Source organism: Oratosquilla oratoria, chromosome 11 (assembly GCF_046742065.1).
Source record: "Oratosquilla oratoria isolate Oo_2021 chromosome 11, ASM4674206v1, whole genome shotgun sequence".
Classification (NCBI taxonomy): Eukaryota; Metazoa; Arthropoda; class Malacostraca; order Stomatopoda; family Squillidae; genus Oratosquilla; species Oratosquilla oratoria.
The window spans coordinates 28,122,483-28,410,840 of NC_134787.1; the positions used below are offsets into that span (position 1 = coordinate 28,122,483).

General features: G+C 43.7%; 2 protein-coding genes across 2 annotated transcripts; one reads left to right on the top strand and one right to left on the bottom strand.

The window, feature by feature from the left end:
- Window positions 1-4,245: 4,245 nt before the first annotated feature.
- Window positions 4,246-237,611, bottom strand: fs(1)M3 (female sterile (1) M3). The gene is made up of 41 exons (XM_076192535.1): window positions 237,603-237,611; window positions 229,508-229,673; window positions 224,502-224,628; window positions 223,507-223,639; window positions 217,833-217,944; window positions 217,557-217,756; window positions 212,665-212,800; window positions 212,392-212,572; window positions 191,669-191,799; window positions 190,113-190,290; window positions 186,872-187,011; window positions 184,109-184,240; window positions 183,185-183,319; window positions 182,399-182,555; window positions 179,307-179,527; window positions 171,391-171,583; window positions 169,301-169,519; window positions 154,124-154,281; window positions 153,905-154,032; window positions 153,595-153,691; window positions 144,732-144,854; window positions 144,089-144,194; window positions 125,549-125,713; window positions 120,299-120,486; window positions 115,106-115,298; window positions 114,593-114,750; window positions 113,714-113,912; window positions 93,379-93,485; window positions 83,309-83,531; window positions 83,129-83,229; window positions 81,527-81,635; window positions 55,609-55,826; window positions 55,290-55,479; window positions 39,715-39,884; window positions 38,465-38,571; window positions 32,281-32,456; window positions 29,518-29,627; window positions 29,159-29,266; window positions 27,113-27,256; window positions 4,619-4,777; window positions 4,246-4,479 (listed from the first exon to the last, which is right to left on the bottom strand). The coding sequence occupies exons 2-41, from the start codon at window positions 229,643-229,645 to the stop codon at window positions 4,285-4,287; spliced, it is 6,165 nt and encodes a 2,054-aa protein (XP_076048650.1). The 5' UTR covers window positions 229,646-229,673; window positions 237,603-237,611; the 3' UTR covers window positions 4,246-4,284.
- On the top strand, window positions 231,000-233,981 carry LOC143029995 (uncharacterized). Its single transcript, XM_076193205.1, has 4 exons — window positions 231,000-231,313; window positions 231,444-232,694; window positions 232,786-233,075; window positions 233,224-233,981. The coding sequence occupies exons 1-4, from the start codon at window positions 231,000-231,002 to the stop codon at window positions 233,979-233,981; spliced, it is 2,613 nt and encodes an 870-aa protein (XP_076049320.1).
- Window positions 237,612-288,358: the final 50,747 nt, after the last annotated feature.

A 288,358-nucleotide genomic window follows, 5' to 3' on the forward strand; every position in this document is an offset into this window, starting at 1 on the left:
TGAACAAAGACTGTCCAAATTGAATCTACCAACTTTGGAACAAAGAGAAAGAGGAGATTTGCTGACTATCTACAGAATAATGAAAGGAATGGAAGTTTTAGACAGGAACGACTTGTTAGTGTGGGACAACTGTAAAACAAGACATGGGAAAAAAACAAAAAAGGACAGTTATAGAAAAAACTTGAAAAGGAACAGCTTCCCACACAGAGCGATAAATACATGGAACAAATTAGACAACGAAACAGTATGTGCAAACACTATACAAGATTTTAAGATAAAACTTGATGCGATGAGATACAAAGACGAGTCACTACGAGCATATCTCCCTTCCCGTATATTACAACTAGGTAAATATAATCTCCTCTTAGCATCCATTCCCTAATATCTATTTCTCATTAAACTTTTTAATCCACCAAGGCATGTACTCTATTCTCTCAGTCTACAGTCTACCTCCACCTCCACTCCCTTTCCTACCACATTCACACCTAAGTATCTAAAACTATCCACTTCCTCCAGTCGCTCTCCTTTAATACTCATTTCCAGTCTGCTGCCATTTTCTCCCCTTGTATATCTCATCACCTTTTATCCACACTTATCTTCCTTTTTTCTTTCACACATCTTCCCAGACTCTATCACCAACTTCAATCCCTCCTATGATCCTGCTTCACGTGCAGTGTCATCAACAAACAACTGGTTTATCTCCCACTTCTCCATTTTCTTTAACCATCTCCAATCCCTGACCCACTACCCTTGCATTTACCTCTCACACCACCCCATCCATGTATAAATTGAACAGCCAGGGTGACATAACATCCCTGATTAAGTCCCACCTTTACCTCGAACCACTCCATTTCTAATCCTAACACAAGCTCTATTGTAAAAACTCTGGACTACTCTCAACTGTTTTCCTCCTATCCCATATATCTGCAATACCTCCCACAGTGCCTTCCTGTCTACCTTGTCATCAGCCTTTTCCAGATCCATAAAAGCCCAAAAATCATCCTTACCTTTTCCTAAAGTTCTCGCACATCTTACAACAAAAATCTGATCTACACAACCCCTACCTGTCCTAAACCCACAATGTTCCTCACCAATTACTCCCTCTGTTCCTCTCCTAATCCTTTCAATCAAGACCCTCCCATAAGCCTTCCCAACTACACTTAAGTCAATCCCTCTGAAACTGCTACACTCACAATTGTCCCCTTTTCCCTTGTAAAGTGGAACTGTACAGGCACCACACTTGTATTATGTATTCAATGTTCTATGTGTTGTTTGAACTGGGGTGCCTGCCATGATTGTTAGGGTTCACTTTGATGTATTGGGCTCTAGATTCAAATTCTTTTGTTTGGGCGTCTCCTTGGGGCCACATTAGTTCTGCATTGGCCTTTGAATTAACCATACATCCTTATAGTACATTCCTTTGTTATGGAGTTGTTGCTGGTAGATTTCAGGACCAAGAATCTTGGGTAGTCTAAATCAGGGTCCACCTCATCTTTGTATGGGTTTACTTGGTTTGTGGTTATGTAGGCTTGGGAATGCAAAATCTAGCAAGACTGGGGTTATAGTTATTGTTTGTGGTTTTTGGGTCCATTGATAATCTTGACAAGGATGGGTATTAGCCTCTGTTGAAAGGGTAGGCAATTGTTTTGATGTTACCATTGTAGATTGTCCTCTATTTTGAGGGCAGGCCTTTCTGCTTTGCTCACAGATGTTGGAGGGTGGGGTGCTCTTTGCTTAGCTCACAAAAAAGCATAATGGAGGAGACTACAAGAGACCATAAGGCCTATATTAGGCAGTTCCACATCCCTTACCACCTGTCATCCCCATCCATAAATTTAAACAATATTCTCTTAAAAAAAAAACAATTGTTTCAGCACTCGGTACATGGTTACCAAGTCTATTCCATTTGTTAACCACTGTTGGTAAACCAATTCTTGCCTACTGCCTTCTTAAACCTGAACATGTCCAATTCAAATCCATTACTACAAGTCCTGCACTGTTGTTTTAACATTATGACCTGCATCACCCTTGATAAAACCCTTGACCCAATTGAATACATTTATTAGATCACCCTATACTCTTCATCTTTCCAGATAGTTAATGTGCCTAAACCTGTCTTCGTATGGTAAATTATGAAGCTTTGGTATCCTTTTGATCATTCTCCTCTGTACCAATTGTACATGCATACATATACTAAAGGCTTTTTCCACCTTACAAGGCAGGCAAAAAAAAAAAATAAATAAATAAATAAACAGGCATAAAATCCACTCCCACCCATTTCATCCCTCATATACTCCACTCCCATCCACCTCTTCCTTCCCTCTTATCTTGGCACATCCTGGATGATGGGTTATCCCTGCATCTCGCCCACTGCCCTGGGTAAAAAAGTGTTGCAAGACACATCTACAGTAAGGCCGCTTCATTAAATCTGTGACCCCCCCCCCCCCCTTTTTCATCCCTTCATGCAGAAAAGAAAAAAGGATAAAGACGGAGAAATCCCATCAGGCTGTATCAATGTATTTTTTCACATACTGTGGGAAAGCTGTTAAGGGCAGTAAAGATTTTATATGCAAATAGTAGAGCCTGTGTTAGAACTGGAAATAGAGCAAGTGGTTTGATGTCAAGGTGGGGCTGTGACAGGGACATGTAATGTCACCATGGCTGTTCGAAGTGTACATGGATGAGGTGGTACAGGAGATGAATGCAATGGTAAAGGGCAGGGGACTGGAGATGGTTAAAGAAAATGGAGAGAAGTGGGAGGAGGGCCAACTGTTGTTTGCAGATAACACAGCAAGGTAGAGGTTGTTAGTATGCTTTCTATAATTTTTTTTAAACTTGTAGAAAATTCATTTGAATTATGCACAAAGCACTGGAGAAGTGTCATGGCATTTACTATTTTTTTACAAAAATTAAAATGCATCTCAAGTGGGTGGTCCTTATTCAAAGGAACATCGCATAAGACCAGCTTTCTATTTGACATTTACATTTGAAGTTTTTTTTTTTGTATAAAAAGTTAGGAGGGTATATCATATGTTTGTGAACATACTGAACAAAATGCAAAGGCAAGAAATGCGAAGCAACAATTCACCAGTTGTGTATTTACCTAGTTGTAGTTGTATTTTACAGTACGAGAGCTAAGCTCGTAGTGACCTGTTTTTGTATCTCTCCACATCCAGTTTATTCTTAAAATTGTGTATAGTTTTGACATTCACCGTTTCTCCGTTCAGTTTGTTCCAGACATCAATCACTGTGGGAAGCATTTTTTTTTTTTTTTTTTAGGTCTCTTCTGTCTTTAGTTTCTTTTTGTTTCCTCTCGTTTCTCTTCTGTCACACTTTAATAAGTTGTCTCTACCGAGAATTTCCATCCCTTTCATAATTCTGAAAATGGTCAACAAATCGCCTCTTTCTCTTCTGTTCCAGTGCTGACAGATATAATTTCTCCAATCTTTGTTCATACATCAGATTTGACAGTGTAGGTGCCATTTTTGTCGCTGTTCTTTGGATTTTTCCAAATTTTCTTATGTTCTTTGTGCTAGGTGCCTATAGTGTTGCAGCATATTCTAGTTTATGTCTTAGTGTAACAACTATTCTTTTTACCATCTCATCTAAGTAGTCAAAGGCCATTTCATTGCTCAACAAGTTATAAGTCTCTCTGAATAATTTATTGCTCAAGTGTTGCACTATGTATTGCACAAGTGTGATGGAAAGAACAGAGGTAGTGTTGACTAAAGAATACTGGGACAGTTTGGGCACACTGAAAGAATGTATGGAAAAAATACTACTACTAATAATAAGACTGGAGAACAGTTGTGAATAGACAATTGAAATGACAAAGTAATTTCTTCTTGCATGTTATGCACTCTTGACTGGGTAAAGCAGGAGGGTCACCACAATCTAGGGGCTGTCAGTATCTGCTGTGGAGGTACTGTGCCTTGCTGTATTGCTTTTGACCAAAGTAGTGGGCATGGGGCAGGAATGAGCCTTCATTTACAAGGAACCAAAAAGTTACAACAAATGGGTGTTGAGTAGATGTGGGATAGGTGAAGGGCGAATATGTGCCTTGGCTGCCATAGCCACTGGATTAGCCCATGAATTACATAATTTTCATATTGTCTGGGTAAGGTTTAAATTGGGTAGTGTGGAATAAGATGTTCAGGTATTTTATATGGTGATTATTTCCAAGCCAGTTGAAGTTTGGGGCAGCTATCATCAAAGATGCATATTAACTTGTAAATAAAACTAATCTTTGGTAAATATAATTTAATAGAAAATATCTAAAATTTGTTATTGAGCAACACTAGTGTTTAATAAATTCCACATTTCTTTATGAATGGGATTCCCAGATACTCCTTTTGTATGAATCTGGAAACTGATGATGGTAGTGGATGAAGCCACCAACACATACGTGACACCATCGTGCTCTATTACCTTTGCAGTCTGAGGGTTTATAAAATCCAAATCCAGAATCTTGTAGAAACCCTGCAATAAAGAGAAATATCTATAGTATCTAAATCAACAGTTCACTTTCTCAATCCTATTTTGCAATATATTATATGCACCTAACATAGGCAAGTATTTCACAATGACCTATGAGACTAGAATAATCTGTAACTCTTACATTGCCTAGAACTAGCCTGAAGACAGAAATCTTGTCATGGAGACTGGACAATAATAGGAGATAGGTTTCTTGATCAATATTTAAAACTTCCATAAAGTTGATGCCCCAAGCTGCTGTCTGCATTGATGACACAGATGCGCCATCCCAGATGTGTAGTACCTTTTATACAAGGGTGACAAATCTTTAAAATCTGAACACTGATCATGTGTAGAAACTTGAGGAAAAATTATTCAATCATTAAAAGACCCAAACTTTAGGGTTCTGGTTGGAAAACTCCATGACCCTCTCCATCCAGTTTTAGCCGCCTTTAACAACCTGATTAGGAAATCTCAATGAGCATATTCTTTCTTCCCCCTACCACAGGGGACAGAGGCAAAAATGGAAATATATACTCAAAGTGGTACAAGACAGTATTAAGAGAAAGACAGCATAATGGAGGGACTGTCACAGTACAATAAAGGCATAATTTCTGTAATAAGAAATTTCCTCTAACAGATAATATGCTGTGTGGCTCTGGTCCATAGGGGCACCCCAAATAGTCCCTAAAGTATTGACTGCATGCTTCTAAGCAATCTATAGTACACAATAACAAGCAGTCAATACCCCAGTGTATTCATACGGTGATGTAAGGGAGGGGGTAAGGGAGGGGGTAAGGGAGGGGGTAAGGGAGGGGGTAAGGGAGGGGGTAAGGGAGGGGGTAAGGGAGGGGGTAAGGGAGGGGGTAAGGGAGGGGTAAGGGAGGGGTAAGGGAGGGGGTAAGGGAGGGGGTAAGGGAGGGGGTAAGGGAGGGGGTAAGGGAGGGGGTAAGGGAGGGGGTAAGGGAGGGGGTAGGGAGGGGGTAGGGAGGGGGTAGGGAGGGGGTAGGGAGGGGGTAGGGAGGGGGTGGTTAATGGGGAGTGGTTATCTGCGAGATATTTTGATGCAGCCCAAAGGGATTTCTCCCTGTCTTTATTTTTTGCATAAGGGGATGGAGAGTGTGTGTGTGTGTGTGGGGGGGAGTTGCTGATTAAGTGGTTTTACATGAGCCAAGATGAGAGGCAGAAAAGGGTGGTAGATGGGAGTGGGTATGTGCCTTTTGACTTTGATACCTCCCTTGTAAGGGGAAAAAAGCCCTTGGTATATAGATGGATTAAACAGAATTCTGCAGCACTGCTTTTCATATATTCAGCTGTTGCCACAAAGTGGAGTGGCTTAGTGCACGTAACACCCTCATCCTTTTCATTTCCATCACATATACCTTCCACTCCTTTGAGGCAGAGGTTTACTTTACCTGCTATGAACCTATTTCAAGGTCTTGTAGCCCTTTCCATCCTATCCCCTACACAAGGTTGGTTTGTGTTGGTTGGTTTGCATTGGTTTGTGGTGCTGGTTCAGTGGTTGGTTGGTTTGTGGTGCTGGTTCAGTGGTTGGTTGGTTTGTGGTGCTGGTTCAGTGGTTGGTTGGTTGGTTTGTGGTGCTGGTTCAGTGGTTGGTTGGTTGGTTTGTGGTGCTGGTTCAGTGGTTGGTTGGTTGGTTTGTGGTGCTGGTTCAGTGGTTGGTTGGTTGGTTTGTGGTGCTGGTTCAGTGGTTGGTTGGTTGGTTTGTGGTGCTGGTTCAGTGGTTGGTTGGTTGGTTTGTGGTGCTGGTTCAGTGGTTGGTTGGTTGGTTTGTGGTGCTGGTTCAGTGGTTGGTTGGTTGGTTTGTGGTGCTGGTTCAGTGGTTGGTTGGTTGGTTTGTGGTGCTGGTTCAGTGGTTGGTTGGTTGGTTTGTGGTGCTGGTTCAGTGGTTGGTTGGTTGGTTTGTGGTGCTGGTTCAGTGGTTGGTTGGTTGGTTTGTGGTGCTGGTTCAGTGGTTGGTTGGTTGGTTTGTGGTGCTGGTTCAGTGGTTGGTTGGTTGGTTTGTGGTGCTGGTTCAGTGGTTGGTTGGTTGGTTTGTGGTGCTGGTTCAGTGGTTGGTTGGTTGGTTTGTGGTGCTGGTTCAGTGGTTGGTTGGTTGGTTTGTGGTGCTGGTTCAGTGGTTGGTTGGTTGGTTTGTGGTGCTGGTTCAGTGGTTGGTTGGTTGGTTTGTGGTGCTGGTTCAGTGGTTGGTTGGTTGGTTTGTGGTGCTGGTTCAGTGGTTGGTTGGTTGGTTTGTGGTGCTGGTTCAGTGGTTGGTTGGTTGGTTTGTGGTGCTGGTTCAGTGGTTGGTTGGTTGGTTTGTGGTGCTGGTTCAGTGGTTGGTTGGTTGGTTTGTGGTGCTGGTTCAGTGGTTGGTTGGTTGGTTTGTGGTGCTGGTTCAGTGGTTGGTTGGTTGGTTTGTGGTGCTGGTTCAGTGGTTGGTTGGTTGGTTTGTGGTGCTGGTTCAGTGGTTGGTTGGTTGGTTTGTGGTGCTGGTTCAGTGGTTGGTTGGTTGGTTTGTGGTGCTGGTTCAGTGGTTGGTTGGTTGGTTTGTGGTGCTGGTTCAGTGGTTGGTTGGTTGGTTTGTGGTGCTGGTTCAGTGGTTGGTTGGTTGGTTTGTGGTGCTGGTTCAGTGGTTGGTTGGTTGGTTTGTGGTGCTGGTTCAGTGGTTGGTTGGTTGGTTTGTGGTGCTGGTTCAGTGGTTGGTTGGTTGGTTTGTGGTGCTGGTTCAGTGGTTGGTTTGTGGTGCTGGTTCAGTGGTTGGTTGGTTGGTTTGTGGTGCTGGTTCAGTGGTTGGTTGGTTGGTTTGTGGTGCTGGTTCAGTGGTTGGTTGGTTGGTTTGTGGTGCTGGTTCAGTGGTTGGTTGGTTGGTTTGTGGTGCTGGTTCAGTGGTTGGTTGGTTGGTTTGTGGTGCTGGTTCAGTGGTTGGTTGGTTGGTTTGTGGTGCTGGTTCAGTGGTTGGTTGGTTGGTTTGTGGTGCTGGTTCAGTGGTTGGTTGGTTGGTTTGTGGTGCTGGTTCAGTGGTTGGTTGGTTGGTTTGTGGTGCTGGTTCAGTGGTTGGTTGGTTGGTTTGTGGTGCTGGTTCAGTGGTTGGTTGGTTGGTTTGTGGTGCTGGTTCAGTGGTTGGTTGGTTGGTTTGTGGTGCTGGTTCAGTGGTTGGTTGGTTGGTTTGTGGTGCTGGTTCAGTGGTTGGTTGGTTGGTTTGTGGTGCTGGTTCAGTGGTTGGTTGGTTGGTTTGTGGTGCTGGTTCAGTGGTTGGTTGGTTGGTTTGTGGTGCTGGTTCAGTGGTTGGTTGGTTGGTTTGTGGTGCTGGTTCAGTGGTTGGTTGGTTGGTTTGTGGTGCTGGTTCAGTGGTTGGTTGGTTGGTTTGTGGTGCTGGTTCAGTGGTTGGTTGGTTGGTTTGTGGTGCTGGTTCAGTGGTTGGTTGGTTTGTGGTGCTGGTTCAGTGGTTGGTTGGTTTGTGGTGCTGGTTCAGTGGTTGGTTGGTTTGTGGTGCTGGTTCAGTGGTTGGTTGGTTTGTGGTGCTGGTTCAGTGGTTGGTTGGTTTGTGGTGCTGGTTCAGTGGTTGGTTGGTTTGTGGTGCTGGTTCAGTGGTTGGTTGGTTTGTGGTGCTGGTTCAGTGGTTGGTTGGTTGGTTTGTGGTGCTGGTTCAGTGGTTGGTTGGTTGGTTTGTGGTGCTGGTTCAGTGGTTGGTTGGTTGGTTTGTGGTGCTGGTTCAGTGGTTGGTTGGTTGGTTTGTGGTGCTGGTTCAGTGGTTGGTTGGTTGGTTTGTGGTGCTGGTTCAGTGGTTGGTTGGTTGGTTTGTGGTGCTGGTTCAGTGGTTGGTTTGTCGATTCATGGTGCTGGTTCAGTGGTTGGTTTGTCGATTCATGGTGCTGGTTCAGTGGTTGGTTTGTCGATTCATGGTGCTAATTCATTGGTTGGTAGGTTCGTGGTGCCGATTCATTGGTTGGTTGGTTCATGTTTTTTGTTGATCGGTTGGTTGCTTGGTTCATGTTGGCCGACTGGTTGGTTGGTTTATGTTGTTGGCTGGTTCGTGTTGCTGGGTGTTGGTTGGCTGGTTGCTTGGTTCATGTCTTTGGATGGCTGGTTGCTTGGTTCATGTCTTTGGATGGCTGGCTGTTTGGTTCATGTCTTTGGATGGCTGGATGTTTGGTTCATGGCTGGTCATCTGGTTCACTATATTGGTTGGCTTGCTGGCTGTTCATCTGGTTCACTATATTGGTTGGCTTGCTGGCTGGTCATCTGGTTCACTATATTGGTTGGCTTGCTGGCTGGTCATCTGGTTCACTATATTGGTTGGCTTGCTGGCTGGTCATCTGGTTCACTATATTGGTTGGCTTGCTGGCTGGTCATCTGGTTCACTATATTGGTTGGCTTGCTGGCTGGTCATCTGGTTCACTATATTGGTTGGCTTGCTGGCTGGTCATCTGGTTCACTATATTGGTTGGCTTGCTGGCTGGTCATCTGGTTCACTATATTGGTTGGCTTGCTGGCTGGTCATCTGGTTCACAATATTGGTTGGCTTGCTGGCTGGTCATCTGGTTCATGTTGTTGGTTGGCTTGCTGGCTAATCATCTGGTTCATGTTGCTGGTTAGTTGGCTGGCTGGTTGGTTCATGTTGGTTGGCTGGTTGGTTGGTTCGTGTTGTTAGTTGGTTGGTTCGTGTTGTTGGTTGGTTGGCTGGGTGGTTGGTTGGTTCGTGTTGTTGGTTGCCTAGCTGGGTGGTTGGTTGGTTCGTGTTGTTGGTTGCCTAGCTGGCTGGTTGGTTGGTTCGTGTTGTTGGTTGCCTAGCTGGCTGGTTGGTTGGTTCGTGTTGTTGGTTGCCTAGCTGGCTGGTTGGTTGGTTCGTGTTGTTGGTTGCCTAGCTGGCTGGTTGGTTGGTTCGTGTTGTTGGTTGCCTAGCTGGCTGGTTGGTTGGTTCGTGTTGTTGGTTGCCTAGCTGGCTGGTTGGTTGGTTCGTGTTGTTGGTTGCCTAGCTGGCTGGTTGGTTGGTTCGTGTTGTTGGTTGCCTAGCTGGCTGGTTGGTTGGTTCGTGTTGTTGGTTGCCTAGCTGGCTGGTTGGTTCGTGTTGTTGGTTGCCTAGCTGGCTGGTTGGTTCGTGTTGTTGGTTGCCTAGCTGGCTGGTTGGTTCGTGTTGTTGGTTGCCTAGCTGGCTGGTTGGTTCGTGTTGTTGGTTGCCTAGCTGGCTGGTTGGTTCGTGTTGTTGGTTGCCTAGCTGGCTGGTTGGTTCGTGTTGTTGGTTGCCTAGCTGGCTGGTTGGTTCGTGTTGTTGGTTGTCTAGCTGGCTGGTTGGTTCGTGTTGTTGGTTGCCTAGCTGGCTGGTTGGTTCGTGTTGTTGGTTGCCTAGCTGGCTGGTTGGTTCGTGTTGTTGGTTGCCTAGCTGGCTGGTTGGTTCGTGTTGTTGGTTGCCTAGCTGGCTGGTTGGTTCGTGTTGTTGGTTGCCTAGCTGGCTGGTTGGTTCGTGTTGTTGGATGGCTGGCTGGCTGGTTGGTTCGTGTTGTTGGATGGCTGGCTGGCTGGTTGGTTCGTGTTGTTGGATGGCTGGCTGGTTGGTTTGTGTTGTTGGATGGCTGGCTGGTTGGTTTGTGTTGTTGGATGGCTGGCTGGTTGGTTTGTGTTGTTGGATGGCTGGCTGGTTGGTTTGTGTTGTTGGATGGCTGGCTGGTTGGTTTGTGTTGTTGGATGGCTGGCTGGTTGGTTTGTGTTGTTGGATGGCTGGCTGGTTGGTTTGTGTTGTTGGATGGCTGGCTGGTTGGTTTGTGTTGTTGGATGGCTGGCTGGTTGGTTCGTGTTGTTGGATGGCTGGCTGGTTGGTTGGTTCGTGTTGTTGGATGGCTGGCTGGCTGGTTGGTTGGGTGTCTGGTTGGTTCGTGTTGTTGGATGGCTGGCTGGTTGGTTGGGTGTCTGGTTGGTTCGTGTTGTTGGTTGGGTGTCTGGTTGGTTCGTGTTGTTGGTTGGGTGTCTGGTTGGTTCGTGTTGTTGGTTGGGTGTCTGGTTGGTTCGTGTTGTTGGTTGGGTGTCTGGTTGGTTCGTGTTGTTGGTTGGGTGTCTGGTTGGTTCGTGTTGTTGGTTGGGTGTCTGGTTGGTTCGTGTTGTTGGTTGGGTGTCTGGTTGGTTCGTGTTGTTGGTTGGGTGTCTGGTTGGTTCGTGTTGTTGGTTGGGTGTCTGGTTGGTTCGTGTTGTTGGTTGGGTGTCTGGTTGGTTCGTGTTGTTGGTTGGGTGTCTGGTTGGTTGGTTCGTGTTGTTGGTTGGGTGTCTGGTTGGTTCGTGTTGTTGGTTGGGTGTCTGGTTGGTTCGTGTTGTTGGTTGGGTGTCTGGTTGGTTCGTGTTGTTGGTTGGGTGTCTGGTTGGTTCGTGTTGTTGGTTGGGTGTCTGGTTGGTTCGTGTTGTTGGTTGGGTGTCTGGTTGGTTCGTGTTGTTGGTTGGGTGTCTGGTTGGTTCGTGTTGTTGGTTGGGTGTCTGGTTGGTTCGTGTTGTTGGTTGGGTGTCTGGTTGGTTCGTGTTGTTGGTTGGGTGTCTGGTTGGTTCGTGTTGTTGGTTGGGTGTCTGGTTGGTTCGTGTTGTTGGTTGGGTGTCTGGTTGGTTCGTGTTGTTGGTTGGGTGTCTGGTTGGTTCGTGTTGTTGGTTGGGTGTCTGGTTGGTTCGTGTTGTTGGTTGGGTGTCTGGTTGGTTCGTGTTGTTGGTTGGGCGTCTGGTTGGTTCGTGTTGTTGGTTGGGCGTCTGGTTGGTTCGTGTTGTTGGTTGGGGGTCTGGTTGGTTCGTGTTATTGGTTGGGTGTCTGGTTGGTTCGTGTTGTTGGTTGGGTGTCTGGTTGGTTCGTGTTGTTGGTTGGGTGTCTGGTTGGTTCGTGTTGTTGGTTGGGTGTCTGGTTGGTTCGTGTTGTTGGTTGGGTGTCTGGTTGGTTCGTGTTGTTGGTTGGGTGTCTGGTTGGTTCGTGTTGTTGGTTGGGTGTCTGGTTGGTTCGTGTTGTTGGTTGGGTGTCTGGTTGGTTCGTGTTGTTGGTTGGGTGTCTGGTTGGTTCGTGTTGTTGGTTGGGTGTCTGGTTGGTTCGTGTTGTTGGTTGGGTGTCTGGTTGGTTCGTGTTGTTGGTTGGGTGTCTGGTTGGTTCGTGTTGTTGGTTGGGTGGCTGGTTGGTTCGTGTTGTTGGTTGGGTGGCTGGTTGGTTCGTGTTGTTGGTTGGGTGGCTGGTTGGTTCGTGTTGTTGGTTGGGTGGCTGGTTGGTTCGTGTTGTTGGTTGGGTGGCTGGCTGGTTCGTGTTGTTGGTTGGGTGGCTGGCTGGTTCGTGTTGTTGGTTGGGTGGCTGGCTGGTTCGTGTTGTTGGTTGGGTGGCTGGCTGGTTCGTGTTGTTGGTTGGGTGTCTGGCTGGTTCGTGTTGTTGGTTGGGTGGCTGGCTGGTTCGTGTTGTTGGTTGGCTGGCTGGCTGGTTCGTGTTGTTGGTTGGCTGGCTGGCTGGTTCGTGTTGTTGTTGTCATTCCCTAGACTGTCTGTCCGAGCAGTCCCGTCTCCCCAAGGAATGCCATAGTGGAAACTGGGTTTTCCCACAAATCCTTTATAGAGCGTATGTTGTTGTTGTTGTCGTTCCCTAGACTGTCTGTCCGAGCAGTCCCGTCTCCCCAAGGAAGGCCACAGCCGAAACTGGGTTTTCCCACAAATCCTTTATAGAGCGTATGTTGTGTTGTTTGCGTGCATGATTGTGTATAATGCAGTCTTCCATTATGTGTTGTATGGTATGGGGTGAAGTGTTACATCCTGGGCAGCTGTTCACAACACGGTCGTCCAGCCTCTTCTGGTAGCTTAGAAGTGCTGGGTGGAGACTGCATCGCAGTCTGGCCAAGTGGACTCTGTCCTTTCGTGGGAGAGAGGATTCAGAAGGGTGGATATCAGGGGGTCTGGCATGCAGCATTGTGTTGTCTTTCAGTGTGTTAATGGAGCGGTGAGTGATATGATTATGAATATGTTTCCGGAGGCTGGTATTTGGTGGTTGTGGAGGAAGAGAAGAGAGTATCTGTGCGTGATAAAGGTCTTTGGGTGTTGTTTTAATGTTTCTTGGTGTGTGTGGGTGTTCTGCTATGTAGTGTAGCGGGTGTAATGTGTTTGTGGTGGCTGCGGCAAGTGTTTGTGTGCCTCTCATTTCGAGGTGGTGGCTGCGGCAAGTGTTTGTGTGCCTCATTTCGAGGTGGTGGCTGCGGCAAGTGTTTGTGTGCCTCTCATTTTGAGGTGGTCCTTGACTTTGAGGACTTTTGTTTCATGGTGTAAATGGTCTGTAGGTGTTGTATTTGTGCAGCCTGTAATTGTTTTTAGGGCTTTGTTTTGTATGATTTGAAGGGTGTTGTGGTGTGTCTCACTGAGATTAGGAGCCCATGCAGGACTCGCATAATTCAACACTGAGTGTATGCATTGTTTGTATATTGTTATATTAGTTTCTTTGTTTTGTCCAAATGTTGTTCCAGTGATTGACTTAAGTGCGTTAAGTCTGGGTGTGCATTTGTTTTTTATGTTTGTGATGTGTTGTTTGAAAGACATGGATGTATCATATGTTACACCAAGAATTTTCGATGTGTTTGTGTGTGGTATTAGAGTGTTGTTGATGTAGAGATGAGGTATGTATTTGTGTTCTTTTGTCCAGTTGGTGAGAAGTGTTGCTGTAGATTTGGTTGGAGCTATTTTGAGTCTGTTTGTGATGAACCATGTGTTGAGTGTGTCAAGGTATGGCTGGATTATTTCTGCAGCTTTGTCTGTGTTACGATGTGTGCATGTGGTTGTTATGTCGTCTGTGTAGGAAGAGATTTGTATTTCTGAGGTGTCTGGCGTGGGTAAGTCATGCATGTATAGATTAAATAGTGTGGGGGATAGAACAGAGCCCTGTGGTACTCCGTTCTTAATGTTTCTGATGTGCGATGATTGGCCATTATATGACACGTAAGCATTCCTACCTGCCAGATAATTGGCCAACCATCTTTTGGTGTTATTGTGCATGTCTGTGTCATATATTTTATTTGTTAGGTTGTGGCGGGGGATAGCATCAAAAGCTTTACTAATGTCTAATGTTATAAGAAGTGTTCTTTGGTGGGGCCTATCTGAATTGATGCCATCTAAAATTCTTTGTGTGAGGTTTGTCAGAAGTGTGTTTGTGGAGTGTAGTGGCCTAAAACAGTGTTGCGAGTCAGCAAGGGGAATATGTGGTGTGACAATGACTTTAGAGGGGGTGCAGAGAAGTGTGATTGGGAGGTGCGATGTTGGGATTGTTGGGTCTTTGTTCGGTTTTGGAATGGTGATTATTTTACCATGCTTCCAGATGTCGAGTATAGTGTTGTGTGAATAGCTGTAGTTTGCAATGTTTGTGAGTGCATGTATACCTTGTGGTCCAATGTGTTTTAGGTGGATGTTGCTTATGTTATCAGGGCCACAGGCAGATGAGTGCTTGAGACTATGTATTATGAGTTTTGTCTGACTGTCTATGAAGTGTATATAGTCTGAGTCTGTGGGAGAGTCTTTCTTACGTTGAATGGTGCGTCGGTCGTCAGGGTGAGAAGCGAGATGGCTTGTCTGTGCAAAATGATGTACGAGTGCGTTTGCCTGTTGTCTGTTTGAGGGTAGATTATCTGTTGTTGTGATTATTGCTGCGCGAGAGCATGTAGTGTTACTGTTGGATAGTGTTTGTGGGACCACCCCCCAACCCCAAGAGTTGGGGGCCAAACGGCAGCAACTACCCCTGGCCACCGGCTCTACGCAGGTTCGTGTTGTTGGTTGGCTGGCTGGCTGGCTGGTTCGTGTGGTTGGCTGGCTGGCTGGCTGGCTGGTTCGTGTTGTTGGTTGGCTGGCTGGCTGGCTGGTTCGTGTTGTTGGTTGGCTGGCTGGCTGGCTGGTTCGTGTTGTTGGTTGGCTGGCTGGCTGGCTGGCTGGTTCGTGTTGTTGGTTGGCTGGCTGGCTGGCTGGCTGGTTCGTGTTGTTGGTTGGCTGGCTGGCTGGCTGGCTGGTTCGTGTTGTTGGTTGGCTGGCTGGCTGGCTGGTTCGTGTTGTTGGTTGGCTGGCTGGCTGGCTGGTTCGTGTTGTTGGTTGGCTGGCTGGCTGGCTGGTTCGTGTTGTTGGTTGGCTGGCTGGCTGGCTGGTTCGTGTTGTTGGTTGGCTGGCTGGCTGGCTGGTTCGTGTTGTTGGTTGGCTGGCTGGCTGGCTGGTTCGTGTTGTTGGTTGGGTGGCTGGCTGGTTCGTGTTGTTGGTTGGCTGGCTGGCTGGTTCGTGTTGTTGGTTGGCTGGCTGGCTGGTTCGTGTTGTTGGTTGGCTGGCTGGCTGGTTCGTGTTGTTGGTTGGCTGGCTGGTTGGTTCGTGTTGTTGGTTGGCTGGCTGGCTGGCTGGTTCGTGTTGTTGGTTGGCTGGCTGGCTGGCTGGTTCGTGTTGTTGGTTGGCTGGCTGGCTGGCTGGCTGGTTCGTGTTGTTGGTTGGCTGGCTGGCTGGTTCGTGTTGTTGGTTGGCTGGCTGGCTGGTTCGTGTTGTTGGTTGGCTGGCTGGCTGGTTCGTGTTGTTGGTTGGCTGGCTGGCTGGTTCGTGTTGTTGGTTGGCTGGCTGGCTGGTTCGTGTTGTTGGTTGGCTGGCTGGCTGGTTCGTGTTGTTGGTTGGCTGGCTGGCTGGTTCGTGTTGTTGGTTGGCTGGCTGGCTGGTTCGTGTTGTTGGTTGGCTGGCTGGCTGGTTCGTGTTGTTGGTTGGCTGGCTGGCTGGTTCGTGTTGTTGGTTGGCTGGCTGGCTGGTTCGTGTTGTTGGTTGGCTGGCTGGCTGGTTCGTGTTGTTGGTTGGCCGACTGGTTGGTTCGTGTTGTTGGTTGGCTGGCTGGTTGGTTCCTGTGGTTGGTTGGTTGGCTGGCTGGTTGGTTGGTTCATGTGGTTGGTTGGCTGGCTGGTTGGTTCATGTGGTTGGTTGGCTGGCTGGTTGGTTCATGTGGTTGGTTGGCTGGCTGGTTGGTTCATGTGGTTGGTCGGCTGGCTGTTGGTTTGTGTGGTTGGTTGGCTGGCTGGTTGGTTCGTGCTGTTGGTTGGCTGGCTGGTTGGTTCGTGCTGTTGGTTGGCTGGCTGGTTGGTTCGTGCTGTTGGTTGGCTGGCTGGTTGGTTCGTGCTGTTGGTTGGCTGGCTGGTTGGTTCGTGCTGTTGGTTGGCTGGCTGGTTGGTTCGTGCTGTTGGTTGGCTGGCTGGTTGGTTCGTGCTGTTGGTTGGCTGGCTGGTTGGTTTGTGTTGTTGGTTGGCTGGCTGGTTGGTTTGTGTTGTTGGTTGGCTGGCCGACTGTTTCATGTTTTTGATGTTCTAGACTGCCTGGCTGAGCAGTCCAGTCTTGCTGAGGAATGTTATGGCTAGAAAGGGGTTATCCCACAAACCCCTTACAGAGTATATCTTGCATTGTTGACCTTTGTAATTGTATACAATGCAGTCTTCCATAATGTGTTGTATAGTATGGGGTGAAGCATTACATCCTGGACAGCTATCTGCCATGTGGTTGTCCTGTCACAATTTAGAAGGGCTGGAAGGTGGTCGCTGCAGTCTGGCCACGTGGACTGTCCTCTTGGGAGAATGAGGATTCAGAGGGATGGATATTAGAGTTCCAGTGTATAATGGATATTGTTATTTGCAACACTTAGTTTTGGGTCACGTTTCTATGAGAATTGTACAATTTATCATTTAAACTGGGTATTGGTCAGGATTGGAAATTTATTCATTTCAAATGGGTCTGGTGGGGGCAATAGGTCTGATTTAGTATTAGTGTGTATGGTTAGAACTGGGACGAGATTAATTTCAGCTTGTACAATTAGTGTTGAGGCCGATTTGATTGTTGTACACAGAGGAGATCCATCTTTGTTTTTGATAATGGTAATGGTTTGTTGTCTTTTTTTTGTGATGGAGAGTTTACTGGTTATGGTAATGTATGCTATTATACCTTTCATTGCTGCTCTTGGAACTTTTCTTCATAAGGAGTTCAAGTTGATAAAGGCAAGGAAAATCTTGTCTTACAGTCAATCATTCCATTTCCCTGGTCTCGTATGGACTTTAGGTAACCAGCGATGTGCTTCAGACAGGTCCACAAGTTACTCAGGGAAGATAGTGTTGTCTAAGGATTGTTAGTGTTGGGCATCATAGTACAAGGTGTTCTGAACCCTCTCCCTACTACTGAAAATCCCTCCAGGCATTGGCCAACAGAAATATCCCTCTGAAGATCAAAAAAGCACTAGTAGAATGTTCAAATCATACAAATATTAAAACAATACCAAATAAGGTCTGGCCACAGAAAAACTGCTCCTGATGCATCTATCACAAAAAAATACACCTAACTCCTCATCTTACAATGCTCAGCTATAGCTTTAACCAAGGAATAAAATCTTTTGGACCAATCTAATGGTTATTAATGGTTATCTGGGAGTTATGCATTTCCTGCATGGGACACCTTGTGCAATGGATCAAATGACAACTATGACAATAAATAACCTTGCTTCAAACCCATACTTTGGTTAAACATCTTGCTTTTGTTCAATCTGAACTTTCACACCTACGAGTATAATATGAGCTCTCTAATGCCTACATCTATTTCTCCCCTCAATTGAAACATGCTCCCTGTCTACACTATATACCAAGAGGCTTTTCCCCTTATAAGGAAGGTGATTAGCCAAGGCATGCACCTACCTTCACCCCATCCCACTCCCATCTATTTCTCTTTTATCTTAGCTACATGTGGATCAAAGATCATTCCCATCTCCCGCTCACTGCCTGGGTCAGAAGCAATGCATCAAGAAAACTCATCCATTTTATTTACAGTAGCTCTTCCTCCTCATCCTCATGCAAAAATAGTGAAGAGTAGGAGAATCCCTTTAGGCTGCATCAATTCATAGTTCATTCATAACCACTCTCCTCACACCTATCTCTTGCCTTCTCTCTTCTCTGCTCAACAGACATACCCCTTTTATTCTGTCTTCCCTTCAAGTTTGCCCCATTCACCTCTGCCTTCCACACTTTATGCTAGTCTTTCCTCACTAATTTTTTTTCATGTGCCCAAACAGTCCTTGTATTCTTTCAGCCTTATCTGTCAGCTCCCTTTCCATCCTCACTCTCCTTCATGCTCACCATCCACCCTCATAACCCCCACCATACTTCTCAAACATTTAAATTTCTCCTTGCCTCCCTTAAATTCCAGGTTTCTAAAACATACGTCACTTCCTATACACTTGATCATTTGCATATTGAATTCAAGAAACTTCATTATGGTTTTAGCAGATCTAGGACAGTTGTGTCCTGGACACTTGCATACCAGATAATTACACAACTTCTTAATTGCACACATAAGGAATTTGGGATTTGAATTTTAAATACACTGATGTTTAATGGCACAAACATTTGTGTACATACATACATACATATACCAAGGCTTTTTCCCCCTTTCAAGGGAGGTAGCCAAAAAGGGAAAGGCATAAAAACACTCCCACCCATTTCATCCCTAAATACACTCCACACCCCTCCCACCCTCCCTCTCATCTGAGCACCTCCTGGATGACGGGTCATCCCTGCACCTTGCCCACCGCCCTGGGTCAGAAGCAGTGTCGCAAGACACAGCACATCCACAGCAAGGCCGCTTCATTTAATCGGCGACCCCCCCTCTCCGTCCCCCCTTGCATATAAGGAGAAGAAAGGGACGGGAAGTGGGACTAGGCATCCTTCTCCCTGTAGCCCCATGGGGCATATATCCTAAAAACAAAAACATTTGTGTACTTAACTAAATTGTATTTGTGTAAACCAGGTAATATTTAAAAATTAACCAGGAATAAACAAGTCAAAAGTATTTCAATTTTCACATTTCTTTAACCACTTCAGTACGAGTCAAATCCTCCCACACAGCATCAGCTGCCATATATACAATTTATCACACTACTTGCATTATAAGATATAAAATCACTGCTATATTACTTCTCTTTTACTCTGAGTAATAATAAACACAGAAAACATGATCAAACCAGTTCACAGAATCTGGGGGTATCTTGTGTACAACTGCAAAAAAATATATAATCGAGACGTCAACACAGGCATCCTCATATACCCACACGCGTCTCATGACATCCACATAGGTGTTATTGTACCAATGTGGTTAAAATACACTAATAAAGTACGTGTGAACATTGTGACAAATGTGGATAGGAGGTAAAGGGAACACAGGCTGAGGGAAATATTTTTTGTTCCTGACTAGTTCCACCTAAGTGGCTTCTTCATTCCTCTGAAGAAGCCACTCAGGCAGAACTAATCAGGAATAAAAATATTTCCCTCAGCCTGTGTTCCCTTTACCTCCTATCCACTAATAAAGTAACATTACCGAGACATACATGAACAATAATTATTAACATACACATATATACCAAAGGCTTCTTCCCCCTGACACAGGGGGTAGCAAAAAAGGAAAAGGCATAGAAACCACTCCCACCCATTCCATTTCCTATATACAGTAATCCCTCCTGTATCCAGATCAATTGAGCCACGGCTGTGACGGATACGCGGATTTTTTTTTTTTTTTGGCCATTATAATAAAAAAAAAAATAAAAAAACTGTTAGTGCCCAATACACTTATTTCATTGTAAATAAGTGTATAAACACATGTACATTAATGTTTCCATAAAAAAAAACCCCACACACAGTACATACTGTACTCGCCTTGCTCTTTTTGGATCACGTGTTGGACTCGTGATCGATAGCTATTTCCCTCCTGGAAGAGCTGAGCTCGTATGACCGATCTATGGGTAATGCTATGACCAACCAACCAACCAACCAACCAACCCACAAACCCACACACACACACACACACACACACACACACACACACACTTCAACGAACGGACGGCTTAGAAGACGTTCTGAAGAAAATTGAAGTTTTGTGGATCCCAACGCAAAGAGAAGTGCCAATTGTATTTACAGGGTGGGGGGGAAATTGCTCGTGGGGTAGTAGGAAAGTAGGGAAAGAGAAGGGGAGGGATTACTGAGGGAAATGGAAGGAAATGAGGAAGGAGTAGACTTGGCCCAGGCAGACAGGCGAAAGGTAAACAAACGGCCCCCCGACGACGATGAAATGTCTAAAAAAAAATGTAAAGATTAGAAGTATAGACAAGAGCAATACAGTAGAAAGTGATGAGAATATTTTCCAGGGATTTAAAGAGGGTGGGGGGGACACAAACCCCCCCCCGACTGACAAGACTAGAAGAGAAGGTCGATAAGATGATCGAGGACTTGGAGCGTAGGTTCGGTCATGTTAACAACATTCTACAAAGAGTTGAAAAATTGGAAGAACTAGAGAAGGCGAACAAAAACTTAACTGATGAAATAGAAAACCTGAAAAGACAGTTAAAAGAAGTAAAGGTGGAGAATGAGGAATTGAAGAGGAATAGTAAAGAAAACAGAGAGGGATGGAAGTCGATAAAAGAAAACAGTAAAGTTGCATTTACTGATATAATTAAACAGCAAATGAGAGAACAAACTGAAGACTCAGTTATTAAAGTGATGAGACAGAAGGAGAATATAGTAAGAGACTTAGCTGACAAAAAGAAATGTATAATTATATTAGGAATGGAAGAGAAACATAACTCAGATAGAACCTCAAGAACCAATGAGGAAAATGAAAAAGTAAGCAGTTTACTAAAATTAGTTCAGGAAGATGAACCAGAAATTATGAAGGAAATTGAGGAAAAATTCAGGCTCGGAAAGTATAGTACAGATGAGACCAGACCAATTAACCCATTCAACTCCGATGACAAGATGTCTTGTCATTTGGTCAAATTAAACAAAAAATCATAAAACACCAAAATGTTTGATCAAACACCAGAAAAATATGACGTCAGTCCTCGCTTCGTGCGAGGACTGACGTCATATTTTTCTGGTGTTTGATCAAACATTTTGGTGTTATGATTTTTTGTTTAATTTGACCAAATGACAAGACATCTTGTCATCGGAGTTGAATGGGTTAAGATTAAATTCAGGTCACAAACGACGGCAGAGAATATCTTATCCAAAACAGGGAAACTAGCGACAAGTGAACAATATAAAAAGGTATGGATAAAAAGGGAAATGAATAAAGAGGAAAGAGAGGAAGAAAAGCAGAAAAGACTTGAAGCTAAGAAAAAAAATGAGAACAGAACGGAGAAAGATTCTATTGGAGAGTAGTGAATATGAAACTAAGGCAGTTCGACATACAAGATAAAAACAAAAGGGAAACAGAGAACACAATGGAAGTGAGACAAAACTAAGAGTGTCTTACACAAATATAGATGGATTAATAACAGGATTGAATGAGCTGAATGATTATTTGAAAGAAAAAGAACCGGACATAATGGGAATTGTAGAAACAAAATTAAAAGGCCCACTACCACCCAACAGTATAGGACATAAAGCATATAATTATTGGATTAAAAACAGAGAAAAAACAAGGGGGTGGAGTTATGTTCCTGACTAAGAAGGATATAAACGTGAAGGGTGTAATATATGGAAAGAATACAGTAGAGATGATTATGATAGAAGTGGAAGACAGATAATAAGAGCAGAAAATTTGTGATAAATTATGTGCCTCCGAAAACAGCCTCATGGGAGGAGAGTGAACATAAAAGTATGTTAGAGGACACAAAGATAACATTAAATAAAATAATGGAAGATGGAGGAAGAATAGTTATAATGGGCGACTTTAATTGCAAAGAAATCTGCTGGGAAGAAATGACAGTAAAGGGTGGAGACGGCTCATGGGGAAACACTCTACTTGAGATGATTACTGACCATACAATGACACAATGGATACAGGAGAACACCAGGTATAGAAATGAAGAAGAACCATCGAGACTAGACTTAATAATTACATCTGAACCTAGAATAGTGGACAAGATTGAAAATAAAACACCAATAAGTAAAAGTGACCACATATTGATTGAACTGGAACTTAATGAAGAAAAATAAATGAAAAGAAATGAGCAATATAGAAAAGGAAGATTGATGTATGAAAAAACAAACTTTGATAAAATAAGAATTCTTTCAACAAGAAAACTGGGAAGAAATATACAAAAAAGAAACAACAGTGGAAGAGAAATGGAATATTTTGACAAAAAATTACAAAAAAGGAGTGGAAAAGTATGTCCCAAGACAAAAACAAGAAAAAGAATATGTAAAATGCTGGTACAACAAAAGTTGTAGGGAGTTAAAAGACAAAAGAGACAAAGCCTGGACCAGATGGAAAAAAGACAAGACCTGAAAAATGGAAAATATATACCGGTTATAGAAATGAATATGTACAAACGTGCAGAGAGGAAAAGAGAAAATATGAAAAAGATGTCATAGAAAAGTGTAAAGATCAACCGAAACTATTCTACAGATTTGTAAACAATAAACTGAAAAATAGACAAGAGGGAGTTGAATACAATGAGGAAGTAGAAATGGCGGAAATTATGAACAAACATTTTAAATCAGTGTTTACAAGGGAGAACATACAACCTGAAGAGATTGAATGGAAAGAGAAAGTCCCCCCTATGGAAGAAATAGAAGTAACAGAATGAAATATTGAACCACTTGAGTAATCTTGATGTCAGAAAATTGCATGGACCAGATGATATAGCAAACTGGATTCTGAAAGAATGCAAGAATGAACTGGCAGACAAAATACATAGCATACTAAACAGTTCCTTGAAAGAAGGAAAAGTTCCAGAAGATTGGAAAAAAGCAAATATAGTACCTATATATAAAGGAGGAAATAAAGAAGACCCTACCAACTATAGACCAGTCTCTCTAACAAGTACAATAGCAAAAATTTGTGAAAGAATGATCAAAAGTAGATGGGTAAAATATTTAGAAAAAAACAAAGTGTTAAATCCAAGGCAATTTGGATTCAGACAAGGACGATCATGTGTCACCAATTTAATATGTTTCTATTCAAGGCTAATAGATATAATACAAGAAAGAGATGGATGGGCGGACTGTGCATTTCTAGACCTAAAGAAAGCTTTTGACAAAGTGCCACATAAGAAGTTGCTTAAGAAATTAGAAACTGAAGTAGGACTACAGGGAAAACTACTAAATTGGATGGAAGACTTTTTGCAAGAAAGAAAGATGAGAGTAGTGATAAGAAACCAGCACTCAAAATGGGATGAAGTAATAAGCGGTGTTCCGCAAGGAACAGTTCTGGCCCCAATAATGTTTGCTATATATATTAATGATATGGATGAAGGAATTGAAAGCTATACGAGCTTCTTTGCAGATGATGCAAAACTGCTGAAAAGTGAAAACTTAAGATTGTGAATCACTACAGAGATCTAAATATAGTACAGGAATGGAGTAGGAAGTGGGAGATGGAGTTCAATACAAAAAAGTGTAGTATAATGGAATTTGGAAAAAGCAAAAACAGAATAACAGGAGCATTTAAATTGGGAGAAGAAGGAATAAAAAAAGTAGAAAATGAGAAGGACCTGGGAGTCATTGTTATGAATAATATGTCACCTGAGAAACATACAAGATTTTTGGAGAAACTTATAATTTAATAAGAACAATCAAAGTTGCATTTACATACCTGGATGAAGAAATGGTGAAGAAAATCCTAATCACCCTGATAAGACCAAGATTGGAATATGCAGCAACGATATGGTCACCAAGTACAAAAAAATGTTTAAAAAAACTTGAAAGAATACAAAGAGCAATTACAAAACTGGCACCAACACTCTCAAAACTATCATATGAAGAGAGACTAGAAAAGCTTGAACTACAGACACTAGAGCAAAGAAGAGAGGAGATTTGATAGCTATTTACAGAATCATGAAAGGCATAGAAATTACTGACAGAGAGAATCTGATAAAATGGGATGACAGAAATACAAGAGGACACGGAAAGAAAATAAAAAAAGACAGCTATAGAAGAGACTTGAAAAAGAACAGCTTTCCTCACAGAGTAATAAACAGTTGGAACAATTTAGATGAGAAAGTGGTGTGTGCAAAAACAATACACGAATTTAAAAATAGTTTAGATAAAATGAGATATGAAGACGGGACCCCACGAGCATAGCTCCCCTTCCCGTAAAATACAACTAGGTAAATACAACTAGGTAAATACACACACACACAACTCCCCGCCCACGGAAGTCGGAGTAACGACCCGAAGCGCAGCGATACCGAAATAATTTCAGCCCTGGGCAGGATTCGAACCAGGTACTGCTGCACCTCCATACTGGCAGACCAGTATTAACCGCACCACTGAGTGTACAGTACTACATGATTACATCATGGTGTGGACAGTGGTGGTGATGGAGCTGACCGAGGTGTTGCTGGAGGAGAGCAAGTTGGTGGTGGTGGTGAGTCGTCACAAGTTGATGGTGGTGGTGATGACTCGTAACGAGTCGATGGCCCTGGATGTGGCGAGTCCTCACAAGTTGATTTTGGTGGTGGTGATGACGAGTCACGACGAGTCGATGGTGGTGATGACGAGTCACAACGAGTAGATGGTGGTGGTGGTGGTGATGACGAGTCACGACGAGTCGATGGTGGTGATGACGAGTCACGACGAGTCGATGGTGGTGGTGGTGATGACGAGTCACGACGAGTCGATGGTGGTGGTGATGACGAGTCACGACGAGTCGATGGTGGTGGTGATGACAAGTCACGACGAGTCGATGGCCCTGGGCAAGGTGCGTCCTCACGAGATGATAATGTTACCCTGAAGGTGTCCAGCTTGGTCTGCCCCGTCAGCCACTTGCTGTTATCTGATCTGCATTTCTCAAATCATCCATAATGATGAGGTATAGCTGCGCATTTCTTCGTTAGCAGCAGGATGTTCAATAAAATCCAGGAGCATTTCAAGGCTTGCCCGGCCTCAGAAAACTTAGACCTTGCCTCAAGAACAACCTCATCATTATCATCATCACTATCAGAGTGAGGCTCGTACGGGTGCATCACCCCTTCAGTAATTTCTTCTTTGGTTTGCAAGTGCATCCCAGGGTCTCCTTTGTCACACTCAAGCCAGTCTTGCACATCCTCTTCTGTGGCTGCTCCACCTGGGATGGGGCATGGGGGAGGAAGGGGGTGGGACACACAGGCTGTTTGAATCACTCCTGATATGTTCGCCAGATCCCGGTCACCATTCAGATACTGGAGGGAACTCTGGTAGTTACAGAGCATCCGGATAGTGGCAAGTTCCAAATAATGGCGAACAGGATACGGGAGGGATTACTGTATTCCACTCCCCTCCACCCTCCTCCCTCCCTCTTATCTTGGCACCTCCTGGATGACAGGTCATCCCCACATCCTGTCTACTGCCCTGGGTCAGAAGCAGTGTCGCAAGACACAGTAAGTCCACTTCATAAATTGGGCGACCCCACTCTCCGTCCCCTCATGCAGAAAATGAGAAGACGGGGAGAAATCCCTTTGGGCTGTGTCAATTTTTTTCTCGTTCATACTTCCTCATCCCCCATCTCCCACCCACTCCCCCTCATGCATCACAGCATCATCCATACACAAGCATCATCCATACACAACCCTTCTCCATTCACCCCTATCTTCTGTCCTCTCCCATCCTTCCTCCATAGACATTCCTCTCTTTTGTAATGCCATTTTCACTCCATCCATCCATCTCATCCTAGGACACCCCCTCATTCACCCCTTCCACACTTCTTTTACTAATCTTTCTTCACTTTCTTCAAAGCCCTCTGTAAATGGGCACTGTCCTAGCCTCCCAATAGGGGGCAGTTTGTGACGTTAAACCATATCACATCACATCTTCATTCATTCTTTCCGTGTGTCCAAACCATCCCAATACTCTTTCATCAATCCTATCTGCCAACTCCCTTTCCACCCCTGTTCTCCTTATTTCTCACTATCCTAGTAACCCCTATCATACTTCTCAGACATTTCATCTCAAATACATTCAAACTCCTCTCTTATGTTCCATGTTTCTACCACGTACAGTACTGTTGGCACAATCATTCCTTCATATAACCTCCTCTTAGCATCCATTCCCAGATGTCTATTTCTCATTACACTTTTTAATCCACCAAGGCATTTACTCGCTTCTCTCAATCTACATTCTACCTCCACCCCCACTCCTCCCTTTCCTGCCACATTTGGACCCAAGTATCTGAAACTATCCACTTCCTCCAGTCTTTCAGCATTTATGCTCACTTCCAGCCTGCTGTCACTTTCTCCCCTTGTACATCTCATCACCTTACTTTTGCCCACATATATCTTCAGCTTCCTTCTTTCACACACCTTCTCAAACTCTCACTAGCTTCCTCAATCCCTCCTCTGATCCTGCTACAAGCACAGTGTTGTCAGCAAACAACAACTGGTTCACCTCCCACTTTTCTCTGAAGAAAGGAGGTACATTTATGGTGGACTGGCTGGTGAGGTTATTTAATGTTTCAAGAGAGGGTAGAGTGCCGGAGGACTGGAGGAGTGCCTGTATAGTTCCGCTTTACAAGGGAAAGGGGGACAAGTGTGAGTGTAGTAGTTTCAGAGGGATCAGCTTGTCGAGTGTAGTTGGGAAGGCTTATGGATCTTGATTGAGAGGATTAGGAGAGGAACAGAGGGAGTAATTGGTTAGGAACAGTGTGGGTTTAGGACAGGTAGGGGTTGTGTAGATCAGATTTTTGTGGTAAGATATGTGAGAAAGCTATAGGAAAAGGTAAGGATGTTTTTTGGGCTTTTATGGATCTGGAAAAGGCTTACAATTGGGTAGACAGGAAGGCACTGTGGGAGGTACTGCAGATATATGGGATAGGAGGAAAACTGTTAAGAGCAGTCAAGAGTTTTTACGATTGTCGTAGAGCTTGTGTTAGGATCAGAAATGGAGAGAGTGAATGGTTTGAGGTAAAGGTGGGACATTATCAGGGATATGTTATGTCGCCCTGGCTGTTCAATCTTTACATGGATGGGGTGATGTGAGAGGTGAATGCAAGGGTAGTGGGTCAGGGGTTGGAGATGGTTAAAGAAAATAATTATTAACACTTTGGTCAAAAAGTAATTGAAGGTACAGGTAGTAACTGGCATAAATAGTTGGCTCCTATAAACTCCTTTAAAGATATTTGTGAGTGGTACGTGTGAACAGATGCGATTGCGACTGAAAATAGTCAGAAGGGATAGACAAGATCATGTTGGATCCCTCTAGGATTATCCCGATATGAAATAATTTAAAATGTTTGCAGGTAGGTGTGACCAGATGCGAGAGGTGAGATTTTAAAAGAAATTTAATTTAAAAAATATTGGGAGAGAAAAATTCTATAGTTACAATTACAACTTTTTTTCAGTGTTAATCCATTAGTGTATCAGATCTCAATACCTTATTCCTTATTTCTGCAATTAATCAGTTACACAATTGCATTAAAAAATGTGTTTTTTCCTTCATAATATTTCTCAAGCTACAATTATAACCGAATTAAAAATTTTCACATCCTTAGTCCATTGGTGTATTGAATATTGAAATCCTTTATTCCTTATAATTTTTGCAATTAGCCAGTTACACAATTGTCTGTTCACTGGCTTTATCATATTAATCAACCTTGCTTGAATTCACATGCAGCACTGAAATTCATAGTAATACAGTCCAAAAGTACAACAATATTCACATACCTGAGCAACATGTCCACATACATAGCCTGAATATGAACTTTCACATACCTCAAGTTCCTCCACATGTTTATGCAAAGCTGGAGGTTTCTTCATCTGCCCAAAGACTGTGTAAGGTTCCATGTTGATGAAATTACTGGGGACCAAACGTCCACATGTAGCATGGTCTGTCAGAAGTAACCGCGGTTTCTCCAACTATCAATGAAAAGGGGTTCATAGATTACTCATACTTGTAACTAAAGACCCCTTTCCCCCTTATAAAATGGGTGGAATAGTCAAGCCACCTTTCATCCATCTTACATCCATTTGTAATTCCTTCTATCTAGGCTCCCTGTGGATGAAAGATCATCCCCATCTCTCACCCACTGCTTGGGTTAGAAGCAGTGCAGCAAGACTTCTCCACTTTAGGGGTCTGGCTAAAGCTGGTTTACCCCTACTGCTTGATTATGTGGTTACCCTCCCCACTTATCTATCAGAATTTACCAAACATAAGAAATCCCTCTGGGCTTCACTACTATTCTCCACTCACACCTATGAGATCTCTTGCACTCTCCCTTCCCTGGTCAAAAGACATTCCCTTGGTACCCCAAGCCCTCTTCACCCCATCCATCATATTCTCAGCCTTCTCCTAAAGTTCACTCCATGAACTAATGATGGGGATTGATGTTACGGGTACCAACATTATTATTAATCCCCTTTAGTTCATTTTTTGCACATGTTACGTGGCTGTGATAATTTGTAATACTATACCATCTGACTTCGTTAGTCATGGTAATGGTGCTATGGTAAATATGAATGACCTATAAACTATCAAGCTTCTTGAAACATAAATGACTGGCAAATAACCAATATATATTTATTACTATGAATGATGTTTGTTTATAGGTCAATTAAAATGGTAATAACAAGTATGTAGTTTTGCTTAAGCAATGAACATGTAATGTTCACAATCCACAGGGCATCCAGTTTGAAGAACCATGGTTTGAATCCGGTTTGAAGGACCAGCTTATAAGAAATTGGGTTATGCAATCTGTGGAGAACATTATGACTTCTGACAGATTTCACATACCTTTTAATACAATGCTGACGATTTAAGTTAATTTAGGTGACTGGCCCACCGAGTTATTCTGGGGTACTCTCTGAATTTTATATACAACAATCACAGGCATGTAGTTTTAGGCTTTCAATGTGAACATTGTATATAAAATTCACACACAGTACCCCAGAATTAACTCTGGGATGGTCACCTAGATTAACTTACACCATTGGCTTTGTTACTAGGCTAGATAGAGAGAAATGAGGAGAGGAGGAGACCAGGGGTGGAAAAGGAGCTGGGAGATAGGGTTGATGAAAGAATATTAGGATGGTTTGGACACATGGAAAGAATGAGTGAAGAAAGACTAGTAAAAGAGGTATGGAGGGCAGATGTGGAGGGAGTGAACATGAGGGGACGTCCTAGGATGAGGTGGATGGATGGGGTGAAGGGAGCTTTGGGGAGGAGGGGAATGTCTGTTGGGGAATGTCTGTTGAGGAAGGACGGGAGTGGACAGAAGACAGGGGTGAATGGAGAATGGTTGTATATGGATGATGATGTGATTGCATGAGGTGGACTGGGCAGGGGGATGGGGGGTGAGGTAGTGTGCGAGCAAAATTTGACGCAGCCCGAAGGGATTTCTCCCTGTCTTCTCCTTTTGTGCATGGGGGGACGGAGAGGGGGGGGTCGCCGATTTAATGAAGCGGCCTTGCTGTGGATGTGTTGTGTCTTGCGACACTGCTTCTGACCCAGGGCAGTAGACAAGGTGCAGGGATGACCCATCATCCAGGAGGTGCTAAGATGGGAGGGAGGGTGGAGGGGTGTAGAGTGTATTCAGGGATGGAATGGGTGGAAATGATTTTATAACTTTTCCTTTTTGGCTACCTCCCTTGTAAGGGGGAAAAAGCCTTGGTATATGTATGTATGTATGTATGTATGTATTGGCTTTGTATTAAAAAGGATGGGAAATCTGTAGAAAATAATATTCTCCACACAAGCCATAAAATGCATCAACTAAGATATTGGAGTTACAATTCTTCCTTAAATTCACTAGTTTTGCTTACTTTGCGATCATCACGGTTCCAGAGGTAGAGTGTGGAGTTGGCCTTCTCAGCTAACCGTGATCCATAGCTCTGATATACAGTCACCAGCACCCAGCGTTTCTCGCCCACCTGCACATATCCAGAAAATCTGAAGTACAACTTGTCATCTTTAAAGTAAGTAAAATTTACAAAACATATCTGTATTTGTGTGTATAGTGATGTTTGTGCTTCAGTTCTATACTACAAATTTTTAAGTGAACTGTTGGATTGACTGCAATATCACACTAACTTTTTAAAACTGGACAATGCCCGATTTTGGAGAGACATTCTACACAAACAAGTCAGCAATAGAAAAAAAATTGTCCATTACAAAAACTTACTACAGCCATATCTATGTCTGCTACCATATCTTCTTGCTGGAGGGTTTGGTAAGTTCTTGGCTCCACTGATGTATCATTTGATGAACCAACAATATAGATGCAGCTTCTCACTTTTAATTTTGTAGAAAGAAAGGTAACAGCTATCAACATTTATTTTTCACAAAATATGAACAAGGTAATACATGAAAAAGTTAAACATATTTGGCTTTGGTAACCCCTCCTACCAGAGACCTGATGCAATAGATTACCCCTTTAATATTGTATTATGACCTTGTGCATTCCATTTACTTTGAATCACTTGATTCATCAATTTGTTGTCCCAGGTCTCTCTTGTAGGAGACTCTTGGCTCTAGGAGTCAATGGCTGCCAGGCTGGCCACTCGGGTAAGAAGATATTGTTGTCATGGGACAGTGTGAGGCATTGTAGGATGTGTTCAGTGTTTTCTGTGTAGTAGTTGCACATAGCGCAGTTCGATTCTGTGTTGGCAATCTGAGCTGGATAGTGTCCTGAAAGCAAACATGCTTGCATGGTTCTCAATTTTCTTGAAAGGGATTTTTCTGTAGAGCTGATGTCTGGATGGAGTATTTACCTATTTACCTAGTTTTACCTAGTTGTATTTTGCGGGAAGGGGAGCTATGCTCGTGTTGTCCCGCCTTTGTATCTTGCAGTGTCTAGTTTGTTTTTAAACTCATGAATGGTTTTTGCGCATACTATTTCATTGTCCAGTTTGTTCCAAGTGTCCAAAACTCTACGAGGAAAACTGTTTTTCTTCAGTTCTCTTCTATAGCTATGTTTTTTTATTTTCTTTCCATGTCCTCTTGTGTTTCTTTTGTCCCAGTTAAGTAAGTTCTCACTATCGAGTACCTCTGTGCCTTTCATGATTCTGTAGATGGTCAATAGATCACCTCTCTCTCTTCTTTGCTCCAGTGTCGGTAACTCCAGTTTAGCCAATCTCTCTTCGTATGATAGGTTTGCAAGTGCAGGTGCCATTTTTGTAGCTGCTCTTTGGATTCTTTCTATTTTCTTTATATTCTTTTTGGTACTGGGGGACCACAATGTCGCTGCATACTCTAATCTAGGCCTTATCAATGTAACCAATATTTTTTTCATCATGTCTTCGTCCAAGTATGTAAACGCCACTTTTATTGATCTTAGCAAGTTGTAAGTCTCCCCGACAATTTTGTTAATCTGTATATCATAGGACAAGTCGTTCGTGATAATTACTCCCAAATCTTTTTCGGATCCTACTTTCTTTACTTCTTTGGTTCCAATTGTATATTTTCCTGATATTCTGTTTTTGCTTTTTCCAAACTCCATTATGCTACACTTCTTAGTATTAAAGTCCACTTCCCATTTCTGACTCCAGTTCCATACCCTATTTAGGTCTTCTTGCAGTGCTTCACAGTCCTCATCAGTTTCTATTTTCCTTAGCAGTTTGGCGTCATCGGCAAAGAAGCTCATGTAGCAGTTCACGTCCTCATCCATGTCATTCATATAGATAGCAAACATTATTGGTGCCAATTAGGTGGTTTGTCTTCAAGAGCTTGTTTCTAGGTACAAGTGTGTTTCTGTGTGGAATGAGTGGTAAATGATGTGCGAGTAGTAAACTGCTAGACAATGGTTTGAACTCTGCCACAAAAGAGTTGGACCAGGGCATAGTCAATTAAATTGCACATTACAAAGTCCTCTATACTGTACAGGGCACCATCTTAGCCTCCTGAGAGGGGGGAGATTGTTATGTTAAACCAAGACAATCAAATCAATCTGTTAAAGTTCAGTCGTTACCAGGCAAATGCGACAGTCATACATTCTTACCTTACCAAAGCTAGCAGTAGACTATTGCTCACAGCTCAGCAGACTTAGAGCACAGCTGTAACTGTCCAGGCATGCTCTGTGCACATGCACCAGTACCTACACACATGCACACTCATGAACTGGCACCATATACAGGCAAACAGTTCTCCCTCTTATCTTTTAGAAAACCAAACCAAAGTACATACACATATACCAGAAGTTTTTCCCTCTTCTAAGGGAGGTAGCCTAAAAACAAAGGCATAGAAACCACTCCCACCCATTCCACTCCCCTCTACCCTATTCCCTCCCTCTTATCTCGGCACCTGGATGATAGGTCATCCCTGCATCTTGTCCACTGCCCTGGGTCAGAAGCAGTGTCGCAAGACAGTACATCCAGACAAAAACTCAATCTGGGAAGAAATGATAAGTGGAGTCACACAAGGTTCTGTATTGGCTCTGATAATGTTTGCCACATTTATAAATGACATGGATGAAGGTGTGGAATGTTATATGAACTTCTTTGCAGAGGATTCAAAACTCCCACACTCAATTCCCCCATTCACTTCTTATTCTTCAGCTTCCATCTGCCTTATTCACCACTTCAGAACTTTTTACCACTGTTCTTTTTCACTCCCCCCCCACCTCTCACCACATTCTATGCATTATTTGGTTCTCATGCTCCCTTTTTCATTCATTTTATTTGGCATCCCACTGCTTCCCTACCATATATTTCTCTAATTTCATCCATCCTCACTCTTCCTTAACATGGATTAAAATGCATGGCAAACATGTTTAATATAGCAAAATTAATCTTGTGGTAAACAAGAATTCAGAAGCCCACAGTTAGGGACTAAATTGCTTTAGCCTAATCCATCAATGTAAATTAAAACTGTCTCCCATCTTTACATCCAACACCTTACTGTATTATGTAGAAGTTTTAGATTTCTACCTAATTCATCTTAAATTTACCTTTATTGTAATTGACAGAGACTTGACTTAAGATGACAAAATAGGTTATGTCTTCAGTGAAGGAAAGTACATTTGTAGCTGCCCCATTCCATGGCAGTTTGTGGCTAGTAAGTATAGTGTTTTCTTTTGAATAGCTTAGTTTCCTCATTGTTGTCACAGTATGCGTCACATTGCAACTGGAAAAAAAAAATTATATATAAGGGGTAGACATGGGCATGATTATGATTACTAATCAAAAAATCATGGCTGTGATTACGTAATCATAATCAAAAAGCATAAAATTTGTGTAATCATAATCAAATCAATCAAAATTTACTGTGATAAATAAATCTTTTCTTGAAAACACTGGGTTGCATCAGAAAAAAAAATTCTTGCAACAGAGACGTCATTAACGTTTTTCATTACAGTTTCGCATGCTAAACCCATAAAGCATACCCATTTTTTCAGGGAGGTCCTAATTTTTTTGTAATAACTGACACTATATTTATAAGATTCATTGTGCAGAAATGCATCTAAGCCAGGTCTATAAAAGACCTGTGAATATATATGGGTAAGTAAAGGACATTTGAGGTTGACGGTACATTTCATATTATTGAAAAACAAAAACATGATAAATGGGCATAACATACATGCAGGCATGTAGATATCCGATTACAAAAACAGTTTTATTTGAAAGCTGAAGGCAGCTATTCTCCTTGAAAAGCACACTTTCGCGACATTCTCTTGTGTGCCGATTTATCAGCAGATGTTGTCCAGCTTCTTCGAAGAGACCAGCAGTAATCAGCCATCATGGTCACACTCCAATTGCCTTGTTAGCGGCGCTCCATTTCGGATATATCTTGATGGAACCTCTCCCCCTGTTCCTCACTGTACTCACCCACATTAGCAGTTAAGTAGTCAAGGTGGCTATGTAGGAAATGTATTTTGATGCTCATGCGTGTGCCAGCCGCCTCATATGCTTGAAGCATGTTCTCAACCCGTTCCTTGTAGTCATCAGATTTTCTGTTCCCCAAGAACCCTGCCACAACTAACTTAAAACTTTCCCAAGCACTTCTTTCACGAGGTGTTAATGCTTCACTAAATCCGGAATCTGACATAAGCTCACGAATCTGTGGTCCTACAAATATGCCAGCTTGCAGTTTAGCATCACTAACAAGAGGGAATTTATGGGACAGGTATTTAAACCCTTCTCCATCTTTCGGAAGTGATTTCACAAAATTTTTAATCAATCCTAGCTTTATGTGAAGGGGAGGTAGAAGCACTTTCTCTGCTGGTACAAGTGGTAGTGTTTTGACGTTATGGCGGCCAGGTATAAATTCTGTCCGTTGTGGCCATTCCCGTTGTTGGTAGTGTACGGAATCTGCATGGCTGTCCCACAAGCATAAAAAGTATGGATGTTTTGTGGCCTCCCTGCATCCCTAACAAAATAGTCAGGACCTTTAGGTCACCACAGAGAAGCCAGTTGTGATCCTGATATTGTACGTTAAGAAGAAGTGACATGGTAGCATGGGTTTCTTTAAGGTAACAGAATGACCAATGGGCAATGATGCTACTTGTTTACCATTAAAAAGTAGCACAGCTTTCAGAGTCCTGGTGGAGGAGTCGATAAAGAGCCTCCATTCTTCAGGATGGTATTCTTTGCCCATGTGTTCTACAAGACCTGAAACATCATGGCAATACACCATGTCATCTGACTTAGTAAAGTACTGCACGAATTCCTGCTCTTGATGCCTATACCATGAAAGTGTGTATTACTTGCCAAAAGATTTTCCTCTGCTAACCTTGAACCTAACAATTGTGCAGATTCTTTTGACAGCCCAAGATCTCTTACAAGGTCATCTAGCTCACTGTTCGAACTGAGGGCTTTTCCCAGAGGTCCCAGTCAACTTTATCTCTTGATAGACATCCGGATTTTCACTGTCACTACATGAAGAGTCACTTGAACTGGCACGGTGTACATTCTCAGGAGGTATTGGCACAGGAACATCATCACTGTGTGGTACAGGTTGCATAGTTGATGGAATGTTTGGGTATTTAATGTGTTTCGAGCTTTTAGCATTTCTTCCCAGCGGTTCCACCATACAAAAATAGCAGTCTTCAAGGTGATTTGTAGGTTCCCGCCACACCATTGGTATACCAAATGGCATTGACTTATAGTTCCTTTACTCCAATGGCATAAACCAGAAAAACAGTTCACACAGGCAATGTGAGGAGCCCATGGTTTATCCTGATCTCCAATTCTGATGCCAAAGTAGGCACGATAGAGATGTTTTACTGAAGAAGTGATGGTGCGCTTCTGTTTTGATGGTGTGTACTTGCCGCATATGTAGCAAAAGGAGTCGGGGTGGTTCTTGCAAGTCCGTGGCATCCTTCAATTAATGAATCTGCAGCAATCTGTCAATGAATCTACAACAAAATAGGTATATAAACATACTAGTATTAAACTAGTATTAAACATATATACAGTATTAAACATATATATTAATTAAATTAATACTCACAATTAATAGATAACACCTACAACACTCGACTAATTAACGTAAGGCGCCACAAATCTGGCGCGGATTAACAAAACACTACACTAGGACATGCTGCAACACAAACTAGAACTTTTGGAGCAAAATGACTACTACCACCGTGATCAGCACGAAAAATTGGTCTAGAAAATGATACCATCATTTATGTTGCATTTTTGATGCAGCCCAGTGTAATCATTCATTAAAATGTGATTGTGATTATTTATTTGTAATTTCCAGCAGTAACAAGATGCTTCACTCCCTTCTGAATATCACCCAACCAAGCTTGATCAGTGGATGTGCTACGTCTTGCTAAATTGTTTCTGACCCAGGGTAGTGGGAGAGATGCAGGGATGACCAGTCATCCAGGAGGAGCCAAGATAAAAGGGAGGGAGAGGGATAAATGGGAATGGAGTATGTGGGGAGGGAAAGGATGGGAGTGGATTTTATGCCTTTGTTTTTGGCTACCTCCCTTGAAATGGGGAAAAAAGCTGTTGATATATGTACATACATGTACCAAGGCTTTTTCCCCCTTACAAGGGAGGTAGCCAAAAAGGGAAAGGCATAAAATCATTTCCACCCATTCCATCCCTGAATACACTCCACACCCCTCCACCCTCCCTCTTATCTTAGCACCTCCTGGATGAGGGGTCATCCCTGCACCTTGTCCACTGCCCTGGGTCAGAAGCAGTGTTGCAAGACACAGCACATCCACAGCAAAGGCCGCTTCATTAAATCTGCGACCCCCCTCTCTGTCCCCCCATTGCATAAAAGGAGAGGACGGGGAGAAATCCCTTCGGGCTGCGTCAAATTTTGCTCACACATACTACCTCACCCCCCATCCCCTGCCCATTCCACCTCATGCAATCACAACATCATCCATATACAACCATTTTCCATTCACCCGTCTTCTGTCCTCTCCCGTCCTTCCTCAACAGACACTCCCCTCTTCCCCAAACCCCCTTCACCCCATCCATCCACCTCATCCTAGGACGTCCCCTCATGTTCACTCCCTCCACATCTGCCTTCCATACCTCTTTTACTAGTCTTTCTTCACTCATTCTTTCCATGTGTCCAAACCATCCTAATATTCTTTCATCAACCCTATCTCCCAGCTCCTTTTCCACCCCTGTTCTCCTCCTCACCTAATCAATTCTCACTATCTAGCCTAGTAACCCCCATCATACTTCTCAGACACCTCATCTCAAACGCATTCAAAATCCTTCTCTCTTCTTCTCTTATGTTCCATGTTTCTGCCCCATGCAGTGCTGTTGGCACAATCACTCCTTCATACAGACTCCTCTTAGCATCCATTCCCAAATGTCTATTCCTCATTACACTCTTTAATCCACCAAGGCATTTACTCGCTTATTTCAATCTACATTCTACCTCCACCTTCACTCCACCTTTTCCTGCCACATTTGCACCCAAGTATCTAAAACTATCCACTTCCAGTCGCTCTCCCTTAATGCTCACTTCCAGTCTACTGCCACTTTCACCCCTTGTACATCTCATCACCTTACTTTTACCCACATTTATCTTCAGCTTTCTTCTATCACATACTCTCCCAAACTCTGTCACCAACTTCCTCAATCCCTCCTCCAATCCTGCCACAAGCGCAGTGTCGTCCGCAAACAACAGCTGGCTCACCTCCCACTTTTCTCCATTTTCTTTAACCATCTCAAATCCCTTGCCCACTACCCTTGCATTTACCTCTCGCACCACCCCATCCATGTATAAGTTGGACAGCCAGGACGACATAACGCATCCTTGACGAAGTCCCACCTTTACCTCGAATTACTCACTCTCTCCATTTCCAATCCTGACATAAGCTCTACTACTCTTATAAAAACTCTTGACAGCTCCCAAAAGCTTTCCTCCTATCCCGTACATCTGCATAACCTCCCACATTGCCTTTCTGTCTACCCTATCGTAAGCCTTTTCCAGATCCATAAAAGCCCAAAAAACATCCTTCCCCTTTCCTATAGCTTTCTCACATATCTGTCCTACCACAAAGATCTGATCTACACAACCTCTACCTGTCCTAAATCCACACTGTTCCTCACCAATTACTCCTTCTGTTCCTCTCCTAATCCTCTCAATCAAGATCCTCCCATAAGCCTTCCCAACTACACTAACAAGCCAATCCCTCTGAAACTACTACATTCACATTTGTCCCCTTTTCCCTTGTAAAGAGGAACTATACAGGCACTCCTCCAGTCCTCCGGTACTCTACCCTCTCTCCAGCAAACATTAAATAACCTCACCAGCCAGTCCACCATCACTGTACCTCCCTTTTTCAGACATTCTGCATGGCATCCATCCAGACCAGGTGCCTTACCTGCTTTCATCATCTTAACTGCCTTCCCCTCATCCTTCCTTATTTCTCCTCCATTCTCCTCACTCATCACTCATTTTCTTCGCATTTCCCACTGCAGCTATCTTTCCCTCCCTATCCTCCTTCACATTTAGCAACTCCCTAAAATATTCTGCCCATCTTCCCCTTACTGCCTTCTCTTCCATTATCATCTCTCCATCTGCACCTTTTACCTTTTCTTCTCTACTTTATTCGCCGCCTCTTCCTCTCTTAATTTCTTTCCAAAACATCTTTTTATTACTTTCAAAATTTTCTGTCATACTCTTACCCCATTTCACATCTGCTCTCCTCTTTGCCTCCTTTACCTTTTGCTTTACTTCACTTTTCTTTTCTTTGTACCTCTCATATGACTCCCTCGTCCTATTTTGTAACCAATCTGTGAAAGCTCGCTTCTTCTCTTCTACAACCTTCTTTGTTCCCTCATCCCACCATTCACTACCCTTTCTTCTATTTACCCCTGTCCTTCTTGTTCCACACACCATCCTTGCACACTTTACGACTCCCTCCTTGAACCATCCCCATTCCTTCTCCACACCTAGCTCTACTCTATCCTTTATTCCCTCCCACTCCTCCTTCAGCTTCTTTCCGTACTCCTCCTTTTCCTTTTCATTCAAAGAGTTCACTAAGAACCTCCCTACCTTTTGTCCCTTTCCTCTTTCTCCATCTATCCTCCACTCTCAACTTACCTTCCACCAAAAAATGATCTGATATTCCCCCACCCTCTCCCCTTAGCACATGTACATCCTTAACTCTTCCTATCATAATCCTATTTACCACTACATAATCCATTAGTGCTCTATCTACCACCCTTCCATCCACCACCCTATCCCATGTGTACTTATGCTTGACTTTCTTCCGAAACACTGTATTTGCTATCAACTATCTAGACACATTTCCACCACCAACTCTCCACTACGATTCTTTCCTGGAACTCCACATTTCCCAACCACTCCATCGATTGGACCATTTCCTACCCTAGCATTAAGGTCTCCCAGTACTATTACATTGACATTTCTTCCTAAATCCTCTATGCACTCGTTTAAATCTATCCAAAAGGCCTCCCTTATGTACGTGTCTATATATATAATATATATATATATAAAACTAGAAATGAGAGCGAAGATGGATTTTTTGTCAAGTGGGGTGGGTGAAAGCTGGGTATATGCTTCGAATGCCACATCCTTTCTAAGATGAAAAGGGCCTTTAGGTATATGCAAGTATAATTTCAAATAAACTAATGAAGCTTAAGTTGTCTTAACTTTACTGTAATAACCTTGAACATTAAACTTACTTTGTTGTAAAGTCATAATAAATATATGCATTACTTGGGTCCATGATGACAAAAAAATCACCAGTCTTCCTGGAATCCAGAGGTGTTAAACTGCCATCCTTTTGCATCTGAAAGTGCAATGAACTGTAGGCAATGAGGAAACAAACAAGACAAATATATATTAAATTAATACTAATACTATTGGGAAGTGGAACCCCATGAAAATGGTACTTTCTATGGGGTAGGCCCAAGATCTTAATACTATATTTCCTCCATTTTTTTTTTTTTTGTACAAAAGGGGCTGACGAACAACAAATTCTCCAATATTGCTCATACCAGCAGTAACAGACCTATGATCATTTAACTGATGACTAATCTTTCTTCCAAAGACTAGTACTATTTTCTGTGTGATTCCAAGCTTCAAATTAGTCAGATGTCCTTGTAAATGCTACTGGTACTACTGTAGCATGTGAACAAGTACAAGTGCTTGCTCTAAATCCAAATATTAATCACACAAACCCCTAGTCAATCTGAAAGAGCATTCTAAAATCTTAATAACCAGTAATTAATTCATATTAACACCATAAGTAACAATACCCTCATTTACTGATCACACAAAAACCAAGGGTGGACTTTTAACACTAGTAATCACTCAGACACTTAATCACAATTCAAATAATGAAAACCACCTTCACTACCACAAATATGTATGGAACAAATGGGACGAAATGATAGTGTATGTAAAAACCATACATGAATTTAAGAACAATTCAGTTACTGCGAGATATAGAGACGGGACACCACGAGCATAGCTCCCCTTCCCATATGATACTAGGTAAATACAAACAGGAGGAGTTATTAAAGTGGGAAAAGAGAAAAACAAGAAGATCTGAAAAAGAATAGTTTCCCACACAGTGATAGATATCTGGAACAAATTGGATGAGGCAACTGTGTGCAAAAGCTATACAAGAATAAAAAACTTGATGCTGAAAGATACAATGAGGGGTCACTACGAGCATAGCTCTTCCCATATGATACAACAAGGTAAATACACTCATGCAATTATGTAATCTATATGGCACATAGATACAGAATAGTTTGGATGAAAGAATGGTAAAGTCAAACAATACGGGACAATTTATGGTTAGAATTTACCATCCGGAATGCAGAGATAGGACTCTACAAGCATAACTCATCTTGTATACAACCAAGTACCGGTAACTACCTGACACTAATACTAGTAAACAGACCGTGTGATAATTCAGCCTTACCTTCAGTTTATGGACCACTGAAGAACATGCACACTCAAGTTCATGTGAACAATCTGATTTCTTGACAGTGGCATATATATGTTTTTGAATATGGTTATACTGAAGTCTGCTGACACCCCCAATAGCAATTGGGAACTTAAAACTCACAGATGACAGCTCCGAGTACAGGGCTAACAAAAAATGAGAAAAGAAAAATAATTAGTTAAATGTATTAAGATGTAATTAAAAAAAAATGTCAGACTCGAATGACAACTTCAAATCAGAGCCATCTAGTGACGCCATGACGAATCCCGATGTAAACAATCTTTACTCTACTCCAGCGACCACAAGGGAACATCACAACGATGCTTTTTCTGGATTCAGTAAGTACAAAAGGAGTTTAAGTTGAATCTTAGAGATAGAGGGAAATGAGCAAAAATAGATTACGGTGGGAGAATGAAATTATGGACTTAGGAAATGAAATCATTGGACTAATGGATTGCTTAGCACAAGCAAACATTGAAATTTCCGACCTGAGGAAAACTAACTTGGATCTAAGAAATGAGATTAAGGAAATGAAAAATATAAGAAAGCTGAAGAGTGATAATGAAAGGAAGAGAATTAATGATACTACCAATAGCGACAACTTAAAAAAAAGAGGTAAACCACAATTACAAGAAATGACTGAAAAAATTCAAAGAGGACTTGGGTGAGGAAATGGAAAACATTGAAAATAAAGAAATTGTTTTCAAAGAAATTGTCCAACAACAAATGCAGGAAAATGCAAAAGACAATTATCCAATTAATGAAAAAGCAAATTGGGTCAGACACAGTGGATAGGAAAAATGTATTGTGGTATATGGACTAAAAGAAAAACATGGTCTGGCAAGGTATTGAGAAAAAGAAGAGACAACAATAGCAATCCTAAAAGAAATTCGAGATGGAGCGCAAGATGCAAGGAAAGACGTGGATGATGCATATAGGATTGGTCACTATTCTAAGGATAGCAATTGACCCATAAAGATAACACCAAAATCACAAATGGTAGTAGACATATTTGAAAAAGTAGGTAACTTGGCAAAGAATGAAAAGTACAATAAGATATGGATAAAAAGAGAAACGAGTATTGAGGAATTAGAAAAAGAGAAGACATTAAGAGATGAAGCAAAGAAAAAAAAAACCGAAGTGAACGGACCGAACGCAAGGAATTCTATTGGAGAGTAATTGACATGAGACCGAGGAAATGGTAAATCAGAATGGACGAACAAAAAAGGAGAATTTTTTTTTTAAAGTGGCCTATACCACCAGACTGATTAATTTCAGGACTGAACGAATTTAATGATTACCTGCTAGAAGAAAAACCTGACATGACGGGAATTGTGGAGACTAAACTAAGGGGTGAAATACCATCCATCGATGTTGGACATGGACTATACAATTACTGGATTAAAAACAAGATACAAGAAACAGGGGGGAGGAATCATGTTCTTGGCCAAGAAAAACTAGAATGTGACCAAAATTGCGGAGGGCAAAGGTAATGTAGAACTGATCATGATAAAAGTTGAAGACAAGAACATGAAAGTAGAAAGTTTATGGTGACTTGTGTGCCCCTAAAAATGAACGCTTGGAAAGAGAACAAGCATACGAAAATGCTAGAAAGATAAGACAATCATTAAACGAGATACTAATGGGCAAGGGTAATCTGGTAATTATGGGGGACTTTAATTGCAAAGAAATTTGTTGGGAGAACATGACAGTGAGAGGAGAAGACTTGTGGGGTAATGTACTAATGGACATGACCATGGAATATACAATGACTCAGTGGGTCAGTGAAAACCCCAGATACAGAAATAACGAGGAGCCATCAAAACTAGATTTAATATTTACAACAAAACCTGAAATTGTGGATAAAATACAATACAAGATACCAATTGGAAAGAGTGACCATATACTCATTGAGATTGCTCTAAAGGAAGAAATATACATGGAGAGAAATGAAAAGCATAGGAAAGGGAGATTGATGTACAGCAAGACTGACTTTGCAAAACTAAAGCAATTCTTCCAGAATGCAAATTGGGAAAAATTTTTACATGGAAGAGACAAAAGTGGAAGAGAAAAGTGATATCTTGATGATACTTAAAATGAAGGGGTGAATATGCACATACCAAAATAGAAGCTAGAGAGAGTACATTAAGGGGACCGGCTGGTCAAGAATCGATGAAAATTGTGAAAAAAATGAAAAACTGGGAAAAAAAATTCTACATCTGCGTATGGCAATCGACAGTCTGTATGTGGAGTATTTAATCAAAATTCGCCTTATTTTCGTAGTTATGGCAAATAAACCCCCTCCTCCCCCCAACTCGACCCCATCTCGGCCCTATGATACATATTAGTCACTACAATATATATATTATTGCAATAAACAACAATAATTTGTAATGATTGAGTGCTATTCCTAGTGACTTCTAGCAACTCTGTCTCTGTACCAGAGGTTATATATAGACCCCAGAATGGGTAGATGCCTCAGAAAGCGATAAACAGTAGACAAAAATTGAGTGATACGCTCCACTGCAAGCCACCATCAATCCTTTTGTCATTTGACAAGCTGTTATACTATTTTTGAGATACCATGTCCTCGCAAGCAAACCAAACACCTTCAGGAAGCTAGGAAAAGGCAATAATTACAAAGTAAGCAAGCTATGACACCCTAATATAATAACCTGCCTAAAATGCAGGTGGGGACCAGGAGCTAGAAGACAGAGGATTATATGACTGGACATCAACATATATGACTGAATATGAATAAATTTTATTCTAAATATCATCAACATTCAAGCCTAAAAAGCTAAATAAGGAAATGCCATGATATCCCTTATTTATATTAGTATGTAGGGGTTCAAAGTTAGTGAAAACTTTGATGGCCCGTATCTCAAAACCTAAGTTTTATACCTTCAAACTTCTACTCCTCCATAACTTCTTAATCAATTTCAATGAAAATTCACACATGATACGTCTAAATCTCCCTGATTGATGAAATAGAACGTTTTTTCTAATATCTGAAAGGGTTAATTTTTGCCAAATTTTTTTCCCCCTATTTGAAGGGGGACGGGGTGGGAAAAGATATAAAAATTAAAATTCCACAAACTAATTACTTTAACTAAAATTTCTCTCTATTAGTTTGAAGGTCTGGATAAGGTCCTTCCACCATATTAATTTCATTCATGTAGAGCAATTATTATAGGAGGAGTAGTCATTTCAAAATTATCAATTTTTTTGAAAGGGAGATGGGGGGGCAAAACATGAAAGGGTTGCAGATTAGTTTTTTGGGGTTAGGAAAGATGTATATGGTGTCCTTAACTCCTGGCATAAATTTCCGTGCAATAACCCAATTAATAAAGATTTTCATCTTTTGATCAGCCGGTCCCCTTAAATGCTGGTTCAACAAAAGATGGAGAGAGGCAAAAGATAGAAGGGACAGAGCTTGGAAAAGATGGAGAAAGGATAAAAAACTGGAAAATGGCAAGTATATATAAACTGAAATGAGTATGTTAAAGTGTGAAGCGAGGAAAAAAGGAACCATGAAAAGGACATTATAGATAAATGCAAAGAGCAACCCAAGCTATTCTATCGATACATGAATGGTAAACTTAAAAACAAACAGGAAATGGTGAAACTATGCTAAGGGAATATAGAATACACAGAAGAATTAGAAATGGCCGAAGTCATGAATAATCACTTCTAATCTGTTTTCACTAGAGAGAGCACAATACTGGGACGAAGTAAATGAAAGGCTCTCCCCCCCATGAGCAAGATAAAAATAACACAAAAAGAAATAATGGAACATCTATCAAACAAGACAAGGAAGATCATGTACCACAAACTTTGTGAAAGAAAGGAATGGATGGGCTGATTGTGCCTTCCTCGACTTACTAAAAGCTTTTGACAGTACCACACAAAAAATTATAAAAAACAAAACAAAAAAAAAACTAGAGCATATAGGAGGGATACAAGGGAATCTACTAAAATGGATGGAGGACTTCCTGATTGCTAGAAAGATGAGAGTAGTGCTCAGCTGCTCAGAGAAAAATATTCAGGTTGGGTATTGGCTGTATGTTGTTATGGGAAAGTAGCATGCAGTTTAGGGTCTATATGGGGGGCTCCTATGGACCAGAGCCACACATTTTGTCTGTGATAGAGGAAGACTCTGCTCACAGAGAAATGATTAAACTTTTATTACTGCTACTGTCCCTCCGTTTGCTGTCCCCCAACCCCTTGTTGCTGTCCTGTACCATTTCTCAGAATTTTATTTCCTTGTTTCGCCTACCCTGTGGCGGGGGGAAAAGAATACTGCCACCAAATATTTCCACTTGGATCGTAAGAGGCGAGAAAAGTGGGACAGGGATTGGGACCAGGCATCCTTCTCCCTGTAGCCCCATAGGGGACATTCCTAAAAAAAGTAAAGGCATAAGAGGGTCTAGGAGTTTTCCAACCAGCACTAAGGTGTGGGTCTTTTAATGTGTGTGGATGTGGTACAGATGAGAGTAAAAGGGAAGAGATAGGTAGTATGTTTGTGAGAAGATGGATGTGTTGGCTTTGAGTGAAACTAAGTTGAGAGGGAAGGGAGAGTGAGTTTAGGAGTAGTTGGGAGGTTATCAGGAGTGAAGAGAGGGCGAGGGAGAGAGGGGGTGGCTATACTACTAAGTATTTCAGCAGCTTTGACCCATCGTTTTTCGCTCATATTTCCAAAATAACCATTCACATCAGCATAATATATTAGCACAGCTTAATTCACACCCTGCCCTAATTTTTGACGTTATAGTGCATTCACAAGTGTATTTATTTACGGCATTTACTCTTGACATCAAATGTCTCACAGCCAACACCAGTGAAGTAAATCGAACAAGTGAAGTAGTGAAGTTGTGACGTCATCACAAACTATCTCGTCTATCCCATCCTCCTCCCCTTCCCTCCGTCATCCTCCTCCCCTTCCCTCCGTCATCCTCCTCCCCTTCCCTCCGTCATCCTCCTCCCCTTCCCTCCGTCATCCTCCTCCCCTTCCCTCCGTCATCCTCCTCCCCTTCCCTCCGTCATCCTCCTCCCCTTCCCTCCGTCCTCCCCCTTTCCTCCCTCCTCCTCCTCCTCTCTCTCTCTCTCTCTAAAAAAGAACATGTAATAATAATTGAATACCATGCACACGGAGAGGGAATTCAATAACAAGTTTATACATATGATGGATAGTGAAATTATGATAATAACTGGACATGCATTTTATTTCATTCCATACCACTATGGATAACAATTCATTCTCGTCATCGCTGTCCATGGTGATGATGACGGGTTCCGCACTTTCATGTATGTTGTCCGATGACCAGTACTCTTCTTCGAACGATCTGGATCTTCTCACAGCACCCGCCCACACCACCTTGGTTGTAATAAGCTTTGCCTCCTGGAGTCGCGCTTGCAGGTCTGCCCGAGTGAACCGCTGCAACGTTGAACACACGTGTTGCTTCATGCAGCCCCACACTTGTTCGATGGCGTTTAATTCTGGATGAGCCAGTGGCAAACTGACGACCTCATGACCCCATGATCGAATAATTTCGTCAACCGTGTAGCGTGGCTCAGGCCAGTTCTCCTTGCAGATCAGTAGCAACTCAGGGGACATAGCATGTGGTGGGAATGGTAGGCTGCGGCACTCCAACCATTTCACGATCTCCGCTTTTCTTGTGGCAGTGGTGGGGCAACGGGTCTCCTCGCTCAGCTGACTGTGGTAGGGTGCGTTGTCAAGCACCAGCACCGATGGCTCAACGAGCACCGGCAAAAGCTGTGATGTCAGCCAGCAAATGAATAGGGCACTGTTCATTTCACCATGGTAGTCACCATATGGTGGTGGTGGGGGGGGGGTAGGAAACGAGTAATAGTGGGAGGGGGGGTAGGAAACGAGTAATAGTGGGAGGGGGGGTAGGAAACGAGTAATAGTGGGAGGGGGGGTAGGAAACGAGTAATAGTGGGAGGGGGGGTAGGAAACGAGTAATAGTGGGAGGGGGGGTAGGAAACGAGTAATAGTGGGAGGGGGGGTAGGAAACGAGTAATAGTGGGAGGGGTGGTAGGAAACGAGTAATAGTGGGAGGGAAGGGGAGGAGGATGGGATACACAAGGTAGTTTGTGATGACGTCACAACTTCACTTGTTCGATTTACTTCACGGGTGTCGGCTATGACACACTTAATATCAAGAGTAAACGCCGTAATTAAATACACTTGTGAATGCACTATAACAAAAAATTAGGGCAGGTTGTGAATTAGGCTGTGCTAATATATCATGCTGATGTGAATGGTTATTTCGGAAATATGAGCGAAAAACGATGGGTCAAAGCCGCTGAAATACTTACTGGTAAGTGAACAGATAGGTAAACGTGTGGTGGAGTGGAAGGAGGTTTCCTCAAGGGTAATGTGGATGAAGGTGAAAATGGGAAGGGAGACGTGGGTTTTTGTAAGTGCATATGGGCCTGGTAGTGAAAAGAGTGTAGAAGGGAGGCTTTTTGGATTTAAACAAGTGCATAGAGGGATTAGGGAGGAACATCAATGTAGCAGTACTGGGAGACCTTAATGCTAGGGTAGGAAATGAACCAATTGACAGTTGTTGGGAAATGTGGAGTTCCAGGAAAGAATCGTAATGGAGAGTTGATGGTGAAGATACATCTAGAAAGAGTTGATGATAGCAAATACAGTGTTTTGGAAGAAATTCAAGCATAAGCACACATGGAAGAGGGTGGTGGATGGAAGGGTGGTAGATAGAGCGTTAATGGACTATGTAGTGGTAGATAGGAGTATAATAGGAAGAGTTAAGGATGTACATGTCCTAAGGGGAGAGAGTGGGGAAATATCAGACCATTTTTTGGTGGAAGGCAAGTTGAGAGTGGAGGATAGATGGAGAAAGAGGAAAAGGACAAAAAGTAGGGAGATGCTTAAAGTGAACTCTTTAAATGAAAAGGAAAAGGAGTACAAGAAGAAGCTGAGAGAGGAGTGGGTGGGAATAAAGGATACAGTAGAGCTAGGAGTGGAGGAGGAATGGGGATGGTTCAAGGAGGGAGTCACAAAGTGGGCAAGGATGGTGTGTGGAACAAGGGCGGGAGGAAATAGAAGGAAGGGTAGTGAATGGTGGGATGAGGAAACAAGGTTGTAGAAGAGAAGAGAGCTTTCACTGATTGGGTACAAAATAGGATGAGGGAGTCATACGAGAGGTACATAGAGAAGAAAAGAAAACTGAAGCACAAGTTAAAGGAGGCAAAGAGGAGAGCAGATGTGAAATGTGGTAAGAGTATGACAGAAAATTTTGAAAGTAATAAAAAGATGTTTTGGAAAGAAATTAAGAGAGGAAGAGGAGATGAATCAAGTAGAGAAGAAAAGGTAAAAGGTTCAGATTGAGAGATGATAATGGAAGAGAAGGCAGTGAGGGTAAGATGCGAAGAGTATTTTAGGGAATTGCTTAATGTGAAGGAGGATAGGGAGGGAAAGATAGTTGCAGTGGGAGGTGCTAAGAAAATGACCATGATGAGTGAAGAAAATGGAGGAGAAATAAGGAAGGATGAAGTGTAGGTAGTTGTTAAGATGATGAGAGCAGGTAAGGCACCTGGTCTGGATGGATGCCATGCAGAATGTCTAAATAAAGGAGGTACAGTGATGGTGGACTGGCTGGTGAGGTTATATAATGTTTGCTGGAGAGAGGGTAGAGTGCCGGAGGACTGGAGGAGTGCCTGTATAGTTCCACTTTACAAGGGAAAAGGGGGCAAGTGCGAGTAGTAGTTTCAGAGGGATTAGCTTGTTAAGTGTAGTTGGGAAGGCTTATGGGAGGATCTTGATTGAGAGGATTAGGAGTGGAACAGAGGGAGTAATTGGCGAGGAACAGTGTGGATTTAGGACAGGCAGAGGTTGTGTAGATCAGATTTGTGGTAAGACATGTGAGAAAGCTATAGGAAAAGGTAAGGATGTTTTTTGGTCTTTTATGGATCTGGAAAAGTCTTATGACAGGGTCGACGGGAAGGCACTGTGGGAGGTATTGCAGATATATGGGATATGAGGAAAGCTTCTAGGAGCTGTCAATAGTTTTTAAGATAGTAGAGCCTTTTTCTTTTTGGCTACCCCCCTTGTAAGGGGGAAAAAGCCTTGGTATATGTATATATGTATGTAGTAGTGCATGTGCCAGGATTAGAAATGGAGCGAGTGGTTCGAGGTAAAGGTAAAGGATGGGGTGGTGCAAGAGGCAAATGCAAGGGTGGTGGGACAGGGATTGGAAATGTTTAAAGAAAATGGAGAAAAGTGGGAGATGAGCCAGCTGTTATTTGCAGATGACACTGCACTTGCAGCAGGATCAGAGGAGGAACTGAGGAAGTTGGTGACAGTTTGGGAGTGTGTGTAAAAGTTGAACACAAATGTTGATGCAAGTAAAGTGATGAGATGTACAAGGGGGTGAAAGTGGCAGTAGACTGGAAGCGAGCATTAAGGGAGAGCAACTGGAGGAAGTGGATAGTTTTAGATACTTGGGTGCAAATGTGGCAGGAAAGGATGGAGTGGAGGTGGAGGTAGAATGCAGATTGAGAGAAGCAAGTAAATGTTTTGGTGGATTAAAAAGTATAATGAGGAATAGACATTTGGGAATGGAGGCTAAGAGGAGACTGTATGAAAAAGTGATTGTGCCAACAGTACTGTATGGGGCAGAAACATGGAACATACAAGAGGAAGTGAGGAGTTTGAATGTTTGAGATGAGGTGTCCAAGAAGCATGATAGGGGTTACTAGGGTGGATAGAGTGAGAAATGAGGTGAGGAGGAGAACAAGGGTGGTAAGAGTTGGGAGATAGGGTTGATGAAAGAATATTAGGATGGTTTGAACACATGGAAAGAATGAGTGAAGAAAGACTAGTAAAAGGCATGGAAGGCAGGTGTGGGGGGAGTGAATATGAGGGGGCATCCTAGGATGAGATGGATGGATGGATGGATGGGGAGGAAGGACAGGAGAGAAGACAGGGGTGAATGGAGAATGGTTGTATATAGATACTGATGTGATGCACGAGGTGGAATGGGTGGGGAGATTGGGGGGGGGGGGGAGATATGTGCGAGAAAAATTTAAAGCAGCCCAAAGGGATTTCTCCCCGTCTTCTCCTTTTCTGCATGGGTGGGACACATGTAAGGACAGAGGTGATCAGTGGAGTACCGCAAGGATCTGTATTGGCTCCAATAATGTTTGCTATTTATGCGAATGACATGGACGATAATGTGAAATGTTACACGAGCAGCTTTGTAGACGATGCCAAACTGTTAAGGAGAGTAAAAACTGAAAAGGATTGTGAATCACTGCAGGAAGACCAGAATAAGGTATGGAACTGAAGTCAGAAATGGGAAGTAGACTTCAATATTAACAAGTGTAGCATAATGGAGTTTGGAAAAAGTAAAATTAGAATATCAGGACAATATAAAAATGGAACCAAGGAGGTAAAGAAGGAGATATCCGAAAAAGATTTGGGTCTAATTATCTCAAATGACATGTCCTATGATAAACAGATTAACAAAATTGTTGGAGGATCCTACAACTTGCTAAGGTCAATAAAAGTGGCATTTACATATTTGGACAAAGAAATTATTAAAAAAAATATTGGTCACACTGATAAGGCCTAGACTAGAATATGCGGCGACATTGTGGTCACCCAGTACCAAAAAGAATACAAAGAAAATAGAAAGAATCCAGAGAGCAGCAACAAAAATGGCACTTGCAAACTTGTCATATGAGGAGAGACTGGCTTAACTGGAGCTACCGACTCTGGAGCAAAGAAGAGAGGTGACCTACTCACCATCTACAGAATCATGAAGGGCACAGAAATACTCGATAGAGAGGACTTGTTAAACTGGGACAAGAGAAGCACACGAGGACATGGAAAGAAAATAAAAAAAAACAGCTACAGAAGGGATCTGAAGAAAAACAGTTTTCTATATAGAATGGTGGACACTTGGAACTGAAAAAAAAAAAAGTGCACAAAAACCACGAGTTTAAAAAAGCAAACTAGACACTGCGAGATACAAAGGCGGGACACCACAAGCGTAGTGAGTAAAAGTTAGATAAATTATAGTAATCCATTAAGAAATTGTGAAATGACTTAATGGAAGAAATCATAGATTTGAAACTGGATTACCGAGCTGTACATAGGGAATTGATTACATTGCGCAAGAGTAATGAGCAAACGATTAAAGAATTAAGTGACCTAAAGAGTGAAATTTAAATTCTTAAAAGAGAAAACGAGAGAATGAAAAATGGGGACAATAAAATGTTGGACTGAACAAAGAGGAAAAAGAGGTAAAAGAGCAGTTGCAAGTAGTGACTGGAAAAGTGGCAGAGTCAAAGAAACAGACCTCATTGTAATAAAAAATCAATGGAAATAAGAACAGGAAAATCAAGAAATATCTTATAGAAATATTACAAAAGATGGAGGAAAATACAAAAGAAAAAGTTATGAAAAGTAATTAAAGAAAAGGAATATTGGGTGAGAGGTACAGTTGACAAAGGTAAGTGCATTGTGGTCCATGGTATCCAGGAAAAGCATGATATGTATAGATACTAGAGAGAAAAGGAAAAGGAAGAATTAGCTAAGGAAATTCTGAAAGAAATACAGGATGAAGGACAAAACTCAGAAATTTACGAAATCCATAGAATAGGCAAATATTCAAAAGAAAAACAACAGACCTCTGAAAATAAAACTAAGAATGCAAATGATAGCAGAGGAGGTATTATCTAAAGCGGTTAAACTGGCAAACAGTGAGAAATTCAAACATAAGGATACAAAAGGAAATAAGTGACGAGGAAAAAGAAAAACAAAGCTCTCAGAATGCCAATGATTGAAATGAGAAGAGAATAGATGGAAAAAAATGATTTTTTTTTTTAGATTGCTGGACTTGAGACTGAAAAAATGGTACATCAAAAAATGGAAACTTAAACCAAAAAAAGAAAAGTATGAAAATAAAAGTGGCATACACAAATATTGATGGTATGATCTCTGGAATCAACTAACTAAATGACTATCTAGAAACGGAAAAACCTGATATCATGGGCATAGTAGACACAATATTGAAAGGACCACTATCAACAAGCAGTGGGACATGGTCTATACAACCACTGGGTGAAAAATAGAACAGACAAGCAAAGAGGAGGTGTCACAATATTGACCAAAAAGGGTCTAAATGTGACCAAGATTATCAAAAGCCAAGGCAATGTAGAAGTAATTATGATTAAAACTGCAAACAAGAAGATGAAAAGCAGAAAATTTGTAGCAGTGTATGTATCACCAAAAACCCATGCATGGTTGGAAAGCGAACATTCAAAATTACTGGAAGAAACAATGAATGTGCTAAATGAGTTACTGAAAGGGGGTGGAAACATGGTAATCATGGGCAATTTCAATGCAAAACACAATCTGGGAAGAAATGATAGTTAAAGGGGGAGATGAACTTTGGAGCAATATTCTACTGGATATGACCATCGAATACACCCTAACACAATGGGTTAAGGAAAATACTAGATATAGAAACAATGAGGAACCATCTAGACTTAATATTAACTTCTGAATCAGATATTGTGAACAAAATTGTGTATAAAACACCAATTGGAATGAGTAACCATATACTAATAGAGTTTGAATTAAAAGAACAGAACAATGTAGATAGGAATGATAAACAGAGAAGGAAGATTTATGTACAACAAAACGGATTTTGTAAAACTATGAACATTTTTACAAAACACAAATTGGAATAAATTCTCTAAAGAGGAAACAAAGATGGAAGACAAATGGAACATATTCAAAGAAAAGTACAAATGAATTAACAAGTATGTACCAAAGAAGAAACAAAGATTTACATAAAATGTAAAAGGTGCAGCAAGGCTAAAGACAGGAGACAAAGCCTGGAAAAAATGGAAAAAAGATAGAAAAGCATCCAAATGGCAAACGTATACAAGACTTAGGAATGAACGTGAATATGTGCAGGAAAGAAAAAAGATTATGAAAGGGATATTATAGACAAATGTAAGGATCAACCTAAACTCTTTTACAGATATATAAATGACAAACTAAAGGATAAGCATGAAATTGTGAAACTGCGTGAAGGAGATAAAGAATATATAGATGACACAGATGGCAGAACTTATGATCAGATATTTCAGGTCTGTTTTTACAATTGAGAGCTCCCAATCTTGGGAAGATGGACAACAAGAAAGATCACCCATGATGATAGAAATAAAGATAACACAAAAAGAAATAAGAGACCAAATAAAAAACCTGGATGTCAGGAAATCGCATGGACCAGATGAAATTGCAAATTGGATACTGAGTGTATAGATGAACTGACAGATAAACTATACAAGATAATTGAATTCTCACACAAAGAGGGAAAGGTACTGCAAGATTGGAAAGATGCAAACATAGTACCAATATATAGAGGAGGAGATAGGGGAGATCCTACAAACTTCAGACTGGTATCCCTTACAAGCACAGAAGCAAAAATATGCGGAAAAGTAATCAGGAACAAATGGACCAAACACTTGGAAGATAACAAAAACCCCAAACAATTTGGCTTTAGAAGTGGAAGATTGTGCACCACAAACCTAATCTGCATTTACTCGAGATTAATTGAGATAATACAAGAAAGAGATGGATGGGCAGATTGCACCTTCTTGGATTTACAGAACGCTTTTGACAAAGTACTGCACAAAAAATTAATAAGAAATATTGAAATATGGATGGGGGAGTGAATTTTTACATTAACTTTTTTGCTGACGATGCCAAATTACTCAAGAGAGTAAGAACATGGGAATGGAGTTGGAGATACGAGATGAACTTCAACATTAAAAAATGTAGCATAATGGAATTTGGAAAAAGTAAAAATAGTTTCGGGACAATATAAAATTGGAAACAAAAGTCAAAAAATTTGAATCGGAAAGAGACCTATAAGTAATCATCTCAAGTGACTTGACACCTGATATGCATGTAAATAAATTATTTGGAGAGACTTGTAACTTATCATGATCAATGAAAGTGGCTTTCGACTACATAGATGAGATGGTAAAAAAAATAGTTGTTACACTGATAAGACCAAAACTAGAATATGCTGTAACAATGTGGGCACCTAGCACAAACAAAAAAATTAGAAAGAATCCAAAGAGCAGCGACAAAAATGGCACCTCCACTGTCAAATTTGACATACAAACAAAGATTGGAGAAATTACATTTGTCAACACTAGAACAGAAGGGAAAGAGGCGATTTGTTGACCATTTTCAGAATTATGAAAGGGATGGAAATTCTCGATAGAGAACTTATTAAAGTGGGACAGAAAATAAAGTAGCATAATTTCTCTATTTAGAGAGATTTCTTCTATCAGACAAAATGATAGGGGGTCCTGGTCTGTAGGGATGCTCCATACAGACCCTAAACTTCCCTTCTGGCTTGCTCCACTTCTGCTTTCCTAAATATTCATTTATTGTTCCTAGCTCATCTACCTATATACCAAGGGCTTCTCTCTTATAAGGAAGGTAGCCAGCTAATGAAAGTACGCACTCACTCCCACCCACCACCCTTTGTTTCCCTATCATAATTCCTGAAATACTTGACATACTTCTTGGAAAAAGGGGAGGGAAATCTTACCATTATCTCCATATAGTTGCCCAGGTTAGCTCCAACAGTCAACTTTCTAGACAGGCCTAGCAAGCCGACAGTTATATACTAAAACAGGTAGTTTCCTTAACAGGAATGCCTGGAAAGGGTTTGTGGCTAACAGGGCTATGCACTTACTGACACTTTCTGAGACAACAAGATTTCTTAATGCCTCATCCTCATCACATTAACCCTAGAACACGGTCGTGGGTAAAATTTACCCATGCCCTTTGTTTCACATGGGCACAGACCCACGTGGGTTGAGGCAGTCACGTGGGTCTTAGTGTAGCTTCAGTTGGCTGTGAGCTCTTCCGGTGGAAGGTAGTGTGTCTGCACTCGCGCCTTTGTGGGGCCACGTATAGGGTGCGTTGGGTAAATTTTACCCCAGTGCCGTGATAACGTACAAACTTGTACATTATCACATGAGACAGTTGATAAGCAGCTGTTGGGGTTCTGTGGGAACTGCCCATTTGGTATGTATATCCCCAGCAAACCAGCAAAATACGGAATGAAGCCGTTCCTCATCAATGACAGCAACAGCAAGTACATGTTGGGTGCAATTCCCTACCTGGGGAAACAGGGCACAAGACCCCATGATGCCATAAACCTTGGCCATCATTTCACCAAGGAACTCGCTAAACCTTACCATAAAACCAACAGGAATGTTACCACAGACAATTGATTACCTCAGTGGCCCTATCAACTGATCTAATCAACTGTGGCATGACCCATGTTGGTACTGTGCGTAGTAACAAGGAGATACCTTGGGAAATGAAGGACACTGCAAATCGGAGGCCAGGTTCAAGTGCCTTCTTATTCACCAAGGACATAACTTCAGTGTCCTACTGCAAAGAAACATCAAGAAGAAAGAAGAAATTGGTGCACCTCATATCAACAATGCACACGCATCCTGCTATCATGCCTAATGGGAAGCCTGAAATAAATAATTTCTATAACGAGACCAAAGGTGGGGTCGATACATTCGACCAGATGTGCTCATTCTATGCAGTGGGTCGCAAGACAAGAGGATGGCCCATGAGCATTTTCTATGGGATGATAAATTGCTGTGTTATCAACTCGAGGATAATATACAACGAAAATCAGCAGAGGACAGGGGATTTTTTCACTAACAAAAAACATTTTTTTTTTTTCTTTTTACATTCTCCCGTATAGTGTGTTGCTACCAGGAGGCTGTGTTTCCCAGACCTGAGGCTCCTGTGACCTGGGTGTGGTGGGATCATCACTCAAGACTTCAGTTCTAATATTAGATTTTTATAATATTTGATTACCCATGTAGTAAATTTTCATATTTTTAGTACTTTTTGAATTGCCCCTAAAAGATTCACTTCGCCTTAGTAATAAGTTAAATTTCAGGGAAATTGAAAGTACAGACATTGTATTGTGTAAATTATTTCCGATTAAATTTTGATTAAAACTATATTTTATTTTCCAAAATGGGGTGAAATTTACCCCACGACCGTGTTAACATAAGTATTACCCACGACCGTGTTCTAGGGTTAAGTCAGCTGCTTTCAGCCTCTGGCATTCCAAATCTGCTCCACACATTGCTAAGGGTACAATTGCTCTTACAATCTTCTATTTACATCCATCCAAAATAACTTGACATTTTCCATTCCATCCAGATACTTACTTTCATGTTTAAGCCACATCCACTTCCACATTCACCAATAACTTTCATCTTCCATGCCCTACCAAACTGTCAATATACTTCCATCTTTCTTCAGACAGCTACAATTGCAATGTCACCCACAAGAAGCAATTCATTCACTTCCTATATCCTTCCATTTTTACCCAATAATTCCAAACCTCTGCCTAGCATTCATGCTTTTACTTACCTTGGACTCAATTTTCACACACAGAAAGCAGTCAATAGTCTAAAGGAGCACTCACTTGGAATTTCTTCTAGGAGGTCTTCAAAAGCATCTGTAAGGTTGCTACTTAGCATTTTTAGCTGCTGATGTTGTTGATGCACACTGTTCTTGATATCATATAAATCATTCTTCATTGCCATGCTATCCAACTGGGATGCTGGACCACCAAGCATGAGCCCATCATGAGCATTCACACTCTTCTCAAACACCTTTAGGAAAATCAGTGTTTACAAATTAGCTAGGAGAACAATGAAATTAAGCTTGTTTACCAAATCTAAAAACTTTTGTTAAAGGACAATTCACATTACAAGTGTTGACAAGAATATATTTTTACATACCACAGTTCCAGGAATTACAGCTGCTTCATCCACTTTAACAACCGATTTTAGTTTGTCAACATACAGATCATTAAATGTCATATCAACCCAGATGTTTCCTTCCACAAACAGGCCCTTCTTGAAGTACTTTGATCCATGAACAAGTTGTTTGGATCCTTTATTTCTCAATATCAAATTCTTTAGTACTACATTGTTGACTTCAGGTACATTAACCTCACCTGAATGAATTAAAATAAAAATTATATACGTTATAATAATACTAGTTGGGTTTTGCTTGTTTGTGTCATCCATAATAAACCTTTACTTTGGAGGTTCTGGGAAGTTTTGGGCAAGTTCCAGGAAATTCTGGAAATTTTCGGAAGGTTCAGGGAAGTTCCTAGGAGGTTATGGAATGTTCCAGGGAGATTCAAGGAGGTTCAAAGAAGTTTTGGGAGGTTCCAGGAGATTCAACGAAGTCATGGGAGGTTCCAGGGAGGTTACAGAAGTTGTGGGTTGTTCAAACTCCTACATATACTGTTGTAAAGGTTCACACAAACACATTCACAGACTTTATCCCATAACTGTTCATGGTACAGAAAAAGAGTATTCACCTTCATGTGACAGGGTTATATGCTATTATTGTTCAGAACCAGGCCATTTTGCTAAATGCTGCTTTAAGCATCTGTCTGCATGAACTACCAAACACTGATCTCCATGGCCCATGCTTTCACAAAATGGATCATTGTCATGTGCTTCAGGTTCAATCATTCTATGCTAACCATGCCATGGTACCACCCCCTTTATATTTTACTTCCCCTATATGATTACCTGTTCAAGACACTAGTCCAAACAGATCCTTTGCCAGCCCTCCCTGTTTGTACCCTTCCAAACTACAAAATGGAGAGGGCTGGGCAGAGGGGGAGAGGGGAGGGGGAGAGGGGAGGGCAGGGGAGGGCTGGGCAGAGCGGGAGAGGGGAGGGCTGGGCAGAGCGGGAGAGGGGAGGGCTGGGCAGAGCGGGAGAGGAGAGGGCTGGGCAGAGCGGGAGAGGAGAGGGCTGGGCAGAGCGGGAGAGGAGAGGGCTGGGCAGAGCGGGAGAGGAGAGGGCTGGGCAGAGCGGGAGAGGAGAGGGCTGGGCAGAGCGGGAGAGGAGAGGGCTGGGCACAGCGGGAGAGGAGAGGGGGCATGAAGGGATGAGGGCAGTGCAGAGGAGGGGAGAGGGGAGGGGAGAGAGGAGAGGGGGCATGAAGGGATGAGGGCAGTGCAGAGGAGGGGAGAGGAGAGGGGAGAGGAGAGGGGAGGGGAGAGGAGAGGGGAGGGGAGAGGGGAGGGGAGAGGAGAGGGGAGGGGAGAGGGGAGGGGAGAGGAGAGGGCTGGGGAGAGGAGAGGAGAGGGCTGGGGAGAGGAGAGGAGAGGGCTGGGGAGAGGAGAGGAGAGGGCTGGGGAGAGGAGAGGAGAGGGCTGGGGAGAGGAGAGGAGAGGGCTGGGGAGAGGAGAGGAGAGGGCTGGGGAGAGGAGAGGAGAGGGCTGGGGAGAGGAGAGGAGAGGGCTGGGGAGAGGAGAGGAGAGGGCTGGGGAGAGGAGAGGAGAGGGCTGGGGAGAGGAGAGGAGAGGGCTGGGGAGAGGAGAGGAGAGGGCTTGGGAGAGGAGAGGAGAGGGCTTGGGAGAGGAGAGGAGAGGGCTTGGGAGAGGAGAGGAGAGGGCTTGGGAGAGGAGAGGAGAGGGCAGGGGAGAGGAGAGGGGAGGGGAGGGGAGAGGAGAGGGGACAGGGGAGAGGAGGGGACAGAGGAGAGGAGAGGGGACAGGGGAGAGGAGAGGAGAGAGGGGACAGGGGAGAGGAGAGGGGACAGGGAAGAGGAGAGGGGACAGGGGAGAGGAGAGGGGACAGGGAAGAGGAGAGGGGAGAGGAGAGGGGACAGGGGAGAGGAGAGGGGACAGGGGAGAGGAGAGGGCAGGGGAGAGGAGAGGAGAGGGCAGGGGAGAGGAGAGGAGAGGGCAGGGGAGAGGAGAGGAGAGGTCAGGGGAGAGGAGAGGAGAGGGCAGGGGAGAGGAGAGGAGAGGGCAGGGGAGAGGAGAGGAGAGGGCAGGGGAGAGGAGAGGAGAGGGCAGGGGAGAGGAGAGGAGAGGGGAGGGGAGAGGAGAGGAGAGGGCTTGGGAGAGGAGAGGAGAGGGCAGGGGAGAGGAGAGGAGAGGGCAGGGGAGAGGAGAGGAGAGGGCAGGGGAGAGGAGAGGAGAGGACAGGGGAGAGGAGAGGGCAGGGGAGAGGAGAGGAGAGGGCAGGGGAGAGGAGAGGAGAGGGCAGGGGAGAGGAGAGGGCAGGGGAGAGGAGAGGAGAGGGCAGGGGAGAGGAGAGGGCAGGGGAGAGGAGAGGGCAGGGGAGAGGAGAGGGCAGGGGAGAGGAGAGGGCAGGGGAGAGGAGAGGGCAGGGGAGAGGAGAGGGCAGGGGAGAGGAGAGGGCAAGGGAGAGGAGAGGGCAAGGGAGAGGTGAGGAGAGGGCAGAAGAGGAGAGGAGAGGGCAGAAGAGGAGAGGAGAGGGCAGAAGAGGAGAGGAGAGGGCAGAAGAGGAGAGGAGAGGGCAGAAGAGGAGAGGAGAGGGCAGAAGAGGAGAGGAGAGGGCAGAAGAGGAGAGGAGAGGGCAGAAGAGGAGAGGAGAGGGCAGAAGAGGAGAGGAGAGGGCAGAAGAGGAGAGGAGAGGGCAGAAGAAAAGAGGGCAGAGGAGAGGAGAGGGCAGAGGAGAGGAGAGGGCAGAGGAGAGGAGAGGGCAGAGGAGAGGAGAGGGCAGAGGAGAGGAGAGGGCAGAGGAGAGGAGAGGGCAGAAGAGAGGAGAGTGCAGAAGAGAGGAGAGTGCAGAAGAGAGGAGAGTGCAGAAGAGAGGAGAGTGCAGAAGAGAGGAGAGTGCAGAAGAGAGGAGAGTGCAGAAGAGAGGAGAGTGCAGAAGAGAGGAGAGTGCAGAAGAGAGAAGGAGAGGGCAGAAGAGAGGAGAGGGGAGGGCAGAAGAGAGGAGAGGGGAGGGCAGAGGAGAGGGGAGGGCAGAAGAGAGGAGACGGGAGGGCAGAAGAGAGGAGACGGGAGGGCAGAAGAGAGGAGAGGGCAGGGCGGAGGAGGGGAGAGGAGGGGAGAGAGGAGAGGAGGGGAGAGGAGGGGGGAGAGGAGAGGAGGGGAGAGGAGGGGGGAGAGGAGAGGAGGGGAGAGGAGGGGACAGGAGAGGAGAGGAGGGGACAGGAGGGGAGAGGAGGGGACAGGAGGGGAGAGGAGAGGAGGGGACAGGAGGGGAGGGGAGGGGACAGGAGGGGAGAGGAGGGGACAGGAGAGGAGAGGGGACGGGACAGGAGAGGAGAGGGGACGGGACAGGAGAGGAGAGGGGACGGGACAGGAGAGGAGAGGGGAGGGGACAGGAGAGGAGAGGAGAGGGGAGGGGACAGGAGAGGAGAGGAGAGGGAGGGGAGGGGAGAGGGGACAGGAGGGGAGAGGGGAGGGAGGGGAGAGGGGAGGGATGGGAGGGGAGGGGAGGGGAGGGGAGGGAGGGGAGGGGAGGGGAGGGAGGGGAGAGGAGGGGACAGGAGGGGAGAGGGGAGGGGAGAGGAGGGGACAGGAGGGGAGAGGGGAGAGGAGGGGAGAGGGGAGGGGAGGGGAGAGGAGAGGGAAGGGGAGAGGGAAGGGGAGGGAAGGGGAGAGGGAAGGGGAGGGGGAGGGGAGAGGAGAGGGGAGAGGGAAGGGGAGGGGAGAGGGAAGGGGAGGGGAGAGGGAAGGGGAGGGGAGAGGGGAGGAGAGAGGAGAGGAGAAGGGGCATAGACAGGGGAGAAGGGGCATAGACAAGGGAGAAGGGGCATAGACAAGGGAGAAGGGGCATAGACAGGGGAGAAGATAGGGCAGGGTAGAGGGGTAGGGGACATGTGCAGGGGAAAAGAGAGGGCAGGGGAGAGGGGGAGTGGATATGTACAGGGGAAAAGAGAGGGCAGGGTAGAGGGTGATGGGCCCAGAGTCGAGGGGGGAGGCAGAAAGGGAGGGGGGGAGAGGGAGGGGGGAAAAGGGAGGGGGGGAGAGGGAGGGGGGAGAGGGTGGGGGGGAAGGGAGGGGGGAAAGAGGGAGGGGGGAAGAGGGAGGGGGGAAGAGGGAGGGTGGAAGGGCGAGGGCAGGGCAGAGAGTGGAGGGGAGAGGAAAGGTTACAGCTGAGGGTGGAGGGGAGAGGAAAGGTTACAGCTGAGGGTGGAGGGGAGAGGAAAGGTTACAGCTGCGGGTGGAGGGGAGAGGAAAGGTTACAGCTGAGGGTGGAGGGGAGAGGAAAGGTTACAGCTGAGGGTGGAGGGGAGAGGAAAGGTTACAGCTGAGGGTGGAGGGGAGAGGAAAGGTTACAGCTGAGGGTGGAGGGGAGAGGAAAGGTTACAGCTGAGGGTGGAGGGGAGAGGAAAGGTTACAGCTGAGGGTGGAGGGGAGAGGAAAGGTTACAGCTGAGGGTGGAGGGGAGAGGGAAAGGTTACAGCTGAGGGTGGAGGGGAGAGGAAAGGTTACAGCTGAGGGTGGAGGGGAGAGGAAAGGTTACAGCTGAGGGTGGAGGGGAGAGGAAAGGTTACAGCTGAGGGTGGAGGGGAGAGGAAAGGTTACAGCTGAGGGTGGAGGGGAGAGGAAAGGTTACAGCTGAGGGTGGAGGGGAGAGGAAAGGTTACAGCTGAGGGTGGAGGGGAGAGGAAAGGTTACAGCTGAGGGTGGAGGGGAGAGGAAAGGTTACAGCTGAGGGTGGAGGGGAGAGGAAAGGTTACAGCTGAGGGTGGAGGGGAGAGGAAAGGTTACAGCTGAGGGTGGAGGGGAGAGGAAAGGTTACAGCTGAGGGTGGAGGGGAGAGGAAAGGTTACAGCTGAGGGTGGAGGGGAGAGGAAAGGTTACAGCTGAGGGTGGAGGGGAGAGGAAAAGTTACAGCTGAGAGTGGAGGGGAGAGGAAAGGTTACAGCTCAGGGTGGTGTGGAAAGGAAAGGTTACAGCAGAAGGTGGTGGGGAGAGGAAAGGTTACAGCAGAGGATGGTGGGGAGAGGAAAGGTTACGGCAGAGGGTGGAGGGGAGAGGAAAGGTTACGGCAGAGGGTGGAGGGGAGAGGAAAGGTTACGGCAGAGGGTGGAGGGGAGAGGAAAGGTTACGGCAGAGGGTGGAGGGGAGACGAAAGGTTAGGGTGGAGAGGAGAGGAAAGGTTAGGGCAGAGGGTGGAGGGGAGAGGAAAGGTTACGGCAGAGGATGGACAGGAGAGGAAAGGTTAGGGAAGATGGTGGAGGGGAGAGGAAAGGTTAGGGCAAAGGGTGGAGGGAAGAGGAAAGGTTAGGGCAGAGGGTGGAGGGAAAGGGAAAGGTTAGGGCAGAGGGTGGAGGGAAGAGGAAAGGTTACAGCAGAGGGTGGAGGGGAGAGGAAAGGTTACAGCTGAGGGTGGAGGGGAGAGGAAAGCTTACAGCTGAGGGTGGAGGGGAGAGGAAAGGTTACAGCTGAGAGTGGAGGGGAGAGGAAAGGTTACAGCTGAGGGTGGAGGGGAGAGGAAAGGTTACGGCAGAGGGTGGAGGGGAGAGGAAAGGTTACGGCAGAGGGTGGAGGGGAGAGGAAAGGTTACGGCAGAGGGTGGAGGGGAGAGGAAAGGTTAGGGGAGAGTAAAGGTTACGGCAGAGGGTGGAGGGGAGAGGAAAGGTTACGGCAGAGGGTGGAGGGGAGACGAAAGGTTACGACAGAGGGTGGAGGGGAGAGGAAAGGTTACGGCAGAGGGTGGAGGGGAGAGGAAAGGTTACGGCAGAGGGTGGAGGGGAGAGGAAATGTTACGGCAGAGGGTGGAGGGGAGAGGAAAGGTTACGGCAGAGGGTGGAGGGGAGAAGAAAAAGGTTACGGCAGAGGGTGGAGGGGAGAGGAAAGGTTACGGCAGAGGGTGGAGGGGAGAGGAAAGGTTACGGCAGAGGGTGGAGGGGAGAGGAAAGGTTACGGCAGAGGGTGGAGGGGAGAGGAAAGGTTACGGCAGAGGGTGGAGTGGAGAGGAAAGGTTACGGCAGAGGGTGGAGGGGAGAGGAAAGGTTACGGCAGAGGGTGGAGGGGAGAGGAAAGGTTACGGCAGAGGGTGGAGGGGAGAGGAAAGGTTACGGCAGAGGGTGGAGGGGAGAGGAAAGGTTACGGCAGAGGGTGGAGGGGAGAGGAAATGTTACGGCACAGGGTGGAGGGGAGAGGAAAGGTTACGGCACAGAGTGGAGGGGAAAGGAAAGTTTACGGCACAGGGTGGAGGGGAGAAGAAAGGTTACGGCACAGGGTGGAGGGGAGAGGAAAGGTTACGGTAGAGGGTGGCGAGGAGAGGAAAGGTTACGGCACAGGGTGGAGGGAAGAGGAAAGGTTACGGCACAGGGTGGAGGGGAGAGCAAAGGTTAGGGCAGAGGGTAGAGGGGAGAGGAAAGGTTACGGCACAGGGTGGAGGGGAGAGGAAAGGTTAGGGCAGAGGGTGGAGGGGAGAGGAAAGGTTAGGGCAGAGGGTGGAGGGGAGAGGAAAGGTTACGGCAGAGGGTGGAGGGGAGAGGAAAGGTTACGGCAGAGGGTGGAGGGGAGAGGAAAGGTTACGGCAGAGGGTGGAGGGGAGAGGAAAGGTTACGGCAGAGGGTGGAGGGGAGAGGAAAGGTTACGGCAGAGGGTGGAGGGGAGAGGAAAGGTTACGGCAGAGGGTGGAGGGGAGAGGAAAGGTTACGGTAGAGGGTGGAGGGGAGAGGAAAGGTTACCGCAGAGGTTGGAGGGGAGAGGAAAGGTTACGGCAGAGGGTGGAGTGGAGAGGAAAGGTTACGGCAGAGGGTGGAGGGGAGAGGAAAGGTTACGGCAGAGGGTGGAGGGGAGAGGAAAGGTTACGGCAGAGGGTGGAGGGGAGAGGAAAGGTTACGGCAGAGGGTGGAGGGGAGAGGAAAGGTTACGGCAGAGGGTGGAGGGGAGAGGAAAGGTTACGGCAGAGGGTGGAGGGGAGAGGAAAGGTTACGACAGAAGGTGGAGGGGAGAGGAAAGGTGAGGGGAGAGGAAAGGTTACGACAGAAGGTGGAGGGGAGAGGAAAGGTGAGGGGAGAGGAAAGGTTACGGCAGAGGGTGGAGGGGAGAGGAAAGGTTATGGGAGAGGAAAGGTTATGGGAGAGGAAAGGTTACGGGAGACGAAAGGTTACGGCAGAGGGTGGAGGGGAGGGGAGAGGAAAGGTTACGTCAGAGGATGGAGGGGAGAGGAAAGGTTACGGCAGAGGGTGGAGGGGAGAGGAAAGGTTACGGCAGAGGGTGGAGGGGTGAGGAAAGGTTACGGTAGAGGGTGGAGGGGAGAGGAAAGGTTACGGCAGAGGGTGGAGGGGAGAGGAAAGGTTACGGCAGAGGGTGGAGGGGAGGGGAAAGGTTACGGCAGAGGGGAGAGGAAAGGTTACGACAGAGGGTGGAGGGGAGAGGAAAGATTACGACAGAGGGTGGAGGGGAGAGGAAAGATTACGACAGAGGGTGGAGGGGAGAGGAAAGATTACGACAGAGGGTGGAAAGGAGAGGAAAGATTACGACAGAGGGTGGAGGGGAGAGGAAAGATTACGACAGAGGGTGGAGGGGAGAGGAAAGATTACGACAGAGGGTGGAGGGGAGAGGAAAGATTACGACAGAGGGTGGAGGGGAGAGGAAAGATTACGACAGAGGGTGGAGGGGAGAGGAAAGATTACGACAGAGGGTGGAGGGGAGAGGAAAGGTTAGGGCAGAGGGTGGAGGGGAGAGGAAAGGTTAGGGGAGAGGAAAGGTTAGGGCAGAGGGTGGAGGGGAGAGGAGAGGTTAGGGCAGAGGGTGGAGGGGAGAGCAAAGGTTAGGGGAGAGGGTGGAGGGGAGAGGAAAGGTTAGGGGAGAGGAAAGGTTAGGGGAGAGGAAAGGTTAGGGGAGAGGAAAGGTTAGGGCAGAGGGTGGAGGGGAGAGGAGAGGTTAGGGCAGAGGGTGGAGGGGAGAGCAAAGGTTAGGGGAGAGGAAAGGTTACGGCAGAGGGTGGAGGGGAGAGGAAAGGTTAGGGGAGAGGAAAGGTTACGGCACAGGGTGGAGGGGAGAGGAAAGGTTACGGCACAGGGTGGAGGGGAGAGGAAAGGTTACGGCACAGGGTGGAGGGGAGAGGAAAGGTTACGGCACAGGGTGGAGGGGAGAGGAAAGGTTACGGCACAGGGTGGAGGGGAGAGGAAAGGTTACAGCACAGGGTGGAGGGGAGAGGAAAGTTTACAGCACAGGGTGGAGGGGAAAGGAAAGTTTACGGCACAGGGTGGAGGGGAGAGGAAAGGTTACGGCAGAGGGTGGAGGGGAGAGGAAAGGTTACGGCAGAGGAGAGAGGAAAGGTTAGGGCAGAGGGGAGAGGAAAGGTTAGGGTAGAGGGGAGAGGAAAGGTTAGGGTAGAGGGGAGAGGAAAGGTTAGGGTAGAGGGGAGAGGAAAGGTTAGGGTAGAGGGGAGAGGAAAGGTTAGGGTAGAGGGGAGAGGAAAGGTTAGGGCTGAGGGGAGAGGAAAGGTTAGGGCAGAGGGGAGAGGAAAGGTTAGGGCAGAGGGTGGTGGGGAGAGGAAAGGTTAGGGCAGAGGGTGGTGGGGAGAGGAAAGGTTAGGGCAGAGGGTGGAGGGGAGAGGAAAGGTTAGGGCAGAGGGTGGAGGGGAGAGGAAAGGTTAGGGTGGAGGGGAGAGGAAAGGTTAGGGTGGAGGGGAGAGGAAAGGTTAGGGTGGAGGGGAGAGGAAAGGTTAGGGTGGAGGGGAGAGGAAAGGTTAGGGTGGAGGGGAGAGGAAAGGTTAGGGTGGAGGGGAAAGGAAAGGTTAGGGCAGAGGGTGGAGGGGAGAGGAAAGGTTAGGGCAGAGGGGAGAGGAAAGGTTAGGGCAGAGGGGAGAGGAAAGGTTAGGGCAGAGGGGAGAGGAAAGGTTAGGGCAGAGGGGAGAGGAAAGGTTACGGCAGAGGGTGGTGGGGAGAGGAAAGGTTACGGCACAGGGTGGAGGGGAGAGGAAAGATTACGACAGAGGGTGGAGGGGAGAGGAAAGATTACGACAGAGGGTGGAAAGGAGAGGAAAGATTACGACAGAGGGTGGAGGGGAGAGGAAAGATTACGACAGAGGGTGGAGGGGAGAGGAAAGATTACGACAGAGGGTGGAGGGGAGAGGAAAGATTACGACAGAGGGTGGAGGGGAGAGGAAAGATTACGACAGAGGGTGGAGGGGAGAGGAAAGGTTAGGGCAGAGGGTGGAGGGGAGAGGAAAGGTTAGGGGAGAGGAAAGGTTAGGGCAGAGGGTGGAGGGGAGAGGAGAGGTTAGGGCAGAGGGTGGAGGGGAGAGCAAAGGTTAGGGGAGAGGGTGGAGGGGAGAGCAAAGGTTAGGGGAGAGGGTGGAGGGGAGAGGAAAGGTTAGGGGAGAGGAAAGGTTAGGGGAGAGGAAAGGTTAGGGCAGAGGGTGGAGGGGAGAGGAGAGGTTAGGGCAGAGGGTGGAGGGGAGAGCAAAGGTTAGGGGAGAGGGTGGAGGGGAGAGCAAAGGTTAGGGGAGAGGGTGGAGGGGAGAGGAAAGGTTAGGGGAGAGGAAAGGTTAGGGGAGAGGAAAGGTTAGGGGAGAGGAAAGGTTAGGGCAGAGGGTGGAGGGGAGAGGAGAGGTTAGGGCAGAGGGTGGAGGGGAGAGCAAAGGTTAGGGGAGAGGGTGGAGGGTAGAGGAAAGGTTAGGGGAGAGGAAAGGTAAGGGGAGAGGAAAGGTTAGGGGAGAGGAAAGGCTACGGCAGAGGGTGGAGGGGAGAGGAAAGGTTAGGGGAGAGGAAAGGTTACGGCACAGGGTGGAGGGGAGAGGAAAGGTTACGGCACAGGGTGGAGGGGAGAGGAAAGGTTACGGCACAGGGTGGAGGGGAGAGGAAAGGTTACGGCACAGGGTGGAGGGGAGAGGAAAAGTTACAGCACAGGGTGGAGGGGAAAGGAAAGTTTACGGCACAGGGTGGAGGGGAGAGGAAAGGTTACGGCAGAGGGTGGAGGGGAGAGGAAAGGTTACGGCAGAGGAGAGAGGAAAGGTTAGGGCAGAGGGGAGAGGAAAGGTTAGGGTAGAGGGGAGAGGAAAGGTTAGGGTAGAGGGGAGAGGAAAGGTTAGGGTAGAGGGGAGAGGAAAGGTTAGGGTAGAGGGGAGAGGAAAGGTTAGGGCTAAGGGGAGAGGAAAGGTTAGGGCAGAGGGGAGAGGAAAGGTTAGGGCAGAGGGTGGTGGGGAGAGGAAAGGTTAGGGCAGAGGGTGGTGGGGAGAGGAAAGGTTAGGGCAGAGGGTGGAGGGGAGAGGAAAGGTTAGGGCAGAGGGTGGAGGGGAGAGGAAAGGTTAGGGTGGAGGGGAGAGGAAAGGTTTGGGTGGAGGGGAGAGGAAAGGTTAGGGTGGAGGGGAGAGGAAAGGTTAGGGTGGAGGGGAAAGGAAAGGTTAGGGCAGAGGGTGGAGGGGAGAGGAAAGGTTAGGGCAGAGGGTGGAGGGGAGAGGAAAGGTTAGGGCAGAGGGGAGAGGAAAGGTTAGGGCAGAGGGGAGAGGAAAGGTTAGGGCAGAGGGGAGAGGAAAGGTTACGGCAGAGGGTGGTGGGGAGAGGAAATGTTACGGCAGAGGGTGGAGGGGAGAGGAAAGGTTACGGCACAGGGTGGAGGGGAGAGGAAAGGTTACGGCACAGGGTGGAGGGGAGAGGAAAGGTTAGGGCAGAGGGCGGAGGGGAGAGGAAAGGTTAGGGCAGAGGGTGGAGGGGAGAGGAAAGGTTAGGGCAGAGGGTGGAGGGGAGAGGAAAGGTTAGGGCAGAGGGTGGAGGGGAGAGGAAAGGTTAGGGCAGAGGGTGGAGGGGAGAGGAAAGGTTAGGGCAGAGGGTGGAGGGGAGAGGAAAGGTTAGGGCAGAGGGTGGAGGGGAGAGGAAAGGTTAGGGCAGAGGGTGGAGGGGAGAGGAAAGGTTAGGGCAGAGGGTGGAGGGGAGAGGAAAGGTGAGGGGAGAGGAAAGGTTACGGTAGAGGGTGGAGGGGAGAGGAAAGGTTACGGCAGAGGGTGGAGGGGAGAGGAAAGGTTACGGTAGAGGGTGGAGGGGAGAGGAAAGGTTACGGTAGAGGGTGGAGGGGAGAGGAAAGGTTACGGTAGAGGGTGGAGGGGAGAGGAAAGGTTACGGTAGAGGGTGGAGGGGAGAAGAAAGATTACGGTAGAGGGTGGAGGGGAGAGGAAAGGTTACGGTAGAGGGTGGAGTGGAGAGGAAAGGTTACGGTAGAGGGTGGAGGGGAGAGGAAAGGTTACGGCAGAGGGTGGAGGGGAGAGGAAAGGTTACGGCAGAGGGTGGAGGAAAGGTTACGGCAGAGGGTGGAGGGGAGAGGAAAGGTTACGGCAGAGGGTGGAGGGGAGAGGAAAGGTTACGGCAGAGGGTGGAGGGGAGAGGAAAGGTTACGGCAGAGGGTGGAGGGGAGAGGAAAGGTTACGGCAAAGGGTGGAGGGGAGAGGAAAGGTTACGGCAGAGGGTGGAGGGGAGAGGAAAGGTTACGGCACAGGGTGGAGGGGAGAGGAAAGGTTACGGCACAGGGTGGAGGGGAGAGGAAAGGTTACGGCACAGGGTGGAGGGGAGAGGAAAGGTTACAGCACAGGGTGGAGGGGAAAGGAAAGTTTACGGCACAGGGTGGAGGGGAGAGGAAAGGTTACGGCAGAGGGTGGAGGGGACAGGAAAGGTTACGGCAGAGGGTGGAGGGGAGAGGAAAGGTTACGTCAGAGGGTGGAGGGGAGAGGAAAGGTTAGGGCTGAGGGGAGAGGAAAGGTTAGGGCAGAGGGGAGAGGAAAGGTTAGGGCAGAGGGTGGTGGGGAGAGGAAAGGTTAGGGCAGAGGGTGGTGGGGAGAGGAAAGGTTAGGGCAGAGGGTGGAGGGGAGAGGAAAGGTTAGGGCAGAGGGTGGAGGGGAGAGGAAAGGTTAGGGCAGAGGGTGGAGGGGAGAGGAAAGGTTAGGGTGGAGGGGAGAGGAAAGGTTACGGTAGAGGGTGGAGGGGAGAGGAAAGGTTACGGTAGAGGGTGGAGGGGAGAGGAAAGGTTACGGTAGAGGGTGGAGGGGAGAGGAAAGGTTACGGTAGAGGGTGGAGGGGAGAGGAAAGGTTACGGTAGAGGGTGGAGGGGAGAGGAAAGGTTACGGTAGAGGGTGGAGGGGAGAGGAAAGGTTACGGTAGAGGGTGGAGGGGAGAGGAAAGGTTACGGTTAGAGGGTGGAGTGGAGTGGAAAGGTTACGGTAGAGGGTGGAGGGGAGAGGAAAGGTTACGGTAGAGGGTGGAGGGGAGAGGAAAGGTTACGGTAGAGGGTGGAGGGGAGAGGAAAGGTTACGGTAGAGGGTGGAGGGGAGAGGAAAGGTTACGGTAGAGGGTGGAGGGGAGAGGAAAGGTTACGGTAGAGGGTGGAGGGGAGAGGAAAGGTTACGGTAGAGGGTGGAGGGGAGAGGAAAGGTTACGGCAGAGGGTGTAGGGGAGAGGAAAGGTTACGGCAGAGGGTGGAGGGAAGAGGAAAGGTTACGGCAGAGGGTGGAGGGGAGAGGAAAGGTTACGGCAGAGGGTGGAGGGGAGAGCAAAGGTTACGGCAGAGGGTGGAGGGGAGAGCAAAGGTTACGGCAGAGGGTGGTGGGGAGAGCAAAGGTTAGGGCAGAGGGTGGAGGGGAGAGCAAAGGTTAGGGCAGAGGGTAGAGGGGAGAGGAAAGGTTAGGGCAGAGGGTAGAGGGGAGAGCAAAGGTTAGGGCAGAGGGTAGAGGGGAGAGCAAAGGTTAGGGCAGAGGGTGGAGGGGAGAGGAAAGGTTAGGGCAGAGGGTGGAGGGGAGAGGAAAGGTTACGGCACAGGGTGGAGGGGAGAGGAAAGGTTACGGCACAGGGTGGAGGGGAGAGGAAAGGTTACAACACAGGGTGGAGGGGAAAGGAAAGTTTACGGCACAGGGTGGAGGGGAGAGGAAAGGTTACGGCAGAGGGTGGAGGGGAGAGGAAAGGTTACGGCAGAGGGTGGAGGGGAGAGGAAAGGTTACGTCAGAGGGTGGAGGGGAGAGGAAAGGTTAGGGCTGAGGGGAGAGGAAAGGTTAGGGCAGAGGGGAGAGGAAAGGTTAGGGCAGAGGAAAGGTTAGGGCAGAGGGTGGTGGGGAGAGGAAAGGTTAGGGCAGAGGGTGGTGGGGAGAGGAAAGGTTAGGGCAGAGGGTGGAGGGGAGAGGAAAGGTTAGGGCAGAGGGTGGAGGGGAGAGGAAAGGTTAGGGCAGAGGGTGGAGGGGAGAGGAAAGGTTAGGGCAGAGGGTGGAGGGGAGAGGAAAGGTTAGGGCAGAGGGTGGAGGGGAGAGGAAAGGTTAGGGCAGAGGGTGGAGGGGAGAGGAAAGGTTAGGGTGGAGGGGAGAGGAAAGGTTAGGGTGGAGGGGAGAGGAAAGGTTACGGTAGAGGGTGGAGGGGAGAGGAAAGGTTACGGTAGAGGGTGGAGGGGAGAGGAAAGGTTACGGTAGAGGGGGGAGGCGAGAGGAAAGGTTACGGTAGAGGGTGGAGGGGAGAGGAAAGGTTACGGTAGAGGGTGGAGGGGAGAGGAAAGGTTACGGTAGAGGGTGGAGGGGAGAGGAAAGGTTACGGTAGAGGGTGGAGGGGAGAGGAAAGGTTACGGTAGAGGGTGGAGGGGAGAGGAAAGGTTACGGTAGAGGGTGGAGGGGAGAGGAAAGGTTACGGTAGAGGGTGGAGGGGAGAGGAAAGGTTACGGTAGAGGTTGGAGGGGAGAGGAAAGGTTACGGTAGAGGGTGGAGGGGAGAGGAAAGGTTACGGTAGAGGGTGGAGGGGAGAGGAAAGGTTACGGCAGAGGGTGTAGGGGAGAGGAAAGGTTACGGCAGAGGGTGGAGGGGAGAGGAAAGGTTACGGCAGAGGGTGGAGGGAAGAGGAAAGGTTACGGCAGAGGGTGGAGGGGAGAGGAAAGGTTACGGCAGAGGGTGGAGGGGAGAGGAAAGGTTACGGCAGAGGGTGGAGGGGAGAGCAAAGGTTACGGCAGAGGGTGGAGGGGAGAGCAAAGGTTAGGGCAGAGGGTGGAGGGGAGAGCAAAGGTTAGGGCAGAGGGTAGAGGGGAGAGGAAAGGTTAGGGCAGAGGGTAGAGGGGAGAGCAAAGGTTAGGGCAGAGGGTAGAGGGGAGAGCAAAGGTTAGGGCAGAGGGTGGAGGGGAGAGGAAAGGTTAGGGCAGAGGGTGGAGGGGAGAGGAAAGGTTACTACAGAGGGTGGAAGGGAGAGGAAAGGTTACGGCAGAGGGTGTAGGGGAGAGGAAAGGTTACGGCAGAGGGTGTAGGGGAGAGGAAAGGTTACGGCAGAGGGTGTAGGGGAGAGGAAAGGTTACGGCAGAGGGTGGAGGGAAGAGGAAAGGTTACGGCAGAGGGTGGAGGGAAGAGGAAAGGTTACGGCAGAGGGAAGAGGAAAGGTTAGGGCAGAGGGGAGAGGAAAGGTTAGGGCAGAGGGTGGAGGGGAGAGGAAAGGTTAGGGCAGAGGGTGGAGGGGAGAGGAAAGGTTAGGGCAGAGGGTGGAGGGGAGAGGAAAGGTTAGGGCAGAGGGTGGAGGGGAGAGGAAAGGTTACGGCAGAGGGTGGAGGGGAGAGGAAAGGTTACGGCAGAGGGTGGAGGGGAGAGGAAAGGTTACGGCAGAGGGTGGAGGGGAGAGGAAAGGTGAGGGGAGAGGAAAGGTGAGGGGAGAGGAAAGGTGAGGGGAGAGGAAAGGTGAGGGGAGAGGAAAGGTGAGGGGAGAGGAAAGGTGAAGGGAGAGGAAAGGTGAGGGGAGAGGAAAGGTGAGGGGAGAGGAAAGGTGAGGGGAGAGGAAAGGTGAGGGGAGAGGAAAGGTGAGGGGAGAGGAAAGGTGAGGGGAGAGGAAAGGTGAGGGGAGAGGAAAGGTGAGGGGAGAGGAAAGGTGAGGGGAGAGGAAAGGTGAGGGGAGAGGAAAGGTGAGGGGAGAGGAAAGGTGAGGGGAGAGGAAAGGTGAGGGGAGAGGAAAGGTGAGGGGAGAGGAAATGTTACGGTAGAGGGGAGAGGAAAGGTTACGGGAGAGGGGAGAGGAAAGGTTACGGGAGAGGAAAGGTTACGGGAGAGGGGAGAGGAAAGGTTACGGGAGAGGGGAGAGGAAAGGTTACGGGAGAGGGGAGAGGAAATGTTACGGGAGAGGGGAGAGGAAAGGTTACGGGAGAGGGGAGAGGAAAGGTTACGGGAGAGGGGAGAGGAAAGGTTACGGGAGAGGGGAGAGGAAAGGTTACGGGAGAGGGGAGAGGAAAGGTTACGGGAGAGGGGAGAGGAAAGGTTACGGGAGAGGGGAGAGGAAAGGTTACGGGAGAGGGGAGAGGAAAGGTTACGGGAGAGGGGAGAGGAAAGGTTACGGGAGAGGGTGGAGGGGAGAGGAAAGGTTACGGTAGAGGGTGGAGGGGAGAGGAAAGGTTACGGTAGAGGGTGGAGGGGAGAGGAAAGGTTACGGTAGAGGGTGGAGGGGAGAGGAAAGGTTACGGTAGAGGGGGGAGGGGAGAGGAAAGGTTACGGTAGAGGGTGGAGGGGAGAGGAAAGGTTACGGTAGAGGGTGGAGGGGAGAGGAAAGGTTACGGTAGAGGGTGGAGGGGAGAGGAAAGGTTACGGTAGAGGGTGGAGGGGAGAGGAAAGGTTACGGTAGAGGGTGGAGGGGAGAGGAAAGGTTACGGTAGAGGGTGGAGGGGAGAGGAAAGGTTACGGTAGAGGGTGGAGGGGAGAGGAAAGGTTACGGCAGAGGGTGGAGGGGAGAGGAAAGGTTACGGCAGAGGGTGGAGGGGAGAGGAAAGGTTACGGCAGAGGGTGGAGGGGAGAGGAAAGGTTACGGCAGAGGGTGGAGGGGAGAGGAAAGGTTACGGCAGAGGGTGGAGGGGAGAGGAAAGGTTACGGCAGAGGGTGGAGGGGAGAGCAAAGGTTACGGCAGAGGGTGGAGGGGAGAGCAAAGGTTACGGCAGAGGGTGGAGGGGAGAGCAAAGGTTAGGGCAGAGGGTGGAGGGGAGAGCAAAGGTTAGGGCAGAGGGTAGAGGGGAGAGGAAAGGTTAGGGCAGAGGGTAGAGGGGAGAGCAAAGGTTAGGGCAGAGGGTAGAGGGGAGAGCAAAGGTTAGGGCAGAGGGTGGAGGGGAGAGGAAAGGTTAGGGCAGAGGGTGGAGGGGAGAGGAAAGGTTACTACAGAGGGTGGAAGGGAGAGGAAAGGTTACGGCAGAGGGTGTAGGGGAGAGGAAAGGTTACGGCAGAGGGTGTAGGGGAGAGGAAAGGTTACGGCAGAGGGTGGAGGGAAGAGGAAAGGTTACGGCAGAGGGTGGAGGGAAGAGGAAAGGTTACGGCAGAGGGTGGAGGGAAGAGGAAAGGTTACGGCAGAGGGTGGAGGGAAGAGGAAATGTTAGGGCAGAGGGGAGAGGAAAGGTTAGGGCAGAGGGTGGAGGGGAGAGGAAAGGTTAGGGCAGAGGGTGGAGGGGAGAGGAAAGGTTAGGGCAGAGGGTGGAGGGGAGAGGAAAGGTTACGGCAGAGGGTGAAGGGGAGAGGAAAGGTTACGGCAGAGGGTGAAGGGGAGAGGAAAGGTTACGGCAGAGGGTGAAGGGGAGAGGAAAGGTTACGGCAGAGGGTGGAGGGGAGAGGAAAGGTTACGGCAGAGGGTGGAGGGGAGAGGAAAGGTTACGGCAGAGGGTGGAGGGGAGAGGAAAGGTGAGGGGAGAGGAAAGGTGAGGGGAGAGGAAAGGTGAGGGGAGAGGAAAGGTGAGGGGAGAGGAAAGGTGAGGGGAGAGGAAAGGTGAGGGGAGAGGAAAGGTGAGGGGAGAGGAAAGGTGAGGGGAGAGGAAAGGTGAGGGGAGAGGAAAGGTGAGGGGAGAGGAAAGGTGAGGGGAGAGGAAAGGTGAAGGGAGAGGAAAGGTGAAGGGAGAGGAAAGGTGAAGGGAGAGGAAAGGTGAGGGGAGAGGAAAGGTGAGGGGAGAGGAAAGGTTTGATGGGAGAGGAAAGGTGAGGGGAGAGGAAAGGTTAGGGGAGAGGAAAGTTGAGGGGAGAGGAAAGGTGAGGGGAGAGGAAAGGTGAGGGGAGAGGAAAGGTGAGGGGAGAGTTAAGGTGAGGGGAGAGTTAAGGTGAGGGGAGAGTTAAGGTGAGGGGAGAGGAAATGTTACGGTAGAGGGGAGAGGAAATGTTACGGTAGAGGGGAGAGGAAAGGTTACGGGAGAGGGGAGAGGAAAGGTTACGGGAGAGGGGAGAGGAAAGGTTACGGGAGAGGGGAGAGGAAAGGTTACGGGAGAGGGGAGAGGAAAGGTTACGGGAGAGGGGAAGGGAGAGGAAAGGTTACGGTAGAGGGGAAGGGAGAGGAAAGGTTACGGTAGAGGGGAGGGGAGAGGAAAGGTTACGGTAGAGGGGAGGGGAGAGGAAAGGTTACGGTAGTGGTGAGGGGAGAGGAAAGGTTACGGTAGAGGGGAGGGGAGAGGAAAGGTTACGGTAGAGGGGAGGGGAGAGGAAAGGTTTACGGTAGAGGGGAGGGGAGAGGAAAGGTTACGGTAGAGGGTGGAGGGGAGAGGAAAGGTTACGGTAGAGGGTGGAGGGGAGAGGAAAGGTTACGGTAGAGGGGGGAGGGGAGAGGAAAGGTTACGGTAGAGGGTGGAGGGGAGAGGAAAGGTTACGGTAGAGGGTGGAGGGGAGAGGAAAGGTTACGGTAGAGGGTGGAGGGGAGAGGAAAGGTTACGGTAGAGGGTGGAGGGGAGAGGAAAGGTTACGGTAGAGGGGAGAAGAAAGATTACGGTAGAGGGTGGAGGGGAGAGGAAAGGTTACGGTAGAGGGTGGAGGGGAGAGGAAAGGTTACGGGAGAGGGTGGAGGGGAGAGGAAAGGTTAGGGCAGAGGGTGGAGGGGAGAGGAAAGGTTACGGTAGAGGGGAGGGGAGAGGAAAGGTTACGGCAGAGGGTGGAGGGGAGAGGAAAGGTTACGGTAGAGGGGAGGGGAGAGGAAAGGTTACGGCAGAGGGGGAGGGGAGAGGGAAAGGTTACGGCAGAGGGGAGGGGAGAGGAAAAGGTTACGGTAGAGGGGAGGGGAGAGGAAAGGTTACGGTAGTGGGTGGGCTAGAGGAAAGGTTACGGTAGAGGGGAGGGGAGAGGAAAGGTTACGGAAGAGGGGAGGGGAGAGGAAAGGTTACGGTAGAGGGGAGGGGAGAGGAAAGGTTACGGTAGAGGGGAGGGGAGAGGAAAGGTTACGGTAGAGGGGAGGGGAGAGGAAAGGTTACGGTAGAGGGGAGGGGAGAGGAAAGGTTACGGAAGAGGGGAGGGGAGAGGAAAGGTTACGGTAGAGGGGAGGGGAGAGGAAAGGTTACGGTAGAGGGGAGGGGAGAGGAAAGGTTACGGTAGAGGGGAGGGGAGAGGAAAGGTTACGGTAGAGGGGAGGGGAGAGGAAAGGTTACGGTAGAGGGGAGGGGAGAGAGGTAAGGTTACGGTAGAGGGGAGGGGAGAGGAAAGGTTACGGTAGAGGGAGGGGGAGAGGAAAGGTTACGGGCAGAGGGTGGAGGGGAGAGGAAAGGTTACGGCAGAGTGGGGAGGGGAGAGGAAAGGTTACGGTAGAGGGGAGGGGAGAGGAAAGGTTACGGCAGAGGGTGGAGGGAAGAGGAAAGGTTACGGCAGAGGGTGGAGGGAAGAGGAAATGTTAGGGCAGAGGGGAGAGGAAAGGTTAGGGCAGAGGGGAGGGGAGAGGAAAGGTTACGGTAGAGGGGAGGGGAGAGGAAAGGTTACGGTAGAGGGGAGGGGAGAGGAAAGGTTACGGTAGAGGGGAGGCTCGAGGAACCTAAACTCTAGACGGCAGTCGAGAGGAAAGGTTACGGTAGAGGGGAGGGGAGAGGAAAGGTTACGGTAGAGGGGAGGGGAGGGAGAGGAAAGGTTCCGGTAGAGGGGAGGGGAGAGGACAGGTTATGGGTGAGGGGTGAGGGGAGAGGAAAGGTTACGGTAGAGGGGAGGGGAGAGGAAAGGTTACGGTAGAGGGGAGGGGAGAGGAAAGGTTACGGTAGAGGGGAGGTGAGAGGAAAGGTTACGGTAGAGGGGAGGGGAGAGGAAAGGTTACGGTAGAGGGGAGGGGAGAGGAAAGGTTACGGTAGAGGGGAGAGGAGAGGGTAGGGTTCGGTAGAGGGGAGGGGAGAGGAAAGGTTACGGTAGAGGGGGGGGGAGGAAAGGTTACGGTAGAGGGGAGGGGGAGAGGAAAGGTTACGGTAGAGGGGAGGGGAGAAAGGTTACGGTAGAGGGGAGGGGAGAGGAAAGGTTACGGTAGAGGGGAGGGGAGAGGAAAGGTTACGGTAGAGGGGAGGGGAGAGGAAAGGTTACGGTAGAGGGGAGGGGAGAGGAAACGTTAGGGTAGAGGGGATAGGTAAGGTTAAGGAAGAGGTGAGAGGAAAGGTTACGGTAGAGGGGAGGGGAAAGGTTACGGTAGAGGGGAGGGGAAAGGTTACGGTAGAGGGGAGGGGAGGGGAAAGGTTACGGTAGAGGGGAGGGGAAAGGTTACGGTAGAGGGGAGGGGAAAGGTTACGGTAGAGGGGAGGGGAAAGGTTACGGTAGAGGGGAGGGGAGAGGAAAGGTTACGGTAGAGGGGAGGGGAGAGGAAAGGTTACGGTAGAGGGGAGGGGAGAGGAAAGGTTACGGTAGAGGGTACTGGAGAGGAAAGGTTACGGTAGAGGGGAGGGGAGAGGAAAGGTTACGGTAGAGGGGAGGGGAGAGGAAAGGTTACGGTAGAGGGGAGGGGAGAGGAAAGGTTACGGTAGAGGGGGGGAGGGGAAAGGTTACGGTAGAGGGGAGGGGAGAGGAAAGGTTACGGTAGAGGGGAGGGGAGAGGAAAGGTTACGGTAGAGGGGAGGGGAGAGGAAAGGTTACGGTAGAGGGGAGGGGAGAGGAAAGGTTACGGTAGAGGGGAGGGGAGAGGAAAGGTTACGGTAGAGGGGGTTACGGGAGAGGGGAGAGGAAAGGTTACGGTAGAGGGGAGGGGAGAGGAAAGGTTACGGTAGAGGGGAGGGGAGAGGAAAGGTTACGGTAGAGGGGAGGGGAGAGGAAAGGTTACGGTAGAGGGGAGGGGAGAGGAAAGGTTACGGTAGAGGGGAGGGGAGAGGAAAGGTTACGGTAGAGGGGAGGGGAGAGGAAAGGTTACGGTAGAGGGGAGGGGAGGGGAGAGGAAAGGTTACGGTAGAGGGGAGAGGAAAGGTTACGGTAGAGGGGGGGAGAGGAAAGGTTACGGTAGAGGGGAGGGGAGAGGAAAGGTTACGGTAGAGGGGAGGGGAGAGGAAAGGTTACGGTAGAGGGGAGGGGAGAGGAAAGGTTACGGTAGAGGGGAGGGGAGAGGAAAGGTTACGGTAGAGGGGAGGGGAGAGGAAAGGTTACGGTAGAGGTGAGAGGAAAGGTTACGGTAGAGGTGAGAGGAAAGGTTACGGTAGAGGGAGGGGAGGAAAGGGGAGAGGGGAGGGGAAAGGTTACGGTAGAGGGGAGGGGAAAGGTTACGGTAGAGGGGAGAGGAAAGGTTACGGTAGAGGGGAGAGGAAAGGTTACGGTAGAGGGGAGAGGAAAGGTTACGGTAGAGGGGAGGGGAAAGGTTACGGTAGAGGGGAGGGGAAAGGATACGGTAGAGTTGAGGTGAGAGGAAAGGTTACGGTAGAGGGGAGGGGAGAGGAAAGGTTACGGTAGAGGGGAGGGGAGAGAAAGGTTACGGTAGAGGGGAGGGGAGAGGAAAGGTTACGGTAGAGGGGAGGGAGAGGAAAGGTTACGGTAGAGGGGAGGGGAAAGGTTACGGTAGAGGGGAGGGGAGAGGAAAGGTTACGGTAGAGGGGAGGGGAGAGGAAAGGTTACGGTAGAGGGAGGGGAGAGGAAAGGTTACGGTAGAGGGAGGGGAGAGGAAAGGTTACGGTAGAGGGGAGGGGAGAGGAAAGGTTACGGTAGAGGGGAGGTGAGAGGAAAGGTTACGGTAGAGGGGAGGTGAGAGGAAAGGTTACGGTAGAGGGGAGGGGAGAGGAAAGGTTACGGTAGAGGGGAGGTGAGAGGAAAGGTTACGGTAGAGGGGAGGTGAGAGGAAAGGTTACGGTAGAGGTGAGAGGAAAGGTTACGGTAGAGGTGAGAGGAAAGGTTACGGTAGAGGGGAGGTGAGAGGAAAGGTTACGGTAGAGGTGAGAGGAAAGGTTACGGTAGAGGTGAGAGGAAAGGTTACGGTAGAGGTGAGAGGAAAGGTTACGGTAGAGGTGAGAGGAAAGGTTACGGTAGAGGGGAGAGGAAAGGTTACGGTAGAGGTGAGAGGAAAGGTTACGGTAGAGGTGAGAGGAAAGGTTACGGTAGAGGTGAGAGGAAAGGTTACGGTAGAGGTGAGAGGAAAGGTTACGGTAGAGGGGAGAGGAAAGGTTACGGTAGAGTAGAGAGGAAAGGTTACGGTAGAGTAGAGAGGAAAGGTTACGGTAGAGTAGAGAGGAAAGGTTACGGTAGAGTAGAGAGGAAAGGTTACGGTAGAGTAGAGAGGAAAGGTTACGGTAGAGTAGAGAGGAAAGGTTACGGTAGAGTGGAGAGGAAAGGTTACGGTAGAGTAGAGAGGAAAGGTTACGGTAGAGTGGAGAGGAAAGGTTACGGTAGAGTGGAGAGGAAAGGTTACGGTAGAGTGGAGAGGAAAGGTTACGGTAGAGTGGAGAGGAAAGGTTACGGTAGAGTGGAGAGGAAAGGTTACGGTAGAGTGGAGAGGAAAGGTTACGGTAGAGTGGAGGGGAAAGGTTACGGTAGAGGGGAGGGGAAAGGTTACGGTAGAGGGGAGGGGAAAGGTTACGGTAGAGTGGAGTGGAAAGGTAACGGAAGAGGGGAGGGGACAGGTTACGGTCGAGTGGAGGGGAAAGGTTACGGTAGAGGGGAGGGGAAAGGTTACGGTAGAGGGGAGGGGAAAGGTTACGGTAGAGGGGAGGGGAAAGGTTACGGTAGAGGGGAGGGGAAAGGTTACGGTAGAGGGGAGGGGAAAGGTTACGGTAGAGGGGAGGGGAAAGGTTACGGTAGAGGGGAGGGGAAAGGTTACGGTAGAGGGGAGGGGAAAGGTTACGGTAGAGGGGAGGGGAAAGGTTACGGTAGAGGGGAGGGGAAAGGTTACGGTAGAGGGGAGGGGAAAGGTTACGGTAGAGGGGAGGGGAAAGGTTACGGTAGAGGGGAGGGGAAAGGTTACGGTAGAGGGGAGGGGAAAGGTTACGGTAGAGGGGAGGGGAAAGGTTACGGTAGAGGGGAGGGGAAAGGTTACGGTAGAGGGGAGGGGAAAGGTTACGGTAGAGGGGAGGGGAAAGGTTACGGTAGAGGGGAGGGGAAAGGTTACGGTAGAGGGGAGGGGAAAGGTTACGGTAGAGGGGAGGGGAAAGGTTACGGTAGAGGGGAGGGGAAAGGTTACGGTAGAGGGGAGGGGAAAGGTTACGGTAGAGGGGAGGGGAAAGGTTACGGTAGAGGGGAGGGGAAAGGTTACGGTAGAGGGGAGGGGAAAGGTTACGGTAGAGGGGAGGGGAAAGGTTACGGTAGAGGGGAGGGGAAAGGTTACGGTAGAGGGGAGGGGAAAGGTTACGGTAGAGGGGAGGGGAAAGGTTACGGTAGAGGGGAGGGGAAAGGTTACGGTAGAGGGGAGGGGAAAGGTTACGGTAGAGGGGAGGGGAAAGGTTACGGTAGAGGGGAGGGGAAAGGTTACGGTAGAGGGGAGGGGAAAGGTTACGGTAGAGGGGAGGGGAAAGGTTACGGTAGAGGGGAGGGGAAAGGTTACGGTAGAGGGGAGGGGAAAGGTTACGGTAGAGGGGAGGGGAAAGGTTACGGTAGAGGGGAGGGGAAAGGTTTACGGTAGAGGGGAGGGGAAAGGTTACGGTAGAGGGGAGGGGAAAGGTTACGGTAGAGGGGAGGGGAAAGGTTACGGTAGAGGGGAGGGGAAAGGTTACGGTAGAGGGGAGGGGAAAGGTTACGGTAGAGGGGAGGGGAAAGGTTACGGTAGAGGGGAGGGGAAAGGTTACGGTAGAGGGGAGGGGAAAGGTTACGGTAGAGGGGAGGGGAAAGGTTACGGTAGAGGGGAGGGGAAAGGTTACGGTAGAGGGGAGGGGAAAGGTTACGGTTAGAGGGGAGGGGAAAGGTTACGGTAGAGGGGAGGGGAAAGGTTACGGTAGAGGGGAGGGGAAAGGTTACGGTAGAGGGGAGGGGAAAGGTTACGGTAGAGGGGAGGGGAAAGGTTACGGTAGAGGGGAGGGGAAAGGTTACGGTAGAGGGGAGGGGAAAGGTTACGGTAGAGGGGAGGGGAAAGGTTACGGTAGAGGGGAGGGGAAAGGTTACGGTAGAGGGGAGGGGAAAGGTTACGGTAGAGGGGAGGGGAAAGGTTACGGTAGAGGGGAGGGGAAAGGTTACGGTAGAGGGGAGGGGAAAGGTTACGGTAGAGGGGAGGGGAAAGGTTACGGTAGAGGGGAGGGGAAAGGTTACGGTAGAGGGGAGGGGAAAGGTTACGGTAGAGGGGAGGGGAAAGGTTACGGTAGAGGGGAGGGGAAAGGTTACGGTAGAGGGGAGGGGAAAGGTTACGGTAGAGGGGAGGGGAAAGGTTACGGTAGAGGGGAGGGGAAAGGTTACGGTAGAGGGGAGGGGAAAGGTTACGGTAGAGGGGAGGGGAAAGGTTACGGTAGAGGGGAGGGGAAAGGTTACGGTAGAGGGGAGGGGAAAGGTTACGGTAGAGGGGAGAGGAAAGGTTACGGTAGAGGGGAGGGGAAAGGTTACGGTAGAGGGGAGGGGAAAGGTTACGGTAGAGGGGAGGGGAAAGGTTACGGTAGAGGGGAGGGGAAAGGTTACGGTAGAGGGGAGGGGAAAGGTTACGGAAGGGGAGAGGGGAATGGTTACGGTAGAGGGGAGGGGAAAGGTTACGGTAGAGGGGGTTCGAAAGGTAACGCTAGAGAGCACCAGAAAGGTTACGGTAGCGGGGATGGGAAAGGTTACGGTAGAGGGGAGGGGAAAGGTTACGGTAGAGGGGAGGGGAAAGGTTACGGTAGAGGGGAGGGGAAAGGTTACGGTAGAGGGGAGGGGAAAGGTTACGGTAGAGGGAGGGGAAAGGTTACGGTAGAGGGGAGGGGAAAGGTTACGGTAGAGGGGAGGGGAAAGGTTACGGTAGAGGGGAGGGGAAAGGTTACGGTAGAGGGGAGGGGAAAGGTTACGGTAGAGGGGAGAGGAAAGGTTACGGTAGAGGGGAGAGGAAAGGTTACGGTAGAGGGGAGAGGAAAGGTTACGGTAGAGGGGAGAGGAAAGGTTACGGTAGAGGGGAGGGGAAAGGTTACGGTAGAGGTGAGAGGAAAGGTTACGGTAGAGGTGAGAGGAAAGGTTACGGTAGAGGGGAGGGGAAAGGTTACGGTAGAGGGGAGGGGAAAGGTTACGGTAGAGGGGAGAGGAAAGGTTACGGTAGAGGGGAGGGGAAAGGTTACGGTAGAGGGGAGGGGAAAGGTTACGGTAGAGGGGAGGGGAAAGGTTACGGTAGAGGGGAGGGGAAAGGTTACGGTAGAGGGGAGGGGAAAGGTTACGGTAGAGGGGAGGGGAAAGGTTACGGTAGAGGGGAGGGGAAAGGTTACGGTAGAGGGGAGGGGAAAGGTTACGGTAGAGGGGAGGGGAAAGGTTACGGTAGAGGGGAGGGGAAAGGTTACGGTAGAGGGGAGGGGAAAGGTTACGGTAGAGGGGAGGGGAAAGGTTACGGTAGAGGGGAGGGGAAAGGTTACGGTAGAGGGGAGGGGAAAGGTTACGGTAGAGGGGAGGGGAAAGGTTACGGTAGAGGGGAGGGGAGTGGTTACGGTAGGGGAGGGGAAAGGTTACGGTAGAGGGGAGGGGAAAGGTTACGGTAGAGGGGAGGGGAAAGGTTACGGTAGAGGGGAGGGGAAAGGTTACGGTAGAGGGGAGGGGAAAGGTTACGGTAGAGGGGAGGGGAAAGGTTACGGTAGAGGGGAGGGGAAAGGTTACGGTAGAGGGGAGGGGAAAGGTTACGGTAGAGGGGAGGGGAAAGGTTACGGTAGAGGGGAGGGGAAAGGTTACGGTAGAGGGGAGGGGAAAGGTTACGGTAGAGGTGAGAGGAAAGGTTACGGTAGAGGTGAGAGGAAAGGTTACGGTAGAGGTGAGAGGAAAGGTTACGGTAGAGGGGAGAGGAAAGGTTACGGTAGAGGGGAGAGGAAAGGTTACGGTAGAGGGGAGAGGAAAGGTTACGGTAGAGGGGAGAGGAAAGGTTACGGTAGAGGGGAGAGGAAAGGTTACGGTAGAGGGGAGAGGAAAGGTTACGGTAGAGGGGAGAGGAAAGGTTACGGTAGAGGGGAGAGGAAAGGTTACGGTAGAGTGGAGAGGAAAGGTTACGGTAGAGTGGAGAGGAAAGGTTACGGTAGAGTGGAGAGGAAAGGTTACGGTAGAGGGGAGAGGAAAGGTTACGGTAGAGGGGAGAGGAAAGGTTACGGTAGAGGGGAGAGGAAAGGTTACGGGAGAGGGGAGAGGAAAGGTTACGGTAGAGTGGAGAGGAAAGGTTACGGTAGAGTGGAGAGGAAAGGTTACGGTAGAGTGGAGAGGAAAGGTTACGGTAGAGTGGAGAGGAAAGGTTACGGTAGAGTGGAGAGGAAAGGTTACGGTAGAGTGGAGAGGAAAGGTTACGGTAGAGGGGAGAGGAAAGGTTACGGTAGAGGGGAGAGGAAAGGTTACGGTAGAGGGGAGAGGAAAGGTTACGGTAGAGGGGAGAGGAAAGGTTACGGTAGAGGGGAGAGGAAAGGTTACGGTAGAGGGGAGAGGAAAGGTTACGGTAGAGGGGAGAGGAAAGGTTACGGTAGAGGGGAGAGGAAAGGTTACGGTAGAGGGGAGAGGAAAGGTTACGGTAGAGGGGAGAGGAAAGGTTACGGTAGAGGGGAGAGGAAAGGTTACGGTAGAGGAGAGAGGAAAGGGGAAGGAGAAAAGGGAGGGCATTCAATATCGAAGTACAGGGAACCCATATCAAAACTTGTTAAGCATGCAACTGGGGTGACTTGTAGAGCTCTATATTTTACCTTTTATAATCATATTTGTAAAACTAAGGTTCTTAATATTCCAACTGTCCAAGGTGTAACGATCACTTAGGATATTGGAAGGATTCTCCCCATGCACCTTGCCACGAACCTGAAGTAGAGATCAGTGACCAAATTAAAAATAGAAACTTTAAAATTTTCATTGATAGTATATTGACATCACTCAAATATTAGAACAAATGTACAAAAATATTTCACATTTAAACTATTTTTTATCCAATACTTCTGCATAGTTCATTATTTATCATTAAAAACTGTAGAGGAAATGCTAACAGAACTAAAATGTTGCCTGAAGTTTCACCAAGTGGAAACTCTGCAGGCTGATAGTTGCTGGCAAGTCCCCAGGCTCTGCCATAGTTCTCTAAGGAAAGAATCTTTGGACTACTGTCTATACTGTACTGGTGTGGAACAGTCTTAATGTTATTTGCTGAAAGTAGTATGAAGATGTGAACAGTCTTGTCAGCTCCCCAAGAGTAAGAGGAGGAGAGGGAGAGAGTTTTGAGAGATCTTGGGTCCAGTCTAGCGAGTACCAGTCCCCATGACCATCTCCTGATGGAGATGACAGATTTAGAAAATGGGCAGATGTGCTGTACATCATGCAGAACCACCCAAAGTAGGTACCAGTCGTCTATGCACACATTTAGGCTCATTTCACAAGTCAACTTTTTGCTGGGCGCTGTCCACGACAGTGTCATGCTCATAAATAACTATGTCTATGGGCACTTTCTCACATGGTCATACATACATACATACATATACCAAGGCTTTTTCCCCCTTACAAGGGAGGTAGCCAAAAAGGGAAAGGCATAAAAACACTCCCACCCATTTCATCCCTAAATACACTCCACACCCCTCCCACCCTCCCTCTCATCTGAGCACCTCCTGGATGACGGGTCATCCCTGCACCTTGCCCACCGCCCTGGGTCAGAAGCAGTGTCGCAAGACGCAGCACATCCACAGCAAGGCCGCTTCATTTAATCGGCGACCCCCCCTCTCCGTCCCCCCTTCACATGGTCATGGCATGTGAAAACCTCCATAGACTGCCACGGTTATTTGAGAGCATGATGTGTCATGGATGGTACACAGCACAAATCAAATATGGAAAATGAACTTTTTGATATGTCCATGTATACTTTTCTTTCCAACCCCCTCCCAGTGTGGGGTGAGCAGAGTGGATCTTAGACTGGGTTGCTCAGTAATGTAAGCCGAGGTGTATTGAAAATACCAATGAAGGGTAACCACCGTATCTACACCACCTGCTGTGTGGGTTGTGACAAAGGGCTTCCAGATCATGATCTGCCCCTCACCATACAGTATCATTGCCACAGGGCTCTTTGTTGTTAGTTTGAAGAATTAAGCAACTTAAATTGAGAGGTTTGATAATGACAATATACCTTCAGTCTTAGTTACTGCCTCACTATCAGCATCAAATCCCAAGGGGGACTTGAACCCAGAGGGAGCTCATAAGAGGGATGAAAGATTTCAAAATGGGATTCACAGTAGGTGGGAAAACTTAACCCTTCTGACAATGGGAAACTATAGTTTTATACCCAACACTAAAACACAAGGACAACAATGACTTACCTCTAGAATAGTTGCCTTTACACCTGCCTTGAAATTACAATAGCTTTGGACAGTCTTGTTGAGCACAACCAGGTCCTCAGCATAATATCCATTTAGGCCACCTAGAAAAATTGTACAATCTTACACTGCACTGAAAGCATTTACCAAACAAACTTTTTTTTATTAAACCATTATCCATACCAGTGGCTACCAAGTTGTTGAAAGTTGGCTGACTGCTGAAAGTTTTTGAACCCTCTACTGTCATATCCCCCTTTATTTTTACTCCAATCTTCTTAAGGTATGGTAGATTTAAGCCATTAAAGTGGAGAGTTTCATTGGTAGAGTCTTCTTTATCATGTGCATAATTCACCTTCACATTGTTCACCTCCAAATCGGAAGCAAAGTTTAAGCTGCACCTAATTTCCTGAAATGTACAAGACATTAGGCTGGCTAAAGTTAGTGAAATCACAATTTTGGTCTGTGGTCGGCCACCCTTATAGTAGGAGCTATCTTTTCAATGTTTAATAAAAATGTGTTGTTGGAACCAAAATACAAAACAATAGTCTCAAACCGAAATCTACAGGACTTCAATGATACAAGAATGACAATATATCCTACTTTAATACAACTAATTATAGAATGTTCAATTTACCTATAATCCAAAAATGAATTAAATTAATTACATTACTCATTATGCTTTCATATTTTACAAACCACTTACTCTGCCCATTTCTAATTCTAACAGGATCTACTGCTCTCAAAAACTCAACTGCTCTTAACAGCTTCCCTCCTATCCCATACATCATATCTGCAATACCTCCCACAGTGCCTTACTGTCCTTCCCTCCTATCCCATATATCATATATGCAATACCTCCCACAGTGCCTTACTGTCTACCCTATCATAAGCCTATTTCAAATCCATAAAGGAAAAAAACATCCTTACCTTTTCCTAAAGCTCTCACACATCTGCCTTACCACAAAAATCTGATCCACGCAACCCCTACCTGTCCTAAACCCACACAGTTCCTCACCAATTACTCACTCTGCTCTTCACCTAATCTTCTCAATCAAAACCCTCCTGTAAGTGGTAGTAGTGGAGGTTTAGAATATACAGTTTGAACAGCCACCATGATCGTGTATATCTATAGGGCCACACCATATATCAAGAAAGATCAATACATATGAGATGATACTGCAGTTGCCTGATGCCCCAAGCAATCTAAGAAAAGTCTGCAGAGTCAGGAAGTTCCAGAAACTACTATTTATACATGCAGGGCCTCGGAGGTGAGTTAGAGACTGTCAACCCGGAGATTTGTCCTCTTTAGTTTTGTCCCATTTCGGAAGGGGCCGGCGTAGTCACTCTGCATGTGCACTGGATAGAGAGAAAGGAAGTCTACAGCCTAGTACCTACCTCGCAAACATGCATTCCCCAGTCTGTGAGCTTTCAGCCCTCACAGGGAGTAGTGACCTCGTGGTATACATCCCCCACTTGATTGGGTTCAGACATGTAGTTTGGGAGGCACCAAGATACCAGAACCTTCCTTAACAAGTATTAGAGAAAGATGGTGAAAAAAGGAGAGCAGGGTAGCAAATATGAAGGATAGGGATAGGGGAATTCACAAAGGAAAAGGGTGGTGGACCCCCTATCTATTCACTACACCAAGAACCTCATCCTAAAACAACTGTCAGAGGGTGAGGGTGGCAAATCCTATGAATATTCCAGTCCATAGTCAGAGACAAGCTAGGGTCATCAACAAAAGTCCGTTGGCTCAGATTTTGTCTGGTAGCTTAGGGTTGACCTCTCCAGTATGGTTGCACCTGGCTGGCACAGCTCAGCCCGTCCTTGCTACACGCAAGCAGCCCGTCCTTGCTACACGCAAGCAACCCCCCGTCCTTGCTACACGCAAGCAACCCCCCCCCCCCACTACATCAAAGTACTGAACCCCAGGGGGGTTAGGTCAAGTTGGAGCTCTGTCTTTGGGTGTTCTAACAAACTTGTAGTTGGGGTTGTTTTTGGATGACAGTACTCTTGTTAGTTATCTCAATCCTAGTTCCTGCCTTCTAATTGGAAGAGGAGGTATGCTGGCTTCAACATTTAGGCTGTCTATTGGTGTCGTTTTATACCCACCAGTGCAGATGTGTATAGCCATGCTATGGATGACATCTAGTTTTCCTAAGGTGGTTTTACAGGCGGCCCGCATAGATTTGGCATCAATCCATTTTGCTTAGGTACGAAGCTTGGTATATTCATAACAGTTGTTCTATTTGCTCCCCAGTTGTAACGTGAAACAACTTTCAAGATGTTGAAGCATTTTCACGTTATATTATTTCAATAGTGTGTTTTAAAAGTTAGTTTTTTGTCAAGGACCTGATCCTTGACCTGATCCTCGTATGGGAGAATTGAGTCTTCCAGGGTTAGGGTTGGGATTTCTTCTCTTACCTTTTTTCGGCAGAAGCTGACTGCTTTAGTTTTCTCCAGGGAGAATCTAAAGCCTCTTTCTTCCACCCATTCAGTGGTAGAGTTAATGGCATTCTATTTTCTGGCCTGCCTCCAGTGCTGATGGCCTGCTACAGATTAGAACAATGTCATCTGCATATGCCAAGCCACGCACCTCGACTGGTACTTGCTTTAGTAGTCCATTAATGGCTATGTTGAACAGTGTTGGGCTGAGGACACTTCCTTGGGGGTATGCCTTCCTCCTGGGTATATGGCAAAGCGAGAGATGAACCTTCTCTTACTTTCTGGATACAATCAGTAAGAAAATCTTTAATCACAAAGAACATATTTCCTCCAACACCCCATTCGGGAAGTTGTTTTAGGATGCCACCATGCCAGGTGGTATCATAAGCCTTTTCTAGATCGAAAAAGACTCCTACAGTTTGGCTCTGTGTGGCGAAAGTATTCTGAATTTCTCGGGTAAGAAATATCAAAGGGTCCATAGTGCTTCTGTTTTTTCTAAAGCCAAATTGTCTGTCTGAGGAGAATTTTCAACTCTAAAAACCAGACAAGACATGTGTTGATCATTCATTCGTATATTTTGCATACACAGCTGGTTAGAGCTATGGGTCTATACCCTTTCCCTGGTTTTGGTATGGTTATAATGATTGAAGTCTTCCATGACTTTGGTGAAGATCCTGTAGTCCAAAATTTGTTCAGTATATTTAGGAAAAATTCTTTGGTGCATGTAGGAACATGTGAAATCATTGAGTAAATTATATTATCTTCACCAGGTGAAGTTGGAGATGATAGAGGTATTGCGTATTCCAGTTCTGTTAGTGTAAAGGGGAGATTATATGCCTCCATGTTTTTACTTTTTGGAGGAATAACTATTGTACTTTCTTGAATATTTCTGAAGAAGGGAGTGTAGTGGGGAGCACTTGAAATGTTTGTGAAATGTCGTCCAAACATTTCTGCTACCTCAAGGGGATCAGAAACTATTCTATTGTTAATCTTAAGGATGGGTAATGGAGATGGTACAAATTTTCCCATTAGTTTTCGGATTTTATTCCATACTAAGCTTACGGGAGAGTCTTGTTTTAATTTACTTATCTATCTGATAAACGATTCTCTCCTTGCTTTTTTGAATGTTTTCTTTTGTTTGGCCAGTGCTCTTATATAAATTATTAGGTTAACTGCTATAGGTCATCTATTGTACTACTTGTAGCAAATTCTAGTGATTTTTCTGCTTAAGGCACAGGCATCTATCCACCATGGAACTACAGCGCGTCTGGGATTTCCTCGAGTTTTTGGTATGGACTTCATGGCCCCATTTATCATAATACTCTCGAGATGTTCGTAGGCAACACAGGCATTTGGAAAATCTTCATTATTATGGTCTATTTTTGTGTAGTCTTGGTATGTTTTCCAGTCTCCCTCTTCAACTTTCCATTTTGGTAAACATGGGGATGGAATATTTCCACTAATTGCATATGAATAGGAAAGTGATCACTTCCATATAAATCTTCATCCACAGACCATTGGTATTCTAGTCTTAACGAGGAGCAGATTGCGAAGTCGATGGCCGATTTAGAATTGTGGGCGAGATCGTATCTGGTTGGGGAACCTTCGTTTAGTAGTACAATGTCGTTATTGTCTAGTAGGTCTTCTTCTATATTGCCCCAATGATTACATGTTCTTTCTCCCCACAGCCTGTGTCTGGCATTAAAATCCCTCATTAAAATGAATGGTCGGGATAGCTGGTCTATCAGACTCTGTAGGTCTTCCAGTATTAGTTGTCAGGGATTGCCTGAATCATCTTGCAATCGGTTTTCTAGTGCAAGCTCTAGATATAATGAGCATAGAGCAATCCATTTAGTGGTAAAAATCTGGATTGCATATGCTTGTAAAGCAGAATTTAGGTGAAGGCTTCGACAATTCATTGACTCGTAAACAATTATGCCTATACCTATGCCTGGTCCTCCCTGTATAAGTACACCTGGAAGAGGTAGGGACCTGTAGAAAGCATATTCATGTCCTGAGGGGCCTCCGGAGTAACTTGGGGGGCCTCCAAGGAAGCCTGGGGGGGCCTCCAAGGAAGCCTGGGGGGGCCTCCAAGGAAGCCTGGGGGGGCCTCCAAGGAAGCCTGGGGGGGCCTCCAAGGAAGCCTGGGGGGGCCTCCAAGGAAGCCTGGGGGGGCCTCCAAGGAAGCCTGAGGGGGCCTCCGAAGATGCTCGGAGGGCCTCCGAAGATGCTCGGAGGGCCTCCATAGATGCTCGGAGGGCCTCCGAAGATGCTCGGAGGGCCTCCATAGATGCTCGGAGGGCCTCCATAGATGCTCGGAGGGCCTCCGAAGATGCTCGGAGGGCCTCCGAAGATGCTCGGAGGGCCTCCGAAGATGCTCGGAGGGCCTCCGAAGATGCTCGGAGGGCCTCCGAAGATGCTCGGAGGGCCTCCGAAGATGCTCGGAGGGCCTCCAAAGATGCTCGGAGGGCCTCCAAAGATGCTCGGAGGGCCTCCAAAGATGCTCGGAGGGCCTCCAAAGATGCTCGGAGGGCCTCCATAGATGCTCGGAGGGCCTCCATAGATGCTCGGAGGGCCTCCATAGATGCTCGGAGGGCCTCCGAAGATGCTCGGAGGGCCTCCAAAGATGCTCGGAGGGCCTCCAAAGATGCTCGGAGGGCCTCCAAAGATGCTCGGAGGGCCTCCAAAGATGCTCGGAGGGCCTCCAAAGATGCTCGGAGGGCCTCCAAAGATGCTCGGAGGGCCTCCAAAGATGCTCGGAGGGCCTCCAAAGATGCTCGGAGGGCCTCCGAAGATGCTCGGAGGGCCTCCGAAGATGCTCGGAGGGCCTCCGAAGATGCTCGGAGGGCCTCCGAAGATGCTCGGAGGGCCTCCAAAGATGCTCGGAGGGCCTCCAAAGATGCTCGGAGGGCCTCCAAAGATGCTCGGAGGGCCTCCAAAGATGCTCGGAGGGCCTCCAAAGATGCTCGGAGGGCCTCCAAAGATGCTCGGAGGGCCTCCAAAGATGCTCGGAGGGCCTCCGAAGATGCTCGGAGGGCCTCCGAAGATGCTCGGAGGGCCTCCGAAGATGCTCGGAGGGCCTCCGAAGATGCTCGGAGGGCCTCCGAAGATGCTCGGAGGGCCTCCGAAGATGCTCGGAGGGCCTCCAAAGATGCTCGGAGGGCCTCCAAAGATACTCAGAGGGCCACCGAGGATGCTCGGAGGGTCTCTGAGGAAGTCCGATAGGTCCTCATGGAAGCCTGGGGACTCCCCCAAAGAGGGGGGTTAGAAGTTTATTCTGAAGGTCTGCAGTTTTTATTCTTGTTTGTCGAGGATGTTACAATGGTGTTGGGTTTGTTTGTTTGAAGAACTTCACTGTAGCTTGTTTTTAGAAACAGCCTCTTTGCCGATTTCTGGTAGGGTTTCAGGGATACCTTTAACTGTCAGAACCTCTCGAGTAGTAAAAGAAAAGGTTGAGAAAAGGAGAGTAGGGTAGTGAATAACAAGGAAAGGGATAGGGGAGTTCACTGGATAATGAGGGTGGGGGGTCCCCTATCTATTCGTTACCCCTGATATATCACTGACAACTGTCATGGGGCGAGGGCATCGAATCCAGAGAATAGTCCAGTCCATAATCAAGATCAGGCCGGGGTCGTCAATTTATATCTGTTTGGCACAGTTTTAGCCTGGAAGCTCAGGGATGACCTCTCCAGCATTGTTGGACCTGGTTGGCACAGCTCAGTCATTCCTCACAGCATGCAAGCCCCCGCCCCCCACTACGTCAAAGTACTGGGCCCTGGGGGGGTAGTGGGATGAGACATAATGAAATCAATCTAAGACAGTTTCATGGCTTCAAGGAATCTCCACAGGTAAGGGACAGGCATTATAGTATAGAGGATAACAGGAGTGGATATAGGATAGGTGAAGGATTACCAGGAGTAAAGGCATAAGAGGGTCTGGGAATTTTCCGGCCAACACCCTAGGGTATGGGTCTTTTAATGTGCGTGGATGTGGTACAGATGAGAGTAAAAGCGATAGATAGGTAGTATGTTTGTGAGAAAGATGGATGTGTTGGCTTTGAGTGAAACTAAGTTGAAAGGGAAGGGTGAGTGTAAGTGGGAGGTTATCAGGAGTGAAGAGAGGGCGAGGGAGGGAAGGGGTGGCTATTCTAGTAAGTAAAGAGATAGGTAAACGTGTAGTGGAGTGGAAGGAGGTTTCCTCAAGGATAATGTGGATGAAGGTGAAACTGGGAAAGGAGATGTAGGTCTTTGTAAGTGCATATGGGCCTGGCAGTGAGAGGAGTGTAGAAGAAAGGGAGGCCTTTTGGTTAGATTTAAATGAGTGCATAGAGGATTTAGGGAGAAATGTCAATGTAATAGTACTGGGAGACCTTAATGCTAGGGGAGGAAATTGTCCATTTGATGGAGTGGTTGGGAAATGTGGAGTTCCAGGAAAGAATCGTGTGGAGAGTTGATGGTGATGTGTATAGAGAGTTGATGATAGCAAATACAGTGTTTCGGAAGAAAGTCAAGCATAAGTACACATGGGAGAGGGTGGTGGATGGAAGGGTGGTAGAGTGCTAATGGATTATGTAGTGGTAAATAGGATTATGATAGGAAGAGTTAAGGATGTACATGTGCTAAGGGGAGAGGGTGGAGGAATATCAGATCATTTTTTGGTGGAAGGTAAGTTGAGAGTGGAGGATAGATGGAGAAAGGAAAGGGACAAAAGGTAGGGAGGTGCTTAGAGTGAACTCTTTAAATGAAGAGGAAAAGGAGTACAAGAAGAAGCTGAAGGAGGAGTGGGAGGGAGTGAAGGATAGAGTAGAGCTAGGTGTGGAGGAGGAATGGGGATGGTTCAAGGAGGGAGTCAAAGTGTGCAAGGATGGTGTGTGGAACAAGAAGGACAAGAGGAAATAGAAGGAAGGGTAGTGAATGGTGGGATGAGGAAACAAAGGTTGTAGAAGAGAAGAAGCAAGCTTTCACAGATTGGTTACAAAATAGGACGAGGGAGTCATATGAGAGGTACAAAGAAAAGAGAAGTAAGGCAAATGGTAAAGGAGGCAAAGAGGAGAGCAGATGTGAAGTGGGGTAAGAGTATGACAGAAAATTTTGAAAGTAATAAAAAGATGTTTTGGAAAGAAATTAAGAGAGGAAGAGGTGGCGAATCAAGTAGAGAAGAAAAGGTAAAAGGTGCAGATGGAGAGATGATAATGGAAGAGAAGGCAGTAAGGGGAAGATGGGCAGAATATTTTAGGGAGTTACTAAATGTGAAGGAGGATAGGGAGGGAAAGATAGTTGCAGTGGGAAATACTGAGAAAATGACAGTGATGAGTGAGGAAAATGGAGGAGAAATAAGGAAGGATGAAGTGAAGGCAGTTGTTAAGATGATGAAAGCAGGTAAGGCACCTGGTCTGGATGGATGCCATGCAGAATGTCTAAAAAAAAAGGAGGTACAGTGATGGTGGACTGGTTGGTGAGGTTATTTAATGTTTGCTGGAGAGAGGGTAGAGTGCCGGAGGACTGGAGGAGTGCCTGTATAGTTCCACTTTACAAGGGAAAAGGGGACAAGTGTGAATGTAGTAGTTTCAGAGGGATTAGCTTGTTAAGTGTAGTTGGGAAGGCTTATGGGAGGATCTTGATTGAGAGGATTAGGAGAGGAACAGAGGGAGTAATTGGTGAGGAACAGTGTGGATTTAGGACGGGTAGAGGTTGTGTGGATAAGATCTTTGTGGTAAAACAAATGTGAGAAAATAGGAAAGGGGAAGGATGTTTTTTGGGCTTTTATGGATCTGGAAAAGGCTTACGATAGGGTAGACAGAAAGGCACTGTGGGAGGTTATGCAGATATATGGGATAGGAGGAAAGCTTCTAGGAGCTGTCAAGAGTTTTTATGAGTGTAGTAGAGCTTGTGTCAGGATTAGAAATGGAGGGAGTGAGTGGTTCGAGGTAAAGGTGGGACTTTGTCAAGGATGCGTTATGTCGCCCTGGCTGTTCAACTTATGCATGGATGGGGTAGTGCAAGAGGTAAATGCAAGGGTAGTGGGTCAGGGATTGGAGATGGTTAAAGAAAATGGAGAAAAGTGGGAGGTGAGCCAGCTGTTGTTTGCTGACGACACTGCGCTTGTGGCAGGATCAGAGGAGGGACTGAGGAAGTTGGTGACAGAGTTTGGGAGAGTATGTGATAGAAGAAAGCTAAAGATAAATGTGGGTAAAAGTAAGGTGATGAGATGTACAAGGGGTGAAATTGGCAGTAAACTAGAAGTGAGCATTAAGGGAGAGCGACTGGAGGAAGTGGATAGTTTTAGATACTTGGGTGCAAATGTGGCAGGAAAAGGAGTGAAGGTGGTGGAATGTAGATTGAGAGAAGCGAGTAAATGCCTTGGTGGATTAAAGAGTGTAATGAGGAATAGACATTTGGGAATGGATGCTAAGAGGAGACTGTATGAAGGAGTGATTGTGCCAACAGCATTGTATGGGGCAGAAACATGGAACACAAGAGAAGAAGAGAGGAGTTTGAATGTGTGAGATGAGGTGTCAGAGGTATGATGGGGATTACTAGGCTAGATAGAGTGAGAAATGAGGAGGTGAAGAGAAGAACGGGGGTGGAAAGGGAGTTGGGAGATAGGGTTGATGAAAGTGTATTAGGATGGTTTGGACACATGGAAAGAATGAGTGAAGAAAGACTAGTAAAAGAGGTATGGAAGGCAGATGTGGAGGGAGTGAATATGAAGGGACGTCTTAGGATGAGGTGGATGGATGGGGTGAAGGAGGCTATGGGGAAGAGGGGAATGTCTGTTGAGGAAGGACGGGAGAGGACAGAAGACAGGGGTGAATGGAGAATGGTTGTATATGGATGATGTTGTGATGCATGGGGTGGAATGGGCGGGGGGATGAGGTAGTATGTGTGAGGAAAATTTGATTGACGCAGCCTGAGGGGATTTCTCCCCGTCTTCTTTTATGCATGGGGGACGGAGGGGGAGGGGGTCGCCAATTTAATGAAGCGTCCTTGCTGTGGATGTGCTGTATCTTGCGACACTGCTTCTGACCCAGGGCAGTGGACAAGGTGCAGGGATGACCCGTCATCTAGGAGGTGCTAAGATAAGAGGGAGGGTGGAGGGGTGTGGAGTGTATTCAGGGATGGAATGGGTGGGAATGATTTTATGCTTTTTCCTTTTTGGCTACCTCCCTTGTAAGGGGGAAAAAGCCTTGGTATATGTAAGAGATGTAACATGGAGGAAGTTTGAATTGAAAATGAACGAGCTCCACAGGAAAGAGGAAGATATTATGACCTGGTTGATATAGGAGTGGAAATAGAACAATGGGGAACCTAGAGTTGATTTACACAAAAATGTAAGACTTGACAAATATGAATGTCCCAAAGAGAGGGGTTTACAGGGAGTTGCCAGATACATTCTATTTATATAATTTCACCTCAAAATTCCTTCCTATTTTAGTCATAAATATGCAGCCACAAGGAGTAACTGCCACACACTCGTGATCGACATCCATTTCCCTCCTGGAGGAGAGCTCAGAGCTCATATGACCGATCTCCAGGTAATGCTGTGACCTTACATGCACACACACCCCCAACTCCCTGCCTAAGAGAGTTCGAGTAACGACTCGAAGTGCAGCGATACTGAAATTATTTCAGCTCTGGGCAGGATTCAAACCCAGACTGCTGTAGTGACAGTCAGGGACTACCAACTGCGCCACCAAGTCGTGTATTTATGCATGTATATTATATATATCTATATGTATACATATAAAGTAATAATTACTTGGTGAAAATTGAACAACAAATCTTATTCAAATGAACTTAGAATCATACCTGAATATTCTTACTAGCAGTGTCTGTAAACAGTCTGTGCATATCAACTTCATTTATTGTACCAGCATTTAAATCTTGGATTACGGCAGATTCTATAAATATTGGACCTGAAAAAAAAATATATAACATAGTAAACCAACATGTCAACACATCCATCTTCTCACAAACATACTGCCTATCTCATCCCTTTCACTCTCATCTGTACCACATCCATGCACATTGAAAAAACAAATCTAATTTTTTTTTTTTCCTAAGGAATATACCCTTTGGAACTCAAATGGGGACATCGAGGCAGTATTCTTCTTCCCTACCACAGGGTTTGGTGAAAAAGTAAATTAATATTCAGGGAACATAAGACATATCCATGTCATTGAAACAAAAAGGCATACCTAAACTTAATGCTCTTAAATCAATTGTAGGAACAAAGTTCAGACAAAAAAATTGTATTCCGTTATGAATTATGCAAGCCTTGCATGGCCCCCTAATCTCACCAAGACACCACAACACCTTACAGACCATACAAAACAAGGCCCATAAGACAATTACAGGCTGCACAAATACAATAATTGATTGATTGATTAATTAGAGTGGACAAAAGCCCGGCACAGGGTCGTTAGACCATTCGTGCCACAGGATACAATAGATAACGAGGTTAAAATATTGAATTCTAAAAATTAAAACAACTACAACGTTACTGTCCGATTAATTATCAAAATAACCTACGAAATATATACGAAACCTAGACATTAAGCAGTGAACTACACAAAAAGTAAGACTACTAATAAATAGGTACAACACAGTTAAACTTAAATATAATAAAACAAATTAACGTCTTATAAAAATCCTACATAGGGTTGTATCATGGGTGTAGCACCAAGCATCTTACGGAGGTCAGGAGGAAGGCCCCACTTCCGCCGCCAAGGCTTGTATCTGCACTCGAGCAGGAAATGACGGACGGAAAAGGGGGAGCCACACCTCACGCAAGAAGGGGGAATCCGGGGAAGAGTAAATAAAAATTCGTGAGTTACCTTTGTATGTCCAATACGTAAACGGTTTAAAAGTTTCGGATAAAAACGGTTGTGGTGGGAAAGGAGTGGCCAGCGATCTGCAGAACATTTTATGCTCCGTAGTTTTTGGTTTGTTCTAATATTGTCCCAGGTGGTGTCAAACTTTCTACGCACGCGGGAGGAGATGGTAGTGCGGATGTCGGAAAAGGGAGAATCCCCGCGCGATGGTAAGGAACGGGCCGCCGCAGACTTGGCCGCCCTGTCCGCCTTCTCATTGCCAATGATACCGACGTGCCCGGGGGACCAGCAGAATCGGATAGTTTTTTCCCTGGCCGCTGTTCTCGTTAGCCACTCTTGGATCTCATATCATGGGGTGGGACGGAATAAAGCTAGTAAGTGCTAAAATTGATGATTGAGAGTCGCTATAAATGGTAAAATCATTAAAATCTGAATCAAAAATAAAATGCTTCAAAGCGAGTAAAATTGCATAAAGTTCAGCCGTAAAAACAGATGAGGTGAAGGGTAATTTTGTTGTGAAAGTTTGAGATGATGCAACGTCTGCGCAGCCCACACCAGCGGGAGATTTTGAGCCGTCAGTATAGACTGCAATGGAGTTGGCATGTAATTCTTTATGCTCCTCAAACGAGGCAGCAACGACGTAGGGCAGGTGCCCACTTTTTGACCGTTTCATGGGGCAGAACTCGGGAATTGGCCAGCACCAAGGCGAGGTATCAAAGTTTCTGGACTCGACACCTTAAGGGGGCAGCCGCTTCCCTCCTCAAGTAGATGGAGCGCGCGTAGGTGCGGTGGGACTGAAGCTGATCTTTTGGTGTTGTACGCATCCCTGAATCTCACGTTATTAACCACGTCAAAAGATGGTATCTTTCTGAACGATCTGCACTTGAAGTAAAAGGAGAGTAAAAGTTGCTTCCTTCGGTTAGAGAGCGGCAAATCGCCAGAGAGGACGTAGAGGGATTCGGCAGGAGAGGTACGGTAGGCACCAGTACACAGTCGCAAAGCCTGGTGGTGTACTGTATCGAGGGAGCGGAGGGACATCGCACTTGCCGAGGAATAGATCTGGCACGCGTAATCCAGCCGTGATCTTATGAGGGCGTGGTATAATCTGAGGAGCGAAGGCTGGTCCGCTCCCCAGTCGCGTCCAGAAACCGCCTTTAAGATGTTGAGGGCGGAGAGGGAAGATCGTCTATGACTGAGGATGTGGCTGTTCCACGTAAGGTGATGGTCAAAAATGACCCCCAAGAAACTTAGTTGACTGTTCATAGGGTATTGGAATGCCTCCCATGATAATGTGTGGAGGAACATTCTGGCGCGGTCGTTGTCGAGGCCTGCAAAAGTGCATCGCCACCGTCTTCGATGAGGAGAATCGGCAGCCTCTGCGAGAGGCCCAGGAAGTAGCAGCATTTACACCGCGCTGAGTGCGTGTAATTGCTGTTAAAAGGTTTATGGAGAAGTACAAAAGGAAGTCATCAGCTTAGAGTGAGCACTGGAGCGAAGTGTCTGCCTCAGCAACCGCCTGGATTATCCCATTGATGCTGACTTAGAACAAGGTGGGGCTGATGACATTGCCTTGGGGGACACCTTGCTCCTGGGGCTTGGGCGACGAATATGCTCCGCCGATCTTCACCCTCAGAGTTCTATCTGATATGAAAGCTCGAAGGAAGGAAAACATCCTACCCCGCACTCCCATCTCGAGGAGGCTCATCAAGATACCCCCTCTCCAAGTCGTGTCGTACGCCTTCTCTAGATCGAAGAAGACGGTGATGGTATTCATGTTGCGCACTAGGGCGTCCTGCACGTGTGTCGAAAAACGGAGCAGATGATCTAAGGTGGTGTGGTGTCGGCGAAAGCCGAACTGGTATGGGGTGAGGTGGATTCTACTCTCCAGGTGGTGGGTAAGTCGAAGGTTGACCATCCTCTCAAACACCTTGCGTAACACACTCGTCAGGGCGATCGGCCGGTAACTAGAAGGGATCTGGTGATCCTTGCCTGGTTTGGCTATGGGGACGATCGTAGACGATCGCCAACATGATGGTAAGAGACCAGAGTACCAAATCCTGTTATATATCGTCATAAGGGTTGTGAGAGCCTCCGAAGGAAGATGGTTAATCATGTCGACACTAATCGTGTCATCGCCTAGGCTAGTATTCGGCGTCTGGTCGATGGCGTGCTCGAGTTCGCGGAGGGAGAAGGGCAGATTGTAAGCTTCAGTGTTTGTGGGAGCATGGTCATCAAAATTCGTCACGTGATCCGGTAGCTGGAGTTCTCGATGTAGGGCAGTAGAGCTGGAAACACGGGAGAAGCGTGTGGCTAGTTCCTCGGCCACCTCGCACGGGTCTGAGACAACGGTGTCATTTATAAGGAGGGACGGCTGAGGAGATGGTATGTACCTGCCGGAAAGCTTCTTCACTCGGTTCCAAACTGACGCCGAAGGCGTCGACGTTTTAATGTCGATACGTAGTTCTGCCATGACTTGCGCTTCGCCTCCTCCATATACTTTCGTTTGATCGCAACCGCTTTCTGGTACACCATTTTATTGGTCTCCGTCGGAAGGCGACGGAAACTCCGGTAGCAGGAACGAGCGGTGTCACGAAGCTTCCGGCAGGTGGTGTCCCACCAAGGAACAGGCGGCCTGCCAATCGGCGGGCGGCTAACCGGTATAGATCCGCCGGCGGCGTTAAGAACAATTGAGACAAATTGGTTATATGCTTGAATCAGGTCGTCCATGTGCAAGTCACTTAGTTCGGATCACAGCTCCCCAAAGAGTGGCCAATTTGCCGCTTTCAACTTCCACCTTTGGGGCTGGGAGATGGGGGGAGGAGAAACACGAGAAACTACTACCGGGTAGTGGTCGCTGCCGTGTAAATCCGCACACACCCTCCAGGAGAAGTCCACGAGGACCGCTGAAGTGCAGATCCCAAGATCCAGGACCGAAGTAGTGTCGAGGAAGATGTTATGATAAGTTGGGTTTTCATCGTTCATGAGGGAGACCTCGTTCTCCTCTAAAGTTTTTCAATGGCGCGGCCCTTCTCGTTACGGGAAGAGATATGCCACGAAGGACTACTGTATGTGCGTTCAGATCACCAAGAATAATAAATGGGGGTGGGAGTGCATCGATAAGTTCTTGAATGTCGGAAGCACGAACGCTAGAGCTTGGCGGCAGGTATAGGGAGCAGATCGTGTAGCTCTTACTAAGGATGGCCCGTACAGCGGCCGCCTGGAGAGTTGTGCGCAAATTGATGGTAGTGTGTTGAACGCTTGCGTGGACGACTATCGCAGCACCACCCCTGCTTGGAGAACCAGCTGCAGGAACGGTACCGTAGAACCTGTAGTTCGTACCTAGATTATAAGTGACTGGAGGGAAGCATAGTTTCTTGAAGACAGACCACTCCGGGGTTGTGTTCACGGAGGTGGCACTTCAACTCCTCCCCGTTCGCATGGAGACCTCGGATGTTCCATTGAAGGAGTGTCGTGGGAGGTGAGAATTTGAGGGATTAATTAGAGTGCCGCCCCCCGATGGGGGACGGCTTAAGTTGGCCATCATGGGGTTTAAGAGATTCGCGTCCCATAGGAGTTTTTTGAGGTAAGATCTTGGCTCTCTGGTCTCTTTCTTTCGGTCTTTGTTCTGGAGATTTAGAAGACGGATCGGGATTAGAAGGCGGTTGTTTCTTCGACGGATCTGGCGTGGTTTTGGTAGGGTGAGGCTGCGTAAACTTTTTATTGGATCTGGGGGACACTAAAGGAGGAGGTTGAAGGGAGGTGTTGGAGGGCGCGGTCTTGGACGGGCGGTCGCTCGAGTCACCATCGGGCAGGGGTCGTTTCTGGGGAAGCTTCTTGCCGGAAAGGGCAGGGGGATATTTAGGTAACAGCGGGAGTGATGGAAGGTCCAAAAGCGAAGTTGTGGAGTTGCTTGGGCTCTTCATCATAACGTCTTCGGTACCAGGAATCTCCCCATCCTGCACAGACGACGGGGTAGAGATGGATGTCATCTGGGGGAAGTCACTCATTGATGAAGAGTTAGCGCTAGATTGCGCCATTGGGGGCCGAGAGCTCGATTGCCCCGAAGAGGGGGACTTTTTTTCAAAGGATGGTGTGGGCGATCTATAGACCTTAGTAGGAGACTTTGATGACTTGCTGGGTTTAGAGTTGTTCCGGGGCGATCGTGACTTGCTGGTTTCAGGGCGCTTCTTCGGTGATCTATCAGAAGACATCACGGGTCGAGAAGAAGGATTAACTGGATCCAGAGTGCCAAGATCGGATGTATTTGTCAAATGTGGAGAGGGAGAAACAAGCACAAGATTACCGTCGGTGACGCGAGATATGATACGCTGGGAGGTCGACTGGCGTGAAGATTGAGAGGGTTGCGCGGGGACGGTCGCAGCGGATGATGAGGCATCCGGATGTGATGATGATGGAAGGAGCGACGGGTTAGCCTTTACTGAAGTCTTCGTTGCCGACGCGTAAGACGTGGGGCGCTGACCCCCCCGTAGTATGGCTGCCGCACCGCGAAAGCTGGTTCGGTTATTGTACGCAGTTTCCGAGACCAGTCTCTGCCAGGAGTGTTCCTCACCCTCCTTCGAGAATGTGCGGTGAGCGCCATTACAAGCAGCGCAGGTTGGCGCAAAATCGCAGCATTTACCCTCAGTGACGTGGGATGGTTTGGCGCAGTTGCGGCAGAGGGTAGGAGAACTACAGATCTTGGAGGAGTGACCGTACCACAGGCAGCGGGTGCACGTCCTTGGCGATTGAACGTAGGATCTAACCGTACAGCGGTGGGGTCCAATCACGATCACATCTGGGGGATTCGGGTCGGAGAACTTTAATATTATTAGTGGCGTTGGGACAAACTTTTGTTCTTCTGGGCTGCACTTGGACACTACGTGGGAATCCAAAACGTTCTGGGGGCACATGTTAAGGAGGGTATTGGTTGGAAGGCTACTAAGGGAAGAGTTAAAAATCTTACCCTTTGAGCCATTATAGTCATCATATGGAGAAATCTTGATTGATTGATTGATTAATTAGAGTGGGCAAAAGCCCGGCACAGGGTCGTTAGACCATTCGTGCCATGGGATAAAATAGATAACGAGGTTAAAATATTAGATTCTAAAAATTAAAAAAAAAACTACAACGTTATTGTCTGACTAATTATTAAAATAATTACGAAATATATACGAAGCCTAGACATTAAGTAGCGAACTACAATAGAAGTAAGATTACCAATACATAGGTATGACACAGTTAAGATTAAATATAATAGAATAAATTAACGTCTTTTAAAAATCCTACAAGGGGTTGTATCATGGGTGTAGCACCAAGCATCTTACGGAGGTCAGGAGGGAGGCCCCACTTCCGCCGCCAAGGCTCGTAGTATCTGCACTCGAGCAGGAAATGACGAACGGAAAAGGGAGAGCCACACCTCTCGCAAGAAGGGGGAATCCGGGGAAGAGAATAAAAATTCGTGGGTTATCTTTGAAGGAGTGTCGTGGGTGGTGAGAATTTGAAGAATTAATTAGAGTGCCGCCCCCCGATGGGGGACTGCTTAAGTTGGCCATCATGGGGTTTACGAGATTCGCGTCCCATAGGAGTTTTTTGAGGTAAGGTCTTTGCTCTCTGGTCTCTTTCTTTCGGTCTTTGTTCTGGTGATTTAGAAGATGGATCGGGATTAGGAGGCGGTTGTTTCCTCGACGGATCTGGCGTGGTTTTGATAGGGTGAGGCTGTGCAAGCTTTTTATTGGATTTGGGGGACACTGAGGGAGGAGGCTGAAGGGAGGTGTTGGAGGGCGCGGTCTTGGATGGGCGGTCGTTCGAGTCGCCGTCGGGCAGGGGTCGTTTCTGGGGAAGCTTCTTGCCGGAAAGGGCAGGGGGATGTTTAGGTAACTGCGGGAATGATGGAAGGTCCAAAAGCGAAGTTGTGGAGTTGCTTGGGCTCTTCATCATAACGTCTTCGGTGTCAGGAATCTCCCCATCCTGCACAGACGACGGGGTGGAAATGGATGTCATCTGGGGGAAGTCACTCATTGATGATGAGTTTGCGCTAGATTGCGCCAATGGGGGCTGAGAGTACGATTGTCCCGAAGTGGGGGGCTTTTTTTCAAAGGATGGTGTGGGCGATCTATAGACCTTAGTTGAAGATTTTGATGACTTGCTAGGCTTAGTGTTGTTCTGGGGCAATTGTGACTTACTGGCTTCAGGGCGCTTCTTCGGTGATCCATCAGAAGACATTATGGGTCGAGAAGAAGGATTAACTGGATCCAGAGTGCCAAGATTGGATGTATTTGTCAGATGTGGAGGGGGAGAATCAAGTATGAGATTACTGTCGGTGACGCGAGATATGACACGTTGGGAGGTCGACTGGCGTGAAGATTGAGAGGATTGTGCGGGGACGGTCGCGGCGGATGATGTGGTATCCGGATGTGATGATGAGGGAAGGAGCGACGGGTTAGCCTTTACTGAAGCCTTCGTTGCCGATGCGTAAGACGTGGGGCGCTGACCCCCCCGTAGGATGGCTGCCGCACCGCGAAAGCTGGTTCGGTTATTGTACGCAGTTTCCGAGACCAGTCTTTGCCAGGAGTGTTCCTCACACTCCCTCGAGAATGTGCGGTGAGTGCCATTACAAGCAGCGCAGTTTGGCGCAAGATCGCAGCATTCACCCTCAGTGACGTGGGATGGTTTGGCGCAGTTGCGGCAGAGGGCAGGAGAACTACAGATCTTGGAGGAGTGACCGTACCGCAGGCAGCGGGTGCATGTCCTTGGCGATTGAACGTAGGACCTAACCGTACAGCGGTGGGGCCCAATCACGATCACGTCTGGGGGATTTGAGTTGGAGAACTTTAATATTATCAGCGGTGTTGGGACAAACTTTTGTTCTTCTGGGCTATACTTGGATACTACGTGGGCATCCAAGACGTTCTGGGGGCACATGTTAAGAAGGGTAGTGGTTGGAAGGCTACTAAGGGAAGAGTTAAAAATCTTACCCTTTGAGCCATTATAGTCATCATATGGAGAAATCTTGAGGATTCCGCTGCCATAAAAATCTCCGGACGTACCCTGGAGCATAAATCCCTGGTGGGGTTTTACCTTCACTAGGTAGGTGTTGCGACCAAAGCACGTGAAGGTTTCTGGAGTGAGTGGAGGGTTGGCGATCATTTTGTTGATCATATTAAATACTAGGACATCGTTACTGCCCTCCTCGACAGTCACTAGGTTATACACGGGGGCTAAAGCATAGGGATGGGGACGTTCAGGGAGCTCGGGAGTAAGGTATGTATCATTAGGGACGAAGTCATCGTCTTGTTCTTCAATATTTGATATTTTTAGGATGGAACATTTCAAGGTCGAATCCGCGATTTTATTACCATTGAGGGCAACGCTGGCTGCAATGCATTCTGATGGAGCTAAGAAACGCACATAAAAGTTGTTATAATTTGACTTAACACGAAGAGAAATACGTTCGATAGTACCAAAAGGGGTAACTAGCTTCATGAGCTCGAAAAAGTTTAGGCGCCTTGGGGCATGTTCGATGCCAAGGAGTCTTTTATTCGGGGTAGACGACGCTGTCTTACCAGCTGCGTCAGCTGGAGCCGGATTTGGGGGGCCGGCCACCCCACTACAAGATTTTTTCATGATTGGCTGCCAGGGCCAGGTTGTAGTGAGGATAGGGAGGACGGCACCAGGCGGAGCCTCACGCCTGGGCTAGGACTTGGATCGTAATCCTACTGCACTGGCTTACAGTGCTGCAATGCAGGCGCCCTTCGAGGTGGCATGATACCCTGCCACCAACAAACCTATTGGCAGGGACGTATTACCGTAGGATGGGTGTAGCGCCGCTACTGAGAGGGGCGGTTGAAAGTTAGGTCGGAGGGAGGGGACAGCAAGCGGAAGAGAAGGAAAGAGTGGAAAAGGAAGTCTAAGAGGAAGCCCTGTGCGGGGAAACAAGAGCCCCGCCCGGGGATCGGCATTAGTCGCCTCTTACGACACGCAGCCGACGTGGCGGGGGCTATATTCTATACTACACCCCCTAGCCCCAGGGGGTTGGAGAAATCTTGAGGATTCCGCTGCCATAAAAATCTCCGGATGTACCCTGGAGCATAAATCCCTGGTGGGGTCTTACCTTCACTAGGTGGGTGTTGCGACCCAAGCGCGTGAAGGTTTTTGGAGCGAGTGGAGGGTTGGCGATCATTTTGTTGATCATATCAAATATTAGGACATCGTTACTGCCCTCCTCGACAGTCACCAGGTTATACACGGGGGCTAAAGCATAAGGATGGGGACGTTCAGGGAGCTCGGGGGTAAGGTATGTATCATTAGGGACGAAGTCATCGTCTTGTTCTTCAATATTTGATATTTTTAGGATGGAACATTTTAAGATCGAATCCGCGATTTTATTAACATTGAGGGCAACGCTGGCTGCAATGCATTCTGATGGAGCTAAGAAACGCACATAAAAGTTGTTATAATTTGACTTGACACGAAGAGAGATACGTTCGACAGTACCAAAAGGGGTAACTAGCTTCAAGAGCTCGAAAAAGTTTAGGCGCCTTGGGGCATATTCGATGCCAAGGAGTCTTTTATTCGGGGTAGATGACGCTGTCTTACCAACTGCATCAGCTGGAGCCGGATTTAGGGGGCCGGGTTGTAAGTGAGAAAAGGGAGGACGGCACCAGGCGGAGCCTCACGCCTGGGCTAGGACTTGGATCGAAATCCTACTGCACCGGCTTACCGTGCTGCAATGCAGGCGCCCTTCGAGGTGGCATGATACCCTGCCACCAACGAACCTATTGGCAGGGACGCATTACCGTAGGATGGGTGTAGCGCCGCTACTGAGAGGGGCAGCTGAAAATTAGGTCGGAGGGAGGGGACAGCAAGCGGAAGAGAAGAGAAGAGTGCGGGGAAACAAGAGCCCCGCTCGGGGATCGGCATTAGTCGCCTCTTACGACACGCAGCCGACGTGGCGGGGGCTATATTCTATACTATACCCCCTAGCCCCAGGGGGTGCACAAATACAATAACTACAGACCATCTACACCATGAAACAAAAGTCCTCAAAGTCAAGGATCACCTTCTCGTGTGAAGGTGATCCTTGACAGAACTTTTGTTGCACAAATACAATAACTACAGACCATCTACACCATGAAACAAAAGTCCTCAAAGTCAAGGATCACCTTCACACGAGAGGTACTCTTACACAAGCATTTGCTGCAGTCTCCACAACCACAGCACACCCACTACACTACATGACAGAACATCAAAATACCACCCAAATACCTATATCACACAAACTCTCTTCTATTCCTCCACAACCACCAGACACCAGCCGCTAGAAGCATATCCATAATCATATTGCCCACTTCTCCAACTACTGTATGCCACACCCTCTGATATCCATTCCTCTGACTCCCCTCTCCACCAAAAGAACAGGTATCACTTGGCCAGACGGTAGTGCAAGTGCAACCATCTTGCCTTTCCAAGTTACAAGAGACTGGATGACCACATTGCAGATATCTGTCCAGGATGCAATACTTCACCCCATACCATACAACACATTATGGAAGACTGCATTGTACTTAATCATACATGCCAACAACAAAATACAAACTCAATACAGGATTTATGGGATAACCCTGTTCCAGCTGTGGTGTTTCTCAGGGAGATGAAACTGCTTGGCCAGACAGTCTAAGGAACAACAACACAACAATACCACTCTTTTTGGTAACCTTTCTTCACTTTGTGTGCCTAAACCCGGGATATCCCAATAATCATCAGCCCTATCTATCAGTACCTATTTCTTCTATTCTATTTATTCATCTATTATTTATCTATTCATTTATTCATTTCATTACTTGTTCTTAATTCACAAATACTGGGAGGTAATTTGTGAATCATGAAAGCCCTTAAAAACAGAGCACCAAACTCAGTCTGACAAATGACAAGCCCCCATGGGGGGGTGGGGAGAAGAAAAAGAAAAAGAAAAAGAAAAAGAAAAAGAAAAAGAAAAAAAAGGAAGAAAAAGAAAAAAAGGAAGAAAAAAAAGGAAGAAAAAAAAGGAAGAAAAAGAAAAAGAAGAAAAAGAAGGAAGAAAAAGAAAAAATAGAAAAAATGGCAATCCTGTGCTCACAACACCATCCAGCATTGAAACAATAACAACACAATAGGCCTAATTACAGATTGAAATGATCCCATATGCAACCACCACAGAGGACAGAATAACTTTAAAAAAACACCAACAATATCTAAATGACAAAAATCCATCTTCCCCAAGTGACTTATGGTCCTGCCCATAAATTGTTGCCAGTTACCTGAAGGCCACACATTTTATACAAGAGAGGCCTGGGGCAATGGATAGACTGATTTAATACTGGGATGGTATGGGTACACGTTTGTTGGCTAACTCAGTATATTTACACAATTCTATTTACCTTACTGTGAGAGATGTTGCAGCTGGATGGTGTCGTGTCATAACGATTATTATCTGGGACCAGAACATTTTTCTTGCAGTTGGAAAGGGAAGTGTAGCAGTAATAGTTTTAGTTTGCAGTCATTAGTAATTGGTAATAGTTTTGCATATCCTCCACATTTAATTGGAAAAATTAAATGTTCCTGGGCCCAATCCAGAGTGCATCAGTTCTCAGGTCTAAAATTCTAGATGGAGGCAAGGATGAATATAGGTTCTCAAGACTGCCATCAGTGATATTCTCTGCTGCCTACTATTGGTACAACAAAATGCATGAAGGTAAACATACCCTGTCCAGCAGAGTATATTGCAAGACCTTGCTTTTAATTTTTCATCATTCACATTTATTTTGGAGGTTACACTGAATCATTCAATTACCCCAGGTCTCTTATAGCAGAACCAGAGCTCCCACAAAACCAGCATCAGCCACTGGACAGGCCCATTAAGTCAGAGAAACATTGTATTGATGTTCAGGTAGAGCTAGGGTGGGGTGGTGCAATACGAGGTGTCGTGCATCTATATGATGGTTAAATCTGGGGCAGTGTTTATTTAACTAGCCCTATTGTGCCGTTACGAGAGGTAACGGGGCTTTTTTATATGTCCGTGTATCCCCATGTTTACATATTTTTTGTCGTAAGGCTCGTTTCCCCTCGGAAGAGGTTTTCAATTTTGTTTTTTGTAATGCTTTAATTTTAAGTATATTTCGAGCAGAGGCCTCTTGTGTTCGAAAATCCCACCTTGTAAGTTGTCTGCAAGCTGTGTTGCAAGATAACATCTCATTATTTGTACAATGTTCGCTTAAAGAATGAGACTTAAGAAGGTGTGTAAGAACCGGTTGCTGTTTTGTGATGTCACGTCACACATCTAGGCAGTCTGGTTCGAAACGCCTTCAGGTGTATACCCGCTCCCTTCGCGGCCAACTCATTAAGTTTTTGAGCCGAATTTAGTTTTAGATCTGGTATATCGCTTCTTGTATGTCAATGAATTTAGCCTTAAGCTGCTCGTATTTCATGTTCAGATTCTTTGTAATTCTGTATAAAAGCTGTTAGTAACGAGCGCCACTCTGTATTGTTTTACAGCTTTTCATCTACTACTACTACTCTTCCTCCCAATTTCTGTCTGCCCCTCCATAGTTTCAATGGCAGCACCTGTTGTGTGAAGATGAGAGTCGTTTTTCCTATTGCCAATAAACGTAGCACCGAGTACTCCATGGATCCTTACCCTCTCCGCGTTTGTTTACGTTACGTAACGCAGAAGAGGGCACCCGTTACGTTTTCCCCTATGCGCAGCATAGTAATTCGCTGCGCCTCACCTATTCTGTGCTGCTATCATCTTAATGCAGAATGGTGACCTGAATGCAGTTGTCCCAAGTGTGGTTCTTCCTTCTCTTTGGAAAGGATTTTTCTGTGGAGTTAATGTCTAGAAGGTTTTGTTGGAGGAAGGAGTTACATGGTCAGCCTCCGAGTGCTTCATGTGTTGTGCAGTGCAGGTAAACATTTGTAGATGTTTGAGTACTAGGCTGTCAGTGGCTCTTGTGTTTCTCTTATCCCAATTTAGCAAGTCTTCTCAAGGACTTCTATACCTTTCATAATTCTGTAGATGGTCAACAAGTCACCTCATTCTCTTCTTTGTTCCAGAGTCAGCAACCCCAATTTTAACGATCTTTCTTCATGCGAGAGTTTTGATAGTGTTGGGGTCATCTTAATAGTTGCTCTCTGGATTCTCTCAATCTTCTTTATATTCTTTTGTACTGGGTGACCATAGTGTTGCTGCATACTCTAATTTAGGCCTTATCAACACTACTAGTATTTTCTTTACCATTTCTTCATCCAAGTAAGTACATACATATACATATACCAAGGCTTTTTCACCCTTACAAGGGAGGTAGCCAAATAGGAAAAGGCATAAAATCATTCCCACCCATTCCATCCCTGAATACACTCCACACCCCTCCACCCTCCCTCTCATCTTAGCACCTCCTGGATGATGGGTCATCCCTGCACCTTGTCCACTGCCCTGGGTCAGAAGCAGTGTCGCAAGATACAGCACATCCACAGCAAGGCCACTTCATTAAATCAGCGACCCCCCCTCCCCCCATGCATAAAAGGAGAAGATGGGGAGAAATCCCTTTGGGCTGCATCAAACTTTGCTCACACATACTACCTCACCCACCTCATGCATCACATCATCATCCACATACAACCATTCTCCATTCACCCCTGTCTTCTGTCCTCTCATGTCCTTCCTCAACAGACATTCCCCTCTTCCCCAAGCCCCCTTCACCCCATCCATCCACCTCATCCTAAGACGTCCCCTCATGTTCACTCCCTCCACATCTGCCTTCCATACCTCTTTTACTAGTCTTTCTTCACTCATTTTTCCATGTGTCCAAACCATCCTAATACTCTTTCATCAATCCTATCTCCCAATTCCCTTTCCACCCCTGTTCTCCTCATCACCTCCTCATTTCTCACTCTATCTAGCCTAGTAACACCCATCATACTTCTCAGACACCTCATCTCAAACACATTCAAACTCCTCTCTTCCTCTCTTATGTTCCATGTTTCTGCCCCCATACAGTGCTGTTCGCACAATCACTCCTTCATACAGTCTCCTCTTAGCATCCATTCCCAAATGTCTATTCCTCATTACACTTTTTAATCCACCAAGGCATTTACTCGCTTCTCTCAATCTACATTCTACCTCCACTTTCACTCCACCTTTTCCTGACACATTTGCACCAAAGTATCTAAAACTATCCACTTCCTCCAGTCGCTCTCCCTTAACAACTTCATGCCAGGCCAAAATCTCGCAGGCAGCATTAGCTGCCAGACGTACGATGTTGCGTTATAATACTCGCATTATAAAAAATAAAGTCACCGTTGTATCAATCGTTCTCTCTTTCACCCGTGAATTTTGATAACCATAGAAAATATGATGAAGCCAGTTTACAGAGTATGGGGGTCGCGCAGGTACAACTACAATAGATATAATCAAGACGCCGATATGGCAGCCTCGCGTATCCACTTGCTCCTCATGACGCCTATGTAGGCGTCACCGTATGGAAGGGGTTAATGCTTACTTCCAGTCTGCTGCCACTTTCACCCCTGGGTACATCTCATCACCTTACTTTTACCCACATTTATCTTCAGCTTTCTTCTATCACACACTCTCCCAAACTGTCACCAACTTCCTCAATCCCTCCTCCTATCCTGCCATAAGCGCAGTGTCGTCCGCAAACAACAGCTGGCTCACCTCCCACTTTTCTCCATTTTCTTTAACCATCTCCAATCCCTGACCCACTAACCTTGCATTCACCTCTCACACCACCCCATCCATGTATAAGTTGAACAGCCAGGGCGACATAACGCATCCTTGACGAAGTCCCACCTTTACCACGAACCACTCACTCTCTCCATTCCTAATCCTGACAAGTTCTACTACCCTCATAAAAACTCTCGACAGCTCCTAGAAGCTTTCCTCCTATCCCGTATATCTGCAAAACCTCCCACAGTGCCTTTCTGTCTACCCTGTCGTAAGCCTTTTCCAGATCCATAAAAGCCCAAAAAACATCCTTCCCCTTTCCTATAGCTTTCTCACATATCTGTCTCGCCACAAAAATCTGATCTACACAACCTCTACCTGTCCTAAATCCACACTGTTCCTCACCAATTACTCCTGTTCCTCTCCTAATCCTCTCAATCAAGATCCTCCCATAAGCCTTCCCAACTACACTTAACAAGCTAATCCCTCTGAAACTACTACATTCACAATTGTCCCCTTTTACCATGTAAAGTGGAACTATACAGGCACACCTCCAGTCCTCCAGCACACTATTCTTTCTCCAGCAAACATTAAATAACCTCACCAACCAGTCCACCATCACTGTACCTCCTTTTTTTAGACATTCTGCATGGCATCCATCCAGACCAGGTGCCTTACCTGCTTTCATCATCTTAACAACTGCCTTCACTTCATCCTTCCTTATTTCTCCTCCATTTTCCTCACTCATCACTCATTTTCTTAGCATTTCCCACTGCAACTATCTTTCCCTCCCTATCCTCCTTCACATTTAGCAACTCCCTAAAATATTCTGCCCATCTTCCCCTTACTGCCTTCTCTTCCATTATCATCTCTCCATCTGCACCTTTTACCTTTTCTTCTCTACTTGATTCGCCTCCTCTTCCTCTCTTAATTTCTTTCCAAAACATCTTTATTACTTTCAAAATTTTCTGTCATACTCTTACCCCATTTCACATCTGCTCTTCTCTTTGCCTCCTTTATCTTTTGCTTTACTTCTCTTTTCTTTTCTTTGTACCTCTCATATGACTCCCTCGTCCTATTTTGTAACCAATTTGTGAAAGCTTGCTTCTTCTCTTCTACAACCTTCTTTGTTTCCTCATCCCACCATTCACTACCCTTCCTTCTATTTCCTCCTGTCCTTCCAAGTAAGTAAAAGCCACTTCTAAGGATCTTTGCAAGTTATAGGTTTTACCAATAATTGTTTACACCTTTGTCATGTTTCCACTATGACCATGACATGTTACAACGGACTCATGTTTTCACGGTAACATGTTACACAACAGATGCAGGCATCGCATACACAGATGTGAAACACTTGGAGGCTGGCAGCAGATCAATACAAAATTGGGGCCTCCTGCCAGCAGAGGTCAGAGGGCACAAATCAAATGAAGAAAAGTAGGACCCCCACTTCCATACCCCATCATTTATATATAGTAGATAGCTATTAGTGACTATATTGTGAGCCCTCTTCACACAAGAATAAAGATACTGGTAAATTGTGTGGAGCTGGGTAAATAGAAATAGGATAGGTTACATAGGCATGCATTGGCACCTGTGCCATGGCACTGGTGCTGTATGGCTGTAGCATGAAAAGATGCGCGGGCACTTTTGAGCCCTCTCCTGATTAACACGCCCGCACTCTGTTCACACCAATTAACTAGTAAGATTTAGTTGTAATATGATTTAGATATTAAATTAAGTGATTGCACCTCACCATTTTTCTTTATCCCAATGAAGTTAAATTGATCATAAGAGGCTAAATGTCGATCTAGGAATCTGGATTGCAGGAACTACTCAAGTCACGGTTTATGATTTGATGTATCAATGCAAATACAGGGCCTAGCACTTGACATGTTTGTCAGGGGGCATCTTTTGTGATGATCACTCCCAGGCCTTTTTCAGATTCCACTTTCTTTACTTTTTTCACCAATTCTATATTGTACCGATGTCCTTTTTTTTCTTCCCAAATTCCATTATGCTACATTTCTTAACCCCTTCCATATGGTGACGCCTACGTAGGCGTCATGAGGAGCAAGTGGGTACCCGAGGCTGCCATATCGGCGTCTTGATTATATTTATTGTAATAGTACCAGCGTAACCCCCATACTCTGTAAACTGGCTTCTTCATATTTTCTATGGTTATCAAAATTCACGGGTGAAAGAACGAGCATTACAGGGGTTACTTTATTTTTTATAATGCGAGTACTATGACAACATCGCACGTCTGGCAGCTAATGCTGCCCGCGAGATTTTGGCCCGGAGTGAAGAGGTTAATGATGAAGTCCACTTCCTACTTTTGACTCCATTCCCAAACTCTGTTCAGATCTCTTGGTAGCGAGTCACAGTTCATTTCAGTACTCGCTTCAACAATTTGTATCATCTGCAAAGAAGCTCATGTAACATTCCACACCCTCGTCATTGTCATTCACATAAATAGCAAACATTATTAAAGCCAAGACTGATCCTCGTGGAACTTAACTAATTACCTCTTCCCAAGTAGAATTCTCATCTCTGAGCACTACCCTCAGTTTTTCTTCCAAGCAAAAAGGCCTTCATCAAGTTCAATAGTTTACCTTGTATCCCTTCTATGGTTTCCAGTTCTTAATATTTTTTTGTGTGTGACTTTATCAAAAGTTTTGTAGATCTATGAAAGTGCAATTGGTCCATCCGTCCCTTTCTTGTATTATATCTAGAAGTCTCTAGTAAAAGCAGATCAAATTAGTGGTAATTTTTTTGTCTAAATCCAAATTTTCTGATTGAGTATATTGTTACCCTCCAGACGTTTTATCCATCTACTTTTTTAAATTTTCACAGATTTTAGCTACTGTGTTTGTATGGGAAACCAGTCTTATTTGTTGGGTCTTCCTCATTTATAAATTGATACTATATCAGCATTTTTCCAGTGTTCTGGCATTTTTCCTTCCTTGAGCAAGCAAATTATGTTGAATATTTTGTCTGCTAGTTGTTCATTACATGCTTTTAGAGATATCCAATTTGCTATTCTATCTGGGCCATACAATTTCCTGACATCAAGGTTCCTTGTTTGATCTATTATTTCTTTTGGTGTTACTGGTTACTATTATTTCCTTCATTGAGGGGGTGGGGGGGATTCACTTCTCTCCCTTCATCCAAATGTTGTATATTTTGTTTAGTGAAAGCCAACTTTAAGTGTTTGCACATGACTTCAGTCATTTCGGTATCTTCTGTTATTTTGTATTTCTTTGGCATAGCTTCACTATTTCCTGCTTGTTTTTTAGTTTCCATTTACATACCTATAGAATAGCTTTGGCTGATCCATACATTTTTCTATCATGTCTCTCAGTTACATTTTTCTTTCCTGCGTATTTTTACTTATTTGTTCCTTTAACATATAATTGCCACCTAGGTTTCCTGTCTTTTCTCCATCTCTTCCAAGCTTTGTCTCTTCTTTCGCTTCGCTGCACATTCTATTAAACCAGCACTTAATATACTCCTTTTCCTGTCTTAGCTTTGGGACATTTATCCATTCCTTCTTTATAGATTTTCATCAAAATCATCCATTTTTCTTCCACTTGCGTTTCTTCTTTGTAGATTTTCCCAGCTCGCCTAAGAAAATTTTTTCAAGTTTCTCCAAGTCCATTTTACCATACATCAGTCTTCCTTTTCTGTGTTTCTCATTTCTCTTTATATACATTTCCTCCTTTAATTCTAATTCTAGTAGTATGTGGTCACTTAACAATTGGGGTCTTTTATTCAATTATGTCTATTTTAGGTTCTGACAAATTTAGTCTTGATGGTTCTTCATTATTTCTAAATCTAGCGTTTTCCTTTACCCATCGTGTCATTGTATGTTCTATAGTTATGTCAAGTAATACATTTCCCCATTGATTCTCTCCACCTTTCACTGTTATCTCTTTCCAACATATTTCTTTGCAATTAAAATCACCCATGAGTACTGCGTTACTTCCATTCTTCAGTATCTCGTTTAACGACTATTTCGTATCATCCAACATTTTGAAGTAATCTTTCTCCAAGACCCCAATTTTGGTGGACACATAAATCACTGCAAACTTTCTGCTTTTCATGTCACTGTCTTCAACTCTTATTGTAATCATCTCTACCCTGTTCTCTCCATATGTAATTTTGGTCATATTTGTTTCTTAACCAGGAACACGACTCCACCTTGTTTCTCCTTCACAAGTGAGTAAAGACTAGCAAAGGAAGTGTTGGAGGTAGGGGTGGGTGGGGCGAGCTTGAGGGGGTGGAAGAGTGTTTAATGGGAAAGGGAGAGAGTAGGGGATGGATGTAAGTGGGAAATGGTTGTGAATGGATGTTGAACTGACATGGCCTAATAGGGTTTCTTAAGTAATTACTCACGAGTGGGTGAGGAGGGAGGGCAACCATACAAAGGAAGTGGTGGGGGTGAACCAGTTTTGGCTGTCAGGCCCAGCTGTGAATGTACCATGTCTTGCTGCATTGCTTTTGATCTGTGCAGTAAGTGCGGGTTAAGGAGCTAAGATGGGAAGAAGAGATGCAGGTTAAGGAGCTAAGATGGGAAGAAGAGATGCAGGTTAAGGAGCTAAGATGGGAAGAAGAGATGCAGGTTAAGGAGCTAAGATGGGAAGAAGAGATGCAGGTTAAGGAGCTAAGATGGGAAGAAGAGATGCAGGTTAAGGAGCTAAGATGGGAAGAAGAGATGCAGGTTAAGGAGCTAAGATGGGAAGAAGAGATGCAGGTTAAGGAGCTAAGATGGGAAGAAGAGATGCAGGTTAAGGAGCTAAGATGGGAAGAAGAGATGCAGGTTAAGGAGCTAAGATGGGAAGAAGAGATGCAGGTTAAGGAGCTAAGATGGGAAGAAGAGATGCAGGTTAAGGAGCTAAGATGGGAAGAAGAGATGCAGGTTAAGGAGCTAAGATGGGAAGAAGAGATGCAGGTTAAGGAGCTAAGATGGGAAGAAGAGATGCAGGTTAAGGAGCTAAGATGGGAAGAAGAGATGCAGGTTAAGGAGCTAAGATGGGAAGAAGAGATGCAGGTTAAGGAGCTAAGATGGGAAGAAGAGATGCAGGTTAAGGAGCTAAGATGGGAAGAAGAGATGCAGGTTAAGGAGCTAAAAAGGGAAGAACAGATGCATGTTGGATGATGCATGCTTTGGCAGGTTAGCTCCCTTACAAAGGGGAGGAGGCCTCTTGGTATACAAATAGTGTGTTGTGATTGTGTGATGTAGTGGGCCAGGCAAGAAAGTTTGAGGAATCTTGCAGAACTACCATTTTCATGTGATCTTCTATGGGAATTACTTTGGTTTCAGTGTAGGTGTTCTATTGGAGTGATTTTGATGCACCCTCTTATTATTCTCAATGCTTAAATTTTGTATCATTTGTATGTAGTCCGTTTTTCCAATTGTTGGGAACCATGCTGTAGAAGTGTCATGTTTAGTTCACAACCTCATTTCCTAAACATTGTACCTACTGCAATTTAACATTATCCCAATCCACAGCAGTACAGTACTGGTAGAGAGGGATTTGAAAGCTTTACTCACGACCTTCAAATGACTTGAATGAACAGTGTCAATTGCTCTTACCAGTAATGATCTGTTCAATGTTCCCATGTACAATATATTTGGTGAGATGTCCCATGTTGAATGGAGCTTCTTTTGTCTTCCCAGATGCTATCAGATCCACTGAAGTGCTCACATTACCAATGATTGCCAAATGATCAACCAGTACCAATGTATCCACATCCACAATGCCTTCATTCATCCACTTCAGCATCTCTTCCAACTGCAAATTATCCAAAATGGGGATATATTTATCTAATTGGAATATACAATATCTATATTCTGAACTTTGATTGGTAAATAGGTGAATGACTGAATGATAACTTTTGGCATTATCAGCCAAGCACTGGAGCCTTCAGATGATTCAGTGCATTTCTATCTAAATTAATTGGTTAACTTTCACAACCCTTGTTCTCACACAAAATTGAAAGTCAAATATCATAAAATGTATTAATATCCTTTAAAAACTTTGAAACATTAATGAAACCACTTTCTCCTATAATGTCAAACAGGGATAGATTATTCAAGCAGTTAGCCTTCCATTCCTTAGAGAAACCGGGATATTCCACTAAAATATGGTTTACCTTTAAAACTATTTGGCAAGTGCAGCAGAGGGAAACCTGTTGGTAAACAAGTGCCAGACTTCCTGTTGTAGCTCTAAGTATTTGCTCTATACATTGTAGCAAGAGTAGTAGGATGAAAGGACCTTTTTGGTATAGTTATGTACATTTAAACTAAGGTGTAAACATTTTATCCTCTATAAATCCCTACCCAAGGAAATCCAAGTCAAAATATCAAAGGTTTAATAATGGGTGCCACTTTCTAAAAAAAAGTCCCCTAGTCAAAACACTATCCTGTACTCTGATAACTATCACTGCATAACATCTGATGCATTATACTGACCTTTCCTATATCACAATCATCAAGGATATCATGTGGCGCTCCCACATTGCCTTTAAACACAAGACTGTCCATGTTCAAGTTATCAACTTGGAAGTCAGAGTCTATGTACAATATGCGGCTCAAGTTGATGCCGTTTACCATCTCTGCTTTTAGGTGGCCTTTGAGGAAAAAATGTTTGCAGAATTAGACAACAATTCAGATAAGGTTGCTGAGGATTAGGGTACGCGTACCAATGGAGACGCACTTGCCCTATGCAGACGCATCTGACACACAACTTCTACCTGCCGATGGTGAATAGATAGGAGCATAATTATAGGCTCAAAAAATCACATTATGAGGGGATAGTTAAGTGATTTTTTGAGCCTATAATTATGCTCCTATCTATTCACCATCGGCAGGTAGAAGTTTTTTTTGTGTCAAATGCGTCTGCATAGGGCAAGTGCGTCTCCATTGGTACACGTACCCTACTATAATCAAATCATCTTATGATTTACTTTGCCAGGGACTACATACCAATAGATACATCATCTTCAAATACAAGATAATCAGGTATATACTGATCGCTGGTTTTGCTCATCAATCTGCTTGCTTCTTTAGTTATGTTTCTTCCATTAACTGTGCCTGCACTCAAGTATCCAACAACTTCATTCACTTCAAGGAATCTTTTTGTTCCTAAAACTTCACCTGGAACATTTCTCTGCAGCACCTGAAATTTTAAACTAGGTTAAACTACTGTAAAGTAGTGCAAGATGAGGTGTTCAGGTCTATGTGGTGGTTACATCAAGGGCCTTTTGATTCTGTGGCAAGGTTTAATAGTGTTAATACTTTCAGAGCAGGATGGTGTCCTGAATTATGGTGTGCCAGTGTGGTCCTGCTTCTTTTGAGGGGGATTTTTACATAGGGCTGATGTCTGGAGGTGCTGGTAAAGTATCAAGCTTGGTAGTAGATTTTAAAGAATCTGTTTATTGATCTAGGTGTAAATCTGTTTTGTGTGGATGGTAGGTTTTGTATGGGTGGTAGGTTGTTGTACATTTGTGACTGGGAAGTTGCTGGGGTGTTTCACGAGTCATCTAACTCCTGAACCACAGCTAAACTCCTATGTTCTCTCATATGCAGATGACCTGACAATGGTAATAGTACAGTAAATACATACATACATATACCAAGGCTTTTTTCCCCTTAAAAGGGAGGTAGCCAAAAAGGAAAGGCATAAAAATATTCCCACCCATTCCATCCCTGAATACACTCCACATCCCTCCACCATCCCTCTTATCTTAGCACCTCCCGGATGACGGGTCATCCCTGCACCCTGTCCACTGCCCTGGGTCAGAAGCAGTGTTGCAGTAAATACAATATATCAATAAAATCACCCAAAACTATTTTAACAATGGCTCAAAAATACCAGAATAGAAGTTTCACCCCAGAATTCATTTATGATGCCCACCATACAACCTTGAATAAAAAAAATCACGTAGTAAAATTAAATTAAAAAGAAAAGGAGTACAAGAATTTGAGAGAGGAGTGGGAGGGAGTGAAGGACAGTAGAACTAGGACAGTAGAACTAGGATTGGAGGAGGAATGGGGATGGTTCAAGGAGGGAATCGTAAGGTGTACAAAGATGGTGTGTGGAACAAGGAGGACGGGAGGAAATAGAAGGGTAGAGAGTGGAGGAGTGAGGAAGCAATGAGGGTTGTAGAAGAGAAGCAAGCTTTTGCAATTTGGTTACAACATAGGACAAGAGAATCTTAAGAGGTACAAAGAAAAGAGAGGAGAAATAAAAAATAAGATAAAGGAGGCAAAGAGGAGAGCAGATGTGAAATGGAATAAGAGTATGACAAATTTTTTAAAGTAATAAAAAATGGATGGATGGGGTGAAAGGGGCATTACAAAAGAGAGGAATGTCTGTGGGGGAAGGACGGGAGAGGACAGAAGATAGGGGTGAATGGAGAGGGAGAGGGGTTGTGTATAGATGATGCTATGATGCATGATGGGGAGTTGGTGGGGGCGTGGGGGGTGGTGAGGTATGTGCGAGAAGAAAATTGACGCAGCCCAAAGGGATTTCTCCCGGTCTTCTCCTTTTATGCATGAGGGGACGGAGAGGGAGGGGTCGCTGAATTTATAAAGCGGCCTTGCTGTGGATGCGCTGTGTCTTGCGACACTGCTTCTGACCCAGGGCAGTGTGACAGAATGCAGGGATGACCCTTCATCCAGGAGGTGCCAAGATAAGAGGGAGGGAGGAGGGTGGAGGGGAGTGGAATATATAGGAAATGGAATGGGTGGGAGTGGTTTCTATGCCTTTTTCTTTGTGGCTACCCCCCATGTAGGGGGAAAAAGCCTTTGGTATATGTATGTAATAAAAAAAATTGAAAAGAAATTAAGAGAGGAAGAGGAGGTAAATCAAGTAGAGAAAAGGCAAAAGGTGCAGATGGAAGATGATAACAGAAGAGAAGGCAATCAGAGGAATATGGGCAAAGTATTTTAGGGAGTTGCTATATGTGAAGGAGGATAGAGAGGGAAAAGTAGTTGCAGTGGGAAGCGCTAAGAAACTGACAGTGAGGAACGAGGAAAATGGAGGAGAAACAAGGAAGGATGAGGTGAAGGCAGTTGTTAAGATGAGAGCAGATAAGGCACCTGGGTTGGATAGGGGTCATGCAGAATGTCTAAAAATAGGAGGTAAAGCTATGGCAGACTGGCTGGTGAGGTTATTTAATGTTTATTTAAGAGAGGGTAGGATGCCGGAGGAGTGGAGGAGTGCCTGCATACTGCCCCTTTACAAGGGAAAAGGGGACAGGTGTGAGTAGTAGTTTCAGAGGGATCAGTTTGTTGGTTGTAATTGGGAAGGTTTGTGGGAGGATCTTGACATGATTGGGAGAGGAACTGAGGGAGTGATTGGTGGGGAGCGGTGTGGGTCAGGGACAGGTAGGGGTTGAGTGAATCAGATTTTTATGGTAAGACATTAGAGAAAGCTTTAGGAAAAGGCAAGGATGTTTTTTGGGCCTTTATGGAGTAGGAAAGTGCTTGTGACAGGGTAGATGGGAAGACATTGTGGGAGGTACTGCAGATATATGGGTTAGGAGGAAAGAGTTTAAGAGCAGTCAAGAGTTTTTACAATAGTAGTAGAGCTTGTGTTAGGATTAGAAATGGAGAGAGTGAGTAGTTTGAGGTAAAGGTGAGACTTCATCAGGGATGTGTTATGCCACATTGGCTGTTCAATTTATATATGGATGGTGGTGCAAGAGGTAAATGCAAAGGTAGTGAGTCAGGGATTGGAGATGGTTAAAGAAAACATAAAAGTGGAAGATAAACCAGTTGTTGTTTGCTGACAACACTACGCCTATAGGGGGATCAGAGGAGGGGTTGAGGAAGTTAGCGAGTTTGGGAGGGTGTGCGAAATAAAAAAGTTTAAGATAAATGTGGGTACAAGGAAAGTGACAAGATGTACAAGGGGAGAAAGTGGCAGCAGACTGGAAGTGGGTACTAAGGGAGAGAGACTGGAAGAAGTGGATAGTTTTAGATATTTGGGTGTGAATGTTGTGGGAAAGGGAGGAGTGGAGGTAGAATGTAGACAAGTCAGAATCCTTGGGGGATTAAAAATTGTAACGAGAAATAGACATTTGGAAATGGATGCTGAGGAGATTGTATGGGGGAGTGATTATGATGGCAGCATTGTATGGGGCAGAAGCATGGAACCTAAGAGGAGGAGAGGAGTTTGAATGTGAGACGAGGAGTTTGAATGTGAGACGAGGAGTTTGAATGTGAGACGAGGAGTTTGAATGCGAGACGAGGAGTTTGAATGCGAGACGAGGAGTTTGAATGCGAGACGAGGAGTTTGAATGCGAGACGAGGAGTTTGAATGCGAGACGAGGAGTTTGAATGCGAGACGAGGAGTTTGAATGCGAGACGAGGAGTTTGAATGCGAGACGAGGAGTTTGAATGCGAGACGAGGAGTTTGAATGCGAGACGAGGAGTTTGAATGCGAGACGAGGAGTTTGAATGCGAGACGAGGAGTTTGAATGCGAGACGAGGAGTTTGAATGCGAGACGAGGAGTTTGAATGCGAGACGAGGAGTTTGAATGCGAGACGAGGAGTTTGAATGCGAGACGAGGAGTTTGAATGCGAGACGAGGAGTTTGAATGCGAGACGAGGAGTTTGAATGCGAGACGAGGAGTTTGAATGCGAGACGAGGAGTTTGAATGCGAGACGAGGAGTTTGAATGCGAGACGAGGAGTTTGAATGCGAGACGAGGAGTTTGAATGCGAGACGAGGAGTTTGAATGCGAGACGAGGAGTTTGAATGCGAGACGAGGAGTTTGAATGCGAGACGAGGAGTTTGAATGCGAGACGAGGAGTTTGAATGCGAGACGAGGAGTTTGAATGTGAGACGAGGAGTTTGAATGTGAGACGAGGAGTTTGAATGCGAGACGAGGAGTTTGAATGTGAGACGAGGTGCCTGAGAAGTATGATAGGGGTTACTAGGCTGGATAGAGTGAGAAACAAGGTGAGGAAGAGAACGGGGATGGAAAGGGAGTTTGGAGATTGGGTTGATGAAAGTATTGGGATGGTTTGGACATATGGAATGAGATTAGTAAAAGAAATGTGGAAGGCAGAGGTGGAAGGGGTGAACATGAGGGGGTGAACATGAGGGGGCAGAGGTGGAAGGGGTGAACATGAGGGGGCAGAGGTGGAAGGGGTGAACATGAGGGGGCAGAGGTGGAAGGGGTGAACATGAGGGGGCAGAGGTGGAAGGGGTGAACATGAGGGGGCAACCAAGGAGGAGATGAATGGATGGATGGGGTAAAGGGGCATTGGGAAAGAGGGGAATGTCTGTTGAGGAAGGATGAGAGAGGACAGAAGATATGGGTGAATGGAGAATGGTTGTATATGGATGATGCTGTGATGCATGAGGGAGAATGGGTGAGGGATGGGGGAAGTGAGCATGTGCGAAAAGAATTATCGCAGCCTAAAGGGATTTCTCCCCATCTTCTCCATTCCTGCATGAGGGGACGGAGGGGGGAGGTCGCCGATTTAATGAAGTTGCCTTGCTGTGAATGTGTTGTGTCTTGCAACATTGCTTCTGACCCAGGGCAGTGGAGATGATGCAGGGATGACCTGTCATTAAGGAGCCACGATGAGAGGAAGGGAAGAGGGTGGATGGGAGTGGAGTATGTGAGGATGGAATGGGTGGGAGTTGTTTTTATGCCCATTTTTTGGCTAGCTCCCTTGTAAGGGGGAAAAAACCTTTGGGGTGTATACATTGTGATGCATCAATCATTGAACCTCGGGCATCCAATGCTGTGGTTCTGGGCTGCAAGGGTGCCCCATATGGACTTAATCTACTACATGCTACCGAGCAGATTTCTACCTCACAATAACATGCAGCCAATAACCCGGATGGGATACATAATTCTATTTACCTAATTATAGTATACAGAAAAGGAGTGAGGCTCATTGGGTCCCATTTCCTATTCTGTAATTATTATACCTAGCCTCAAATTTATGTACAATTCCAGCCTAATCTATATCCTTGATTTCCAATTACCACATTTGATTTGAACTTGTGTATTGTTTGAACTTAGGCTATATCACTTCATAAGTTATTCTAGCTATGTATGCATCTATATGGAAAACTACTGCTAAACAAATTAATATATGAAGATGCTGGCTGAACTTTACATTTTCCGACATTTAAAACTTCAAATAAACTTACGTCATTTGTGTATTCAATCCAGTTTTGGCCATTGGCTATCTCGATGGAAAGCCATCCCCATATCTTGCAATGGTTGACCGTGAGATTTGTGGTAACATATTGTTTTGGGGCAATCGTCTTCAATGAACTTTGCATGAACATATTGAAATCCACAGCATCTACCAGATCCTCCAAGATTAGCTCATTGACTGTAAGAAAGAGAGTATCTTGTTTACCATGTAATACGATGCATTTCGCCAGCCATCACAGATGATGGCAGCATCTTTTGTGCCAAATCACTATAATACAACATATTTACGTTTTACTGGTCTGCAAAGCACAGCTATTATAGACTGCAGTTTTACAGGGGCTCTCTCCCTCCAGCCATCCCACTCCCGCCCTCCCTCCCTCCCTCCATCTCACTCCCGCCCTCCCTCCCTCCCTCACTCCATCTCACTCCCGCCCTCCCTCCCTCCCTCACTCCATCTCACTCCCGCCCTCCCTCCCTCCCTCACTCCATCTCACTCCCGCCCTCCCTCCCTCCCTCACTCCATCTCACTCCCGCCCTCCCTCACTCCCTCCCTCCATCTCACTCCAGCTCATCTCTTACCAGCACCATCCCACCCCTCCCTCCCTCACTCCATCTCACTCCCGCCCTCCCTCCCTCCCTCACTCCATCTCACTCCCGCCCTCCCTCCCTCCCTCACTCCATCTCACTCCCGCCCTCCCTCACTCCCTCCCTCCATCTCACTCACTCACTCCCTCCCTCCATCTCACTCACTCACTCACTCACTCCCTCCATCCATCTCACTCACTCACTCCCTCCATCCATCTCACTCACTCACTCACTCCCTCCATCCATCTCACTCACTCCCTCCATCCATCTCACTCACTCACTCACTCCCTCCATCCATCTCACTCACTCACTCCCTCCATCCATCTCACTCACTCACTCACTCCCTCCATCCATCTCACTCACTCACTCACTCCATCCATCTCACTCACTCACTCACTCCATCCATCTCACTCACTCACTCCATCCATCTCACTCACTCACTCCATCCATCTCACTCACTCACTCACTCCCTCCATCCATCTCACTCACTCACTCACTCCCTCCATCTCACTCACTCACTCACTCCATCCATCTCACTCACTCACTCCCTCCATCCATCTCACTCACTCACTCCCTCCATCCATCTCACTCACTCACTCCCTCCATCCATCTCACTCACTCACTCCCTCCCTCCATCCATCTCACTCACTCACTCCATCCATCTCACTCACTCACTCACTCCCTCCAAATTCCCACACTCACGTCACTCACTCCCCTCCATCTCACTCTACTCACTCAACTCACTCCACCATCCCTCCATCGCACTCACACTCACTCACTCACTCCATCTCACTCACTCAACCCTCACTCACTCCACTCTCTCACTCTCCATCCATCTCAGCTCAACTCCAGCCCCTCACCTCACTCACTCACTCACTCACTCCATCCCACTCACTCACTCACTCACTCACTCCATCCATCAATCACTCACTAACTCACTCAATCACTCACTCATCACTTCCCTTAAACTACCATTCCATCTCACTCCACTCACACTCCACTCCCTTCCATCCATCTCACTCACTCACTCCATCCATCTCACTCACTCACTCACTCACTCGATTCTCACTCACATACACTCACCTCCCATGCCATCTCACTCACTCACTCCATCCATCTCACTCACTCACTCACTCCCTCCCTCCATCCATCTCACTCACTCACTCCATCCATCTCACTCACTCACTCACTCACTCCATCCATCTCACTCACTCACTCCATCCATCTCACTCACTCACTCCATCCATCTCACTCACTCACTCACTCCCTCCATCCATCTCACTCACTCACTCACTCCCTCCATCTCACTCACTCACTCACTCCCTCCATCCATCTCACTCACTCACTCCCTCCATCCATCTCACTCACTCACTCACTCCCTCCATCCATCTCACTCACTCACTCACTCCCTCCATCCATCTCACTCACTCACTCCCTCCATCCATCCATCTCACTCACTCACTCCATCCATCTCACTCACTCACTCACTCACTCACTCCCTCCATCTCACTCACTCACTCACTCCCTCCATCCATCCATCTCACTCACTCACTCACTCACTCCATCTCACTCACTTCCACCACTCCCTCCATTCCATCTCACTCCACTTCACATTCACTCCCTCCATCCATCCAACCATCTCACTCACGGCACTCACACAACGTCACATCCCACTCACTCCACTCACTCCCTCCATCCATCTTCACGTCCATATCACATCACTCACTCAACTCCAGCTCATCATCCCTCACCTCACTTCCCCTCCATCCATCTCAACTCACATCACTCACTCACTCACTCCCATCCTTGCTCACTCACTCCCTCACTCTCTCTCACTCACTCACTCACTCACTCCCTCCATCCATCTCACTCACTCACTCCATCCATCTCACTCACTCACTCACTCCATCCATCTCACTCACTCACTCACTCACTCACTCCCTCCATCTCACTCACTCACTCCATCCATCTCACTCACTCACTCACTCCCTCCCTCCATCCATCTCACTCACTCCATCCATCTCACTCACTCACTCACTCCATCCATCTCACTCACTCACTCACTCCATCCATCTCACTCACTCACTCACTCCATCCATCTCACTCACTCACTCCCTCCATCCAACCAACATCTCCTCACTCACACTCAATCCATCCATCTCACTCACTCACTCACTCACTCCATCCATCTCACTCACTCACTCACTCACTCACTCCATCCATCTCACTCACTCACTCACGTACTCCTCCTATCCATTCTCACATCCATCCCCTCCAATCCCTCCATCTCACTCACTCACTCACTCCCTCCCTCCATCCATCTCACTCACTCACTCACTCCCTCCATCCATCTCACTCACTCACTCACTCCCTCCATCCATCTCACTCACTCCATCCATCTCACTCACTCACTCCCTCCCTCCATCCATCTCACTCACTCACTCCCTCCCTCCATCCATCTCACTCACTCACTCCCTCCCTCCATCCATCTCACTCACTCACTCACTCCCTCCATCCATCTCACTCACTCACTCACTCCCTCCATCCATCTCACTCACTCACTCACTCACTCCCTCCCTCCAATCATCACTCCCTTCCACTCCCCTCACCTACCATCTCACTCCACTGAATTCGCCCTGTCAATCCATCTCACTCACTCCATCCATCTCACTCACTCACTCACTCACTCCCTCCCTCCATCCATCTCACTCACTCACTCACTCCATCCATCTCACTCACTCACTCACTCCATCCATCTCACTCACTCACTCCATCTCACTCACTCACTCACTCCCTCCATCCATCTCACTCACTCACTCACTCACTCACTCCCTCCATCCATCTCACTCACTCACTCACTCCCTCCATCCATCTCACTCACTCACTCACTCCCTCCATCCATCCATCTCAACATCACCTCCACCTCCACCGCTCACTCACCATCACCTCACCTCACATCCCTCCCTCCATCTTACCACTCACAGTCCACTCACTCTCCATCCATCTCACTCACTCACTCACTCCATCCATCTCACTCACCCCTCCACTCACATCCCAATTTTTTTTCCCCATCTCACTCACTCACTCACTCCCTCCCTCCATCCATCTCACTCACTCCCTCCATCTCACTCACTCACTCACTCCCTCCCTCCATCCATCTCACTCACTCACTCCATCCATCTCACTCACTCACTCCATCCATCTCACTCACTCACTCCATCCATCTCACTCACTCACTCACTCCATCCATCTCACTCACTCACTCACTCCATCCATCTCACTCACTCACTCCCTCCATCCATCTCACTCACTCCCTCCATCCATCTCACTCACTCCCTCCATCCATCTCACTCACTCACTCCATCTCACTCCATCTCTCTCACTCCCTCCACCTCACTCCCGCCCTCCACCTCACTCCATCTCACTTCCACCTCACTCCATCTCACTTCCACCTCACTCCATCTCACTTCCACCTCACTCCATCTCGCTTCCACCTCACTCCATCTCACTTCCACCTCACTCCATCTCACTTCCACCTCACTCCATCTCGCTTCCACCTCACTCCATCTCGCTTCCACCTCACTCCATCTCGCTTCCACCTCACTCCATCTCGCTTCCACCTCACTCCATCTCGCTTCCACCTCACTCCATCTCGCTTCCACCTCACTCCATCTCGCTTCCACCTCACTCCATCTCGCTTCCACCTCACTCCATCTCGCTTCCACCTCACTCCATCTCGCTTCCACCTCACTCCATCTCGCTTCCACCTCACTCCATCTCGCTTCCACCTCACTCCATCTCACTTCCACCTCACTCCATCTCACTTCCACCTCACTTCCACCACACTCCATCTCCCTTCCCCCTCACTCCAACTCACTTCCACCTCACTCCATCTCACTTCCACCTCACTCCATCTCACTTCCACCTCACTCCATCTCACTTCCACCTCACTCCATCTCACTTCCACCTCACTCCATCTCACTTCCACCTCACTCCATCTCACTTCCACCTCACTCCATCTCACTTCCACCTCACTCCATCTCACTTCCACCCTCCCTCCATCTCACTTCCACCCTCCCTCCATCTCACTCCCGCCCCCCCTCCCTCCATCTCACTCACTCCCGCCCTCCCTTCCTCCATCTCACTCACTCCCGCCCTCCCTTCCTCCATCTCACTCCCTCCCTCCATCTTATTCCCGCCCTCCCTCCCTCCATCTCATTCCCGCCCTCCCTCCCTCCATCTCATTCCCGCCCTCCCTCCCTCCATCTCATTCCCGCCCTCCCTCCCTCCATCTCATTCCCGCCCTCCCTCCCTCCATCTCATTCCCGCCCTCCCTCCCTCCATCTCATTCCTGCCCTCCCTCCATCTCACTCCTGCCCTCCCTCCATCTCACTCCTGCCCTCCCTCCATCTCACTCCTGCCCTCCCTCCATCTCACTCCCACCCTCTCTCCCTCCATCTCACTCCCACCCTCTCTCCCTCCATCTCACTCCCACCCTCTCTCCCTCCATCTCACTCCCACCCTCTCTCCCTCCATCTCACACTCCTGCCCTCCCTCCATCTCACTCCCGCCCTCCCTCTGCTCTTCTTCATTGTTTTTCCGACCATACATGTTCCCCACATTTAAAAAGTGCCACTTCACACAACCAAACTTACCCAAGAGCTCATCTACGTTCACATTCGAACTTAAGGGATCAGACCCGTTTCCATCATAGATTTCAAGCACAAGGTCAAGGGTGTAGCCATTGAGTGTTTCCTGTAGCCAAACATCTGAGTTAGAATGTAACTGCATCACTGTTGCTGTTGTCACCATCAACATCCCTGTCAAAATATAGTAAACTTTGTTGTTGCAAAAGTTGTCATTTTCCAGTTGTGATGTCACAAAAATGTTCTAATCTACTAAGCATCAAAGAATAGCAGTATGGACAACTTGTGATTATAATAACAAGTAATCTAGTCTTTGACCTACTGGAAACCTGCAGCCACATTACAGCTGGCAACAGTCCCCAGTTCTTCACACAGATCTAGCTAAAAATTGTCCTAAGACAGTAGACAGGAAGGCAGTGCTGGAGGTATTGCTGATATATAGAACAGGAAGAAAGCTGTTAGGTCAGTCAAAAGCATTTGAAAGAGAAGTAGAGCTTGTGTTAGGGTTAGGAGTAATGAGTTGTCCGAGGTGAAGGTTAGGTTGTCTCATGTCACCATGATGGTTTAATGTGTACATGGCTGAGATAGTACGAAATACATGCGAGGGTAATGGCCAGAGGATTGGAGATTGTGAGAGGGAGTGTAGGGAAGTAGGAAGTGAGCCTGTTTGCTGACGACACTGTGGTCATGGCTAGGTCAGAGCCCAGAGATCCCAAGAGTGATTATTTGGGAATGTATACAATAGAAATTGAAAGTAAATATGGCTAAAAGTAAGGTGATGAGATTTAAAAGAGGCGAGGGTGGCAGTAAATTTTATGAAAGTCTAAAGAGTTGAGGAAGTGAATTGATTCAAATATTTAGGGTCACATGTAGCAAGGAAGAGAGGAGTGGGGGTAGAGGTCGGCTGCCTAGCGAGGGAAGCACTAAATATCTTGGGGTATTAAAAGTGTCATGAGAAATAGATATCTGGGGGATGTACGCACCAACTGTATATAGGGATAATTGTGCCTACAACACTATGCAAAGATATTTAATTCAAAGGATGCAGAAACTAACATGTTTGAGATTAATGTTACTTCACACATATACACACATTTACCTACAGAATCATGAAAGGCATGGAAGTCCTTGATAGAGAGGACTTACTAAAATGGAACAAGAGAGACCCAATAAGACATGAAAAAAAAAAATTAAGAGCGATAATTATAGAAGAGATCTGGAGGAACAAAATAAATAAACAAGTCCACACTGAGTGGTGGACATCGGGAACAAACTGGACAAAACAGTGTGCAAAAACCATACACAAATTTAAGAGCAAACTAGACACTTAGATATAAAGGCGGGACACCATGAGCATAGCTCCCCTTCCCGTAAGATGCAAATAGGTATACCTATGGCTTTTTCCCCCTACAAGAGAGGTAGCCAAAATCAAAGGCATAAATCCCCTCCCACCCATTTCATCCCCACATTCCACTCCCAATCACCACCACTCCCTCCCTCTTTCCTTGGCTCCCCCTGGATGACAGGTCATCCCTGCATCTTGCCCACTGCCCTGGGTCAGAAGCAATGTAATAAGACAGTACATCCACAGCGTAGGTACTTCAGTAATCAACGACCCCCTTTCTCCGTCCCTTCATGTAGAAAAAGAGAAAATGGGGAAAAATCCCCTTGGGCTGCATCAAAGCATTCACTCGCACTCTCCATACTTCACAGTATCATCCATACACAACCATTCTCCACTCACCCCTATCTTCAGTCTTCTCCCTTTTTCAGACATTCCCTCCTTCCCAATGCCTCCTTTACCCCCATCCATCTCATTCTTGGTTGTCCCCTCATGTTCACTCCCTCCACCTCTGCTTTCCACCTTCGCTCTCCTCCTCACCACCTCATTTTTCTCTATCCAGCCTAGTAACTCCTATCATACTTCTCAGGCATTCCATCTCAAACATATTTAAACTCTTCCTCTCCTATGTTCCATGTCTCTGCCCCAATACAGTGCTGTCAGCAAATTCACTCAAGATTGATAGATGTATTGAGAGGAAAAAGCCCTTGGTGTAGGTTTAATTTGTTACTCCATACTCCCCATATTGGGGGTACTGACCATATTATTGTGCAGTATAAATTGTATAGTAGCATGCAGCCAATGCTTTCAGGACCATTTTCCTGTGCCCCTATGGACTAAACCCACAACAAAATTTGTTTACATTAGAGTAAAATCTCAACTCATAGAGGATACCATTGTACTAAAACTGTCCTGTATCACTTCTTGGAATATATTTTTGCTTTCCACCTCTGTCCCCTGTGATAGGGGGGAGGAAAGAATTATGCCACAGTGTTTTCCATGCACATCTTAAGAGGCAACAAAGGAGGACAAAGTAATTATCCTATGAGAAGTCAAGGCATAAAAGAGTCATTATTTATTTGGGGTCCCATGTGGCAGGAAATGGAGTGGGGGTGGGGGTAAATTATAGAGTGAAAGAAGCAAGTAAATGTCTTGGATTGAAAAGTGTCACGAGAACTAGGCATTTGGGAATGGATGCAATGACTAGATTATATAAAGGGGCAATTGTATAGGTGGACACTTTGCTTTTAATAGTCAGGACAGAAAAGTTTAAACTTGTTTTAGATATAGTTTCTGTATAGATGGAGACTGCTTTTAATAGTCAGGAAGGAAAACTTTAAACATGTTTTAGATGAAGTTTCTGAGAAGTATGATAGGGATTACAAGATTGGACAGTGAGAAATGAGGTGAAGGAGAGCAGTGGTGGAAAGTGCTGATAAAAATTACTGGGATAGTTTGGAGACACTGAAAGAACAAGTGAAGAATGAGCAAAAGAGGTTTGGGAAGCAGAGGTGGATGAGGGAATGACTGAGGATGATATGGATGGAGTGAAAGGGGCTTTGCGCAAGGAGACATGGCAGGGGATGGGAATACATGGAGGATGGTTGTGTATGAATATTTTGATAAAGCTCAAAGGAATTTCTCCTCATCTTTATGTTTCCCACACAAGGGGATGGAGAGGGGGGGATGGAGAGGGGGGGATGGAGAGGGGATGGAGAGGGGAGGGTCGCCATGCAAGTGAAACTACCCTGCTGTGGATGTATTGTGTCTTACTGCATTGCCTCTGACTTGGGCAGTGCACAAGAGATTGGGATGACCCTTCATCCACGAGGTGCTAAAAGAGGAAAACAAGGGTAGTGGATTTACCTAGTATTTACCTAGTTGTGTTTTGCGGGAAGGGGAGCTACGCTCATGGTGTGCCGCCTTTGTATCTCGCAGTGTCTAGTTTGCTCTTAAATTCATGAATGGTTTTTGCACACACTATTTCATTGTCCAGTTTGTTCCAAGTGTCCACCACTATGTGGAAAACCATTTTTCTTCAGATCTCTTCTGTAGCTATGCTTTTTATTTTCTTTCCATGTCCTCTTGTGCTTCTCCTGTCCCATTTTAACAAGTCCTCTCTATCGAGTATTTATGTGCCTTTCATGATTCTGTAGATGGTCAGTAGGTCTCTCTCTCTCTCTCTTTTGCTCCAGTCGGTAACTCCAGTTTAGCCAATCTCTCCTCATATGACAAGTTTGCAAGTGCATACATTATACATATACCAAGGCTTTTTCCCTCTTACAAGGGAGGTAACCAAAAAAGAAAAAGGCATAAAACCATTCCCACCCATTCAATCCCGAAATACACTACACCCCCCTCCACCCTCCCTCTTATCTTAGCACCTCCTGGATGATGCACCCCTGATGATCCCTGCACCTTGTCCACTGCCCTGAGTCAGAGGCAGTGTCACAAGACACTGCACATCCACAGCAAGGCCACTTCATTAAATCGGCGACCCCCTCTCTCCGTCTCCCCATGCAGAAAAGGAGAAGGGGAGAAATCCCTTCGGGCTGCGTCAAATTTTTCTCACACCTACTACCTCAGCCCCATCCCCCCATCCATTCCACCTCATGCATCACAGCATCATCCATATACAACCATTCTCCATTCACCCCTGTCTTCTGTTCTCTCCCATCCTTCCTCAACAGACATTCCCCTCTTCCCCAAAGCCCCCTTCACCCCATCCATCCACCTCATCCTAGGATGCCCCCTCATGTTCACTCCCTCCACATCTGCCTTCCATACCTCTTTTACTAGTCTTTCTTCACTCATTCTTTCCACGTGTCCAAACCATCCTAATACTCTTCCATCAACCCTATCTCCCAGCTCCCTTTCCACCCGTTCTCCTCCTCACCTCCTCATTTCTCTCTATCTAGCCTAGTAACACCCATCATACTTCTCAGACACCTCATCTCAAACACATTCAAACTCCTCCTCTCTTCTTCTCTTATGTTCCAGGTTTCTGCCCCATACAGTGCTGTTGGCACAATCACTCCTTCATACAGTCTCCTCTTAGCATCCATTCCCAAATGTCTATTCCTCATTACACTCTTTAATCCACCAAGGCATTTACTCACTTCTCAATCTACATTCTACCTCCACCTCGACTCCATCCTTTCCTGCCACATTTGCACCCAAGTATCTAAAACTATCCACTTCCTCCAGTCGCTCTCCATTAATGCTCACTTCCAGTCTGCTGCCACTTTCACCCCTTGTACATCTCATCACCTTACTTTTACCCACATTTATCTTCAATTTTCTTCTTTCACACACACTCCCAAACTTTGATCCTGCTACAAGCGCAGTGTCATCTGCAAACAACAGCTGGCTCACCTCCCACTTTTCTCCATTTTCTTTAACCATCTCCAATCCCTGACCCACCACCCTTGTATTTACCTCTTGCACCACCCCATGTATAAGTTGAACATCCAGGGTGACAACACATCCCTGACGAAGTCCCACATTTACCTCGAACCACTCACACTCTCCATTTCTAATCCAGACACATGCTGTACTACTATTGTAAAAACATTTGACAGCTCCTAGAAGCTTTCCTCTTATCCCATATATCGGCAAAACCTCCCACAGTGCCTTTCTGTCTACCCTGTCCCAAGCCTTTTCCAGATCCATAAAAGCCCAAAAAACATCATTACCTTTTCTTATACCTTTCTCACATTACTGTCTTACCACAAAAATCTTATCTACACAACCTCTCCCCGTCCTAAATCCACACTGTTCCTCACCAATTACTCTCTCTGTTCCCTTCCTAATCCTCTCAATCAAGATTCTCCCATAAGCCTTCCCAACTACACTTAACCCCTTAGATACGATGATGCCTACATAGGTGTCATGAGGAGCAAGTTGGTACACGAGGATGCCGATGTCAGTGTCTTGATTATATTTATTGTAGTTGTACCTGTCTGGGGTATTGGCTGCTTGTTATTGTGGCAAAGTAGCATGCAATTGATACTTTAGGGTCTATATGGGGCGCCCCTACGGACCAGAGCCACACATCATTTTGTCTATGATAGAGGAAAACTCTGTTCATAGAGAAATTATGACACTTTTATACTACGACTGTCCCTCCGTTATGCTGTCCTCCAACCCCTTGTTGCTGTCCTGTACCATTTCTCTGAGTATTCCTTTTCTGTGATGGGGGAATTCCCTGTGGTGGGCAAAAAGAATACTGCCACCAAGTATTCCCACTTGGATCGTAAGAGGCGAGAAGAAAGGGACGGGGATTGGGACTAGGCATCCTTCTCCTTGTAGCCCCACAGGGGAAATTCCTAAAAGAAAAAAAGAAGGCATAAGAGGGGCTGGAAAGCCTCGGACCAGCACCCTAAGGTTTGGGTCTTTTAATGTGCGTGGATGTGGTACAGATGAGAGTAAAAGGAAGAGATAGGTAGTATGTGAGAAGAAAGATGGATGTGTTGGCTTTGAGTGAAACCAAGTTGAAAGGGAAGGGCGAGTGTAAGTGGGAGGTTATCAGGAGTGAAGAGAGGGCGAGGGAGGGAAGGGGTGGCTATTCTTGTAAGTGAAGAGATAGGTAAACGGGTAGTGTAGTGGAAAGAGGTTTCCTCAAGGATAATGTGGATGAAGGTGAAACTGGGGAAGGACATGTGGGTCTTTGTAAGTGCATATGCAGGCGCGGATATAAGGGGGGGGCCCAGGGGGCCCGGGCCCCCCCCTTTTAGCTTTGGCCTTTTGGCCCGATTTCATTTCAGTTCACTATTTCATTTTTATAATCCATGTTTAATCCATGTTATAATCCATTTTTATTATCATTGTATCATTTATGAAAGTTATGGAAAGTTCTGGAAGGTTCGATAACATCTTGATTTCTGCTGACTGTTTTTCCGCTAATATAAGTGACCGCTGCGTTCGACTCTCTCTCTTTCTGTTGGTATCTGCCGCATTGAATGGTTGTTTTGCTGTTTGGTTAAATATATGAATCCGAAGAGAAACACTGGCACCTAGAGCAGATGGTTATGCCCATTCATTTAGGTCAGTCCGCCAGTTATTAACAAATAAGAATCCCGTGTGTGGAGAAACGGTAATGCTAATGCTCGTTAAACAACCGAAAATTCTGCCGTCGGGCCCCCCCCAAACTTTTTCCTAGATCCGCGCCTGTGCATATGGGCCTGGCAGTGAGGAGAGTGTAGAAGAAAGGGAGGCCTTTTGGATAAATCTAAATGAGTGCATAGAGGATTTGGGAAGAAATGTCAATGTGATAGTACTGGGAGACCTTAATGCTAGGGTGGGAAATGATTCAATCGATGGCGTGGTTGGGAAATGTGGAGTTCCAGGAAAGAATCGTTGTGGAGAGTTGATGGTGGAAATGTGTCTAGAGAGTTGATGATAGCAAATACAGTGTTTTGGAAGAAAGTCAAGCATAAGTACACATGGGAGAGGGTGGTGGAGGGAAGGGTGGTAGATAGAGCGCTAATGGATTATGTAGTGGTAAATAGGATTATGATAGGAAGAGTTAAGGATGTACATGTGCTAAGGGGAGAGGGTGGAGGAATATCAGATTTTTTGGTGGAAGGTAAGTTGAAAGTGGAGGATATATGGAGAAAGGAAAGGGACAAAAGGTAGGGAGGTGCTTAGAGTGAACTCTGAATGAGAAGGAAAAGGAGAGAGTACAGAAAGAAGCTGAAGGAGGAGTGGGAGGGAGTAAAGAATAGAGTAGATCTGGGTGTGGAGGAGGAATGGGGATGGTTCAAGGAGGGAGTCAAAGTGTGCAAGGATGGTGTGTGGAACAAGAAGGACAGGGGGAAATAGAAGAAAGGGTAGTGAATGGTGGGATGAGGAAACAAAAAAGGTTGTAGAAGAGAAGAAGCAAGCTTTCACAGATTGGTTACAAAATAGGACGAGGGAGTCATATGAGAGGTACAAAGAAAAGAAAAAGTAAAGCAAAAGGTAAAGGTTGCAAAGAGGAAACCAGATGTGAAATGGGGTAAGAGTTTGACAGAAAATTTTGAAAGTAATAAAAAGATGTTTTGGAAAGAAATTACGAGAGGAAGAGGAGGCGAATCAAGTAGAGAAGAAAAGGTAAAAGGTGCAGATGGAGAGATGATAATGGAAGAGAAGGCAGTAAGGGGAAGATGGGAAGAATATTTTAGGGGGTTGCTAAATGTGGAGGAGGATAGGGAAGGAAAGATTGCTGTAGTGGGAAGTGCGAAGAAAATGAGTGTGATGAATGAGGAGAATGGAGGAGAAATAAGGAAGGATGAAGTGAAGACAGTTGTTAAGATGATGAAAGCAGGTAAGGCACCTGGTCTGGATGGATGCCATGCGGAATGTCTAAAAAAGGGAGGTACAGTGATGGTGGACTGGTTGGTGAGGTTATTTAATGTTTGTTGGAGACAGGGTAGAGTGCTGGAGGACTGGAGGAGTGCCTGTATAGTTCCTCTTTACAAGGGAAAAGGGGACAAGTGTGAATGTAGTAGTTTCAGAGGGATTAGCTTGTTAAGTGTAGTTGGGAAGGCTTATGGGAGGATCTTGGTTGAGAGGATTAGGAGAGGAACAGAAGGAGTACCGTATTTTTCGGTGTATGACCCGCGGCTTTTTGCCTCAGAAAGGGGCCAAAATTCGGGGGTGCGGGTGATATAAAGGTGCGGGTCATCTGTGGATTCTGGTTAGAAATTGCCCTATTATGCAGTCAAAAAAAAATTGAACGATTAGTTTAGCTGGGTGCCCTCTCGGATCGGGGATTTGTGGGGGGACCGACCGGGTTCGTTGTATGAAAGTTGATTAATGTCATAATACAGCGCGCACGATCAAGACAAACGACAGAGAAGGTAGGATCTGTCAGTATCTTACCCACTTTACATGCTCTTGTTATTAATAAATGCAGTATCACAAATAAAACAGGCCTAACTAAACAGCATGAACATACAATACAACAGTGACTGGTACCAACACCAACATCGTGTGTCGCAATCAAACAAAAACAAGCGGGCGGCTATTTTCGCAATTACAAATTACAAACTGTACCCGATTCCTTAATGCTAAATTTGTGCATTACATGTGGGTCATTCAAGCATGGAAGAAAATTAAAGAATCGACTATTCAGAGCGGTTTCCGTAAATCGGAAATGTGCCATACTGCAATGTTCGATGCATGCTACGACTGAAAAGAAATCGGACGAATCCGAAATCGAAACGGATGAGGTCACTGCATCACAATTGGCCGATTTATACCACAACCTCTTCCATGACGATACAGAGGATGAGGAATTCGATGGCTTCGTGAGCGATGATACGCCTTCATAAACATATACATATTTTTTTTTTTTCTAATAACGATGTGCTCCATTGAGACTGTTCATAACAGTTCAGTAATGTGCTCTATTATTGTTCTATTCTATTGAAAACTAACCATTGGGAATTGTTTGGTTTAATAATTAATTACCAGTCTTTGTATGGCATTTATAAACCAATTGATTGATTAATTACCGGTAAACAATCAAACTAAAGATAAATGTGAATAAAAGTAAGGTGATGAGATGTACAAAGGGTGAAAGTGGCAGTAGACTGGAAGTGAACATTAAGGGAGAGCGACTGGAGGAAGTGGATAGTTTTAGATACTTGGGTGCAAGTGTAGCAGGAAAAGGTGGAGTGAAGGTGGAGGTAGAATGTAGATTGAGAGAAGCGAGTAAATGCCTTGGTGGTTTAAAGAGTGTAATGAGGAATAGACATTTGGGAATGGATGCGAAGAGGAGACTGTATGAAGGAGTGATTGTGCCAACAGCACTGTATGGGGCAGAAACGTGGAATATAAGAGAAGAAGAGAGAAGGAGTTTGAATGTGTTTGAGATGAGGTGTCTGAGAAGTATGGTGGGGGTTACTAGGATGGATAGAGTGAGAAATGAGGAGGTGAGGAGGAGAACAGGGGTGAAAAAGGATTTGGGAGATAGGGTTGATGAAAGAATATTAGGATGGTTTGGACACATGGAAAGAATGAGTGAAGAAAGACTAGTAAAAGAGGTATGGAAGGCAGATGTGGAGGGAGTGAACATGAGGGGACGTCCTAGGATGAGGTGGATGGATGGGGTGAAGGGGGCTTTGGGGAAGAGGGGAATGTCTGTTGAGGAAGGAAGGGAGAGGAAGGAAGGGAGAGGAAGGAAGGGAGAGGAAGGAAGGGAGAGGAAGGAAGGGAGAGGAAGGAAGGGAGAGGAAGGAAGGGAGAGGACGGAAGACAGAGGTGAGTGGAGAATGGTTGTATATGGATGATGTTGTGACTGCATGAGGAGGAATAGGCGGGGGGGTGGGGGCCGGGGTAGTATGTGCGAGTAAATTTTGACGCAGCCCGAAGGGATTTCTCCCCGTCCTCGCCTTATATGCAGAGGGGGACGGAGAGGGGGGGTCGCCGATTAAATGAAGCGGCCTTGCTGTGGATGTACTGTGTCTTGCGACACTGCTTCTGACCCAGGTGCGGTGGGCAGGGTGCAGGGATGACCCGTCATCCAGGAGGTGCTCAGATGAGAGGGAGGGTGGGAGGGGTGTGGAGTGTATTTAGGGATGAAATGGGTGGGAGTGTTTTTATGCCTTTCCCTTTTTGGCTACCTCCCTTGTAAGGGGGAAAAAGCCTTGGTATATGTATGTATGTATGTAAACAATCAAACAGGGTTTTATGGCATTATTTACACAAATTTATTAAGGTTCTTTGTGCAATAAAATATATTGAAATGTAATTTGTTGGTTATTCTTCATCTTCATCACAATCAGAAATAAATAGGACTGGAGGAATACTGGTATCATGATCATGAATTGCAATGCCACGTCTTCGACCCATCCCAAAGGTATCGTAAGATCAGTTGCACACTTTCGAGATCACCCCTCTTTCATCGAAGTTACCACTACATCTAGTGGCAGCTTTAGAAACCAAATTGTACGTAGGTGTCGGCCTTTGACGTGTGATGAATCCTGAAAAGCAAGATATCACCAAGAAACCTGCCAATATCGGAAAACATATACAGGTAATCCTCGTTTTACGCGGGTTCACATTACGCGATTTCACATTAAAGCGGTGTCCAAAACTAGGGGGTATTCCTCACATTACACAAATTCCTCAGAGTAACGCGAAATCCGGAAAGTTAAAATACGCGGGCTGCGATTTAGTTCCGTAAGGCAGCCGCTAGGTGACGCTAGCTGATTCCAGCCTCCGCATCCCTCTCGCCACCAAGCTCATTGTTTACCAACGCTTCGTTGTGTCAGCATCTCTGTGTTCATCAAATCATCAGTGTTCTTGTTTACCATGGCTCCCAAGCGCCCAGCGACATTTCCAGCCTGTGATGGTAGGCAGAAGAAAGCAAGGAAGACATTGACATTGGAGCAAAAGCTGGAAGTTCTGGACAGGTTAGATAAAGGGCAGAGAAACAATGTGATTGTGGCGGCAATGGGCCTCAGCGAGTCTACGGTGAGGACCATAAAACAAAACTCCACCAAGATTCGTGAAGCTGCCAAATCAGGAACGCCTCTACAAGCTAACAAGTCATCATATTCTCGCCCTATGGAGATGGAAAGGATGGAGAAGATGCTTGCAACTTGGATTGAGCATCAAAATAAGACGCGTGTGCCGGTTAGCTTGGCGCTGATTAAGGTGAAGGCGCTGTCTATTTATGACAGCATTGAAGGGGACAAGAAGCCTTTTTCTGCCAGCAACGGGTGGTTTAATAAATTTCAAAAAAGGCACAGTTTTCATAATTTGAAGTTGGTTGGGGAAGCTTCTTCAGCTGATGCTCGAGCTGCAGCCGAATTCCCAGAAGAGCTCAAGAAAATTATAGAAGACGGGAATTATTCATCAAAGCAAGTGTTCAACATCGACGAAACCGGCCTCTATTGGAAGAAACTACCCAACCGCACCTACATCTCCAAAGAGGAAGCTTCTGCCCCTGGATTCAAGGCATCTAAGGACCGCTTAACGCTGCTGTTGGGGGCCAATGCAGAGGGCGACTACAAACTCAAGCCAGCACTTGTGTATCACTCAGAGAATCCTCGAGCCCTCAAGGTAAGAGTTGTAAAACTAACCTTATTCCATGTTACCATTTTCTATGCAAAAGATTGTGCGAATGAATTTTTTAGACCGTATAAAATCTTACGTTTCTTTTTTTTTGGCCAGGGTTACGACAAGGCCTTTCTGCCAGTGTACTGGTAAGCCAACTCGAAGGGCTGGATGACTGGGGCAGTGTTTGGCGATTATTTCAAGAATAAACTGCACAGGGAGCTGGAGGTGTACTGCAACAAAGAAAACATCCCCTTCAAGATCTTGTTGATTGTGGACAACGCGCCAAGTCACCCAGCATACCTGGCCGATATCAGCAACAACATCAAGATCGTGTTTTTACCGCCAAACACGACCTCGCTCATCCAGCCTTGTGACCAAGGGATAATCTCGACATTCAAGGCGTATTATCTACGTTCAACATTGGCGAACCTTGTGAAAGTGACGGAGCAACAAAACATCTCAGTCCGTGATTATTGGTGGCAGTTCACGGTAAAAGATGCTCTAACCTTCATCAAGGATTCGTGGAGTGAAGTGCCAACATCATGCTGCAATGGAGTCTGGAAAAAATTGTGTCCTCAATTTGTCTACGACTTCAAAGGATACAGCATAGACGACAATGTAGCCAAGGCCAATGTTAAAAGTCTGCGTCTAGCACAGCAAGTTGGCTTCGAGGATTTGGAAGAGGAGGACATCGACAACTTGCTTCAGTCTCACACACAAGAGCTCTCCAATGAAGATTTGTTTGACATCGAGAAAGAGAGAGTGAAAATGATGGAGGAGAAAGAGGAAGCAGCAGCAGCAGCAGCATCACCAGGACCACAGCGAGCCCTCACAGCTGCCAACTTGTCTGAGTGTATGGACTCGTTGATGCATGCAATGAGGGTCATAGAGGAGAATGATCCTAATGTCGAGAGGAGCAGCACCATCATACGACGTGTGATGGAGAACATGGCTTGCTATAATGCTATGTTAAAAGAAAAACAACAAAAGACAAAACAACAGCCGATCACAAACTTCTTCCGACAACGCACACCAAGTCAGCTAACCAGCGAATCGGAGACAGGCACCGAATCGGAGATGGACGCTCCCGATGACCCTGCCGCCCCTGCCTCACCACAAACATCACACACACACACCGAGTCCGATATAGCGCGCAGTGACACGTCAGGGGGTGAAGCCTAGTTAGGAATCTACAATAGTACACAGCGAGCGGTGAGTGTTGTGTTGTTGTCAGTATGGAAACGTGTGAGAGCAACATCTCAGCTTGCGGGATGGTTTCCTGACCCATGATTTTTTTCATTGTCCAAGGGTAATTTTATTTTCATAAAAGTAAAATAAAAATGAATGTAGAAAAAAACTTGAAAGAAATTTATTCATCCTTGAATCGCAATAAGCTGCCGCTACAACAACAACAACAGCGTGCAGATCAGCAGAGGGACGCTACTTATCAAGGCGTAAAGGCCAATTAACCCGTGATCCCATATGTGGTGGTAAATCAACAACAACAAGGCAGGTCAGAGGTTATATGCTTAGCTCGTGGCTCAGCTGCAGGAAGGATTATGGTATTGGAAACACTTGTAACAGCAAAGTAGCGAGTTTAATTCCTCACATTACGCGAAATTCACATTACGCGCTGCCTTTTGGAACGCATCTAGCGCGTAAAGTGAGGACTACCTGTATTTTTTTTTATAAATCACATAAGCATAGATGAAACAGAAAATTTAGAAAGCCTCAGCTTTGAAATTACTTTGATCACCACGTCAATGGCCGGCCATAACAACCGCCGTGAGCTCTGCCTGTGGCCACCCATACATGGGTAGTATACATCGTCGGATCTACACTGCCGCGCACGCCATATGACTGATGGTCATACAGCGGTGCGGGTCTTGTGTGGATTTTCACTAAGGTGTAAGGGGGTGCAGGTCATATAACGGTGCGGGCTATAGTCCGAAAAATACGGTAATTGGTGAGGAACTGTGTGGATTTAGGACAGGTAGAGGTTGTGTAGATCAGATCTCTGTGGTAAGACATATGTGAGAAAGCTATAGTAAAGGGGAAGGATGTTTTTTGGGCTTTTATGGATCTGGAAAAGGCTTATGATAGGGTAGACAGTAGGCACTGTGGGAGGTTATGCAGATATACGGGATAGGAGGAAAGCTTCTCGGAGCTGTCAAGAGTTTTTATGAGAATAGTAGAGCTTGTGTCAGGATTGGAAATGGAGAGAGCGAGTGGTTCGAGGTAAAGGTGGGACTTCGTCAAGGATGCGTTATGTCGCCCTGGCTGTTCAACTTATACATGGATGGGGTGGTGCGAGAGGTAAATGCAAGGGTAGTGGGCAAGGGATTGGAGATGGTTAAAGAAAATAGAGAAAAGTGGGAGGTGAGCCAGCTGTTGTTTGCGGACGACACTGCGCTTGTGGCAGGATCGGAGGAGGGATTGAGGAAGATGGTGGCAGAGTTTGGGAGAGTGTGATAGAAGAAAGCTAAAGATAAATGTGGGTAAAAGTAAGGTGATGAGATGTACAAGGGGTGAAAGTGGCAGTAGACTGGAAGTGAGCATTAATGGAGAGCGACTGGAGGAAGTGGATAGTTTTAGATACTTGGGTGCAAATGTGGCAGGGAAAGGTGGAGTGAAAGTGGAGGTAGAATGTAGATTGATAGAAGGGAGTAAATGCCTTGGTGGATTAAAGAGTGTAATGAGGAATAGACATTAGGGAATGGATGCTAAGAGGAGACTATATGAAGGAGTGATTGTGCCAACAGCACTGTATGGGGCAGAAACATGGAACATAAGAAGAAGAGAGAAGGAGTTTGAATGTGTTTGAGATGAGGTGTCGTCGTGAGAAGTATGATGGGGGTTACTAGGCTAGATAGAGTGAGAAATGAGGAGGTGAGGAGAACAGGGGTGGAAAAGGAGCTGGGAGATAGGGTTGATGAAAGAATATTAGGATGGTTTGGACACATGGAAAGAATGAGTGAAGAAAGACTAGTAAAAGAGGTGTGGAAGGCAGATGTGGAGGGAGTGAAAATGAGGGAATGTCCTAGGATGAGGTGGATGGATGGGGTGAAGGGGGCTTTGGGGAAGAGGGGAATGTCTCTTGAGGAAGGACGGGAGAGGACAGAAGACGGGAGAGGACAGAAGACGGGTGAATGGAGAATGGTTGTATATGGATGATGTTGTGATTGCATGAGGTGGAATGGGCGGGTGGATGGGGGGTGAGGTAGTATGTGCGAGCAAAATTTGACGCAGCCCGAAGGGAGTTCTCCCCGTCCTCTCATTTTATGCAATGGGGGGACGGAGAGGGGGGTCGCCGATTTAATGAAGCAGCCTTGCTGTGGATGTGCTGTGTCTTGCGACACTGCTTCTGACCCAGGGCAGTGGACAAGTTGCAGGGATGACCCGTCATTCAGGAGGTGCTAAGATAAGAGGGAGGGTGGAGGGGTGTGGAGTGTATTCAGGGATGGAATGGGTGGGAATGATTTTATGCCTTTTTCTTTTTGGCTACCCCCCTTGTACGGGGGAAAAAGCCTTGGTATGTGTATTTACCTGTGTGACCCCCATACTCTGTAAACAGGCTTCATCATATTTTCTATGGTTATCAAAATTCACGGGTGAAAGAGAATGAGTGATACAGCGGTAACTATTTTTTATAATGAGAGTATTATGACGCAACATCGCACGTCTGGCAGCTAATGCTGCCTGCGAGATTTTGGCCTGGAGTGAAGGGGTTAACAAGCTAATCCCTCTGAAACCACTACACTCACTTGTCCCCTTTTCCCTTGTAAAGTGGAACTATACAGGCACTCCTCCAGTCCTCCGGCACTCTACCCTCTCTCCAGCAAACATTAAATAACCTTACCAGCCAGTCCACCATCACTGTACCTCCTTTTTCTTTTTTTAAACATTCTGCATGGCATCCATCCAGACCAGGTGCCTTACCTGCTTTCATCATCTTAATAACTGCCTTCACCTCATCCTTATTTCTCCATTTTGGTCATTTTATTAGCACTTCCCACTGCAACTATCTTTCCCTCCCTATCCTCCTTCACATTTAGCAACTCTCTAAAATACTCTGCCCATCTTCCCCTTACTGCCTTCTCTTCAATTAGCAAGTGCAGGGGTCATTTTTGTTGCTGCTCTCTGGATTCTATTTTCTTTATATTCTTTTTGGTACTGGGTGACCACAGTGTTGCCGAATATTGTAGTCTTGGCATTATCAGTGTGACCAATATTGTTTTAACCATTTCTTTATCCAAATACGTTAATGCCACTTTTATTGATCTTAGCAAGTTGTAGGATTTTCTGACAATTTTATTTATCTGTGTCATAGGACAATTTGTTTGAGATAATTACACCCAAATCTTTTTCGGATCTCTCCTTTACCTCCTTGGTTCCAATTTTATATAGTCCTGATATTCTGTTTTTGTTTTTTCCAAATTCCATATTATGCTACACTTCTTAATATTGAAGTCCACTTCCCATTTCAGACTCCAGTTCCATACCTAATTCAGGTCTTCCTGCAGTGATTCACAATCCTTTTCGGTTTTTACTTTCCTTAACAGTTTGGAGTCATCTACAAAGAAGCTCATGTAACATTTCACATCATCCATGTCATTCACATAAATAGCAAACATTATTGGAGCCAATACAGATCCTTGTGGTACTCCACTGATCACCTCTTTCCAGTCTGAACATTTTTCCGAGCACTACTCTCATCTTTCTAACAATCAGGAAGTCCTTCATCCATTTTAGTAGGTTCCCTTGTATCCCTCCTATATGTTCCAGTTTTTAACAATTTTGTGTGGTACTTTGTCAAAAGCTTTTTGTAAGTCTAGGAAGGCACAATCAGCCCATCCATTCCTTTCTTGCACTATGTCTATTAATCTTGAGTAGAAACATTATGTTTGTGGTACATGATCTTCCTTGTCTGAACCCAAATTGTCTTGGATTTATTATATTGTTGTCTTCCAGGTGTTTTACCCATCTATTCTTGACAATTTTCTCAAATTTTGGCTATAGTGCTTGTTAGTGAGACTGGCCTATAGTTAGTTGGTTCTTCCTCGTTTCCTCCTTTACATATTGGTACAATGTTAGCATTTTTCCAGTCTTTTGGTATTTTTCATTCTCTGAGTGAGCAATTCATTATGTTATGTATTTTGTCTGTTAAGTTCTTCTTTGCATTCTTTTAGAATCCAATTTACAACTCCATTCGGGCCATGTGATTTCCTGATGTCAAGGTTTGATAGATTTTCTAACATTTCTTTTTGTGTTATTGTTATCTCGCTCATGGGAGGAGATCGCCTTTCATTACCTTCATCCCATTATTGTGCTTTCTCTAGTGATGACAAATTTGAAGTGATTATTCACAACTTCGGCCATTTCTAATGCTTCTGTGTATTCTATATTCCCTTGGCATAGTTTCACCATTTCTTGCTGGTTTTTAAGTTTGCCATTCACGTATCGATAAAATAGCTTGGGTTGCTCTTTGCATTTATCTATATCCTTTTCATGGTTCCTTTTTTTCTCTCTTTGGGTGCATGCCTAGACTTTGCGACTTCCCTCATAATGGGAGAAGCCGCCCTTGGTATATAGAATAGTTACTCATGATGTTCACAATGTTATTTGTTATCAGAAAAATTTATTGGGTGGAATTCTATACCATCTTGGAACTTGACCCCTCTGACTACCACTGTTTTTAATGGGGAAATTAAGATCTGTAACTTATGTTCCACGTTTCTGCCCCATACAGTGCTGTTGGCACAATCACTCCTTCATACAGTCTCCTCTTCGCATCCATTCCCAAATGTCTATTCCTCATTACACTCTTTAAACCACCAAGGCATTTACTCGCTTCTCTCAATCTACATTCTACCTCCACCTTCACTCCACCTTTTCCTGCTACACTTGCACCCAAGTATCTAAAACTATCCACTTCCTCCAGTCGCTCTCCCTTAATGTTCACTTCCAGTCTACTGCCACTTTCACCCCTTGTACATCTCATCACCTTACTTTTACCCACATAAGAGAAGAAGAGAGAAGGAGTTTGAATGTGTTTGAGATGAGGTGTCTGAGAAGTATGGTGGGGGTTACTAGGCTAGATAGAGTGAGAAATGAGGAGGTGAGGAGGAGAACAGGGGTGAAAAAGGATTTGGGAGATAGGGTTGATGAAAGAATATTAGGATGGTTTGGACACATGGAAAGAATGAGTGAAGAAAGACTAGTAAAAGAGGTATGGAAGGCAGATGTGGAGGGAGTGAACATGAGGGGACGTCCTAGAATGAGGTGGATGGATGGGGTGAAGGGGGCTTTGGGGAAGAGGGGAATGTCTGTTGAGGAAGGAAGGGAGAGGAAGGAAGGGAGAGGACGGAAGACAGAGGTGAGTGGAGAATGGTTGTATATGGATGATGTTGTGACTGCATGAGGAGGAATGGGCGGGGAAGTGGGGGGTGGGGTAGTATGTGTGAGTAAATTTTGACGCAGCCCGAAGGGATTTCTCCCCGTCCTCGCCTTATATGCAAAGGGGGACGGAGAGGGGGGGTCGCCGATTAAATGAAGCGGCCTCGCTGTGGATGTACTGTGTCTTGCGACACTGCTTCTGACCCAGGGCGGTGGGCAGGGTGCAGGGATGACCAGTCATCCAGGAGGTGCTCAGATGAGAGGAAGGGTGGGAGGGGTGTGGAGTGTATTTAGGGATGAAATGGGTGGGAGTGTTTTTATGCCTTTCCCTTTTTGGCTACCTCCCTTGGAAGGGGGAAAAAGCCTTGGTATATGTATGTATGTATGTAAGATCTGTAACCACCATGCTAACTCTAAATTTCCTTTCCTTTTCAATTTTGTTTCACTACATAATTACTGCCTTGAGTTTCACCAAGTGGAAATTCCTTTGCCTCACAGTGGTTGGCAATGGTCTTCAGGCCCTCCTACAGATCTCTAAGAGAAGAAACTTTGGACTACAGTCTATACTGTACAAGTGTGGAACTATTTCTAAGTCACAGGCTGAGTGTGAAAAAGTGTAAGAAATACAGTAAATTATTTAAGAGATCCTGGACCCAATCTGGAGACAGTGTCAGTCCCTCAAGTTGCACCTCCTGATAGGGGAGAGTGCACAATTGTTATTTTTGTTCCACTTCTTTTACCTGTGTGCTTTCAATCCGTACCTGTGTGTTTTTGATCTCCATCCAAAAGCATAAAATCATCTGGGTGAATTCCATTTATGCTGGAAAGGTTCATTTCCACATTCACTAGCAGGCCATCAAAGAAATTCTGCAAGTTGAAGCTCAAGATTAGTGCACTCAAAGTTATTCTAATTATGCATTCAGTCTTCTATCTAAATAACAAAAAAGGCTTCTTCACCTTTATATGGTAAGTAACCAACAATGCATGCCATCCTTCACCTATCCTACACCCACCAATCACCCATCTGTTTTCCATTTCATCTTGGCTCCTTGTGGTTGAAGCACCCCCTCTCCACCTACTACACGAGTCGGAAGTTATGTAGCTTGGAAATACCTCCATAGCAGGACCCAGCAACTGATGCTCATTTACCCCCACCACTTCATTACATTGCAACCCTTCCTCATCCAGTCAAGTAATTAAAGAAAAGGAGAAATACCTTTGGAGGGAGGGAGTGAGTGAGTGTGTGTGTGTGTGTGTGTGTGTTGGGGGGGGGGGAGAATAAACCCCAGATAGCAAACTTCTGTGTACCATACTTGTCCTTGGCTGAATTAGTTCATTATATGAAACTTATTGTACAATGTTCCCTAATACTTTCAATACAAGACACTAATGGTTCCTACTTACCATTTCAGTGAAGATTATTTGGTTGGCACCAATAGTCATGACATCCTTTGATATTTCAGACACATCTACTTGGTCCATCAACACGCCACTGTGCATTGAAATGTTGCCCACAGTCACATTGCTCTAAAAAAAAAAAAAAATTATATATATATATATATATATATATTACACACGTGTATATGTATACATATATGTATACATATATATATATATACACACCACGGGACACCACGGGACACCACGGGACACCACGGGACACCACGGGACACCACGGGACACCACGGGACACCACGGGACACCACGGGACACCACGGGACACCATGAGCATAGCTCCCCTTCCCGTAAAATACAACTAGGTAAATACACACATGAATACATATGATACATACACAAGATTGGAAAAATACAAATATTGTACCAATATATAAAGGAGGGGACAAGGAACTTCCAACTAACTATGGACCAGTCTCCCTTACAAGCACAAATATTAAACAACCTCACCAACCAGTCCATCACTGTACCTCCCTTTTTTAGACATTACCCACAACACCCATGCAATCCAGGTGCCTTACCTGATCATCATTTTATCTGCTTTCACTTCATCTTTTATTTCTCCATTTTCCTTGCTCACTGTCATTTTCCAAGTGTTTCCCACTGCAACTACCTTTCCCTCCCTACCCTCCTTCACATTTAGCAACTCCCTAAAATAATTTGCCCATCTTCCTCTTACTGCCTTCTCTTCCATTATCATCTCTCCATCTGCACCTTTTACCTTTCCTTCTCCAGTTGATTCACCTCCCCTTCTCTTAATTTCCATCCAAAAAACCTATTACTTTAAAAAAAATTGTCATACTCTTACCCAATTTCACATCTGCTCTCCTCTCTGCCTCCTTTCTCTTGTACTCTACTTCTCTTTTCTTTGTACCTTATAGGATTCTCTCGTCCTATTTTGCAATCAATCTGAATGCTCACTTTCTCTTCTACAACTTTCTTTACTTACTCATCCCACTACTCATTACCCTTCCATTTCCTTCCGTCCTCCTTGTTCCACACACCAACGTTGCACACCTTGCGACTCCCTCCTTGAACCATCCCCACTGTCATTTTCCAAGTTTCCCACTGCAACTACCTTTCCCTCCCTACCCTCCTTCACATTTAGCAACTCCCTAAAATAATTTGCCCATCTTCCTCTTACTGCCTTCTCTTCCATTATCATCTCTCCATCTGCACCTTTTACCTTTCCTTCTCCAGTTGATTCACCTCCCCTTCTCTTAATTTCCATCCAAAAAACCTATTACTTTAAAAAAAATTGTCATACTCTTACCCAATTTCACATCTGCTCTCCTCTCTGCCTCCTTTCTCTTGTACTTTACTTCTCTTTTCTTTGTACCTTATAGGATTCTCTCGTCCTATTTTGCAATCAATCTGAATGCTCACTTTCTCTTCTACAACTTTCTTTACTTACTCATCCCACTACTCATTACCCTTCCATTTCCTTCCGTCCTCCTTGTTCCACACACCAACGTTGCACACCTTGCGACTCCCTCCTTGAACCATCCCCATTCCTCCATTCATAGTTCTACTCAATCCTTCACTCCCTTCCACTCCTCTCTCACCTTCTTGTACTCCCTTTATTTTTCTCATTTAAGGGGGTACGCGACACCTGGAGGTCATTTTCTAAAATATTTAGAGTAAAGAGCTGAAACTTCTCAGGTAAATAGGTATCCATATTGCTTACATTTTAGGTGAAGCAGAATGATGTATGTACACATGTACATATGTACACATGTACACATGTACGTATACCAGTAGCAACATTTAAAAGTGCACAGCACCATAATACGTGGACCAATTTGTTTTATATTTTGGCTATGATTAGTCAGTAGGCACACCTAGAGCCGGTCATTGAGTAATTGAACAATTTTCTTTATACTTTTGCATGCAGGCATTTCAATTTTAATGGCTGGCAAAAATCGTGAAAAATACAATTTTTTTGCTCGTTTCCATTATTCCTCCGAACTCTTTCATCCTATTCAAAATATTCGAACGATCGGCCCTAGCACTTACTAAAAGTAATATTCCCTGTAAGTTTCATTTAAATCTAATGTATATTAGATTTTTTATGATTAAAAAAAAGTAGAAAAATATCGAACGGAGATATGGCAACTTGAAATATGAATATATCTGTAACTTGCTTATAGTTTCACCAATTTGACTGATTTTTTCATGTCTTAATTCTTATTATATAATAAGTACAGTAAAAATTATCAACATATTTTAATTATAAGTACTTTAAATACTGAAAAACTAAAGTATAAGTGTGTCACAGTAGTGACGACGCACAGACGACAACATCATATAATTTGCTTTTTTGCACCTTTGGCGGTTTCTTCATATGAAACCTCTCTGCTGGGGGTCTTCAGGGTATCTAAATCATTGGAAAGAGGTTTATTTTCCAGTAGTGGGCGCCTTCTCTTTCCTCATCAGATTCCCTTCGCCAATCTATGTTGGTAGGGCACCCCCTCCAGCATCATATGATGTCCCTTCTTCTTTCTTCTTCCTGTATAGCCTTGATCTTTTTCCTCTTGCTTTCTTCTTTGGATTTAATCTTCCTCTTTGAATTGTTTAGTCTAATGTTGTCCTTTACCTCTGTCACCGTCACAGAGGTGCAGGTGAGGGCGGTGGTGGAGTGAGAGGTGGTGAGATCTTTAGTCGTCTTTGACTGCTTGCCATCTGTAACTGCTGTTTTTTGTCATTGTGATGTTCTTTTGTTCTTTTTGCTACCCATGATGACTGTACTAAAGAGTAATATGTACTAGCTAAAGTAATAGATTGCAATGAGAGCTCATGAGACATGCGTACTTCCCTTTTCAGAGTTAGCCGGTAACTAACGCTTAGTTTCGCACAAAGTTGGCGAAATATTCTCCCTCCACCTTCCTCCCTTCCCCTCCACAATCGTATTGGCCGTTGATACACTGGGCGAGTGTAAATTCAATCAAATTTCAACGTTATTCGCTGCGCCTGAAGGTCCTAAGTGGCACGCCTCCTTCTAGTGTGGGTTGTGCCTTTAAATCTGTCCCTTTAATCCTCACCCAGGACCTTTAAATTGCGCGCGGCTGGAAAATTATTTGTCGGGATTTATTTCTAAGTGGTATACGAACATTTTGAACACAGTTTTGAAAAATGCCATATCTTGACCAAATTCACCCCCCCAGGTGTCGCGTACCCCCTTAAGCAGTTTACTCCAAGCACCTCCCTACCTTCTGTCCTTTTCCTCTCTCAAAATATCCTCCACTCTCAACTTACCTTCCACCAAAAAATTCTGAAATTCCCTCACTCCCTTAGAATATGTACATCCAAAACTCTCCCTACTCTTCTCATGTTTACCACTATGTAGTCCATTAATGCCCTATCTACCACCCTTCCATCTACCCTCTCCCATGTGTGCTTATGCTTGACTTTCTTCCTAAATGCTTCTAATTGCTATCATTAGCTCTCTTTCTAGACACATGACCAACTCTCCCCTACAATTTTTTCCTGGAACTCTACACTTCCCAACCACTGTCTACTGGTTCATTTCCTACCTTAGCATTAAGATCCCCCAATACCACCACATTAACATTTCTCCCTAAACCCTCTACAGACTCATTTAAATATAATAAGCCTCCCTTTCCTCTACACTCTTCTCACTACCAGGCCCATATGCACTTACAAAAACTTGCATCTTCCTTCCCAGTTTCACCTTCATCCACAATAACCTTGAAACTTCTTTCCACTCCACCACACACACACCTATCTCTTCATTAATACAGCTACCATTTCTTTCCCTCGTCCTCTATTCACTCCTGACACCCTTCAAATTATGCTCCCAAACTCAAGCTAGCCCCTCCCTTTCAACTTTGTTTCACTCTATGCCAACACATCCAGCTTTCTCACATACTGCCTATCTCTTCCCCTTTACTTTCAGCTGTACCACATCCACACATTAAAACACCCAAACCTTAGGGTTCTGGTTGGATATCTCACAGACTCTTATGCCTTTGCTTTTTTTTAGGAATGTCCCATTTGGGGACACAGTAGGATGCCAGGATGGTGACCAGTTTGGTTGCTGCCCTTTGTGTTGTCACCATCTTTCTTATATCATTCACTCTGACTGGGTACTATACTACAGACTCATTCCAGTCTTGGACATATCAGGTTTCAACAATTTTTCATCATTCCTTCATCCACATAGTGGAACATCACTTTAATCTTCCGCAGTAGTCCACATGCATGTACAATGTATATCAACCTTTTGAATGCCCATAGCCTTGTGATGTTTTCAAGGTTCATTAAAGATTAGTTGTGGCACTTCTCTCCCTATGAGATTTCAATATTGTTGTTGTTTCAGATAACTAGATAGCCCCACCCTCGACTTCAACTCCTGCTCAAAAATGCAAATTATTTTCTAAAGTGGGCTATATTGCTATCTTCAACAAATCTCATCTTATTTTATTATGTCTAACCCTGAAACCTATTGATCTTAATATTTACCTACTAAAACTATTTTCATAGTCAATGAAGGTGCTGATTCTAGTAATTTCAAGTGGAATGCATCTTCATTGTGGCCAACAAAAGATAGTGAAGACCTCGTTTTCCTCAAAATCTATTACTTGAAATACTCTGTATACCCTAAGTCCTCTTCCCTTTATAAGGGGGTAGCAAGGATGCATCCACTGTTTGCCTAACACCCATTTGTTTTCCTTTTTATCTTTGTTCCTTGTGGATGAAGGGCCATCCCTGCCTATTACCTGGGTCAGAAGCAATGCAGCAAGACAGCACCTCCATATCAGAACTCAACAGCTGAAGCTGGTTTATCCCCACCACTTCATTACATGACGACCCTCCCTCCCTCATTCACTCATAAGTAACAAGACATGGTGAAATCCCTTTGGGTCACATCAATTTATCATCCACTCAACCATTTTTCATCCACACCTATCTCATGCCAACTACCTTCCCTGTTCAACAATTCCCCATTTATACAAGTCTTTATTTCACCCATCCACCACCTACTGTCTTTCCCTCAAGGTCACCAACTCTGCCTTCTGTCATTCTTCACTCACTTTACATACATACAGTGGCCGCGAAAAGTTTGGGCGCAAAATTATAGGCGCCCAAACTCAAAACATGCGAAAAATACAACTTTCCACCCAAACTTTTCGCTATTTTTCAATGCTAGCGTTTGTACCCGTATTTAGCCGAGACAATACGCACTACTTGGCAACTCTGTTTAGGCGCACTCGATGTCACGTGGAGTCAGTTTCTAAACATCTCTCACGGGGAGTAGTCTTTTTTTTGCGGTGGTCTCTGTTTTTGTGCCTTGATATCTCCGTAATGGGAAGTGGTAAAGAGCTGGAAAGAGACACAGTTGTTACAATCATAACCCTCTATAAGGAGGGTTATAAGTGTAAAGATATTGCTACTCGTGTGGGAATTGGAGTGCGTCAAGTGCAAAAGTGGACCAAGAAATTTCGAGACGAAGGAAGTGACATCATTCGTACTCCAAAGCATTGCTCTGGTCGGCCAAGGAAGATATCAAATCGTACTTCTACGGTTATTAGGAGGCAGTTAGATAAAGATCCAACGCTCACAGCTCGAAAACTGAAAGAAAATAACCCTGCACTGCTGCATGATATGTCTGTAAGATGTATTTCTGATCATTTAGCCAAAGATTTACAATACCGTAGTTGCTGTGCTAAAGTTCTTCCCCTCCTAAGTGCAAAAAACATACGTGATCGCATAGCATTTTGCAAGAAATATAAGGACTGGTCCTTAGAAGACTGGGAACGAGTATTGTGGAGTGATGAGTCAACGTTTGTGGTGTCGTCGGGCTGCAGGTCGAAGCGTGTGAGGCGCCCCAGGGGGTCTGACCCTAATGACCCTCGCTATACAGCTAAAGTGGTGAAACATGCTGCAAGTGTTATGGTGTGGGGATGCTTTGCATTTGGTGGAGTTGGCAATTTAGTGTTTCTTGCACAAAATGAGTGTGTAAATCAGCACACTTATTTCGAGTTATTGTGTGATAACCTGCCTGAAAGTTTTGAAAAGTGGAATGCTAGTTGGTTTATGCAGGACGGAGCTCCTGCTCACACAGCTCGGTCTGTTACCCAATGGTTAGAAGACTGTGGTGTCGATTACTTCAAAAAATGGCCTGGAAATTCTCCAGACCTAAATCCCATCGAGCACATAAGGCATATAATTAAAAAACAGCTTCAAGATCGTGACGTCTACACTGTAGCTAAGCTAAAAACAGAAATACAGGATATTTGGGATAATATTCCTCAACACGTACAAAACCTGGCAAGATGCATCCCGGCACGTTTGGAGAAGGTCATAAAGCTTAAAGGAAAATCGCTTGGTAAATAAGGTATGTAATAAGCCATTTATAGGTCTTTAAATGATTATTTAAATGTCAAGTGTTTACATTTGTGTCTCGTTAATTACGTGCACAAACTTTTCGCGGCCACTGTACATATACCAAGGCTTTTTGCCCCCTTACAAGTGAGGTAGCCAAAAAGAAAAAGGCATAAAATCATTCCCACCCATTCCATCCCTGAATACACTCCACTCCCCTCCACCCTCCCTCTTATCTTAGCACCTCCCGGATGACAGGTCATCCCTGCACCTTGTCCACTGCCCTGGGTCAGAAGCAGTGTCGCAAGACACAGCACATCCACAGCAAGGCTGCTTCATTAAATTGGCGACTCCCCCTCTCCGTCCCCCCATGCATAAAAGGAGAAGAAGGGGAGAAATCCCTTCGGGCTGCGTCAAATTTTGCTCACACATACCTCACCCCCCATCCCCCCGCCCATTCCACCTCATGCATCACATCATCATCCATATACAACCATTCTCCATTCACCCCTGTCTTCTGTCCTCTCCCGTCCTTCCTCAACAGACATTCCCCTCTTCCCCAAAGCCCCCTTCACCCCATCCATCCACCTCATCCTAGGATGCCCCCTCATGTTCACTCCCTCCACATCTGCCTTCCATACCTCTTTTACTAGTCTTTCTTCACTCATTCTTTCCATGTGTCCAAACCATCCTAATACTCTTTCATCAACTCTATCTCCCAACTCCCTTTCCATCCCCGTTCTCCTCCTCATCTCCTCATTTCTCACTATCTAGACACCATCTCAAACACATTCAATCTCCTCCTCTCTTCTTCTCTTATGTTCCATGTTTCTGCCCCATACAGTGCTGTTGGCACAATCACTCCTTCATACAGTCTCCTCTTAACATTTCCAAATGTCTATTCCTCATTACACTCTTTAATCCACCAAGGCATTTACTCGCTTCTCTCAATCTACATTCTACCTCCACCTTCACTCCACCTTTTCCTGCCACATTTGCACCCAAGTATCTAAAACTATCCACTTCCTCCAGTCGCTCTCCCTTAATGCTCACTTCCAGATTACTGCCACTTTCACCCCTTGTACATCTCATCACCTTACTTTTACCCACATTTATCTTTAGCTTTCTTCTATCACATACTCTCCCAAACTCTGTCACCAACTTCCTCAATCCCTCCTCTGATCCTGCCACAAGCGCAGTGTCGTCAGCAAACAACAGCTGGCGCACCTCCCACTTTTCTCCATTTTCTTTAACCATCTCCAATCCCTGACCCACTATCCTTGCATTTACCTCTCGCACTACCCCATCCATGTATAAGTTGAACAGCCAGGACGACAAAGCATCCTTGACGAAGTCCCACCTTCACCTCGAACCACTCACTCTCTCCATTTCTAATCCTGACAAGCTCTACTACTCTCAAAAACTTTTGACAGCTCCAAGAAGCTTTCCTCCTATCCCATATATCTGCATAACTTCCCACAGTGCCTTTCTGTTTACCCTATCGTGAGCCTTTTCCAGATCCATAAAAGCCCAAAAAACATCCTTCCCCTTTCCTACAGCTTTCTCACATATTTGTCTTACCACAAAGATCTGATCTACACAACCTCTACCCGTCCTAAAACCACACTGTTCCTCACCAATTACTCCCTCTGTTCCTCTCCTAATCCTCTCAGTCAAGATCCTCCCATAAGCCTTCCCAACTACACACAAGCTAATCCCTCAAACTACTACATTCACACTTGTCCCCTTTTCCCTTGTAAAGTGGAACTATACAGGCACTCCAGTCCTCCAGCACTCTACCCTCTCTCCAGCAAGCATTAAATAACCTCACCAACCAGTCCACCATTACTGTACCTCCTTTTTTCAAACATTCTGCATGGCATCCATCCAACCCAGGTGCCTTACCTGCTTTCATCATAACTGCCTTCACTTCATCCTTCCTTATTTCTCCTCCATTTTCCTCACTCATCATGGTCATTTTCTTATCATTTCCCACTGCAACTATCTTTCCCTTCCTATCCTCCTTCACATTTAGCAACTCCCTAAAATATTCTGCCCATCTTCCCCTTACTGCCTTCTCTTCCATTATCATCTCTCCATCTGCACCTTTTACCTTTTCTTCTGTACTTGATTCGCCTCCTCTTCCTCTTAATTTATTTCCAAAACACTCGCTTTACACATGCCCAAAACTTCCCTGTATTCTTTGACCAACCCTATCTTCCACTCCCTTTCAATCCCCACTTACACTACGCCTCTTATTTTGCACTATCCATCCTTGTAATCCCACAAAATACTTCTTGAACACTTCATCTTAAACCTCTAAATTCTTCCTTTCTGCCTTCCTTACATTCCAAGTCTGCCCTATACAGTGTTAGGGAATCCAAAGAATAATATCCTTTGCCGAATGAATTGTTAGGGTCTCGCTTTTGAATTACATCAATACCGTGGAAATGTACCCTCAACTTGCCTGAAAGTGGTAATATCCTGTTATGTTCTGATGCTCTTCTACTTGGAGATAATCTGACGGCAACTTGTCATTTAGTGTTCCCACTGAAACATTGTTCCTGGAACATCAACATGGATGAGAATCTAACCAAGTACAGCATTCTCACAAACAAGGTTTTGTAGCTAGCCTAATAATGCGTGTATGGAGAATTCCTACATTCTGTTCTATTTTGTAAGCTATAATTTTGCTTCAAACTACTGACATGTAACTACAGAAAAGAATACCAATGTTTGTCCCCACCCACTTTTTTAACAAATTTTTTAAAACTCACCTGAATACTACTGAAGTTAGATTGATAAAGTGATTGATTGTCTGAGGAATTGTTTTTGACCAGAACATCTCAGGAAGACTAGTCAAGTTTACACCATCCACAAGTAGTGCCGACAAATTATTGGTTATCTGAAATTATCATTAACATTACAAATATAAACATACAAATCAAAGTATATGTATGCCACCATAAGTACAAACAAAAATCACACTGGCTCACATTTAAACTGTCTGCAATGAGGGTGGAATCCTCTATTAAAAGGGTGGTTATGTTCCTGAAGATATTGAAGTTGCTTGGGTCCACATCACCTATGGTAGCATTAGCTTCCATAGTGAAGTTCTTGTAGACTGTTACTGGCCCTCTGAACTCAATACGGCCTCAAAAAAAATTGAATTTATTTTTTTATTTTTTACGATAAATTAATCATGTATAGTTAATTACCAGGTTTTGTTGCCTTCCCTCTAGACTAGAGAAAACTGAACAATTTATACCTGTTCATTATATGAAGAATTTGCATTAAAATGTGAACATGTACAGTATATTTCTGACTAGGTTTGAATATCCACAATGAAGATACGTATGTACACACATTTTAGTAACTTTCTAGTGCAATTATAGTACAATTACTTGATCAGGAAAGGGGAAGGATGTTTTTTGGGTTTTTATGGATCTGGAAAAGGCTTACGACAGGGTAGACAGGAAGGCATTGTGGGAGGTTTTGCGGATATACATGATAGGAGGAAAGCTTCTAGCTGTCAAGAGTTTTTACAAGAGTAGTAAAGCATGTGTCAGGATTAGAAATGGAGAGAGTGAATGGTTTGAGGTAAAGGTGGGACTTCGTCAGGATTGTGTTATGTCTCCCTGGCTGTTCAACTTATACATGGATGGGGTAGTGCGAGAGCTAAATGCAAGGGTGGTGGGTCAGGGATTGGAGATGGTTAAAGAAAATGGAGAAAAGTGGGAGATAAGCCAGCTGTTGTTTGCGGACAATACTGCGCTTGTGGCAGGATCAGAGGAGGGATTGAGGAAGTTGGTGACAGTTTGGGAGAGTGTGTGAAAGAAGAAAGCTGAAGATAAATGTGGGTAAAAGCAACGTGATGAGATGTACAATGGGTGAAAGTGGCAGCAGACTGGAAGTGAGCATTAACCCCTTCCATACGGTGACACCTACGTAGGCGTCATGAGGAGCAAGTGGGTACGCGAGTGTGCCGATGTTGGCGTCTTGATTATATTTATTTTAGTTGTACCTGCATGACCCCCATACTCTGTAAACTGGCTTCATCATATTTTCTATGGTTATCAAAATTCACGGGTGAAAGAGAGAACAAGCAATACAGCGGTGACTATTTTTTATAATGTATTATCATGCAACATCGCACGTCTGGCAGCTAATGCTACCCGCGAGATTTTGGCCCAGAGTGAAGGGGTTAAGGGAGAGCAACTGGAGGAAGTGGATAGTTTCAGATACTTGGGTGCAAATGTGTCAGGAAAAGGTGGAGTGAAGGTGGAGGTAGAATGTAGATTGAGAGAAGCGTGTAAATGCCTTGGTAGATTAAAAAGTGTAACGAGGAATAGACATTTGGGAATGGATGCTAAGAGGAGACTGTATGAAGGAGCGATTGTGCCAACAGCACTGTATGGGGTAGAAACATGGAACATAAGAGGAAGTGAGAAGGAGTTTGAACGTGTTTGAGATGAGGTGTCTGAGAAGTATGATAGGGGTTACTAGGCTGGAGAGAGCGAGAAATGAGGAGGTGAGGAGGAGAACAGGGGTGGAGAGCGAGTTGGGAGATAGGGTTGATGAAAGAGTATTAAGATGGTTTGGACACATGGAAAGAATGAGTGAAGAAAGACTAGTTAAAAAGGTATGGAAGGCAGATGTGGAGGGAGTGAACATGAGGGGGTGTCATAGGATGAGATGGATGGATGGGGTGAAGGGGGCTTTGGGGAAGAAGGGAATGTCTGTTGAGGAAGGATAGGAAGGATGGGAGAGGACAGAAGACAAGGGTGAATGGAGAATGGTTGTATATGGATGATGACGTGATGCACGAGTTGGAATGGGTGGGGGGGTAAGGTAGTATGTGAGAAACATTTGACGCAGCCCGAAGGGATTTCTCCCCGTCCTCTCATTTTATGCAATGGAGGGACGGAGAGGGGAGGGTCGCTGATTTAATGAAGCTACCTTGTTGTGGATGTGCTGTGCCTTGTGACACTGCTTCTGACCCAGGTCAGTGGACAGGGTGCAGGGATGTCCCATCATCCAGGAGGTGCTAAGATAAGAGGAAGGGTGGAGGGGAGTGGAGTGTATTTAGGGATGGAATGGGTGGGAATGATTTTATGCCTTTTCCTTTTTGGCTACCTCCCTTGTAAGGGGGAAAAAGCCTTGGTATATGTATGTATGTACTTGATCAGAGTTAATGACTGTACACCCACAGTCCCACAATAGTAAACAACATTCATTGGTCACCTCCAGTTCTCTAAAGAAAGTGTTTAACAAGTGTGGGTCCATACCTGTCACCAAATGGTTCAAGGGAAGGGAATCAATTACCAATCCTGATACTACAAGTACCAACCCCTTGGGACAACACTTCCCGAGAGAGGCAAAGGTGTTTATAGCATTGAAGTCATGCTGTAGGAAGACTATTCTAATCTCAGTCCTGTAAGACATCTACAGGTTCCAATCCCTAGTCCCAGCTGTTCAAATATACTATGATTTATAATAGTCACTGGGGCTTGCCAAGGGACAGTGGAGCATTTTAGATTCACATGGCAGAGTAAAAATATTACCTGGATTTTCACAATAACACCTTTATTATTGTCACACTGCATTCTACTTATGCAAGCTAATAGTTGGTACTGTTATGGTAACATGATTGAATTTTGAGTCTGATCATGCTATTTTGCCTTCTGTCTTTACAGTGTAAACAAAGCCACTCAACTAGCACCATGCACCAAGGAAGAACAAAGAGCAGTGACCCGATTCCTATGGTTGGAGGGTGTGTCAGGGGGCTGAAATTCAGAGTCTTTTAGCACAATACGGAAACAGTGAACTACCATGTTAGTGTGAACGAGTCGATCAAGAAGTTTAAAAGTGGCTGTACAAGCGTGACACACAAAGAGGGAGAAGGACACCTGTCAACCTCCATTACTGATGAGAATATTCAGCAAGCTTGAGAGATGGTAATGGCAAACCGGCGAGTTATCATCGATGAGGTAGCTTGTTCTCTGTGGATTATTCCGTTTTGCCAATCTAATCATCCATGATGAGCTCTGCTTCCATAAAGGGTGTGAGATGGGTGCTAAGGGAGCTTACTGCAGAGCATAAGCACAAGTCTTGTGTTTTGCCACACTTACCTGCCCACTTTTAAACTTCTTGATCCACTCACAAACAGTTCTATGTGGTAGTGCATTGTCCCCGTATTGTGCTAAAAACCTCTGATGAATTTCAGACTAACAAACCTTGTGACCAAAGAAATAGGGTCATTGATGTTTATTCTTCTTTGGTGCATACTGCAAGTGGAGCAGCCATGTTTATATTGTAAGGAAAGCAAAATGCATGATCAGGATCAAATTTCAATCAGGTGACCACAACAGTACCAACAATAACCATACTTGCGCAGAACGCAGTGTGACAAAAATATGTTATAGTGAATGTGCAGATAATTTTAGACACTCAAGTGTTATGATAGTGTTAGTCAGAACAGGATCGAAAATAAAATTTAGCTTTGTATATGGTTTCAGATTGAACTATGCCATTGTTTTGGCAGTTCCACAAGTTGACATCAATAAAATAAACCATTTGACATCCTTTAAGTATGGAAGATCAATTTTTTCAAACTACCTTACAATTTTCACATCCCCAACCAAGATATTTTCAATGTCAATTCTACTCACTTTCAACTGATCTGAGTACTGATCATGTCACTACTTTTTAATGAAGGCAGACTCAATACACCCGACCCCAATACTTGTACAGCTACACAGAAAACTATCATTAGTAGGGGTGTCGAAACATTCGCTAATGAACATAACCTTATGATACCGAAGGGTTGGTATTTCTGGGGTTCGAATTGTTCGAATTCCTTCGGAATGAATATGAATCGAATAATAGTTCCGGAGTTCATATGGATTCACTATGACATGATAATCTTATTTCCGATGGAGACTTCAACTTGTCTCATATAGTTTCGTTGTTTTGTGTCAAAATGATTAGCGTGATTTACTAACGATAGTTTTCTGTGCAGCTGTACATTCTACATTTATTCATGCTTTTTCATAGATGGGACAGTTCCATATTACCAGGGTTGCACCCAATACTAGCAGGATCTTTTACAATATTGGTTCCTTACATATAGCAGGTTGTTTTCTGTGGCCTGTGTCCTATTTTATGCCACCCTGTGCTAATCTCATGCTTGTACATTCTACATTTACTAATAGCTGGGACAGTTCCATATTACCAGGGTTGCACCCAATACTAGCAGGATATTGTACAGTATTGGTTCCTTACATACAGCAGGTTGTTTTCTGTGGCCCGTCTTATTTTCTACTACCCTGTGCTAATCTCGTGCTTTTTACTTTCCCTCAGTCCTTATTTGCCTCCCAATATGCATTTCTGCTCTTGCAATACCATTTCTTGCCATGATTTTCATGTATTTCTCGTTGCTTACTCTAAGAATTTTCCATTCAGATTGCTTCCAAGCATTTAAATTAAATTAACAGATTTCCACATTTCCAGCATCACATCTGATTTTAGCAGGCTCTTTTGCAGCCCTGGTTCCTCCCCATGTTCAGTGACAGTTTGCTTCCTGGCACTTATGTCCCAGTCCATCACCCTGCACTCATCTCCCCTACTTTTTGCCTTGCCTTACTTTTCATCTGCCCACCAATGCAAGTACTTTCATTCACACTATGCTATTTATCAGATTTTCTTGAGCATCTTTCATTTTGTCTACAATTTTAGTGGTTAGGTAATGAAATGGCTTTAGGTGGCTTCCAGCAATACTTGTGTATGACATGGGCTTAGGGGGCTTCATCTGCAAGCATGATAGCATAAATTGTTTTTCCTTCCATCATGTCATTAATGACAAGGAGGTTCCCATTAGGGGGAAGCTTATGCAGTGGTCTCTATATCAACTCCAGGATGGTACTGCACCCAGAGGTACCACGTGCAGGTGGTGAGGCAGCAACTGGTTTTACTTCAGCCTGCTTCCACCAACTACAAGATTTTTTTTCTCTTTTTTCAATGGGAGATCAATTACCGTATTTTTCGGACCATAAGGCGCGGGCAAAATCCTTAAAATCGGCCAAAATCGGGTGGTGCGCCTTATGGGCTTCAGTGCAAAAAATTGCCTCGGACAGTGACTTACTATTTCGACACGTTTCGTAGCTAGCCTGCTGACGGCGACAGTGCATAGGCCTAGCAAAAGTTACAACCAAGTTACAACCAAGTTATAACCAAGATGCATGTATCTTGACAAGAAAATTGAAAACTTCAACAGTTTTCGAGTCCATGCCACTGCATTCATTCACGCTATCATGGCTATGACATGATAGCGTCCACAACACAGACAGCCATTTTGCATTGGTCTAGTCTCACTCCACTCAGACTGTAGTCATTTGTTAAATCTTGCGTTTTTAAGTGAATCGAGAATTTTGGGAATAAAACTGCTAATGTTAGTTTTATTCCCCACAATTCCCGTAACGTGTTCATGTTGTTTTTTAGGGATATTGGCATGGCAGACCGTCCATGGAGGTGGTCCGATTTCACTGACCAAAAAGAATACATCATTTATGTAATTTTGCTAAATCCCAACTGATTTTTCTCATTCAATAACGAAAATGTTCAGTTCTGAATGCACTCACATATGGAATATAAGTTTTGATGACATGATGAATAGTTTTTGAGATATCGGATATTATACGTTTTTCATGAAAATAGGCACCTTTCCAAGTTTATGCAAATGAGCGTAGGTTAATTACCACCAATATTGAGAAGTCTGCCAATCGTAGTGCAGATATTCGGGAGCCAATTAAAACAATGGACCCAGCTTGGAATCTCAGGGAAGGCCGCCAATGGTAATGCATATATTCAGGGGCCAACCAAAACAAGAGGCCCAGCCTATGGGGTATTATATCACTGACCAAAAAAAAAATATATAACATTTATTTTTGTAATTTTGCTAAATCCCAACCAATTTTTCTCATTCAACAATGAAAAGTTCAGTTCTGAATGCACTCGCACATGGAATATAAATTTGGTAAATTTTTAGTTTCGACCATGGGTGCAATATAGCAATAGAAAATTAATTACTAATTTTTGTAAATTGTAATGTATCAACGTAATATGCAATAAAAAACAAAAAAGGTCCTAAAACAGATTTCATAAGTAACGAAGTCGTGTCGGACGAATGGTACGCCATGTTCGTTATGATAGATGCCGACTACGAAGAAATGAAAGGATGATGAATTCGTCTAACCTAACCTGTGTTTAACAAATCATTACCTGCAAATTAAATGTCATACGGCTCATCCTCATTATCGTCATCGTGAGAGACGTTGGCGGGCTTTTCAACCACTCTCAGCTTGCAGGGTATACAAACTTGTTGCAGCTTGAAGGAATGCATACATCTCCACTCCATAACATTCCTTTAAGAAAATGTACCTGGCAAGGTACTGCTGGAAGTACCGAGGCCGTCAATTGCCAGACGACAAGATGGCGTCCCGATCCTATGCTACCGACTTCGTTCATTAGCATATTTGCTTGTAGCAAGGTATTTTTTATTTTCATTTCCGCCCACAAAATTGCATATTAAGTTGATACATTTTAAAATAACAAAATTAATAATTAATTTTCTATAGCTATATTGCGCCCATGGTCGAAACTAAAATAAATACCATAAGTTATATTAAGAAGTCTATCAATCGTAGTGCAGATATTCGGGAGCCAATTAAAACAATGGACCCAGCTTGGAATCTCAGGGAAGTCTGCCAATGGTAATGAATATATTCAGGGGAGTTGATACATTTTAATTTACAAAATTAATAATTAATTTTCTATTGCTATATTGCGCCCATGGTCGAAACTAAAAAAAAAAAATACCATAAGTTATATTAAGAAGTCTACAAATCGTAGTGCAGATATTCGGGAGCCAATTAAAACAATGGACCTAGCTTGGAATCTCGGGGAACTCTGCCAATGGTAATGAATATATTCAGGGGAGTTGATACATTTTAATTTACAAAATTGATAATTAATTTTCTATTGCTATATTGCGCCCATGGTCGAAACTAATAAAAATACCATAAGTTATGTTAAGAAGTCTACCAATCGAAGTGCAGATATTCGGGAGCCAATTAAAACAATGGACCCAGCTTGGAATCTCAGGGAAGTCTGCCAATGGTAATGAATATATTCAGGGGAGTTGATACATTTTAATTTACAAAATTAATAATTAATTTTCTATTGCTATATTGCGCCCATGGTCGAAACTAAAAAAAAAAATACCATAAGTTATATTAAGAAGTCTACAAATCGTAGTGCAGATATTCGGGAGCCAATTAAAACAATGGACCTAGCTTGGAATCTCAGGGAACTCTGCCAATGGTAATGAATATATTCAGGGGAGTTGATACATTTTAATTTACAAAATTGATAATTAATTTTCTATTGCTATATTGCGCCCATGGTCGAAACTAATAAAAATACCATAAGTTATGTTAAGAAGTCTACCAATCGAAGTGCAGATATTCGGGAGCCAATTAAAACAATGGACCCAGCTTGGAATCTCAGTGAAGTCTGCCAATGGTAATGCATATATTCTGGGGCCAATCAAATCAAGAGGCCCAGCCTATGAGGTATTCCGGTATATAAGGGGCAAAATCTCGTTCTTAACCATATCTTTTCGGTGCCCTACAACTACTGACGGAGAAATCAAGACCAAGAACCATGCCAGCTGCAAAGAGACACGCCTATCGAGCAGAGTTTAAGCTGAAAGCTATCGAATTTGCAGAGAAGAACGGTAACAGAGCCGCAGGCCGGGAATTTGGCATTAATGAATCCATGGTCAGCAAATGGAGGAGCCAGCACGACGCACTGAGGCAAGTCAAGAAGTCGCAGAAGTCGTTCAGGGGGCACAAGTCAAGATAGCCAGAACTGGAAGACAAAGTTCAGCAATGGGTACTAGAACAACGGGAACATGGCAGGGGCATCTCCACCGTTGCTATACGTTTGAAAGCGCAAACTGTTGCGAAAGATATGGACATCGCAGATTTCCAAGGCGGTCCATCCTGGTGCTTCAGGTTCATGCGGCGAAAACACCTAGCAATTCGAGCCCGTACTACCCTCTGCCAGAGACTACCCTCTGACTGGGAAGAAAAGGTCGCTGCTTTCCGCACGTTCACCAAAGAGAAGATAACCGAACATAATATAAAACACGAGCATGTTGTCAACATGGACGAGGTCCCTCTTACCTTCGACATACCCATGACAAGAACAGTTGACGAGGAAGGAACCAAATACGTACCAATTCATACCACTGGCAATGAGAAGACGAGCTTTACTATCGTACTGTCATGCACGGCTGATGGTAAGAAGCTGCCCCCCATGCTGATTTTTAAAAGAAACACCATGCCAAAAGAAAAGTTTACACCAGGAGTTGTCTTAAAAGTAAATCCAAAGGAGTGGATGGATGAACAGAAGATGGGGGAATGGCTCAGGCAATGCTACGTTAAACGACCTGGCGGTTTCTTCCACTCCTCACATTCGCTGCTGGTTTACGATTCGATGAAGGCTCACCTCACTGAAGATTTGAAATCTCAAGTCAAGAAAACCAACAGCACCCTTGCTATCATTCCTGGTGGGCTTACCAAGAAACTTCAGCCACTGGACATTAGCGTCAACAAGCCGTTCAAAGTCCACTTACGAGCTGCATGGGAGAACTGGATGATGGACGGAGAGCACACCTTTACGAAAACGGGAAGACAACGTCGAGCTACCTACTCGCAAGTTGCACAGTGGGTATGCGATGCATGGAAATCCATCAAGGAACACACCATCATCAACGGATTCGTAAAGGCTGGCATTATCGACAGGCCTTCGGACTTTGAGAGCGATGAAGAGGAACTAGAAATGGAAACTGATGCCACTGCAGTGTTGGATCCCGCCATCGCCCAGCTCTTCAATTCCGATACAGAAGACGAAGACTTCAATGGATTTACTAGCGAGGATTTAGAGGAACGGTAAATGTACCTGAGACAGCTTTGCATCATGTACTGATTACGGATTTTTATTTTTATGTATAATACATACATACATACATGTACCAAGGCTTTTTCCCCCTTACAAGGGGGGTAGCCAAAAAGAAAAAGGCATAAAATCATTCCCACCCATTCCATCCCTGAATACACTCCACACCCCTCCACCCTCCCTTATATCTTAGCACCTCCTGAATGACGGGTCATCCCTGCACCTTGTCTACTGCCCTGGGTCAGAGGCAGTGTCGCAAGACACAGCACATCCACAGCAAGGCCACTTCATTAAATCGGCGACCCCCCCTCTCCGTCCCCCCATTGCATAAAATGAGAGGACGGGGAGAAATCCCTTCGGGCTGCGTCAAATTTTGCTCACACATACTACCTCACCCCCCATCCACCCGCCCATTCCACCTCATGCAATCACAACATCATCCATATACAACCATTCTCCATTCACCCGTCTTCTGTCCTCTCCCGTCCTTCCTCAACAGACATTCCTCTTTCCCAAAGCCCCCTTCACCCCATCCATCCACTTCATCCTAGGACGTTCCCTCATGTTCACTCCCTCCACATCTGCCTTCCACACCTTTTACTAGTCTTTCTTCACTCATTCTTTCCATGTGTCCAAACCATCCTAATATTCTTTCATCAACCCTATCTCCCAGCTCCTTTTCCACCCCTGTTCTCCTCGTTACCACCTCATTTCTCACTATCTAGCCTAGTAACCCCCATCATACTTCTCAGACACCTCATCTCAAACAAATTCAAACTCCTTCTCTTCTTCTCTTATGTTCCATGTTTCTGCTCCATACAGTGCTGTTGGCACAATCACTCCTTCATACAGTCTCCTCTTAGCATCCATTCCCAAATGTCTATTCCTCATTACACTAATCCACCATTCCTCATTACACTAATCCACCATTCCTCATTACACTCTTTAATCCACCAAGGCATTTACTCGCTTCTCTCAATCTACATTCTACCTCCACTTTCACTCCACCTTTCCCTGCCACATTTGCACCCAAGTATCTAAAACTATCCACTTCCTCCAGTTGCTCCCCCTTAATGCTCACTTCCAGTCTACTGCCACTTTCACCCCTTGTACATCTCATCACCTTACTTTTACCCACATTTATCTTTAGCTTTCTTCTATCACATACTCTCCCAAACTCTGCCACCAACTTCCTCAATCCCTCCTCCGATCCTGCCACAAGCACAGTGTCGTCCGCAAACAACAGCTGGCTCACCTCCCACTTTTCTCCATTTTCCTTAACCATCTCCAATCCCTGACCCACTACCCTTGCATTTACCTCTCGCACCACCCCATCCATGTACAAGTTGAACAGCCAGGGCGACATAACACATCCTTGACGAAGTCCCACCTTTACCTCAAACCACTCACACTCTCCATTTCCAATCCTGACATAAGTTCTACTATTCTCATAAAAACTCTTGACAGCTCCTAGAAGCTATCCTCCTATCCTGTATATCTGCATAACCTCCCACAGTGCCTTCCTGTCTACCCTATCATAAGACTTTTCCAGATCCATAAAAGCCCAAAAAACATCCTTCCCCTTTACTATAGCTTTCTCACATATCTGTCTTACCACAAAGATCTGATCTACACAACCTCTACCTGTCCTAAATCCACACTGTTCCTCACCAATTACTCCTTCTGTTCCTCTCCTAATCCTCTCAATCAAGATCCTCCCATAAGCCTTCCCAACTACACAACTACACTCAACAAGCTAATCCCTCTGAAACTACTACATTCACACTTGTCCCCTTTTCCCTTGTAAAGAGGAACTATACAGGCACTCCTCCAGTCCTCCGGCACTCTACCCTCTCTCCAACAAACATTAAATAACCAGTCCACCATCACTGTACCTCCCTTTTTCAGACATTCCGCATGGCATCCATCCAGACCAGGTGCCTTACCTGCTTTCATCATCTTAACAACTGCCTTCACCTCATCCTTCCTTATTTCTCCTCCATTTATGTATAATACAATGTAATATACCGGTACCTCAATATTTACAATACATGTTTGTTTCAACCTGTTTGAATTTGTTTTTGACCTGTATTACTTCAGTTCATATCAATATGATATGCGTTCACATACATTTGTTATTCTTTCTTAACTTGGAGGAATTATATTGACATTCCTCCAAGTTCTTTGCAAATAACTGCATCATAGTCATAGTAAGCACTTTGGATATATATATATATATACACATATATATACACATATATATACACATATATATACACATATATATATATATATATATATATATAAATAAAAGTACAGCAGAAAGTGGCAATACCACACCATGGAGAGCAGAGGGATCATCACTACTGAAACAAACATAAGATGGTTACTGTAATCTATTATTGGAAGATACGATATCATCACTCTATTGCCATCCCCAAAGACGAAACGAAACGACCCATGATGAATCGCAAACGACGACGACAACGGATGCTGTGCATCATACTTGTCATACATGCTGTAAACATGGTAAACCGTATGAGATGCATGATGCAGTCAGGGTGGATGGGGGGACATGATGGATGAAAAGTTTCAAGAAAGGCTATGCGATACTAAAAAGTGCTAAATAATTGTCGGGATAGCCTAAAATCTAGAGTAATTTATTGTGCCGTTCGGTCATGCCAGCCAGACAGCTCCGTCGTCCGTGGCCTGCCTCGTGTGGACGCGGGATCGATCAACCTCGTGTCGTCGGTCGTCATGCATGATTATCCGATGACGAGACCAGGTGCGCCTTATGTAAGGACGGGGAATAGCAAATTACAGGTGCGCCTTATGGTCCGAAAAATACGGTAATCTACTACCCCAGGTTTCTTGCAGAAAAACCACAACCTCCAGGTATATTTTGTGTTGGTACAGTCCTAATGATGGATGATGTCCTGAGCACTGTCTTGCCAGTGTGATCTTTGGTGTGGAAGGACTTAAAAGGCAATGAAGGATGCAAGATCAAAATGAGATTCACGAAAGGTTGGAAGACCTCACTCCCTTTCATTTCTATCTACAGTGGCCGCGAAAAGTTTGGGCGCAAAATTGTAGGTGCCCCAACTTTCCCCTAAACTCAAAACATGCAAAAAATACAACTTTCCACCCAAACTTTTCGCTATTTTTCAATGCTAGCGTTTGTACCCGTATTTAGCCGAGACAATACACACTATTTGGCAACTCTGTTTAGGCACACTCGATGTCACATGGAGTCAGATTCTAAACATCTCTCACGGAGAGTAGTCTTTTTTTTGCGGTGGTCTCTGTTTTTGTGCCTTGATATCTCCGTAATGGGAAGTGGTAAAGAGCTGGAAAGAGACACAGTTGTTACAATCATAACCCTCTATAAGGAGGGTTATAAGTGTAAAGATATTGCTACTCGTGTGGGAATTGGAGTGCGTCAAGTGCAAAAGTGGACCAAGAAATTTCGAGACGAAGGAAGTGACATCATTCGTACTCCAAAGCATCGCTCTGGTCGGCCAAGGAAGATATCAAATCGTACTTCTACGGTTCTAACTGCCTCCTACGGTTATTAAGAGGCAGTTAGAACCGTAGAAGTATGATTTGATATCTTCCTTGGCCGACCAGAGCAATGCTTTGGAGTACGAATGATGTCACTTCCTTCGTCTCGAAATTTCTTGGTCCACTTTTGCACTTGACGCACTCCAATTCCCACACGAGTAGCAATATCTTTACACTTATAACCCTCCTTATAGAGGGTTATGATTGTAACAACTGTGTCTCTTTCCAGCTCTTTACCACTTCCCATTACGGAGATATCAAGGCACAAAAACAGAGACCACCGCAAAAAAAAAGACTACTCTCCGTGAGAGATGTTTAGAATCTGACTCCATGTGACATCGAGTGTGCCTAAACAGAGTTGCCAAATAGTGTGTATTGTCTCGGCTAAATACGGGTACAAACGCTAGCATTGAAAAATAGCGAAAAGTTTGGGTGGAAAGTTGTATTTTTCGCATGTTTTGAGTTTAGGGGAAAGTTGGGGCGCCTATAATTTTGCGCCCAAACTTTTCGCGGCTACTGTATATGCCAAGGGTGGCTTCCCTTACAAGATAGGTAGCCAAGTCAAAATGCATGTACCTACTCCCACCCATTCCAATCCCATTCACCACCCTTTTCTCCCTTTCATCTTAGCTCCTTGCAGATGAAAGGTCATCCCTGTAACCCGCCCAGTGCCCTGGGTCAGAAGCAATGCAGCAGGGCAGTATATCCATAGCAAGGACATCTCAATCACCAACACATCCTCTCCATCCCCTCGTGTAGAAAATAAAAAGGGGGGAGAAACCCCATTGGGCTGCATCAAAACATCATTCAGATTGTGAATCACTACAGGAAGACCTAAATAAGGTTTGGAACTGGAGTCGGAAATAGGAACTGGACTTAAATATTAAGAAGTGTAGCATAATGGAGTTTGGAAAAAGTAAAAAGAATATCAGGACTATAAAATTGGAACTAAGGAGGTAAAGAAAGTGGGATCTGAAAAAGATTTGGGAGTAATCATCTCAAATGACTTGTACTATGATATACAAATAAACAAAATTGTCAGAGAATCCTATAACTTGCTAAGATCAATAAAAGTTGCATTTACATATTTGGATGAAGTTGTTAGAAAAAATATTGATCACACTGACCAGGCATAGACTAGAATATGCGGCAACATCGTGGTCACCCAATACCAAAATGAATATAAAGACAGTAGAAAATCCTGATAGCCACAAAAATGGCTCCTGCACTTTCAAACTTATCATATGAAGAAAGAATGGCTAAATTGGAGTTACCGACACTGGAGCAAAGAAGAGAGAGAACCTACTGACCATCTATAGAATCATGAAGGGCACAGAAATACTCAATAGAGAGGACTTGTTAAACTGGGACATGAGAAACCCAAGAAGACATGGAAAAAAACTCAAAAAACAGTTATAGAAGAGATCTGAAGAAGAACAGTTTTCCACAGTGGTGGACACTTGGAATAAACTGGACAAAAAAAATAGTGTGTGCAAAAACCATTCATGAATTTAAGAGCAAACTAGACACTGCGAGATACAAAGGTGGGACACCATGAGCATAGCTCCCATTCTAGTAAAATACTAGGTAAATACATAACCACTCTCTAACCCTATCTCCCACCCACTCCCTTCCTCACATCACTATCATATGAACAAAGATTAGAGAAATTACAGTTGTCAACACTAGAACAGAAGGAAAGGCAATTTGTTGACCATTTTCAGAATTATGAAAGATGAAAGTTCTCAATAGAGACAACTTATTAAAGTGGGACAGAAGAGAAACAAGAGGACACGAAAAGAAACTAAAGACAGTTACAGAAGAGACCTGGAAAAAAAAAAAAAAATTAGCTTTGCACAGAGTGATCGATGTCAGGAACAAACTGAACAGAGAAACAGTGAATGCCAGAACTATACATGATTTTAAGAACAAACTGGATGTCGAGAGGTACGAAAACGGGTCACTACGAGCATAGCTCTCATCCCATAAAATACAACTAAATAAATACACAGCCATTCTTCACTCACTTGTATCTCGTGCCTTCTTCCATCCATATTCAACAGACATTCCCCCCTTGCTCAAAGCCCCTTTCACCCCAGTCATCCATCTTATCCTCTGTTGTCCTCTAAAGTTCACTCCATCCACCTCTGCCTTCCCACCTCTTTCATTAATCTTTCTTCATTCTTCACTTCACTCCCATTCAAACTAGGGTAATTTAACCTGTTTGTGATGCATTTAGCACAGGAAAGGTGTGAAGCAATTAATGTTGCCAGACAAGGAACAAGACCAATATGTATCCATAGAAATATAATGCATCTGTTGCCTTATTTTCATAATTGCACACCTGTAACACAGGTTTGCTTATGTGATGGTGAGAAATTACAATCATTTATTTTTAAGTTATGATAATTGTTGGCTATTCAAATCACATATACATGATTTTTATTTCACATTTCCTTTGTACATGTATTTCCCCCCAACTTCTGATCTAGTTTACTACAATTAAGTAAATACCACATGCAGATACCTGTAAAAAATTATACCAATACAAATGTTAATTTATTTAGATTATGGTTACAAGAAGTACCTACCAGTGACATGTGTATTCAGTCCATCCAGAGCAACTTCATGAAGTGATATATTATTCAACATATCAACTTTTAAATCTCGCATTATATGAACTTGGTCAGCAACAAATGAGGAAGCGATGAAACTACTTGATTCCAAAACAATTTCATGCCATCGAACACCATTTATGGTTTCCGTTGAGCAATTCTCTGCAACCACTTGCGTCTCAAAAACAACTGGGCCTGAGAAGAGGTAGTACACATTACACGTACATCAACCAGCAAATTTTGCATTATAAATCAATCCATTACTTCAAATCTCTTCTAGGGGAACCACAACTCTCAGGTAACCAGCAATAGCCATGGATTGGTGTACAAGTCATTCAAGAAAACAATATTGAGTAGTCTGGATGAGACTTCAGTGGGGCAGTTTAAGACATGTTCAAATTCCGTATTTAATAGTTCAATCTTGGGTAGTTTTATGTCCAGGCCTATTCTGTGTTGGAGTTCTTTTAGTATTGGATGTGAAATGATTGCATTTGTACTAATTTGATTCTTGCTTTTCCTAGGAGGGATTTTTCTGTGGGGCTAATATCTGGAGGGGTTTGATAGAATAGGTAGTTTTGTGATCAGTCCTCTACCTGACTCGATACCACCCCCACCCCCTGACTTCACTTCTTTCCAAAAGATCATTCTAATTCAAAGTTTTTAGAAAACTCCAACCCCCATTTAACACCTGTAATCACCTCTGCCTCCCTCACCTTTTCTTTTGATTCTCTTGTACTTCTTATACGCTTCCTTATATCTAGATTGGAATATGCGTCAGTAGTCCAGTCTACACAGAGTTAAAGATATAAGCAAAATTGAGAGAATACAAGGGGCAGCAACCAAACTAGTCCACAAGGGTCAGGAGCTTAATTACTTTGATATACATGTACCAACATATTTAAATTACCAATTTGTATATTTACCTATTTGTAGTATTCAGTTAAAGGAGCAACACTGATCCCATATGTTCTCTATCTTACCTAGCTTCAAATTCATGTACATTTCTAACTCAATCTATATCCTTGATTTCCAATTATTTTACTTAGATTTGAATTCTGGTATTGTTCAAGCTTGGGCTATATCACTTCCCAAGTTATTTCAAGTATTTATGCATCTATATGGAAAACTTTCATTGAATTCTCATAGGTAGCATCAGCTACTAGATGTACACAATTCAATGATGCATCACAATACTTGCTTCATAAAGTATAAAGCTACAGCTGTATTACTTGTTCTCTTTCACTCTTAATATTAATAACCACAAAACATGATCGTGCTAGTTCATGGAATATGGGGGTTGCTCAACTACAACCACAAAATAATAAAGATGTCGATACCTGTATCCTTGTATACTCTCTCACATCTTGTGACACCCATGTAGGACTCATCATATGGAAGGGATTAATCACATTTCTGACAATGCAATCTGTCCCCTTTAGTGACCTGAACACTAATATCACTTCTCTCTTTTTGATCTTTCCTCGTATGGATTATCTGCCTGGCTGGGGACCCGTTTGGTTGCTGCCCTTTGTACTCTTAATCTTGCTTATATCCTTCACTCCATGTGGGAACCATACTACCAATGTATTTTCCAGGTTTCTACGAGTTTTAATAATCTCTTCACCCATATAGTGAAATGCGATGGATGAAGAGATGATGAAAAAGCTCATTGTTTTGAAAGTTCATTACCAGTTCGAGTTATTTTTCCTTTTAACCTTTATTGGGAAGTGGCCTGAGGGGAGTTTACATCTGGTTTCCCATCTTGTTTATACAGTATATGGTTTCTCATGTTTGGAGAGAGGATGATCACATTATTATATCTTGGGAGTTGCTTATGTTTATGCTGTCTGGAGTGGTTGCTTCAGTTTACCATGTTTGAGGCTTTCTAGTACTGCATTTCATCTTTAATCTGCCTTTTTTTTTGTTTAGCCAAACAGGATACGATGTGTTCATGTCATCTGCCTATATATGGCATATTAAGGGGTTGAGGTAGTTATAGTTGTAGTTCTGGGGGGGGGGGGGAGACTTTGAGAGCATTATAAAAACTAAATACAAAATAAACTAACCTTTTATGATGTTCAGACCTTTAGTTTTGACAGCATTGTAGTACAAGGTAGATAAGTTGTAAAAATTCAAACTTAACACATGGAAGTTTCTATTGGCTTTGAGGGTCCCAAGGAAAATTAGACTGCCTTCTAGATACATAGGTACTTCCAAGTCTGTCCTAATAACTTCATCTGCCATAATCTCAAAGTTCATCTGAAATTTAAACGAAGATGTTCTGAGAGAGAGAGAGAGAGAGAGAGAGAGAGAGAGAGAGAGGAGAGAGAGAGAGAGAGAGAGAGAGAGAGAGAGAGAGAGAGAGAGAGAGAGAGAGAGAGAGAGAGAGAGAGAGAGAGAGAGAGAGAGAGAGAGAGAGAGAGTGGAGAGAGAGAGAGAGAGAGAGAGAGAGAGAGAGAGAGAGAGAGGAGAGAGAGAGGAGAGAGAGAGAGAGAGAGAGAGAGAGAGAGAGAGAGAGAGAGAGAGAGAGAGAGAGAGAGAGAGAGAGAGGAGAGAGAGAGAGAGAGGAGAGAGAGAGGAGAGAGAGAGAGAGAGAGAGAGAGAGAGAGAGAGAGAGAGAGAGAGAGAGAGAGAGAGAGAGAGAGAGAGAGAGAGAGAGAGAGAGAGAGAGAGAGAGAGAGAGAGAGAGAGAGAGAGAGAGAGAGAGAGAGAGAGAGAGAGAGAGAGAGAGAGAGAGAGAGAGAGAGAGAGAGAGAGAGAGAGAGAGAGAGAGAGAGAGAGAGAGAGAGAGAGAGAGAGAGAGAGAGAGAGAGAGAGAGAGAGAGAGAGAGAGAGAGAGAGAGAGAGAGAGAGAGAGAGAGAGAGAGAGAGAGAGAGAGAGAGAGAGAGAGAGAGAGAGAGAGAGAGAGAGAGAGAGAGAGAGAGAGAGAGAGAGAGAGAGAGAGAGAGAGAGAGAGAGAGAGAGAGAGAGAGAGAGAGAGAGAGAGAGACAGAGAGAGAGAGAGACAGAGAGAGAGAGAGAGAGAGAGAGAGAGAGACAGAGAGAGACAGACAGAGAGAGAGAGACAGACAGAGAGAGAGACAGACAGATAGAGACAGACAGACAGACAGACAGAGAGAGAGACAGAGACAGACAGACAGACAGAGACAGACAGAGACAGAGACAGAGACAGACAGACAGACAGAGAGACAGACCGAGAGAGAGAATAAAAAAAAAAAACCTCTTATTTGAGAGAGATGACCTGGAACTAGATGTGCACAAGGCTGGAAGGATGACAAATGTAAACAAACAATACATGTTAATTGTGAGAAGGTTTACATTCTTGAAAATGTGGTAAAACCCCTACAGTATAGCTACCACAAATTCACAACTCTCATGCTTTTATTTTTGCCAAATACAGGTTTCATGGTTTACAAACCAATAGGCCTGTACTCAATCCCCCATTAGTATCTGGTAGACCACTCTTTGTTGTCAGTCACCATCTGGAGCCATTTTGGCATAAAATCAGTCTTGAAGTATCTGCCTTCCAAATAATTTTCCACGTCCTCTATTCTAACAGGCTTAGCAACTGAAGATATATTCATGGAACCTGTTTTATTTCATCAGGCACTTTTGAAAGTTCCCCGTGACATACATACATATACCAAACGCTTTTTTCCCCCCCTTACACGGGGGGGGGGTGGGTTAGCCAAAAAGAAAAAGAAATAGAAATTGCTCCCACCCATTTCATTTCCCATATATTCCACTCCCTTCCACCCTCCTCCCTCCCTCCTATCTTGGCACCTCCTGGATGATGGGTCATCCCTGCATCCTGTCCACTGCCCTGAGTCAGAAGCAGTGTCGCAAGACACAGCACATCTACAGCAAGGCTGCTTCATAAATTCAGCGACCACCCCCTCTCCGTCCCCTCATGTAGGAAAGAAGATGGGGAGAAATCCCTTCGGGCTGCGTCAATTTTTTTTCTCATACATACTTCCTCACCCCACATCCCCCACCCACTCCCCCTCATGCATCACAGCCTCATCTATACAAAACCTTTCTCCATTCACCCCTAACTTCTGTCCTCTCCTGTCCTTCCTCTACAGACATTCCTCTCTTTTGTAAAGCCCCTTTCACCCCATCCATCCATCTCATCCTAGGACGCCCCCTCATATTCACTCCTTCCACCTCCGCCTTCCACACTTCTTTTACTAATCTTTCTTCACTCATTCTTTCCATGTATCCAAACCATCTTAATACTCTTTCATCAACCCTATCTCCCAACTCCCTTTCCACCCCTGTTCTCCTCCTCACCTCCTCATTTCTCACACTATCCAGCCTAGTAACCCCTATCATACTTCTCAGACATTTCATCTCAAACACATTCAAACTCCTCCTCTCTTCCTCTCATGTTCCATATTTCTGCCCCGTACATTGCTGTTGGCACAATCACTCCTTCATATAACCTCCTTTTAGCATCCATTCCCAGATGTCTATTTCTCATTACACTTTTTAATCCACCAAGGCATGTACTCGCTTCTTGCAACCTACATTCTACCTTCACCCCCACTCCTCCCCTTCCAGTCACATTCGCACCCAAGTATCTGAAACTATCCACTTCCTCTGGTTTCTCACCCTTAACTCGTCCTGTTCGCAATTAGGTCTCAAAAGACCCCTTTTAAGACCGAATATCTGGCCATCCTGGTCAATCTTACCGATTTTGCCTAAACTTGCTTAAATGCCTTATACTACCCACCCGCAGGTCCCCATAAAATAGTAAGGTCCAACTCACCTTGGTTTGGCCACAATAATCCTTCGAATTTGTAAATGTGGCGGTCACCAACAATCGCGGTGGAGGGGAGGAGAGGGAGGAGAGGGAGGAGAGGGAGGAGAGGGAGGAGAGGGAGGAGAGGGAGGACGGGGCATGGGGGATGTGTTTTTGGCGTCGGGTATGAGAGTTCATTTAGTATTATAAGTTATTGGCACTGTATTATGATTATGACAGTGGAAACACTATGGAAACACTTTGTATGGCTTATAAATACTTCAATCTTATACAATAATGCAGGACAGTAGGAAACACCATAATATTGGATATACGCACGTACCCATCACTTACGCACAATACTAAAACTATGCTTATCGGTCTTTCCTAAACTTATTATTATTATTATTGTAGCGAAAGAGCATGAATGAATGTTGCATAGTGTGCCTGGATGGTTTTTATGGACGTGACGTGACTTGTAACGTGCGAGTGATGCGCGAGTCGGAGCTAATGTGTTTCCAGGAAAACTTGTACGTTTCCGCTTATAATCAGGGTGCTAATTATTCAATTGAAAATCTGATAATATTGTGAGAATCCTCATAAAATTCTTCTAATATAAATGCATTTACCTTTGAATGTTGACTCACAAAGTTGTGAGTTATTGACTGAAAGAGAAGGCAAGTTGAAATTTTCTTTGTAGTCAATTTATTCGGCGTTCAAAACTCGATATATTGTTGTTTTTCATGATTTTTTTTTGTTTGTTATGTCACTACAACTAATAACGAAGCCAGTGATATAATATCCATAAGGATGAGTGCAGTCTTTGGTAGTAAAAAATTATGGATAATGAAAACACTGGAGCGGAAACAATTGAGCTTAGCCAATTACTAATTTCGATAAAGCCTGACCAATGACACCTTGTTTATCTGCAATTACAACCTTTTGCTGCTAATTTATATTAGTCATGGCAACAAAAATGGAGAGAGTGGACGTTGCCTCCAAGGTGAGAAGAGGGAAACTCGCCTTCTCCCAGACATGGAACTGGAGTTCCATTTCTCTGCAAGTATTTACTTTACCTAGTTGAAAATAAGCAATACATTATGCTGTATATATAACTTTTTTTTTTTTTTTTTTATGATTCTAATGTTTTATTCTTTTTTATAGCTTGGGAATACCGTTGCAAGTATAAACTTTCAACAAGCTATGTGTAGGGATTCCACCCCACCACTCCCAGACATACTTGGTCAATGGGGGGCAGGCAGGAGAAGCTGTACCTCCACACACCCCCACCCCACCACCCCCAATAATTTAGTATAAAAAAAAAAAGGAAAAAAAAAAACATGTTTTATTTACATTTCACATTCATCATGAAAACATGAGAGATAGTGTGTGTGTGTACGTGTGCGTGTGTGCGGATATGATTAGACAGCACTTTTAACACTTTTATGGGAGCGCGATAGGGTGCATAATGTACCCTTCGAAAGCGAGGCTCACATTGACTGTGCTTGCCTGAGCAGTAGGCTACAGAGCCAGGGGGGGGGGGGGGGGGGGGGTTAGGTCTACAACACTACCAATTTTCACAGGGATATCAATTACAGCGCATTTGTGGTATGTCCGTGAACATCGTGTCACTCCAGTGGCTTATCGGTCTTCCCCGGTAAAGCCACTCCGGTGGCTTATTGGACTTTACAGGTTAATGCTCACTTCCAGCCTACTGTCCCTCTCTCCCCTTGTACATCTCATCACCTTACTTTTGCCCACATTTATCTTCAGCTTCCTTCTTTCACACACCTCCTCAAACTCTGTCACTAACTTCCTCAATCCCTCCTCTGATCCTGCTATAAGCGCAGTGTCGTCAGCAAACAACAGCTGGCTCACCTCCCACTTTTCTCCATTTTCTTTAATCATCTCCAACCCCTGACCCACTACACTTGCATTCACCTCTCTCACCACCCCATCCATGTAAAGATTGAACAGCCAGGCGACATAACACACCTCTGACGAAGTCCCACCTTTACCTCAAACCATTCCTCCCCATCCTGTGGTGGGGAGGAAAATACTTCCACCAAGTCTTCCCACTTGAATCTTAAGTGGTGACAAAAACAGGATGGGGATTAGGACTAGGCATCCTTTTCCCTGTAACCTCACAGAGGACATTCCTAAAAAACAAAAATAATAATACATACATACATATACCAAGGCTTTTTCCCCCTTACAAGGGGGGTAGCCAAAAAGAAAAAGGCACAAATCACTCAAAAAAAAAAAAAAATAATAATAATAATAATAATAATAATAATAAATAAATAAATAAAAAAAATAAAATAAATAAAGGCATAAGATGGTCTAGGAGTTTTCCAACCAGTACCCTAAGGTTTGGGTCTTTATATGTGCACAGATGTGGTACAGACAAGAGTAAAAGGGAAGAAATAGGCAGTATGTTTGCAAGAAGAAAGATGGATGCGTTGGCTTTGGGTGAAACCAAGTTGAAAGGGAGGGGCTAGTGCGAGTTTGGGAGTGTAGTTGGGAGGTTCTCAGAAGTGAAGAGAGGGCAAGGGAAAGAAGGGGTGGCTATACTAGTAAGCAAAGAGATAGGTAAATTTGTAGTGGAGTGGAAGGAGGTTTCTTCAAGGTTAATGTGGATGAAGGTGAAACTGGGAAGGGAGATGTGGGTTTTTATAAGTGTATATGGGCCTTGTAGTGAGAAGAGTGTAGAAGGGAGGCCTTCTGAACAGATTTAAACGAGTGCATACAAGAATTAGGAAGAAACATCAATGTAGTGGTATTGAGAGACCTTAATGCTAGGGTAGGAAATGAACCAATAGATGCAGTGGTTAGGAAGTCTGGAGTTCCAGGAAAGAATAGTAGTGTCGAGTTGATGGTGGACATGTGTCTAGAGTTGATGATAGTAAATACAGTGTTTAGGAAGAAAGTCGAGGACAAGTACCCATGGGAGAGGATGGTGGATAGAAGGGTGGTAGCACTAATGGACTAAGTAGTAATAAATAGGAATATAGTTGGAAGAGTTAAGGTTGTACATGTTCTAGGGAGAGAGAGAGTGGGGGAGATATCATAATTTTCTGGAAGGTAAGTGAGTGGAGGAGATGGAGAAAGAGGAAAAGGACATAAGGTAGGGAGGTGCTTAGAGTGAACTATTTAAATGATATAGAAAAGGAGTACAAGAAGCTGAGAAAGGAGTGGGAGGGAGTGAAAGATAGAGTACAACTAGGAGTGGAGGAGGAATGGGGAAAGTTCAAGGAGGGAGTCGCAAGGTGTGCAAAGATGGTGTGGGGAACAAGAGGGATGGGAGGAAACAGGAAGGGTTGTGAGTGGTGGGATGAGGAAGCAAAGAAGGTTGTAGAAGAGAAGAAGTAAGTTTTCAGATTGGTTACAAAATAGTATAAGGGAATTTTATGAGAAATACAAAGAAAAGAGAAGCAAAGCATAAGATAAAAGAGGCAAAGAGGAGAGCAGATGTGAAATGGTGTGAAAATTTTGAAAGTAATAAAAAGTTGTTTTGGAAAGAAAGAGAGGAAGGAGGCAAATCAAGTAGAAAAGAAAAGGTAAAAGGTGCAGATGGAGAGATGATAATGGAAGAGAAGGCAGTAAGAGGAAGATGGGCAGAGTATTTTGAGGAGTTGCTAAATGTGAAGGAGGATAGGGAGGGAAAGGTAGTTGCAGTGGGAAACGCTAAGAAAATGACTGATGAGTGGAGAAAATGGAGAAACAAGTTAAGATGAAGGCAGTTACGATGATGAGGGCATGTAAGGCACCTGGGTTGGATGGATGTCATGCAGAATGTCAAAAAAGGAGGTACAATGACGGTGGACTGGCTGGCGAGTTTATTAATGTTTGTTTATGAGATAGTAAAGTACCAGAGGACTGGAGGAGTGCCTGTATAGTGCTGCTTTACAAGGGAAAAGGGGACAAGTGTGAGTAGTAGTTTCAGAGGGATCAGCTTAAGTGTAGTTGGGAAGGCTTGTGGGAGGGTCATGATTGAGAGGATTAGGAGAGGAACAGAGGGAGTAATTGGTGAGGAACAGTGTGGGTTTAGGACAGGTAGGGGTTGCATGGATCAGATTTTTGTGGTAAGAATGCTATAGGAAAAGGTACGTTTTTGGGTTTTTATGGATTTGGATAAGGCTTATGATAGGGTAGATAGGAAGGCACTGTAGGAGGTATTGCAGATATATGGGATAGGAGTTAAGATTTTAGGAGCTGTCAAGAGTTTTTATGAGAGTTGTAGACCATGTGTCAGGATTAGAAATGGAGAGTGGTTTGAAGTAAAGATGGGACTTTGTCAGGGATGTATTATGTCGCCTGGCTGTTCAATTTATACATGGATGAGGTGGTGAGAGGTCAATGCAAGGGTAGTGGGTCAGAGATTGGAGATGGTTAAAGAAAATGGAGAAAAGTGGGAGATAAGCCAGCTGTTGTTTGCAGATGACACTGCACTTTTAGCAGGATTAGAGGAGGGATTGAGGAATTTAGCGAGTTTGGGAAGGTGTGCGGAAGAAGGAAGTTGAAGATAAATGTGGGTAAAAGTAAGGCGATGAGATGTACAAGAGGGAAAAAGTGACAGCAGACTGAAAGCGAGTATTAAGGGAGAGACTGGAGGAAGTGAATAGTTTTAGATACTTGGGTGCGAATGTGGTGGGAAAGGGAGGAGTTGAGGTGGAGGTAGAATGTAGATTGTATAGACCATTAATACCTTAACCTCCCCACTACACTTCCAAACTCAAAATCACACTTACCTTTCAACTTAGGTTCACTTAATGCTAACACATCCATCTTCCTCCTCAAACATATTGCTTATCTCTTCCCTTTTACTCTCATCTGTACCACACCCATGAACATTAAAAGACCCAACTTAGGGTTCTGGTTGGAAAACTCCCTCCAGACCCTCTCATGCTTTGATTTTTCATTGGAACCAGCCCATTTTAGCTGCCTTTCATGACCAAAATGGAAAAACTTGGGTGGTGGTATTCTCTCTTCCCCCTACCACAGAGGAAAGGTGAAAATGAAAATATATAGAGGAAGTGGTACAGGACAGTATAAAAAGGGCAGGTGGGGACAGCCTAAAGGAAGGACAGTCATAGTACAAAAGAGTAGGATCATTTCTCAGTAGATATTTCCTGAAACACAGAAAATGACCTTTTGCTCTGATCCACACGAGTGCCCCAATAGTCCCTAAACTATCAAAGAATATAATAATGCATACAAACAACCAATTTACATACATTATTAAAGTTGTCCAGTGTTGTATTTTCAACAACAGTCAGGTTATTCAATATCTTATTATCCATGAAGACTGGATCTGAGTGAGAAGTGACAACTAGATCCGTTTGGATGTCATTTATTATCAATTGGCTGCTATTAAGGCCCATTATATCACCAGCTGATACGTTACTGAAGTAATGAAGACCGTGTAGGAAGAGATCCACATCATCATGTACAAAATCTGTAAAAGAAAATGTAAAATACATTACCATATATCCCAGTGTTCAAGACTACCATGCTTAAGACCACCCCCTAGTTCAAGGTAAAATATGGGTTATAGGCCAATCCTCAGGGGAAAGAAGATTAAGAAGGATGGATATAAGAGGGTCTGGAATGCAGTAGTGTGCTGTCTTTCAATCTGTTAAAAGCAGTGAGCAACATTATGGATATGCTTCTGGAGGCTGTTGCCTGGTGGTTGTGGAGGAAGAACCCTTTAGTATATAGACAAATAGGCTATGCAAACCCTTAGAAATTCCACACATCTTAAATTATTTTCTTTATCAACATCATTTGATACATTTATGAGAGCTGCAAAACATATCTAAACTTGGAGCACACATGGTGCCACCCTTTGTGAACAATTCCTCTCCACTAATCATTCATTCCACTGTTTCCACTCTTGTAATGTTTACACTATTAATGGCAGATTTTGAAGGTTTCCAACCCAAAAAGCAAGTACAGGTAAACGTCGACTTACGATGGCCGCGACTTACGATTGTTCGACTTTACGATGACGACGACGATATGATAATTTAACCCCTTCCATACGGTGCCGCACACGTAAGCGTCATGAGGAGCAAGTGGATTCGAGATATCGGCGTCTTGATTATATTTATTGTAGTCGCCCCTGTGTTTTTACATTCTCTCAAATGATTCATTCTCTGTGGTTTTCAAAATTCGCGGGTGAAAGAGAGAACGATCGATATAAGCGGTGACTATATTTTATGATGCGAGTATTATTACGTCACGTCGTACGGCTGGCATTGGCTGCTGCCCGCGAGATTTAAGTTCCGTACTGAAAATACATATTATAGTGTTTGAATATGGTAAAATGGATAAAAATAATTAAATAAACTACTGTACATGTTTAATAGGCTATATTCAGTATCTCTGGTGGTTAATATACAGGTAGGCTAGGTACAGTGACCACGGAACAGAGTGGGGATCGACTTACGATGAGATCGTCTTACGATGGCTCTATCGAAACCTAATGCCATCGTAAGTCGACGTTTACCTGTACATTGAAAAACTTGATCTGGAGCAAAAACTTGAACAAAAAAAGAAAACTCATCTGGCTCAGCAGAAATAAAATGAAACTGACAAGAAAAAAAAATCTTCATTACCATTGAGGAAAGAGGATAGGCCAACAACAAACGACATAGTAACATTAATGAGATCATTGAGCAACACTGCCATAAAAGTCAGAAAGCATCAACTCCAAAATCCAGAATTTGCACAGGAAGAAAGCAATTTTGAAAGGTGTAGTAGAAAAATGCAAAGATGAACCAAAACCATATTACAGGTTCAGAAATGGTAAATTGAGACAGGGAAGAAATCATCAAGTTAATAGTAGATGGTGAGGTCTTTAAAGAGGCCTCAACTCAGGCAGAAATAATGAATGAATATTTCCAATTTATCTTCACAAAAGAGCACAACTTTGGAGAAAAGCAAAGGGAGGCATTCACCATCATGCTCAATCACATTTGGTCACACTAACTTACCTGGCCATTTCCACTTTTATTGCCTCCACAATACTCTTACCATTTCCAATTCTTTGACTATCACCCTTCCATTAACTTTCATACCACAGTGAAACAGAGAAACAGTGAATGCCAGAACTATACACGAGTTCAAGAATAAACTGGATGTGGAGAGATACGAAAACAGGCCACAACGAGCATAGCTCCCGTCCCGTAAAATACAACTAGGTAAATACATACAAATGCAAGAGCTATGGTAACATTCTTTGCAGAGCCCCACCTTCACTTCAAACAAGTCATTTTCATCACTCCCAAACTAACAAGCTCTACTGTAAAGAGCATTTGACTACCCTTAACCCCTTCCATACAATGACACCTACATATGCATCATGAGGCGCAAGTGGGTTTATGAGGATGTTGGCACTGGCATCTTTATTCTACTTATTTTATAGTTTTAGCCGAGTGACCCCATATTCTGTGAACTGGCTTGATTTCCTGATATTCAGAGCAAGAGAACAAGTAATACAGCTTTAACTTTATAATGCGAGTACTGTGATGCATCAACGAATTATTATCATACATCAAGCTGCTGATGCTGCCTACCAGAATTTTACTCATAACGAAGAGGTTAACAGCTTTCCCACTATTCCATATATCTACATCCTACAATGCTTTCCTGTCTATGCTGTCAAACCTTCTCTAAATCTATAAATGCCTAAAAAACTCCCATCATACCTTCATGTCAACCCTATAATAAACCTTCCCCAGATCCATGAAAGCCCAAAAAACCTTAGCTTTTGCCCAAAACTTTACATAACCTTACTAAAATCCGATCCATGCATCCTCTACTTTTCCTAAACCAACACATTTTCAAATAAATTATTCCCCATTCCTCTCCTGATCCTTGCAATTAACCCTTTCCCATGCCTTTCCAACTACTTTCACACAGATCCCTCTAAAACAATATTCATACTTTTCCTTTGTAATGTGGCACTATACAAGTACTTCCCATCCTCTGGCACTTTCCTCTCCCTTTGGTACACACCTCACTAACCAATTCACTATGACAGATTTGTCACTCCACATGACACCCATCCAACTTCTTAGGAAAACAGTGCAGAGTAGCCCAAGATAATAAATTCCAGGATAGGAGGAGTGCACAATGAAGTCACCCCCCTGTGACAATTACCCTACACCAATACCAGTCAAGTTTCTTTACAAAAGATTTATGTGAGGGCCTCGGGACTATTGTAAGGCACTTTGGGGCAGTTTTCCTATTGGTGATACTTGAATTGTTAACTGTATTTCAATCAGGATATATTGCATCTTGAACAATGTCTATGTATTTTTACCTTGAAGTGCAATGCCACCAAGCTTGACATCCCGTCCAACTTCAGATACAAGAGAACTAGCTTCAAGTTTATAAAAGTTTATTGGAGTGTCCACTCTCTGTTTCACATCTTCAAGGAGCACCACTTCCTCCACATATGCCAGTGGGATGCCATTCATCTAACAGTCAAAAGAAAACCATTATGCACAACATAAGATAGACTTACTTGGTTATTGTTCATACATTTTCAAAATATACATATACCAAAAGCTTTTGCCTCCCCTTACAAGGGGGGTAGCCAAAATACAGGCATAAAAACTACTCCCACCCATTCCCAACATACTCCATTCCCATCCACCCCCCCTCCCTCCCTCTTATCTTTGTTTCTCATGGATGGTCATTCCTGCATCTCGCCCACTGCCCTGGGTCAGAAGCAGTGTTGCAAGACTCAGCACATTCATAGCAAGGCCGCTTCATTAAATCTGCAACCCTCCCTCTCCCCATCCTTTCATGTACAAAGAATACAGGGAGAAATCCCTTCAGGCTACATCAATTTATTTCTAACATACTCCCTCACCCTCATCCCCCACCCATTCCCCCTTATGCATCACAGCATCATCCATACACAACCATTCTCTATTCAGCCCTTCTGTCCTCTCCCATCCTTCAACAAACATTCCCCTCTTTCCCAATGCCCCTTTTTACCCCATCTATTTTATCCTTGATCGCCCCCTCATGTTCACTCCTTCCACAAGATACCAATAAAACCATCAAAAGTTGTGTGCTGGGTATAATGTTTGTAACTTACATGGTTAATATGCATCATGTTCACCTTTGCCCTACTGACAACCACTGTACTCATACCAAGAGGAGTTTCAAAGTTTTGGTTTACATTATCTAGCAGTAATATCTTTGCCTGTTGCTGCAAATCATCTACTTCAGTCTGCAGAAAAAAAAAAAATACATGTTACCTTGCAATATTTTTCTATTATTTCAATAAGTATAATCCCTTCAGTGTTTAATTTTCACATTTATTAAAGAATGCAATCCAGCATGAAACAGATTTAAATAACCACACTAACTCCATCCAGGGTAAATTTAGTGAATGTAGACTTCGTATAAATGTCTATAAAATATCCCAAATAGTGATGAGTGTTCAAGATTTAAAGATATGAAAGTCTTTAAGACTTTAGTTACTTGGCAGCCCTTTTCTTTTTACCCTGGTTACCAATCAGTTACATTAAAGCATCCAATACCCAGAAATGTGTAAAAAGGCTTAAGTGAATGCATAATAACAGCAAAAGTGAAAATTTGGACTGGAGTGATAGTGGGGTAACAGTTATGACATCTGTGACACACTTATTGTATATAAATTATATGACTGGAACACAGTTATGCCAACTTGTTTGCAGATGCAATGACCATGAAAGAGGTGAAGAATGAAGAGGATTGCAAACTGCTACATTAAGACCCTTATACACCTAGGAGGTCTCTCAATCCATCAATCACCAACTGCCAACTGTGCAAATGTTTGGGCCCAGGACATAAACCCACTTTGAAAATTGGCCTAGGAGGACATAAAAGCAACAGTTCCCAAAGTGGGTTTATATCCTGGGCCCAAACTTTTTCAAAAGTGGTGTTTGGAAAGTGTTGGATTAAGAGACCTAGGAGTACTAGTTCCTGCTGCTCTCACACTCCTTACATATGCACACATTTGGTTTAGTCTACTTACCATTATAAGCTGAACATTATCTGCCAACTTGGAGAGGTAAGTGTCCATTTCTGTCCTAGCCATAGTTACATTTTTCAAATTAGCTGTATTCTTCACCTCCAAGCTCTGAATATACAGAGGTTCTTCCCATACCTATAACGAAAATGCCCATCATCCTAAAAATTCAAAACTATGTAAACTTTTGCCTCTAGCTTCACAATGGGAAACCCACAGCCCCACAATGGCTGGCAACAGTCCATTCACAGATCTCACTGGAAAGAAACTCTGGACTGTTGTATTAACATGGGGCTGTTTCAGTGTCATTGGTTGATAGAGGTAGGGGATGGGGAAGCAGTCACTGGTTGCCAGCTCCCCATGTGTGAAAAGTAGAAATAAAGTTGAAGTTGATATGGAGATCTTGGGCCAGTCCTAAGATCAAGTGTCAGCGCCCCCCTCTGGACTCCACCTCCTAATGGAGTCAAGGGAGTCTAGGTTTTGAAAATTGAACTCACTGTTCATCTTGCAGGACCACTACATGCAGGTACCTGCCATTGGTCTCTTCAGGATAGCTGATAAAAGGTAATTATACTTTATATATAAATATACATGACATAGTCCAATGGGAGGTTTCTGTTTATCCTCAATTTTCCAATGAATGATGCAAAGGTAAGGGGTTGGGGGGGGGCTGTCACTATATGATTAACCCCTTCCATACGGTGCCGCACACGTAGGCGTCATGGGGAGCGAGTGTATTCGCGAGGCTGCCATATCGGCGTCTTGATTATATTTATTGTAGTCGCCCCTCCATAATGACATTCTTTCTAATTCTTTTGTAATCGCATTTTCTATGGTTATCAAAATTCACGGGTGAAGAGAGAACGATCGATATAAGCGGTGACTATATTTTATGATGCGAGTATTATTACGACACGTCGTACGGCTGGCATTGGCTGCTGCCACCGAGATCCAAGTCCATGACGCCTACGTGTGCGGCACCGTATGGAAGGGGTTAAGTAGCAAGAGTAAACTATCTCCAGTTTTCAGGGTTTCCTATGATAGCACTCATTGCACTGCTTTTGACATGAGCAGTATGTCAGGAAACCAGGATAACTTCATCCACAAGGTGCTTCAATGGGAAGGCAAATGTAGACAAAGTAGGCAAGCACAGACCATGCCCATCCTGCACCCATTAAAACTTGTTTATCACTCTTGCCATCTTATCACCTCATGAAGAATCATTGTCACTAAACTCCCAAGTCCAAGACAAGTAAGGTTCCACAGGAGAACCCAACATCAGGAGCTGGTTTATCCCTACTTAACATGTCAATTTCTTGTTACTAAAGGTGTCAATTTCTAGGGCCCTGTTCAATTAGTGACTGCACTCTGTAGGGCCCACCTCATTACTATGGTAGCACCCCCCCTCCCCATCATCCACCATAATTTATAGATCAGACAAAAACATCCCTCCAGGCTAAATTACTCCATGTATTCAATATTCATCCATTCATCTAATATCCTTTTAACTCTATCCAACTCAAAATATGACTACTGTATTTTCTGGCGTATAGTGCGCGACTTTTTTCTGTTGGAAGGGCCTAAAACTGGGGGCAGCGCGTTATCCGGTGGTGCGCATTATCTACGGCCTACGATAAAAATTCTGCGGCTGTGTGTGTAATTTTTTTCACAACAACATGACGATGTTGGCCGTCACAAAGTCGGGAGGCACACTTCTCCGTGACGTTCCGTGAGAAGAAGAACAGCCATGGTGACATGAAAGAATATGCCAGCATGGGCTACTGTATATAAATATTTGGTATAGGTATCTATCGAATCTTATTTTTCATGTTTAAATAGGCCTAAACACCATGAAACATGATCAATATTCATGATATTTGCCCATGTTCACAGCATCCTAGTTTGAATTTTTATGTTGGCTTTGTTGTTTCACTTTAGGTATGGTACAAATTCCGTTGCAGCCATTCATAAACTCGTGTCAAACACCTGACTACAACACCCTCTTTCGGGAGTTATATTAACTAAACGTCACCTCGATGAGAGACTGTCCTATTTCACCACTGTCATTGCAGGTTCAAAGCTAAAATGAATCTGTCTGTAGTTTGTTTCAGTATTAAATAAAAAATAGTAAAGACGAATTATTTCCTCAAGATATGAAATGAACATTTTCTGTAAAAATCCCGAAATTTTTCTGTATATTTTACTTTCAATAAACTTTTTTTAGATCATATTTCCTACAAACTATTTAAGCTACAAAGTAATAAGGGACCAACGCACAACATGAGTCATATACTGGTACATGTAGTTCCGACTTTTTCTTAGTTGTGTCCCGATCGATGCCTAAACAGACACTTAATTTAGTGACAAATCAACAGATTTCCCAGCGGTGGCTCCAGCCAATGAAAAATACTTCTCCATGTAACCTCGTTCACATGATATAAATACCAAGGTAAAACTGCGTTATAGACAAATGCGATCAGGTATGCGCGTTATACGTCGGTGCGCGCTATCTGTGTACTGCGATAAAGTGCATGGGTGTGCATTATAACCCGATGCGCATTTTAAGCCGGAAAATACGGTACTATTTTTTCTAGTTGCCCACATTTATGTACAATTTTTATTAGCACTCTTATTGGAAGGGCAAACTGCTACAGAGTAGGACAGGGTTAAAAGGTTCATTTTGCTCCACTCTACCAGGTAAATCCATTGTTTCAAGTATCCAAATATTTACATTTTACCCAAGATGTCCTATTCTTATATGAAAATTACCTGATTTCCACTGGTTTTCATCTCTTTCTTCTCTTCAATATAGCTCTCCAAAGTGCTCAAATCCTCTTCCCTTGCAGTCAGAACATTGTCTAGATTCTCCAAACACACAGCAAGATCATCTCTCACTGGCTGTCTATCCACTGTTGATGGAAGTCTTATTATTTTTTTTTTTCCTAGAGTTTTACAGACTAAACCACAATGAGTACCAATGGTCCCAAGGCACTTCTACAGATGTTGGGAGAAATGTATGACCTTGTTTTAGTATGAAACTGTCACCAGCACATAAGAGGGAAGCAGCTTATTCCCAGCCAGGCAGATAAATCATACAAGGAGAGATTAAAAGCACTGAAAGACTGAAGAGAAAGGCGATATGATTACAGTACTCATTGATGGAAGGTGTCTCTTGATTAGGGATCAGAAGGCTTTAGCCCCTTTGTTACCGACCCGTCAACCTTACGTAAACAAACATTTCAAACCGTCCCATGAATGGCTGGAGCCTTATGTTTGTAAACAGACACTTGCCACCACATGGGTAGAAATAACCCAGAAACCGAGGCCTTGGGAATCCTCAATACACACAGCTTATAACTGACACGTGCATGTCACGGGGAGCACGCTCAGTTCCTGGCGGGTGCACTCAGCTGTGACACGCAGGTGTCACAAAACACACATCCGGTACTCAAGGGGTTAATAGGTCACAAGGTCATTAAGAAAGTCTACATGTCTAAAGGATGTAAAAAAAAAAAAAATTCCATACAGATACATACAGGTAGTCGTCGACTTACGACCGAGTTCGGTTCCGACAGACAGGTCGTAAGTCGATCTGGACGCAAGTCGGTCTTTATATATATATATATACACAGTATATATTACCCTTTAAATATTTTTGTTACTGTATTGTATATTATATTTAGCATACTGAAATAATCTTAGCATCTTTGAACTATGTTGTATAGTATTTCTTAACCTTTTTATAATTTTATCTTATTTTCTTTGGGAAACGTAGCCTAGGCATAAGCATACAATAAAATCCTATCATCTTTAACCTATGATATCTAATACTGTACGAGTATTTTCTAACCTTTTTATTATTTTACCATCAGACTTTCTTTAAGAAACGTATGCATACTGAATAAAATCTTATCTTTGAGCTACGTTGTTTAACATTCATTAACTTTTTTATAATTTTTGTTAGGAAACGTAGCCTAGGCCTACGCATACTGAATAAAGTCCTGTTATCTTTGACCTACAAATACTTTTTTGTTGGTTACAATAAAATCATTGCAAGGCAACATTCGGACATTTTTTTTTATTTCAAAACACATTCTTTACGTTTACGTACTGTACCAAAAATATTGTTATCGACAACAGACTAGGCATAAACAAAGTTTACCGTTACATTTTAATCGCAAAACATAAAAATACAAAATGCTGTACCGAACATATTGTTATCGACAACACACTAGGCATAAAAAAGTTTGTTACATTTTATTAATTGCAAAACAAAAATACAAAATGCAAGGCAAAATTAGGAAATTTTTTATTTCAAAACATTCTTTCCGTTTACATATAACATACTGTATCGAACATACTGTTATCAACAAACTAGCCTAGGCATAAGAAAATACTGTTACATTTCATTAATTGCAAAACATAGAAATACAAAAATTCAAAATGCAATGCAAAATTAGCAAAGATTTTACTTCAAATAAAAAATTGAAAGAATATTTAGCTGGCTGGGATGCCGACGCTGTCGGCAGCCTGCCAAAACTATCGTACCAGCGTCTCACGGCGTGCGGAGTAATTGTTCTGCGCTGCCAGGCATAACATTGCAATTCTATTACTCTATTAAATGTTAAATATTATTGCACTATCTCGTGGTCGTAAAGTCGATCAGTCGTAAGTCGACAACTACCTGTATATACTTGGAATAGCTTAGGGGATATGATTGGAAAACAAGGATGTAGATCATGTTCAAACTATCCTTAAATCCAGTCATAAATTGTAGAGTAGGAGACAGGGCCCCAGAAGTGCTGCTCCTTTCCTGTATACTGCGATGGGGGTGGAGGGTGGGGTTGGGGGATTTGCCCCCGGAGCAGCACTTCAGCATGCAAGGGCTCTGCTCACCCCTCCATCTCAACTTTGTTTCACTCAATGCCAACACCTTAATCTTTCTCACAAACATATGGCCTATATCTTCCCTTTTACTCTGATCTATATTTCACCCACATTAAAAAACCAAAAACTCTGGGTTCTGGTTGGCAAACTCCTCCCAGACCCTCTTATGCTTTTACCTTTTTTTAGGAAAGTTACCCCTTATGGCTACAGAGTAGGATGTCTAGTTCTATCCTCAGTCACATTTTTGTCGCCTTTTACGACCCAAGTAGGAACACTTCACAGCAGTATTCTTTCTCCCCTACCACAGGGTTTGGCAAAAATGGTAACATATTCTGAGAGTGGTACAGGAAACTATTATGGGTGGGGAGGGCAGCTTACCAGAGGGACAGTTGTACAACAAAGTAGACCATTTCTCTAAGAGTAGATAGTTCCTCTACTACGTACAAAGTGACAAGTGGCTCTGGTCCGTAGGGGTGCCCCATATAGACCCTAAAGTATCACTTGCAGGCTACTGGGCAGATTTTTACCTCACAATAACATGCACCAAGTACCCAAGACAGGCTTTTCATATAGATGCATAAACAATTGTAATAGCTTTGGTGATATAGTCCAAGCTCGAACAAAACACGAATTAAAATCTAAACATAATTATTAGAAATCAAGGATATGGATTAAGTTGGAACTTTGCATGAATTTATGGGTATCAAAATTGAGATGTACAAGAGCCCCTTTCCTGTATACAACAAAATTTAAATGCATATAGGTAAATACACTACATAGCAGAAGACCCACAAATGCTAAAAAAACATCAAAACACCCAAATACCTACATCAAGCACAAGTACTCTTCCCCCACATCAACCAGACACCAGCCTCCAGAAGCATACCCAAAATCATACCACTGCTCCATCAATAGATTGAAAGAGACACTGCTGCATGCCACAGATGACAGTACACCTGGCCAGTGTGCACAGCAGCCACCATCCAGCCCTTCCAAGTTACCAGAGGTGGCTAGATGACCACATTGCAGATAAATGTGCACGATGTAACGCTTCAACCCATATACAATACATTATTGAAGACGACCCAGTGCTAAACCAAAGGTTAATTTTCAAGTCACATACCTGTCGCTACTTTCCAAATGCCAATACTGGGATTGGTGCCATCATAGACAAGATAAATTTGGATGCCTTCTCCCATGATGTAATTCAGATACACTTCAGTGACAACAGCAGGTACAATAAATGTAGTATCAAGCTGGAACTCTGCATCCTTATTCTCCACATAAAGAGAGACTTTTTGCTAGAAAGAAATTTGTCAACATTCAAAAAACTAAGCACTGTGGCATCAAGAATTAAAATGCATGTAATTATCAATTGATAAGAATCAGGATCCGAGGATGGGTAGGGCTCTGCAGAAACCTAGATAGTTTAAACAAGATCCATCACTCAGCCGTGTCTCCTGTCTTTTCTATGTTATGAAATGTAACAAAAGTAAAAATTATTAATCAAATTTACATGAAGCTATCCATGGCATTGCAGTGATGCCAAATTGGAGTGAGGACAGCAGATTGGTATTCTAGGAGCTATTTTAGTCAGAACTTTTATAAGATTTTACATATACATATATACCAAAGGTTTTATTCCCCCCTTACAAGGGAGGTGGCCAAAATAAACAAAGGCATAAAAACCACTCCCACCCATTCTATCCTCAACATACTCTACTCCCCTCTACCCTCTCTTATCTTGGCACCTCCTGGATGACAGGTCATCCCTGCATCTCACCCAATGCCCTGGGTCAGAAGCAGTGTCGCAAGACACAGCACTTCCACAGCAAGGCTGTTTCATCAAATCTGTGACTGGCTTATCTCCCACTTCTCCATTTTCTTTAACCATTTCCAATCCCTGACCCATCACCCTTGCATTTACCTCTCACACCACCCCATCCACATATAAATTGAACAGCCAGGGCAACATAACATATCCCTGACCAAGTCCTACCTTTAACTCAAACCACTCACTCTCTCCATTTCTAATCCTAACACAAGCTCTACTGCTGTTGTAAAAACTCTTGACTGCTCTTAAAAGCTTTCCTCCTATCCCATATATCTGCAATACCTCCCTCAGTGCCTTCCCATCTACAGTCATAAGCCTTTTCCAGATCCATAAAAGCCCAAAATATATCCTTACTTTTTCCTATAGCTTTCCCACATATCTGTCTTACCAAAAAATCTGATCTGTGCAACCACTACCTGTCCTAAACCCACAATAATTTGTCAGCAATTGCGCATAATTACCGAGCAAAAGGAGGAAAACTTCTCTTCATGTATTTACCTATTGTATTACATGGGAAGGGAGCTATGCTTCCACCCACATTCAATGCAACAGCTTTAGTATTACTGACATTTTTGCTAGAAGTGCCATACTTTTAGGCTAAGTATGATCAATTGGAAAGATGGGACCCAATGAACATTGCTCCTTTCCTGTATACTACGATTAGGGAAATACAAGTTTGTTATTCAGCCATGGGGCCCCTGTCATTTGTAGTGGAAATTCAAGTGTTGTAAACAGTATTATAATCCAGAATAACACTGAACTTGAAATTTGGCAACCCTTACTTGGGCAGGTAGAAGCCAAAGCACAAGAAGCTAACCCAAATACTTGAAGATGAGTGGTCTTACCCCAACTACAATGCAGATGAACATTTCTTGCAGAGGTGTTTGGATGACTGCTATACTTGTGCTTGCATCCTCATTCGTCAAATACTCATCTTTGTCAGCTTCTAGCTGCTGCAAGAACAACAGCTTCCCATCTGCATCATTCCAAACAAGATTCTTATCAGTGATGGGCATAGATACATGTCCAAGGCAGTAACTTGCTCTCTAAACTGCAGAACCATATCCACAACATATAAACCAAAATGATCCCCCCCCCCCCAACTGCAAGAGAGTTTGGCAATCAAATGCCTACATCTACCCTACACTGCCCCCATAGGCACAATCCCCCTTTCATATTCTTTGTATCCACCTCCAGATATCCATTTTTTACAACCCTTTTCTTCCCCCCCCCCAACATATTTACTCACTTCCCTCTGAAGTTTACCTCCACCACCTACTCCTCCATTCCCTGCTACATATGACCCTTGATACTTGTCACTACCCACTTTCTCTAGCGTCTCCCCTTTAAGGCTTACCTCCAACTTTCTCCCACCCAAACCCTTTGTACATTTCATCACCTTGCTTTTACCCACATTCACTTTCAACTTCATCCTATTATATACTTTCCCAAACTCTCACTATCTGCCTTTGATCTTCCCTTTACCCTGCCACAAGTAGTGTAATCAGCAAACAAGTGTCACCTACTGCTTTCCTCCACTCTTTGAACATGTCCAAGCCTCTGCCCATCACCCTGACATCTATATCCCATACCAACCCATCCATGTACACAATGAAAAGCCATTGTGATAACTCTGGCACAGCCCCACATTCACCTTAATTCTAATCACTCAACCCTATACATTTCTCACTCTTTAGCAATATTGTACAATTATTGATACATATCTATTCAGTTCACATTTTCTACATTGCCTTGACATGAACTTTTATTACTCCTGTTTGCATGGTTCTCCAATGTAAACACTATCAATCTATTTCCACTAGTCTCTTGCATACGACCCACGACCTCCAGGAAACTGGCAACAGCTCCCAGACAGGATCACAAGTCACTTAAAGAGATACTGTCATCTGAGGATTATTAGTCTGAGACATTGTAGTACGAGGTGTTCTGTCTTTTGTGTGGTGGTTTTATCTGAGGCAGTTTGGTTCTGTATTTACCAAGTTGTATTTTGCGGGAAGGGGAGCTATGCTCGTGGTGTCCCGCCTTTGTATCTCGCAGTGTCTAGTTTACTTTTAAACTCATGAATGGCTTTTGCACATACTATTTCATTATCCAGTTTGTTCCAAGTGTCCAAAACTATGTGGACAACTGTTTTTCTTCAGTTCTCTTCTGTAGCTATGTTTTTATATTTTCTTTCCATGTCCTCTTGTGTTTCTCTTGTTCCAGTTTAGTAAGTCCTCTCTATCGAGTATCTCTGCCTTTCATGATTCTGTGGATGGTCAGTAGGTCACCTCTCTCTCTTCTTTGCTCCAGCGTTGGTAACTCCAGTTTAGCCACTCTCTCCTCATATGATAGGTTTGCAAGTGCAGGTGTCATTTTTGTGGGTGCTCTCTGGATTCTTTCCATTTTCTTTATATTCTTTTTGGTACTGGGGGACCACAATGTCGACGCATACTCTAGTCTAGGCCTTATCAATGTAACCAATATTTTTTTTATCATGTCTTCGTCCAAGTATGCAAATGTCACTTTTATCGATCTTAGCAAGTTGTAAGCCTCCCAGACAATTTTGTTAATCTGTTTATCATAGGACAAGCAGTTTGTGATAATTGCCCCCCAAATCTTTTTCAGATCCTGCCTTCTTTACCTCCTTGGTTCCAATTGTATGTTTTCCAGATATTCCGTTTTTGCTTTTTCCAAACTCCATTATGCAACACTTCTTAGTATTAAAGTCCACTTCCCATTTCATACTCCAGTTCCATACCGTATTCAGGTCTTCCTGCAGTGCTATAGCCAGGCCTGTGTGTTGGTACAGTTTTAATGCCAGATGGTGTCCTGATTGCAGGCCTACCAGAATGGTTGTCAGCTGTGGGATGGTTTTCTGTGGGGTTGTTGGAGTAACAAGTTTGGTAGGGTTTCTTGAGAGGCTTGTTTAGTTAGCTGGGTGTTTCTGTAGCAACCAGATGTCCATGATGGGGGAAATGTTAACTTTGATGGGAGAAATGTTAACGAGGCATCGAATGTCAATGAAGGACCAAATATCAATATAGAGCAAGGTGTCAATAAATACATACATATACCAAGGCTTTTTCCCCCTTACAAGGGGGGTAGCCAAAAAGAAAAAGGCATAAAATCATTCCCACCCATTCCATCCCTGAATACACTCCACACCCCTCCACCCTCCCTCTTATCTTAGCACCTCCTGAATGACGGGTCATCCCTGCACCTTGTCCACTGCCCTGGGTCAGAAGCAGTGTCACAAGACAGCACATCCACAGCAAGGCCACTTCATTAAATCAGCGACCTCCCCTCTCCGTCTCCCCATTGCATAAAATGAGAGGACGGGGAGAAATCCCTTCGGGCTGCGTCAAATTTTGCTCTCACACTACCTCACCCCCCATCCACCCGCCCATTCCACCTCATGCTATCACATCATCATCCATATACAACCATTCTCCATTCACCCGTCTTCTGTCCTCTCCCATCCTTCCTCAACAGACATTCCCCTCTTCCCCAAAGCCCCCTTCACCCCATCCATCCACCTCATCCTAGGACACCCCCTCATGTTCACTCCCTCCACATCTGCCTTCCATACCTCTTTTATTAGTCTTTCTTCACTCATTCTTTCCATGTGTCCAAACCATCCTAATATTCTTTCATCAACCCTATCTCCCAGCTCCCTTTCCACCCCTGTTCTCCTCCTCACCTCCTCATTTCTCACTATCTAGCCTAGTAACCCCATCATACTTCTCAGGCACCTCATCTCAAACACATTTAAACTCCTCTCTTCTTCTCTTATGTTCCATGTTTCTGCCCCATACAGTGCTGTTGACACAATCACTCCTTCATACAGTCTCCTCTTAGCATCCATTCCCAAATGTCTATTCCTCATTACACTCTTTAATCCACCAAGGCATTTACTCGCTACTCTCAATCTACATTCTACCTCCACTTTCACTCCACCTTTCCCTGCCACATTTGCACCCAAGTATCTAAAACTATCCACTTCCTCCAGTCGCTCTCCCTTAATGCTCACTTCCAGTCTACTGCCACTTTCACCCCTTGTACATCTCATCACCTTACTTTTACCCACATTTATCTTTAGCTTTCTTCTATCACATACTCTCCCAAACTCTGCCACCAACTTCCTCAATCCCTCCTCCGATCCTGCCACAAGCGCAGTGTCGTCCGCAAACAACAACTGGCTCACCTCCCACTTTTTGTCAATAAAAAACAAAATTATAATGTAAGGCATGATATTGAAACTCAATGTCAAAAAGAAATAATCACAAGTTTCTTAAAACCATGTACTTTAATGCTTGTAGTATTAGGAACAAATTTCAAGAAATGCAAAAGCAAAAATCTCAATATGATGATAACAACCATGGTTAAATGGTAAAGAGTTCAAAGCTGAATTTAATATTGTGGGATTTAAACTTTCATCAGGATAGAAACCACAAGAAAGGTGGGGGTGTTCTGTTATATGTTAAAAACAATGTCCATGCTTGTGTCTTAGAGAAAGTGAAACAGGATGCATATGATAGTTTGTGGGTTGAGTTAACCCAAACAAATGGACAAAAAATTAATGTAGGTGTAATATATAGGCCAAAGACATTATCATTAGCAGATGACAAACTTATTTCAAGAACTGTAATTTTTGCAACTGGGCAATTTCAATTTTACTTACATTGATTGGATGACCCTTGAACATGGACATATAGGTAGTCGCTCAATTGATTTTCTTGGTGACAATTATTTAGTTGAGCATGTAAAAGAGCCCACAATACATGGAAACTTACTCGATCTATTGATCACTAGCTGCGAAAGCATGATAACTGATGTAGAAGTCAAACTGTTGCAAATAGCAATTACAACAGATTCAAACTACTACTAAATTTTAAAATAGATACTTGCATTTCTAAAATACCCAATTTCAGTCAAGCTCAGTTCATAGGACTACGTCAGGAGCTTCAGCTTACAGATTGGGAGGCAAAATTAAGTGAAAGACCTATAGATCAGATGTGGGAAATTTCAAAATATGCTTACTAAAATGGTTCATACATTCCTTTTAAGGACGTCCCCTAAATCAGGCTCGCCCAAAATGGCTGGACAAAGAAACTGAAAAAAGTATTGCTAAAATGAGACAGGGTTTTAAGAAATACAAGTGCTCAGGTTCATCTAATGACTACCAAAGTTATGTATTAATGCAGAGATTTAAGACAAAAAACGAAAACAATACGAAATGAATATCGCTGATAAATCCAAAGAATCCCAAAGAATTCTATAGTTACATTAGAGATAAAAAGGTTGTTAGGAATCACATTGGTCCACTATTGTCTGCTGACGGTCAACTTGAATATTCAAATGAAGGAATGTGTAATATTGTAAACAATTATTTTAGCTCGTTATTCGTAAATGAAACACCTCAAAGTGAACTCCAAACTGAAACCTGTGAAAAGTCTAGGGTACTTACTATGGTAAATACAACAAGAAAAAACTAAAAGGTGTAAAAAAACTCAAAGTCAATAAAACACCAGGGCCTGATGGTTGGTATCCAAGAATCTTAAAGGAATTGAAAAATGAGATTGTTGTTCCATTAGCAATTATTAAAAAAAAAAAAAAAATCCATCATATCCAGAAATGTCCCAAGAGAATGGAGGCTAGCTAATGTTACTCCCATATTCAAAAAAGGTGACAAAAAGAAACCAAATAACTATAGGCCTATAAGTTTGACTTCAATTGTAGAAAAAATGATGGAAACTATCAGATGCTATCGAACATCATTTAGAGAGTAACCGTTTGATAAATGATAGCCAGCATGGTTTCTGACAAACGTTCTTGCGTGACTAACTTACTCGAATTCTACGACAGTTCTCAAATTATGACAAAAGAAACAATACAGATTTAATATATCTACTTCAAAAGCTTTTGATACCATCCCCCATGAAAGACTACTTACTAAATTAGCTCCACACGGAATAAGTGGCAGCCTATTAAGTGGATCTAGTAATTGATTGAATGATCGAAAACGGTTGTTTTAAATGGAAAAACTTCTAGATGGAAAAATGTTACAAGTGGAGTTCCTCAGGGTTCCGTTACTTGGGCCACTTCTATTCATAGTATATATAAATGATATAGACCACAGACTAGAAGCTACAGTTTCCAAATTTGCTGATACAAAACTGTGCGGAATGGCAAATGATCACTTAAACCAATTAGATACTCAAAGATTTAGATAAATTACAGCAATGGTCTGAAAAGTGGCTAATGAAATTTAACACTAGTAAATGCAAGGTACTGCACATCGGTAAAAATAACAGTAAGTACGATTACAAGTTATTTGGAAATTCGTTAAAAGTGAATAGTGAAAAAGATCTCTGCGTAATTATCAGAAATTATCTCAAATCATCCAAGCAGTGTATTTCAGCCTCTGAGAAAGCAAAGAAGATTCTAGGACTGATTGCGTGATCTTTTGACTTAAATCGTTAGTTCGTCCACATTTGGAATATGCTGTTTCTGTATGGTCACTGAATCTCATTAAAGACATTGACAGACTGGAAAAAGTACAACGGCAAGCCACAAAACAGATTCCAAATATCAAAAATTAATCATATGAAAATCGACTAAAACATATGAATCCGTTTTCCCTAAAAAAGCATAGACTCAGAGGCAACTAGATACAGGTCTAAGATTCTAAAGGGAATGGACATCGAAAGTGACAATTTTCGCACCGAATGAGAATCAGACAAGAAACAATGGTCTCAAAACTGTCCGGAAATAGATTTAATTTGGAAGTGGGTAGAAACAACTTTACTAATCGTGTACTTAACGAATGGAATAAACTTCCTGCTGAGGCAGTGCAATGTAGTTCAGTTCGAAGCTTTAAGAATCATTTAGATAAACACCCAAGCAAGATGCTGTAATGATCATTTATATTATTTGTTATTATTTGTCTGTTCATCATTATTTACTCGATTCTCATTATTAGTTATATCAATTTATCATTAATCACCATTTACCCGTTTATCATTCAACTACCTATGCATTTATTTTATTTATTATTTACATTATACATACATATACCAAAGGCTTTTTCCCCCTACATGGGGGGTAGCCAAAAAGAAAAAGGCATAGAAACCACTCCCACCCATTCCATTTCCTATATATTCCACTCCCCTCCACCCTCCACCCTCCCTCATATCTTGGCACCTCCTGGATGATGGGTCATCCCTGCATCCTGTCCACTGTCCTGGGTCAGAAGCAGTGTCACAAGACACAGCACATCCACAGCAAGGCCACTTCATAAATTCGGTGACCCCCCCTCTCCGTCCCCTCATGCAAAAAGAGAAGATGGGGAGAAATCCCTTCGGGCTGCGTCAATTTCTTTTTCTCATACATACTTCCTCACCAACCCATCCCCCACCCACTCCCCCTCATGCATCACAGCATCATCTATACCCCTCTCACCATAGCGCCGTAAACACCTACGTCGTCATCATCGTCGTCGCGTGACCAAGAAGAAGAGGATTTACGACGAAAAAGGAAACCTGGTTTGTATTGTAGGGGTGGGGAGTGATCATGAGTGTCCGAAATGATATCTCTGCAGTGCTAGTCAATGGTATTAACATGGAATTAGCAAAAATGGATGAAAACAACGACTCTAAAGGCAGTAACAAACCAGAGCCATCTGGCCTCAGTCGATCGAACCGCGATGTAAACAAACCTTGTCCAAACACGTGCGATGAGAAAGATTTTCCAGGATTTAGTAAGTACAAAAGCAGGAACTTAAGTCGATTATTAGAGATAGAGAGAGGTATGTGCAAAAATAGGATTTGGTGGGAGAATGAAATTATGGACTTAAGAAAAGACATAGGATTAATAGACTGCTTAGCACACGCGAATCACGAAATTTCTGACCTAAGAAAAACCAACTTGGATCTTAAAAACAAGATTAAAGAAATGAAAAGGTATATAAATGAGTTGAAGAATGATAACGAAAAGAAAACTACTGATAATAACAGCAAAAATTTAAAGAAAGGTGAACAATAAATTACAAGAACTGACACAAAAGATCGAAGAGAACCTAGGTGAGGAAAGTATTCAGAAAATTAAGTGGAAGGAAAACGTCGAAAACAAGGAAATTGCTTTTAAAGAAATAGTCAAGCAGCAAATGCAGGATAATGCAAAAGACAATTATCCAAGTGATTAACGAAAAAGCAAACTGGGTCAGGGATACAGTAGATAGAAAAAAATGTATTGTGGTATATGGACTAAAAGAAAAACAGGGATTGGCGACGTACATGAGAGAAAAAGAAGAAAAAGAGACGGCAGTAGAAATCCTAAATGAAATTCTGGGGGGAGAAATATGCATGCATAGACCTGCAAGAGACATATAGAATCGGTCGCTATTCTAAGGATAGAAATCGACCTCTAAAGATAAAATTAAGGTCACAGATGGTAGTAGAAGACATATTTGAAAAAGTAGGCAACTTGGCAAAGAATGAAAAGTACAATAAGATGATAAAAAGAGAAATGAGTACTGAGGAATTAGAAAAAGAAAAGTCACTAAGAGAAGAAGCAAAGGAAAAAAACTTGAGAACGGAGACAGAATGCAAAGAATTCCATTGGAGTAATCGACATGAGATTGAGACAATGGCGCATCAAAACGAAAAAACCAAGGACAGAAAAAATAATGGAGAAGGAAGAAAATTAAAAGTGGCCTATACTAACATTGACGGATTAATTTCAGGTCTGAACGAACTCAATGATTATCTGTTAGAACAAGGTCTATACAATTGCTGGATGAAAAAACAGGGACAAGAAACAGGGAGGGGGAATCATGTTCTTGGCCAAGAAAGACCTAAACATGACAAAAATTGCAGAGGGCAAAGGTAATGTTGAACTGATCATAATAAAAGTCAAAGGCAAGAATATGAAAAGTAGAAATTTTGTGGTGACCTATGTGCCTCCAAAAACGAATGCTTGGAAAGAACGAACATACAAAAATGCTAGAAGATACAAGAAAATCACTAAACGAGATACTAATGGGTAAGGGTAATCTGGTAATTATGGGGGACTTCAATTGCAAAGAAATTTGTTGGGACAACATGACAGTGCGAGGAGGAGATGACTTGTGGGGCAATGTACTGCTAGACTTGACCATGGAGTACACAATGACCCAATGGGTCAGTGAAAACACAAGGTACAGAATCAATGAAGAGCCATCGAAACTAGATTTAATATTTACAACAGAACCTGAAATAGTGGACAGAGTCCATTACAAGACACCAATTGGAAAGAGTGACCATGTACTCATCGAAACTGTACTAAAGGAAGAAATAGACATGGAGAGGAACGAAAAGCATAGGAAAGGAAGATTGATGTACAACAAAACAGACTTTGCAAAACTAAAGACATTCTTCCGGAATGCAAACTGGGATAAATTCTATATGGAAGAGAAAACAGTGGAAGAAAAATGGAATATATTGATGGATAATTACAATGAAGGGGTAAACAGGCATGTACCAAGACAAAAGCGAGAGAGAGTACATTAAATGTTGGTTCAACAAAAGATGCAGCGAGGCAAAAGACAGAAGGGACAAAGCTTGGAAAAGGTGGAGAAAAGACAAAACACAAAGCAAATGGCAAACTTATATAAACTATAGAAATGAGTATGTTAATGTGAGAAGAGAGGAAAAAAGGAACCATGAGAAGGATATTATAGATAAAGGCAAAGATCAATCCAAGCTATTCTATCGGTATGTGAATGGTAAACTTAAAACCAAACAGGAAATGGTGAAACTATGCCAAGGAAATATAGAATACACAGAAAATACAAAATTGGGACGTAGATAATAACAAGCAATCTCCCCACATGAGTGAGTTTACAACATCACAAAAAGAAATATCAGAACATCTATCAAAACTGGATGTCAGAAAATCACATGGCCCGGATGGTATTGCAAATTGGATTCTAAAGGAATGCAAAGAAGAACTAACGGACAAAATACACAAATAGCTCACTCAAAGAAGGACAGATACCTAACGACTGGAAAAATGCTAACATTGTACCAATATATAAAGGAGGAAACAAGGAAGAACCCACCAACTATAGGCCAGTATCACTAACAAGCACCATAGCCAAAATTTGCGAGAAAATCATCAAGAATAGATGGGTAAAACATCTGGAAGACAACATATTAAACCCAAGACAATTAGGGTTCAGATAAGGAAGATCATGCACCACAAACTTAATATGCTTCTACTCGAGGCTAATAGACATAGTGCAAGAAAGAATTGGATGGGCTGATTGTGCATTCCTAGACTTGCAAAAAGCCTTTGACAAAGTACCACACAGAAAATTACTAAAAAACACTGGAACACATAGGAGGAATACAAGGGAACCTACTAAAATGGATGGAGGACTTCCCGACTGGTAGAAAGATGAGAGTAGTGCTCAGAGAAAAATATTCAGATTGGAAATAGGTGATCAGTGGAGTACCGCAAGGATCTGCACTGGCACCAATAATGTTTGCTATCTATATGAATGACATGGACGAGGACGTGAACTGTTACACGAGCTTCTTTGCTGACGACGCCAAACTGTTAAGGAAAGTAGAAACTGATAATGACTGAAGCACTACAAGAAGACCTGAATAGGGTATGGAACTGGAGTCAGAAATGGGAAGTGGACTTTAATACTAAGAAGTGTAGCATAATGGAGTTTGGAAAAAAACAGAATATCAGGATGATAAAAAAAAATATTGGTTACATTGATAAGGCCTAGACTAGAGTATGCGGCGACATTGTGGTCCCCCAGTACCAAAAAGAATAAAAATAGAAAGAATCCAAAGAGCAGCTACAAAAATGGCACCTGCACTTGCAAACCTATCATACGAGGAGATATTGGCTAAACTGGAGTTACCGACACTGGAGCAAAGAAGAGAGGTGACCTACTGACCATCTACAGAATCATGAGAGGCATAGAGATACTTGATAGAGAGGACTTACTAAACTGGAACAAGAGGACATGGAAAGAAAATAAAAAAACAGCTATAGAAGAGAACTGAAGAAAAACAGTTTTCCACATAAGAGTTTTGGACACTTGGAACAAACTGGATAATGAAATAGTATGCGCAAAAACCATTCATGAGTTTAAAAGCAAACTAGACACTGCGAGATACAATGGCGGGACACCACGAGCATAGCTTCCCTTCCCGCAAAATACAACTAGGTAAACACAACCACTCTCTATTCACCCCCTATCTTCTGTCCTTCCTCCACAGACATTCCTCTCTTTTGTAATGCCCCTTTCACCCCATCCATCCATCCATCTCATCCTAGGACACCCCCTCATATTCACCCCTTCCACACTTCTTTTACTAATCTTTTTTCACTCATTCTTTCCACGTGTCCAAACCATCCTAATACTCTTTCATCAACCCTATCTCCCAGTTCCCTTTCCAACTCTGTTCTCCTCATTTCTCACTATCTAGCCTAGTAACCCCTCTCATACTTCTCAGGCATTTCATCTCAAACACATTCAAACTCCTCATCTCTTCCTCTCTCATGTTCCATGTTTCTGCCCCGTACAATGCTGTTGGCACAATCACTCCTTCAAAAAAAAAACCCACACGCTCATCGAAGCAACACCGCTCGTCGTCGCGCGACCAAGAAGAAGAGGATTTACGACGAAAAAGGAAAACCTGGTTTGTACTGTAGGGGTGGGGAGTGAACGTGAGTGCCCGAAATGGTATCTATGCAGTGCTAGTTAATTGTGTTAACTCGAAATTAGCAAAAATGAATGAAAACGACTCGAAAGCCAGTTGCGAATCAGAGCCATCTGGAGGCAATCCACTGAACCGCGATGTAAACAATAAACAAAGCACCACGTGTTACGACAATGATTTCTTAGGGTTTGGTAAGTACGAAAGAAAGAACTTAAGTAGATTATTAGAGATAGAGAGAGAGATGAGCAAAAATAGGACTCGGTGGGAAAATGAAATCATGGACTTAAGAAAAGAGGTCATTGGTTTAATTGATTGTTTATCTAAGACTAACCATGAAATTTCTGACCTGAAAAAAGCTAACTTGGATCTTACAAACGAAATTAAAGAAATGAAAAGAGACATAAATGAACTGAAGAATGATAATGAAAAGAAGAAAACTAATGATAATAATAGCGAAAATCTAAAGCAGGAAGTGAACAACAAATTCCAAGAATTGACACAAAAGATCAAAGAAAACTTAGGTGGGGACAGTATCCAGGAAATTAAGAAGTGGAAAGAAAATATTGAAAATAAAGAAATTGCTTTCAAAGAAATAGTCAAGCAGCAAATGCAAGATAATGCAAAAGACACAATCATTCAAGTGATTAACGAAAAAGCAAATTGGGTCAGGGACACAGTAGATAGGAAGAAATGTATTGTGGTTTATGGGCTTAAAGAAAAACAAGGATTGGCGAGGTACATGAGAGAAAAAGAAGAAAAAGAGACAGCAGTAGAAATCCTTAATGAAATTCAGGGGGGAGATAGTGATTCAGGCACAGACTTAGAAGAGACTTACAGAATTGGTCGCTATACTAAGGATAGGAATCGACCTCTAAAGATAAAACTAAGGTCACAAGTGGTAGTAGAAGACATATTTGAAAAAGTAGGTAACTTGGCAAAGAGTGAAAAATACAATAAGATATGGATAAAAAGAGAAATGAGTACTGAGGAATTAGAAAAAGAAAGGGCGCTAAGAGAAGAAGCAAAGGAAAAAAACTTGAAAAGATCAGAGACAGAATGCAAAGAATTCCAGTGGAGAGTAATAGACTTGAGATTAAGACAATGGCGCTTCAAAACGAACAAAACAAGGGAAGAAGAAACCAGGGAGAAGGAAGAAAATTAAAAGTGGCCTATACCAACATTGACGGACTAATTTCGGGACTGAACGAACTCAATGATTATCTGTTAGAAGCAAAACCAGACATAATGGGAATTGTAGAGACTAAACTAAGAGGTGAAATACCATCCACTGTTATCGGACAAGGTTTATACAACTACTGGATAAAAAACAGGGACAAGAAACAGGAAGGGGGAATCATGTTCTTGGCCAAGAAAGACCTAAAGGTGACAAAAATTGCAGAGGGCAAAGGTAATGCTGAATTGATCATGATAAAAGTCGAAGGCAAGAATATGAAAAGTAGAAAGTTTGTGGTGACTTATGTGCCTCCAAAAACAAGCGCTTGGAAAGAAATTGAACATACAAAAATGCTAGATGACACAAGAAAATCACTCAATGAGATACTAATGGGTAAGGGTAATCTGGTAGTTATGGGGGACTTCAATTGCAAAGAAATTTGTTGGGACAGCATGACAGTGCAAGGAGATGACTCGTGGGGCAATGTACTGCTAGATATGACCATGGAGTACACAATGACCCAATGGGTCCATGAAAACACAAGGTACAGAAATAATGAAGAGCCATCGAAACTAGATCTAATATTTACAACAGAGCCTGAAATAGTGCATAAAGTCCAGTATGAGACACCAATTGGAAAGAGTGACCATGTACTCATCGAAACTATACTAAAGGAAGAAATAGACATAGAGAGGAACGAAAAGCATAGGAAAGGAAGACTGAGGTACAACAAAACAGACTTTACAAAACTAAAGACATTCTTCCGGAATGCAAACTGGGAAATATTTTACAGGGAAGAAACAGCAGTGGAAGAGAAATGGAATATATTGATGGAAAACTACAATGAAGGGGTAAACAGGCATGTACCAAGACAAAAGCGAGAGAGAGAGTACATTAAATGTTGGTTCAACAAAAGATGCAGTGAGGCAAAAGACAGAAGGGACAAAGCTTGGAAAAAGTGGAGAAAAGACAAAAAACAAAGCAAATGGCAAATTTATGTTAACTATAGAAATGAGTATGTTAATGTGAGAAGAGAGGAGAAAAGGAACCATGAGAAGGATATTATAGACAAATGCAAAGAGCAACCCAAACTATTCTATCGGTATGTGAATGGTAAACTTAAAAACAAACAGGAATTGGTGAAACTATGCCAAGGAAACATAGAATACACAGAAGATTTAGAGATGGCCGAAGTCATGAACAATCACTTTAAATCTGTTTTCAGAGAGAAAATACCGAATTGTGACATAGACAAAAACAAGAAATCTCCCCTCATGAATGAGTTTACAGCATCACTAAAGGAAATATCAGAACATTTATCAAGGCTGGATGTCAGAAAATCACATGGCCCGGACGGTATTGCAAATTGGATTCTAAAGGAGTGCAAAGAAGAACTAACAGACAAAATACACATCTTAATAAACAGCTCACTCAAAGAAGGAAAGATACCCGAGGACTGGAAAAACGCTAACATTGTACCAATACACAAAGGAGGAAACAAAGAAGAACCCACCAACTATAGGCCAGTATCACTAACAAGCACCATTGCCAAAATTTGTGAGAAAATAATCAAGAATAGATGGGTAAAACATCTGGAAGACAATGACATATTAAACCCAAGACAATTCGGATTCAGACAAGGAAGATCATGCTCCACAAACTTAATATGCTTTTACTCAAGACTAATAGACATAGTGCAAGAAAGAAATGGATGGGCTGATTGTGCATTCCTAGACTTGCAAAAAGCCTTTGACAAAGTACCACACAGAAAACTACTAAAAAAACTGGAACACATAGGAGGAATACAGGGAAACCTACTAAAATGGATAGAGGACTTTCTGACTGGTAGAAAGATGAGAGTAGTGCTCAGAGAAAAATATTCAGACTGGAAAGAGGTGATCAGTGGAGTACCGCAAGGATCTGTGCTGGCACCAATAATGTTTGCTATCTATATGAATGACATGGATGAGGACGTGAACTGCTACATGAGCTTCTTTGCCGATGACGCCAAACTGCTAAGGAAAATAGAAACTGATGAGGACTGTGAAGCACTGCAAGAAGACCTAAATAGGGTATGGAACTGGAGTCAGAAATGGGAAGTGGACTTTAATACGAAGAAGTGTAGCATAATGGAGTTTGGAAAAAGCAAAAACAGAATATCAGGAAAATATACAATTGGAACCAAAGAAGTAAAGAAAGTAGGATCCGAAAAAGATTTGGGAGTAATTATCACGAACGACTTGTCCTATGATATACAGATTAACAAAATTGTCGGGGAGACTTACAACTTGCTAAGATCAATAAAAGTGGCGTTTACATACTTGGACGAAGACATGATGAAAAAAATATTGGTTACATTGATAAGGCCTAGATTAGAGTATGCAGCGACATTGTGGTCCCCCAGTACCAAAAAGAATATAAAGAAAATAGAAAGAATCCAAAGAGCAGCTACAAAAATGGCACCTGCACTTGCAAACCTATCATACGAAGAGAGATTGGCTAAACTGGAGTTACCGACACTGGAGCAAAGAAGAGAGACAGGTGACCTATTGACCATCTACAGAATCATGAAAGGCACAGAGGTACTCGATAGTGAGAACTTACTTAACTGGGACAAAAGAAACACAAGAGGACATGGAAAGAAAATAAAAAAACATAGCTATAGAAGAGAACTGAAGAAAAACAGTTTTCCTCATAGAGTTTTGGACACTTGGAACAAACTGGACAATGAAATAGTATGCGCAAAAACCATTCATGAGTTTAAAAACAAACTAGACACTGCAAGATACAAAGGCGGGACAACACGAGCATAGCTCCCCTTCCCGCAAAATACAACTAGGTAAATACAACTAGGTAAATATAACCTCCTCTTAGCATCCATTCCCAAATGTCTATTTCTCATTACACTTTTCAATCCACCAAGGCATTTACTTGCTTCTCTCAATCTACATTCTACCTCCACCCCCACTCCTCCCTTTCCTGCCACATTCGCACCTAAGTATCTAAAACTATCCACTTCTTCCAGTCTTTCACCCTTAATGCTCACCTCCAGCCTGCTGTCACTCTCTCCCCTTATACATCTCATCACCTTACTTTTACCCACATTTATCTTCAGCTTCCTTCTTTTACACACCTCAAACTGTCACTAACTTTCTCAATCCCTCCTCTGATCCTGCTACAAGTGCAGTGTCATCAGCAAACAACAGCTGGCTCACCTCCCACTTTTCTCCATTCTTTAATCATCTCCAACCCCTGACCCACTACCCTTGCATTCACCTCTCGCACCACCCCATCCATGTAAAGACTGAACAGCCAGGGCGACATAACACATCCCTGACGAAGTCCCACCTTTACCTCAAACCATTCACTCTCTCCATTTCTAATCCTAACACAAGCTCTACTACTCTCGTAAAAACTCTTGACTGCTCTTAACAGCAGGGTTGCAGAGTCGGAGTTGGAGGTTTTAGCTGGGAGTCGGAGTTGGAGGTTTTAGCTGGGAGTCGGAGTTGGAGGTTTTAGCTGGGAGTCGGAGTTGGAGGTTTTAGCTGGGAGTCGGAGTTGGAGGTTTTAGCTGGGAGTCGGAGTTGGAGGTTTTAGCTGGGAGTCGGAGTTGGAGGTTTTAGCTGGGAGTCGGAGTTGGAGGTTTTAGCTGGGAGTCGGAGTTGGAGGTTTTAGCTGGGAGTCGGAGTTGGAGGTTTTAGCTGGGAGTCGGAGTTGGAGGTTTTAGCTGGGAGTCGGAGTTGGAGGTTTTAGCTGGGAGTCGGAGTTGGAGGTTTTAGCTGGGAGTCGGAGTTGGAGGTTTTAGCTGGGAGTCGGAGTTGGAGGTTTTAGCTGGGAGTCGGAGTTGGAGGTTTTAGCTGGGAGTCGGAGTTGGAGGTTTTAGCTGGGAGTCGGAGTTGGAGGTTTTAGCTGGGAGTCGGAGTTGGAGGTTTTAGCTGGGAGTCGGAGTTGGAGGTTTTAGCTGGGAGTCGGAGTTGGAGGTTTTAGCTGGGAGTCGGAGTTGGAGGTTTTAGCTGGGAGTCGGAGTTGGAGGTTTTAGCTGGGAGTCGGAGTTGGAGGTTTTAGCTGGGAGTCGGAGTTGGAGGTTTTAGCTGGGAGTCGGAGTTGGAGGTTTTAGCTGGGAGTCGGAGTTGGAGGTTTTAGCTGGGAGTCGGAGTTGGAGGTTTTAGCTGGGAGTCGGAGTTGGAGGTTTTAGCTGGGAGTCGGAGTTGGAGGTTTTAGCTGGGAGTCGGAGTTGGAGGTTTTAGCTGGGAGTCGGAGTTGGAGGTTTTAGCTGGGAGTCGGAGTTGGAGGTTTTAGCTGGGAGTCGGAGTTGGAGGTTTTAGCTGGGAGTCGGAGTTGGAGGTTTTAGCTGGGAGTCGGAGTTGGAGGTTTTAGCTGGGAGTCGGAGTTGGAGGTTTTAGCTGGGAGTCGGAGTTGGAGGTTTTAGCTGGGAGTCGGAGTTGGAGGTTTTAGCTGGGAGTCGGAGTTGGAGGTTTTAGCTGGGAGTCGGAGTTGGAGGTTTTAGCTGGGAGTCGGAGTTGGAGGTTTTAGCTGGGAGTCGGAGTTGGAGGTTTTAGCTGGGAGTCGGAGTCGAATTTCTAAGAGTACTAGGAGTCGGAGTCGAATTTCTAAGAGTACTAGGAGTCGGAGTCGAATTTCTAAGAGTACTAGGAGTCGGAGTCGAATTTCTAAGAGTACTAGGAGTCGGAGTCGAATTTCTAAGAGTACTAGGAGTCGGAGTCGAATTTCTAAGAGTACTAGGAGTCGGAGTCGAATTTCTAAGAGTACTAGGAGTCGGAGTCGAATTTCTAAGAGTACTAGGAGTCGGAGTCGAATTTCTAAGAGTACTAGGAGTCGGAGTCGAATTTCTAAGAGTACTAGGAGTCGGAGTCGATATATACCATTTATAGAAGTTTCCAGAATGTAGTTTGTATTAATGTTTCATTCATTCTATACTATGGGAGTTATAGCCAGTGGAATGTATTTCGATTTCTAATATTCAAATGTAATTATTTATTCAAATTCCTGAATAATTTGTCAACTGTCAAGTGACAGCCGATTTTTATCTTTAAATAATTTAAACTAGCTACTCTACTTTTGTTGACGGTCTAATTCAAATTATGTTAACATCTAGAACTCCATGTACACACGTACATGACAGTGTAGACAATAGTAAATATCCACTACGTATGCACTATGCACGTACATTTTCATGTATGTAAAAGTCAATGGAAGTGTTTTTGTGTGGTTTACTGTTTTGTAGGAGCTATGTCATGCTTGGATAATGCCCTGAGATCAACTTTGACCAGTCTCAGAGGCCAGATAGGAATGACAGAGCATATGTCACAGCATTTGGTGATGACTGAAAAGGGGAGGAACAACAGCAGCTATGAACAGTATGCACAGGGCAAGGTTGTCTCTCTTTCCAGAACCGATTCCTGGTTTTTACGATAACATGGTGAAATTAATTCTGCAGTAAGTACTAGGTAGGGCATCCTCCATTAACCTTTCCTCATCATGATTTGTCACTTTTTTTTCCTAATATTGTGATAGAAGGTTTATGAGAATGGACAAATGAAATAACAATTTTTTTTTTTGGGGGGGAGGGGAGGGGCACAAAGGAAAAAGAACATATATAGCTTGAAGTGGCAACTCTGCCATGACAGATTTGAAAGTGCTCAAGCTGGTAGATGATCATGAGCATAAATACTATATTTAATATATATATATGTTTATACGAATATATGTGCTTGTGTGCATATATATATAAAGCTGGGTGAGTGTATATGCGAGTATATTTATCATACAAGTGAATGTTTCACGTATAAAATACATGAAAAATATTTATAAAATGCAGAATAGATTTCCACATAGGGGTCAAGGAGTTAAGGAGTCGGGGTCCGAGTCGGGAGTCGGGGTCCGAGTCGGGAGTCGGGGTCCGAGTCGGGAGTCGGGGTCCGAGTCGGGAGTCGGGGTCCGAGTCGGGAGTCGGGGTCCGAGTCGGGAGTCGGGGTCCGAGTCGGGAGTCGGGGTCCGAGTCGGGAGTCGGGGTCCGAGTCGGGAGTCGGGGTCCGAGTCGGGAGTCGGGGTCCGAGTCGGGAGTCGGGGTCCGAGTCGGGAGTCGGGGTCCGAGTCGGGAGTCGGGGTCCGAGTCGGGAGTCGGGGTCCGAGTCGGGAGTCGGGGTCCGAGTCGGGAGTCGGGGTCCGAGTCGGGAGTCGGGGTCCGAGTCGGGAGTCGGGGTCCGAGTCGGGAGTCGGGGTCCGAGTCGGGAGTCGGGGTCCGAGTCGGGAGTCGGGGTCCGAGTCGGGAGTCGGGGTCCGAGTCGGGAGTCGGGGTCCGAGTCGGGAGTCGGGGTCCGAGTCGGGAGTCGGGGTCCGAGTCGGGAGTCGGGGTCCGAGTCGGGAGTCGGGGTCCGAGTCGGGAGTCGGGGTCCGAGTCGGGAGTCGGGGTCCGAGTCGGGAGTCGGGGTCCGAGTCGGGAGTCGGGGTCCGAGTCGGGAGTCGGGGTCCGAGTCGGGAGTCGGGGTCCGAGTCGGGAGTCGGGGTCCGAGTCGGGAGTCGGGGTCCGAGTCGGGAGTCGGGGTCCGAGTCGGGAGTCGGGGTCCGAGTCGGGAGTCGGGGTCCGAGTCGGGAGTCGGGGTCCGAGTCGGGAGTCGGGGTCCGAGTCGGGAGTCGGGGTCCGAGTCGGGAGTCGGGGTCCGAGTCGGGAGTCGGGGTCCGAGTCGGGAGTCGGGGTCCGAGTCGGGAGTCGGGGTCCGAGTCGGGAGTCGGGGTCCGAGTCGGGAGTCGGGGTCCGAGTCGGGAGTCGGGGTCCGAGTCGGGAGTCGGGGTCCGAGTCGGGAGTCGGGGTCCGAGTCGGGAGTCGGGGTCCGAGTCGGGAGTCGGGGTCCGAGTCGGGAGTCGGGGTCCGAGTCGGGAGTCGGGGTCCGAGTCGGGAGTCGGGGTCCGAGTCGGGAGTCGGGGTCCGAGTCGGGAGTCGGGGTCCGAGTCGGGAGTCGGGGTCCGAGTCGGGAGTCGGGGTCCGAGTCGGGAGTCGGGGTCCGAGTCGGGAGTCGGGGTCCGAGTCGGGAGTCGGGGTCCGAGTCGGGAGTCGGGGTCCGAGTCGGGAGTCGGGGTCCGAGTCGGGAGTCGGGGTCCGAGTCGGGAGTCGGGGTCCGAGTCGGGAGTCGGGGTCCGAGTCGGGAGTCGGGGTCCGAGTCGGGAGTCGGGGTCCGAGTCGGGAGTCGGGGTCCGAGTCGGGAGTCGGGGTCCGAGTCGGGAGTCGGGGTCCGAGTCGGGAGTCGGGGTCCGAGTCGGGAGTCGGGGTCCGAGTCGGGAGTCGGGGTCCGAGTCGGGAGTCGGGGTCCGAGTCGGGAGTCGGGGTCCGAGTCGGGAGTCGGGGTCCGAGTCGGGAGTCGGGGTCCGAGTCGGGAGTCGGGGTCCGAGTCGGGAGTCGGGGTCCGAGTCGGGAGTCGGGGTCCGAGTCGGGAGTCGGGGTCCGAGTCGGGAGTCGGGGTCCGAGTCGGGAGTCGGGGTCCGAGTCGGGAGTCGGGGTCCGAGTCGGGAGTCGGGGTCCGAGTCGGGAGTCGGGGTCCGAGTCGGGAGTCGGGGTCCGAGTCGGGAGTCGGGGTCCGAGTCGGGAGTCGGGGTCCGAGTCGGGAGTCGGGGTCCGAGTCGGGAGTCGGGGTCCGAGTCGGGAGTCGGGGTCCGAGTCGGGAGTCGGGGTCCGAGTCGGGAGTCGGGGTCCGAGTCGGGAGTCGGGGTCCGAGTCGGGAGTCGGGGTCCGAGTCGGGAGTCGGGGTCCGAGTCGGGAGTCGGGGTCCGAGTCGGGAGTCGGGGTCCGAGTCGGGAGTCGGGGTCCGAGTCGGGAGTCGGGGTCCGAGTCGGGAGTCGGGGTCCGAGTCGGGAGTCGGGGTCCGAGTCGGGAGTCGGGAGTCGGGGTCCGAGTCGGGAGTCGGGGTCCGAGTCGGGAGTCGGGGTCCGAGTCCATGAGGCCATGAAAATGGTATATCCGAGTGGGCGGACAAAAAAAAGGAAAAATTAAGTGGTCTATACCAACATTGACTGATTAATGAATTAACTAAATGATTACCCGTTAAATGAAAAACCAGACATATTAGGAATTGTGGAGACTAAATTAAGGGGTCCAATACCACCCAATAATGTTGGATTAAAAACAGATGAGAAACAGGGAGGAGGAATCATGTTCTTGGCCAAGAAAAACTTGAATGTGACAAAGAACATCATGTTCTTGGCCAAGAAAAACTTGAATGTGACAAAGAACAATGTAGAAATGATCATGATAAAGTTGAAGACGGACATGAAATGTAGAAAGTTTGTGGCAATTCCAGCCACAGCATTCCTCAGGATGACAGGACTGCTCTGCCAAACTGTCTAGGGAACAACAATTATACCAACACAAAATAGACCTGGCTACAGATTCAAACTGCCCCATGTGCAACTGCCACATGTAGGACAATGCCTCATAGTATAATTTTCTCCACACAAAATCCTAAGCAATAGATCTTCCCTCAGTGACTTGTGGACCTGGCAGGGGGCTGTTGCTAGTTATCTGAAGGTTAGATATCTTCTGGAACAGACCAGGAGCAATGGATTGATTGGCTGATGTAACCTCTATCAGCTATTGAACTACAATATAGTACTGTACTTTAGTTCTATTATTCCAATACAAAAATCAGCTACTTACGACTAATGTAGTAGATGTTATGATTACCAACTGAACTGGTAAAGATAATGTAGTGGTTTTGCATGGTGTGGTCTTCCAAAAACTGCATATCCGTATAGTGTATTGCTTGATTAACATGTGGCAAGTCAACAGGCCTTGTACACTCCATTTTACCAGAATTGAAGCTGCATAAACCTAAACCCTAAACAAATTTAATTACATTCATTTTCAAGTACCACACAAAAACACTTTAATAAAAATCACTTTCACAAGATCCTCTAACAACAAACTGACCTGTTTATATGAAGAGCTTGTTAAGAGGAGGTATGTCCGCTTGTGCATTTCAAACGTTTCCACAGAAGTCACACCATTGAAATTCAAAGTGTTCTGCTCCTTTTTGTCGAAGTAATTTACATTCAGATAATACGAGCTAGTAAAAGAAACCAGACATCAGATGATTTATAAATTTGAAACTACTTATTTTTTGCTAATACATACAAATCTAATATATGCTGCTGAAAGCTGGACATTAACATCAAGAGACTGGAGAAGAATTCAGTTGGCAGAAATGAAAATGTTAAGAGCAATAGTAAATAAAACCAAAAGATCTCAAATTAGAAATGATGAAACAAGAGAAATGATCGGAGTAACATCAATTAGAAGCAAAATACAAAAGGCACATCCAAGGTGGCTTGGGCATGGAGAGAATGGATGAAGAGAGAATTGCAAAGAAAAGAAGGAGCTGGAGACCAGAAGGTAGCAGATCTAGAGGTAGACCGAAGAAAAGATGGAAAGATGGCGTTGTAGAAATCCTAGAGGCAAATGGATTAGGAAAAATAGAGGATTTGAGGGAAGAAGAAAGCTTCGAGAGGACAATCTGGTGAAGTGTGCTGGCCCAACTGACAGGCTGAAAGCCTACCTGGGAGAAGTTAAAAAAATATACGTACATATACCAAAGACTCCCCCTCCCCCCTTACAAGGGAGGTAGCAAAAAAACAAAGGCATAAAATCCACTCCCACCCATTCCATCCCCACATACTCCACTCCTATCCACCCTCCTCCCTCTCTCTCATCTTTGCTCCTCCTGGATGACAGGTCATCCCTGTATCTTGCCCACTGCCCTGGGTCAGAAGCAGTGTTGCAAAGATGCACCACATCTACAGCAAGGCTGCTTCATTAAATTGGTGACCCCCCCCTCTCCATCACCTCATGCAGAAATGGAGATGGAGAGAAACCACTTCAAGCTGCATCAATTTACTTTTCACACGTACTCCCTCATTCCCCAACCACTCCAACTCATGCATCATCCATACACAACCATTCTCCATTCACTCCTATCTTTTGTCTTTTCCCATCCTTCCTCAACAGACATTCCCCTCTTTTCCAATGTCCCTTGTACCCCATCCATCCACCTCATCCTTGGTTGCCCCCTTATGTTCATTCCAACCTCTGCCTTCCACACCTCTTGTAATAGTCTTTTTTTCACTCATTCTTTCCATGTATCCAAACCATCCCAATACTCTTTCATCAACCCCATCTCCAAACTCACTTTTCACTCCCATTCTCTTCCTCACCTTGTTTCTTACTCTATCCAGCCTAGTAACCCCTATCATACTCCTCAGGCACTTCATGTCAAACACATTCAAACTCCTCTTATGTTCCATGTTTCTGCCCTGTACAGTGTTGTTGGCACAATCACTCCTTCATACAATCTCTTCTTAGCATCCATTCCCAAATGTCTCTCATTACACTTTTTTAATCCCCCAAGGCATTTACTTGCTTCTCTCAATGTACATTCTACCTCCACCTCTACTCCTCCCTTTCCTGCCACATTTGCACCCAAGTACCTAAAACTATCCACTTCCTCCAGTTGCTCTCCCTTAATACTCACTTCCAGTCTGGTGCCACTTTTACATCTCATCGCCTTACTTTTACTCACATTTATCTTCAATTTCTTTCACACACCTTCCCAAACTGTCACTAACTTCCTCAATGCCTCCTCTGATCTTGCTACAAGCACAATGTCATCAGCAAACAACTGGCTTATCTACCATTTTTCTCCATTTTCTTTAACCATCTCCAATCCCTGACCCACTACCCTTGCCTTTACCTCTCGCACCACCCCATCCAAGGCAACATAACACATCCCTGACGAAGTCCCACCTTCATCTCAAACCACTTGTTCTCTCCATTTCTGATTCTAACAAGTTATACTACTCTCGTAAAAAATTTTGACTGCTCCTAAAAGCTTTCCTCCTATCCCATATATCTGCAATACCTCCCACAGTGCCTTCCTGACTACCCTGTCATAAGCCTTTACCAAATCCATAAAGACCCCCCCCCAAAAAAATCCTTACCTTTTCCTATAGCTTTCTCAAATATCAGTCTTACCACAAAAATCTGATCTATGCAACCCCTACCTGTCCTAAACCCACTGTTCCTCACCAATTTCTCCCTCTCTTCCTTTCCTAATCCTCTCAAGACCCTCTCATATGCCTTCCCAACTACTCTCAACAAATTGATCCCTCTGCAACTACTACACTCACACTTGTCCCCTTTTCCATTGCAAAACGGAACTCTACAGGCACTCCTCCAGCACTCTACCCTTTCTTAAACAAACATTAACTAACCTCACCAGCCAGTCCACCATCACTGTACCTCCTTTTTTCAGACATTCTGCATGACATGCATCCATCCCAGGTGCCTCACCTGCTCTCATCTTGACTGCCTTCACTTCATCTTTCCTTATTTCTCCTCCATTTTCCTCATTCAAGGTCATTTTCTTAGTGCTTCCCACTCCAAACACCTTTCCCTCCCTATCCTTCACATTTAACCTCTTCACTCTGGGGCACATCGCACGTCTGGCAGCATTAGCTGCCCGACGTGCGATGTTGTGTCATAATAATCGCATTATAAAAAATAAAGTCAGTGCTCAATCGTTCGTTCTCTTTCACCCATGTATTTTGATAACCATAGAAAATTGATGAAGCCAGTTTAGAGAATGGAAATTACGTAGGTACGACTACAATATAATCAAGATGGCGACGTCGGCATCATCGAGTACCCACTTGCTCCTCATGCCGCCTACGTAGGCATCACCGTATGGAAGTGGTTAATAACTCCCTAGAATACTCTGCCCATTTTCCTCTTACTGCCTTCTCTTCCATTATCTCTATCTACCTTTCACCTTTTCTTTACTTGATTCGCTGCCTCCTTTTAATTTCTTTCCAAAACATTTTTTATTACTTTCAAAAAATTTCTTTGTATCTTGTACGATTCTCTCGTCCTATTTTGTAACCAACCTATGAAAGCTCTCTTCTACAACCTTCTTTACTTCCTCATCCCATCACTCATTACCCTTCTATTGCCTCTCGTCGTCCTTGTTCCAAACACCATCTTTGCACACTTTGTGACTCCATCCTTGAACCATTCCCATTCCTAGTTCTACTCTATCCTTCATTCCTTCCCACTCCTGTCTCAGCTTCTTGTGCTCCTTTCTCATTTAACCACTTCCATAGGGTGACGCCTACGTAGGCGGCATGAGGAGCAAGTGGGTACGCGATGATGCCGACGTCGGCGTCTTGATTATATTTATTGTAGTTGTACCTACGTAACCTCCATTCTAAGCTGGCTTCATCATATTTTCTATGGTTATCAAAATTCACATTACCACACACCCCTCTTCCAGTATCAAAGCACTTTCTTTTATTATTATCATTAGGATGGTTTGGACACATGGAATAAATGAGTGAAGAAAGATTAGTAAAAGTGTGGAAGGCGGAGGTGGAAGGAGTGAATATGAGGGGTCGTCCTAGGATGAGATGGATGGATGGATGGGGTGAAAGGGGCATTAAAAAAAGAGGAATGTCTGAGGAGGAAAGACAGGAGAGGACAGAAGATAGGGTTTGTGTATAGATGATGCTGTGATGCATGAGGGGGAGTGGGTGGGGGAGTGGGTGGGGGAGTGGGTGGGGGAGTGGGTGGGGGAGTGGGTGGGGGATGGGAGGGTAAAGAAATATGTATGAGAAAAAAACTGATGCAGCCCAAAGAGATTTCTCCCCGTCTTCTCCTTTTCTGCATGGGGGGACGGAGAGGGGGGGTCATCACCAAATTTATGAAGCAGCCTTGCTGTGGATGTGCTGTGTCTTGCAACACTGCTTCTGACCCAAGACAGTGGACAGGATGCAGGGATGACCCGTCATCCAAGAGGTGCCAAGATAAGAGGGAGGGAGGAGGGTGGAGGGGAGTGTAATATATAGGAAATGGAATGGGTGGGAGTGGTTTCTATGCCTTTTTCTTTTTGGCTACCCCCCATGTAGGGGGAAAAAAGCCTTGGGCATGTATGTAAGCAGTTCACTATAAGTACCTCCCTACCTTCTGTCCTTTCCCTCTTTCTCCATCTATCCTCCACTTTCAACTTACCTTCCACCAAAAAATTATCTTATATTCCTCCACTCTCCCATTAGAACATGTAAATCCTTAACTCTACTGTATTCCTGGTTACCACTATATAGTCTTAATTCTCTACCACCTTTCTATCCACCATCCTCTCCCATGTGTACTAATGCTCGACTTTCTTCCTAAACACTATTTGCTATCAACTCTTTCTAGACTTCAACTCCCCACTACATTTTTCTTCTGAAACTCCACATTTCCCAACCACCCCATCTATTGGTTCATTTCCTACCCTAGCATTAGTCATCCAATACCACTACATTGATATTTCTCCCTAATCCCTCAATGCAATCATTTAAATTAATCTAAAAAGCCTCCCTTTCCTCCATGCTCTTCTCACTACCAGCCCCATATGCACTTACAAAAACCCATATCTACTTTCCCAGTTTCACCTTCACCCACATTAACCTTGAAGAAACTTCCTTCCAAAAAGAGAAATAAATGAATAAACTAATCAGTCTCATTTTCCATGTAAATGGATAAATAACTTCAACAAGTTAGGTGATGTGGCAAAAGCTGGACCCATACATGCATTTGAAGTTTGTATGATAAATTGTAGAGTAGGAGATGGGACCCAACAAGTGTTGTTTCTTCACTACACTACAATAGGTAAATACTTGTTACATTCTTGAAATTGTAAAATATATAGTTACGCTGTTAAGCAACATTTGTACACAACCATTACTACAGAGTTCAAGATACTGTCAGGTACATCTGAATCTTCGCCATACCTGATGCCTGCATTATCTGTGGCAATGATGAGACACAACTGGTTATCCACCTTGAAGAGCTTAAGAGCTGTGATGGCCCTATGTTCTACAATAAACTGCTCGTGTACTTTGGCGCTGGGATTACGATTGAAGCAATACGCATAAACTTTGTACTTGTCTGTACACCAAACCACCCATAGGTTTGCTTCTGTTACATAAGCCTGATTGAAGAAAGGACATTTAGTTTATATTTACTCCATCAAGTTACAAACATACTAAAATTAGAATCAAACTTACAGTTACTAAAAAGATGTGTTGCACTCCATAATTCCATTCTGCATCTCCCAAATTGATCTTGAAGATCTTGTGATGTTGCCCATTTGACACTTCATACAGTTCCAAAGCTGGACTAAAGAAAACTTAGGTTAAGGCTTCCAAACCATGTTTATATATATTTATACATATACATATACCAAAGGCTTTTTTTCCCCCCTTACAAGGTAGGTAGCCAAAAAAGTCTTAAAAACCACTCCCACCCATTCCATCCCCAACATACTCCACTTCCCTCCACCCTCTTCCTTCCCTCTTATCTTGGCACCTCCTGGATGATGGGTCATCCCTGCAGCTCGCCCACTGCCCTGGGTCAGAAGCAGTGTCGCAAGACAGCACAGAGAAGTGATACTTTATCATAGTGACTGTCCCTCTGTTATACTGTCCCAACTCTTGTTACTGTCCTGTACTATTTCTGAATATTCACGTCCTGTTTCCACCTAACCCTGTGGCGAGGGAAAATAATCCCACCAAGCATTTCCACTTGAGTCGTACAAGGCAACAAATGGGACGGGATAGGACTAGGCATTCTCCTCCCTGTAGCCCTTAAGAGGACATTCCTAAAAAAGTAAAGGCATAAGAGGGTCTAGGAGTTTTCCAACCAGTACCATAGGGTTTGGGGTCTTTCAATGTGCATGGATGTGGTACAGATAAGAGTAAAAGTTATGAAATAGGCATTATGTTTGTGAGAAGAAAGATGGATGTTGATTGATTGAGTGAATCTAAATTGAGAGGAAGGGGGAGAGCGAGTTTGGGAATGTAGTTGGGAGGATCTCAGGAGTGAAGAGAGGAAGAGAAGGGGTGGCTATACTAGTAAGTAAAGAGACAGGTAAGCATGTAGTGGAGTGGAAGGTTTCTTCAATGTTAATGTGGATGAAAATGAAACTGGGAAGAGAGAAGTGGTTTTTTACAAGGGCATATGGGCCTCAGTGTAAAGGGAGGCTTTTTGGACAGATTTAAACAATTGCATAAAGGGATTAGGGAGAAATGTCAATGTAGTAGTATTGGGAGACCTTAATGCTAGGGAAGGAAATGAACCATTCGATGGAGTGGTTGGGAAGTGTGTAGTTCCAGGAAAAACTCATAGTGTAGAGTTGATGGTGATGTGTCTAGAGAGTTGACAATAGCAAATATAGTGTTTACGAAGAAAGTCAAACATAAGTACATATGGGTGGTGGATGGGTGGTAAATAGACAGACTATGTAGTGGTAACCAGGAGTATAGTAGGAAGAGTTAAGGATGTACATGTTCTAATGGGAGAGAGTGGGGGAATATCAGGTCATCTTTTTAGAGGGTAAGTCGAGAGTGGAGGACAGATGGAGAAAGAGGAAAAGGACAGAAGGTAGGGAGGTGCTTGAAGTGAACTGCTTAAATAAGAAAAGGAGAAGCACAAGAAGAAGCTGAGAGAGGAGTGGGAGGGAGTGAAGGATAGAGTAGAACTAGGAGTGGAGGAATGGGGATGATTCAAGGAGGGAGTCATAAGATGTGCAAAGATGGTGTGTGGAACAAGAAGGATGGGAGGAGATAGGAAGGTTGATGAATGGTGGGATGAGGAAGCATAGAAGGTTGTAGAAGAGAAGAGCTTTCACAGATTGATTACAAAATAAGACGAGAGAATCATACGAGAGGTACAAATAAGTAAAGCATAAGATAAAGGAAGCAAAGATGTGAAATGGGTAAGAGTTCAACAGAAAAATTGAAAAAAAAAACATGTTTTAGAAGGAAATTAAGAGAGGAAGAGGAGGGATTGAGCAAGTTAGTAACAGTTTGGGTAAATGTGGGTAAAAGTAGGAATACAGAAGGTCTGAAAAAAGGAGGTAGAGTGATGGACTGACTGGTGAAGTTATTTAATGTTTCAGAGGTGTAGAGTGCTGGAGGTCTGGAGGAATGCCTGTATAGTTCCACTTTTCAAAGGAAAAGGGGACAAGTGTGAGTTGTAGTTTCAGAGGGATCAGCTTGTTGACTGTAGTTGGGAAGGTTTATGGGAGGGTCTTGATTGAGAGGATTAGGAGAGCAACAGAGGGAGTAATTGGCGAGGATTAGTAGGTTTAGGTCAGGGAGGGGTTGTATACATACATACATACATATACCAAGGCTTTTTCCCCCTTACAAGGGAGGTAGCCAAAAAGGAAAAGGCATAAAATCATTCCCACCCATTCCATCCCTGAATACACTCCACACCCCTCCACCCTCCCTCTTATCTTAGCACCTCCTGAATGACGGGTCATCCCTGCACCTTGTCCACTGCCCTGGGTCAGAAGCAGTGTTGCAAGACACAGCACATCCACAGCAAGGCTGCTTCATTAAATCGGCGGCCCACCCCTCTCCGTCCCCCATTGCATAAAAGGAGAAGATGGGGAGAAAGCCCTTCGGGCTGCATCAAATTTTGCTCACGCATACTACCTCACCCCCCATCCACCCGCCCATTCCACCTCATGCATCACATCATCCATATACAACCATTCTCCATTCACCCGTCCTTCCTCAACAGACATTTCCCTCTTCCCCAAAGCCCCCTTCACCCCATCCATCCACCTCATCCTAGGACGTCCCCTCATGTTCACTCCCTCCACATCTGCCTTCCATACCTCTTTTACTAGTCTTTCTTCACTCACTTTCCATGTGTCCAAACCATCCTAATACTCTTTCATCAACCCCATCTCCCAACTCCCTTTCCACCCCCGTTCTTCTCCTCGCCTCCTCATTTCTCACTCTATCTAGCCTAGTAACCCCCATCATACTTCTCAGACACCATCTCAAACACATTCAAACTCCTCTCTTCCTCTCTTATGTTCCATGTTTCTGCCCCATACAGTGCTGTTGGCACAATCACTCCTTCATACAGTCTCCTCTTAGCATCCATTCCCAAATGTCTATTCCTCATTACACTCTTCAATCCACCAAGGCATTTACTCGCTTCTCTCTATCTACATTCTACCTCCACCTTCACTCCACCTTTTCCTGCCACATTTGCACCCAAGTATCTAAAACTATCCACTTCCTCCAGTCGCTCTCCCTTAATGCTCACTTCCAGTCTACTGCCACTTTCACCCCTTGTACATCTCATCACCTTACTTTTACCCACATTTATCTTTAGCTTTCTTCTATCACATACTCTCCCAAACTCTGTCACCAACTTCCTCAGTCCTTCCTCCGATCCTGCCACAAGCGCAGTGTCATCAGCAAACAACAGCTGGCTCACCTCCCACTTTTCTCCATTTTCTTTAACCATCTCCAATCCCTGACCCACTACCCTTGCATTTACCTCTCGCACTACCTCATCCATGTATTAGTTGAACAGCCAGGGCGACATAACGCATCCTTGACGAAGTCCCACCTTTACCTCGAACCACTCACTCACTCCATTTCTAATCCTGACGAGCTCTCCTACTCTCATAACTCTTGACAGCTCCTAGAAGCTTTCCTCCTATCCCATATACCTGCATAACCTGTTGTATAGATAAGATTTTTGTGGCAAGATGTGTGCGAGAAAGCTTTAGGAAAGGCAAGTACGTTTTTTAGGCTTATGGATTTGAAAAATGTGTATGACAGGGTAAACAGGATGGCGCTGTGGGAGGTATTGCAGATATATGGGATAGGAGGAAAGCTTTTAAGAGCAGTCAAGAGTTTTTACAAGAGTAGTAGAGATTGAGTTAGGATTAGAAATGGAGAGTGGTTTGAGGTAAAGGAGGGACTTCATCAGGGATGTGTTATGTCACCTTGGCTGTTCAATTTATACATGGATGGGGTGGTGCGAGAGGTTATGAGATGTACAAGGGGAGAAAGTGGCAGCAGACTGGAAGTGATTATTAACCACTTCAGTACGGGACTTAAATCTCGCGGGCAGCAGCCAATGCCAGCCGTATGACGTGTCGTAATAATAATCGCATCATAAAATATAGTCACCGCTTATATCGATCGTTCTCTTTCACCCGCGAATTTTGAAAACCACAGAGAATGGGATTCAGGGCGCATTTGGGAGAATGTAAAAACACAGGGGCGACTACAATAAATATAATCAAGATGCCGATATGGCTGTGTCGCAAATCCACTTGCTCCTCATGACGCCTACGTGTGCGGCACCGTATGGAAGGGGTTAAGGAGAGAAACTGGAAGAAGTGGATAGTTTTAGATACTTGGGTGTGAAGATGGAGGTAGAATGTAGATCGAGAGAAGCAAGTAAATGCCCTGCGGGATTAAAAAATGTAAAGAGAAATAGACATTTGGGAATGGATGCTAAGAGGAGATTGTATGAAGGAGTGATTGTGTTGACAGCACTGTATGGGGCAAAAACATGAAGCATAAGGGAGGAAGAGAGGAGTTTGAATGTGCGAGATGAGGTGCCTCAGAAGTATGGTAGGGGTTACAAGGCTGGATAGAGTGAGAAACGAGGTGAGGAGGAGAGCAGGGGTGGAAAGGGAGTTGGGAGAGGGTTGATGAAAGAGTATTGGTATGGTTTGGACACAGAAAGAATGAATGAAGAAAGATTAGTAAAAGAGGTGTGGAAGGCAGGTGGAAGGAGTGAACATGAAGGAGTGACCTAGAACAAGATGGATAGATGGGGTATAAGGGGCATTGGGAAAGAGGGGAATGTCTGTTGAGGAAGGACAGGAGAGGACAGAAAATAGAGTTGAACGAAGAATGGTTGCATATGGATGATGCTGTGATGCACAAGGGGAGTGGGTTGGGGATGGGGGGATGGGGGGATGAGGGAGTACGTGAAATATAAATTGAAGCAGTCCAAAGGATTTCTCCCTATCTTTCTCCATTCCTGCATGCGGGGACAGAGGGGGGTTGTTAATTTAACCCCTTCCATACGGTGCCGCACACGTAGGCGTCATGGACTTAGATCTCGGTGGCAGCAGCCAATGCCAGCCGTACGACGTGTCGTAATAATACTCGCATCATAAAATATAGTCACCGCTTATATCGATCGTTCTCTCTTCACCCGTGAATTTTGATAACCATAGAAAATGCGATTACAAAAGAATTAGAAAGAATGTCATTATGGAGGGGCGACTACAATAAATATAATCAAGACGCCGATATGGCAGCCCCGCGAATACACTCGCTCCCCATGACGCCTACGTGTGCGGCACCGTATGGAAGGGGTTAATGAAGTGGCCTTGCTGTGGATGTGCTGTGTCTTGTGACACTGCTTCTGACCCAGGGCAGTGGGCAAGATGCAGGGATGAGCCCCAGATGACCCATCATCCAGGAGGAGCCAAGAGGAAGGGAGGGGGTGGATGGGAATAGAATATATGGGGATGTAATGGGTGGGAGTGGTTTTTATGCCTTTTTTTCAGCTACCTCCCTTGTAAGGGAAAAAAAGCCTTTGATATATATTATTACTCTAAAAGAAAACTAGTAATACAGCAGCAACTTTACATTTTATGTGTGTAGTGTGATGAATTGTTCATATGGCAGCCGATGCTGCACACAAGAATTTGACTCGTACTGATGTGGCTTAAAATTAGTACATTGGTCTGTTGCCCCCATGACTCTCTCAGGAGACCCTTGTTCTCATGTGACTCCCAACTAACATGTTAGAACTAAAGCTCATGCAACCAAAATGTTACAAATTGCAGTAGTGTAATACCTAATACCCATAATATTCAAAGATAAATACTATATAACTCACTCGTTAAGGAAGACTACCAAAAAGAGACCACTCTGTGTCTGAAGCTTCACAATCCGCTGTACAGTATCAGGAAATTCAATTGCACCAGCATCTTGCACATCCAACACTACCATGGAGTTCGAACTCAAAATATCTGAAGGAGAAACATTTTGCATCAGGGGTACACCTACCGAGTCAACAAAACATTGGGTAATAAGCTATTTGGCTACAAGAAGTTAGGAAAGTGGGGAGACATTGAAGTTCCCCTACCATACCAGGTCAAAATGGGTTTGGTGTACCACCTTCTATTGTCATCATAATTTATGCTTAGTCAGGCAAAATACCAATGTCATAATTTTGTTCATATCAATGCCAATATCTTATTCAGTTAGGAACTCCTGCCAAGTAATGGGTTAAAAACTCCCAAGCTCATTCACTAACAGCTTTTCATTCAAAAAACCAATAATGGTCACTGAAAGAATTATGTTCTGGCCAATTTCAACTTGGCTGAACCCCTTCTTGGTAACTGGTTAAATAGGGTCACACTTGAGTGCTCTAATCCCCAAGGGATCAACAGATGGGGGGAGGGTTAAATATTTTGCCACATCTGTGGATACCGAGCCATTCTCCTGACATGTTAGAACTCGCATGCCATAGTGTCAGTGATTTTTTGGTCCAATGTGCCTATCAATTCCATTCCACAAAAATGTGATCATGTGATATTCACAGCTATGAAATTTTAATCTAATGGTCATTACTGACCTGTGGGGCATGACTTGTATTCATAAATGGTCGACCCCTACTGGACTTTAGTCAGAAGTATTGAAGGTTGACACTTTCCTGATTGCCTTGCAATGGAAGGGGATGAGATTACCTTGAGGGGAATTGTGGAGGGCATTTGCAAGAGTGAATGGGCAAGGGCCTGTATTAGGGAGGGTAACAATACTAAAAGACTGGTTACCTGGACTGAATACTTTCCAGTGGCCTTAGGGCTCAATCAAGAAAGACCAACTCACTTCGAATTATCCGCTTATGCTCAGCCATGAAGCTTTTGAACATGTCTGCTTCAGCCGATTCCAGAAGCTGTTCTGTGTAACCATTAAGGTCCGTAAGAGTAACAAGTTCTGTTGGGACTAATCCACCCTGCAACATAAAAGATCAATACATTCAAAATTAAAGTCTAGCCCCATACATTCACCAAAACAGTATATGGAATAAAGGATACTCTAAATGACCCATTCATCCTTCCAGCAAGTTTCACTTTCTCTTGAATGGTTACCTCACGAATCTTATTGCTGCTAACCAGACTGGAGAAACAAGCATACAAGCAAGCACACACTGAAGCGCACATGGAAGCAAGTAATCATAAACAAGCATAAAAGCATGCAAATGCCCAAGCAAACTAGGCAAACACTATAGAGGAGACATGACCCTAAAAGTGTTGTTCCTTTCCTATATACTACAACTGGGTTTTTTATTTGAAGTGTCTGGTGCTGCAACATCTAGGTCATATAGTATCGCTAACATTTTTCAACTGATCAAGTCTATTGGCTACAATTATTATTTTGGGTAAACTATTTGCTATGGTTAAGAAAATGGAGAAATGTGGGAGATAACCCAGTTGTCCGCCAACGACGCTGCGCTTATAACAGGATTGGAGGAGGGATTGAAGAAGTTAGTGTCAGTTTGGGAAGGTGTGCAAAAGAAGGAAGTCGAGGATAAATGTGGATAAAAGTAAGGTGAGATGTACAGGGTAGAGTGGCAGCAGACTGGAAGCGAGTATCATATGTATTTACCTAGTTGTATTATACGGAAAGGGAGCTATGCTCGTGGTGACCCATCTTTGTATCTCTCAGCATCGTTTTTTCTTAAAATCTTGAATAGTGTTTGCACACACTATTTGTCTAATTTGTTCCAAGTATCTATCACTGTAGGAAGCTATTTTTTTTTCAGACCACTTCTGTAATTATTTTAGTTTCTTTTCGTGTCCTCTTGTTTTTCCATTGTCCCATTTCAATAAATCATTCTTATCCAAGATTTCCATTACCTTCATAATTCTATAGATAGTAGGTCTCCTCTTTCCCTTCTTTGTTCCGGAGTTGGTAATTCTAATTTGGAGTCTTTGTTTATACGTCATTTTGGAAAGAGTGGGTGCCAGTTTTGTTGTTCTTTGTATTCGTTCTAATTTTTTTATATTCTTTTGGATACTGGGTGTCCACAGGGTTGCTGCGCTCGAATTTTGGTCTTATTAGTGTAGTTAAATTTTTTTGTCATTTCCTTGTCCAAATAGGCAAATACCACTTTTACTGAGCTCAATAAATTGTAGGTTTCTCCAACTATTTTATTAATATGCTTATCTGGTGTCAAGTCTTTGCTGATCATCACTCCAAGGTCTTTTTCCGAGTTTACTTTTTTGACTTCAATTTTATAATCTTCCCAGAGTCCATTTCCAGATCTTGTCCAAGTCTTCTTGTAACGAGTTGCAATCCTTAGTTTTTACTTTTAGTATTTTTGCACCATCTGCAAAGAAATTCATATAACACTACTCCTTCATCCATGTCATTTATGTATATGGCAAACATGATAGGAGCCAGTACTGATCCCTGCAGGACACCACTTTTCATTTCTTCCCAATTTGAGAATTTCTCTAATTACTACTCTCATTTTCCTCCCAGTCAGGAAGTCTTATCCATTCCAATAATTTTCCTCCAATGCCACCTATTGATTCTATCTTCCTTAGTTTATTGTGTGGTACCTTATCAAATGCCTTTTGTAGGTCTAGAGACCTACAAGAGGGGTGGGTGGACTGCATGTACCTGGATCGAGAAGGCATTTGATAAAATACCTCAGTTGACTTGTGTGGAAACTGCAGCATGTTAGAGGACTGAGAGGCGAACTATTAGAATGGATTAAAGTTTTTGAAGGAAAGATACATGAGGACAGTAGTAAATGACAAAATGTCAAGCTGGAGAGCAGTAATGAGCATAGTTGGACAAGGTTCAGTGCTTGCACCAATAATATTTCTTGTCTAAGTTAATGACATGATGGTAGGAACAAGCTATGCAAACATGTTTACAGATGTAAAAATTATGAGAAGAGTGAAAAATGTGGAGGACGGTAGAATACTGCAAAAAGATCTAGATACTATTTTTGCATGGAGCCAAGAATGAGAAATGAAGTTCGATACCAAAAGATGCACAATGCTGGAAATAGGTAAAAAAGCCAAAATGCCATCCTTAACCACTTCCATACGGTGACGCCTACATAGGCGGCATGAGGAGCAAGTGGGTACTCGATGCCGACATCGGCATCTTGATTATGTTTATTGTAGTCGTACCTATGTAATCTCCATTCTCTCTAAACTGGCTTCATCATATTTTCTATGGTTATCAAAATACACGGGTGAAAGAACGAACGATTGAGCACCAACTTTATTTTTTATAATGCGATTATTATGACGCAACATCACACGTCGGGCAGCTAATGCTGCCAGACGTGCGATGTGCCCCGGAGTGAAGAGGTTAAAGTATTCCTTGGGATATGAACACTTTACAAAAGTAAACAAGGGGAAAGATTAGGAGTCCTGATAAAAGACCTGTCACCTGAGAAATATCAGCAGGATTGTGGAAGAGATTTATGGACTACTGCAGATTAAAGTGGCATTCCATTATATGGATGAAGAGATGAAAAAATGGAACACCAGTATGTCTAAAACTGGAATTGTCAGTAGTATGGTCCCCATACAAAGTGATGGATATAAGCAAGATGAAGAGAATACGAAGGACATCAACCAAACTGGTCCCCAGTCAGGCATATAAACCATACGAGGAAAGACTATAGGTACTGGATCTGCCAACTTTGAAAGATCGAAGAGAAAGGTGACACGAGTGTTCAGGTCACTAAATGGGTTAGATTGCATTGATAGAAGAGATCTCCTGATAAAAGATGGAAGGGCTTTAAGAGGTCATGGTTATAAATAAATCAAGACCACATGTCGAAAGGATGAAGAATTACAGTTTTCCATATGGATGTACAAATGTGGAACAGCTTAGATGATATAACCCAAGCTCAAACAATACAAGATTTCAAATCTAAACATGGCAATTGAAATCAAAGATATAGATTAAGTTGGAACCATATATAAAGGAGTCTATGTATGTTAGAAAATTAGAGAATAGGAGACAGGACCCAATGAATGTTGATTCTTTCCTGTATATTAGGTAAATACACAAACCCCCACCATATCAAAGTGGTTCCTATTAGGGGGGTTGGCTGATTGAAGATAAGATATGACGAAACTACAGGTTAGTATCATTAACAAGCACAATAGTAGAACTATGTGAAAGGACTTTCAACGACTCGCATATTTTGAAGAGAAACAGAACATTATAAAGCGCAATTCACATAAGCAAAGTGGAAAAAAGCTTCTGTGAAAATGGGGAATTTGTGCCAAAACACTGCTTGTATAAACTGCACTTAAAGATCAGTAACCCATGAATACCCACAAAGATAAGCTACCACACACGTTAGCTTGTAAAGAGTAGCAACTCCAGAGATGTGCTTATAAATATAAAAAATAAAAAAAAATAAAAAAAAATAAAAAAATAGCCTGACCTGCTCAGAATGAGCTTTTTAAGATCAGCCACCCATATTAGCTTCTAAAGATAATCAACCCTCAGGTACTCGGGGATTGCAGACTTTCACAACATCCAAGAAGCAGAGAGTCTGGCTCAAGACTCTGGATGGTCATGTGTCAAACCTTTTAAACTTTTACTCAAGAGTGGGATTCATGCAAGATGCTTGCAAACAAACTTTAGTGGGTATGAAATAAAATGTTGATGAAAAACATGAATATTAAAATTCTGTACCTTGTTAAATATAAACTTCCACCTTCATCTTAAAACAACTAAACTATGGTCAATACTTCTGTAATAATTGTACACTTATTACTCCTGATAATACCAGATTTATTTGGCAGAGTACATCTTACCTACAGATCATGAACACAAGCTAATCACTACTCATGATGTGGGAAATGGAAGGGGAGACTATTACTTCACTGACTTCACTTCTGCAATTACATCACCTTCCCTGTCTAAAAGAGACTTGGTCTTCATCCAAGGGTATGGACTCGATATTTGTTCAGTTGTGTACGTGGACGCGATATAGCGTCAGAAAATTAAATATTAATTTTGTAAATTATAATACATGAACGTAATATGCAAATTTCTTGGCGGAAATAAAAAAAAAAAATACCTTGCTACAAGCAAATATACCAATGAACGAAGTCGCTAGCATAGGCTCGGGACGCCATCTTGTCATTTGTCAAGCGTTGTCTGCCAGGTACAGTTAAGGCCTGGTGTATGCCCTCGGTACTTCCGCCAGTACCTCGCGATGTATATATTCTTGAAGGAATGCTCTGGAGCTGAAATACATGCATTCCTTCAAGCTATGAAAAACCTATATACCCCGCAATCAGAGTGATTGAACAGGCCGCCAACATCCGTGACAACGATGATGATCCGGATGACCTTAAATTACAGGTACCAATTTACTAAATACACGTTAGGTTAGACGAATTTATCCTTTCATTTCTTCAACATCGGCATCTATCATAAACATGGCGTATCATTCATCCGGCGAGACTTCGTTACTTACGAAATCTGTTTTAGCAACTTTGTTTTTTATTTCCACCAAGAAAATTGCATATTACATTCATACATTATAATTTACAAAATTAATAATTAATTTTCTGATGCTATATCGTGTCCATGTATACAACTGAACATTTACCGTACTGTATTGCCTGCAGAAACCAACCTGGAACTTGGGTCCCTCTACTCCCATACCAAGATGTACAGATTTTAGTCTGGTTAACACTAAATTGGTTCTGTTATATGGTATCCTTTCAGTGGACAAGTTGAGCATCCATGAATTTCAAGAACAGTGAAATAACAGTCAAACAACTATTGCATAATATAGTTAAAATGGACACTAACCATCATACACCTACATATCTTACCAGGGAGGCATCCAAGGTTGAAGGTAATGCACGACTCAGACCATCTTCTGTGGCAGTCCAACTGCTGCCTACTATCAATAACAGCATAAAATATATTGGCCATCTGAAAAGCCATTGATGGGTCTTGTCCTTACCCATCCTGGATGAAGTACACTTCTGAAGCGATCTGCAAACAAAAATCATACTAGGTCTTATAATACATATGAAGTTAAACATACCCCTACCCCTTCTTAAATTGCCTATTAATGCAAACTGAATTGACCCAAGATTAGTACGAGATGTGGAATGCAAAGGTGGATGGAGTGAACTCTGGGATGACAGAGGATGAGATGGGTGGATAGGGTGAAAAGGGGTTGGAGCAAGAGGGGAATGTCTGTTGAGCATGAAAGGGAGAAGGCAGGAGATAGGGGTGAGTGGAGAGGGTTGTGTATTGATATTGTGATGCAAGGGTCATTCCAAGGTATTTCACTTCATAGGTTAATATTTATCATGACAAAAGGAGGGTAGGGATCTCTTCTACCCTCCTCAAGTGGCAGAATCTAATTCCCTTAGTCTTCTGGGTAGAGAATTTAAAACCATGTCATAGTACCCAATTTGATGCAGCATTTACACTATGGTGAATTTTTCTACATGCTTCGACAGCAGAACCACTACTATAGCTCATGAAATCATCTGCATACAATACACCTTGAACCCCAACAGGGATAGTTTCTGTTGTATTATTGCTATTGCTTTGTACTATCATTACCATTGCTATTGCGCATGTCGACGTTCACGCCTATGTTGACTGATCTTACATAATAATAAACAATGTGTACGAGCATCCCACGCGTATCATTCACCCGACATGGTGGCAGCGGGTGGTTTTTCGCCTATTTACGCAATTAATAGTCGAATACCGAGAAACCACGTCTCGTAAGACACGCTATAAACTTCAGTGAACATCCTCAATTGGGAAAATCACGAAAACAATAGCTGTAGTGGGTACGAAACGCGTGTGAAAATCGTGCCAGACTGCCGAGTTCGGAGCAAGTGCGAACTAGTGGTTTTTCGACTATTTACGCAATTGATAGTCGAATACCGAGAAACCACGTCTCGAGAGATACGCTATAAACTTCGGTGAACATCCTCAATTGGGAAAATCACGAAGAAAAACTACCATAGTGGACTAGAAGTGCTTGTGTAACTTGTACCAGACTACCGAGTTCGGTGAAGGAGCGTGCCCTTCCCTCAGTGTTACATAAGTTTCCCCTCTTGCTTACGTAAACGCCCACGACGGACGATCGCAAATCGTTCGTATCGGTACTGCTGACAGTGTTCCGCTACCCTAGGCTATTCGTGAACAGTGTAATTCAGTGTAATTATTCCCTACTGGCGACGGTAAACGACGTATATTCTCAAATAAACCTCCGAAAACGTTGTGGTTGTGCACTGGCGTTTGACAACGCAGACGACATCCACAGCAGTGACGACAGTGGAAGGATAGTCTACGATGTCTGCATACCAGATTCCAGCACCCCCACCCATGTCTTTGAAAGGAGACGTGGTGGAGAACTGGAAGGTTTTTGAAAACTCGTGGCACTACTACACAATTGCCACTGATCTGAACTTAAAATTGAAGAACGCCGATGGATCAGATAATATCGAGGGAATGAACAAAGTGGCCGCCACTCTATGTACTGTCATGGGAACCGAGTGCCAAAAAGTTATGAATTCTCTTCCTACGCTGACAGAGCAAGACAAGAAGAATCCTGCTAGAATACTCGCCGAGCTGCAGAAGCAGTTCATACCCCAGCGGAATGTTTTGTATGAACGGTTTCTCTTCTACTCAGCCGCTCAGAGGAGCAACGAATCCGTAGACGAGTATGTGCTCCGTCTTCGTCAGCTCAGTGAATCCTGTGTTTGAAAACTTGAAAGACTCTTTCCTTCGTGACAGAATTGTCGTAGGTACAACGGATGAAGCAGGGAGAGAACGACTACTCCGTGAACGGCCTGTCCCAGACCTCAACAAAGTGATCGAAAGCCTCAAAGCAGCAGAAATCTCCAGAACACATAAGCAAGTAATTACAGGTAAAGTGCAAGCTGCAGTTGAGTACACAAACAAGCGGAAAGGTGCCAGTACATCTTCAACGAGGAAACTTGTGCACCAAAGACACCTCAAAGAAGATGTATGGAAACCACCGAAACCGAAACAGACAGGAAAGAAGAGAGGTGAATCTCCTTTCAAAGCGTCTGGGCTTAGCCCGCCCAGGTGTAGATGGTGTGGGAACACAGATAGACATTTCAGAAAAAACTGCCCAGCCAGAAATTCCAAATGTCACATATGCGCACGTGTCGGCCATTATGCTTCGGCTTGCCTAAGGTCAACATCCATCCATGAGATAGAAGAGGATGATTGTGATGAAGTAGATAATTCTTTTATGTTAGGGGAAGTCAAATCTGCTAGTGAGAATTTTTGGTCAGTTGATGTGACAATAGATAGGAAAGTGACTAACTTTAAACTTGATTGTGGATCCAAAGTGACAATTGTTAGTGACAAAACACCTTGGCTTAAGAAGTGTAACCTCACAAAAGCAGATAGTGACTTCCGAGGACCAGGGGAAGTCAATCTCAATCACCTTATTAAAGGGAAAATTGTAGATGCTGTACTTGAATTAGGTGGTAGGAGACATATAGAAAATGTGTATGTTATGACAGGTCAGAGTAATAATCTTTTGTCGAAATCAGCTATAGAAGCTCTCAAACTGCTGAAACCTGCTAAAGAGGTGTATAACAGACAAGGCAGCGAACTTCAAGGAAGAATTTCCCAAGCTTTTCAGCAGACTAGGGTTACTCAAATCTACATACAGAAAGATGATATTCCTCATTGCCTGTATACCCCAAGACGGGTACCCCATCCTCTGCTACCAAAAGTAAAGAAGAAACTACAGTCCATGGTCCACCAAAAAGTCATTTCCCCTGTAACTGTACCTACAGAGTGGTGCTCAGGGATGGTTAACGTTGTTAAACCCAATGGTGATGTGAGAATTTGTGTGGATCTGACACCTCTGAATAAAGCCGTGAAGAGGGAAGTACACCCTATGGCCAGTGTAGACGAGAATCTTGCCAAGTTAAGAGGTAGTAAAGTTTTTACAAAACTTGATGCCAACTCTGGATTCTGGCAGATACCACTTGATGAAGAATCAAGGTTGCTGACAACCTTTGTGACTCCATTTGGGCGCTATTGCTTCAATCGTTTGCCTTTCGGCATTAGCTCCGCCCCAGAAAATCTTCCAAAGGACCATGTCTACCATACTGGAAGGTTTAGAAGGAGTTGTTTGCCACATGGATGATATCCTCATCCATGGGCCCACACAGGAGATTCATGACAATCGAGTTCGAGAAGTGTTATGTCGACTACAGGGAGCAGGAATCACCCTAAACGACAAATGTGAGTTTTCAAAAGGACACATGAAATTCCTGGGCCACATCATTTCAGAGAAAGGCATTGAAGCAGATCCAGGAAAAACCAAAGCTGTCCAAGATTTCCCAAGACCCAGGAATGTAACTGAACTGCAAAGGTTCAACGGTATGGTAAATCAGCTTGCCAAGTTCATTCCTGACCTAGCCGATGTAAATGAACCACTTCGCCAGCTTCTAAGGAAGAGTCAACAATGGTTCTGGGACCAACCACAAGAAACTGCATTTCAAACAATCAAACAAACTTGTGTCCACAGAGATCCTAGCCCATTACGACCCAAACAAGACATGCATTATTGCTGCAGATGCTTGTCAAGATGGTCTTGGCGCTGTTCTTATACAAATGGATGACACAGGGCACCGTCGTCCTATTGCTTATGCTTCAAGATCACTCAGTGACACTGAGAAGAGGTATGCAGTTATTGAAAAAGAAGCTTTAGCAGCTACTTGGGCTTGTGAAAAGTTTAAGGACTACGTTTTAGGAACAGTCTTCAAGCTTGAAACAGATCACCGCCCTTTAGTGCCTTTGCTCTCAAGTACTGATTTGTCAAAACTTCCATCTAGAATTCTTCGCTTCCGTCTCCGACTAGCAAGGTATTCACCAGAAGTGACATATGTACAAGGCGTTCATCAGAAAACAGCTGATGCTCTATCGCGAGCTCCTACAAGTCTTCCTACAAAAGCTGATCTAGAGCTTATAGAAGAAGTGGAAGAAAGCCAAGAAGGTAATTTTAAAGTTATCCCAGCTACAGAACGACGCCTGGGAGAGATCAAAGCAGCTCAACAAGCAGATGCCATCTGCAAACAAGTACAAGCTTATTGTCTAGATGGGTGGCCTTCAATAATGCCTTCTCAGCCACTCTTGAAACCATACTGGGAGAAGAAACAGCATTTGACAGTCAATCAAGGACTACTAATGTTTAACAACCGCATTGTTGTTCCAACCTCCCTACAGCTGGATTTTCTCAATGCTTTACATGAAGGTCATTTAGGAATTACTAAGTGCCAAGGATGAGCAAGTTACTCAGTTTGGTGGCCTCTCATCACAAAGCAGATAGAATCTATGGTTAACAAGTGCCATATTTGTGCTAAGCTACGACCTGAACCAAAGGAATCTCTCTTACCGATGTCCTTTCCAGACAAACCTTGGAGCCGAATCGGTACAGAACTTTTTGAATTAGAGGGTAAGTCATACATCATTGCAGTTGATTATTCCAGTAGATGGTTTGAGTTCAGAGAACTGAAGAATACCACAACTATTGCAGTCACAACAGCTCTTGCAGATATTTTCTCCATACATGGAATTCCTGAAACTGTTGTATCCGATAATGGACCTCAGTACTCCAGCCAGGAGTTCAAAGAATTTGCCAAGTGTTGGGGGTTTACACATGTTACCTCATCACCCCTACACCCACAAGCAAATGGGGAGGCAGAACGGGCAGTCCAGACAGCTAAAAACATCCTTAAAAAGAACGCTAACCCTTATTTAGGACTACTTGCCTGTCGTTCAGCTCCACTTAGAAATGGTTCGACCCCAAGTGAAATACTGATGAGTAGAAAACTAAGAACAAAATTGCCAGTACTCCCGGATACGTTGAGACCAAAGGGATATAACCAAGATGACCTACTAGAAAAAGAGGAACTCTATAGAGAGAAATACTCTAAGAACTACAACAACCACCATCGTATCCAGACATTGCCAGCTCTTCAAGCAGGTGATAAGGTATACATACGAGACCAAGAACGTTATGGAGAAGTAACACAGAGACTGACTCAACCGAGATCATACAAAGTCCTGACTGATGCAGGTTCCACAATAACAAGAAACCGACACTCTCATACACACAGGTGAACACAGTAAATCGCCTAACACTGAACCCAAAGAAGGGACTCCCACCCTGCTCGGTTCTTCTGATAATTCCATCCATGTCAGTGATATTCCTACAGGTGCATCTACTTCTGTTGTTTGTCCTAGCACTAAACCTAGTGTACCTAGCCCATCACAAATTGAAGTTAGAAGGTCCGGCAGAGTGCCTAAACCCAATGTACAACCAGAAATGGTTTACTACTAAGTGTATGTTATGTACCGTATCACAAATAATAGTATCTAATTTTGTACTTAATTCTAAAGGTTTACTCTAGTTGATATGTCATCACTATGCTTTCTTTTGCAGCCCTTTGGGGAATTACTAACTGTTACTTACTGAAGTTTATTTTGAGATTTTGTAAACTTGAAGGGGGATGTTGTATTATTGCTATTGCTTTGTACTATCATTACCATTGCTATTGCGCATGTCGACGTTCACGCCTATGTTGACTGATCTTGCATAATAATAAACAATGTGTACGAGCATCCCACGCGTATCATTCACCCGACAGTTTCCACGAGGCTATTTATAGCTGTGCTAAGAAGTGTTACACTAAGAACACTTCCAATGAATTCCTTCTTCCTGCAAATACTTGGATGAAAACCGATTCAACCCTAACTTTCATGTAGTTTGACAGAAAATCTTTTGTGCTATAAAATATTTCCACCTACACCCCAACCAGCTAGTTTTAATATCCCAGCCCTCCAAGTAGTACCATAGGCTTTCTCAAGGTCAAAGAAGACTCCAATTGTTTGAGCTTGGTTTGCAAATGCAGACTGATATTGATTTTGATTTGAAGGTTATGGTGCTGCAACATCTGGGTCATGTAGCATCACTAACATTTTTTAAAAGTGATCAAGCTATTAAGCTAAATTTTTTATTTTGGTTAACTATTTGCTAATCTATTAATAGACTAATGAATAAATAAAATAGGTATCTAAAATTTTATCTTTTAAAGTAGGGGATGGGGAGAGTCCAATGATGGAAAAAGTTCAGATGTGGAGCTATTATTCTTTTAAGAGGCCAGATTTTTCCACAAACTTGAGTACCTCATGTCCCAGGGAAAGGGTCTTCTTTCCTAGTATTTTGGAGATTCAATATATTCCATTCTCACTGGGACAATGGAAGAGGTATTGTCCCCATAGTTCCCTCAGCCTGGGACACTTAACCCCTTGAGTACCGGATGTGTTTTGCGACACCAGCGTGTCACAGCTGAGTGCACCCGCCAGGAACCAAGCGTGCTCCCCATGACACGCATGTGTCACAGTTATAAGCTGTGTGTATTGAGGGCTCTCAAGGCCTTGGTTTCTGGGTTATTTCTACCCACGTGGTGGCAAGTGTCTGTTTCCAAACATAAGGCTCCAGCCATTCATGGGACGGTTTGAAACATTTTACGTAAGGTTGACGGGTCGGTAACGAAGGGGTTAAGAAGCATCCTACTGTCCAAGACCAGATCACCCTTCTGTAGGAAGTTATCCAATGCTAGAAGTGGTGGACTACCCCAGATTTAACCCTCTAGATTGCACTAAGTAAAATGGAGAGACATTAAATGGTCACTGCTGCCCTATTGTATCTTTCTTGGGGTCAAATATAGAAATGCTATGGTATGATCAAGTCGTCTCGGTATGTTTTGTAGAAGTGCACACATTTTTAATATTCCATAATGATCATTGTTAAGTAAATGTGCACATATTCAAATCAATGTAATCAAAATTAAGCAGTTTTAACAAGACAGCTTTTTTAATGGCAAAATCCTCATTAATATGTAAACTTTAGCAACATCATAATGATTAATATATTCGTGAGTTTTGAGTTATGACCTGTACTTTCAGTTCACAGCAGCATTGAAGAAGTCTATTCACAAACCCATGTTGATGGAAATAATATTGCTCCAACAGCCTAATGTACCCCATGAAATATGTAAATGTACCACTGGAGGTACATGTACCCCAGGTTGGGAACATCTGCTCTGGTAAGAACCCAATTGGAATTTGCAAGTCAGATATGGGCTCAAGATGTAGATGCAATTAAGAATGTGCTGAGGAGAGCAACCAAGCTTATACAAATACTGATGAATCAGTAACGTGTAGCGACTGAAGTAGTTCGGACTACAGTCATTGGTTTACAGATGAGCAAGAGGTGACATATTACATAGTAACATACCGTTAGATATTGTCCGTCGTTTATGATTGGGAGGTTTGTGGTGACTATTCTACGCGAAGACCAAAGAACAAGTGGTCATAAAATATTTAGAAAACGTTTAAGATTAGAATGGAGGAAAAATTATTTGTAAAAGTTAACAACTGGAATGCGTTTTCCCAGTTTTCAAATTTGAAAGTAACTTTGATAAGGCGTGGAGCCGCCAGGAACTTTAGTGATACCATCCATTCTTTCTTCCATCATATTCCCAGCTGAAACTCCCAAGCTGGATGTACAGGCCTAACCAGGTCTCTTCCCGTAGGTCTACGAGAAAATAACCCACTCCAATTATTTGGGAACATTAGTCATTACATTTCAAATAGAATTTATATAATTATGTCAACATGGTCAGACTACACTAGTTTTGAGTAAAGTTCACATATAGTACTATACTGCCAGGTAATAGGTATATTATACAACACATGCGAGGACAAGAGTCAATACCACTGTTTAAAATACAACGTTACGTATGTTAAGAGTTTTATGAAGTAATTGTACTTGCGCAAATATATCCCTGTTCCGCGTTTGCCTCTCTCTCTCCAGTGTGACCGTTGTTTGCACCAACTTACCCCTGTGTCTTTTTCGACAATTGAAAGAATTGTAATTGTTCCGATACTGTATTCGAACGTTTCATGACTCAAATAGGCTTCGAAACTTATGCATACATTTCTATGTGTACTTCATATTTTTCATATTTTCATTGAGTAGTCCCAAATGACAACACAAATTAATTCTTGTTGCTGAATAAAATTCTAAACGGTGGTTGTTTGTCAAATTCCTAATCTGCAGATTTTTCGTATGCATTTAGTTGTCAAACAGAACGCACTGCTGTGGTGTTCTGCCGTACCTTAAAAAAACATGTAAGAATAAGATTTGTAAAAAAAAAAAAAATAAGTGACATCGATGATTCTGTAGTTTCAGTTTCCCATCTGACTACAGTATGAGTATGCACTGCGCAGTGTCGCAATAGGCCTTTCCATCGAACACTATAGGCATCTTCCTTGCAACCACAAACCTGTTTTCAACAGTTTCGGCAATAAAATATAATAAGAAACTTTTACGAAATGTATCATAATTAATAAACAATACTGCAACTATTCATGAGCACCTCACAGCGTATGGACATAAGTTGTAGTACTGCAGCTGGTTATTGTTTAAAACACAATACACAAAACTAGCCACTTGTAGGTAGTGGTGAAGCTGGTACATATCCTTGGTAGACTTTCGCCGTTGTAATACCTGAATAGAATCGCCAATGCCGACGATGTCAATCAAATAATTCCGACAGCTGACCCCGGACTCGAACCCTGTACTTGTATGTTAGTAAGTCTATGCTTTTACCGACCACGCTACTGAGACTATAAAACTCTTCAGGTTCACAACTAGCTACAAGTGGGGTTGGTTCTTCGTAAAATTGAGATTAGGACAGCAGTTAGCAATCGACTCAAATCCTGCGTGACTTGATAAACCCCGAGGTTGAGGAATAACATAGTCTCAGTAGCGTGGTCGGTAGAAGCATAGACTGACAAACATATAAGACCTAGGTTCGGGTACGGGGACAACTGCCGGAATTATTTTATTGGCATCGTCGTCATTAGCGATTCTATTCAGGTATTACAACGACGAAAGTCTATCAAGGATACGTACCAGCTTCACCACTACCTACAAATGGGCTTGGTTCTTCGTAAAATTGAGATTAGGACGGCAGTTAGCAATCGACTCAAATCCTGCGGGATTAGATTAACCGCGAGGTTACTACGGTATATAGTCTCAGCCAAGATCTATATATACCAGGTCTAACCACTTCCGACCGAATTTCGAGGGTGTTGGCGCAGCGGGCCCGTGAACGTCACCTGGCTGTTCAAAGTGGGGTTCGCGCGTCCAATCGCTGTCAGTTGAAGCTGGTGCGTCGTTCGGGTATGTTGCTGCCTCCGCTCGCACCGCTCCACGCAATTAGTTATATTCTGACAATGAAGATCTGTATATACCGGTATATATAGATCTTGACATTATGGCTTATTGTGACATTAAGGATTGTGGCTCAAACCAAAGAGGAAGTAAGCCAAATGTTAATTTTCATCGTTTCCCTGCAAACACACACACAGTACACACAAATGTGAACGTGTACACATATAAGCACACACGACGATATCTCACCTTCCCGTAAAATACAAGTATATAAACACACACACACACACACACACACACACACACACACACGGCTCGGTGGCGGATTGGTAAAGCACTGGCCTCACAAGCCAGAGAACCGGGGTTCGATTCCCCGGTCGGGCGGAGATAAGTTGGGTTTATCTCCTTTCACGTGTAGCCCCTGTTCACCTAGCAGTGAGTAGGTACGGGACGTTAGTCAAGGAGTTGTGTCCTTGCTGTCCCGGTGTGTGGTGTGTGAGTGGTCTCAGACCTACCCAGAGATCGGCTAATAAGGAGCTCTGAGCTCACTGCCGTAGGGTGGTGTCTGGCTGTCTCGACAGAGACTGCAGCAGATCCGAGGTGAATACACAAACACACACACACACACACACACACACACACACACACACACACACACACACACACACACACACACACACACACACACACAAATTTAAAAATAGTTTAGATAAAATGAGATATGAAGACGGTACCCCACGAGCATAGCTCCCCTTCCCGTATAATACAACTAGGTAAATACACACACACTGATAATAGCAATGAGCTAGAGAGAGAGAAAGATAACGGGGGGGGGGAATATAATAGTTCCAGTCTTCCTTGGCGTTTCACAGTTTTCTTCAGTGTTTCACAAAGAGAAAACGGAACCATCCTGATGACGTCAGAAGCTGCGCAGAACGACTCAAACGGTTAGACTTGGTGTATATAGATCTTGGTCTCAGCAGTGTGCTCGGTAGAAGCATAGACTTACGAATATATTAGTCCTGTGTTCGAATCAGGGGACAAATGTTGAAATTATTTGACATCGTCGTCATTGGCAATTCTATTCATATATATATATATATATATATATATATATATATATATATATATATATATATATATATATATATATATATATATATATATATATGTAGAAAAATTACCTGATGAGGACCACAATGGAAATAAGCGTTCATTCTTTTTGTGTTATCCTCGGCAATTTACATTTATTATTTGAAACTGTGTTCTTGTCATTATTTGCACTTCATGTACCGTATTTTCCGGCGTATAGTGCGCGACTTTTTTCCGTTGGAAGGGCCTAAAAATGGGGGGTGCGCCTTATCCGGTGGTGCGCATTATCTACGGCCTACGATAAAAATTCTGCGGCTGTGTGTGTAATTTTTTTCACAACAACGTGACGATGTTGGCCGTCACAAAGTCGGGATGGCACACTTCTCCGTGACGTTCCGTGAGAACAAGAAGAACAGCCATGGTGACATGAAAGAATGCGCCAGCATGGGCTATATAAATATTTGGTATAGGTAGGTATCTATCGAATCTTATTTTTCATGTTTAAATAGGTCTAAACACCATGAAACATGATCAATATTCATGATATTTGCCCATGTTCACAGCATCCTAGTTTGAATTTTTATGTTGGCTTTGTTGCTTCACTTTAGGTATGGTACAAATTCCGTTGCGGCCGTTCATAAACTTGTGTCAAACACCTGACTACAACACCCTCTTTCGGGAGTTATATTAACTAAACGTCACCTCGATGAGAGACTGTCCTACTTCACCACTGTCATTGCAGGTTCAAAGCTAAAACGAAACAGTCTGTAGTTTGTTTCAGTATTAAATAAAGAATGGTAAAGACGAATTATTTCCTCAGATATAAAATGAACATTTTCTGTAAAAATCCCGAAAATTTTCTGTATATTTTACTTTCAATAAACTTTTTTTAGATCATATTTCCTACAAACTATTTAAGCTACAAAGTAATAAGGGACCAGCGCACAACATGAGTCGTATACCGGTACATGTAGTTCCGACTTTTTCTTAGTTGTGTCCTGATTGATGCCTAAACTGACACTTAATTTAGTGACAAATCAACAGATTTCCCAGCGGTGGCTCTAGCCAATGAAAAATACTTCTCCATGTAACCTCGTTCACATGATACTAAGTAATTAATCGCCGTTATTTCATTGGTTTATTTTTACTAATATTAATTATCGTAGTCTATGCAAATATTTGGGATCCGTAAAACAGTACTGGTACCAACATCATGAACGTTGGCCGTTTTAGCTCACCCGGAATATACTAGATCAGGGCCGAGATTGACAGTTCTATTGCCAATATAGCCTACACTAAACACCCTCTTGCAAGAGTTTGTTAAACTAAACGTCGCTTCAGTAAAGACACTTATGAACCGAAACATAGTTTGTTGCTGCATGGCGATAAAACTTGTACACGGTGATAAAAACTTGTAAGATGAATTATTCCCTCAGGATAGTAAATTAGAATTTTTCTGTAAAAATCCGAAATTTTTCATGTACATTTTGTATTCAATAAACTTTTCATGGCTCAAATTTCCCAAAAAACAATGGACCAACGTAAGCAGGAGTCGCATACATGCAGTTCACGAGCTTTAGCCACCAGTGACTTTTCCTGGCATGCGTGTTATACGTCGGTGCGCGCTATCTGTGTACTGAGATAACGAAGTGCATGGGTGCGCATTATAACCCGATGGGCATTTTAAGCCGGAAAATACGGTACATTGATTTATTGCCAAATAAAGTCTATCTGTCTATCTATCTATCTATCTATCTATCTATCTATCTATCTATATATATATATATATATATATATATATATATATATATATATATATACTCGCACACACACCGGTCTCCCTTATAAACACAATAGCTGAAATATGTGAAAAAATGATCAAAAGTAGATGAGTTAAACATCTGGAAGAAAATAATATACTGAATCTAAAACAATTGGGCTTTAGCCAAGGAAGATCATGTGCCACTAACATGATTTGTTTTTACTCGAGGCTAATAGACATAATACAAGAAAGGGATGGATGGGCTGATTGTGCTTTCCTAGATTTACAAAAGGCATTTGATAAAGCACCGCACAAAAAACTACTAAGACTCGGAATAACAGGACGTGTACAAGGAAAGTTATTGAAATGGATGGAAGATTTTTTGGACGGGAGAAAAATAAGGGTGGTACTTAGAGACAAAACCTTAACCTGTGAAGAAATGAAAAATGGAGTCCCACAAGGTTCTGTATTAGCTCCGATAATGTTTGCCATGTTAAATGACATGGATGAAGGTGTAGAATGCTATATGAACTTCTTTGCATATGACGCAAAACTACTTAAGAAAGTAAGTACAGAGGAAGACTACAGAGAGACCTGGACAAAGTCTGGGAATGGAGCCAAAAGTGGGAAGTAAACTTCAACATAAAAAAATGTAGTATAATGGAGTTTGGAAAAATTAGAAATAGAATATCGGGACAATATAAAATTGGCACAAAGAAAGTAAAAAAAGATAGCTCATAAAAGGACCTAGGAGTAATTATTAACAAAAACATGACACCAAACATATTAACAAAATAGTTGGAGACACCTACAATTTACTAAAATCAATAAAGGTGGCCTTTAACTATTTGGATGAGGTAATGGTAAAGAAAATATTAGTCACACTGGTAAGACCATGATTGGAGTATGCTGCGACACTGTGGACACCCAGCACAAAAGAGAATATAGAGAAATTAGAAAGAATCCAAAGAGCAACTACAAAGATGGCACCAACACTTTTAAGATTTACATACAAAGATTGTCTAAACTGGAACTACCAACCCTTGAACAAAGAAGAGAAAGAGGAGATCTGCTGGCCATTTACAGAATCATGAAAGGCATGGAAGTCCTTAACATATAAGATTGATTAAAGTGGGACAAAAGAAAAACAAAAGGACATGAAAAGAAACTCAAAAAGGATAGTTATAGAACAGATCTGAAAAAAATAATTTCCCACACAGAGTGGTGGCCGTCTGGAACAAATTGGACGAAACAATAGTATGTGCAAAAACCATACGAGAATTTAAGAACAAACTAGATGCAAAGACGGGTCACTTCGAGCATAGCTCCCTTCCCGTAAAATACAACTAGGTAAATAAACACACACACACACACACACACACACACTTCAACGAATGGACGGCTTAGAAGACGTTCTGAAGAGAATTGAAGTTTGTGGATCCCAACGCAAAGAGAAGTGCCTATTGTACTTACAGGGTGGGGGGGAAATTGCTCGTGGAATAGTAGGAAAGTAGGGAAAGAGGAAAGGGGGAGGGATTACTGAGGGAAATGGAAGGAAATGAGGAAGGAGAGGACTTGGCCCAGGCAGACAGGCGAAATGTAAACAAAAGGCCCCCCGATCAGCTGAGCGACGATCAAATGTCTAATAAAAATGTAAAGATTAGAAGTATAGATAAGAGCAATACAGTAGAAAGTGATGAGAATATTTTCCAGGGATTTAAAGAGGGTGGGGGGGACACAAACCCCCCCCCCCGACTGACAAGACTAGAAGAGAAGGTCGATCAGATGATCGAGGACTTGGAGCGTAGGTTCGGTCATGTTGACAATATTATACGAAGAGTTGAAAAATTGGAAGAACTAGAGAAGGCGAACAAAAACTTAACTAAGGAAATTGAAGAATTAAAAAAAAACAGTTAAAAGAAGTAAAAGATGAGAATAAAGTCTTAAAGGAGAATAATAAGGAGAACAAGGAGGGTTGGAAAAAAAATTCAAGAAAATAGCAAAGTTGCATTCACTGACATAATCAGACAGCAAATGAATGAACAAACTGAAAACTCAGTTATTAAAGTGATGAGACAGAAGGAGAATATAGCAAGAGACTTAGCAGACAAAAAGAAATGTATAATTATATTAGGAATGGAAGAGAAACATAACCCAGATAGAACCACAAGAATCAATGAGGAAAATGAAAAAGTAAGAAATTTACTAGAATTAGTTCAGGAAGATGAACCAGAAATAATGAAACAAATCGAAGAGAAATTCAGGCTTGGGAAATATAGTACAGACAAGACCAGACCAATCAAGATTAAATTCAGGTCACAAACTACGGCTGAGAATATCTTAGCAAAAACAGGGAAACTAGCAACAAGTGAACAATATAAAAAGGTATGGATAAAAAGAGAAATGAATAAAGAGGAAAGAGAGGAAGAAAAACAGAAAAGAAAAAACGAGATAAGAACGGAGTCAGAAAAAGAGAGATTCTATTGGAGAGTAGTGAATATGAAACTAAAGAAAGTCGACATACAAGAGAAAAACAAAAGGGAAACAGAGAACACAATGGAAGTGGCAGAAAACTAAGAGTGTCTTACACAAATATAGATGGATTAATAACAGGATTGAATGAACTGAATGATTATTTGAAAGAAAAAGAACCAGACATAATGGGAATTGTAGAAACAAAATTAAAATGTCCACTACCACCCAACAGTGTAGGACATGATGCATATAATTATTGGATTAGAAACAGAGTGAAAAAGGAAGGGGGTGGAGTTATGTTCCTGACTAAGAAGGATATAAACGTGAAGGGTGTAATATATGGAAAGAATACAGTAGAGATGATAATGATGGAAGTAGAAGACAGAGATAAGAAGAACAGAAAGTTTGTAATAAAATATGTGCCCCCCAAAACAGCCTCATGGGAAGAGAGTGAACATAAAAGTATGTTAGAGGACACAAAGATAACATTAAACAAGATAATGGAAGAGGGAGGAAAAATAGTTATGATGGGCGACTTTAATTGCAAAGAAATCTGCTGGGAAGAAATGACAGTAAAGGGTGGAGACGGCTCATGGGGAAACGCTCTACTCGAGATGGTTACTGACCATACAATGACACAATGGATACAGGAGAACACTAGGTATAGAAATGAAGAAGAGCCATCGAAACTAGACCTAGTAATTACATCCGAACCTAGAATAGTGGACAAAATTGAATATAAAACACCAATAAGTAAAAGTGACCACATATTGATTGAACTGGAACTTAATGAAGAAAAATATATGAAAAGAAATGAACAATACAGAAAAGGAAGAATGATGTATGAAAAATCAAACTTTGATAAAATAAGAGAATTCTTTCAACAAGAAAACTGGGAAGAAATATACAAAGAAGAAACGACAGTAGAAGAGAAATGGAATATTTTGACAAAAATTTACAAAAAAGGAGTGGAAAAGTATGTCCCAAGACAAAAAAAGGAAAAAGAATATGTAAAATGCTGGTACAACAAAAGCTGTAGGGAGTTAAAAGACAAAAGAGACAAAGCCTGGACCAGATGGAAAAAAGACAGAAGACCTGAAAAATGGAAAATATATACCTGTTATAGAAATGAATATGTACACATGTGCGGAGAGGAAAAGAGAAAATATGAAAAAGATATCATAGAAAAGTGTAAAGATCAACCGAAACTATTCTACAGATTTGTAAACAATAAACTGAAAAACAAACAAGACTTGGAGAAATTAAGACAGGAGGGAGTTGAATACACTGAGGAAATGGAAATGGCGGAAATTATGAACAAACATTTTAAATCAGTGTTTACAAGGGAGAACATACAACCTGAAGAGAACGAATGGAAAGAGAAAGTCCCCCCTATGGAAGAAATAGAAGTAACAAAGAATGAAATATTAACACACTTGAGTAATCTTGATGTCAGAAAATCGCATGGACCAGATGAAATAGCAAACTGGATACTGAAAGAATGCAGGAATGAACTGGCAGACAAAATACATAGCATACTAAATAGTTCCTTGAAAGAAGGAAAAGTTCCAGAAGATTGGAAAAAAGCAAATATAGTACCTATATATAAAGGAGGAAATAAAGAAGAACCTACCAACTATAGACCAGTCTCTCTAACAAGTACAATAGCAAAAATTTGTGAAAGAATTATCAAAAGTAGATGGGTAAAATATTTAGAAAAAAACAAAGTGTTAAATCCAAGGCAATTTGGATTCAGACAAGGACGATCATGCGTCACCAATTTAATATGTTTCTATTCAAGGCTAATAGATATAATACAAGAAAGAGATGGATGGGCGGACTGTGCATTTTTAGATCTAAAGAAAGCTTTTGACAAAGTACCACATAAGAAGTTGCTTAAGAAATTAGAAACTGAAGGAGGAATACAGGGCAAACTACTAAATTGCATGGAGGACTTTTTGCAAGAAAGAAAAATGAGAGTAGTGATAAGAAACCAGCACTCAAAATGGGATGAAGTAATAAGCGGTGTTCCGCAAGGAACAGTTCTGGCCCCAATAATGTTTGCTATATATATTAATGATATGGATGAAGGAATAGAAAGCTATATGAGCTTCTTTGCTGATGATGCAAAACTACTGAAAAGAGTGAAAACTGAAGATTGTGAATCACTACAGAGAGATCTAGATAAGGTACAAGAATGGAGTAGGAAGTGGGAGATGGAGTTAAATACAAAAAAGTGTAGTATAATGGAATTTGGAAAAAGCAAAAACAGAATAACAGGAGCATATAAATTGGGAGAAGAAGGAATAAAAAAGTAGAAAATGAGAAGGACCTGGGAGTCATTGTTATGAATAATATGTCACCTGAGAAACATATAAATAAGATTTTTGGAGAAACTTATAATCTAATAAGAACAATCAAAGTTGCATTTACATACCTGGATGAAGAAATGGTGAAGAAAATCCTAATCACCCTGATAAGACCAAGATTGGAATATGCAGCAACGATATGGTCACCAAGTACAAAAAAATGTATTAAAAAAACTTGAAAGAATACAAAGAGCAATTACAAAATTGGCACCAACACTCAAAACTATCATATGAAGAGAGACTAGAAAAACTTGAACTACAGACACTAGAGCAAAGAAGAGAGAGAGGAGATTTGATAGCTATTTACAGAATCATGAAAGGCATAGAAATTACTGACAGAGAGAATCTGATAAAATGGGGTGACAGAAATACTAGAGGACACAGAAAGAAAATAAAAAAAGACAGCTATAGAAGAGATTTGAAAAAGAACAGCTTTCCTCACAGAGTAATAGACAGTTGGAACAAGTTAGATGAGAAAGTGGTGTGTGCAAAAACAATACATGAATTTAAAAATAGTATGGATAAAACGAGATATGAAGACGGGACACCACGAGCATAGCTCCCCTTCCCGTAAAATACAACTAGGTAAATACACACACACACACACACACACACACACACACACACACACGCACGCTCTGAGCTCTCTTCCAGGAGGGAAATAGCTGTCGATCACGAGTCCAACACGTGATCCAAAGACCAAGTGAAAGTGAATACACACACACACACACACACACACACACACACATACATATATGTTGGACTTTGAGTTGCTAAGACAATATTTAGAAGGTGATGAGAGTTGTGGCTTCTTTACGAGTGGCTGGAGGTCAAGATAAACCCCGTGCTCTTCTGAGTTTATTGTATAAAATCCCGCACTCCGAAGAGTGCATTGTCCTTGTATACATCGAATGTGGCAAGGTTGCCGACAAGGAAATTATTTACATAAACGCTGTTTCCATCGAGACCAGACATTTACATGGGTTACATTGACATACAAAATCAAAGAAAGAGATGATACATTGTTGTGTGATATTTGTACAATGTGTCCGAGTTTGGACAGGAGAAAATAACCTTAAGGAATATTTATTATTGAATGGCAATAACATTGGTTGGCAGGCATCAGGGTTGGTGACAGCTGTACGCATTTTGAGGTCATGCCCTTGATAATGAGAGCAATAGAACTTGACCGCGCTGCTTGACCCTCGTGGTCTCGTGAGGTCAAGACTACCAAACCGCTCTGATTTCTGGTGCTGCGACATGCATGTGCATATGTGTGGACACGTCCTGTGGTGTAGAGAGCCGGTAGGTGAAAGTAGATAGGTAGATGCGCTGTCTAGAAGCTCTAGGAGTTGTCCAACATGGCTCGGCGTCGCTACATGTGTCCGGCCTCGCGACACATTCTGTCTTCGGATTTCACATAGAACTTGGTGTCCGAACTGTAAGAAGGAGATAGAAAGGGGGTGTGCCTAGGTGAAGGTGTTGACCTTCCCTGAGTGGCAATGGTGATTTGCACAGACAGAAATAGATACTTTTTATGGCATGATATGGCTGAGAATGAATGAGATTTTTTTTAAACTAGATGCCTGAATTTTTGGGCCAAGCGAGACTTACACAATTCTATTTCTGAGGCTATAACGGGGTGTAGGGATCGGTGGAGTGGTAGAGGTGTTTGTGTCTAGTGTCTCGGTCGTGTCTGGTGGTTGTGCAAGAGGGGGAGAAGGTATATTCTCCATGTCAAGTCCTCTGGGAACTTGTTTGATATTGTCCAAGTGTAGAATAGCCTCTGTGAGTTCTCGTAGGTTGAGAGTTTTTATCTTATTATGAGGTAGTGTTTCGATGACGCGGAATGGACCAAGGAATTTGGGAGAAAGTTTTGATGTGGGTTGGTGGTTGGTGTTGTACACAATGTCACCTACAGAAATAGTACAATCCCTAGAGTGAGCGTTTGCCAGTCTAATCATATCAGATTTTGAGAGAGTCAGTGACTCATGTACTCTCTTGAAAAGAGTGTTGAAATTTGTCAGAGTGACTTTGACGTAGTCGTTGAAATCATACACAGGGGGTGGTTCTGACGTAAGGAGGTCGTATGGCATATTCTTATCTGACCCGAATAAAACAAAGTGGGGTTATTCTGAGATTGATCTATTGATTGTGCTGTTTATGCAGGCTTGTATCATAGGTATGTGTTCATCCCAAGATGAGCGTATGTCTGTGGCAAGGTGCCTTAAAGGTCAGATATCAACAGATATACCATTCACTAAAAATAATCGAAAAAGTACTTTTTAAAAGCATACAAATAAAGTTTTTACCTATTACAGAAGAATTTATTCAGAAAATTCACTTTTAATTGCACCTCGCATACCACTTTTCCGAAGTCTAGATATTCAGAATAACAATATTGTTTGTTTGGCAACTGTGACGTCATGAACGCGGAATTCCCCGAACCTTTCCCGAAGCGTACGGGCGGAATGTTTCGAATAGCAGACGACGCAATGAAATGAAGACAAAACTGTTTTTTGCCAAATTTGATAAGATGTAGATGGTGGAATTATATAGAATACTGTCAGTATGTTTTTTTATGTACATTAAACCGTAAATACAAAAAGTTATGGAAGTCTTGATATCTGACCTTTATAGGTCAGATATCAAGACTTCCATAACTTTTTGTATTTACAGTTTAATGTACATAAAAAAACATACTGACAGTATTCTATATAATTCCACCATCTACATCTTATCAAATTTGGCAAAAAACAGTTTTGTCTTCATTTCATTGCGTCGTCTGCTATTCGAAACATTCCGCCCGTACGCTTCGGGAAAGGTTCGGGGAATTCCGCGTTCATGACGTCACAGTTGCCAAACAAACAATATTGTTATTCTGAATATCTAGACTTCGGAAAAGTGGTATGCGAGGCGCAATTAAAAGTGAATTTTCTGAATAAATTCTTCTGTAATAGGTAAAAACTATATTAGTATGCTTTTAAAAAGTACTTTTTCGAGCAATACGATGATTTTTAGCGAATGGTATATCTGTTGATATCTGACCTTTAATGTGTTGAGGATCTTCCGGTTTTGACGTTCAACGAGTCCATTTGAGCTAGGGAGGTATGGTGTGGTGTTACATTTGGTGATATTAAAATGTTGGCAGATATTGTTGAGAATGTCGTTAATGAATTCAGTGCCGTTGTTTGAGATGAGTGTTTTTGGTGTAGTGTAGGGGCAGATGACGTTGTTGATGATGGTTTGAGCTACACTTTTGGCTGTCTTGTCCGCTAAAGGAGAGAGAATGCAGAAACGTGAGAAATGGTCGATGCAGACGAAGAGGTACTGGTTTCCATTTGAAGTGAGAGGTAGTTTGAGTAGATCAATGGCAATGGTTTCAAAGGGTCTAGGTGTTGGATAGTTGTGTATAGGTACATGACCGCTAATGTGACCTTTATGAGATATGCACGAGTGACATGCATCTATGTATGCGTGTATGTCGTTGCGCATGGTGGGCCAAAAGTATTTCAAACTGGCTTGCGATAAACATTTCTCTTTTCCACAATGTTCTGCTGGTGGAGAATCGTGAAGAATTTGAAGTACTTCCGGAACAAGTTCCGTAGGAACGACCAATTGTGTAACCGTGCGATTTGGTTCATTTTTGCTCGTGAGTAGTGTGGTGTGGTAGAGAACCTGGTCTACGATCGAGTTATTGTTGATGATGGGAGGAAAGTCGTCTGTATTGGTAGTGTCACCTGAGGTGAGATAAAGAATTATTCTTCTCCATAGGGGGTCTGTTGCTTGAGCGGCGATGATGCGCTCTCGCGTAATGTCAAGCGGCTGTGCTACTTGCCGTATAGTTGCTACGTGTCTGCTAAGGGCATCGGCTACCGTGTTTGCATTACCCAGCACGTAGTGGAATGTAGGCATGAATTCCTGTATGGTGAGGAACCATCTGGTGAGTTTTCCAGTGAGGTTCTTGCCTTTGAAATGGTGGAGAATGGGTTGATGGTCTGTGTGTACATGTATTTCATAGCCAAGTACGATGTCTCTGAAGTGCTTGGGGGCATATAAGACAGCAAGAGCTTCGATTTCAGTGACAGAGTAGTTTTGTTGTTCGTGCTTGTTCAACGCACGGCTAGCGTATGCTATCGGTCTAAATTTTGACTCGTGCTGTTGCATTAGCACTGTGCCGAGTCCTTTGTAAGAAGCATATGTACAGAGTGTGAAAGGTTTTGAGAAATTTGGAAATGCAAGTACAGGGGCTGTAGTGAGAGCTTGTTTTAGGTTGTGGAAGGCTGTATGGTGTTCAGGCGTCCAATTAAAGGGTGTATCCTTTTTTAGAATGGCTGTTAATGGGGCTGCAATATGAGCATAGCCTTCAATGAAACGTCTGAAGAACCCTGATAAACCTATAAATGACTTTACGTGCTCGGTAAAGGTAGGGGGTGGAAAGTCTAGTACAGCCTTAACTTTGTCCTGAGAGGTGATGACACCTTGAGAGTTTATGACGTGTCCTAGGAAACGTATTTCCTTTTTGAGGAAGGAACACTTCTTTGTTGAAATATAAATATTTGTTATTTTGCATCTTGTGTTGTTTTTTATTTAATGTACAATGTAATGTATAGTAAGAATTTTGTCATTTGATTTATTGTATAATCTGTACTTAATTTTCATGTATAACAAAGTTCAGTTGCTAGGCCTGAGAGATTTCCCGCGCTAAGGGAGACATTACGTTTCTGCAGGTTAGTCATGGTGAAGCCACGGTGTGGAACGGTTGATGTGTATATTTTTGTCTGAACATAAACTTATGTGTGTCATGTGCATTGTGCCTTTGAAGAACAATAAACAGTTAAGTGCTTTTCTAAGCGTTTACATACCCATAACTTAACATAGGTTATGGGCCCAAGACACGTTATTTTGTGTGCTTAGAAATTACACTGTGTCACAGCGAATAGTGATTGAATCGAGCATGGCTGTGTAGGCACGTGAACAAGAGTGAACGTAAGTGTTTATTACGTTGCATTTCATTTGTGTGACACAGACTGACAAAATGGAGCGCAGTACAATCAACCTCACACTGTTGAATGATAAGAACTATCCTACGTGGAAGTTGCAGATGAAGATGCACTTGATTAAAGAGGATATGTTCGGTATAGTAACTGGCTCAGAAACAGTACCGACAGAGGAAGGGGAACTGGAAAAATACAATAAGAAAAAATCCAGTGCGTTGGCTTATATTGTGTTGGCCATTGACCAAAACCTTCTTTATTTGGTTGGGGATCCAACTGATCCAGGTGCTGTGTGGAAACTACTGGAGGACACTTTTCAAAAGAAAACCTGGGCAAATAAACTACGACTCAAGAAACGGTTGTACAACATGAAGTTACGCCAGGAAGACAGTATGCAGGAACATTTGAAGAAGTTCGTTGAACTATATGATGTAACTAGTTGTGGTTGGCGACGCCGTTAACGAGGAAGACAAGGTAATTATATTGTTATCGTCATTGCCTGACAGTTATTCAGTGCTTGTAACAGCACTGGAGGCTTCGGAAAGTGTTCCAAAGTGGGAAACTGTGACGGAACGTCTTTTACACGAAGAAAGTGTAGTCTTATGAAGTCAACAAACAATAACAGTGCACTTGTTGTTAATAAAACAAAGTCATATAAAAAAGATACAGTGTTTTGAGTGCAAAAAGATGGGGCACGTCAAGAAAGATTGTTGGGTTTATTTGAAGAAGTGTAAAAATGAAAAAGTTAATTGTGCCGTGGGAAATAAACAGGATGAAAAAGAAATAGCATTGGTTGCTAGTGCTTTATCTGTAAATTCTGTATTCAAAGCAGGCAGTTGGGTAATTGATTCAGGTGCTACGCAACATATGTCCCATAAAAAGGAACTTTTTTCAAGTTGGGAGACACTAGAAATGCCCTTGTTTGTTGAAGTAGGAGATGGTAGAGCTTTGAAAGCTTATGGGGTAGGTGATGTTTGCATTAAATTGAAACTACCTAATGATGAAATAACTAATTGTACTGTAAAAGATGTTCTCTTCATTCCTGATTTAACTTATAATTTGATGTCAGTACCTAAGATGGTTAAACATAATATAACTGTAAATTTCCATGAAGGTAAATGTGAAATTTTCAACCAAGAAAATGAGTTGTTGGCTGTTGCAAATTTAGTAGGGAATTTGTATTTTCTAGAATGTGTTAGTGATATTGCAGCTGCAACAACACTTGACTGTCTCCAATTCTGCACTTGTTGCACAGTCAAAAGAGATGTTATGGCATCCCAGGTTAGGCCACCTTGGCATTGATAATCTTTATAAATTAGTAAAGATTTGATAACTGGTGTCAACAGTTCTCTTAGAAGTGACTCTATTTTTTGTGAAAGCTATGTTGATGGTAAGAATCATAGACAACCATCGGTCTCACTAAACCCCGACCAAAGTCGACCAATGCCGACCAAAGCCGACCAAACACAAACAATGACAGATTTTGCTCAAATTCACAATTTTGTGCAAAAATAAGCATATGGCTGCATTATTTGACTTATTTTCTTTAAAATGTGTGATTTCCATGTGAAATTATCAAAGATAAGTTACGTTTTTATCCTCTGGAAAATAACCAACCGGCAACCAATGCCGACCAAACCCAAACAATGACGGCTGTTGCCTAAATGTATAATTCTAAATAAAAATTAGCATATGGCTGTATTATTTGACCTATTTTCTTTAAAATGTGTGATTTCCATGTGAAATTATCAAAGAGAAGTTACGTTTTTATCCTCTGCAAAATTACCAACGTCGACCAAAACCACACAATGACGGTTTTTGCTCAAATGCTTAATTTATATATAAAAAATAGCATATGGTTGCATTATTTGACCTATTTTCTTTAAAATGTGTGATTTCCATGTAAAATGATCAAAGAGAAGTTACGTTTTTGTCCTCTGTAAAATTACCAACCGCCGACCAAATTCGACCAAAGCCGACCAAACACAAACAATGACGGCTTTTGCTCAAATGCATAATTAATATATAAAAAATAGCATATGGTTGCATTATTTGGCCTATTCTCTTTAGAATATGTGATTTCCATGTAAAATGATCATAGAGAAGTTACGTTTTTATCCTCTGCAAAATTACCAACGGCCGACCAAAGTCGATCAAAGCCGACCAAACCCAAACAATGATGGCTGTTGCCTAAATGTATAATTCTAAATAAAAATTAGCATATGGTTGCATTATTTGACCTATTTTCTTTAAAATGTGTGATTTCCATGTGATATTATCAAAGAGAAGTTACGTTTTTATCCTCTGCAAAATTACCAACGTCGACCAAAACCACACAATGACGGTTTTTGCTCAAATGCTTAATTTATATATAAAAAATAGCATATGGTTGCATTATTTGACCTATTTTCTTTAAAATGTGTGATTTCCATGTAAAATGATCAAAGAGAAGTTACGTTTTTGTCCTCTGTAAAATTACCAACCGCCGACCAAATTCGACCAACGCCGACCAAACACAAACAATGACGGCTTTTGCTCAAATGCATAATTAATATATAAAAAATAGCATATGGTTGCATTATTTGGCCTATTCTCTTTAGAATATGTGATTTCCATGTAAAATGATCATAGAGAAGTTACGTTTTTATCCTCTGCAAAATTACCAACGGCCGACCAAAGTCGATCAAAGCCGACCAAACCCAAACAATGACGGCTGTTGCCTAAATGTATAATTCTAAATAAAAATTAGCATATGGGTGTATTATTTGACCTATTTTCTTTAAAATGTGTGATTTCCATGTGAAATTATCAAAGAGAAGTTACGTTTTTATCCTCTGCAAAATTACCAACCGCCGACCAACGTCGACCAAAACCACACAATGACGGTTTTTGCTCAAATGCTTAATTCATATATACAAAATAGGACATGGTTGCATTATTTGACCTATTTTCTTTAAAATGTGTGATTTCCATGTAAAATGATCAAAGAGAAGTTACGTTTTTGTCCTCTGTAAAATTACCAACCGCCGACCAAATTCGACCAACGCCGACCAAAGCCGACCAAACACAAACAATGACGGCTTTTGCTCAAATGCATAATTAATATATGAAAAATAGCATATGGTTGCATTATTTGGCCTATTCTCTTTAGAATATGTGATTTCCATGTAAAATGATCATAGAGAAGTTACGTTTTTATCCTCTGCAAAATTACCAACGGCCGACCAAAGTCGATCAAAGCCGACCAAACCCAAACAATGATGGCTGTTGCCTAAATGTATAATTCTAAATAAAAATTAGCATATGGTTGCATTATTTGACCTATTTTCTTTAAAATGTGTGATTTCCATGTGATATTATCAAAGAGAAGTTACGTTTTTATCCTCTGCAAAATTACCAACCGCCGACCAACGTCGACCAAAGCCGACCAAAACCACACAATGACGGTTTTTGCTCAAATGCTTAATTTATATATAAAAAATAGCATATGGTTGCATTATTTGACCTATTTTTTTTAAATGTGTGATTTCCATGTAAAATGATCAAAGAGAAGTTACGTTTTTGTCCTCTGTAAAATTACCAACCGCCGACCAAATTCGACCAACGCCGACCAAAGCCGACCAAACACAAACAATGACGGCTTTTGCTCAAATGCATAATTAATATATAAAAAATAGCATATGGTTGCATTATTTGGCCTATTCTCTTTAGAATATGTGATTTCCATGTAAAATGATCATAGAGAAGTTACGTTTTTATCCTCTGCAAAATTACCAACGGCCGACCAAAGTCGATCAAAGCCGACCAAACCCAAACAATGACGGCTGTTGCCTAAATGTATAATTCTAAATAAAAATTAGCATATGGGTGTATTATTTGACCTATTTTCTTTAAAATGTGTGATTTCCATGTGAAATTATCAAAGAGAAGTTACGTTTTTATCCTCTGCAAAATTACCAACGTCGACCAAAACCACACAATGACGGTTTTTGCTCAAATGCTTAATTCATATATAAAAAATAGGACATGGTTGCATTATTTGACCTATTTTCTTTAAATTGTGTGATTTCCATGTAAAATGATCAAAGAGAAGTTACGTTTTTGTCCTCTGTAAAATTACCAACCGCCGACCAAATTCGACCAACGCCGACCAAAGCCGACCAAACACAAACAATGACGGCTTTTGCTCAAATGCATAATTAATATATAAAAAATAGCATATGGTTGCATTATTTGGCCTATTCTCTTTAGAATATGTGATTTCCATGTAAAATGATCATAGAGAAGTTACGTTTTTATCCTCTGCAAAATTACCAACGGCCGACCAAAGTCGATCAAAGCCGACCAAACCCAAACAATGATGGCTGTTGCCTAAATGTATAATTCTAAATAAAAATTAGCATATGGTTGCATTATTTGACCTATTTTCTTTAAAATGTGTGATTTCCATGTGATATTATCAAAGAGAAGTTACGTTTTTATCCTCTGCAAAATTACCAACCGCCGACCAACGTCGACCAAAGCCGACCAAAACCACACAATGACGGTTTTTGCTCAAATGCTTAATTTATATATAAAAAATAGCATATGGTTGCATTATTTGACCTATTTTTTTTAAATGTGTGATTTCCATGTAAAATGATCAAAGAGAAGTTACGTTTTTGTCCTCTGTAAAATTACCAACCGCCGACCAAATTCGACCAACGCCGACCAAAGCCGACCAAACACAAACAATGACGGCTTTTGCTCAAATGCATAATTAATATATAAAAAATAGCATATGGTTGCATTATTTGGCCTATTCTCTTTAGAATATGTGATTTCCATGTAAAATGATCATAGAGAAGTTACGTTTTTATCCTCTGCAAAATTACCAACGGCCGACCTAAGTCGATCAAAGCCGACCAAACCCAAACAATGACGGCTGTTGCCTAAATGTATAATTCTAAATAAAAATTAGCATATGGGTGTATTATTTGACCTATTTTCTTTAAAATGTGTGATTTCCATGTGAAATTATCAAAGAGAAGTTACGTTTTTATCCTCTGCAAAATTACCAACCGCCGACCAACGTCGACCAAAACCACACAATGACGGTTTTTGCTCAAATGCTTAATTTATATATAAAAAATAGCACATGGTTGCATTATTTGACCTATTTTCTTTAAAATGTGTGATTTCCATGTAAAATGATCAAAGAGAAGTTACGTTTTTGTCCTCTGTAAAATTACCAACCGCCGACCAAATTCGACCAACGCCGACCAAAGCCGACCAAACACAAACAATGACGGCTTTTGCTCAAATGCATAATTAATATATAAAAAATAGCATATGGTTGCATTATTTGGCCTATTCTCTTTAGAATATGTGATTTCCATGTAAAATGATCAGAGAGAAGTTACGTTTTTATCCTCTGCAAAATTACCAACGGCCGACCAAAGTCGATCAAAGCCGACCAAACCCAAACAATGACGGCTTTTGCTCACATGCACAATTTTATACAAAAATTAGCATATGGTTGCATTATTTGACCTATTGTCTTTAAAATGTGTGATTTCCATGTAAAATGATCAAAGAGAAGTTACGTTTTTATCCTCTGCAAAATTACCATACCAGCCACCGACCAACGTCGACCAAAGCCGACCAAAACCACACAATGGCGGTTTTTGCTCAAATGCATGGTTTATGTATAAAAAATAGCATATGGTTGCATTATTTGACCTATTTTCTTTATAATGTGTGATTTCCATGTAAAATGATCAAAGAGAAGTTACGTTTTTGTCCTCTGCAAAATTACCAACCGCCGACCAAAGTCGACCAACGCCGACCAAACCCAAACAATGACGGCTATTGCTCAAATGTACATTTTTATACAAAAAATAGTATATGGTTGCATTATTTGACCTATTTTCTTTAAAATGTGTGATTTCCATGTAAAATGATCAAAGAGAAGCTACGTTTTTATCCTCTGCAAAATTACCAACCGGCAACCAACGCCGACCAAACACAAACAATGACGGCTTTTGCTCAAATGTATAATTTGATATAACAATTAGCATTTGGTTGCATTATTTGACCTATTCTCTTTAAAATATGCGATTTCCATATAAAATTATCAAAGAGAAGTTACGTTTTTATCCTCTGCAAAATTACCAACCGTCGACCAAAGCCGACCAAAACCAAACAATGACGGCTTTTGCTCAAATGCGTAATTTCATATAACAAATAGCATATGGTTGCATTATTTGACCTATTTTCTTTGAAATGTGTGATTTCCATATAATTTGATAGGAGAGAAGTTACGTTTTTATCCTCTGCAAAATGACCAACCACAGCTGCGAATGCCGTCCGACCCACTCATAGCCGACCAAACACGAACAAGGACGGTTTTTGCTCAAATGCGTAATTTCACCCTGGGTCCGGAGTAGAGACTTCCTCTAGAGCTCCTTTCTGAAGCAGAGTGGAGATTTCCTCCGCTAGGGCCCGCCCGCGATCCGAGTCCGGATGGTAGCTGCTGACTTGGATGGGATAGGGGGAGAGGGTTGGGACGGTGTGAAAAGGAAGTCGATAGCCTGCCTTGATGACCTGTATGGTCCAGTCGTCCGCCCCTGCCTCTTCCCATGCCCTCCAGTAGAGAGAGAGGCAACTTCCTATCCTCTGCGGGCGGGCAGGCGAATTCCTATAATTTTCTGCGGGGGGGGGGGGGGGTCCGGAGCCTCTAGGATGTTTGCGCCTATGTTCTCTATCCGGAAAGGGGCGGGGCTTTTCTGTCTGTGTTTTCGACTTGGAATGGAGGGGTGGCCTTTCTTCTCTCTTAGGGTGATGAAAAGGCTGTCTCTGCGTCTGAGAGTACATAGGGGCCGATGGGGTGGGGGGTGGGGGGCTTGGCCTCGAGCTAGGGACGGCTGTTCTCTCGATGGCTCTGTTATGCATCAATTGGTTTGCGCTTGTGATTGCCGCGTCCACCATTTCCGGGGGAATCAGCGTTTGGGTAAGAAGGGGGGCCCTCTTCAATGGAGTATAAATCTCTCTGAGGAGGGGGTCACTGGGGTCCCCTAGGATGGTGTCTCTCCTGCGGGACTCGAAGTTGGCCCAAGACGTTGAGAGGCAGGCCGCCTGATGCTTCAGGGCTCTGTTCGCGCTTTCCAATAGAGCCTGGAGGTCGCATTCTTCCTGGGGTTGCAGTTCGGGTAAGAACTCCCTTACTGAGGCAAAGAGGCGTTCCAGCCAGGAGTTCACCGCAAAGGACAGAGCCAGGGATTGAATGTGGTCTCTGACTTCTCTGCCGGAAAGGATGACGTTTCTTCTGCGTAGTGATTCCGCATCCACTTTGACCAGCTCTGGTAACCTCACCGGGATCGAGGCTTCCTTGAGGTTTGTCCCCGATGGGGTGTAGAAGCGTTTTTGGTGTTCCACTGGAACCAAAAGCCAACGCGCTTTCTCGGTTGTCCTTTTTGCGAGAGTGTCGGAGGCCTGGGTCATGGCTCTTACCGTCTGCGTACTCCATGAAAGGTGGATTCGAGGTGGTTTTGCTTTCTGAGAATTGCCCGTCTTGAAGATTTTAGACTCGAATGTGGTTTCCTCTTCTTTTAGGGGGTCCAGTCGATTCGCCCTCCGAACTCTCGCGAGGATGTCTGAGAAGGAAGGTTTAACCACCATCGGGGATTCCGACTGGGAATCGTGAGGGGATAGGGAGCTTGTCCCCTCTTCCACGGCGCTGTGGACATCGTCGTCGTCGTAGGAGAAGTCTGCACGGTCAGCGAAAAACACCACGCTTCCATCATCGTCACTGATGGGTTCGGGGGGGTTCCGATCAAGTGGAATATGTTCCCGCTTGGGTTCGGATGGTCCGGGGGACTCAAAGGGGAGGCTCCCTCCTCTGGACGAGGCGGTGTTACCCGCAAGTAACGCGCGCATGGGTACACCTTGGGCCTCCTGCCCAACGGGTATGGAAAGGTCTCCATTGATCACTCGGCTCGTCTTACGATGGGTTGAAGGTGGACTGCGGGACTTCCGATTAGAAGAAGAGGCTGAGGCGCTCTTTGTCTTCGAACTCGGGTTCTTTGTCCGTTTGGGGGTTGAGATTCCGGGGAAGGACCGAGAGTGAGCCGCAAACAGCCTTATCCGGGAAAAACTCATACAGGAGCGATAGTTAGAGGTGGCCGGAGGCGCATATCCGTCTATGATCACTCATAAAATATGCAGACGGATTAAGGTAAGGTAAGAGGACAGGTCCCATGGGTCAATGTGTCCCACTAATGAGGGAGGGGCGACACACCCCTTTTCCCCTGTCCCCTTTTCGGTACTACTCACTAGTATGTCCTGTGATCACTGTGCATGGGACCTTTCGCAGTCAGGCTCGTAGTTTCCTATTAGCGCTAGAATTTTCAATTGTCTCAGATTTCATGAGGCAAAGGGGTGACTTAACTAATTTGGAAACCAATCTAAAAAAAAAAAAAAAATACGACATAAATTGCTGCATAAGTGTATTTAGAATTAAAAACATGACTCTTAATGTTATAATTTTTACTTACTGGTGTGTGATAAGGCTTTAATTTAATTATAAGATAAAACTAAAAATAGGTAATTATTTTTACTGAAGTATAAACAGTAAAAATAAGAGGATGTTGATTTCGGTTTGTGTATTTTATCTGAGAGTGTTGAAAAATAATTGATATCACTGTCACGTCCTGTATATGAAGATAATCAGTGAGATAAGATATAACAACAGTGGTGGCGGACGTACGAGCATATTGAAGTGAGCGACGTCTATATAAAAAATAGCCTCTTAGATCTGCTGGGAGCTCTTTTCAAACAAATATGACTAATTTTACGTGTGCCGTGGCAGACTGCATATCAGATTCAAGAAGCCGAGGGTTAGACCCCGTCCACACGGAGCATTTTGATGCGCGATGTATTGAAGCGATGAGTTGAAAAACGTGACTTTCAATTCGTCGCAGCATCATGAAAGCAGTCATGGGGCGTATCTATTTAGAATCGTTGCGCAGTGTGTCAATGACAGTTGAAGGGAGAGGATCCACGCGCTCTGCTTCGCTCTTCTAGTTTCATACAATGGCACAAGCAACTTCCGCAAAGCCGTTCGAATGGACGAAGACTATCATATTACATTTCATTAAGCTACTAAAGCAGTACCCAGCCATTTGGAATATCAAGTGAAAAGAATATAAGATGAGAAATATAAAAAGTAGAAGCTTTGAGAGCTGGCTTATATTCTTTAACAAAATGTAATGTGCAGAATGAAGACATTAACAAAAAACTTCATACACTGAAAACACAATTTCACAGGGAAATGCCTGCCATCAATGCATCAAAGAAGTCTGGTGTTGGCACGAAAAATATATACACTCCAAAACTGTGGTGGTTTAATGATTTAATGAGTAGAGCGTCGGCAGACATTTTCCTCCCGTGAAAGCCAAATGATGACTGAGATCTGGTTGCTCGCGCAAGGTATTCGCTAGTGGTGGGCAGATACCGGTAAAGTTACCGGTTTTACCGGTAAAAATCTGGTACCGTTAAGGTTCCGTTAACCGATAACTCGATAAGCTATACCATAACACTCAGAGAGCGGTAAGCACGTCTCGCCTTGGTGGTACTGAGTGACGGACTGACGGCACGGGCCCAGTGTGCCGCAAACTTTACCGGTAAAATACCGTCAAGGGATGAACCGCTAAGGTCTCGGTAAGCGCGTCTCGGCTTGGCGGTACTGGCGGCATGACAGGCCCAGTGTGCCGCTAACTTTACCGGTAAAGTACCGTTAGTGGTATTACTCCAGGAGCCAGGGGTCATTTGCATGCATATGAGTGCCACTCAGTTTCTCTCTTGATCTGGTTAGAGGGTCACCTTAGACATCTGAAAAATCAAGGTGGACGCTCAGCTGACTGGCAGTAGGGTAGATATTTGAGGATTTTTGATGGGCGTCGGCTTTCGGAATAATGACCAAAATCTGGGGTAGGGGAAAGTCAATTTGACCTGGAACGGTCAGTTTTTAATTAAATCTAATGAATGGCCACTCATTTGAATCTACTAAGTATCAGCTTTATAATAATCGGTAGATCATTGCAATTGGTCAAGACCAGAGGTCACCAGAGGTCAAACTATGACGTAAAACGTCACCTGCTTAAAATCTGGGCCTCCAAACACAAAATGATACCATAGTATAGGAAAAATTTATAGTTAATTCTTCAATTTTCTCTTATTTCTACCTTAGATCATGGGTAAGTTTTTAAATCAACAGTGGAGAAAATATGGTAATAATCAACCCTTTTTTGGCCAACTCAAAATTGACCAAAATTTGGAAAAATCAATATTTTGGCCAGAAAATGCCGCAAATGACAGATCAATTACAAACTTGCTTTATTCAACCTCTTTTTCCAGATCATTAATCAAATAAAGACAAATACAAATCAAATCTCTTTTTACATCATTTGACCTAGATTCAGTGAATCTCACGTAGATTCAGTGAATCTCGATTGTACATGCCTATGCTGGGGGAATGATTTCCCGTTGTTGTTTTTTCTCACTTTTTTGGTGAATATCACCAGTTCGCTTTCTGGAATGTGAATACTGCATACAGTGTATTTTGATGATTTAAAGCCCTGTATTAGCTAGGAGACCATACCTATACTCTTATTTTATATTGATCCCCATGGTACGGCAGGGTCAGCAGAGCTAGATGAACAAGACAGATACAAACTGTACTTTCTGCAATATCCTAGTGATGAAGGTGTGTATCATATTGCCAGGGAAATTATGATGCATAGGCCTGATGAATTCAGCAACTTGATCTTGCTTCTGGGTTCAGTCCATATGATAAAAGCTGTCATGGGTGCAATTGGCAAGTACGTGAAAGGTAGTGGTGCTGAGACAACCTTAGTGGAGGCTGAAGTGTTTGGTCAAAATGTAGTGAAATCAGTCTTTGAAGGGGATCATGATGTTGGCAGAATGTGTAGAGCGGTTGCAGTGGACCGAATTCTTTAGAGTGAAGGGAATTGAAATGTATATGGCTGAGCTTCAGCTCTTGTCCATGATGAAATCGGCTGTGGCTGAAAAGCATCGGGATGAGAGCAAACGGCTGTTGCAGACATTCTTGGACAGTTCGTCTCAAATGCTAGATGATTTTAAGAGATTTTGATCCCAGCGGTGCCTTGAATCGCAGACATTTGCATTTTGGGATCAATTTGTCCAAATGGTAAACAGTCTGAGGGATCTAGTGCGAGCAGATAGATAGGGCAATTGGGAATTACACTTGCACAGTGTACAGCTAGTCTTGTCACTGTTTGCTGGTTGTGATCGTACGAACTATCTTCGTTGGGGGTCGGTTTACCTCAAAGACATGAGGCGACTGCCTGAAACGGCACTTCATATCCATGAGAATTTCATGGCAGGACGGTTTTCAGTCTAGAGAACACAAGGGCGTTTTGTTGCAGTGGGTGCAGACATGTGTCTGGAGCAGACAATAAACAAACCTGCAAAAAGTGCCAGTGGTATTATTGGCAATACCAAGAGGAAAGCGTATGTGGCTCAATGGCAAATGGTACATCATGAAATGCTAGCTGTGTTGCATAAACAGCGAGAGATGAATGGCATTGAATTAGCCAACACAGAGCTACTGGTGAATCGTGAGTTTACCAAACCAGCTACTTTGGCCAGTGAAATTGACATTCGAGGTATCATTCGTTACATCCAGCAGCATGAGAATCCTGTGTTGGTCCCAACCGATGTTGGTAGTGATGGTGGAAAACTCCACAATATCATCACCCAGGAAATTGTCTTTGATGTAAGCAAAAGTGTGCTTAATTTCAAATCAAAGTCCACTAAGCTCTATGAAACATATCGGACAGAGACATTTGTAACAAAAAAGAGATCTGTCTTCGACACAATTCATAAGAACAATCTGAAAACATTCAAGGGTCCTGAACCTGAGAAGTCAGCTGTAGCAAGTGAACAAAAGGATAAAGGTCCCCGGACAAAAGGTCCCCGGCCAAAAGGTCCCGAAATCTGCACCCCCAGGACAAAATGTCCCCGATATTTAGGACAAAAGGTCCCCATTTTTTTTTTCAACAAATATTGATTTTTATCATGGAAATCACACATTTTAAAGAAAATAGGTCAAATAATGCAACCATATGCTATTTTTTATATATAAATTAAGCATTTGAGCAAAAACCGTCATTGTGTGGTTTTGGTCGGCTTTGGTCGACGTTGGTCGGCGGTTGGTAATTTTGCAGAGGATAAAAACGTAACTTCTCTTGGATAATTTCACATGGAAATCACACATTTTAAAGAAAATAGGTCAAATAATACACCCATATGCTAATTTTTATTTAGAATTATACATTTAGGCAACAGCCGTCATTGTTTGGGTTTGGTCGGCGTTGGTTGCCGGTTGGTTATTTTCCAGAGGATAAAAACGTAACTTCTCTTTGATAATTTCACATGGAAATCACACATTTTAAAGAAAATAAGTCAAATAATGCAGCCATATGCTTATTTTTGCACAAAATTGTGAATTCGAGCAAAATCTGTCATTGTTTGTGTTTGGTCGGCTTTGGTCGGCATTGGTCGACTTTGGTCGGGGTTTAGTGAGACCCTTTCCATCATCACTGAAGGACGGAAATAGAATTTTTTTTTAATTAACAAGCCCACCGGCTGCGCCGGCCCAGCTACGCCGGGGGCCGTGGCCTGCGGCGCTGCGCCTTAGGCGCGGGCGCTGCGCGCCCTGGGCTACGCCCCTTTTTTGGAAAATAAAGAGTTCTTCTTCGAGTTCTTCGAGTTCTTCTTCGAGTTCTTCGAGTTCTTCGAGTTCTTCGAGTTCTTCGAGTTCTTCTTCGAGTTCTTCTTCTTCGAGTTCTCCTTCTTCGAGTTCTTCTTCGAGTTCTTCTCTTTCGAGTTCTTCGAGTTCTTCTTTTTCGAGTTCTTCGAGTTCTTCTTTTTCGAGTTCTTCGAGTTCTTCTTTTTCGAGTTCTTCGAGTTCTTCTTTTTCGAGTTCTTCGAGTTCTTCTTCTTCGAGTTTTTCGATTTCTTCTTCGAGTTCTACTTCTTCTTCGAGTTCTTCTTCTTCCTCTTCTTCGAGTTCTTCTTCTTCGAGTTCTTCTTCTTCTTCTTCTTCTTCGAGTTCTTCCTCTTCTTCTTCTTCGATTTCTTCGAGTTCTTCTTCTTCTTCGAGTTCTTCTTCTTCACCGTAGTTGGCGGTGTAACCGATTAACCACCAAAGCCCACCGGCTGCGCCGGCCCAGCTACGCCGGGGGCCTTGGCCTGCGGCGCTGCGCGCCCTGGGCTACGCCCCTTTTTTGGAAAATAAAGAGTTCTTCTTCGAGTTCTTCTTCGAGTTCTTCTTCGAGTTCTTCTTCGAGTTCTTCGAGTTCTTTTTCGAGTTCTTCGAGTTCTTCTTCGAGTTCTCCTTCTTCTTCGAGTTCTCCTTCTTCTTCGAGTTCTTCTTCGAGTTCTTCTCTTTCGAGTTCTTCGAGTTCTTCTTTTTCGAGTTCTTCGAGTTCTTCGAGTTCTTCTTTTTCGAGTTCTTTGAGTTCTTCGAGTTCTTCTTCGAGTTTTTCGATTTCTTCTTCGAGTTCTACTTCTTCTTCTTCTTCGAGTTCTTCGAATTCTTCTTCTTCCTCTTCTTCGAGTTCTTCGAGTTCTTCTTCGAGTTCTTCTTCTTCTTCTTCTTCTTCTTCTTCCTCTTCTTCTTCGAGTTCTTCTTCTTCACCGTAGTTGGCGGTGTAACCGATTTACCACCAAACGCGAAGGTGTGACCGAATTACCACCGGACGGCGTAAGCAACCATTCATTTTTTTTATATTAGATACATACTGATAGATGTGGGAAGCTTAACCCTAGTTCTTTGGGTAATGGTAATTACTTTCTGACCTTCATAGATGATGCTTCTAGGTATACATGGGTGTGCATTTTGACAAATAAGAGTGATGTTTTCAACAAATTTGTAGAGTGGAAGACATTGGTTGAGAAACAATATGATGCTTAAATCAAAATTGTGAGAATAACGGGGGAGAGTATACCTCCAATGAGTTCCAAAATTATCTTAAAAAGGAAGGAATACGTCATGAAACTATTGTACCTAAAACTCCTGAACAGAATGGTGTTGCAGAAAGGAAAATTCGTACCCTGGTTGAAACCGTAAGAGCAATGCTATTAGATTCAAACTTACCCAAGTCATTTTGGGCTGAAGCTCTAAGAACAGCAGTCTATATTAGAAATAGGTGCCCAACAGCTGCTCTAACAGACATGACACCATATGAAGCTCTTAACGGCAGAAAACCTAATGTTGAACATTGAATTTTTGGATGTGTATCATATGTTCATGTACCTAAAGATGAAAGATCTAAATTAGATTATAAATCTAAGCGTTGTGTTATGTTAGGATATGGATATACTACTAAAGGTTACAGATTGTATGATGTAACTAGTAAGAAAATAATTTACAGCAGGGATGTAATTTTCAATGAATCTCAAATGTATTTTCTTGAGAAGGAGTGTGCTAATGTTGATTCTGTTTCAGTTGAAAAAGTTGATATTTCCATTATTGTAGATAAAGACGAGAAAAATGGAAATGAAGCTCCTGAAATGCATGTTAGGCGGTCCAATAGAGATAGACGTCCACCAGAACGTCTTGGTGAATGGGTTAATATTTGTGATGCACCATCACTTGGTGAACCAGTGTTAAGGATGCTTTGAATGGACCTGAAAATTCTCTTTGGAAGGCAGCTATGCAGAGTGAAATAACAGCTCTTTCTTCTAATGATGTTTGGGATATGACAGAGCTGCCAGAAGGACGAACTCCCGTCAAATCAAAGTGGGTTTTTAAAAAGAAAATTGGACCTGATGGCTCAGTTTCCTCTTAGAAAGCTCGCTTAGTTGCTCAAGGTTTTTCACAAAGACCTGGTATTGACTATGATGAGACCAAGGTCTAAGTAAACAGGTCTAATCGCTGGAGTAGTTCTGCGCAGCTTCTGACGTCATTTAGATGCGTCCATTTTCTCTTTGTGATACATTGAAGAAAACTGTGAAACGCCAAGGATGACAGGAACTATAATATTTTATATATTATATATATATATATTATATATCATATATATTATATATTCATATATATAGACAGGAACTATAATATTTTATATATATTATATATATATATATTTTATATAATATTTGTCAGAATATAAATAATTGAGTGGAGCGGTGCGAGCGAAGGCGACGTCATTTTCGAACGACGGACCAACTTCAACTGACAGCTATAGGACCCGCTAACCCCACTTTGAACAGCCAAGTGACGTTCACGGGCTCGCTGCGCCAACTCCCTCGAAATTCGGTCGGAAGTGGTTAGACCTTATATTCTTAGATCTTGGATGAGACCTTCAGTCCTGTGGTTAGGTTTGAGTCAATATGTACCATCTTATCATTAGCTGCTCGAGAAGGATTAAGAAATTTATCTAAATTATCATTCCAACATTTAGGACCTTGTTTAAGGCCTTGTTTAGTTTACATACTAACTCTTTTCCAGGTTCATGAAAAGCTTCGGGTTGAGTTAAGTAAATCTCTTTACGCAGTTCTCCATTGAGAAACGCAGAAGATGCGTCCATCTGATGGATCTTTAAAGACTTGCATTTTGAACGAAGTCCTAGTGATTCATGTGTTTACACTCGCATGTATGATAATGATATGTATATAAGTCCTTTGATATTATTGCTGAGATTAAGAATTTGTTGAGTGAGCGTTACTTGATGAAGGACTTAGGTCACAGTGGTTCTTAACCTTTTTTGGCAGCGACCCAAAATTTTGCACAAATCAAGCATCGCGACCCAAGCCTACATAGATATTGTCGGTTTTACATTGAAATTTCAAAACACTTTAAATAAATTTTCTGCTTTGGAGTTTTTATTAATCATGGTCTGCTTAGAATACTAAAACTAGGCATCATGTATTTTAATTATTACAGTATGTAATTATAATATATTTGTAGTGGGAAAATAATTATTTTCTGCAAACCTTTAGCGACCCAATAAAATGGCTTGGCGACCCAAATTTGGGTCGCGACCCAGGGGTTAAGAACCACTGATTAGGAGAATTGAACTACTTTCTAGGTGTAAAATTTGCACAAAATAATGGTAAAATCTTCAATCAATCTGGATTTATTAATAGTGTTCTTAACAAGTTTGGCTTTGGTGACTGTAAGCCTGTATCTACTCCATGTGATGTAAGCAATGTTCTTTTAAAAGACTGATGAACCAGATCTCTTTGATACTACTATCAATCTGCAGTTGGCAGTTTGTTATTTTTGTCCACAAAAACCAGATCAGACATTTCATATGCAGTATGTAATGTTGCAAAGTATTGTAATAAACCTTATTAACAGCATTGGTCAGCAGTTAAGAGGATCTTCAGATATCTCGAAGGAACCATTACAGTTGGACTACTCTATATTAATGATGATGTAAATGAATGTGTAGGTTTTGCTGATGCTGACTGGGCTGGTGATAGATCTGACCGTAAATCCACATCAGATTATTGTTTTAGGCAAGATCTAAGAATATATTTAGACCTTGGTTTTAGGCTCGGAACTAGTGGAGTGATTTCTTGGCGCTCAAACAACCAATTGTGCGTTGCACTCTCAACTGCTGAGGCTGAATATGTAGCACTATCTGGTGCAGCACAGGGAGCTGTTTGGCTTAAATCTTTGCTAACGGACTTGAAACACAATTGTCAAAGTCCTATAACTATCTTTGAGGATATTCAGTCTGTTATAGTCCTTGTGAAGAATCAGAAAGATCATTCTCGTACTAAACATATTGATATAAAGTTTCATTTTGTGAGAGAGTTGATCAATAACAAAACCATTGGTGTGAAATATTGTCCAAGTGATAATATGTTGGCTAATATATTAACCAAGGCACTCCCTGTGGATAAGTTTCAAAAATTTATAAAAGGGATGGGAATGACTGAACAAAAAGTGAATGAATAGAATTTACAAAAACAATACAATCTGAGAAGGAGTGTTGAAATATAAATATGTTATTTTGCATCTTGTGTTGTTTTTGATTGAATGTACAATGCATGTATAGTAAGAATTTTGTTATTTGATTTATTGTATAATGATAATCTGTACTTAATTTGCATGTATAACAAAGTTCAGCTGCTAGGCCTGAGAGGTTTCCCGCGCTAAGGGAGACATTACGTTTCTGCAGGTTAGTCATGGTGTGGAGAGGTTGATGTGTATATTTTCGTCTGAACATAAACTTATTTGTGTCATGTGCATTGTGCCTTTGAAGAACAATAAACAGTTAAGTGCTTTTCTAAGCGTTTACATACCCATAACTTAACATTCTTGAGTTTGAGACCTGCCGCGGCTAACCTTGAGAGGACAGTTTCAAGTGTGGAAAGGTGTTCTGTGAGTGACTTGGATGCAATGATTATGTCGTCCAAGTAAATGAAGACTGTTTTCCCTATGAGACCTTCTAGGACCTTGTACATTAATCTAGAAAACACGGAGGGAACAGAGACAAGTCCCATTGGCAACCTTTTGAAGTGGTAGTGGTCCGTGTTGGTACTAAAGGCTGTTGGAAATACTCTGACATGAGGTCGAGAGTGGAGAAAACAGTGTTGTGTTCACCTATGGAGTATAGGGTGTCCTGCAGATGAGGTATCGGATATCTTTAAGGAATAGTGAGTTTATTGAGCTCACGAAAGTCTACAACAGGGCGGAAGGAGCCATCGTGTTTTGGAACAACGAAGAGAGGAAAATTCCAAGGGGATAGACTTGGTTCTATAATGTCTTGGGCGAGCATGTCTGCAATGATGTTGTCAACAATGTTTCGTTTACTATGTGGCAGACGGTATGTGGTATGTAATGTTCTATTATGTTTGTGAGACCTAGTGGTTCACCTGGAAATGCAATGGCGTGCCTGTATTTGTTCATGAGCGTAAGGGGATCTGTATGCGTTTCTGGAAAGTCTATGCTGTTTATGTGAGCTGCTTGGATGGGTTGCTGCGTGTTCTGTTCTCCGGTGTTGATGGTGCATACGTTTTGTATGTTGTCTTGCTAGATTACGTGTACTGAAGCTGGGTATATGGTAAAATCAAAACTTTTTGTGCCTTTGTTAAGGTGGAGAGGTGCATTTATGTTGTTCGCCACTATGATGGTTGTATGTCTTTGTTGGATGTGTTTGTTATGGCGGATGGGAGAGAAACACCAGATACGCGGCAAGTGTCCGCGATGCAGAGGACATCTGAGTTTGGAGCTTGAAAAACACGAACTTTGAGCTTTGTGTACTCGCGGGGATACAGTGTTTTGTCACTGATTACGACTGCGTGAGATTTCGTGAGAGTGATTTGCGAGACGGTTGTGTATTCTACTGTGAGCTCAGGGATGTCTGTGGAGACGTCGTGTTTCTTTTGTCTGCGAGCCGATTTTGACCTATGCGCTGACAGTCTGCGTCTGTTACGTGTGTGTGCTGAGGTACCTGGGTGAGTGGTGGGAGTAGGCGTGTCTGCTGCGAGTGTCACTTGTGCGTTTGCTTCAATGTTTGTTTCATCTGTTGTTGCATGCTGTTGCTCGGCCACGTAAATGTTTGTGACATGCGTGTTTGGTATTTGGGCATGTGTGTTAGTTGTTTTCAGAGCAGGTATATTGTGGTTATTGTAAATAATACCGTGTTTAGCAGAGTAGATGATTATGAAATTGTGATTGTCTTGCATCCATGTCAACCCTATAAGAATGTCTGCAGGAAATACTACTTCAGCTCACTCGCGTCTCGCCCTACCTCCGCGGCGCTCGCTCCCAAAGAGGGGGGGGGGGGAGAGTATTGTGGCGACGCACCACCAGTCTAGACCAGATTGACCGCGACGTCGATAATAACAATAAATAACGATAGGGAGGTGTGAAGGTGTGGGAGCGAGAATGGGGTGAGGGGGTGAAAGGTGAAGGTAAAGTTTAGAAAGTGAAGGAAGTAGGAGTGTGATAGTGTGGGGCGAACCCACTTACATGGTGTTATATTATGTACAGTCATCCTATCTATGCTCTAAATTAATGTTCCCTAGCTAGCTAATCAATTTTATATGGTATGAAGGAAGGACTCGTTTATTCTTTATTCATTGTTGTTATTACGTTAGTTTTAATTCTATTATAGTTAATGTGTTATTATTAGTTACATTTATCACGAGTGCTTCCTTCATAATGCACAAATTATAATAATATTTACGTGTTGGGAGCAGGTGTGGCTATATAGTGGCAATGTGCCGTGAGTGTTAATTTAATTTTTTTTTAGTTTAAGTTCTTATTTTGATTTATTTTTAAATTAAGTAATAGAGTGTGTCACACCTGCTTCCATTTATTTTATATATATATATATATATAGACATGTTTTTTTTTGTAGGAAGGTTACATTTGTTAATTGTTGGCTAATGTGCCTCATGAATTCTAATACTATTGTGAAATGTTAAGTTGTACACACTCATCCTGTGGATATGTGTGTTTGTGTGAGCAATTACCTTACGTATTATACTATATTTATATTACGTTGTTTCTTACGTATGTATTTTTTTTTTTTTTATAAGCTATTGGCCGTGTTTATGGCGGAAGGACTGGATTTAGCCTAGTATGGTTTTAATTCTGGGCCAGCTTTTGTGGTCTTGTGTTTGTTTAGACGAATGTGGAGGTGGGGGTATTATGTTAGATTCTAATATGTTATTCTATGAGTCTTGAGTGTATTGTTTTTATGTTTGTTGTTTTGTGGAGTTGTTCTTGTGTTTCTAGGTATGGTGGTTTATGTTTTAGTATTTTCCTTGATGTTTTGTTTTGTAGAGTTTGCATGTTTTTGATGTTTGTGTGTGTGCTTGTGACTGTGATTATTGGGGGGTATTCCAGTTGTGGTCGTGCTAGTGTTTTGTATAGTTTTATTTGTGTTTTTGTTGTTAGTCCTCTGAAGTGTCTTAGTCTATTGAGTGTGTTTTTTGTGATTTGTATTCTGTTTTTCATGTGGTGTTTTATTCCTTGTGTGTTGACGGTGAGGCCTAGGATGTGTGCTTGTTTATTGTATTGTATTATGTTGTTTATTTTTATTGGTGCTGGTTGGCGTGTTGAGATGGCTAGTAGTTGGAATTTGTTTGTGTTTGTAGATAGTTTCCATTGTTTTTCGTATGTGTTAATTTTGTTGATTTCGTGTTCTGTCTTTCTGGCAAGCATGTGTTTTCCTGTAGTGTTAGGGTATGTGATTATCTGTGTGACGTCGTCTGCGTATTGTATAGTGTAGCTTCCGTGTGAAGGTGGTGGTATGTCTGATGTGTAAAAGTTAAACAGTGTTGGAGAGAGAACGCTTCCTTGAGGAACTCCGCTTTGGAGAGGGAAGGCTGGTCCTATGTAGTGGTTTATTTTTATTTTTGCTGTTCTGTTGTCTAGGAAGCTACACAGTGTTTTCATGATGGTGCCTGGAAGGTGTGATTGAAGTATTTTGTATTTAAGGCCTTCGTGCCATACTTTGTCGAAGGCCTTGGATATGTCACTTGATATTATGTTACATGCATGCTTGTGTCTTTGTGCGTCTGCGATTGTTTCATATATAATGGCGAGTGCTGTGTGTGTTCCTTTGCCAGGTGTGAATCCGTGTTGGTTTGGGTTTAACATGTGTTCGTGTAAGTGTGCCATAAGTCTGTGATTAGTCTTTCGTATATTTTTCCAGGTGTTTCTAGTAGTGATATGGGTCTGTAGTTTTGTATTTGTGTGGTGTCTTTGTTTTGTTTTGGTATGAATGTGATGATTGAGTTTTTGAATTTTTGTAGAAAGTATCCTAGGCTGAGTGTTTCGTTGTATATATCTGTGAGTAGTTGTATTGTTGTTTTTGGTAAGTGTGCGAGTATTTGTTTCGTTATGCCTGATTGTCCTGGGGCTTTGTTTTTAGTGTGTTTGATTATGTTTTTAACGTCTTCTAGTTGTATGGGTCGTCCGATGTAGTTGTCAGTGTCTAGTCTGTTTAAGTCTATGTTTGCGTAAGGTTGTGTTTGTTGGTGGTGTTGTGCTATGTATGTGAGTATTTTGATTTCATGGTTTGTGTCAAATTGTGTGTTTTCTTCTGGTGTGATCTGAAAAATGTTTTGCCATACTTGTCTGAATGCGTTTTCTTTGTCTTTGGCGTCGTGTAGTTTGTCGTTATGTGTTATGTATGGCGAAGTGTTAGTGTTGGATCCTTGTAATCTCTTTATTGTGTTCCAGAAGTCTTGTGGTTATTGGGGTTGAATTTGATGTTTGATATTAATTTGTTCCATGTCTCTTCGTAGTTTCTATTGTATTCTTCTAGTATTTGTGTTTGTAATTGTTTAATTGTTTGTGTTGTGTGTGGAGTCCAGTTGTTTTCTGTTATGGCTTTGTTTTTTATGTTGTTTGCCTTCCATATTAATTGTTTTAGTGTTTTAGATGTTTTTGGGCTGGGTAGTTGTTTGTGGTGTGTTGTAGGTATACTCTGTGCGATTGCGTTGTGTAATAATTTGTACCAGTTTTCTATTTTGTCGTCTATGTATTTTGTGTCTTTTATTTGAGTGTTTGTGTTGGTTTGTGTTTCTGTGTTGTATTCTTCTGTTGTTGTTTCTAGTATTGTTTTAAATTTCTTCCAGTCTGCTTCTTTGTATAGTAATCTAGGTGGTGTGGGGATAATGATCGCTGTGGTGGATAGTGTGAAGTGTAGTGGTATGTGATCTGATGAAGTTATGTCGCCTGGGTGTATTCTGTATGTGAGGTGGTGTGTGTGTGTGTGTGTGTAATTAGGGAGTGAAGCTCCCACGGGCTTTTGATGCGAGCCCGTTTGGAGGGTGATTTTACTTATGAGTGTGTGTGGGCCCAACTACACACACTCATACATTCACAAGATGTGCATACGCATGTAAAATACGTATACACATCTCGGCGAATATACCCTTCCTGATCTATCGGTGTTTGGCGTTACTAGTGATGTTACAGTGAATACATGTGTCAATATATATATATATATAGATTTACAGTGGGGCTGACACTTCACCAGCCGACGCAGTTCGTAATCGCTTAAGTGGCGGCATAGGCGACGCACAAGATCCACAGATGTTGTCGGAGGCCCTCTCCTCAAAAGCAGTTGCGGGGCAATGCTTGAGGTAGTGTTCTAAGGTGGCTGCAGTGGCGGCATCTTCTTTCTTCATGTGTTGAGTTGCTTTTAATTTGCCAGAAACAACAGTCCTCCAGTCGCAGACGGAAGAGCAGAGTTTCCACTTTTCTAGGTGTGGAGCGAGGAAGTACAAGTGGCTCATAGTCTGTGACTGCCCTGTACATACCTCGCCCTCTCTGACACCTGTGCCTCCAGTCTGTACTGAAGGAACCGTTGTACCTGATTAAGAGCCCTGGTGCGTAGGCGCAACTGATTTCTGCTGAGAGGGACGACAACATCGACTTCGGGTCTTTGGCGCGCCGCTTCAGCTGCGGCGTCGGCTAGCTCGTTACCTGGGACACCTACGTGGCTTGGCACCCAGTTGAGCGTAACACTCCTGCCTTGCTGATGCAGCTTCAGCAGGAGTGCTAGGATGGAGGTCAGTAGGCGTACATTGTCGCTGGGCTGTATCGATTCCAAGCTGCCTAGCAGAGACTGTGAATCCGTGTGGATCACCACAGGACCAGCTCGATATATTAGAGCATGCTCTAACGCTCCTTGGACTGCTATGGCCTCAGCTTGGAGAGTGGACGCATGATCAGATACTCTCCTGCCGTAGGTCAAACCATCCGTCACGAAGGCAGCCCCCGCACTGCGAGGCCTGTTGGGGTCTACGGAGCCATCCCTGTAATAGACCGCCATTCCAGGTTCCGACAGTGCGCGGATGCCTTGTAGGGCCTGCGCTCGTACTCTTTCCTGATCACATAACTTCTTCTTACTGGGAAGCTTTGTGACAACGAAGGTTGCAGGTATCGACAGCCATGGTGGTGGGGGCTTGAACTCTGGGTGTGGAGAGTCCCTACCCTTCTCAAGGAGAGTGCTGGTGAGCCTGAAGGAGTCCAGGATCCCAGCCGCCTGTGATAACAAGGTATCGGAGTGAATAAGAGTATCCACCCGTCCCAGAGCTGTCACAAGGCTCTGACTCAGCTCAGTTATCCTGGGGCTCTGGACTATCTTGGCAAGAAAGTCGACCTCCAGCCGGTGTCGGATGGTGAATATCATGTCTGGGTTGCTTGGTCCGGTGTGTGTAATACTTGTTGGGAAGTCTGGGCTGAGGAAGGTGAGGTGGTTCTGTGTTATTAATTGGTGAATATTTTTTCCTACGTGATTGTTGTATGTATGTTTTAGTGTTTTGTGTTTTGCATTAAAGTCTCCTATGATGTATGTTGGGTGTGGTTTTTGTGTGATTTTCAATGTCTTGTGTTGGTAGGTATGGTCTTCGTGGTGGGAGATATGTTGTGGCTATGATTATGGGTCCTTTGTTTGTGTGTATTTCAATGGCTAACATGTCTTCATCAAAGTCGTCTAAAGTTTGTATTTTATGTTTTGTTTTATGGCTATGGCTATTCCTGCGTTGTCTTCGTTGTAAGTGTTTTGTGTGTGTGTGTGTGTTGTAGTTGAATATTTTAACTGTGTGTTTCCCTATAGAGTTGAGTAATATAATGTCTGGTGTTTGTGTTAGGTAGTGGTTGCTTAGTTTGTTTCTTCTGTGGAATGTCCAGTGTTGTACATTGTGTTGTAGTATGTGTAGTGTGTTCATGTGTGCTTGATTTATTGGCTGTTGACTGTCCAGTGAGGTGTGTCTGTTGGTTTGTGTTTGCGAATGTTGTAGTATCCCTGTTGTGTTTTTCTGTATTTTGTTTCTGTCAGTCTTTGTATAGGGGCTTTGGTCAGGTCAATTTGTTTTTGTGTTATCAAGGTGTCTACAGTCTCTTCAGGCATTTCCTTGTAAATGTATTTGATCTTTTTGTTTTGTAGAAGTGTGTGTACGTTTTGATGGATTTCTTCGTCTGTCAAGTTTGTTGTGTTGGGTGTTATTATTTGTATTGTTTCTGTGTTGTGGTCTGTTTTCTTTGTTTTTGTGGGTTGTTCTGTTTCTGATGTATGTTCTGTGTTGTGTGGCCTTTTGTTTCTCTGTTCTTCCGTTTCCATTGCTTCTGGTTGTGATTGGGTGTGGGTCGTGTTGTTTATCATGTTTAGTATGGCTGTGGGTTTGATGACAGTGGGTGGGATTATGACTGTGGGGAGTCCATTTGCTTTGTAAAATTCATCAATTGTCTGTTGGTATGTTCCAGGTATTGCTGCCTCGGTTATGTTGGCGTGTATGATTGCTGTGTTTATGACAGGTGCTTGAGGGTTATAGGGTTGGGTGTCGGTGTGGGGGATGACTGAGCAGTGTTTCCTGTGGCTATGTTCGTGTATGTATTGTTGGAGTGTGTGTTTGTATGTTGCTCTCTGTTCTCTTGAATCTTCTTGATGAGATATTTTCTCACTTGGCATCTGGCGGCCTAGGTCGGGTGATTTAGGCCACAAGCAATGCATTTCTTAATAGCATTATGGCAGTTATTGATGCGGTGTTCCAGTGAGCAGCATCCTGAGCAAATTGTGTATGTGGAAGGCTGTGTGCAGTGTTTGAGAGTGTGGTCGTATGAGTAGCATCTTGTGCATTGGGGTAGGTGTAAGTCCACAAAAATATGATCCACGCAACCTCTACCTGTCCTAAACACACACTCTTCCTCACCAATTACTCCCGCTGTTCCTCTCTTAATACTCTCAATCAAAACCATCCCATAAGCCTTCCCAACTACAGTCAGCAAGCTGATCCATCTGAAACTACGACACTCACACCTGTCCCCTTGTAAAGGGGAACCATACAGGCAGTCCTTCGGCACTGTACCTTCTTTTAGACAAACATTAATTAACCTCACCAGCCAGTCCAGCATCACTGTACCTCCCTTTTTTTTTAGACAATCAGCATGACATCCATCTAACCCAGGTGCCTTACCTCTTATCATTTTAATAACTGCCATCACCTCATCTTTCCTTATTTCTCCTCCATTTCCCTCACTCATTACGGTCATTTTCTGAGCGCCTCCCACTGCAACTACCTTTCCATCCCTATCCTCCTTCACATTTAGCAATTCCCTGAAATATTTTGCCCATCTTCCTCTTACTGCCGTCTTTTCCATTATCATCTCTCCATCTGCACCTTTTACCTTTTCTTCTCTACTTGATTCACCTCCTCTTCCTCTCTTAATTTCCACCCAAAAATATTTGTATTACTTTAAAAAATTCTGTCATACTCTTACCCCATTTCACATTTGTTTTCCTCTGTGCCCCCTTTATTTTATGCTTTACTTCTCTTTTCTTTGTATCTCTCATATGATTTTCTCGATCGTCCTATTTTGTAAATAAGATTATCAGTGTGCAAAATCTACGTTCAGCTACATGAAGATTCAAACTAAAATCTAAGTAAAATACAAATGTCACACCACAAAAGGCTATAGTTATTCGAGATTATCATCTCGTTTTCAGTGACACTGCAGTGTTCTGGTATGGACAACCAAGGAAGAAATCAAACTCCTGACTACACAGTAATTTTACCTCTTAATCACCGAATCAGATGAGTATACAGCGAGCCTGAAATCTGGAGCTCGAGGTCCTCCATCGATGCTAGGAGAGAGAAGGTCTTGGAGCTGAAGGTGAGTTGTTGCTGCGACGGTCGGTGAGGGTGTTCTGTGGATTATGGACTACCTAGGACAGACCACCCGCTCGCGCGGGATCGGTAGTTGTAAGAGGGGAAGAGAAGTCTGTATGAAAATGAAAAGATAATTGTGTATAAAAGAAGGCCTCTGCCACAGGGAGATTAAGGATATTTATTTAGTGGTGTCCTGGTTTTGGTGGGGTGGGCAGGAGACTTGGGGTTTGAGGCTGGGATTCATACGTGGAACCGTGAGGTTACGTAGGGATATTTGATATCGGTCGGCAAGAGCTTGAAGAGGCCGCCCTTTTAAACCCTATGACGTAATCACAGACGGGTCCCGTTGGAACGTCTAGCCTTCTGATTGGCCGCCTTTCCTTTGGCTTTGGTTTGCGATACACACTAAACTTCAACTCACTTTCACGGCGGTAGATATTACAGATATTGAAGTTTAGTGTGTATCGCAAACCAACCAATGTTTGTTCATATATACACTATTATTCCTCACACCCTGATGGCATGAACAAACATTGGTTGGTTTGCGATACACACTAAACTTCAACTCACTTTCACGGCGGTAGATATTACAGATATTGAAGTTTAGTGTGTACCACAAACCAACCAATGTTTGTTCATATGTACACTATTATTCCTCACACCCTGATGGCGTAATGAGATCTGTTTTTTCTTCGATGTTCCTCAGGGCCCTACGCATTTGCAGCCCAGAGTACATCGATGATGAAATAAGATGTATTTACGACATTGGTATGAGGCTACAATACCCCACACATGTTCTTGACACAGCTTACACTCGTGCTAAAAGGACATTTTATAACCTTAGGTCAACTCAAACTTTCAATATGAATAACTTGCTAATTCTACTGTATCAAGAGAACCTGCAAAACATTCCAAATATATTACGTAAATTTAACATTAATGTAGTTTTTAACAATAAGAACACTGAAAGATAATTGCTCATAAATAATTCTGTCAATAGTGATAAAGGGTGTGTGTACAAAATACCTTGTAAATCATGTAATCATTTTTATGTTGGTCAGACTGCTAAAGCACTCAAAACACGAATCAATCAACACAAGAAATACGTTAGAGAGGGAAACCAATCTAGCGGTATATTCAACCACATGAACCATTTTAACCACCCAGTTGACTGGGTTAACGCTAAAGTCATCACATACAACAACAACATAACAGAAATTTAATTGAATGCAGTTTGATCAAATCTAGTAATAAGGGGATAAATGTTAATCTTCATCAAGGTTTGTACAAATTAGATAGTTATATTTCTCATGAAATTTCAAAATTATTTAAGTTATAATATAAATTGTGAGCAGTTGTCCCATACTTGTTGGTTACCAGGACGGTTCAAACGTCCATCATGTGTACTTCTTCCACCTCTCCGAATGCCCTCTTCACTATGTCATATATTCTGTACCTTGTTTCTTCATTATATAATTCCTTCTTTGTATCTGCACTGAAGATGTAATTATACGAAAGCGCTCTGCTTCGTTAGTTTACTTTTCCTAGTGGTTACTTACGCATTTGTGAACAGACGCTCTTAGTGTTTTTATTGCATATTATATGTATGTATATATTATATATATATATAATATATGTATGTATATATTATATATTATATATATATATTAACGTCACAAAGTCCCGCTTTCAGGAGGCTAGGACGGTAGCCCTTACAAGGACGTTCTGGCGTGGAATTTGATTAACCATGGCGCCCTTGTTTTAACTTCACAGGTGGCAGGGTTTGAACCACTATCCCCTCCACCTTCGCCGTAAGTAACAAGCTTCTTTATTCATAAATAGAACACAGAAATTAACCAACAATAATAAACACAATTCATTCATTAAAATTTAATGCGAGGGATGCACAATAAAGAAAGACATAATAAATTATTACTTTATTAAGTGATAAGACACATTCACTGTACGAAGGCAGGTGGATAGCAATTGCATTACACCACGTATTTCTATTCGAACAACTGAAACCCTACTCATCCTCCTTCTCTCTCCTCCCACCATACTCCTCTTCCCTATCCCACTCAACTTTTCCTCCCTCCCACCCTACTCCTCTTCCACCATCAATCCCATCTCGGTGAGAACTAAAGCGCCTGCAGTGGAATGTCAAGGCTTTGATGGCAAGATCCACGTCTTACAGGTTGCCCTGGCCACCAGTGACGTAGATGTAACCCTCTAGCAGGAGACCAACTGGCCGGTCAACCAGCCGCTCCGAATCGGTGGATACCAGGTATATGATTCAGCTCGGAGCTTGGGTCGCTCGGACTCGCCACATTAGTTCGGGCGACGGTTCCAAGTGAACCCGTCCCCACCGTGCCTTGCGGTGGACGAGTAGAGGTCTTGGCTGCTAGAATCACCCTTGGTGAGGGGCACCCTTCTTCTGTACAACATATATCGTCCTCAAGACGATTAACTGGCACCTGGGGAGATGCTCTCCCTAACTAGCCATGAGTCCACATTCATTGTCGGGACTTTAATGTGCATCATCCCATCTTCTACTCCCTCCGACGACCCAATCCTACTGGACATACCTTAGCAACGCTGCTGGGGTAGATATCTGAAGTCACCCTACTGAACTCAGGGGAGGCTACTCACATCTTGGAAGAGCACCTGGACCTCACTATGTTCTCCACGTGCATAGCTCATCATGTTCAATAGATGGCGGACCCACAGCTTACTAGTGACCATTTTGCTCTCGTCATGACTTTAGCGGTCGGCCTCCACCCCCTCTCCCACCTTGATGCTGGAATACAAGGAAGTCTAAATGGACACTTTTCCAGGAGCTAGACCGCTGGTACCAGTCCTATGTACCCCCGCAGGACATAGAGGATCTACATCAAGACTTCGTCACCGCCGTCCAGGCCGCTGCAGAACGAGCTATCCCCAGAATGAAGCCAGGCTTCAATCGGCATCCTGACCAGTGATACTATAATGCCATCGTACGGGAGCAAAATCACCGAGTCAACATATTCCATAGATTTTTGCGGTGCTAACCATCCATAGAGGCACGGGTTCTCCTGCGCTTTGCCATCAGGTACGCACGGGCGGTTACACACAAATTCCAGGAAGAAAAGTGGCTGAAATGATGTGCAAGTGGGGCCAGTTGGGAAGATGACAGCACCGACACTCATCAGTGCCTCTTGGGAGGGAGGGAACGGCTCCTTGCGGTGTGGAAAAACGCAAATATGGCGCCGATTCCCAAGCCCAGGGATCCACGCAGCTTCAGACCAATATCCCTCACTTCCTACATTGGCAATAACACTGAACGGATGATCCTCAATCGCCTCCTGTGGTGGGTGGCACCCTTCCATCAATCACAATATGTATGGTTTTATAAAATGAGTGGCAACAACTGACTGTGTGGCAACTCTTCTTATTGGTCGGTAGTAAGCCTGCCATTGTGGTGTTTCTGTATTTGGGAAAAACATTCAAGCTAGCAAGTGTGTCTACCATTCTTGCATTCTTGTCTACTCAGGGGGTCCATGGCAGATTTCTGACCTGGGTAACAGATTACCTCATGGACAGAAGTAGTGAGAGCACGCTTCCAGGGACACCTATCATCATACCTCAGGATGGAAAATGGGACCCCACAGGGGAGTGTTCTTATTCCTACCCTCTTGAAAGTACTCCGAGAGAACCTAGGTCTCCTTGATCTATGGAAAGATGTTCGCCTCCTCTGTTATGCGGATGATCTCGCGCCGGTGGTCACTGAGGGCGGCTGTCATCTTCGTAGGGCTCAGTGTGCACTTAATTGCCTCTCCCAGGAATGTGAACGGCTGTGATTGAAGACCTCGCCCCCATCTTACTCTTCAAAGTGACATCCTCCCCTGGGTGCTCACCTGTCAATGCTTAGGCATCTGGATCGACACCAGGCTCTCAATTGCTCAGGAGGTCAGGTACCTCCGTGAAGCCACGGAGACGAGATTAAATTTCCTCAGAGCCATGACGAGACTCTGGCTGGGTGCTAGGCACAAAGTCCTCCGGACCTACTATATTTGAGCGGTATGTTCGATAGTGGACTATGCCGCTGTGATTCTCATCTCCCTCTGTCTCAGCTCGTGGACAAGCTTGATATATTAAAAAATCAGTCTCCGCACTATTACTGCGGCCCCTCCATGGACCAATGTGGTGAATCTTAGACAGGTGGCAGGAATTACTTCCCTTCACCTACGTGTGAAGAAACTTTCTTCCTGTTTTTTCGTCTGACTTTTGACTGGCCCAAGGGAGAATGAAGTCAAAATCTCTTTCCTGAGTGTCCTAGACGTCGAGGGAGACTCCACTGGTCACTCCTGGAAGACTCATGCAATGAGTGGGATCCATGCCTTTGATCTCCAGGAATTGGTTCGGCGGCATGCGCTAGACAGATCTCATCCAGACTATACCCTTCGGGCTGCGTCAAAATATTATCCATACTCAATCATTCTCCACTCACCCCTGTCCCCTTCCTTCCTCAACAGTCATTCTCCTCATGATCAATGCCCCTTTCACCCCATCCATCTCATCCTCGGTTGTCCCCTCCATTTCACTCCATCCACTTCTGCCTTCCACGCCTCTTTTACTCATCTTTCTTCACTCATTCTTTCAATATGTCCAAACTATCCCAATACTTTTATAAGCACTGTCATCTTCTTTTCAACCCCTGTTCTCCTCACCTCATTTCTCATTCTATGTAACCTTGCAACCCCTATCATACTTCTCATACAAATTTAAACTCTCCTTTCTGACTCTCTCAAACTCCAAGTTTCCGCCCCATACAGTGTCATCGGCACAATCATCCCTTCATATAGTCTCCTCTTTGCGTCCATTACCATATGCCTATTTCTCATGACATCTTTTAATCCCCCAAGACATTTTCTTGCTTCTTAGTCTACAATTTACCTCTACCCAAACTCCTCCATTTCCTGCCACATGCAACCCCAAATACTTTAAGAGTTAAAGCTCGTTGTCACCCTCTCATTTTGCACATTTCCTACTGTGAGGCAGTATCGACATCAGCGCCTTCGAAAGGTCCCCAGGAATTGAACACCTGGCAATCACTGGCTGCCCTGAGGTCATGCCCCGGCCACATCAGGTGGGATAGTTAATGCAAAGGTTATGACCTGATCCCGGTAAATATAAGGGTTCACCAGGAGTTCACCAATGACAGATGACCTTGAGAACCAAGGGAGGATCTCCCGCTATCTTCCCCGACGTGACAGACGGCCTCGGGAGTGAGGAAGCTATCTCCAGCACCGAGACTTCGCTGAAGTCAGCCAACGTCTCCTCCTCTTCCTTCCGCTCCTTTCGCTGCCAGAAGCGAGCTTAATTATCTGATTCATAGGCGCCCAACTATAAACTAACAAAATTTTCCAGATTTTGCTTTTAGCCAGGCCCACATCCCCTATGTTCCTGGCACATACCTCACTTTTATCCACATTTACCTTCATCTTTCTCCAATCGCAAACCTTCTCAAACTCCATCACTAACTGCCTTAATCCCTCCTCTGGCACTGCCATAAGCACAGTGTCATCTATAAAACAACAACTGGCTTACCTCCCACTTTTCCACATTTTCTTTGACCATTTCTAGTCCCCTGCCTTTTAACCCCGCATTTACCTCCTGTACCACCCCATCCATGTACACATTGTATAGTCATGGTGATATGGCACATCCTTGATGCAGCTCCACTTTTACCTCAAACCACTCACTCTCACCATTTCCCAATCTAACACAGGCTCTACTATTCTTGTAGGTAGAAGATACTAAGTGTTCTGGAGGGGAATATTGTACCAAGGTGTATTTTTTTTTTTTTTTTTTTCAAAGCACAGCCAGAGGGTAAAAAAATAACCTAACCACCCATTACCCCATTTTATACCAGTGTTTACTTGATTATTCAATTTTTCTTTGTTGTACATTCTTTGTTGTACATTCTAGAGCCAGTGCCTTTGTTCTCTGTCAGTTACCTGCCAAATGTTATTAGATTTTGTATTGTATTATATGGTTATCTGTAATATTGGGTTTCACTCCATGATTCTGTGTACAAACCTATAGAATAAAAAGGAATTAAAAAAGAAAAGCTAGGAGCTTGTATTACATTTAAATAAGAAAGCATATATATATATATATACAGTTAGATCTGTATATCAGAGAGAACATATTTCTGGTCAAAATAATGGTAGGATTACAATTACCATATCATATGGACCTACAATGTATAACAATAAAGATAAGAAAATAAAATTAGATATAAAATATAATCACCTACTCCTAAAAAGTAAAAATCATTGTTTATCAGGAGGGGGTATTACAAAATCACAGAGGTAACAGACTTATTTCTATTTCACAGCTAATAATTAGCTCATAAAAAAATTCATCATAAATGCTTAATACAAATGGCAGTACTGTAAATTCTTATTACACTCAAGAAATACAATTCTTGCTTTGATACTACATGCAAATCTTTTTATAAAATTGTATGGTATATAATTTTTTGCCCTTGCAATCATTTGGTATATAACTTCACATCCATTCATTCTGAAAATTTAATTTCTTATTTCTTAGACTGACCACTTTTTATAAATACAACCTTTGTGATAATCAAACACAAATTTTTATTCATAAATCCCTTGGGATCCCTCATTTCTACTCAGCTGATTTTACTTGCAAGCATACTAAAAGTATTCATTACACAATTATTTACTATGACAGCAGTCTAAGAACACAATTCAATTGTACCATGAGGTTTGACTATTTGATTTCAGTAGAAGCAGTATATTTCTTGTACAGTAGTTCTGTTTGTTCAAGGTTGGAGCAAATGGCCCATGTCACAGACAGGAGTACCTTGGTTACATCTCATACTGTCAGTGGACTAAAATACAATGGGTTACCAAATGTTTTGTCTTCATGTGATTATGAAATACTTCCCAAGAAAGTATGCTTTTAAGTAACAATGCAAAAAAGAGATTTTAAAAAGTGAACACTAAGTGAATAACATAAAACGGTGCAAAGAAAAATTACAAACCAGGTTCATCTTGTACTGTGAATATGTAAATTAACAACAAATGTGAACTTCCTCTTAAAAAAAAAGTACAAGCTAAATCCGTGAAGGTAAACTGCTTCTTCTGATTAAATCCTGCAGTCAAGTGCTACCTGACTTCCTCTGACCAGTGGCTGGCAATACATTATTAACTACAACACTCACAGCAAACTGACCATTGAGATAAGTATTACTTAGTAATAAGTGACATGATAAACTATCTTTTTTCACCCACCAACTGATACTATTACAAAAAGTTAGTATTGTAATGGATCTTAGGAGGCAAAATTACTGATTATACTACAATCCTCTCTGTATTAAACATCTTTCAGCTGTATTTGCATCTCACTGAATAAAGACTATGAGGCCAGCTCAATAAATCTAGACTTATTTTTATCATATCTGAAATTCTAACCCTTCACAAAGCATCAAAACTTCACAGATTTCTGGTTATCCTTGATTTTTTTTAATTTGTGTGGGGGTACCCTCTACCAAATAAAGAGTTCAATCTGTCTCAATTTCAAGAAATATTGCTTTAATGATTTGTAGCAATTGCCATATGATTCTATTCAGTGATGGGTGCTTTCAGTCAATTATCCCAATCACTGATGATATATCCTCAGCTGATTAATTTCATCTGAAATTAACCAGAATGAAATATGTGTGGGCATCACAAAAGTAAAAGGGTTAAACATGCTAGTCTTAAACCCTTTAATACATCAATATTCCCTCATCTGAATAAATTCATCTGGCATCAGCCACATTAAAATCTATATGAGCATCATTGTAGCAAGGAGATGAATCAGTTTCAGCTACACTGATTTAATTATTTACTTAGTAGCACTGTCAAAATATTTTTTCCTGGTTACTCATGATCAATCCTATTTTACTTGAGATGCTCTCTTTCTGTTACAAGGTTAACTATGGGTCATCTCATTGTTTCAAGTTATTTCATGACACAATTACCATTGAGATGCACTGTTTCCTTTTTGGCTACCTCCCTTGTAAGCAGCGGCGGCGCCAGGAATTTTTAGTTGGGGAGGCTAAGGGGGGGCTGAGCAAATTTTTGGGGTGGCTAATAGTAATATGATAATACACATATATTATCCTCATTTCAGAAGGGGAGGGGGTTAATGGTATGGCTAGCACTGATGGCTGACAAATCTTTAGCCCTGGCAATTAAAAATTCCACTTAATAAAATTATTTCAATGGGTGTTTTAAATTTTCAATTTGCTCATTTCAGTTGGGGGGGCTGGCCTCTTTGTTTCCAAGCCCCCCCCTGGTGCCGCCACTGCTTGTAAGGGGGAAAAAGCCTTTGTATATGTATGTATGTACTTGGTGACCACGTCATTGCTGCATATTCCAATTTTGGTCTTATCAAAGTGACTAGTATTTTCTTCACCATTTCTTCATCCAGTTATGTAAATGCAACTTTCATTGTTCTTATTAAATTATAAGTTTCTCCAAAAATCTTGTTTATATGTTTCTCAGGGGACATCTTATTCATAATAATGACTCCTAGGTCTTTCTCGTTTTCTACTTTTTTTATTTCTTCTTCTCCCAATTTATATGATACCACTATTCTTTTTTTCCTTCTTCCAAATTCCATTATACTACACTTCTTAATATTGAATTCCATCTCCCACTTCCTACTCCATTCCCATATTTTATTGAGATCACTCTGTAGCAACTCTCAATCTTCTTCAGTGTTCACTTATTTCAACAATATTGCATCATCTGCAAAGAAGCTCATATAACTTTCAATTCCTTTATCCATATCATTAATATATATAGCAAACATTATTGGGGCCAGAACTGTTCCTTGTGGAACACCACTTATCACTTCTTCCCAATTAGAGTGTTTGTCTCTTATCACCACTCTCATATTTCTTTCATGCAAGAAGTCTTCCATCCACTTCAGCAGTTTGCCCTGTATTCCTCCTGCAATTTCTAATTTCTTTAGCAACTTCTTATGTGGCACCTTATCAAAAGCTTTTTTCAGGTCTAGAAATGCACAATCAGTCCATCCATCTCTTTCTTGTATTACATCTATTAGCCTTGAATAGAAACACATTAAGTTTGTGACGCATGATCGTCCTTGTCTGAATCCAAATTGCCTTGGATTTAGTACATTGTTTTTTTCCAAATGCCTTACCCATCTACTTTTGATAATTCTTTCATAAATTTTTGCTATCGTACTTGTTAGGTTAGTAGGGTCTTCTTTGTTTCCCCCTTTATATATTGGTACTATATTTGCTCTTTTCCAATCTTTTGGAACTTTTCCTTCTTTCAAGGAACTGTTTATTAGGCTATGTATTTTGTCTGTTAGTTCATTCCTGCATTCTCTCAAAATCCAGTTTGCTATTTCATCTGGTCCATGCAATTTTCTGACATCGAGATTACTCAAGTGTTTCATTATTTCATTCCATAATACTTCTCTTTCATAGGGGGGACTTTCTCTTCCCATTCAATATCTCTAGGTTGCATGTTCTCCCTAGTAAACACCGATTTAAAATGCTTGTTCATAATTTCTGCCATTTCTATTTCCTCTGTGTATTCAACTCCTACTTGCTGTAGTTTCTCTAATTCTTGTTTGTTTTTCAGTTTGTTGTTTACATATCTGTAAAATAGTTTTGGTTGATCTTTACATTTTTCTGTGACATCTTTTTCATATTTTCTCTTTTCCTCTCTGCACACTTGTACATATTCATTTCTATAACTAGTATATATTTTCCATTTTACAGGTCTTTTGTCTTTTTTCAATTTTATCCAAGCTTTATCTCTTTCGTCTTTTAACTCCCTACATCTTTTGTTGTACCAGCACTTTACATATTTATTTTTCTTGCTTTTGTCTTGGGACATACTTTTCCACTTCTTTATAAATTTTTGTCAAAATACTCCATTTCTCTTCTACTGTTGTTTCCTCCTTGTGTATTCTTTCCCAGTCTGCTTTTTGAAAGAATTCTCTTAATTTATCAAAATCTGTTTTTTCATACATCAACCTTCCCTTTCTATATTGCTCATTTTTTTCATGTATTTTTCCTCATTTAGTTCCAGTTCAACCAATGTGTGGTCACTTTTACTTATTGGTGTCTTATATTCAATCTTGTCCACTATTTCGGGTTCTGATGTGATTATTAGGTCCAGTCTCCATGGTTCTTCCTCATTTCTATACCTAGTATTTTCTTGAATCCATTGCGTCATTGTATGTTCTATAATCATATCAAGTAGTAAATTTCCCCATAGGTCGTCTCCACCCTTCACTGTCATCTCTTCCCAGCAGATTTCTTTACAATTAAAGTCACCCATTATAACTATTTTTCCTCTATCTTCCATTATCTTATTTAGTGTTATCCTTTTGTCTTCTAACATACTTTTATGTTCTCTCTCTTCCCATGAGGCCATTTTAGGAGGCACATGATTTACTACAAACTTCCTGCTCTTCCCATCCCTGTCCTCTATTTCCATCATAATCATCTCTACTCTATTCTTTCCCTATGTGACATTCCTCACATTTATATCCTTCTTAGTCAGGAACATAATTCTACCCCCTTGTTTTACCTCTCTGTTTCTAATCTAATAATTATATGCACCATGTCCTACACTGTTGGGTGGTAGACCTTTCAATTTTGTCTCTACAATTCCCATTATGCCCAGTTCTTTTTCCTTCAGATAATCATTCAGTTCATTCAAGCCTGTTATTAAGCCATCTAAATTTGTGTAAGACACTTTTAATTTTCTGCTACTTCAATTGTGTTTTCAGTTTCCCTTCTGTTTTCCTCTGCTATGAACCATTTCTTCACTTTCATATTCACTACTCTCCCATAGAATTTATCTTTTTCTGTCTGTTCTTTTCTCGTTTTTTTTTTTTTTTTTTTTTTTTTTAGCTTCTAGTTTTTTTGTCTTATCCTCTCTTTCCTCTTTATTCACTTCTCTTTTTAACCATATCTTTTAATATTGTTCACTGTCTGCTATTTTCCC

Bases quoted from the DNA above. Each gene is read 5' to 3' on its own strand.
- LOC143029995 (XM_076193205.1), top strand. From the start codon at position 231,000: ATGTCTGCATACCAGATTCCAGCACCCCCACCCATGTCTTTGAAAGGA. The intron at 232,695-232,785 runs GTTGCTGACAAC...AATCTTCCAAAG, and splicing joins CCACTTGATGAAGAATCAAG to GACCATGTCTACCATACTGG. The intron at 233,076-233,223 runs GTATGGTAAATC...TTGTGTCCACAG, and splicing joins TGAACTGCAAAGGTTCAACG to AGATCCTAGCCCATTACGAC.